This window comes from Zonotrichia leucophrys, chromosome 8, assembly GCF_028769735.1.
Source record: "Zonotrichia leucophrys gambelii isolate GWCS_2022_RI chromosome 8, RI_Zleu_2.0, whole genome shotgun sequence".
Taxonomy (NCBI): Eukaryota; Metazoa; Chordata; class Aves; order Passeriformes; family Passerellidae; genus Zonotrichia; species Zonotrichia leucophrys.
The window spans coordinates 3126860-3375084 of NC_088178.1; the positions used below are offsets into that span (position 1 = coordinate 3126860).

At 46.5% G+C, this 248225-nt stretch overlaps 4 protein-coding genes and 1 long non-coding RNA gene across 7 annotated transcripts; 2 read left to right on the top strand and 3 right to left on the bottom strand.

Moving 5' to 3' along the window:
* Window positions 1-5810: 5810 nt before the first annotated feature.
* On the bottom strand, window positions 5811-113306 carry XPR1 (xenotropic and polytropic retrovirus receptor 1). 2 transcript variants are annotated; one of them, XM_064720480.1, is made up of 16 exons: window positions 113120-113306; window positions 106620-106671; window positions 45278-45379; window positions 38333-38556; window positions 34071-34220; window positions 33165-33248; window positions 32604-32685; window positions 29750-29937; window positions 29287-29466; window positions 25039-25204; window positions 23210-23401; window positions 10106-10272; window positions 9649-9788; window positions 8301-8522; window positions 6817-6907; window positions 5814-6155 (listed from the first exon to the last, which is right to left on the bottom strand). In XM_064720480.1, the coding sequence occupies exons 1-16, from the start codon at window positions 113186-113188 to the stop codon at window positions 6141-6143; spliced, it is 2124 nt and encodes a 707-aa protein (XP_064576550.1). In that variant the 5' UTR covers window positions 113189-113306; the 3' UTR covers window positions 5814-6140. The 2 variants fall into 2 exon arrangements, with proteins under 2 accessions (XP_064576551.1, XP_064576550.1); XM_064720481.1 differs by lacking the exon at window positions 6817-6907 and having other exon boundaries at window positions 5811-6155; window positions 113120-113304.
* Window positions 113307-129914: 16608 nt separating this feature from the next.
* Window positions 129915-212106, top strand: ACBD6 (acyl-CoA binding domain containing 6). Its single transcript, XM_064719673.1, has 8 exons — window positions 129915-130115; window positions 136712-136776; window positions 137268-137364; window positions 156869-156954; window positions 166521-166626; window positions 173847-173936; window positions 207699-207729; window positions 211529-212106. The coding sequence occupies exons 1-8, from the start codon at window positions 129918-129920 to the stop codon at window positions 211684-211686; spliced, it is 831 nt and encodes a 276-aa protein (XP_064575743.1). The 5' UTR covers window positions 129915-129917; the 3' UTR covers window positions 211687-212106.
* LOC135450957 (uncharacterized) lies at window positions 185240-199190 on the top strand. Its single transcript, XR_010441185.1, has 3 exons — window positions 185240-185307; window positions 196855-196981; window positions 198389-199190. It is a non-coding gene; the product is annotated as an uncharacterized LOC135450957 (long non-coding RNA).
* Window positions 212107-214035: 1929 nt separating the features above from the next.
* Window positions 214036-225683, bottom strand: LHX4 (LIM homeobox 4). 2 transcript variants are annotated; one of them, XM_064719672.1, is made up of 6 exons: window positions 225515-225683; window positions 220264-220435; window positions 217237-217439; window positions 216916-217070; window positions 216244-216415; window positions 214036-216153 (listed from the first exon to the last, which is right to left on the bottom strand). In XM_064719672.1, the coding sequence occupies exons 1-6, from the start codon at window positions 225588-225590 to the stop codon at window positions 215750-215752; spliced, it is 1182 nt and encodes a 393-aa protein (XP_064575742.1). In that variant the 5' UTR covers window positions 225591-225683; the 3' UTR covers window positions 214036-215749. The 2 variants fall into 2 exon arrangements, with proteins under 2 accessions (XP_064575742.1, XP_064575741.1); XM_064719671.1 differs by having other exon boundaries at window positions 214036-216415.
* A 4933-nt stretch (window positions 225684-230616) lies between these two features.
* On the bottom strand, window positions 230617-240998 carry QSOX1 (quiescin sulfhydryl oxidase 1). The gene is made up of 12 exons (XM_064719930.1): window positions 240691-240998; window positions 238448-238548; window positions 237106-237154; window positions 236826-236928; window positions 235967-236057; window positions 235592-235737; window positions 235039-235176; window positions 234783-234912; window positions 232903-233025; window positions 232649-232793; window positions 232233-232412; window positions 230617-231884 (listed from the first exon to the last, which is right to left on the bottom strand). Exons 1-12 carry the CDS (start codon window positions 240956-240958, stop codon window positions 231166-231168), a joined length of 2193 nt encoding a protein of 730 aa, XP_064576000.1. The 5' UTR covers window positions 240959-240998; the 3' UTR covers window positions 230617-231165.
* Window positions 240999-248225: the final 7227 nt, after the last annotated feature.

Consider the following 248225-nt stretch of genomic DNA (forward strand, 5'->3'; position numbering starts at 1 on the left):
CCATTCCAGAAAGGGATCCTGGCTCCTCTGCCTGGGCTCTGGAGGTGACACACACCTGGGAGATGTCCCCATGGAGCTGGGCTGAGGTGCCAAAGGGCAGCAGGAGGGCTCCTGCCACCAGCCAGGCTCCTGCCACCAGCCAGGAATGCCAGCAGGGAGCTGTGGCTGGGATTAAACCTCCCAGGGAAGTGGCTGCTGTGAGCAGCAACAGGCTTAGAGTGATTTCAAGGCTCTGGGCTCTCTTCTGGAGGCAGATTGATTGCAAGAGGCAACGGAGAGATTTAAAGAGGAAAACAAAAGCACAGACCCCAGACAACCCAGGGCTGGGCTGCTCAGCACTGGTCACACACTCTGCTGGCAGGACATCCCCTTGGACTGGGGATCAGCTGGAGAGAGGCAACCAAAGGCTCCCAAAAGGACCACGAGCCTGTGGCCAGCACAGCAGTCTGGGCAGGGGGTTTCCTCCAGCACCAGCCCCTGGCATGTTGGGTGTGAGCTGGGCTGTGCTGGGGGAAAGCTGGGCTGCTTCCTGTGAGCCCCTCCAACCCCTCCTCAGACAGCTCCCTCCTCCAAGCACCTCCACCTCCTCCCAGGACATGGATCTCCTCCACCTCCAGCGACATCCCACAGCTCCCAAGGGAGCAGGAGCAGCAGGAGCCAATGCTCAGTGGGTGGATGCAGCACAGGGGTGGCACTTGGGAAGACACACACACAGACCAGGGACAAAAGAGCCATCAGATCATTGGAAAACAAAGAGCTTGTAATAATGAAAAAAGGACAGATTTCGTAACCAATCACTTTTTCCTTTGAAAAAACACAATCACAGTAACTTTGCTGTATACAACCACCTAGAAACTATGAAACAGTATCACATTGTGCAGTATTTTTTTTTTTAAACCTACTTATCAAGAAGGGAATTCCACACTTCAAAAATTATATCCATTTGGGGAGGAAGGAGGAGGAGGAGACAGCTAATAGCGCAGTCACAGATACATCATGAGTCCAAGCAAGCGGCAATTCTTTGTCCTCACCTTTTCCACTGAGCCAAAACAGAAGAGTGGAGAAGGGGATAGCAAAAGAGAAAGGAGGGGGGAAGAAAGAAAGCACCCACAGAGGACTAATCACACTCCATAATTACTTTTGACATCTACAGGGCTTCATAGAAAGATCATTTAGACCAACACAGCGGGGAGGGGGAGAGGAAGGCGGCAGCGGGGCCCGGGGGGAACTTTGGCATTTCCACTCCGGGCCCCTCCCGAGCGCCCATCCTTGGCCACGAGGACCTACGGGACGGAGAGGTCACGGCAAGTTCCACCAGGATGCCCAATTCCTCCTCTGGAGTGAAGAGTTTGCAATTTGGTTTACAGAGTTTGAGGGACTATCAGGCCGCAGGGCACCGTGCCAGGCAGGGGCAGTGCCCGGGCCAGGGCAGCCTTGGCTCCCACCAGGAGCAGGGCTGGGGTGTCAGCATCAGGGAGCTTCCCGTGCTGGGTCCCTTCCCTCTCCTTCCCCAGGCTGTTGCAGCAGGGCTTGGAGCCCCCAGGGATGGTGACACACCAGTTTAGCCCACGGTGGCAGCAGGGGATGCTCGCCCCAAGGTGCAGAATTTGGGATGGGGGTCATGAAAAGGAGGCAAGGTCTGATGAGGTGACAGCCACTGAGCCCAGCCGTGACTGCTGCAGAGGTACCCCAGGGATTTACCACCCTTCCCCCAGGAGCCCCAGCCCCTCTTTTCCAAGGAGACAAAACAATCCGGTTGCCTTCTGGAATAAAAATGTAAATTAAAAAATAATAATAATGTTTAAGGCAGAAGATCACCTTCCCCCTGCGAGTGCAAGGCAGAAGGGCGGAGGAGAGGACGGAGGACACGGAGCTGGGATGCAGCATTGTGAGCAAAGTGGCTTTTGTGTCCCAGCTTGCCAAGCCACGTCCCAGCCCCAGGACACTTCCCAGCACATGTCCTGACGCTGGGGACACAGCCCCTGGAGCCCAGTGAGCAGAGCAGGGCAGGGCACATCCCTGCAGGACAAGGCCAAACCCCCTGAGCTGTTCAAAACACAGCAAAGGCTTCACGCTGTCCCCACTGCTCGTTGGAAGTGAAATCCCCAGGGATTGTCATCTCCTGCAGCAGGAAGTGCTTTCCCTCCCTGTCTGCCACACTGGCCTGGCAGCTGAGCACCAGCACAGAGGCAGAACGAGCAGCACAAGGGTTTTTAGGGAAGTAGGAACAGCAGGATCCAACTCTGCCGAGATTTCCACCAGAGATCTCTCCCATTCCAAGATGTTCATGCTGAAGGCTGCTGCCAGACCCCTTTCATTGGAATCAAACAGCAAAGACACTGAGAGAATAAGGAGGGCCAGGAGCAGGGTTGGGAAAGGTGTAGGATGAACACCAGCTGACTTTTAGGAATGCACCTGGATGAGAGAGGTAGGAGCTTACTGGATACACAAAGGCTGCAGCCACGAGTGCTGCAAATGCATTTCCTTTAAAACGTGGTGGGACAGCATCAGTTCTCATTGGAGAGCAACCACTCCTGCTTGCTGAGTCCAAAGATCCCAATCCTGCCCTGCTGTCCTGCCAGGAACACACCCATGGCACATGGCATTGCCCTGCCCAAGCACAGGGACCTGGTGTTTCCCAAAGCCACACGGGGAACCCCAGCCAGCAAATAAACTCTGGATGCTGCAACACCTCACCCCCTGCAACCCCAAAATCCCCAGAGGAGCAGCAGGACGGAAAGCTGGAGGGAATCAGCATGGAGAAGGAGGTTCAAAGGGAATCTCCAAAAGTCACAGGGTGGCATCTCCTCTCCTTAGACTGCACCATCCTGATGGGTTTCACCAGACCAAAGCAGCTCCACAGCATCCTCAGAGCTGTACAATCCAACCTCCACTGAATCACGAGGCACAGCCCAGCACCTGAAATCCACAGCTTAAAGGCTTCCTCAGCTTCCAGCTCCCACCCAGCTGCATCCCAACAACTAAAGCAGTGGATAAACCCCTCACCCCCAGCTCATTTTAACACTGCTCTGTCCCTCTGGACTGCCACCCTGCTGCTCTCCCTACAGGAGTGTTCTCAGGCACCCCTGAGCAGAGCCCAGCTCAGGAAATGCAGCCACCCTGGGCATGTCCCCATCCCCTGGCTCCTGCTGCTCCCAAGGAAGGACAGGGCTATTTTCTCTCACCATCTGTTCTGCTTCATTAGGTCACCCTTTATTGGCCAGATGTTTCTGTAGACGTGGAGCCACCCCAGCTTTAGTGCTCGCTCTCAGGAGGAATCTGCACGCCTGATTTCTCAGAAATCTCTGGGAGGGAGGGAACGGGCAGAGGCAGGGCTGGGAGCTAGGAGCCTTTAAAAGCCACACTTCTGGGAATTCAGGCTGCTTTCCCCCGAGACAGCATCTTCACTGCCAAAAGGGACCATGTTTTATTTTAGGAGATCATGTTTGCTCCTCATAGCATGCCACCTCCCTTTTTTGGTTTTTTTTTTTTTTTCTCCTTACTTCTGCCAGCAAAGACAAAAAAAGGGAAGAGAAAGAGCAGAGCAAGGAGCAGGGCAGATGGACAGACTGAATTCTTGCTTCCCATAAGGATTTGGGTAAACTACAGAACAAGAATTTAATCACTTGCAACCCGACCCACCCTGTCAAGTTGGGAAGCAGAGGGTGGGACGGAGCAGCTGCAGGATGGACAGATGGACACAGGCCACCCAGCCCTGCCCTGCCCTCCCCAGCCCAGCTGAGGAAGGCAGGGTGCTCCCAGGGGGCTGGCTCCACTTCCAAATCACAGAACCATGGAATGGTTTGGGTTGGAAGGGACCTTAAGGACCAGATAGGTCCAACCCCCTGCCTAGGGCAGGGACACCCTCCACTAGACCAAACTGCTCACAATGTCTCTCTGCATTTTTAATTTCCTTCTGAAAGGAAGATAATTACCAGTAAAGCTCAGATTCTTTGTATAAAAAGCACACCACTTTGCTTAAGTAACACCCAGTGGTGTTACTTGATTTGAATAAATCTAAATAATTTTGGATTTTCTCCCTCCAAGTTCAGCTGCCCTCCCCTCAGCTCCCCAGGAAGGGATGGCTCCATTCCCCACTGCTGCAAATACCCACACATGGCTTGGACATGGCACCAGTGCTAATTAGGAACTGAAATATTTTAAGGGGCTGAAATATTTTAAGGGACTTTATTCCAGACTCCACTTCCATGGGAATGGGAATGCTCTGTTTAAAGTATGAGCTGACCTGAGGGAGGTAAAGGCAGGAATCCATCACAGCCCCAGCTCATCCAGCTCTGCTCCCACCAGAGCAGCCCCACACAGAGGGAGATGAGAGGAGCAGCACCACAACGGGGTTTTAATCTATTTAAAGGGTTTTAATCTATTCCCAACTAAATGAAGAGAAGCAAGTTTCCTTCTTCAGTTCCTCTGGGCAAGAGGCACAGCAGGCAAACTGAGGAAATGCAACATTCTGGTGCTGATTAAGGGACACAACCACCAAACAGCAACTGAGGAGAGATTCCTGCCATTCCACTGCCCAAACTGTCACAGCCAGGTGAGGATCCTCCTTCAGGAGTGTCACCCTTCCCTCGAACACCCAGGGAGAACAAGGGAAGGGAAGGACCACAGCACTCTGAGGGCTCCATGGCTCCCTTCCAGGAGGAGGGGAGACCAACGAGACCAAGTTCACATCTCTCTTCCAACATTATTTGCTCAGCTGTCCATTCCCCAAATCTGCTCAAGAATCCCACTTCCCAAACTGGGAGAATGAGATGAGCCAAGGGGCAGATGACCAGGACAGTGCCCAAGAGAGGCTTTTTGCTAAACCAGAAGCCACAGAAGAGCTGTTTCCATCTCACCTTCCCCATCAGGTGAGGACACCACAGCTCTTTCCATGCTCCCTGAAACACACCACCACTCCTAAGCCCCAGCCTGATGAACCCCCTCTGTCCCATGAGAACTGACACCTCCTTGCCTGTCCCACCTTGCTGGGCTGCTGGAGAACTCCTGAAAAGCTCCTTGCTCGGACTGAGATGCCCTCATGACACACCTAAGGCTTGGAAAAGTACTTTTGGATCTGGAGAATGAAGTTCCAAAGCCTTTGCTCGCTCAGTGGTTTGTGCTGTTGGTGGGAACCAACTCTCCTTTCCTTAGGATCATCTGCACTACTTTCACACATGGAGAAATTGGCTTTGAACTGGCATGAGAGACATGCCCAGAAGCAGCAGCAGCAACTAAAAAAATATCAGAAAGAGAAACTTTGGTTTAAAATAAAATTGAAAAGAAATAAAAGAGAGAGAAGGTACATACAGGTGCAAGTTGTCTCACTGAAGGGGTATTTGCAGGGGGCATCACCCCACAACCCTGGAGATGGAAATCTACATTCCCCACTTTGTTTTACCGTTACAACCTTCATTGCACAGGACTCAAAATCACTCTCATATGGTTGTTAAGTTTCATAAATAATGTGAAAACTATATGCAACAGATACATCATATATCCAAAAAATTATAAGAAAAGTTACATCAAATTAAAAAGTAGCTTCATGAATGAAGATACTGCTCTAAGTGCACTTTCCCTGCAAGTGCAGCCAGTGCCTCAGCGCTGGATATGAAGGAAAAAAACCAAACAACTGAAAAATAAAATCAACAACAAAAAAAATCAGATTTAAAAAGTCCGGTTTCAACCAGTCAAAACCGGGCCAAGCAGAAACTGAGTGTGCTCTTGGCACTGTCCCATGAGGGAGTCCCTACGATGCTTCGTTATCCAGATAAGGTTTGTATGTCCTTGTTGAGACTGTAAACAATCCTTCTTTCCTGAACTGTCCTCTTTATTGGCAAAACAAAGTAAAATATTTTATTTTTGTTTGTTTGTTTGTTTGTTTAAAATAGAACATTAAAATTAACCCAGAAGAAAAGAAACGAAACACAGTGAGCTTGTTGGAGTCCATAGGATCTGGTCTGGAAGAGCTCAGAAAACGTGTTCAGTGTTTTCTCCTGTTTTCAGCTGGATCTGTACCAGAGCTCGGGTTACTTGGGGAAGAGGGGAACAGAACGAGAAAACAAAGGATGTGGAATAAGAGAACGTGGCCATCTCATGTGTTCACTTCGTTTGTTAGGTCCTCTATCAATACCTTTGTGTCAGAAGCCTTCGACCTGGAAAAGAAAAAAACACAAAACACTCACTGGAGAGAAGGAATTCCTGGAATGACGTGCAGACAGCAAACCCACAGTCCACTTGGGGGAATAAAAAAAGGGAAAATATGTCTTTCTTATGCAGAGGGGGAATAAACAATCTACTGTTTCACACCCTCCCACTCTCCCTGGGAATTGCAGAGCCTTGTAAAGATCCCCAGCTGTCCCTCAGCATCCCCCTCCTGTGGCACTGCCCACTCTGCCCATGGCCAGTGTCACCTGCCAGGCTGTGACATGTGGGGCACCTGCTCAGCCCTCCCCACAGAACCCCACCAAACCCTTGCAGGATCCACAGGAGTGTTCCTGCTCCATCTCCTGCTGGGCTGCAGGAAGGAGCAGGAAGTCCTTTAGGGATATGCCTGGCACATCTCCCCTCACTGCATGTCTGAGGGATAAACGGGCATGGCTGGAGGGAACTCTAGCAGCCTTTGGCTCACATTCCCTTTGCATAACATTTTTCAGTCTCTAGCAGCCACCTCGGGGCTGTTGGTATTGGTCCCATCCGTGCAGGGACAAGAGCCAAGCCCAGCCCTGGGGCCAGAGCACACCCTCCTCCTCCTCCTCCTCCTCCTTCTCCCACCCCTCCCAGGCAGTGCTGCAGGGATTGCACAACACTCCTGACCTGCTGTGCCTCAGCCTCGGCTTGCTCCCTGGCCAAAGGGTAGGGCGGCACAGCTGTGCTGCCAGGGCAGGAGGGACACGGGACACTGGAACTGCAGGGAAAACACACAGCGGGCAGGTTCAGGGGCTGGGGTGCAGGGTGGGGCAACATTTGGGGTGCAAGGATGATGGCTGGGAAGAAAAAAAAGGTATGGGTTTGGATTTGAGAGAGGAAGGAGTCTGAGATCTTACACATGAACCTTAACCAAAGAATAACTGGAATCATACAGAGACATGGAATGGTTTGGGCTGGAAAGGACCTTAAAGATCATCTGGTTCCAACCCCCCTGCCAGAGGCAGGGATGTGAGTGACCATCCATATTGCTCAGGGCCAAATCCAGCCTGGCCTTGAACACTTCCAGGGATCCAGGGGCATCCACAGCTTCTCTGGGCACCCTGTGCCAGGGCCTCACCACCCTCACAGAGAAGAATTTCTTCTTAATATCTAATCTAACTCTGCCCTCTGTCAGTTTAAAACCATTGGCCCTTCTGTCACCATGAGGTATAAAGAGCCCCTCTCCCTCTTTCTCAGAAATGTCTGCTCGAGGAGAACATCTCCTCCAGTTTGCATTTATAACCTCTGGCAGCCTATTTCTGCAGGAGGGGACCCTTGTAAAAAGGGTGAGTAAAACGGGAACTCCCTTTCCTGATTTCAGGAATTTCCCTTTCCTTTCCACTTGGAGTTCTGGTAAACCCCAAATGCCTAAAGGATGGATTAATTCCCTGGCAGAGGGAAGAATGCTCGTTTACTTAGTTGGACCTGCCCTACCTTTGATGACTTTGAAAATCTTTGCACGACTTTGAACCCTTTGTGCCATTCTCAGTGCAGGACTCCCAGCCCATAAACAAGCAACAGGCACCAGCAGCAGCTGCAGGGCAGGCTTCTGTAGCAGTTCTATTACTTTCTTTTAAGCTTTTTCTTTCCTTTTTATCAGTTAATCTAAATATAAATTTAGATATCCATTTAAAGAGCAGTGTAGAATGTCCAGAATTATGATAAAATATATAATTTTCTAGCAAGTAAAGGTCATAAAGCTAGATGACTCAAGTAAGGTTGATTTAACTGGGTCTAGTAAATCTCTATTCGATAAAAGGTGTAGAAATCTAAGAGGAAAAAAAAATAATTGAATGAGAAATGTGTACTACAATATTATCATATCTTACATAGAAATGTAGCAGTAGGAATAACACCAGTTATGGGAAAAATTACCTTACTGGCATGGATAAAGTTGTCTCTAGATAATGATGAAGACTAGACAAAAACATGATTCTGACAGCTTCTGAATCCTAAGGGAAGAGTTTGAGGGAATGGAAAAGGTTTTGTCTTTAACAGGACGGAAGCACAACTGCAATCTCCACTGAGCACTGTGCACACTTAGAGCGCAGGGGGGACAGAACAGATGTGCAGAGAGCACAGGTTGCTCTTTGGAGCGCGGCTGAACGTACTGTGTGCCGAGGCGCGGCCGGCGCAGCGACACGCTCAGGCTGCGCTTCCACTGCTTGCTCTTGCGGCGGTTGCGCACGCCGTCCTCCTGGTCCATCATCTGGTCCAGGAGCGTCAGGTCGTCGGCGTTGAGCGGCGCCACCGAGATGTCCCTCACGGCACGGAACTCCCCGCAGTTGTTCAGGTGCTCGTTCTCCAGGCGGAAGAAATTCCACACAAACCGCCTGCGGGGATGCATGGATGGATGGATGGATGGATGGAGAGGAAAAAATGAGAATTACCAACTGAGTTCCACTTTTGCAGGCGTTTTCCCACTGGAGAAAAATCCAGTGGCTAACAGCAACATCTTTCCTCTGGAGAACAGAACCTGTCAGGCTTATTCCCTATCCTAATTTGGACAGCATGGAGGTACATTGTTCAAACATTACAAGGCAAAAGCTGTTAGAGGAGCTTCTTCGAGCCAGGTCTCATAAGCTTTTGGAGGTCTATAACACACCCAAGATAGCTCAGCTACCCTTGGAGGCATAAAAATCAGCAGGATGGCATCTGCTGCAGTGTTGGAAACAAAAAGCTTTAATAAAAGCTAAAATAACAGAGAAAAACAGAGCCAGGTGCCAGAGGTTCTTGCTCCTGGTAAAACACCCCACAAAAGCAATTGGTTTCTTTGTTCACTTCTTTTTCTAGTAAATTGCCCAGGCAGGACTTTTGGCTTCTGTCCAATTGGCTATCCTTAAGTTTGAGGTGAAGTTCCCCAAGCCTATGAGATGCCTTTTTCACCTAATCAAGGAGAGAAACTTCTGGGCTTCTTTCCTTTTTGAGGGGACAAAGGATAGTCTTGTCACTCTCTCAACAGGAGGCACATTGCTACAAAAGGCACTTCCAGCACCTACATGAGAGAGGGTCGGCATCAAGTTCTTCCCAGGAAGCTGTGGGGGTGGGTTTCCAGCTACAGGAAAGGTGTTTAAAACTCCTGGAAGCTTGCAGGATCCAAATCAATGACAGAATACAAAGATTGGAAGATTGGAAACTTGAGAATCAAGCAAAGTTTCAATTGGAAATGTCAAGAAATTTGGTAAAAACTAACCCCTCAAGATTATGTCATGGCTCAGAAGGAACTGCAAACACAGTGTGAAGGATTCAGCTCCACACTGTGGCAGAGCCCCCTACCCTTTTCTTCACTCAGCACCCTGTTTGGATTAAATATTCCTGCTAATCCTGGTCTCCTTGAAACAAAACCCAGTATATTCCACAACCAAGGATCCAGGTGCTTCCCTCCCAATGCTGATGTTGCAGAACAAAAAAGTGAAAATAAAACCAAGAGAAATGAGCTGCTCAGCCCAGCAGCCTTACCGGAACACCTCAAGTGGGGCAAACACAGTAGAAATGATGTCTGCAGCGTAGGGAAAGATTTGCATGGAAGTGAGGGAGATCTGGATGGTCCACGCAAAACGCAGGATGACATCTTCTACAATGGCACAATAGTAGTATGCCTGAGGAGCAACAAGAACAAAACAGCTCAGCAAACACCTTCTGCATCCAAAAGACCACATCAGGTCTTTGGGAAGCTACAGAATCTGCTGCTCAAACTCACACAAAATAAGGGCAATGATCTCTCGGAAACAAATTTCATTTGTTGATCATTTCAACGAGAAATGATCTCTTGGAGACAAATCAGCTCTACTGCTGGAAAATCCCAGGCTGTAGCATTGAAATGCTCCAGTGGGCAACTGCAACATGCTCTAAACTCAGCAAGTTTGGTTAAAGTGTTACAAGGCTGTCCTAAGGTAAGAACAGGCTGCATACGCACTTTCTGTGGGTAGACAATTCCTTCTCGGAGAAAGGTATTTTCACCAGCATTTTTGTCAAAGAGACCCCAGTCCATCTTTAGGTCCCAAATGAGGGTATAGCAAGAGCTGATGAAACAGAAGATAATCCACAGGTAGAAGAACACTTCGGTGTCACTGTGGTTTTTAGCTGGAAAAGAGAAGAACAACAACACACTTGTGTAGAACTGAGAGCACATTCCTTCTTAAAACAGCTACAAACTGCCTCACTTGAACAGTGGAAATCTCCTTTTCTATCCAGGTTCTGGGAATCTGAACCAAACCAACACCCTTAGCAGGACCTGCTTTATATTGTTATTTGAATTCCACTTTCATCTCATTCACCTTTCAGCACTTGGGTTTGAAATGTACATTAATATTTGGAACAGGTTCCCAGGGAAGTGGTCACAGTCCCAAGCCTGCCTGAGTTCAGGAAATGTTTGGGGAACACCCTGAGGTACATGGTGGGATTCCTGGGGATGGTCCTATGCAGGGCCAGCAGCTGGACTCGAGGATCCAACTCAGGATATTCCATGGTTTTTATTTTCCTGGATTCATGGCAGAGCTGCCGTTCTGGCTCTGAACAGCAGGTGGAAGCTGAGGGCCACGTTTCACAAAGGACATGGGCTCCTACAAAGGATCCAGCACTGACGCAGAGCTCAGCGAGGAGGGTTTGGTAAGAAAATATTTGAGTTTGTATTAACATCAACAACAGTGAATCAGTTGGTAACTCCCCCATTTTCTCTCCACTAGAAGCCTGAAGAGCATGAGCAGTACAGGAATTACCCCCAGCCATTTCAGAGCTTGTGGTGGCAAGGGAAAAGGCAGCAGTACATTAACATGTACAAATCCTAAAGTAGGCTCTGTATGGAGTTTTAAATACCCATACAGAGCTCCTCTTTGGAAACAGGAGACTGTGGGCCCATCTGCTCAGCTGGGGATAGTTTCTCCAACGTTGTTTCCCACTCCCTCCTGGAAAGGTTATGTTGCTCTCAATTTGGCTACAATTCCTTACATCAGCTGCCTGGGGAAAACCAAACAGAGCTGGTATTTCTGTTTGCTTTTGGAAAGCTGGCTCCAAAAATTCATGCAAATAAACCCCATTATGATGCTTCAGAAGGCTGAGACATTTTGCACCTGGATGCTAGCAGGAATCTCTCCTTTCTGTGCAGCCTCAGCAATTGCTCATTCACCGATTCCCTCTAACAAAGCAAACAACATTTCCAGCACAAAAAAAGATGTTTTCAGCCCAAGCCCAATGCCATACTAAACAGCACCTTTTTCTATTTATGTGGCTTTAAAACAACAGAATCCTTGTAGCTGATCAGCCAGGGAGCAACAGGACAATTTTCCCTCTGTATTTTCAGCAATTACGATTAGATGTAAAGCGACAATCCGATAAAATTAATGGAGGTGAAAATGAGACTACATTCCTCCCATTACGCCTTTCAGGCTTCCTGGACATGATGTGCAGGATATAGGTCAAACCCACACGCTCCTTCCCCTCTCAAAACACCCCCCTAAGGCAAACCTCTGAACCTTCCCCTCTCACAACACCCTCCTAAGGCAAACCTCTGAACGCCACTCATGCAGCAAAGCCCGTTTTGCACAGGAAAAGGGCACGGCATGGCTGCAGCTCCCAGCTCTGAGCAGCTTTGGGGCAAGGCTGGAAGCCTTTCAGCCCTCCCCACATGCTCAGCTTGGCCAGGACACGGGTCCAGCATCACATTCCTGTCCCTGCAGAGCGCTGACGTCACCCAGGAGCAGCGCTCACGGATGCCCAGGTACCTCACACGCTGCTGCTGCTGCTGCTGCTGCTGCCTGGAAACAGCCTCTCCCAGGCTATTTTTAACGTGCAGCTGCCCACAGAAAGGGACACAGGTGAGCATTTTGGAGCTTAGCAATGAGGGCTGCACTGCCAGGTTTCATTCCTCCCCCCCCATAGCTCCTCCAAAGCCTCCACAACATTATTTCAGGAAGAAAAGGCAGATGCTGACATTCGGTGACTCATGAGACACTAAGCCTGTTCTTTCCAGCCTTATTTTTAGCTCATTAGATCTCCATGTTTAGTTCCCATTACCAGACCCTAAAGGCTAATTCAGAGGCAGTTCATGGGTTGTATGTGCTTTCAAAGCACCTAAAATGCTCCAAAACACCCTGTGATGCTGCAGTGCTTCCTCTCACCTTAGGCTTGGAAGTTACATCATGCTGCTTTGGGTTGAGCTCTTTTCTGGTTTTTTTCCCCCCCTTAAGGACAGAATTCAAATAAACTGAGCCTTATTCCACTCCTTCATGGAGCAGCCATAAGAAGGCAGTGCAGCCAGGACCATCCTGAGGAGCAGGCAGAAGAGCAGGGAAGCACTGCTGGGCAGCTCTTTTGGAGCTCTGTGCTCATGGAGGGGCCACTCTGCCCCCTGAGTCTCATCTCCAAGCACACAAGGGGTGAGGAAAACTCTATCCTAAGCTGGCAGTTACAGAGGAAGGGGATTTCAAAGGTTCTTGATGCTTAAACTTCAATCCCAGAATGGCTCAGGCTGGAAGGGACAGTGGGTCACCTGGTACAACCTGTTTGCTCAAGCAGGGCATATGGCACAGGCTCTTGTGAGCAATTACAGAGAGTAGAACTGGGAAGGAAAAGGCCCAAGTGAGAAATCTAATCTCACCAATCTCAAAAGGATGTTCTTGCTTTCAGTTAAGTTATCCCTGGGCTCAGTTCTCCTCTCCCTGCCTCTGTCTTTGCAGCAGCCTTTCCAGTGGCACCTGGGGTCACACTGCTTGGCCCCTTGCTCCTGCTCACCAACCAGCTCTGCAATGCATTCAGCTCCTGAAAAAAAATTCATTAAAAACCCAAATCACTCCCTGGTAAAATGCCCTAATCAGAACTAGCCCATTGTCTTCAGTCTTGGCCTCTAAGTCTTTCCTTTAATCACTTATCCTCCTTTTCCTCCTGCCTGCAGTTCTGTTTGATACCTTCCTTCCTTCTGTCCTCATTGGTATTCAGCTGGTGTGCAGAAATATGTTACTGCTCCAGGCAAGCAATTATAGCTGGGTCTCTGCTGGCTGGTCCTAGCAGCCCTCTCCACTGCTGCTCAGGGGGAGAGAAAATCAAGGCATTCATATTCTGCCCAGAGGCTCCATCAACTCCTGGCCTGCCGCTTTTCCAGGAGCAATACAGAGCTCTGCATATTTATGATGATGTCAGGGTCTATTTAAGCAGGAACTGTTTCATCCTCTGTGTTTTTTCTTTGTTTAATGAGGTGCTAGAAAACACCAAAAACCATGAGACAGAGAGGCTCTGGATGAGAGAAGCACTCTGGCAGATCTCAGCCTCTCCAGGAAGGAAAAAAGAGGAAGTTTTCAGTACCCCATGGTACCAGTGAGATCCCCCAAAGGAGGCATGAAGGACCTTCCTGCTCCATGCTCCACCACAGAGCAACCTCCTGAGCTGCTTTTATTCAAAGCAGCACGTGCAGGACCAAACAGCAGCAGCACAAACCCTCTGAAGCTGCAGGTGCAGCTCAGAGCCTGAGGACGGGCTGATTTCAGTGCTCACACTGCCATGCCTGCAGCCTGGAGGTGTGCACTTATGTCAGAGGCTATCTGAGCCCACAGGGCTCCTCCACTTGCCACAAAGCCTGTGGGAAGCAGCGTGCCACAAGAGCTGTTTGCAGCCTTCACCACAGAATTTCCATTAGCATCCTCAGTTTACCCTGTAACATGCAATTCCAGCAGATCCTCTGCACAAATACACCTCAAATTGCTCCAGAAGGTCAACTAGATAAATAATGGATGGCTTCCACCTTTGAACTGAAGCTGTGAATGGCCACAGTCCCAGAAAACAGCCCAAGGCACTTGCAGCAGCAGAATATACTGCCTGCAAAAAGTGCTGACAGGCAATATCCTGCATCCCAGCCCAGCCCCAGGGGCCACAGAATCTCACTGGCATTCTGAGGGAGCACTGCCCTGCAGAAATCACAGCCCTTTGGAAGCACAGGCAAGAGAAAAGGCTGCTTTCCATCAAAGAGAGACAGCCAGTGCTCTCCTGAATGCTGTTAATATTGACTTTACCTCCAAAGAATTCAGCTGTTTACCCTGCTGAATTATTCTGGGGAATGTAAACACTATATAGTATTCACCACAGCAAAAATCAATGCCATGTATTATTGAAGGGCTGGATAAGAGCACAATGGCCCTTGATAAGCATTCCTGGCTTGTCACCCACCGTGGCTTGTGCTGATGGGGAGGGCTCTGATAACAGCTGGAGGTTATCAGGGAACACAGCCAGGTAAGCCCTGCTACACACAACACCAACAACACAGCCACAGCAACTCTGCCAACTAAACAGCCCCCAGGCCAGGCCTGCCAAAGCCAGCCTCAATCAGATTTAGGCAGAAGCAAAGCACAAATGTATTTAGTGTGCAAGGCAGCTCTGAGCAGGCCTAGGGATGCTGTGTGCCCATTAACTCCATCCCAGCACACCACAGAGCAGGGTGACAGCCAGAAGTGACTTTTCTACTTAAGAACTGCCATCAGAGTGACATCCCCAAGCATTTGTCTAACATCTCAGTGCTCAAAGCACAGCAACACCTCTCCCCTCAGTAATTAGATCTCTTAATGAGTGGGTAGAGCTGCCTTTCTGCCCAGCCAGCACGTCCTGCTGTTTAGCACTATCAATGGCAGAAGCAGGACATGACAGGGGACTTGATGCAGCTAAAAGGCAAAAATAACCCACAGGAGCACAGGCTGTGGAGAGCTGTGGGCTCTGCCAAACACTGACTCTTCCCTAAGAACCTTCCCTTGGATTGTGCAAACCTCTGCAGTCGCCTCCGGGCACAATTTAAGCAAAGCAGCAGCGAAGAACTGTCAAGAGGCAACATCTCCTATCTTCTTTTAGCCAAGAGTCTACATTTACAGAGCAGGGAAATCCCAAAATCGTGTTTGGATTAAAAACCCTCTGCAGGTCTGCGTTGGTTTGTGTCAAATCTGAAGACATGGCAGCAAACTCCTGGCTTGTACCTCAGCAAGTGACAAGTGTGATTTAGCTGCAAACAGGAGGAAGCCTATCAGCCATGGCTGAGACTGGAGCTGGTTCTTTTCTGGTGCCTCCTCTCAAAAGAGCGCTTTTGAGAAGTGCTGTTAGAGAAAGTTTAATGTCTACCTTGAGAAGGATGGGGTTTCCAATCAGAGCATTTGCCAGAAGTCTCACTAATAAGAACATCTGATCAGAAATGAATAGCATGGGGAGGGGGACACAATGTCATCTTCTACATCTAAAGTCCTTTGACATCCAACAGCAGATCCTTTCAAAATTTACTTCTTTTAAAAGCAAAAGAGAAAAATTGTTAGATGACTGCATCTCCTACATTTCTGCACCACCAGAGACTCCAGGCCTGTGTGTATGTGACAGGAAGATTGCTTGTAATGCAGCCACTTGCTTTCCTTAAAATGTTCCATTAAAAAAAGGGTCAGGCTTCCCACCTTAAGTGCCTGTGAAATTAAGAATCAGTAGGTCACCCTTTTAACTTACACCTCATTCATTAGCATTCCCATTTCCCCAGCCACCTTTAACACAAAAGCATATTAAGTAACATTTGTGTTATTCTAAAAAAAAACAAAAGCTACTCAGAGAGCTATAAAAATTTTAGCAACAACCAGTCATAAAAAGCAAAAAAAAAGTATTTAAATTATTAAAAAGAAAGTTTCAAATAATTTAAGAAATCCAACAAAAATAACTAAAACTGTGTGTACTCAACCTATTTTTAAGACTTTTAAATTAAAGCAAAAAGTTAAAGTAAAAATCTAAAGACTAAGAAAATAAAATTTTAGTACACACGGGCCAACATACTCAATATTAAATAAAACCTTAATACCCATAACAAATAATTATGTTATAGCAAGAGGGCAACTAACTAATCTAAAAAAGCTATTTCTACAAACCATCAAAATATAAACTTAGAAAACAAGTGATGATTCATAAGTTTTTGTATATACTCGACTCTCCAAAGGCACTGTTGGGTAAGAACTCATTAAAACAACTAAAAGTAAAGATCACATTTAAAAATAAATGAATTCTTTTAAAAGTAAAAGACCAACAATGTGTAAAACATACTAAACTTAATATTAACAATTAGTAAAACCAAAATTAAAAATCAAATGTGGCTGCTCCTGCTGCAGCATTCCAGGGATGCTCCTGGCTCCACCCCAAGCACCATCCCTGGGATTCTGGGCTGGGTGTCAGCAATCAGCTGAGCTAACAGGAAAGCAGGAGAAACCAGGGTACCACAGAGCCCTGAGCAGGTCAGAGGGCAGGATGAGAAATGTTTGCCCATGGCAATGCCTCCCAGTTCCTCACTAATGACACTGCTGCCTCTCTGATGGAAAGGATCAGAAAGACTGCCTAATGAACACAACTCATTACTGGAGGCCTCCTGGGCACGGGATGACAGGGTTGCAGACAAAAACTCATCCTAGCTCGCAGCAATGTGACAGACTGTGCATGTTTTGGCTCCAAATAATCATCCTGGTGGAGCTGCCAGTGTGCTGTGCTAAGGGAAGGCGTGTGAAAACGGCAAGCATTAAGAAAGAAGCCAGTTAATCCCATTACAAAGTTTGTTTTACTTCAAGAGGTCAATCCAAGCACTCTATAAGGCTCTTGTGACACCTAAATCAAATGCTGACAGCTCTTTCAGCGCTGAGGAAGAGGGGAAGAGATGGGAGGTCTTGTACCAACACACAAGTGAGGGAACAAGGTCTCATAAATGCTGCTTGCTTGATTCTTTTGTGATATTTTTTTAAAGTTTTGTGCTTCCAAAAATTCTACATGTTCACTTATTTTGCCCTGCCCCACCCACCCCCTAAAACTGAACTTATCTGTCTCATTTGTGGGACTGTGCACTGTTTCAGTCCCAGTGCTCACATCCCCTCACTGTCCCCTGCTGTAAGCATGCAGGATCACAGTGCTTTATTGTCCCACCCACCTGCAGCTTCTAACACAGCACTGACAGGGGCTAAGTGACACAACCAACCAGCCACAGGGCTCAGGTGCAGCCAGGTACCTCCTGCAGCCCCCAGGGCCACAGCTGGATGTCACCCCAGCCTGCTGTGCATCACCAGCAGATGGTGGTGACCAGAAACCTCTGCAGTCGCCTCCGGGCACAATTTAAGCAAAGAAACAGCGAAGAACTGTCAAGAGGAAACATCTCAGATCTTCTTTGAGCCAAAAGTCTACATTTGTAGAGAAGTCAGAGCCTTCCTCAAGGCCCTGCAGGGGACAGAGCGTGGCAGAAGCAGTGACCTGTCCCAGCATGATGTGGTGTCACCGCTGGGAATGGCCAAAGCCATCCTGATTGATGAGGAGTGGGCAGCAGGGAGACACCTGGGAATCTTCCACTGCATTTTCCAACATTTTGCACATTTCCCACTCATCTTCCTCTGGTCAGACCTGCTGCTTGAAGCTCTCTACTAATAAGGGATGGTCCAACATCTTCCATTAATCGCAGGATGGATTTTGCCTTGAAACTCCACATCTCTATTCCACAGCCCTTTTCTCTTAGAGCTGCCTTTAAAAATCATAAATTAGACATTTCTGCAGAGAAATCTCTTTCTGAAGTGATGGGGAGAGCAGAGATAGAAGTGCTGCCCTTCAGAGACAGCCCTATTTAGTTAACTTCCGTATTTTTAATTACTGCCAATTTCCTGGGCTGTTTAATGAGAAAGTGCATGGCAGTTCCATTATCTTAGACCCACCTAGGGCTCTCCAGGGCCCCCCAAGCCAAAGGCAACTGGTGTTCAGCAGGCTCATTTGGAGTACCTGGAAAAACTGTGGGAGCAGGATGGAAGAAGATATGCTTACTCAAGTTTCCAGGCCATGTGGATTAACTTTGGAATAATTCAGAGGTTAATAAATAGCAGGATTCTACTTAGACCACAAGGATTTCTTTGAATAAGGTGTGTGAATCAAACTGACAATGTCCATAAAACATCCTGCCTTTCAGTTAAAGGATAAAATCCCACACAGCCAATAGCAAGGTGAACAAAAAATGGTCAGACTGAACCAGTAAACACCACAAAAAAAAGAAAATTATGAAAGAGAGGCACTCAAGAAGCTCAGTTCTTTAAGCACAGAAGCCAAACCTATATTTTGGTATTTCCAATGACACCATGTGAGCAAGCTGCATGAAGGTGAGAAAACTGTGAGCAGCAAAACCACAATATCTCATTTTAAAAGGAATAAAGTTGGAGCAAAAATCATGACTGAAGCTTCAGAAGTGACCAGCACTCCATGAGTAGCACAACACAACTGTTTCTTAGAAGAGATGAACACCTAAATATAACAACTCTGTCCTACACAGCCTGAGTCAGGTCTGAGTGAGGAGTGAAACCAAAGCTGGCTATTCCAGATATGCCAGTGTGCCTTCTTTAATGCAAGCACAATTTTTACAAGAAGGGATGCCCATGGATGTCCCTCTCTGGGATCCCCTTGGTGTAAGGAGGACATGGACCTGCTGGAGTGAGTTCAGAGGAGGCCATGAAGATGCTGAGAGGGATGAAGCACCTCTGCTATGGGGACATGCTGAGGGAGCTGGGAGTGTTCAGCCTGGAGAGGTGACCAGATGGCTCTGGTGTAACCTTAGAGCCCCTTCCAGTGCCTAAAGGGGCTCAAAGAGAGCTGGAGAGGGACTCTGGACAAGGGTCTGGAGTGACAGGACAAAGGGGAACAGCTACAAACTGACAGAGGGCAGGGTTAGACAAGATATGATGGAGAAATTCTTCCCTGTGAACAGGCTGTCCACAGAAGCTGTGGAACACATCCCTGGAAGTGTTCAAAGGTCAGGCTGGACAGGGCTTGGAGCAACCTGCGATAGTGTAAAGTATGCGGGTTGGAACTCCCTGATCTTTAAAGTCCCTTCCAAGCCAAACCACTCTGTGATACTACAAATGCTGTGATAATGTGGACTGAAGCCTCTTTAGTGGTGCACTTGTCAAGAAGAGCACATCTGCTTTTGGCAGAGTGAAAACACAGCAGAAAGCAGTTGCGTGTCAAAACAACGCCGCGCTCGGGCTGAATATTCCGCCGCAGGCTTGGGCTTAATCATCTGCTTCCCCAGCAGCACGTAGGTTTCCCTAGGGATTAAATAAGGCAATGTAATACTCTGTTGGCTGGCTCTGGGGAAAGCTACTCAGCACTGGCAGGGAACTTAATGCCAGCACTGAGCTCCTTAGTGCAAAGCAAGGGTGGGAAAGAAGGGGACAGAGCAGCTCCCGGGTTGTCAGGTAGCTTCGAGTTACAGCCGTGCCTCATTTGCCTGAGTAAACACACCCTGCAGCACTTTTATTTACAGAACACGGCCTTTGCTTCCCATTCCTTTGGGAGAGATAAAAATACTGAGAATTCCTCCTCTGGGAACTCAGCAACAGTTGTCCTCGTGTTGTTGTTGTTGTTGTTGTCCCTGAAACGTGGCTGTGCTTGTGAGCTGTACTGGAGTCTGCGCTCGTCTATGCCACCACTGCTTGCTCCAGAATTATGTTCTGGGGTAGCTCCTCTCCCACTTGCTTCACTATCCCAGTGATTGCTGAATATAAAGTTGACAGCTTGGAGTTACCCCTGTAAAGCTGGTCTGGTCCCAGACCAACAGCATTGCAAGTTTCAGAGCAAAATCCTAACAGAATTCACTTTGCTCTCTCAGCGGTCTGACATCCAAACTGCAATTAGCAGAGAAAATTGCACCCTGCATCTGAATCCAAGGGAAGAAAAGTAAAGAAATGGCTTCTCCCAGGGAAGAAAGAATCAGAATTATGCACTGCCTGAGCAATATGAATTATTAAACAGGGATATTTTGGGGAAACAGACACTTATCAAGAGCCCACAGTACATGGTGCTACAGCGGGGATCCTTCACTAGAGGAGGTTTGGAGTAGGGAATACCACCCAGGACTAGAACAGAAACATCACTTAATAAGGTGGCATTTGTACATTTGTTTAGTTTGAGTTGTTTTCCAGCAGCAAGCCCAGGAAAACACAGAGTGCTGCCAGTGCACTGTGTATGAATTAGCTGCTCTCCACACCAGCAAACCCTCCCAACCACACAGCCATCTTCACAGGGCTGGCAGGCACTGACTAAAACCCACAGAGCAGCTATAAACTATCCAGAGTTCAAATGAAGGGAGGAAGATGAGCCTTCTCAGAGGGCTGTGATGTCCCCAGGCCTCCCAAGTGGAGAACAGGCACTGGTGTCCATTACCTGACCTCCCAAGGAAAGGGCAGGGATTGCCCTCTCCTCCTGGCAGCCAAAAGCTCTCATTCCAGAGGTGTAAGTCATAGGCTTGCAAGCACAGGCATGGAAGACTGTTAAAATAAAACTCTTGATACCACAGAAATAGGTCTGTTACTGAAATTTAGAGCATGTGTGAGGAGCAAGGATCTTCACCAATTTGACACCTGTTTTGGGCAGCACTTTCTTCAGAACACACAGCTCCCCCCACCAGATGTTTAGGAGGTAAGAGAGGGGTGTCTGCTATCCTTGGGCAGACACAGAGAAGGTGTGAGTGAGCAGCACATCTATTTTCAACAGCAGCATCATAACAACTTGATGATAAACCATCTGATTGCAAGTTCCAAACAAACTGGTGACCTATGTAAAGCACTTTGATAAAATTGGCTTCTTAACAGGTACAGCACACTAGAAAGTGTGCTTATGGCAGGATGGGAACAGGCCTCCAGGCCTGAGGGGACATGTGCAGGGCTTTAGGCAGCCCTCTGAAAAGCCAGCACAGTGACATTTACAAATCTCTGCTAACATGTAATTTCCAAAGGCCACGAAGCTTCCAATTTTTGTTTTGTACGACACCAATAATGATGTGCCACTGACAAAACTGGACAGACAAAAGCTGGGAGTCAGGAACGTCTCACAGCAACTGGAACAAGGCTCATAAACACCTCATTACAGCCCACTCCCTGCCAGGCTGGGAAAGGGGACACCAGTTATGTGTGGCAGCAACCAGAACCAGGGTAGCAACACTGGCACGGGTGAAAAGCTTCAAGGGCGGTGGAAAAAGGTCAAACTCTTCAACAGGACCTTTTGACAGAGGCTGGCTCTCCTCTTGGTTCCAACCTGTCCTGGGCTGAAGGATAACTGTGTATTTTATTGCCATCTGTCAGAGGTGGGGCGGTTCTCTGCTGTTCATGGGGCAGTTTTCTTTATCTCTCCCACAACCAACCCTCCCTCCAGGAGATCTCTTCTGTCCATGGCCCATTAATTATTAATTATCTTCTGTCCATGGCCAGTGAGTGTCCCGGCATGGCTGATCCAATTTCACCATCCCATGGGGAGATGCTCTGCCCAGGGGAGGAGCCAAGCATTCCTGCCAGGATACAATCTGAGCCTGGGGACACCACAGCAGCCTTTGCCCACTGCATTCCCAGAGGAGCCCTGCATTGCCAGAGGGAGCCCAGGCCCATCTGCAGCAGCCCTGGAGCTGCAGAGGAAAACTCCCCCCTTGTGCAGGATCCCTGCTGCAGCAGAGCCACAGCTGGGACTGCAGGAGGGCTGAGCCCCCATGGGATGGGGCTGGGACACCACCCTGGCACAGAGGGGAGCAGCTCCTTATTCTGATTCCATCAGTGGGGTTTTTTTGTTTGTTTGTACTATTGTATTTGTATTTTAATTTTCCTGGTAAAGAACTGTTATTCCTAGTCCCATATCTTTGCCTGAGAGCCCCTTAATTTCAAAATTACAATAATTCAGAGGGAGGGGGTTTACATTTTCAGGTGAGGCTCCTGCCTTCCTTAGCAGACACCTGGCTTTTCAAACCAAGACACAACCCCATCCCAACTGAAGGCTCTGGCAGTGTGTCCCCCCTGAGGGAGGCAGAAGCATTAGTCAGCCTCCCCAGAGCAGCTCTGGCTACAGAAGATGTAAGCAGAGATTCTGCAGCCAGGGAATCTGCCTGTGCCTCATCCCAGGCTCTGGCAGTGGTGACTAACTGGACTGCAGGGCTGCAGAATGTCACTGAGCAAACAAGTTAAAACAGGAACAAGCTTCAGGGACATGGCAGCAGGGAGGAGATGCAATGGGGATGATCCCAGAGGATGCTCCCACACCAGCTCTGGATACAGAGCCCAACTCCCAGCCTTCAGCCAGCTTGGGCCACTGCCCCTCCTGCCATCAAAATACACTGACAAACATCATCACTGTGACTCTGGGCCCAGCTATGTCAAAGCAGACGTTTCTTGGCCACAGGAAGGTTTCTAACAACCCTGCCACCCCTCCAAAAAACCCAGCATGTTAACCAGAATCATGCCTTCAACACTTCTCCCTGCCTCACCACAGGAATATTTCAGGCTAAGTAATTGCTCACGACTGTGTGTGGTTGCTAATTTCTGGGTATATAGAAGGGAGATATTCTCAAATGAAAGAATACAGCTTTTAGGGCTTCAGAACAATGAAAGGCAGGGCAGGGCGACTGCCTGAAGTGCAGAAACTAAAAGCTTTTTCCTTCAGAACAAGAGTAGAATCGAGTAATTGTCGTTTCCAGGGAGATGAGGAACTTCAGGGATCAGAGCTCAATCTGCAGTTAAATGGATTGGAAACAACTCCTTACCAGCTGCTGGAAAAACATGGATAGAATCACACAGGAAAATCAGAGAGAGCATTTTTTCCTGGCACTGTGCACATGCCTTCACATTTAGGAATGATGGACGGATTATTGAGATGGTCCAGGTTAAATATTCATGAATGTTAAGAGAGAAGTATTTGCTGTGCTATCCCTTTCCTCATCTATCTCCCTCCCATTCACCTCCCTTCACAGCAGAACCTGACAGGTATTTCAGCTTTAAAAGGCAAACCTAAAAGTTCCCTCCCCCACTCCCTAAGTGCAATTCTAAGCAGACCAGGGATGTGAAAAACACCTCAAATAAGATCTTAAAACACTCTTTACAAGCTGGGCAGGCCCCTGCCTTTCCCCAGAGATGTTTCACAGGTGCCAAAACACAAGAAGCTCGCGTTTCAATGGGATGCCAGACTGTGAGCTTCTCTCGTGTAATAAAGCAAACCCCAGGAGCTGCACAGGTTTCTGCAAAGCCACCAATACCTTTGTGAGTGCTGTAGAGGGCTGCAAATGTCACCACGAAGAAGGTGGTGGAATATTTTCCAGCGTTAACCAGATGAAAGGCCCGTTTGTTATCGCGGTAACGGCGCAGGCACTGGATGAATCGCAACCAAGCAGGGATGCACTGGACAACTGCTCTCACTCCGTAGGAGTAGCTGTTACAAATCTGATTATCTGCAAGAAAAACAGGAGTTGAAGCTGTTAAGGCAAAGAGTTAGTAAGTCTAAGAACTGTTTTTGTCCTCCTGTCTGCAGTGTCCCTTTATGGCAGCAATTCCCCATCAGCACCTGGTACAAACTGCAAGAAGCCCAAAGTAGCTCAATATTCCATCTTGGAGGTGTTCAGGTGACATCAATAACACATCCAGACAGATCACCATCTAACTCCCTCATCCTGCCAGTATAACCAACATGCTAGATTAGAAATTATCTATTTTTAAACGTGCTCAGAGCTGTTGGCAGGACTGTGAACAATCAAATTAAAGATGGAATTACAAAAGGCCTTTGACACTGGATTTTTGTGCATAAATGGGAAACTCTGCAGGACAGCTCTAAAAGGCTACTTTGCCAAAGCTGTCCTTGACCTGTTTTCCTTGTGCATTGTAATAGGAAAAAACACATTTCAGTATGGGACTGAGTTTGGCGTTTTTCACTTTGTTTTTTAAAAAGCAAAGCCAAGGCATAGTCTGGTTTCAAAAGCTGAGATGAGAAGCAACCACACCACAATGCCATTGCATCCCCTCCTCCATGTATGAAAGCCTTCTTTTTATTAAGGCAATGACCAGGAAACCCTCAGCTTTTCCTGGAACTCCCCAAGAACTCCATATTCTTCTGCTGTCTCAGCACATCCAAACCAAACACCCTGCTGCCTAGCATTCATTTGTTTCTTATTCACACTGAGGGAGACACATTATTAGCTGATATTTATCCCAAAACACCGTGCTATCATTCCACTACTCAGATTGGAAGAGGACAAATTGTTATGCACACACTTGCTTTATGTATTTTAATTTTATTTTTAATAAGTAAATATTTAGCCGCTCGCAACGCTGTCTCTTAAAATGAAGGGGAAGATCAGACAGATTGGGAGAACAAAGTGAACACTGATGCTTATTGAAGCATACAGCAAATTCTCTCAGCAAGTGTCAAAACCATCAGACAATATGATTTGCCAGCAGCCACTGCCTGAAATGGGAAGTCAGCAGTGAGGAGACAGGTACTGTTTTGCCACTGGGAAGGCCAAAGTCAAAATTCACATCCCAGCTCTGTGTTCCTTCTGGCTAGAAAATAAAGGAAGACAGAGCATGGACAGCCCTGGCAGAGCAGCTTAAACTCAAATCAAGCAAGAGATGGCACCAAGGAGCTTCTCCATCCTCTCTTGCATCAGAATGGAGCCTGTAAGAACCAGGCTACAGCACAGAAAGCTGTGCTCAACCAGCTCAGGATTCTCATGATGAGCAACAGGAAGAGGCTAAAGGCAAATACATGGTTAAATTACTATGAAATAAAACAACAATGCCAGGAAAATGGATTTCTCTTCCCAACCAGGAGTGCTGCGTCTAAATTCTTTGATGGATATAGACATTGAGCCAAATGACTGGATTAGGAAATGAACACTGATGTCAAATTCCATTTCTCTGGATGGAAGTAACAAAGGGAAGAATCTCTCTAATGCCACATTTACAACAAATGCCAATTATTTTGGTTTTCTGTACTATTAATAACCCTTTTCAAAACAGACAATTAGGAAATTGCCTGGCTCAGTGTTTCTCAGGTCATTTTGACCCCATTCCCAGGGCTCATCAGCATTACCTGTATCTGCCAGAAGTCCAGCATTGTCCTCCCACTGAACCTCAAAGCTGTAGAAGCAGATCATGTATTCCAAATCCATAAGTATCACCACCAGGCTGTTGAGCTGGTCAGCCAGCCAGAAATCTGCAAAGCCTACCTTGTGGAAGGGAGCAGTGAATACTCGAAACTGTCAGGAAAAACAAAGCAGGAATAATTCATGGCTGTGTCAAAGGCATCCAAATGCAGTGGCAGGACATCACAGAACTGAACAAATATGGAAATAACAGAAATGCTTGAAGATTTACTGCTGACCTTTTGCTCCTGTTGACAAAAAAGGATAACTGTCTCCCTGCTTTCAGTACAAAGAACATTCCTGCTTTCCTCCTCCTGTGTGCATCTATTCCTGTGCCCCCCCAGCCTTTTGTTTTTTACTGGCAGAGCAGCCCAGTCTCCTCTCACCAAGCTCTTTCCCAGAAAATCCCAGTCTCCATTTAAGAGCTCTGCACAGCTCCATTTCTCTCACTGCCCCTCACTTTGATCAGCACTTTCTTTCAGGCACTTACATCATGTCCATTGACATCTTCCACGTTTACCTTCCCCCTCACACTTAATGTCAGTTGGATTTAGACCCTCAGCACAGCCATTAGGCTGGTCATGCCTTGGTTTATTTAACACGAGTCGTTCTTTGGTGTTAGAAGGTGTGAGGATTGTTACAGGGTCTGCCAAAGCCTCCAGCAGGGAAAGGGTGAAAGAAAAGGCAGAAGAAATCCTATTGCCAGTCACTTGGACTCCCCCTCAATCCCAGTCCACTTTCCCTCTAAGCCTGAAGAGCAGTTTTGCTCCTTCCAAAGCAGACAGTTTTCTGCTCCATTACCTTTGATTACCCCTCTCCCTACCCAGTTAGTTGTAGTTACTAATGGCCAATTTCTCACAGAGAAGGCACCAGCACCATCCGGTCATTCTGGGATTTATGACCCTTTAAATTAATGAAAGCACAGCCCAACACTGATCTTTTATACTGCTCTCCTTATTAACCTGAAGGGTGCACAGCTGCACAAAGCCAGGAAAGGACTGACACATCCCCATCAGCCTGTAATGCAGATTTAAGGCTCTGCTCCTAAAATTTCAAAGCCAAATAGGGGATTAAGAGTTAGTGGCATAAAGCAGATATGGATCTTGACCCAGAAAGCTCTGAGCTCATGTTGGATGGCACCTATTCCCAGGGGTCAAACAAGGCCAGATTTAGGGAGGGCTGTCTTCAAAGGTGCCCAGCTGCTGAACAGAGGTCAAAAACCACACCAGGCTTCCCTTATAAAAACTCTTTCCTCCCTTTTCCCAACACTCCCTGATACTATCTATCTGTTTCATCACAGACCATTGTTTTGTCCATGAACAAAGACTAGCTAAGTAAATGAAATGTGAAAATAGCTTTACAGACAGATTCCCCTGGAGGGAAAAAAAAAACCCTGAGAAATAATATTCTTGTTATTTAATTTAGGGGGAAATTCTTCAGCACTCCAGGTGACAGCATAAAACTTTTAAGAGAAAAGAAGTTTTCCACCTACAGGTTACAGCTGAGGAGGAGTCAACAGATAGATCCATGACATATCTGGCACTGGCATCTGAGTCAACCCTCCTGCAGAGCCCGAGCTGCCACCTGAACCCTCCCAAAGCCGTGTGCCAGGCACTGTGGCTTCTGCTGCTGCCCAGGCACAGCTGGAGCTGCAGCCCCAATTCCAGTGAAGTCACAGTCAGCTCACAGTCAGCTCCTGCCTTCCCAGCTGAGAAGTGTCTGCAACATCCTCCAGATAAGGATAAAGTCATAAAACACCAGAGCTGCAGCTCAGTTTCAATAACCAGTAGCAATTCTCTATCAACACTTCCACAGCCTGAGCACAGACTTCCTGGTGCTGATCCCTGCACTTTGCATTGGTGCTGAGATGCCAGATATCTGAGCTGAGCTTTTCACCTCTCACAGACAGGCTCTCCCTGCATGCTGGGGCCATGGAGCTCCTGCAGAGAGCGTGGGCACAGGGACATTCCCTGGGCTCAGATCCAATTCCTGCCCTGAGCTGCTCTCCCCAGCCCACACCAGGGCACTCAGGGCCTTCTCACTGGCAGCAAAGGCACAGAGAATGCTCACCTAAGCACTCAGGCAAGAAAGAAGAGCCTAGCAGGGGAGTTAGACTTTACTACAGGCTAAATAACTTCTTTCATTCAGATTCTGACCTTTCACCATCACTCAGGGATTAGCACAAGAGGTCCCACCCCCAACCAGCAGTTGATGTTGGTCACAGGGGGAGGCAGGAAGACTCCTAGATCCATGAGGAAATGCTACAACACACTCAAGCATGTCCCTGATTTGGTTGCAGAAAAATTGAAAGTGCCAGTAATGCTCTGCTACACCTGATATGTCAGATTTTGTTTTGGCTGGAAATGAAACAGATGAAGCATGTGAAGAAAAATGCTCACCAAACATAATTTTGTGTGAGCAGAACAGTTCTAAGACTCGCACTATTTAAACCTCCTTTCACCCAGAGAGCTGCTGGCAGCTGCACGAAGCAATAAAATACACCCAGCTGGTCAAGTACACACAATAAAAGCTGCTCTTTATGTGCTCTGACCTCTTCTTTCCCCTTCCTCATATTGCACACAAGTGCCATGTCATCTCCCACCATTAAGGTGATCTTGCATTTTGATGAAGCTTTTTTCCCTAGCAGACCTTGGGGTGAACTGGCCTCTACACACTCAAGGTACTCAATGAACCTTATGGATCCCCTCCAACTCAAGGTATTCCACGGTTCAGGTTTGGTGGAGAGAGACTCTGCAAGGGCATTTAGTGACAGGATAAGGGGGAATGGCATAAAACTGATAGAGTAGGTTTAGATTAGATACAAGAAATTCTTCCCTGTGACGGTGGGGAGGCCCTGGCACAGGATGCCCAGAGAAGCTGTGGATGCCCCATCCCTGGAAGTGTCCAAGGCCAGGCTGGATGGGGCTCAGAGCAACCTGAGATCATGGAAAATGTCCCTGCCTGTGGCAGAGGGGTTGGAACTCAATGATCTTTAAGGTCTCTTCCAACTCAGGCTATTCTATGATCCTACATCTCTATCTCAGACTGCAGCACAGTCTGGAGATCACTGGGACAGGGCAGGAGCTGCAAACAGCCTAACAGCTCTGTGGAGACTGAGAATCTCACCCTAGCAGGATATTAAGGTAAATTAGCAGAGATATTGCTCATGTGGTTAAAGCACATCCAGTGCTTCCCCTCACACCAGGGGACAGCAGGCAGACTAATGAGGCTTGGGACTGAAGGCACCTCTGTGAGGGATGGCTGAGTGCTGGAAGGCACAAAGGAAGAAGCTGGCAGAGCAGCAAGCCAGCAAATCAAATAACAGAGGTGAGCTCAGAGAGGTTAATTCACTGTGTGTAAACCTGCACACACCTCCTCAAAGCATGATGCTGTGTCTCATCTTTGCTGTGTTCCAGATAAAGTTAATTGTTTTAATTGGCATTGAAATGATTCTTTGAAAAAAACCAGCCAGCCAAACCCTCTTCTGCCCAAAGCTCTCAGAGCAGTGCTAGCAAGAAGAAGGTGTCAGGGGAACCAGCTTGATTAAAGCCAATTTAATAGGGTGCACAGGGTGGAGAAGAGCATGTGAAACAGCCATTTGGGAAGAAATTCATGAGTCACCCAGCAAGGCTGAAAACTGTTCTTGCAGAGCTCCCACCTATAACTGGAACACTGAAGGAGCAAACATATTGACATTGAATTTACCAGACTTATCTTACAGGAAAATAAAGAGCTTGGTCTCAAACAAAGAATTTGTTTAAGAGCACAAAGAGAAAAAAACCCCACCCATGAATTTTCTAGGCAGTAACTTTTCCAAAGGTTCTCTCTCCATCAGTGAACCCTCTCAACGTTGGCACTACCCCAGCTTGGGCTAAGGAGCATCCATGCAGCCTTGCCTTAGAGCACTGGACCTCTAATCCATCTGTTTCACTAGGTTAAGGAATAAACAAGCAAGACATCCAAGGGTTTCCATACATGCAGAAGTTTGTAAGCAGCTGTCTATAGGAAGGTTAACAAGTCAACTGGTACAGGAAGCAGAATATGCTTCTGCAAAACCACCCTCAAAAATGATCAAGTCTGTTCTATAAATCACAGTGGCATAAGCACCCCCCAGCATCCCTCTTTTCCTGAGGGTTAGTGACACTTGTTTACACTTCAACAAACAATTACTTATTTCAACCGGCTTTGACACTTACCAATAGTTTGAGCAGCCAAAAACGGGACTTGTAATATAAGGTTTTGGTAGGGTTGATGAGGAAAAGCAACATGAAGCCATACAAGATGAGTGGGTTCACCTGCATGGGGATGTAGGTGAATTGACGATATATACATGCCAGCAGGCTCAGGCACCACAAAACACCCAGGAAACCAGCAATCTGCAGGGAAAAAACAAAGAGATACCTAATGAAAACACAGCCCCAAAACCAGCAATCTGCAGGAAAAAAACCCCAAACAAACACCTAATGAAAACACAGCCCTGAAACCTGCAATGTGTTCTCATTAGGAGAAAAGGGAGAGCAGTGCTCAATCCTGTAATCTAATCAGACTTCAGCAACTTCCTCTTCTAATTGTATTAGGAGTCCTTGCCAGGAAATGGTGCAGGATTTATCCTGCTGATCCTCAGCATGGCTCAGCCACTCTAAAACCCCTCCTGTTCACCTCAAAGAGATGTTGATGGGACAAGTTGCTGCGGGGGTTGAGCTCGAAGATGAGGACGTGGTTGACTCCAGCCTGTCTCCAGCCATAGGTGTTGATACCCAGGAGAAAGAGGAATTCTATCAGGAGAAAGCCACCTCGATAGATTCTCACCAGTGGCCACACATTTGGTCCATCTATAAAAGCCACACCTGGCAAAGACAAAGAAAAAAAAAAGGAAGTATTTTAGGGATAACAGAGGTCGTGTCACAAAGCAAGGCTTTATCCTGGATCTCAGATGTTTGGCTGTACACTGAGAAAACAGGGTACATGTGTACACAACTGCATGCTCCAGCAAGTGGAGGAATTTTGCCTAGCCTGTCAGAGGATTTAGGAGCATCCTGGGGAAAATTCCCTTTCCAGCTGCTGTAATCGAGTCATTAGCAGCGTCCCCGCCTCACACTGCAGGCACAAGGGACAGCACCAGCATAAATCTGACTAGAGACACTTAAATATTCTGCTTTAATAGAGATGAAATCCCAACAGACAGATACACAAACACTTCAGCTCCCCACAAAACCAAGAGGAACCATTTACAGCATTTAAAACAATGCTAAACCCTCCTAATCACCGGTCTCAGTACAATGGTAATGCAATACATATTCATGGCCAGCATTACAACACCCAGCCCCACCCAAAGAGAAATCCCAGCACAAGGCAGCAGTGCTGGAAAGCCTGTTGCTTCCTTTGTTCAGTTTTCAGGGGTTTGGAAACAAATGTGCTTCGTTTCAAACCATGAACAGCCTTATACAGCAGCAGCTTTCTCCAGCTTCAACCTTTTTGCAAAGGACTGGTCACTAGGCACAGGTTTGATGAGAAAAGCATAAATAAAATAAAGTTATTCAATCCTCAGTTTTAGTTTCATTGAGAGTTTCTCACCCATGAGCTTTCTAAGAGGAGTAAAAGAAAGTACCTGCACTTCACAGAACTGAGGCTGAGAATTGATTCCCACAGATCTGCCTAAATTATAGCCCCAAGTTTTTCAAACTGTTTTCTCAGAGAAAGCAAATCCATAGGGAATTTCATGCATCTACACTTTATACTACATAACTTACAGAGAAAAGCTGTGCATAAAAAATTACTCCAGAACTGCTGCTTTAAATTTAAAACTTTAAACTCTTGGATTCAGGCAAAACAGAGTCAACTTTTGGACAGAAATTACACACCCCCCAAAAAAAAAGCTGAAAGAAATTACATGTCTTAAATGTGAAATTAAGTCTTAAATGTGGAATTGCAAAGAAAGATTTTCAAATTTTTACCTGAAACCTTTCGGGTTTCTGGCTAATAAAATGAATGCACATTTCTGTGAAATTCCAACTTTACTTACACACTAGCCTGGCACTTAGAGAAGCCCATACAGAAACAGTGAAGCCCCAGAATTTGTCCTCTTTAGGGTGCCACCCTTCTGGGATCCATTTGTAACTTTGCAGCCTTTAACAGACCCCAAGTGGGGATGAACTCATCTCTGTAAAATGCTGCTGCAGTTTTCAAATCAGGCAGTGCAGCACTGGCTTACATCAGAAGCCATGTTCTGATGCTGTTTCACAAATTCTCCACACAGAACACTAAAATCCTATCTTAGCTGATCAAGCCACACAAACAATTTGGCAAAAGCAGCTGAGAGGTGAGCAAACTATGGGTCAATTAAAAACACCCACTCTGCACTTGGAATCCAGGTTTTTGCCCAATATCTGCAGTAATGCTCAGCTATCAGATCATGCCTGCTGATACAACACACCTATTACCCACACTGGGTTAGTAACACCTGCTCTGGAGATATAATCATTTTTATAGAATCATTTTTATGAATTCCCTCTCACAGCTGCCTCACTTTTTCATTCTTAGCACCGAGAGGGAGAACAAACACAACCGGCTTCAATCATTTTGCATCTCACAAGGAGATCAAATGTTTTAAGTAACAGAAATTATGAATAAAGAACAGTTTCTACACATTAAACAGTGCCTTCATGCAGATGGGTCAACTTCATTCCTCTACCATGGGAAGACCAAAAAGGAAACACTGCAAACAGCTCCTCAAACAGAGGCATTTTATCCCAAGAGATGGCTGGATCCAATTACAAAAACATCCGATTAAAAATTCTTTTAAGTCATAAAAACACAGACATGGGCTTTCCCTAATGCAAGAGCTGGTAAGTTGATTTGTTAAGCCTTTTCCTTTGTACTGCTTAAGCAAGTTACAACACTCCAGAAATCACACACACAATTAGTAAAGCTGCTTGTGATTAAGCTCTGTGTCTGGATCTGCAGTACTACTCTAATCAGGGGCCAAACTCAGAAGGCATAAAGCAGAATAAAGCCAGGGCCTGAGAGATGCACCCATTAAGTGTAGCTTTTAAACAATCTTGCCAACTACTGCCGATAAGAAAAAGTCAATTAATTCCATTAGCAGACTGCAGGCATTGAAATTCTAGGAATTTCCACATGAGTGCCTGACTTGCATCCCGAGTGGCATCTGGTCACATGGCTCTGTGTCTGGTGGTCTTTTCTTTAGGGAGTCAACACCATGCAAAGCTCAAGTTCTACAAGCACCTGTCTCAAGGTGCTCCCAGAATGACAACAAAAAACTGCTCTTACACATAGATGTTGCACCCTCAGAATATCCCTCCAAAAATAAGGAGGAAACCAGAAGAAAAGGATTTTTGTGCTCAACATAGACATATACAACATGAGAAAAACCACAACCTACTGCTGAGCAGTTCACACCAATGTGATATGGATCTGATTTAACCCAGCACATCCAGGTCCAGGTGCTAAGTGAGGAGAATCCACCCAAACCCAGGCATGGCAGGACACCTACCTGAAAGTATGACAGTGACGTTCAGTGCAATGAACAACCCACAGAACAATCCAACCCTGAATGTAGTCCAGGCTGGTACAGGCTGTGAACAAAGCCACAGCAGAATTAAGGTGAGGTAAACAGGTTATCAGCACAGTCAGATTAGTTTGCAGAGCCAACTTAAAATCACAAACACAAGCTCCTGACCCCTGATTGCACTCTTGCTTTTGAAGTGAGGTTTTTTTAAACTGTAAATGCTGTGTAATATTCTTGCCATGTTGAAACAGAGCTTGGGAGTCTTAGTGGCCCTTGAAAAATATTCCAGACCACACAAGCACTAAGCATATGCTTTTATTAGTACAAATTTCCTTTTAGCATTTATCTCCTCCCGTCATTACCTTGTCTGCATGCATCAGGAGCAGTAACCTATTTCCAAACCTTCCGGAACTAAAGCAGATTATCTGGCCCTGCCCCATGCACGCTCACATCAATTATTTCCACAGTTTCCTTCAGATGTTGAATCTGATTTGGCACCTTGACAAGTTGGAGGAGCAGCTTTGCTCCACAACCCCCATGTCTCACCTGAGCTGCTCCTAAGGGTGGAACACGCAGACGTTTCATTGCCTTCTGTCTGTCTCCATCTTCCAACTCGTTGGTCACCAGTTCCTGAGGAGACAAAGACACACACCACTGAAGGTCACCTGGATGATGAGCATGTGGTCAAACCAAACCTAAAGGTTGCTTTCCATGTTAGAGGTGAGCCCTGGCCAGTATTCTTTTAATACAAAGATGTGAAAAGCTCAGCATGGTGAACCAAGTTCCTCCATGGCAGAAATTAAAGCTGCACTAGGCTTTGCCAAGGGAGAAGTTCTCAGCTGAAGAGAACATACCCATACTGATGTAAGCAGTGCCAGAAGTCAGTGGTGTCACCCTGATTTTTTGAGATTTTCTAAGCCTTCTGATATTTACATTCTTCTAACGAACTTTCTCACACACTTTATGTAAATAACTTTTTGTTTTGCAGTCTTTTATGGAGGAGGAGAAATTTGATGCACTGGTGGTTTGTCCAGTGTCATTGGAGTGGTGGCACTTTCACCCACCAATCCACTGTCACTTTTGGAAATCTATAAATGTTGGAGTCAGAAATTAAAAAGTCTCTTTTACCCTGAAAGGTTAGCATGTCCGTGTTGTGTTATTTTGTGTCCTATAGAGACACAATGGCATTTCAAAATCAATTATTACCCATCTTGGTGGTAAATGCAAGTTACAGAGAGGGCAAAACACTATGGGAATTACAGTGTCATAGAACAGTTTGGGTTGGAAGGGACCTAAAGATCTTGTTCCAACCCTGTGCCATGCGTGCTTTCCACTAGAACAGGTTTGCTCAGAGCTCCATCTTGAACATGCTTGAACACTTCCAGAAACCAGCAGTGCCCAAACCCCCATTTTTGAGGGGATTTTTGGCAGTTCCCAGGCCAGCCTCTTCACCTCTGTTTCGGAGATAAGCTGGTTGATCTTCTTGCAGATGTAGAAGGGAGCCACCTCCACCTCGGCCACCCTCCACTCCGCGCCCCGCGTCGTCTCCAGGTTCTTGTCATGCTTCTTCAGGATCTTGCGGAAGCCGGTGAAGTTCAGGTTCTGCAGGCAAGGGAAAGAACATGCTGGCTCTTAAACCCCTGCCATCTCTTAAACCCCAGCCATCTCTAACACCCCAGCCATCTTTTAAACCCCAGCCATCTCTTAAACCCCTGCCATCTCCCAAGAAAGAGAAATGGTTCTCTCCCCAGTGCTAGCGACAAAGGAATTGTTAATAAGAATCAAAATGAGAATCAATCGTTAACAGGAATCAAAATTATTGCATTCCTTGTCAGGAAGTTTCTGAGTTCTTACTTGATTATAAGGAATATATAATCCTAACAAATAAAATAAAAAAAATGTGGCATAAAAAGGGAGCTACCTAAAGCTTTTTATTTCCTGAAAAGCCAGATCACTTCCACCTTCCTCCTTTATGCAAGAAGTGACCTGATGCTACCTTGAAGACAAATAACCCTTAAGGGGTTTTCTCTCCTGAAAAAAACTGAGCTACTGATTTCTTTAAACTTGACACTGGTTTCAAATCAAGTCCTTCAAGGTAAATTCATTATAGAAGGGAAATCTTCGTATGAAAGTTGTCAGTGCTGCAGATTAAATCCAGACAAGTGCATCCCCCCAGCAGCACGTTTTTTCACAGAGTACGTTGCACAATGACTGCAAAACCAGCTTAGGCTTGCAGATGTGGGAGATGTAATTCTCCAGTCTGTAGAGACAAGCACTCAAGGCTTAAAACAAGAAGCAACTGTTGATTTCCAAGTTATAGATGATCCCTGATTCAACACCCATGCACAGTACCCAGGACAGGCAGAGCTCATCACACAGCAGCAATTGCTGTGGCACGATGTGTTTGCAATCCTGCATTTCATTGTGCAGGAAGTGCTGCCTAAAAAATTCAATATTTCATTCAAACAACAGCAGAAGCACAGAGAGACTGTGGCAAGACTCACTTCTGAAAAAAGCTTAGAGAGCAGCTTGGAAAGAAAACCAGAGAAAACAGCAAAATCGAATGCCCTGGGGAGAGACACCAACTACTCAGTGAAATTATTTCCAATGTAATTATGCTTAGAGTGATTTAATGCCAGACCCTCCCATCTAGGTGGGAAATGAGGCTGTGGAGACAGGAGCAGGAAGCCAAAGCAATTATGACCTGCCTCATTGCAGACAAGAGACTTTAATTACTTTCTATTGGAAAAGCCAGCATTCCACCCCAAGGAGAGCAGAAATTTCACATGAAAAAATGCCACAAAAGGATGATTTTGGTCAGGGACCTTTCTGTGGCCTGAAATAACATCCCTTCATCTGCCATGGGTACAATCCCAGCCTAAATCTGGTTGGAATAGGTTTATACCAGACACCCTAAAACCTCTCCAGGGGCATTTCATCCTCTGGCTGCAAAATTTCTGCAACCTCAAAGTGCATGATAAAAGCATTGCTGGTCACAGTGATGCTTCTGACAAGGAACACACAGTGATGGGACTGTGGAACAGAACAAACATCATTTCTGCAGCCTGATATTTTGCTATTCCTGCTGCTTTTATTTGGCAAGGGGCCTTCTCCAAGCCTGACCTCCATTTCTGCTGCATTTTGTGGAGAAAAAAGCCAAAAAACAACCCCAAACAAACAAACAAAAAATAAAACCAACCAAAAACTCTCCACAAATAACGAACAGTGCAACTTAAGCACTAATATAATGCAACATCAAGTAGAATCAAGCAGGAGACTCAAATATCTTTGCTCATATATATTAGGAAATGCACCAGCAAGGTAATTTAATAAAACTGGTTCAGCCCCTATTATTCACTCAACAAATGCACTATATTATATATAGAATAAGTAACTAAATCTTATATGCTTAATTTGTCAGCATTTGTTTGTCCTAAAACACAGCATTTCAAAGATAGATTTTTTTATGTACATACACACTCTAGAATAATACATTGTTGGTAAGTATAAATTAATTTTATCAGAAGTTTAATCATTTAAACATGCAAGAGCTGCCCTGGAGACTGCTCATAGCTGCATTTGACAGTTGGTTTGTGCACCTCAGGAATGAATGCATTTGTTCACCCCTAAGAGACTGAGGAATTTGCTTCAGGTGGATTTTCCTTCCTCTGTAACCCAAATCAAGGCATCAGCATTTCATCAAAGCCAGTTTGATCTTTATAATGCTGCTATTGATTTCATTTTTTATCTCCTACATGAAGGGCTCAGGTACATTATCCTCCCACCAGGTTATTGTTTTTTCTTCTCTCCAAAACTGCAAGAGCTTGAATATTCCTCATTGTTATACTCTAAGCTCAAGAGTGATTAACAACAGTAGTACTCTGGGATTTAGTTTTGTGTCTGGTTTTGTGTTTGTATTCCTTGTCCTCAACTTCAATACCAATTTGAGGGAATTTTTCTTATTCTCTCTCTGGAGTTATGTTGTAGAAAGCAGCTCTGCTGCCTCTGCAAAGTGTGAAAAACCAGATGGGGTTTAGATCAATATTTAGTAGACTTACAGTGGGTCTGGACTCATGGTACCAAAAAGCAAAATTATCAGTGTGCAACCTGCCTTTCTACACTGAGGAATAGTAGGAAAAGATTTCCCAAGGGAATGATCAATGTTAGCCCCTATTTAAATTCTTCATCAAGCCTCAGAATTGATTTTTTGTAATTAAAAGTATAACTGTCTTCTGTTAAAAGAGAAAATAAATGTAAGGGAAGAAATCACAGCAGGTGATGCTGCTTCACTCCATTCCTAAGAAGATACAGATACTCCACCTTTCCCAGGAATTTGAACTAGGAACTACCACCAATAGTTACAACACTTTATTAAGAAACTCAGAGTTTCCAGACACATGCTCAAAGATAACATCACTGTAGGAGAGGTACAAATACTAAAAATCTTGGAAGAATAAGTTCTGTCCATACAGCAGAGTGGTATTCAATTTATTCTGTGAACTTTGTTTAGTAAAATTCTGCAGTAAAGATCTGTCAAAGATCTAAATACAGATGCAGTCATTTTAAGCTCCAACACTCTTATTTAACAAGCTAGAGCCCCTCACAGTAAAACATTTAAAAGCATTTCAGAGCATTTAACTCTAGAAGAAGTAGCCCAGCCAAAAAAATATTAACAGTTTCAGATTTTTATTTCAAGATTTTTGGAACAAGATCAGCATCTGTAACCAAGCCAAAAATCCAAGTACAACTAAAGATTGGTTTGTTTTCATACCTCAAGGCAAATGAGCCTGTATCTTGCAGAAATCAAAATATATATCTTTTTAAATTGATGTTTTAGCAAGAAATTCTGATACAGCAAGGTCACAGCCACTACCATGGTAACGCCAAGAGAAAACAGAACATTGGGATTTCAAGTTTCAGGACAAATATAAGATAAAAGAGCTTCTTCCCCAACCTGCCCTGCCTAGAACAACACACTACAGAAGGAAGAGGTCCTGCCTGGACAAAGGTGCTGGGGTCAGCCAGCCCAGAAAAGGAAGAAGGAAAAGTCCTTCAGCAGGTCAGCTTAGCACTTCTAGCTCAGTTAAAAGCAACCAGGTGTGCACTGCTACCTGCCTTTTCTTTAGAAGTGTTCAGGGGCCCCCCAAAAAGGAAGAAATAAATGAAAAATGGAGTGGGGCAAGTCAAGGTGATGCCTTGTGCAGGCTGAGCTGGAACAGAGGCTGGACAGAGCTAAAGAATAAAGCAGGGATTTATTAAAAGGCCTCAATGGATCCACCTTGGGCAGCACAAGAGCCCAGCAAGAGCTACAACCAAGATGAACCAAAATGGTCACAAAATGGACAAGTGGTCATGGGGTCTCTCACTTTTATAAGTTCTGGTCCAATTAACTGCATTGGAGTTAATTGTCCAATTAAAGCTTTAGCCCATGCAGTCCCACCCTGCTTGTTTTTCTCTCTCCAGCCCACGGTGTTTGTGCTCTTGGGCTGAGATTTGGATCATCTGTCCCTGGTCCCCAGCTAGAGCAGGAATTGTTTTGTCTCCCTGCTCTGTGCACAGAGCTCACCATCCCCTGCTACGAAGCTCAGACCCACACACAAAGCAGCACAGAATGTGAAAACCACAAAAGCTCAAACCTGAGGCACCAAATCACACACAAAGCACGGAGCCATTTACACACAGGGCCCTGCGGACGCGCCGCCCTGGGCGGGTACCTGATAGTTCTGCAGCAGGATGAGGCTGAGGTAGAGCTCGCTGAAGGCCAATTTCAGGTCTCGGATGTTCCTGTGCTGGACCCGCTCCTCGTGGGACAGGTGGAAGACGGGTTTGCGGCGCCGCGGCAGCGTGGAGGCCCCGCTGGCCTCCTTCTGTGCCTCCAAGGTGGATTGCAGCTCGGTGCGGAGCGTGGTGAACCTGCGCTGCGCTTCCGCAAGCTTCTCTGTGGGCAGCCAGAGGGAAACGTCACCTGGGATGGCCCAGCCAGCCCCAAAAACACCCCAAAAATCAAAAACATCCCAAAAACCCAGTGATGTGCCTGTGGGTGAAACGCGCCGTGCTGCGCGGCCTTCCCCCATCGCGCGGTATCTCAAGCACTCCGTGTATTTCTCTTTTCATAGGATGGAATCACAGACTGGTTGGGTAAAGATCATCCATCTCATTCCAAAGCCCTGCCATTGGCAGGGACACCTCCTACACGTTCCTTGTCCAACCTGGCCTTGAACACCTCCAGGGATTGGGCAGCCATGGCTTCACTGGGCAGGGTCTCAGCACCCTCAGAGGGAAGAATTTCTTCTTAATATCTAATTCAAACCTGCCCTCTGTCCCTGCTCTGCGTATTTCTCTTGTCACAGGATGGAATCACAGACTGGTTGGGTTAAAGATCATCTCATTTCAAGCCCCTGCCATTGGCAGGGACACCTCCCATGTGTTCCTTGTCTAAACTGGCCTTGAACACCTCCAGGGATTGGGCAGCCACAGCTTCTCTGGGCAAACCTGTGCCAGGGTCTCACCACCTTCACAGGGAAGAATTTCTTCTTAATGTCTAATTCAAACCTGCCCTCTGTCCCTGCTCTGCGTATTTCTCTTGTCACAGGATGGAATCACAGACTGCCTGTGTTAAAGAACACCTCATTTTAACCTCCTGCCTTCAGCAGGGACACCTCCCATGTGTTCCTTGTCCAACCTCCAGGGATTGGGCAGCCACAGCTTCTCTGGGCAAACCTGTGCCAGGGTCTCAGCACCCTCACGGGGAACAATTTCTTCTTAATGTCTAATTCAAACTTGCCCTCTGTCAGTGTGAAGCCATTCCCCCCTGTCCTGGCACTCCAAGCCCTTGTCACAAGTCCCTCTCCAGCTCTCTTGGACCCTTTAGCCACAGGAAGGGGCTGTAAGGGATCTCTGGAACCTTCTCTTCTTCAGCTGAGCACCCCCAGCTCTCCCAGCCTGTCTGAGCAGAGGAGCTCCAGTCCTCTGGACCCACTCTAATGGGTCTTTGTCCTTCTTGGGTCCATGTCCTTCCTGTGCTGTGAACCCCAGACCTGGATGCAGAACTCCAGATGTGGTCTCACAGGGGTAGAGAAAAAGAGGAAGCTTTCCTCATTAAACCTATGTAAAACACACAACTTCTCCAGAAAAAAAAAACAATTAATAGGGTCAAAATCAAGAGGCTGTCCCTTCAGCACAGACTAAAGCAGCATTAGCCAGGAACTGAGACCTCTCAGCTTCCATCCCAGCTTTGATTTCTACAGGATCTCAGTCCAGCACCACACAAATACCTGTTAGGGATGGAAGAGGTACCTGGGGACCAGCACAAGGACAGTGGGGCAAGCTTCCCCACACTGCCTGGACCCTAAATAAATTCTGCTTCATTTAGGGTCTCATCCAAATACCAAAGCACTGACCACACATCTACTCTGAGCACAACAGAAAAGCTGCTCCTCTTTCCCACATAAATCAAGTGAACCAGGAGCATTAGAGAAAAATCCTGTTAGACAATATTATGAAACATGACAGTGAGTAAGCAAAGCGTTTTTCAGATCTGTGCACCCACTACTGACTTGGTGTTTACTATCTTTTCATGTGACAGTAGGGAAATCAAAGAAGACAAACCCCACACTTCAAATGTGACACTGAATTTTGTTGCTCAGAGAGCAGCACGGCCCCTGTGCCAAGCTCCCAGTGACAGACAAACACAGCTCTGCTTTGATCAGGAGTTACAACACTGCTGGCTGCTCTACATGATCCACTGCAATAATTTATCCCTCTTTTCCTCACTTTAGAAGCATTGCCTTGTTATTTACTGATTAAAGAGGCCATCAGCCTGCACTGAAATGTCATTTTTATGTGTTTTCAGAACGAGTCTCTCTCTCTCTTCCTCACACCTCAAGTATGAAGAAGGTGTTCCTTTCAACATGCTGCTTTATGTACTCTCAGAAAACAATATTTTTGGCTAAATAACAACCTTTTAAAGGTAAAACTAGCACAGTTAGGACCATTGTCATTCTCTTTGTTCTGTACAACTGGTTCCTTCCAGGCTTTTTCCCCCTGCTGAGCTTCAGTCACAGCTTTGGCATCTCTGTAGATAAGCAGGGTCACAGAGCATGGGGTGCTGGTGTTGGCCAGGAGGATGCTGACCAGGTTCACAGTGTTGGAGCCACCTCCACCCAGCACTGCACCACAAACCACAGAGCCACAAGGTCCCTCTACCACACAGAGCTCTGCCCCAACAGCCTCCTGGATGTCAGCATAATTCTCTTCATTATTATCTTACATAACTCAATGACAATTCTCAATTGCTCCCCACTCAGATTTACTCTGATTTACTCTTCCTTTGTCTAACTCAATTCTGCTTAATTTTAAGAGCAAAACTACTCTGTAAATAATTTTACATTTGTGCATAAGGTATTTGCCAGAAGGAGAATGCCTTTCCTAACAGAAAATGGGGATCAATATGGAAAATCAAGTACAGAGGAGCCTGAAACTCTAAACTTCTTGCTTATGAACTTTATTAAAGGAAGAAGATTTAAAAAGCAGGAAAGGGCAACTCCTCTCTGTCAACTTCCACAGAAACAGAGGCAATGAGAATTGCCACAGTGAGGATTGTCTGCCCACAGCCTACAACCACATAATATTTACCACAACAAGATCAGACTGCCAAAACAATAATCCCTCCCCACTTTGGGAACTCCCTGGGGAAGAAGGAACAGATATCTGTTCAAATGAAAAGCCTTCATATCAATAAAGCTCAGAAGTTCACTCTCTATATTGAAAACATTTATTAAACCATCTGTGATACACTGAAATTTCCTTTAAATCAAATCAGTAGATATGGAAGAGTTTAAATTAATATTTTCAATTGAAAGCACTGTTCCATTGTCCCTATGTCCAGAAAAATCCCAACATCCGTCAGCCTAATAACACAATGCTTAAAGAAAATATGATGCCTTGAAATATTTATGTTTCATATTTATGACTGCAGCTATCCATAAAAAATGCCCCTCTCCTGAGAAGCAGCCATCCTGTCACCACCTTCTCTCTCCTGCACTGACTCTAGTTATCCCATCCACAAATCATTTCTTCTTATTAAAGTATGATTTTTTTACCATTGAGACTCAATGCAGAAGCAAAACAAAACAAAACAAAACAAAGTGTGCTGCTGTTCTGAAAAGCTCCTAGGGAATTGCCCAGGGAAAGAGCAAAGCAGAATAGAAATAATTTCTCAGTTTGCAGTGTACTCCAAAATCATTGAAGTGTCATATACCCCTGCTACTAATTTAGCACTGTCTATCACTAATTTAACATTCTGAAAAGTGACTTTAAAAAAAGCCACACAAGAGAGCTAAAAAAAAAGCTTAGAAACTGGAACCACTCTTGTGTTGCAGCATTTTGCATGACCTGATGCCCACAGAGCCCTCAGCTCAAGTGTAATTTCATGGCCAAGACTAACAAGAAATCCAAACCCAATAGTGGCAGACTTCAACAAAAGTGCTTGCCATAAATCAGCAGCTTGGCCCAAAAAATGCTGCTAAAATCCTGACTGAAAGAGCCTAAAGTGTTATCACCTCCACTACGCAGCTCCAAGCTGGTTTTTGACTTCATTTTCCAAGTTTAAATCAAAGTTCATACATGAGGATGATGGAAAAAAGACTGTAGCACCAAGGAACCAGGAAAATTTCCCCCCAGATCCCAATTTACATGGGCATGGGTGTGATCAAAGGCTGTTCCACCAGACAGGAGGGGATCAACAGCCTGAACCTCCTGCCAGCTACACATTTTAGTTTCAGCATTCCTCCCCTTCCCTACTTGTACATTTTATGTTCAATATTTTGCTTCTCAATTTAAAGCCAGGGTTTCCTACAAATAACAATTCCTGAATTAACCACAGAAATGTTGCTGGCTACTGTTTAGCCAAGTCTTGATGATGGAGATTTAAAATATAACAAACCTGTCATCTAGAAAATCCCAAACACAAACCAAAACTTTAGCACTTGAATAGTGTTTTGGTTTAGGGTAAATGTGGGAGAGAACCACTGAAGGGGTTTATCAAAAGTAGATTTAATCAGGTTTTTTCTTAAGTGGTTCAGGAAAAATACTTCTTTGGAGAAAAGTGGGGAAAATTGTTTATTTTATAGGTAAAGTATTTACTAGTCTAAAAAAAAAAAAGAATAATATTAAACAATAAAATCTCTTGTTCTAAAAGAGATTACAAACTTAAAAGTCTTTGTTTCTGGGTTGTAGTTTGGCTTATTTAGTCTCTTATCAGTTTCTTCACTGATGTAAATGTGGCTCAGGCCAGCTTTGTAACTTTTGTAACCTGTTGTGTAGGGTTTTATATGGTTGTTTTCTACTTCTGTTTTATTTCTATTAGTAAAATAATTCCAATATATTAGAACTATTCGTAAAAAGAGTGTAGGCAGCATTTACTAGGCATTCCTCTGCTGGAACCATCTGAAAATTTTACTGCAATTCTTCTGTCTTTCAGTTGGGGATGGATCTTCTTGAGCACAGTCAAAAAAAATGCAAATTTTTTATCAAATCTGATTTAGTTAATGGCAGTTTTCCTTTTCACTGAGCTGGGATGATGGGCTGGGGAATTAAGGGAATATTTGAGGGGAGCACACAGGGAAGGGCAAGGAAAGGCTTTTGCAGCAGTGTTCCATGGAGGAAGTGGGGTTCAGGAGCAGGCCACCCCAAGAGGATGAGGTTGTTTGTGCTGTGGGTGATGCCCACTGAGGAGCCTTCAGCCTAGGGAAAGATGATGAGGAAATGAAGCAGTGATCAACAGAAAATTTGATTTTCTTGAAAAATGAACAATATTTACTGTAGTAAAGACAGGGGTGTAATAAGCTGTGTAACAAACCTATAATAAATAGGATGTGCCGGGTCATAATCCAAGCCAACACATGCCTGGAGTTACAATAGGGTCCAACATGACAAATTTCTGACAGGATCAAGGGTAGGGAGCACTGATGGAACATTTCTTGCTGCAGCTCAATGCTAATAACCCTAATAACAGGGTTTCCATTCTATGAAAGTCACGTCGCTCTTCTGCAAATAAAAGCCTTATTTTAATCTTATCACAGGAGATTGTCAAATTACATGTATTCTCTCCTGGAACTTTTTGAAATGACAGCTAGCTGGGAAAAAAAACCAAAAAACCAACCCTAGCCTATGTTATTAATGCCATTTTAAACAATGCTGGAATGGGTGTGTGCATGTGGGTGCACGTGTGGCAGCAGGTCCTCATTAGGGGAAATTATAATCTGTATTGTGCATCTAAATTGACAGAACTTCCTGCACAGAGTCTAGCTCCCAGTGCACAGCATCTGATATGGCTCAGAAAGGAAATTTCTGAGCATAAAACCTTCAGGTCTGGGACAGAAGCACAAGATCTCCCAGGGAAACAACACAGAGCAGTGCTCTGAGGTAGCTACGTATGAACTGCAGGCAGAAAAATGTCTATAAAGTGTAAAACCCAGCTGACCTAATAAAAAATATCAATTTTACCTAAAAAGCTGCCTCTTGTCCTGACACCCACTGTGCTGCAGGGAGCTGGGAGAGCAGGAACAGGCAGCCCCAAGGAGATTTACTTCCCTAGATGGAAGCTGCAGTGCTCAGCCACTGCATCCATCATGCTTTCAGCTCTCCTCAAGTTCACAACCCAGATCCTGGCTGGCAGTGAAACAGCCAGCAATAAAGTCAGCACCCAATGGTTATGAAAATATTTTTGCACAATTCAGCTGTGCCTTTGTTATCAGATTCAAATCAGAACTAAAAAAGGCTACCATATTGTGGTGCAAATCCTGTTTATAGCACCAAGTTAATAAATCAACACATTAAGAGGAAGCCAATGCACGGCTGTATCTACATTTAAATGCTTTTTTAGCTGAAACCCCATTTTAAACCTCACCAAAAGAGGCTGAAAATCATCTGAAGTGTAATGGCAGGAGGAGCCAGAGCACACCAAGCCTTTTGTAGCAACTTTACAGGGTGAATTTCCAATTAACCCGCTCTAAAGTGGTTTTCAAAACATAGGATGGGAAGGCAACTTTTGCAGAGGAAACAACAAAAACCAGCACTTGGTATAAGACACCTAGAAATGTCCACTCTTATCATCACAACATTTTTACTCAAAATACATAGCCCAATTGGCACAACCCAATTGCTGCTGGATTTTGTACTCCAGAAAGCTGCAGGGGTTGCAGTGAGAGTTCAGTGTTAAAAAACTTGTTGGACCCATCAAGATGATCATACACAGGCAAGCCCATGAGAGCTGTTCCTGCAGAAGCTCAGGAAACACCAGCTAGGAGGCTCAGCACACCTCAAATGTCACCAGGAGATTGTTAAGAAAATAAAAATTGAAAGACTGTGCCCTTTAGTTTGAAGAGCATCTCCATAAAGTTCAGCAGGATACCTTGAAAGTTCAAAGAAATGAAATCACCTGCCATTCACTCTCCCTCCAGGCAGGGTTAGCCAGGTTAATACCAGGGTTGAGCTCCAGATCTGTGATTAAACCAGAGCAGTTTTCCACACAAACTCACCCTCTAATTACCTGATGGCAGACCTGCCTCACCACTGTGGTTATCCTGAAAGTTTGGGACCTTCAGGCCCTTTTTCTGTTGTTGAATTTTCCACAAATACACACAAAATAAGCACTTTACCTGAATAGAAAATGTTGATTTTGGCAAGTTCTTTCTCACAGGTTTGGAAGAATTTCTCTTCAAACGTGGCAAAACATCTTTTCACCGTGTCCTCATCTGTGTCTACAAAACAAAATAGAAAAACAAAGAAGTTGGAACAGAAGGACATAGGGACAATTTTACAAGTGGAAATAGTTCTTCAGAGCAAATCCACCACCTTTGCCATGCAGAGGAAGAAGAACAACCAAGTCCAAAGGGCTGGAGGGAACACATATTGGCTTATCAAAGGAATTGCACCAAGACAGAGAAGGACACGCTCATAACAGCACCCTGGCCAAAGTTCCCATCATCTTTTTGATCCTCCAAGTGCTATTTCAGACCTCACAACTCCATTTTTGCCTCAAAGACCGAAGCTGACCCTAAGTGTTCACTCTAACTTGGCAAACATTTGTGTTCAGAAGGAAAAAAACAAGGTTTTAACTGAAGCCTTCACCTGATCTTCCAGGAGGACTCACTGCCTTCAGCCACCATTCCCACCTTGTCATCAGGCTAATCCTTCAAATACAAACAATACAAACTAAAATCCATACAGAAATCCACACAGAAAACTGTGTGGAAGCTTCCCTCCTGGAAAATAATAGCTTTTCTCATCAGCAAAGTTGAAAGGAAAAGGCCTAAATGATAATGATTGTCATCAGATCCACAACTCTTTTTCACCCCATTGCTCTGGAACAGCTTTAGTTCTTCTGCAAGAACTACATACAATTCCATAATTAAAGTCAAAACTTGAAATTAAAGCAGCTATTCAGTCACCTTGTTGTAATAAAGAATATAGTGCAGAATCTCAAAGACAGAATGCATTTTCTAGTAATTAAGAAATTAGTTTAATGAGTAAAAAAAAAAATCAAGACAGGCTATAATTACCAATTTCAGTACTGTCAAAAACCAAATGTTCCTAATGCTGAAGCAGAGCAGACTCTTCATACTCTCCCATAGTTGCAGCCCCTGAATCTTTATACACTCTCACAGATTGCAAGGGTTAGTGTTAACACAAACAGGAAAATTAAGATTTTATTATGGTCTCAACAACGTTGAGAAGCAGACCACAGAACCACAGAATTGCTTCAGGTTGGATTAAGATGAGTGAATCCAATCACTGCCAAGCCCACCACTAAACCATGTCTCCAGGTGACACATCCATGTTTTTGGAACACTTCCAGGGATGCTGATTCTACCAGATTCAAACAGATGTTGAAATAAATGTTATTAAATTGAGAAGACAAATGACTACAGTGAAGTTTTATTCACTCTCACATACACATATTGGACTGTCATAACTAAGAAATCTTTTTCTTTTAGCATCAATTTCTAGGTAAAACCAACCTCAAGAGAATATTTAAATACAAAATTTCAACATTTAGATTCTTCTGGTTTGGCTCTGATATTAAGCACACAAATGCAAGTAATAATAATCAGGAGGTACCAAAGCAGAGCTGACTCTTTAAGATGGACCTGAAAGGCAGATTCTCCAGCACAAAGAGTTTACCCAGGTCTAGCAGAAAAGTTTATCTAGAGGTGCTTTCTGACATGGGGGAGCCATCATTTCCTGCACTTAAAAAATAAACCATAAAGAAATAAAAGCACACAGGTTCACTGCTTTCCTCTTCCAAACCTCTTCCACCACAGCTTGCTTTTATGTTTCAGTACATTCATAAAATAATAGTAACACCAAGCAAGTTTTTAAACTTCTGTCACTACCAAAGGATTAAAAAAAACCAACCAAACAAAAAACCCCAAAAAACAAAAGCAAAATCTCTTTAAGCATGTAATATACTTTTTGTCCGTAAAGTCAAGCATGAATATTTCTGTGCAAACAAAACAGCACCTTCTAAAAGTTCAGTAAAGCAACATAGAGGTAAACTAACATAATCAATGCCAAATAACACTACTAGTATCTTGTTTTGTAAACTATTGACCAGTTCAAGGAATTATAAATAAGTGTGTTGAACAGTTTGACCATAATCTGAAGTTTAGAACAGGAAAATGGGCTTTGAACACAAACCAGCTCCTACTGGAAGCCCTTCCAAAACCCTTGAGATTAGGAATTCAGGTCTCTATCTCAACCTCAAAACACTGCTGACTCAGAGGAGAGCAAGTCCTACATAAACTATTCAAAATCCCTCTCCAAATGCCAAATGCTGCCTTGTAAAAGATATTTTGCAGGCCAGGGTAGATGCCAGGCTTTAAAATAAATAAATAAATTTTAAAAATCAGGAATCTCTGTGAAGAAAAGGCTGGTGCTGGTCCCCCTGCAGTTCAGCCATTGAGCTGCAATAATAGACAAGTGCTGTCAAGGCTACTGCCTTTATTTATTTATTTATTCCTTTATTTATTCCCCCCCAAGGCTAGGACAGGACAAGGCTGTTTTGCCATGAGAAAATCGCAGTGCCAGAGCCCTGGCCTTGGCTTCAGGAGCTCCATGACAACAGGGGCTGTTTCTAAAAGGCATCCAGCTCCAGCTGCCAGGGAGGGCTGGCCTAACCTTCCTTTTGTTCCTTTTCTATAGCATTCCTACTCCATTCACCCTCAGCTCCAGGCAGGCTGTCTGATCAATACTGCACCCTCCAGACCTCAGCCTCCCATGGATTCCCCGGCCTGAATTAAATAAAAACCCACAGGAAGCCTGCAAATCTCTTGCTTTTACTTGCAAAGCCCAAAGCAGCAGCAATCTAGATCTGCTCCCCCTAATTTTTAGATTTGCAGACAGCTCAGATGTTGGCACACCTAAAACAGAACTTGAAGCTGAAAAAATAACATCCAAATTACATCCCTAAGTTGTCCCAAGCACTCAATTCTCAGTGCTCCTCTCAACTTTTCATTTAATCTCATTTTCTGCAGCTGTAGTCTATAAACAAATGATCAGCATCACTCACTCCCTTGCAAGAACACACCAGGAAAAGTATTTTTTTAGAGCAGTGCCCTTTAAAATAATCATTTTTAATAAGTCCTCTACTCTTTATCATGCTGAATTTTAAAGAGCATTTAATTAAAAAAGATTAATTAGCTTTGTTGTGAGATCAGCACAGGTGTAGTTCTCTGAATCACCTTCTGTTTGCCACAAAACAGCTCTATCTGAGTAATATTATTTCAACACTTTAGCTACCGAGGAGGCAATTTGATTTATGAGGAGGCATCTGAAATCTAGTCAGTGAAATAAAAATAAAAATCAAGCTCAACATTGGCATTAAACACATCAAATAATACTGAACACGTGATCACAAGTTTAACATCAGCGCCACTTTGAATACACTAATTTTTTTTAATTTTTCCACATGCTGTACCCAGCACTCAACTAGGACTACAGCAACAGATCTGTTATGAAAAATTAACAATTTTTTGTTAATTACAATTAGTAAACAATTAGTAAAAAATTAGAAAACAATTAATTTTCTTGATTCTATAAAGACAGTAACTGCTTAGACTTCTAGGCCCAGTGGCACACTAGGGAAAAAAGAAGAAAAAGCCACTTTTATTGCTACTCAAGACACTAAAAAGTGGGTCACTATAATGAAAACATAGATCTGTCTCCAAAATCCCATCAGCTTTGTCTGTCTATTCAACCATCACAATTCTCTCATACCCTTGACAGATCTGCAGCACCAAAATTCTCATTTCCCCAACCTTTTTACACAGCACAGCGAAATTCTGCAGGTAAAAATAATCAGACTGTAAAGTCCCTTAATGCAAGGACAAAGATGATTATCTTCACACTCCTGGTGTTTATTGGGGTGTTTTTCCAAAGGAAAAGTTTTTCCACAAGGCAAATCCCTTTCTCACTTGGGTCAGCTGCAAATTGGATTATTTACTGAAACTTTTATGTCCTATCTTGGGACAAATAAAAGTTTGCTTGTACAGACTTTCACATGCTATAAAAATTTCTTCCTAGGACTTATTCTTGCTGTAGGAAGAAGAAGGAAGCCAAATAAATAAAGGAACAACAAAAAAAAATAATCTGCTTGCAAATAAAGGAATATCTGTGTTCAGGTTATTCCACCCTACACATGTAATGGTGTGCATCTCTTCTGGAATTTATTCCATCCACCAAAAGTGGACCTCAAATTAATGTCAAATCATCAGGGAAGAAGCTTCTTGAGCTAGCTGATATGAAAAATAATGTCAAGAAAATTCAAAGCAGGCTATACCTGCTTTGGTGAGCCAGCACAGCTCTCCACTGAACAAATCCTTTAGCCCAAATTAGATCTGGTTATTAAATTATTGCCTTAACTGCTGCCAGTTACCAACACAAGTTCTCTCAGGTTTTGCTTCACCATTTTGTTGTTCTTTACCAATTAACCCCGACTGAACAAAACCTATTCCAAAATACCTTTAGAAATTACAATTTTCAGATTGATAGAAGTCCTGCTGCCTTAGTTTTTAGACTCTATCACTGAAATCTTACAAGGAAAACCAGCCAGATTCTTACAGCTGGTTTGTTTGGCTGGAAAGAAAAAGCAACCTCCACAACATGCCTACAAGCTAGACACCCAACCAAGTGTCTACTATAAATTATTTATAGGAGTGACTCTGTAAACACAGATTCCAAAGCAATGACAGAGTCCTGCTATGAACTTCAGGTGCAGAAAAACCAGGCCACAAAGCAGCCACGTGTGAGGAGACAATTCCAAGGTTTTGCAGTTTCCAGGTGCTCTTCTTTAAACAAGAATCCACCTCTCATAACTCCTGGAAGCAAGGAAGGCAGTGCCAGTCTGTGTCAGCTATTCCAGGAGAGTCACTAATGCTTCACTTCTGCACCATTCAGAGAGAGAATTATAAAACTGAGCCTATGTGGTAGAGCTCAGATTCGAAGGGCAGCTAGGCAGAAACTTTAAAAAAAAAAAATTAAAGAAAATTAATTTAAAAATTATTAAAAGTGAAAGTAAAATTAAAGTGAAAATGAAAAAGTTATTAAAAAATTTAAAAGTGATTAAAAAATTAAAGAAAAGTAGCACAAATGCCCAGCAGTATTTCAAAAGCTACCATAAAAATCCTGATAATAAAGGATGACAGACCTGCCAGGTGACACCATACAGGGACATCAACACCCACTTTCCCCACCCTGAAATTTCTCTCTTTTCAAGGAAAGAAGTGAAGATTCACATGTGTTTTTGCAGCAGGCTCCCAATAAAGTAGCCCAGAAACACTGCCACACAGCCCAGGGTGAAGGAAAGCCAGTCAACAGGAACTCAGAGTCACATTTCACCCTGACCTTTCCCCCAGGACAAAGAATGGAGAGCAGCAGGCTTGAGTTACTCAGCTGGAACACACGGGAACCTGCCCAGGCCACGTCTGCTGGCGGTGCCAAGCGGGCAGAGATGCAAACAGAGATCCCAGAGCTCTGTGGGATAACCAGGATCACACCAGGACATTCCCCCAGCTGCTCACCTGCTGCCTCCAGCTCTGCTTTTCGTTACAGCAAGGCAGGAGAGCTGTGGGATCTCAGCACCTCAGGACTGAGGTGTCACCGAGACCACCCTTGGGGGGCTCGGGAGTCCTGGAATGTTGCCAGAAGTGTCTGGTGGCTGGACTTTGATCCTACACGGGAGACGACACCTGTATGAGGATAGGAGGGTTTCACCGGGGTGAATGGTGAAGGGATCAGTTAGTTAGAGAGTGAGACACAGGGTTTAGGATTTCTGTACAGGGGGGTTTAGAGAAGTAAGATGGAGGAATTGGGGCGTGTCCTGTCCTTCTTCTTCTTCTTCTTCTCCTCCATCTTCTGTGGTGATGGTGGCACTTTGGGATTGGTCATTACTAAAAGTGCACTGGGCAATAAGGGTGAAAGGTATTGGGGAAAAATGATAAATATTGTATACGTAACTTTGGGTATAAAGATAGGTGACCGCCCGGAGGGAGGGGAGTGTGCTCATGGCTGGCTGCTGAGCAGAGCTCTGTCGGGCCGAGAGAAAATCTTTTAGATAAACAATTAATAAACACAGAGACTGAGAAAAGAACTGAAGCCTCTTCTCATCCTTTGGAACGCGGGCTGCCCCAAGGCCACTCCGGGCCTTTCCAGGCCCTCCAAACAGCCGAAAACCGGACAGAGAGCAGCAATGTGGTTGCACAAAAACACACGGCACAGCTTGCACACCAGAGGTGCAGGAAAGCAGAGATGTTCCAGCCTCTTATGGGTGAGATTTGAACTGTCCTCTGCATCTCTAGTTGGTGCTAAATGAGACAACAGCTCACTCCTGCTGGAACCCTGGATGCTGAGAATTTCAGATTTTCTGTGCTGCCAGGCTCTGATCCTCAAGAGAACACTGCATTGACCTGAGGCCGTGGAGAAGGCTTCCAAAATTGAGTGGTAAAACTGAGATTATGGATACAACACAAGTGTGCAATATCATATGGTGGAAAACTTAGTTTAAGGTTTTAGAATATGCAGCAAGATAGAAGTTTTAGAGCAGAAACTCGTCCTTCTTCTTTACCTTCCTCTTCACCTTCTTCTTCATGAGTTCAAGTAGCATTGTATAATTAAATAAAAAAGTCCACATTACAAGCCACGAGTAGTTAGTTATTAAGTTAAAAACAATTTAAGTATCATTTCTCAATTAGACAGTTTATCCATAAACCCTTGTAGAAAGAGAAATACATCTCCATTTTTAGCTAATTAGAATGAAATACTATCAAACCCACGACTTGTGAGACTGTAATATAGGTAAGAATTAATAAACATCTAAGTCCAAACAAAAAATACCATCTCACACATTTAATCTCAACCTTAACAGCAACAACAAAAAGATAAAACTCAACATTTAGTGGTGCCCTGTGTGAGGAGGGCACCTATGAGAGTTGGAACCTTCCTGAAGAAATAGAGTTACAGAAGCAACTAGAAGCTAGAAAAATCCCCAGAGAAGAAAGAAAACAAGAAAAAAAGGGAAAAATCCATTACATTCCCTCTTAATCAGCCTTTAATCTGAGCAATGTTGTATTCAAGGTGATATTTTTTCCCTTTTCATGAGTGACAGGGCCACCAACAGCTGTGTTTTATGAAGCTACAAACCTGTCTGGAAAACACATGGATGGAAGGACACTTCCCTAAATTGCTCAGTTTGTTCCTTAAACCAAGAAGATAAATATAAAAGAAAACCACACAAGCAGCATGGAAAACCAAGACCAGAATTGCTGATATCAAATCAGGTGCTCAGAGATCAAACTTAAATTTTTCTATACAGTCACCTTCTCCACCTCTCCCTCCAGCCTGGAAAAACTCAGTGCATTCAGCAAACCCTCTGCTGATTATCAGGACAAATCTCCCAACCTTTCAGCCAAGCAACAATTAAATTTTACATTTATTAAATATAAATGTAGGCTCCGGGAAAGGCAAGGCAAAATCACCCTAAATTGTGGAATTCTGGAGCAGCCCCCAAAGCAGTGATGGGAGAAGACCTTGGGGACTGGAAATGCAGCACAGCAAGAGGAAATCAAAGTAAAATTAAAAAAATTCATCACTCTAAAATCCACAAATATTCTTTCTCTCCCCCATCTCCTGAATGAAGGTAGAAGATTGTATGGAAAGTGATATTAAAGGAAACTTTCTAATCTTTAATGTGTGTTCTTATTTACCAAGAAAGATTAGTTTGATATTGTATTTTAATCAAGCCAAAAATGTTTCTGTCAGGAAATAAAGCTTCATAATAAAATTACTGTTTATGCTCCTTTTATTGAGCCTCCAGCTTTCATAGTTTTACTTCCAGAATTTTACTGAGCAGCAACAATTTCCTTCTCATTAAAACTGCACAAAAAACTGTCAGAGCATCTGACATAACCACAAGACGAAAATAATTGAAACAAAACTGAGATTACAGTCAGTTCAAGGAACATTGATACAGTGCATTTTTTATGGATATATGTATTGAATTTTTCCTAGGAAAATTACATGGAGAAGGAGTTATGGGGAATTTTAGCAGCAGTTATGGGTGTCCCTTGTGCCCTCTCTTGCCCACACACATATGATGCCCTTTTCCTTGCTCTGGTGCTGCTGCTTATCCACAGTGAACCAGCTCAGGAAGTTAATCTGGTATTTAAAGAACAAGCCAGCATTAAAACTGAGAGGCATTAAAAACCAAACTGATCAATAAAGTCCTTTGCTGTGGTTTAGCCCTCTGACAGAACTGCTTGCATGCAGGGAGGAGGTGCTGAGAGTGAGATTCCTGCTCTGGCAGCAGAGCAGGACTGACTGAAATGGAACATCACATCACCTGCCTGGACTCCTGAGAGGGGAGATGGCTCAAGGCACCGCCCCACACACAGCTCAGCTGACAAGGAGATGTTGGAGAAGCCAACAAAACTCACTGGAGCTGGACTCACATGCCCATACCCTTGATACAAGCACGGGAAATGTCTGGATTATTGAATTAAAACAGATTGAACTTGGGTTTGGGCTGGAAAGGACCTTAAAGGCCATCTCATTCCAGCCCTTTTGCCATGGGCAGGGACACCTTCCACCAGACACAGAGGCTTACAGGAACATTTTGGTCAGTGCTCAGCAACTGATCTGTGCAAAGACACCACAGAAATTGCCCTTCCACATTTGGCCATCAGTCCATCTACCAAAGCATCCCTCTTTGGTGGCTACCAGAACTGTAAAAAGCACTTTACCACCTTCCCTGGCTCTGCACAGCTCAAGGAAAAGCTTCACAGTTGAGGGTGTTCCCACTGCTGATGGCTAAACTGTGGGATTATAGAGATGGAGTGAATATTTCCTCCTTTAAAACACTGGAAACTTTCAGGGAAATGGTGTGGTTGGGAGTATTTTAACTTTAGTAAAACATAAGGAGTAGCAGGGTGTGTTCCCTGACCCTCAGGCTGCCGGGGCAGGATGGGATGTGCAAGGGGAAAGGCAGCTCCAGAAAAGCACACCGGTGTCCCTGGAGAGACCCTGCTCAGCTCCCTGTGTCTGAGGGGAGCCAGGGAAGGGAATTACAGCTAATTGAAAACATTTTGCATAATTGGAGCTGATAAGAGATATACCCATCACTGCAGGAAACTGTTTGCATCCTTATAACAATTACAGCACATATAAAATTCAGATGCTAAGCAAACAATTAGAAACATTAGCATTGCTGAGAAAAAAAAACCTAACAGGTGAATAAATGGACCATCACCATTAAAAAAGCAACAATAATGCTACTTTTAGAGCTCTTTTCAGACACAGGAGAACGTGTTCATTGGAGATATTGAGGGCAGGAGTAGGAGGGAAATGACAAAAGGAAGATTAACAGAACTGTCTTGGGAAAGACTTCAATTAATATTAAGAACAAGCAGAAAGACAAAACAAATGATGCAGAAACAACAACAGGCTCTCTGTATGGAGTACAGTGAGCACATGGCACAAAGACAAACCTACTTCAAACGTGCTCTCAATGGTTTCATTTCCCCCCAGGGAGCCAACACTACTCAAATTCATTCCTCCTTTTTTATTTTACTAGCTAGTAAAGGCAAACAGTTGGCAAGAAGATAATAAGCAAGCAATTATCAGATGAAGAAACATGTATTTTTGAGGTATCTCAGAGCAATGACACAGGGCTTGAGAGGGGCTCTGTGCAAGATTTTACCAGAGGGCCTTACAGTCAGATGATGTTCAGGAACAGAACAGATTGTTAGTTCTCATAAATGTTTACAACAGCATCCTCCTAAACATTTTGCACAATTTAAACCAATATTTGTCTTTTTAAATTATATAATTCTAGCTAAAACACCAGCAAATTAACATTAAGGTAGCTGCTTCTCCACTCAAGGCAGCAATTCTTCTGCTTTAATTCTTACATTATTACAGCAACAGATGTTGGAGGAGCCTCTCCACAACACTACAAAGCCTACCCAAGGTTATATTCCCCCTTGCTCATGCAGTGCACAGCCACCCAGCTGAGCCCTACCCTGCTGTATTAATTAAACCACATGGGCTGAAGCCTGCCTGGAGACACTGTGGTAAATTCAAGATAAGCAGAAGCTCTCCACAAGTGCAGGTCCCCACAAGTTTGGAGTTGTTTTCTCCCTATGCTCAGGTAGCATCCCTTGCCTTCCCTTCTGCTCAACCCTGCACTTAAAGGGTTTGTTTAAATCCAATTCAAGCAAAAGCAGCATTCCTCAGATGCCACTTTGCTATGATTTAAGTACATGGAAGGAATAAGCTCCAGTTAAATGTCCTTCCTTCAAGGGGAGAAGAAATAGTCTTTCCAAGGGATTGATTTGAAATGCCCACTTCAACTCCTCAACAGAGCTACTGTGTTCCAGGGGTAATTTTAGTTTAAGATTAAAATGCAGCAGAGATCAGGACTGCACTTGTTTGTTTGTCTGTTTTCCAAGTTAATCTCTTTCATTTTGCACAGCACAAGTCCCTAGCCAGAAACCACACGGGCTGGGTATCTCCTCTTGGAGCATCCCTGCCAGACTGGAACTGGAATGAATCCTTCTGAAAAGGATTTTTATACCCCAAATGAGAAGAAAGATTGAGAGGCATGTGATTTTTCTCCCGCCAGGCTCAATGCACAGCACTGCTGGCACTTGCTAAATAAAAAGGCAAAAGGAACCATTCAGTAATTTCTATTACTTCCCAAACAAAACCTGGTGGGAAGGGAATACACAAACTGCAGAAGTAACTGCCAACAGAAAGGTCTTGCATCCAAACACAAACTCGAGGTATGCTGAGGGTAAAAACCTCAATGGCCCAACTTCCTAAGTCACTTCTTATTTACATTTCAAAGGACGTGTTACAGAGCCACCACATTTAATTCTATTTTACTCCTATTCCTGACAGTGGCAAAAAGCCTAAATTTAAGTCCCAATTGCAGCACCAGCTGTGCAAAAGGACAGAACAACAGGACTTCCAATAAACTTGAACAAAAAAACATCTGTAAAAACATGGGATATCTTTCCAAAGAAACCTGTGTGCTGTACACAGCAACTCTGCCAGGCAGCACTTAATGAGACTCTGCCACTTTGAAGCTCTGGTTGACTTTAAATCTTCTTTGTAAAAACTGTAAAATTAAAGATTGATCCTTATTTGAAGTATGGGTGATACAACTATTATGGGAGGGACAAACACCCCAAAGTGCAGCTGCAGGAAGCAGGAGGAGCTCAGAGTGTTGTCCACCAAAGCTTGGAGAAGTTCTGTCCACCAAAGCCTTGGTCGTGCTCTGGGAAACCTGGAACCAGCCATGCACGTTCCAGCCAAGCTCCCCAGAGCAGCAAGCCCCAAAATGGATATCCTCAGTGCCCACAGCATGCTTTGAGCTCTGTGGCTGTGTCCTCACAGAAGAATTTTATCACAACAGATGACCGCAGCATCCAGAAGCACTGCTCATGTAGCCGGCATGCTGCTAATCAACAGCCAGAGCAGATGGAATGCAAATCTCCCAGGGAGGGGGCACCAGGAGGCTGTCACCAGCCTGCTCCCACCCTGCAAATGAGCTATTATCAGTTAGGAGCTAAATTCAGATGGGATTTTGGTGAAAGGCAACACTTCAAGGTGTTTACGGGGGAAATCCATCTGCACCGGCTAAAAAAATCCACCAAGGTTGTTCTGGGTGGTTTGTTCGTGCACCAGCACAAGTGGTTGTTGTCCTGGTTTCAAGTCCTGCCAGGATTTTAATTTAAGCTTTAGGCAAATTACTCCATCAAGAACAGTGAGGATGGCCTTAAAGGTAACATTATTTTCTTCGCACCAGAATAAATTATTTTTATTTTTGGCAAGTATCTCAGAGGCAGGAATCAGCTCCTTTTCCACAGGGGAGGGGAAAAACCTTCATGTAAAAGTCACACAGAAATGAAGTTTTGTTACATCCATACTGGTCTGCACCAGCAAGACACAAAGAACCAACCTCAATATTTTGGGGGTTAAGTATGTAAGGTTTGGGGGTTGGTCCTTCAGCAAATTCAACACAAGAAGAACTGAAGCTGCCCCAGTTCATTCACTCAATTGATTCACTAAATGCTCTGAAACATGAATAAATATGGAAGTGACTACTCTGCTCTAATTAGTGACATTCAGTGACTCTAACCAGAGAGCCCAGACCTCCAGCCCTTGCATTTAGCTCTCAGTGCCTCTCCCCTGGGAACTGAATAGCAATCAGGTATGTAATGCAGGGATGGTTGCTTTAAACCCTTCACATTTAGGGTGGAAAATAAGGGGGTGGGGAACAGGGATGGAAAAATAGAATTAAATCCTCAAAACCAGGCAAGAGGTCTAAACATGCTTAAAGAACTGCTTTGAAGGGGGAAAGAATTAGAGAAGAAAAAAAAGCAATAAAGGAAAAATGAAACCGAGTGCAATTGCAGAAAACATGAAGCAGATGATGCATTTCCTATGTGATAGCTTAAACAAGTCCCAAGGCACACCTCCTCAGTCCATCAAACAGCACATTTACATAAAATCATTAATTCATTACAGCCATGAAAGAACACAGGGATGGGTTAGGAGGGACAGGATGGAATGAATGAAGTGGAAATATAAGCCAGAGACACAAGCAAAATATCCACAGAGCCTCCTGAAGGACAAAGATCACAACTAAGCTCAAAGAAACATCTCAAACTGAAAAACCTGCATGTTTACCAACACTAAACCACCCTGGTTCCGATATACAGACAAATGTATATTTATTTATATTCCTGATAGCAATGCTACTCGTGTGCCTGCCCTCTGTGGCTCTCTGATGATGCTGCCAACAAGAGTTACTTGCTTCTGGTTTGGTATCCACTGCCCTGGGTTGGAAACAGCCTCTGTTCCTGGGAAACAAGGTCCAGCCACCTCTTTTAACCCACTGGAGTCAACTCAGCTTCTCATGAAGCTTCTTGCCCTTCCTCTGTAATAATGGTAATTTTTAACCAAAAAGTAGTCCAAAAGAGTAAAGCCCCCCCCCCCCAGCAAACTTACACAGAACATATGAATTAATTTTCAGGTTTCCTGGCTGTTTTATCACTTGATTCACACACACAGAGCCCAAAGCTGCAATTCTGGAGCTATCAATCTGCCTCCAGAGACAGTGTTAGCACGGCAGTCCCCCCACACAACACAAGTGGTCTTACAGACGGCAGCACTATTTTTAAAGCAGAACATGGATGTATTTTCCTCTCCTTTGCCAAACAAGTACATGAAATGTGCCACATGGCAGGTAGCATGCAGATGACAAAACAGTCAGAATTCAGCAGAAATACAAGATGGGGTTGCCAGAAGGATTCCAACAACTCTTTGTCAAAAAAAAGAAAGCCCCAAACCATACTGATAGGTGTTCTACCAAGAGCATTGTCACATCTCTGCTCTCCAGGGGTGAGAACTTCCACTATCTTTGCCATCTCAAATCCAGCTGGATGAAGGAAAACTGCATTTAACACCAAAGGAGATTCCTAGGGACTAGGATGTAAACTTACCCAAGTATCTGTTGTAGTGTGTGCATTAAACTCTGAGACAGAAATCATCCTGAATTTAGAGACCATTCCAAGAGGAACTGCTGGCACAAAGGAAATACCCTGCACCAGAGGCCAAGACAGAGTGTTTTCTGTAAGGGACAGATTTGGGCAGAATGAGCACACAGTTCATTCTGGGGAAAGAGTTTTCAACTTTGGAGCTCACCTGATCTTGCAGGCTGTCACACACACTCAGGTAACAATGGGCACAGCAGGAGCAAGTCTGGAAAAAACCTCTCTGGGATGAAATGAATTCTTTATACAGACAGGGAGTCTAAATAACATTACAAATTTGTAACTAGGACTGAGCTGAGTATTTGTTACAATGACCCTGACATCTGAAAGGTCCATCTGGTGTTAATACACCCACCCTACAAGGTTTGTACAGCACAAGAGGACACATCAACACAAGGTAGCAAAAGCAGTGAGGAAAACTGGTACAGAATAAAACGCAAACACATTTGAAGGAAGTGCAATCATTTCTTGGGAAAAAGCAGTTTCCCTTCCTCAGGGATGTGTGGATACCTGGAGCAGCCCCAGAACACTCAGCTATCAGTTACAGGGGGTTTTTTGGAGGGACAAGGGGACACCCACAAGGCACAGAACACTATGGCACACAGGCAGCCTCCAAACAAAAGTCACTGAACATTAAATCACTCTTGCTTCTTAGAACAAGCTTGAAAAGACCAAGCTGAGCATGGTTGCTGCTGAGCTAATGGGTATCATTTGTGCTTATTGTAAAAGAGCAAATGTAGGGAATTTATAGCAAGTGACATTTCGTGCAAAAGCATTTTTGCAGCTAACAGCAAAGAATTTTATTATTTAGGGTTTGCTTCTGCTGATTGCAATTAAAGACCCACTAGCACAAGCACCTAACATCCCTTACTAGCATGTTGTTTAATAGTACTTAAGAAAGACCTGTGGATTGTTCTTTGGATACCCACAAACCATGTATCTTTCTTCATTAGAAATGAAGGATGAAAAATAAATTCTTTCCCTGCAAATGTAGTATAAATACATGCCACCTCTACAACTAGCAGCAAAGGCTCAACAGCAACAGCCTATGTTTAAAATATTCACAACAAAGTTTCGAGTGGGCAAATCTGACAAGACTTAAACTGTGTTCCATGGAGGTGATGGTGTGCTCAGACACATTCAGGAACGGTGCCAGTACTTAAAATAAGGTTTGCAACATTGTGCAAAAGAGATTTTATAATTTTAAATAATTGCTTCTTATTTTGAGTGGTAAAATGTTTGCCAAAGCAAGTGTTTTTATGAACCATAGCCTAGTGCCCTAGATTCCTCTGTGAAAAATTGTAATTATTTTATTATAGTAAAATAGTTACATCATTTTCAGAGCCTGAATTGGTAACGCTGTCAAAAGCCATATGCTGATAGATATTCCAGTGCCATCAGCAATGAAACCTGATTTCCTTTAACAAAGTCTCTATGAACCAACTTGTGCCTGGCTGCAGTGCTCACATCCCCAAGTATTTATTGTGACAATAAACATTGTCACAATATTATTGACAATAAATAAATAAAACTGCTGTGCAGAGGGATGAGGCAAACCCCATCCACTTCTGTGCTAAGTGGAGGATTGAGAGACCTTGGGACACCTTTCCCCAGCAGTGGGAAGGAGAAGTTGTGGAGGTGGATCTTTTATTTACAGGAGTTAAAAGTGAGCTTCCCAGAGAAATGAGCTTTTAAATAACCAGAAAGAGCCTCACTTTCCAACAGCCAGAAAAAAGGTTCTTGCAAACTCTCCTGTTTTTTTTTTCTTCCTTTGCATATGCAGCTCATTAATGGGTTCTCCATCTGCACTCACAACTGCTGTTAACATTTGCACAGCCCAAGACAAAGATGTTCTGGGCAAGCCACAGCCTCTTCTGACAACTGTCACAAATGAAACGCCAAATCAGTCTGGTGACATCTTTGACCCATGACAACACTGCAGCTTCTGGGAAGGAAATTCCTGGAAGAAATCGATACAGTGCTATAAAACCCTGTCAGTTCTGCTATTGCTCAACAGAAGGACTGCATCAGCAAGACAAAGGCGACAGAAAATGCAGTCCCAGGATAGGGGGAAGGATGGAAAAGGCTGGGCTGTTATGGCTGCATGAGCAGTGGTGGCTTCATGAATACAACCCCAGTGGCACCAGCAGGGAATGTATGGCAAGAGGAGATTGCAAGGCAAGTTCTGCTCCTGGATCTCCTGAATTCCTACTGCTGGGAAACTGGAAAAGCTTTCCTTTGGAAAAGAAACACCACACTGTAATCTATAAACAAATAAACATATCATGTCAAGAGCCACTTTCCTCTCTTATTTTAGCTGCTCGCTGCCCAGCTCCCACACATCCTGCCACTGCTGATGAATAATTCCCTTTTAAAACCAGGGCACACAGACAGGGATCATGAATGCACAACACTTTCTAACAAAGAACACTCTGCCATCCACGTGGCATGGGGGTACTTTACTATCATCTCCATCACAAGCACACACTGGGTGCTGCAGCCCGTCCCCGTGGGCTGCACGGAGCTCACGCCAAGACGCCCGGCACGCACGGCAGCCACGCAAGGAGCAGCACGCAGCCCAAAAGCCCTGGCAGAGCACTTTCCCCTCTTTCCCTCTTAATCCACACTGGCACATCCTGACTTCTGTCAGTTTGGGGAGACTGCTCACAGTTTTTATGAGACGTTGTTGGGAGGGCTACAGGCAGCCTGCCCTCGCTGGCACGAGCACGCAATCCTCCAATGCTCGCTATTGTCTCTGCTCCCACTTGTTTAAAATTCCTATGGGATACTGACATATCTCAACAGGGCTTTAATAATAGCCTAATAATTGCTCCAGACAATAACTTACATTGTATTGAGTGCTTGCCTGTCGGGGGGGTGGGTAGAAGGGTTGCCTTGGTAACAAGGAAAAAATCATATGGCAAATAGAGACATGAAAGGACACAAGCTGATCCGTTTGCTCCCTGCTCAAAAATCCGTGGGAAACGGTGACATTGGCACAAAAGTAAGGCTCTTCTGGTCAGAATGTGTAAATAGCACTAAACCCCAACTCATCTGGAGGTTTAATTAAGGCTTAGGTAAAGAAGATGTTATGAATTATGCAGTACGGGCCAGAGGTAGCAGACACTACAATTTCAGCGTGCTGTCAAAGCCGATTCTCAGTTGCAGGAAGATGGAATTTTGTCATCTAAACAGCTTAATTTAAAGTGCTGGAGACAAGGTAATGAGGTCAGTAAACTCAAACGCTCTGAGCTTGTGTTTTGTCTTTGCTCTGCTTTGATCTGTTCTCTCTGGCAGCTTTCTTTTAAATACATCAATATTGTAATACATAGCAACTCAGGAGTCAGTTTTTAAAACACGGCAAAAATCGCCTGAAAATAAACATGCCCAGACTACACATTCCCAAATTTGTCCTACAGAGCAGGGAAAAACACCTCCTGCGAGCACGACCCACCTGGCTCACCCATCCTTTCCATCCTCCTCTGCAGAAACAGTAGCTGCACGCCAGCAAAAAGCACTCAGAGAGGCCTTTTTGGTTATTAGTGGCATAATGGCTCACAGGTTCGTGTTCCACGTTGGGAACTGACAGCAGCAGCCAGAGCAGCCAGCAGCTCACCCCATCCAAGAGGAGTTAATGGATGTATTAAGAGCAACCTGCCCAGCAAATGGCAGAGGCACAGTTGCAGCAAAGCCGCCGCGGGAAAGGCTCCCCCACGACTTTTTCATTAGTTATCTCAAATTAAATTAATTTTCCAAAGCACAAGAACAATGATAACTAATAAAATTCCAGTCCCATGATGCCATTTTATGCCCATCTGTTTCTGAGGAGCTAGAGATGGCTGGACATGCTCACATGCACCATCAATAACTACTGGGGGAAGCTGGGAATTCACATGGCTCTTTCTCATGGAATCATAGATTTTTTTTTTTTTTAGGCTGGAAAAGCCTTGCAAAATCATTGAGACCAGTTATTAACTCAGCAGTGCCAAGGCCACTACTGAACAATGTCCCCAAGTGCCACATCCATCCATCCATCCATCCATCCATCCATCCATCCATCCATCCATCCATCCATCCATCCATCCATCCATCCATCCATCTTTTAAATCCCTCCAGGGTTGGTGATTCTTCACTTCTCTGGGCAGTCTCTTCCAATACTTGACAACCCTTCCAGTGGGTTTTTTCCTAATATCCAAACAAAACATAAATTTGAGGTAGTTTCCTTTCATCCTGTCACTTACTAACTGGGTGAAGACACCTTCCCTCATCTGTCTACAGCCTTCAGGTGGTTGTAGAGAGCCAAAAGATCTCTCCCCAGCCTCATTTCCTCAAGGCTGTGCCCCTCCAGCTGTTTCTCATCAGTGTTGTGCTCCATTCCCTTCTCTGGACACACTCCAGCCCCTCAAAGTCCTTCTTGTCACAAGGCTCCCAACCTGGTGATCACACATAAGATCACTGGTGAGAGTCAGGGCTGACAAAGGAAATTCAGGGACATGGTTCCTGTGCCAGTGATGATGGCCAAGATGCTCCATTTCCCTGAGGATGAGGAGGCTCTGGACACTGAGCAGCAGGGGATGGGAACGCTGTCCTGTGCCAGGTGTCACCCCTGGGGAAAGGCCACCCCAGCCCAGCACTAATGAGGCAGCTCAGGGAGGGACACAATGGCCAAGGGAGCTCGCTGTGCTCTGCTCGTGGGAGGCTCTCAGAAAGGCAAAGGACAAAGAGCTCCTCTTCAAAGGAAAAGGGCACAAGCTGATAAGATGGATTCCTTCCAGCACGGCGTTTTCTCCCCAGCAGCCAAGTAAAGGGGCTGGGCTTCCTTACTATTGCCTTTGGAAACGGGATCAGAATACAGATATTTAAAAGCATGTTCTGGCACATGCCCAGTTTCCTTGCCAGCAAGATTTTTAACCTTTAACACCAAGCAAAATCCTACTAATTGCAGAATTGTTCTTTCTTCAAAGAGTCGTTCCAACAAAGCTTTGCAAAACCAACGACAGCAGATGAGACCAGTACTGCTTGTTTATTCTGTAAAACATTTCATGGCAGAAATTTAAACCTAAGGGGATGAGAAAAGAAGCAACATTCTGTACTAACTCCAGAGACCCCTTCTCACTTTGAATTTCAGATTTCAAGCTGCCTGCAGAAAGCTGGAAGAGAATCTGTTCGCTTCCACCACGAGCTGGAAACAAAGCAACAACAGGAGGAAAAATGGGGATTGGAAAAGGGCTGGAAAGGTGAAAATCCCCTCTGACATCCTGATCATGTTTTGCTGCATATCACAGGATTCCAGAACACCTTGAAAATGGAAGTGACAGCCTCCTCTGCTATAAGGAGCATTTATCCCATGCGTTCTCAAAGCTGGGAAGAAAGCAGACTGATGATAGTGCAATTTACTTCAGCCATCCAAACTGACAAACCAAACCTACAGCTCTGACTAAAAAGCCTGGTTTATCTCCAGCAAGCACATGCAGAATTTTTCCTGCCAGAAAACATAAGGAGAACTCTACAACAGTCTTGTTATCCATGTTCCTAGATAAGTACTTAAGCCAGTTGCCTCTATCTTTGACACTTGTACTCCTAAATTACAGATGCAAGAGCAAGGGTCCCAGAGGAAACAAGCAGTTAAATGGTTTTCTTTCAAAATAAGCCAAATAATCTTCTCAATACCCTTCAAAATCCTTTTGGTATCCCAAACAAGAAAACTTACAAGGAGTAAAAGACCACTTTGAATAAATCCCTAAAGACAGACAGATATACACACACTGACATAAAACATTTTTTTTTTAAATCAAAAACTCTGAAAACCCTTTAGACCAATCTCAAAGGGAGAAAAGAGATGAGAGGCAACAGAGCTGTGAAATAGCATTGTGGATACTGAGCATACCCTGACATCACAGTGAGGGGAGAAAAGGTTAAAAACAAAGCAACACAAGCTTTTAATAGGTTCAAGGCTAAGTTGACATTACTAAACACATTAAACAGTAAAAAACCAAGACATTAGACTACAGGAGTGTAAGGGCAGGATTAACCAATTATGATGCTTTTGCAACAAGAACAAAGCATGCTGCAAGGCAGTCTGAAGCAAAACCAGGACCCCCTAGGAAGCAACAGCAGCTTCTTGAATATTAAGCAATGGAGAAAAATGGACACAGAAACAGAAAAAGCTTGTTTAGGAAGGAATTTATGCTAGAGCAAGTCTTTTCCATGGCAGCACTAAAAATGGAAAAAATTATGAAGAACCAGCATCCAATTGATTCAGTTATGAAATTTAATGAGATTTGCCCTGGGGGGTTGTTTTTGTTTTCTTAAAACAGTATTATTTAAGGTGAGCTGCTCAAAGAAATTAAGATCTAGCTTAAAAATTAAAATGAAAAAAAAAAAGATCAAGTGCTCTCAGCTCTTAAACATACCATGAGCAAACATTAGAATTCCCACACCTTGTTTGCAAATAAACTTGTGTTATAAAAAGTCTAGGCAAATATAATTAACAACAGAACTGGCAGGGAGCTCTGGGTTAGTTCTGAGAGTAAAACCATTACAAAGAACCTGTTAAAACCAACTTTTTGACCTTTCTGCCTCTGTGCCCCAGATCTTTGCCCCAGTCCTACTCATTCCAGTCCAGCATCTGCTGGGTTATTTCAGTCCAACTATTTGCAAGGCTGAGCTCTGAATGGGAGAAGTTTTGTCCTGTTCCCTAAGAACGAACAAACGAACTAACTAACTAACTAACTAACTAACTAACTAAATAAATAAATAAATAAGCAAGCATGCTGTATGTGCCAGGAGAAAACAGAGAAGATATTTTGGGTGTTCAACACCTTTCCTTACTGTGTTTCTACTTCTGAAAGACACATTATTATACATTCAAAACCATACAGGTCTAAAAGAAAAAATGTCTTAAAAGTCTTTAAAAAATCTGCCTGAACACACAAAGAACACCAGAGCTTTATTTTTAACTGTACAGACAGAATGCAGTGGCAATACTCAATTATTGTGGATACAAACAACCTGTCTGGGAGGTTACTGAGTTCCTCTTGAGCTGGACTTACTCAGAAATGAAACAAGCCAAGGTAACTAATGTGTGCAAAGAAAGCTGGTTAGATTTGTAATGTGGAACAAGAAAGGGAAGTCCCAGCAGTCTTTCACAAATTGGTGCTTTTCCAGGGAATGTTTCCTTTCATCTCAAAAAGCAAGGAAGCAGCTGAAAGGCCCAGAGACCTCTAGATCATGTGTTACAAAAACATCCAATATATCCAAGCTGGGGTAACCTAAGAAGACCAAGTTTTATTCAGCATTGGGATGATCAATGACCAAGCCTTACTGCAGCTGTGTAATCAGAGGGCACAGGTGGATGGAGCCAGACTCTCCCTGGAGGTGCACAACACAAGGACAGTGCAACTCAGGAAAACCAGCCAGGGAAGATGTGTTCACCAGGATGATGGTGGAGAACTGAGTGACACTCCAGAGAGGTGGTGGCATCTCCATCCTTGGAGATAACCAAGGCTCTGTGAGGTGAGGCCCTCACCTACCTCATCCAGTCTGGCTTGCTTTGAACGTGATCTTGGATCAAAGATCTCCAGAGCAAGAAGAAAAGGTGTCATTGGAGAGGCCTCAAAGACACTTAAAGCAAAAAGGAAAACCATTCTCTTTTTCCACATTCTCCCTGCCACGGTAGATTCTCTACATCCTGTAGAACCTGCAGGAGGAACAGCAGGAAACCACCTTCCAAATGCCCTGCTGCTTATCCAGAAAAGGATCTGGAGTACTGCTGTAGTCATAAACAATATCTTGTTCTTTTCAAAGTCAAATTGCCTTTCCTTGACTTCAAAAGTGCTTTAGGGGAATACTGCAGGGGATGAAAAATCCGTTCGTTTAGGATCAAAACTTGTAGCTCAGAAATCCAAGCTGAAGGTTTAAAATGATAATCAGAATGATGAAGATGTTTATCTACAGATGTAGATGTTTATCTTCATCATAAAGAAAAAAGCCAGTGTTAGCCAGAGCTGAGAGCAGAGAACTTGTCCCTGAATTCCCACAGCCCAGGGATGTCCAGGACAGAAAAGCTTTGCCATGACACTGAAATAACACTCATGGTGTTGAGATGAGTGTGCATGGAACTGGACACTTCACCAGCCTCCCTGCAAGGCTGTACAGAGAGTCACAATCTAATTGCTTTAATTTGCTGAAACAAACTCCCCCTGTGTATTTTAAAATAATTACCTAGAGAAATGATCATGAAACACATTATTATCCTCAGGCCAGCATTTATAGTACCTCTTAAGTCAGTATATGTGGCACTCCTGGCTAAGTCCATCTCTCAAACCCAGAATTAGAGCCCTGTCTGTGCCCAGGGCTGCAGCACACAATTCAGAGTGAATGCTGGATAAATGTGAACCCACTGCTGCAGGGAGAGCTCTGATCCAGCTCAGCACATCACACCCATCTCCATCCCAAACCTCCTTCTCCAAGTTATTTTTCCATTAGAAAATGAGTGTGACTAGGAATAATCTGATTTATGAATTGAAGTGCTGGATCAAGTCCCATGGAGAGAGGAAAATATGAGGGGTATCTTATGAGGGTTATCTCTCTCTCCCTTTAGCTTGGGGCTAGTTAGTCTTCTTCAAGTTCCTTGACATTTCCCATTCCCAAAGCAATCCATATGTTGGGCATTCCAATGGATTTTTTTACCCCCTCATGATGAACTGCTATCCTGGTGGCATTTCCACACTGCAGAGAGCAACAAGGCACCAATCCTGAGGGCTGGAGGCTTTTGGGGGCAGAAGGAAGAGCACCCAAATCATCCAGTGCCTACAAAATCACAACCAAAGAGCAGATTGACAATTAAATATATAACACAAGACAGGCATTTTCATCTCCTGGCCACCATGTGACCTCCATCTTCACCCTACAACAGAAAAAAATGCTCCATATTTCTACTCGGAAAATGGAGGCATTTCTGGAGTTGATTTTTGCATCTTCAACCCATGAGGTCCTTACTTTTTAGGGAAAAAATGGCAGAAAGAAGGCAGAAAAAAATCTGCAGGAAAAAAAAATTGTAGGAAAAAAAATGGCAGGAAAAAAATTGCAGAAAAAAAAATTTGCACCTTTGCAGAAAGGTGAGGTAGAAGGAAGGAAGCAGAGTTGAGTCGAGGGCCTCCCTCATGGTGAAGACATCTCCAGAGATTGCTGAAGGAGGGAAAAAAAACCATGAGCAGGCAAGTAGAAATGCAAGAATTGCATTTCTTGTGAATTCCTAAAGCAAGAACTATTTATCCCTCGTGGTTAACAAGGCACAACAAGGCTACAAAAACGAAATATAAACCCCCCAACATTTTAATGTGTGAGAAGAGCAGCAGTAAAGGTCTGGAGTGCAAGCAGAGGAAACTCTGCCAAAGAATTGATGTGCCAAACGAAGGATGTACCATCAATAGCCTCTAAAAACCACAAAGGAAGATGGGAAGGAGAGGCCTCAGCCAAAGCAGCACATTTTAAAGCTGTCATCTTATTATCACTATGTCATGAGCTGGAACAATATATGTGTTTGAGGCATACTGGAAACTATGGGTTTAATTAAATATATTTATGAAGGATGCTTCTGAGGTTTCCAGAGTACTTTTTATAGTCCTAATGCTGTTGACAAGACAGGAAGTGATATCCATATCACAAAAACACCAAATGCAATTCAGTGTGTGAGTTGGAACCACAGGATGACCCTGGTTAGGAGTCAAAATAGGAGAAAGAATCAGAATTCATCTGGAGGGAAGAGAAAGGGCAAAAAGAGAGAAAAAAAATCCCCAAATAGACACAAGAAGCAAGAGAAGGGCTGGAGTCCTCCTAGGGATGGGAAGGTCACCACCAGCTCCTCACGGGCCATTGGTTTGGCCTTTGAGTCAAACCTGCAGTAATTTCACTGAACATTGTTGTTCTTTTATTTACAGAATCACAGAGTGGTCTGGCTTGGCAGGGACCTTAAAGCTCATCTCTTTCCACCCCCATGCCATGGGCAGGACAACTTCCACTATCCCAGGTTGCTCCAAGCTCCATCCAGCCTGGCCTTGGACACTTCCAGGGATGGGGCAGCCACAGCTCCTCTGGGCACCCTGTTAATCTCCAAGAATTCTCCCTAATTCTGAGAAGAGAGTATTTTCAAGGAGAGCCTTGAAAATTTAAGTTATACAAGCCACCTCCCTAAACCATCAGCTAAGTGATAAGAGACAAGTTCATCAGTTAAAATCCCTGCTCTCACTTCAAAAAGATGCAACCCAAAAAAAGAGCAGCAAATGGCACGGTACAGAGGTTGTTCCAGAATTAATTCTGTACTGAGAGTGAGCAGAAACACCTCACTTCACACTTTGTGATAAAAGTATAGAATGTAAAACTGGGTCTGGTTATCAAGGTGGAAATGATTAAACCCTCAATGTCCACAAATTCACATTACAAACAAATATAATAATTAAGCAAACTAACAGAGCAACCTAATGGTGTGAACTGGGAAATATACCAAGATAGTCTAGTGTTTTTTCTAAAACAAACAAAAATAGTTTAAGAAGGGTATTGGTACAAGATGTTCCCACATCCTTAAATAAACAGCACGTGGGGACTTCTACCAGCCCCAGAAATGAATAAGAGCTTTAATAACTAATAACCTTTAAGGAAAAATTCAGATTAGCCTAAAAGAGGATGGGCTTACTTGTGACAGTAAGGAGAGGAAACTGAATACATAACAACACTGCTGTTTAAGTGTTTACAATTACATCCTAAAGACTAAAATTCTAAAGCTTTGATTTCTTCAATCCTATTTTCCAAGGCAAGCATCCAGTTCCCAGGGTGAGCTGTGTTTATTTTGATCAGAACTGCCACATGGAGTCAATACTACAAAACCACCACCTCAGCTGAGATTCTCAATTGGCAAGCCACAACTTTGTGATGAGTTTCCACTTCTTCAGAACCAAAGCTAATGCTGAACTTGGGCCAAAAGAAAAGGAGGAAATCAGTCAGAAAAGGACACTGAATGCTGCTTCTGTAGGAAAAAGACAAATATTTTCCAAGAAGAGGCAAGCTACATGCTTGTTAGGGCACACATAACAGTCACAGCTTTAAGGTTCAGACAGTAGCTCCCCATCACCTCTTAACCAAATATTTACACACTTTTCTTTTTTACTGGATTTGTTTCAAAGTAAGGAAGTTACAAGCAAGAAACAGCTCCAACAACCCAGCTCCTCTAAAAGCCTCAATGTCCACAAACTCACATTGGATCTTGGGTTATTTCTGGGTATACAAAGTCTTTACTTGTGCCATTCATCTTTTAGATTAATTAAATGTCACTTGCTCTGCATCTTTCGTGTAAGAGCACGCAATTCAGGGGGAAAAAACAAAGCAAAATTTTAACAGCTGCTGGAAATACCGCCAGTTTAATACTGACTAGGAAATTTAAAGCTAAACAAACATCTGGAGGGCACCATGTTACCTAAATACCAGTCTACAGAGAACTCTAAAAGGGAAGAAGAGCAAATGCATCAAAGCAAGACAGCACAAATCATTGGCAGTAGCAAAGAGCTATCTGAGAGCGAGGAAAAAACCATATACATTAACATTTCAAAATGTCCCCTGGGCTTAGCTAATTGCTATGATCAATTCTAGTTTGCTCACAAAAGCCTGGACAGCTAGCCAGAGGGGGCAAGGAGGGAGCTGGGAATGGGAGATGCAACTTTAATGAGCTTTTAAGCAGCAGGACAGCATGGCAATCCCCATGGACACACAGGTGCACGGGGAGCATCCTGACTGAGCACAGCCTCCCCCTGACAAACAGCTGCCAGGGGACGTGAGCACGCATCCATCCATCCATCCCTCCCCCTGTGCCAGCCCTGCTGAATTAGAAACACCTCATTTCTATCAGTGTGCACCAGAGCAGGCTCTCCCCAAAGGCAGCTCCATCCCCTGATTGCTGCCAGCCTCTCAACAAGGGGCTCATCACACAAGGCATGAAAACAATCAGCAGGCTCTTCAGGACAGAGCTGAATATTTAAAGCCAGGCATCCCAGCTCACCTGCATTCTGCCCAACACATTAAGAGAGAGCTTTTGTACCATCAGAAATCTGTAATCAGAGCACACAAAGACTGTGGGCAGCCCTTGGGTGTTCAGCACCTCACCAGCAGGAACAACTGGATAGGGAGATCTGCTCTGGGGATGGGATGGAGCCGGAGAGCCTGTGGGGATAACAGTGCTACAACAAGTGATGGACAATGTCCCATCATCATCATTCTCTATCATAATATATCATATTATATATAAGAGGCAGTATATTTTAATATTATAGTATTGAATATATATTTCTATATATAATATAGAAAATATATATTTATTACTTGATAAATGTATATATATTTATTTGTATAAAAATGTATTATATTTATTTTATATATTATATATTTTATATATTTATATATAAATCTATTCTATTTAGTTTATAAATTATATATTTGTTTATATATTTATTTATAAATATATATTTATTTATATAAAACCTATTACATTTATTTTATATATTATGTATATTTTTACATTTTTACATATTTATTTATATATAAATCTATCCTATTTTATAAATTATGTATTTGTATATTTGTTTACATATTTATATATTACTTGATAAATGTATATATATTTATTTGTATAAAATCAATTACATTTATTTTATATATGATATATTTTTATATTTTTATATATTTTTATATATTTATTTATATAAAAATCTATTATATTTATTTTATAAATGTATTTATATATTTGTTTATATATCTTTATATATTTAGTTACATATATTTATATATGACAATGTATTCTTTCATATTTATATATTTATATAATTTGTATATATTTATTTTATATTTATTTACATATATTATATATGACAAAGTTTCTTCAATTTATAATTATTAATTTGTATATATTTATTTTATATATTTATATATTACAATATATTATTTTATATTTGTATATATATACACACACACAAGTATAAAATAATATATTGTGATAATGTAATAATTCACCTTTCTCCATAAAGAAAGGACTTCCAACAGCACTTATGAAACAATTCCTAAAATACTGGGATTTATTTGAGGAAATGGCTCACATTGACTGCCAAATTTCCTGTGTCCACAGGCAGGAAAGCTTTCAATGTCAAGTGACAGAGTTTTTACAGTGTTTAACACACCTTTTTGAAGATGTCATTTCTTGTTTCTGCTTGCAGAAGACACACCAAACGCAAGCCACAGAGCAGCCCAGAGTAAAGCTCACCATGCCTGCAGATAAATCCCATATAGCACTTGGCTGCTTTGCCAAAAACCAGAGTAAAATTAATGCAGCATTCCCAGGCACAGGCACTGACATCTGCCCCACCATATCCCTCTTTAATTTAAACCAAGCAGAGGGGTGTAACAGTCCCACCCTTTTCATTAATAACTTCCAGGAGCTCCAACAGACATCTGCCTACACAATTATTTTTCCTGTTTTATACAAACACATGCACTTAAACCCCTTTTAGAGATGAGAAAGGAAGCCTGTACATAAATTAAAATGTGCAAAAAGAGACACTTTCAGAGGTCTGCATTGCCAGGACACTCCAGTAACAAACAGATTTTACAGATCCTACATGCTCTCAACAGGAGCACTAATGATGCAACCAAAACATCAGAATAAATGCTCAAAGATTGCTGCAAGTCCTCTCACAACAATTAATAAAGACTTCTCGCAACCTTTATGCTTTGACTTGAGAAAGATGTGATGACAAAAAAACTGTGTAAAAGAAGCTTCCTCTAAATAACCTCTCCACAAGTGGCTATTTATGGTCAAGGGCCTTCCAGAGCTTAAATATATTTGAGTCCAATCGAATTTGCTGAATCCCTTTTTGATCTCACAGGCTCCTCCTAACATCCTCAACACCTGCAGCAGAATTAGTTACTCCTTGTGCTCTGCATCTGGCAGCTGCTCCTTCCTTTTGATGTCCCCTAGCTCTTGTTTCAGCAGAAAGAGCAAACCTCTCATGTTTTTAATCACACAGACCTCTGTCAGTTCCCTTATTCAAGGCTGAATAGTGCTAATGAACACAATCACACCAAAGCCATTCTTCATCCATCCTTTCTGGAGTGGGATGTGCAGGTGGGGGAAGAAGAGCAACCCCAGAACGACACAAAACTGGTCTGCTAAAAAAATACCACCTTCTTCCAGCACATTTTCACTTTTCCAGCCTCTCAACCAGCTGTGTCTCTCTCAGGTACAAAGTAAAGGATTGTGCACCAAGGCCAGCTCCTGCTCAAGAGTTCAGGTGCATTTACACACACATTCATTCACCATGATGCATTTACACACTTCACTGCAACCCTGCATGCCCAAGCAGAAACACAAAGACATTCAACACAAAATTGTTGAATGTGCATGTGACACAAATTCAATGCAATTCTCCCTGACAAGGGGAAGAATTGATGAATCTGACTCCATGTTCTTAGAAAGCTATTCTATTCTATTCTATTCTATTCTATTCTATCCTATCCTATCCTTACATTATGTTATAGAATGCTATACTAAAATTATACTAAAGAATAGAGAAAGAATAGACAGAAGGCTTAACAAGAATGATCATGAAAACTCGTGACTTTCTCTTCCAGAGTCCTGACACAGCTGGCTGTGATTTGTCATTAGGTGAAAACAATTCACATGAAACCAATCAAACAATTCACATGTTGGATAAACAATCTCCAACCACATTCCAAAGCAGCAAAACACAGAGAAGCAAATGAGATAATTATTGTTTTCCTTTTTTCTCTGAGGCTTCTCAGCTTCCCAGGAGAAGAAACCCCGGCAAAGGGATTTTTCTAGAAAATATGACAGTGACACAGAATGCTGACAGACAAAGAAAAAAATTAGACCAACTGTAAATAAAACCAGGAAGGACTTATTTGGTAGCCATTCTTGTCATGTTATGAGTCTCTAGGGGGTCTCAATCAATCACTTGAGTGTGCTGTCCTCGATAAAACATCAGCCAAAACTGTGAAAATAATATGCAAAAGAGTTGCTATAGTTTCTTGATCTTAATTTCCACAGTTGGGTAACTATTATAGCAACATTTTGTTCCTTCACGGGGATGCGAGAGACGACTTGCATAAAATTCAGCTCAGGAAGATTAATAATCAAAGTGATAAATCAACACTGAGCAAGAAGACAGAATGCTGAACCCACTTTGGGTCCTCCTGTTCAGTCAATCAAAAGAAAATGAAGCACAGAGATTTTGTTAATTATTCACAGTCTCCCCATACACACACCTTTAACATTCAGCACAAAGCACTAAGGCATCAATACAAAGCACTTAGGCATGACAAAGCTGTAGCATCCTCCCAAATCTACCATTAAACTTCCGAGTGGAATTCTTGTCTTTTCTGAAACAGTTTAGTCTGGCATATAAAATGAACAACATTCAGAAGTATTAAAGAAAATATCTATTAGTATTAAAGAAAATATCTATTCAAGTAACTGGCACAGCACAGCATTAAGTGACTCCACTGAACACATCTCCATGTCTCAAGTGCAAAAAGCCTGGATCCTTCCATGAAGTGCTGCTGGTGCATTCAGAAAGCAAGGAGAATTCAAGGACAGAGGCAGGCTCAGGGTGGGAGGCAATGCAGAAGTCTACAGTCAGCTACTGTAAAGCTCAAGGAATAGGGAAAAAATTATATATATATATATATATATAAAAACATACAATAATATCAAAGACCAAAAAAATGCTGCAACAACTGCTACATTGAATGCATGGTTAGCATAAGGAAGGTATACTCCTTTTTAGGTGTTTACTAGCTATACAGTCAGGTAAATCTCCCAGCCCCTAATAATCTTTGCCTTTTCCTAAAACCTGCTCCTCTGTTACTTCTGTGACTGCTGTTCCAATTCCTCAGTTTCCAGGGAGATGAGAGCAGATCTATAACAAAAGACACATCAAAAAGAAAAATAAACTCCAATTTCAGCCCACACAAACGTCATCCTCACCATCTACCTGTGCCTGGAATCCAGCTGCCATGAAAAGATTCCCTAGCTCCTCTTTCTTAAGGATTGATAACAAGAAGAGTGCAGTGAATTGTTTTCACATTTTGCTTGCAAGAACAAAACTGAATGGAGAAAGCCAAGACACTAAGTCAATTCTCTGCTGCAAAACAGGAAATCCAAACACTTAGCACACTTAATGGTAAAGAGATTTTTGCTCCTATGTCAATTCTTAGAAGACTGCTGTCCTTGTAGATCATTTTCCTGCAAGTATTCATGTAGAAATGCTCCCTGAAAGGCATTTGTGGCTGCAAAGGACAAGACTACTCACACCTCTGCCTAATTCCTTTAATAAAATTATGCCAGTATCATGACCAGTTCTTGGAATTATGAGAATCACAGCACAAAAGTATTGGTGACTGGAGAGATGGGGAAGACTTTGAGATGGTCAAAGAATCCAATTTTACTGTGCGCTACATATGCTCATATACCATTTAGGAAGGCTTGTAGTGTTTTAATGCAATGATTGGGTAAATCATCACATAAACAAACTTATAAATTTTAAACATCTCTTGCTTGCAGAAGTCTTGATGTAATTTTTTTTTTCCAGTGAGCCCATCTGATTGAATCTTCTTGCAACCTTGGTTTAATCCTCTAAGTTCTCTTTGCTCTTGCCAAGGCCTTTTGTCTATCAAATCTCTTATGCTAGCCAGGTCCAAAGTCCATCATGTGTCTTGTGTGTTCCAATACCAAAGAATCCTAGAATGGTTTGGCTTGGAAGGGACCCTTAAGACCATTGGGTTCCAACCTCCTACCATGGGCAGGGACACCTCAGGCAGGTCCTCAGCACCCTCAAAGGGAAGAATTTGTTCCCAATATCCCATGTAACCCTGGCATGTGTCGGTTTGAATCCATTCCCCCTTGTCCTGGCATTCCAGGCCCTTTTCCAAAGTCCCTCTCCAGCTCTCCTGGAGCCCCTTCAGGCGCTGGAAGGGGCTCTGAGCTCTCCCTGGAGCCTCCTCCTCTCCAGCTGAACAGCCCCAGCTCTCCCAGGCTGTCCCCAGAGCAGAGGGGCTCCTGTGCCCCCAGATGTCCTTCCCCTCTCAATGACACAGGGCTCACATGCCAGTCTGCAACACCACAGATTCATTTATTTATTTATTCCCCTCATTCCCTCTCTTGGGAAATACCAGCTGTGAAATTTTACAACATCTGAAGTCAGAGTGGAAGTCTCTTCACTTTACAGCATTAACTGCTTTTGATTGCTGGAGCAGTTAGATGCAGTAACTCTCTTCTACAACCAGTAATAAAATAAAAAGGAATCTCTGTGGCCCTGAGCAGTCATCAAACCTGATCTGACTCCTTACCTCCCAGCTGGGAGAAAGATTCAAAATAAAGCATTCAGCATTCCCAGCTTCCAAACAGAAAAACATTAAAACCACGAAGTGACAGGAAAGCAACAACAATGTTAGATCCATTTTGTTTCTTTTAAACACCTCCTTCTCCAGCTATTCTGAACCTTTCAGCCAGCACACCCACAAAGCATGGAGGAATGCAACATTATTATTATTATTATTATAACATCATCATCATCATCATTATTATTAATAGCAGTAGTAGTATTAACTAAGGGTCTCAAATTCCCATGCCAGGTATCTTACAGTTTTACTGAAAGAATGGGACTGTTTTCTGACAAATCCAAATTTTCCTGTTATTTAGGTTTGTCCTTGGCTAACCTTCTGTCCTGACAGTCTCAGAGTGTTTATGTCCTTTACCAAGGACATAGATCACATCCATACAGACATGAACACACTTTCTTCCTAAGAATGCAATGGGTTAAATATTTAAACATATGTAAACCCACTGCTAAGGTCAACCAACAAAGCCTGCATTTTCTAGGAACACAGCCAAACAGGATATGTTCTTTCACTGTTTCCCAATATTTCTTAGAAAGGAGTTTCCCTATTCCTGAAGGTGACTTCCACAAAATCTCTTCCATTCTGATTGAGTTTTATATTTTTGACAAATATTTGGAAAACACAATCACCTTGAAATAGTCACTAATGGTGATGCTTGCTAGCATTGGGCAGAGTGGTTTCTGAAGGTATTTCCTCTGTTTCTTTCCCCAGTGAAAGTCAGTCACTCCGTTGGGAATTCCCCACTCCCAGCCCCTTCCGGTGTTCTGGAGCTAAAAGGATGTGATCCAGAAATAAGCTTTGTTTGCTCTCTTTTTTTTGGGAGGCATCATGTAGGTATTGATTTCACATCTGCTTCTACATGAGCTTTGGGCAACAGCTGTATCAACAGTGATGGGATATGCTGGCCATGGACATATTTACAATTATATGTAACACATTTTTCTGAGAACTTCACTTTCCCAGGTCGAGAGGAGAGCTGACAGTTTTAATTAAAGATTCTTGGTGTCGAGTTCAGGCTGCCTGAAAAGAAGTTGTTCCAAAGGCCATCAACAACCATGTTTCAGGAACTCTCCACAACAAACACAGAAACGTTTCCCAGAGCATTCTCCCCTCCATCCAGAAAACCTGTCCAAGGAGAGTGAAGATTCATCTGTGCAGGAGTTGCAGCCACACGTGTAGGATGCTTCCCACAAATGCTGAACTCACCACTTGTTTTACTGCCCACGTGCACTGATGAAACACAGAGGATCTGATGCATCTTGAACAAGCAAAGCCTGAAGTTGTGGACATAAGTGTGGATACTCATTTCTGGCTTGAATTACATCAGCCAGAGCAGAGGTAGGAGAAGCTGGAAGCTCTTATCTAAATTAAGTTCTAAAGCAAGTGGTAAAACACACACTTGTTCTCAGGATTAATCTGTGTTAGATCCCATCTCCAAAATCACTTCATCCTGGGTTTCTGAGGACATTTTTAAATGATGGAAGTCCATCATGATACTCCCAAAGGTGATTTCAAAGGAAAAAAAAAGACTAGGAAATTTTGAGGATCCTCTTCTATGCCCTGTGGAAGCCCTCAAGAGCTTGGCACTGTGAGCTACATCTGAGCCCCTACACCTTACACTTTATTAAAATACATTTAAGAAGAACTGCCTGGTGAAGGTCTGCCTCCAAAGGTCTGTCTAACATTGTTTCTGGATATCTCCTTAATCTTTCCTCCCCAGTTTTGAAAGTAAAAAGTCTTTTTATGTCAAGATATTGGTATCTCAGCCTTTACAAAAATCATTTAAAGATCCTCCAAGTCACCTCCTCACTGCCCACCCATCAAACCTGGAATAAACACCAAATTTTAGAACACTGCACACTCTGAAGGGTCTCCCCTACAGCACCAATGGCTCCATGCAGCCCACAGACACTGAGATGATGTCAGGAACAGCTCTGCTGGCCTCAGGAAATCCCCCATGAGCAACACCCAGTGACTCAAGGCTGAGCAGCACTCGGTTCAACAGTCATGGGGAAATGGAACAAGAAGTGAGACATGGCTTTTCCATCCCTGCCCCCCATCTGGCCACAAAGGACAGCTGAAGGACAGAAAATCTGCTGCCAGGGCCTCATTACAGATAAATCCCTTAGACATTCCAGCATCTCCATCCCTGCAATCTCACAGATATAATAAACTCAAACTTAGGGAGTTCCTTTTAGCAACTATATTCTCTAGTTGCTAAAGTAAAGATCTAAAAGCTTTTAGGGAAATCTTTTTCCACAGCCACAAAGAGTCAAGACGTGCTTCAAGGACACAGCTATTCCTAACTCACCACGGAGGACAAACATTATAAAAATTGTTAAAAACTGCTGTCTCCCCAAGGAGCTGTACCCATGATCACTGTAATGATGTACAACAGAACCAACAGCATTCCCACTACAGCCACAGCCCATCCCACTCCAGCAGTTATCAGAGAATCCAAGAATGGTTTGGGAATGGAAGGGACCTTAAAGATCATCTTGTTCCATGGGCAGGGACACCTCCCACTATCCCAGGGTGCTCCAAGCCCCATCCAACCTGGCCTTGGACACTTCCAGGGATCCAGGGGCAGCCACAGCTTCTCTGGGCACCTGTGCCAGGGCCTGCCCACCTTCACAGTGCAGAATTTCTTCCTAAGACCCAATGACTAAATATCTTTCTTTCAAAGCCTCCTGCCTCTCTTTTCTTCTAGCACAGTACCAAAGACTGGCTCAGGTACTCCTGAATGCCAAGATCACAGGATAGGGACCAACAAGCTAGAACAATAAGACACACCATTACCAGGACATCTCAAATATTAATTTCCAACTGCATTATAAACACAAGCATTGTTAACTTGTGATCCATTTCTGTGCTGAATGCTGTAATTTACCTTCATTTTGGTTAGGGAGGTGAGCCAGGCAGCCACAACAGCATTACAGAATTACACAACTAGCCAAAGCCAGTCTCACTAATAGCTGTGTCAAAGCTCAGGGCTACAAGACAAACAGCCTGCCTGGAGCTCTTCACATTTAGTGGCTCATAAAAGACATGCTTATACCTGCTGCACACTCCTGTGTTTGTGTGTGCAACTTGGGATTATTATCCCTCCAGTTACTACATGAAAGAGTAACTCAGGGTAATGGTATTCTGGAGAAGCAGTGCCAGCACTTCTGGAGACCAAAGGCACAAGGATGATACAAAACACCCAAAACAAGGCTGCAAATGGCATTTATTACTGAATCTACCATGAAAAGTACAATTAGAGCAACTAACTCATTGTACTGTGAGCAAAGAAACCTTAAACTACAGAAATTAAGGTAGCAGCTCCCATCCTATACCAACGTCTATTTTACATTTCCGCAAATGTTTTTACCCATGCCCACAGTGCTTGCACAACCCCTGATGATTAAGGATGCCCTAAAGAAATTCCTGTGCCATAAACACCAAGGGCTCAAGACACAAAGATAAAAACAGAGCAGGTGAACTCGAAGTACAGCACTGCTGGGTTAAAGCAAACACATCTGTGTGATGGTGGTTCATAACCAAATCTCACCAACAGCTTTCACACTTGCTGTATGCAGGTTTCTGTGGCTGAAAAACCACATTGTGCTGCCAAGTCTCAAGGCAACACCTTGGTTCCTTGCATTAACACAGGTGCAGTTTCCATTCAGCTTCACAGCTGATAGGGAAAACAACTTCCATCCATGGGAGAACACGAAGCTCCTTGAGATGAGCTTTGTAACATATAAAGCACAGTGATATTTTATTTCTGACAAAATTTACTATAATTAAAGTAAATAGGAGTCAAATATAGAGAACTTTTACTCTGTTCCATCAATTAAGAGAAGCCAAATTACTAGGTGGGAGGCTTAGGTGGACAAACTGGGCAGTTACATTTTGAAGCTGGCACCAGAGACAAGACAACAACATTACAGGGCCAGAGATGTTCAGAAGTTAAAGACCACATCAGTGCAGGGAAACAACTTGCAATAAATACACCAGCAGTGATCTCTGCTCTCTATTCACTTAGTCTGGAATTCTACCAGCTGCTTCTCAGAAGGATGCACACAGATTTCCTAAAGTAGCTCAGCTCATCGTCAGCAAAAGGAAAATTACCTTCTTTTCCACTTTTATTCACAACTATTTATGAAAAATCCTCTAACATTCATGAGGAGAATATCAAGGCAGGACAGTTAAACACTGACCAACAAAGAGTTCTTGGTTGGAATGCTGCATTTATTATTATTCATGGTAACCTGGTTCCTAGAGGATCTTAAGAAAATTACAGATGTGTGTGTGTGGCTCTTGGTATGAGTCTAGAACGGCACCAACTTCTAAGGGGCAACAATTACAAAATACCATATAGAGTTTTGCAGCACCAGCCAGATGTCCTCAGGCAGTAAGAACAAAAACTTCACTAAGCCAGGAGAGGCTGCTCCACATCACCAACTTTGTGACAGTATCAGTTCAAAAATGTTGTGTCAGAAACCTCAGCAAAATTAGAGGAAAAAAGCTTTAAGTTTTCTTAATATGCTGCACTGTCACACTAATAATTCTACATTGTGCTGTACTATACACAAAACCACAATTTAATAAAAAAATTCTGAGTTTTCATCATGGATGCCCATCATATGAACCTCACTTTGTTGCTTTAGTGCATGTTGCATTCACTGACCTTTCACTGTATGGGTCAGGGCCATCACCTTGAAAATGCACATCTGAGAAAGTGGGAATGTTTTCTCACCATCATCTGAGGCAGATTCACAACTTGCATCAGCTACAGGTCTGGCTTGGGGAGTTACTGCATGAAGGAGTCATGGCAGAATTAACAGGGCTTGAAAAGGGGGAAATGTCTACAAAATGTTTGTAGAACAACCTGCTTAAGCAAAATCTCTACAAGTTATTGCTCTTTACTCTTCTCCTGAGTGAATTGTTGTTAAATTCTGACTGCTAGCACTATTTTATACCTAGATGTGGTTTTTAAAGCAAACCACAACCTGGTAGCCAGATCCTATTTCATCCTCCAAGTCACACCAGTTTCCTGGAGGATGCTCTGCTGCCTCATGTTCCTCTGTTTGGTGTTTGTAAAAGCACGTGTGGCCAGCATAAGTGGGGTCAGGCTCCAGTGACCCATCAAGAAAGAACATGAAAGCAGGAGACAAATCTGGGTGAGGCTCACTCATCTGTGTCAGCTCTTTAAAGAAAGAATTCCCCTTGTAAAACACAGCTACTTTTATTCTGTGAGAGCATTTGCCAGGTGGGGACAAGAAAAATAAAGAATAAAGAGAAACCCTGAAGAAGAAATAAATGGGGGAGATGGAAAACTTCAAATGCCTTGATTCTCAATTTCAGAGACCTCCTCTTAACTACTACAGGAAAATCAACTTTGCAGAATAATCCATGCTCCACTTCATTAAGCTTAAAGTTGTTTATTATGTTACTCGTGCTAGACCTGATAAAGAAATGCTTGCAAAAATATGTGACAGAATCATCTGCTATGTAAAAAACTTAAATGGGATCTTCCTGAAAAAATCCTCACTGGGCAGATTTCTCCAAATGAGGTCTCTTTTTGACTAATGAGCAATTGTCACTAAGTTACAACACACCAGTGACATCTCCTTAGGGAAATGTAGGAATCTACAGGTGGTGACCATGTAGCAGTGCTTAACCCTTCAGCAAGTCTCAATTTCAACAGCCCATTTCCTCGCTAATGAAGCTGCTGCAGCTATCTGTGCTGCTGGAAATCAATCAGAGCAGCAATTAGCAAGGCAGGTGTAGCGAGCAGGAAGGCAGACACATCTGGAGATAAGGCACTGTGTGGAGACTGAACACATCAGCTGGTCAGGGGTCTAAATGAGAAGGGTTTAGTGTGGGGATAGAGGCAGAGAGCAGAGCTGGGAGCACTGCTCAGCTCATGGCAGAAGTGGATGTAGCTTTAGGAGGCTGCAAGCCCTGGAAGCAGAGAGCAGAGCCCTGAGGAACATAACGGGGTACCTGGGTGTACCTGGGTGTGCTTGGAATGCAGAAACTCTGCAAGACTGAACCTGCCTGTGCAGGTCTGTACAAAACTTCAATTAAGAAATACTACTTAGTTTGATGCCTCAGGTTTGAGCTTTTATGTTTTTCAGGTTCTGTGCTGCTTTAGTGTGTGGGTCTGGGCTTCCTATGAGGGGATGGTGAGCTCTGTGCACAGAGCAGGGAAACCTGGGCACCAAGGACAAATGATCCAAATCTCAGCCCAAGAGCACAAACAACGTGGGCTGAAGAGAGAAAAACAAGCAGGATGGGACTGCATGGGCTAAAGGTGCAATTGGAGAATTAACTCAAATATACAAATGGAGCAGAACTTATAAAAGTGAGAGATCTCGTGACCAGTTGCCCATTTTGTGACCATTTTGGTTCATCTTGGGTGCAGCCCTGGCTGGGCTCTTGTGCTGCCCAAGGTGGATCCATTGAGGCCTTTAATAAATCCCTACTTTATTCTTTACCTCTGTCCAGCCTCTGTTCTACTTCAGCCTTCACAAGGCATCAAATGACATAAATGTTATGGTTGTGCTATTTTCAGTGTATAAACTCAGCTGTGTGTATCAATAAATGTGTATCAATAAATGTGTATCAATAAACAGCTTCATGCATGCAAATCATGGAGACCCCATCTCTTTGTCAATCTCCATCAGTTTAGGCCCAGAATGTGTGACCATTCCAGCCCAGTTTCTGCACATCTGCCTCCCAGTGATACCTCTCTCACCCCTTGCCCCCAAGTTTTATCAGCACCTTCCTCAGGTAAGACAGGAAGTGGGCAGACAGGAGAGAATGAAACTCCCTGGAAGCCTGTTCAGACATGTTTCTGCCCAAAGGCACTTGTAAAGAAAAAGCTTGGGTATGAGCTTGTACTGGTGTCAGACACCAAAATCACCCCTTGAGAAAAATGGGAAGGGGGGGAAAAAATCTCAGTTCCAGAGCTCAAGAACAAAACAGGGAAATTTTTTTAATTTATTTAAGAGTTAGGTAGTAGTCCATCAATATTCAGAAGCTGGAGAATAATGGGTATGTGGGTCAGATTGAAACACACACATTCCACTGTGTGACAGCTGCACATGAAGGCCACCCAAACCCTACTGAGACAGCAACAGCTGAGTCTCAAGTCCATCCACAATTCAGCATCACCAGCCTAGGCAGTTTTGTTAATGAGACACCCAGAGTGACTCCAGCTCAGGAAAGGCACAGAAGGTACCACATCCACAGGCACAGCAAGTGGAAATAATCATTCACGACAAGGCAGCAGAGCTGAAAGCCACGAGCCAGGAAGGTTTCCATGATGGACTGAGGCTATCAGATAGCAGGGGTGGTGACCAAGCCAGCACACTAAAATAACACACCCAGGCTCCAAAACAGATCTCAGCTCCTTACCTCAGCACCTGAGAAGGTGAAGTGCTGAACCTCCAGCAAAACAATCCAAAGTTTTTTATGATATCTGAACAAAGGAGTGCCAAGGGAGAAATTCTTTTCTATTACCTTTCAGATACATGGGGTCTTAGTGCTATTAAATAATCTCACAAATGGCAACAGAGGTGAAACTTAGGGTAGATCTTCATACCACAGCACAGGTTTTCCCCTCTTCCCTTTCTTTCACTCCAGTTAATATCAGTATTTCCTACCTAGAACAGGAATTTTCTCTCCAAGCAGGATAGCTAAGGCAAAGGCACTTGAAAAGTATTTGCACAATTATTTCTTTATTCTCTAGAACTTACTGAAAAATGTGCTTTGCTGATCACCAGAGAAGACACTTCAAGCACCAGAATTATTCAGACACCGTAGGCTACAAAAGACCAATTTTCAAATCATCCTTTCTGACAGAAATACATTTCAAGCTATCTTGCATTACCCACCCAATCCAAATGATCAACCAAGTGGAGAGGTTTTGTTTAAAAAGACTTATGAGGTTTCACTGGCTTGTGCAGTATTGTGTGGATGCTAAAAACCCATCACTTCAAATGCTGTAACAGAGAGGATATGTTCTCATTATTTCAGCAGCTCTTAAGTCTCAGATGAGCACAGAGATTAACTGGAGATCATGTCAGCAGCTTTCCTGAACTTGACTGCAGATAGATAAAACAGCTGATTGCTCATTGCTATGGACCTGAAATAAATCACCAGCTATAAATGCAAAATAAATACTGGCTCGATTCCTTCTATTTTTCAATGAACAGCAATCTGTTTTTCTCTCACCATTCTAATTTAAGCTATTTCATTTTCTCATGTCTCAAAAAAACCCATCAAACAATACATGTTAAAGTTAGAAGGAGCATCCCATTTAATTATGATGTTGTGGCAGTATGAGCTTCAAAACAGAAAGAGGAGTGACCTCAGGAGATGTTCATCTAAAATAAGATGAAAGTTGTTGTGAGAATACATTCCAGCTTCTAAAGATGTCTAATTTCTATGTAGGAATCAAATTTAGATTTTAAAGTTCCTTGTGTTTGAAATTGCACTAAATAATAAGGCCCAAACTCTCATGTGATTACAAGCCTGTGGGTCTGTCTGCACCAGGCCTATTACCAAATATTCCTCTTTGAGCAAGATTTTTGGTTATTTTAAACTCATCTTTCAGTGAAAGATGACCCAATTGCTAGTAGAAAATTAACAGTTTTACTGTTTTATCACAGAGAATTCTCACATGATCCAAACTTTCAGAAAGTTAAAGATCCCTGGGCTCTGTTGCCAATACAAATCATGTTTTTGAAGCATGAACAAAGTCCCTTTGGTTGTCATTGTGCAGAGTACAGAAAAATCCCACATTTTTCTGGGCTGGGAAAAGTCTATGCATTCCTCAAATAACATTTTTATGGAAGCCAAACAATTTTTTTTAATGCCACACAAAACCTTTCAGGCTGCCATCCACTCCACTTTCCTGACTTGTATGACAAGCAAGGAGTTCAATTTGTCTGCAAATGTAGAGCAGAAGCACCTTGGAGGGCTTTTGCCAAAAAACTGCTCACAACTCCAACAGAAACCTCAATGGTCTCATCTCAATCTGAAAGCATCTTAAAAGACCTGATATCCTCTTCTCAATGGTAACATGAGCTCCAAAAATCTCAATTTGGCCGCAAGAGTGGTTGTAAAACAAAAGTCTCACTATTTACTGGCCCACCTCACCCACATGAAGCTGGTAGAACCCTGGAGAGATCAGCTTCCTTTCCACCAGCCCCAGTTTATCACCAGTTTGCCCAAAAGCCATGGGAAACCAGTGATTTGAGGAAAGCAAACCATGGAATTAGTGATATTTATATTATTAAATATATATCATGAACATGCAGTTCCCTCCTACAAATGAGTAGCATGTTCTGGGGGTATAAATAGGAATTTATCCTCCTAGGAGTAATCTCTTCTGTGTGCACACATTCTAGGGGTGGAGAAATAGCAGCACAGGGTGAAACTGGGACAGAATAACCCACAGCTGCAGAGGTCCAAAGAACAGAAACCTCACAGGTTATGTCACAAAACCACAGCCCCACTCTTCAGCTAGATTCAAGTGGCACAGGAATGCCAGCATTTGTGACAGCACCAAACTCAATTCCTCACCATTCACTCTCTTAAAATGCACAGTTTTAAGCAGTTCTACAGTAGTAACAAAGATTAACAGCAGAAATGCAAAAGTCACCAATAATTGAGATAACAGAACTTCTAACCCTCAAACCCATCCCCTCCACATCCCAAAACACCAGGTCTGCACGTGAATCCTCAAGCCTGGATTGCAGAGATAAGAAAATTGGGCAAATGGATGAACATCACAAAATGAACTTGTTTGAAGACAGTAAAGCAAAAAAACCACAGGACTGAGGGAAGCATTTTGCTCTCTTTGAATGCTGCTATCTGAAGGCTGCTGGAACAGATAAGGGATGGCATGCATTGGACAAATGATATTTAATATCCATTGAAGCTGGAGCTCTGTAAGGAAGTTTCAAAAAGTTTCCTGGAAGTTGAGAGACCAGAAGCATCCCAGGAACATCAGAGGGTTTCAAACAGAGGATTGTAAAGCAGCATCAGGCTTGCTGCCATGGCAAGGGCAGACCTGTGTCCTTGTGCATGTCCAAGCATTTACAGTCCTGACAGCACCAGCAGCACTTCCAGGAGAGATTTGTTGGGTCTTGAAGTAAATCAGAGCTTTGCCATCACCTTAAAGAGAATTCAGCACTACTGCACACCCTAAGTAGCATCTCCTATAAAGTAAAGTCTTCCTGCTGTAAAGGATTTTAAAAAGTTAATGTACAAATCTTTTTGTCTAAGCCTGACATGCTATAACAGTGAGGGTTTGTGTTTGGTGGGGTTTGTTTGTCTGTTGTTTGTCTTGTTTTTTTTTTTTTTTTAGCTGAATCTTGAGTTCAGGTGTATTTTTTATAAGAGAAGGTCAATGTCTTGCTCTCAATTGACTCAAATGAAAACACACTGAGACTGAGAGTAAATGTTGCCAGAAGTCTTTCTCCCCTGATTAGTTTCCACACTCAACTGAACAGCATCACAAATACCCTGCAGACTCAACCCTGAAACATCAATTTATAAGATGTAAACAACCACTTTTGATACAATTAGGAACATGAAGATAATCACATACTCCTCTAACCAAAATGCAGGGGATCTTATCCATCATTTTGAAGATCAGCATTGCCTTATATCAATATTTTGGTCACTGCAATCATCTTAACCTTCAGTATTATTCTCCGTTAAGTTCAAGCACTGTCTATCCTTTTAAGCCCATTGTATTTTTACTTTAAGTAGGTTTTCATGTTACTCCTGTAAAGAGTGGTGGAAAACAGCTTCTGCAAAGTTTGTCTGTAGCTGTCACTGACATTTTGCCTAGGTTTTGAAAGACTGCCTTCAGTTAGCAAGTCCACTGGGCACTTATTTCCAGTGTATCACTCCAATCACAGTCACATGAAACCCGTGGTTCATCTGAAACATTGACTGTGCTCATTTTCCCCTCCTCTTTATTTTCCAAGCCCAGTGAACTGTATGTGAAATAGTTTAAATAAACAGGTTTTAAATGAGTTCTCATATGGATCAACCTGACACGAGGCCAAGGTTATACCAGATGATGATGCACTGATTTTCCCTTTTCCATATCATGTCTTCCTCCCTCCTACTTAATAACTTTAATAGCATTAATGACACACTCTACTTAAGCCAGTCAACAACAGGAGAGCCAGCATTATTACAAGTTTTACCAATAATTCAATATTTTCATAGGTGAGGGAGCCTTTCTTACCCCATTCCCATCCACATCTCAGCACTGAGCTGCTCACAGAGCAAGAGTTTAACAATTAGCACAAGGTCATGGCATGTTAATGGATTTTACTGCAGGCTACCCATACTGGTCTTTAGAATGATTAATGGCTGAAAACTCCATTAATTAATCATCTTAACAAGCCTGATTGTTCCTCTAAAGGAAATGCAAGCAAACCAGTTCTTGCCTAGAGCTGGAGGATGTGTGCTGTCCTCCACATACCTCTCTGTATTGTTCAAGTATCCCGTGGTTACTGAGCCGCCACAACCCATGGCTGGCTCCAGAATCCTATTTTTCCCCATTTTTCCTAGGAGCACTCTGCCTTTGTGAGAAATGCCACTGGGGACTTCCCATCCCAGCAGGGAAAGAGGAAAGAAAGCAGCAGAAGGAAAGGCACGAGTGGTGGTGGTGGCTCAGTGTTTGGTTCTCAGCTCTGATTTCCTACTCATTCCAGGGGGACTGGTTCTGTTACTCCCCGTGGAGCATTCCAGGCTCCAAATGATCACTTCCACACTCAGGAACAGAAAATTACTTCTAGGTTCAATTTTAGGTTTATTTTCAGTTTACAGTTGTATGAACAAGATAACTTCTCCCTCCTCATCCTGGCACAAAAGGCAACCTTCCAACAAACACTTTCAAGAGATGGGCTTGGTACCACAATTCATTTATAACAGACACTAAAAGTCCATTTGGGCAAATCTAAACAAACTCTGTGGTGCCAGTGTGCCTTTCTTTCAGCCCTCAGTGACAAAGCACAGGTGAAGCCATTACCAGCCAAGTCCAAGGGAAATTACTCTTTACAATTTACACATTCTCTCAAGAAGCTGGTTTTCCTCTGTTCCTGACATTATAGCTTTTGTTAGATTAACTGCTTCTCTTCTACCTTGAAAAACTTAAATATTTGTTATTCTTGTTTCCACCTACTGATGTCCTGAATGCAAAGACTCAGGTTGACTGCTCTTTAAAAAACACCTTAACAAATTACCCTCTCCTTTTATCATGACTCAAATTACCTCTGTTGGTAAAATTAACTCATTTTAGCTCACCTTTCTGGCATTAAATGCTGGAAGAGGCCTACACAGCAGCCTTATCTACAGGTCCACCTCAGAGAAGCCACCTGCAACAGAGATGTCAGAAGCTGCCTGCAGTTTGAATTTCAAATGCCACCCATATCAGCCTACATCAATCACAGGAAAATATAGATCTGTTTGCTTGACTGGGAAAAGATTTTTGCCTTTGTAGGTGTAAAAGAAAGTGTCTTAAAAACTGTATCGATTGATTTCAACAACAGAACACCAACAAACCAAATCTTTCATTAACATTTGGGAGAAAATCCTGTGCCAAGTCTTTTAGTCCTGCCAAAAGTATCTGACAAATAAAAATATCCATGTACACTGCCCATCTATCACCATCTGACCCACCACTACATTTTGTTCCTTTTATTCTTTCCATAAAGTTTTTAACAGTCACATCATCAGTCCAGATGGATTTAAGGAGAAATTTTCATTTCTCTTCTCAGTCATTCTCTTCTCCCAGGTAACACACGACAGGACAGAAGAGAAAGGCTCAGCCAGAGGAGGTTTATATTGGATATTACAAAAAACTTCACTGAAAAGCTGGCCAGGCTTTGGACCAGGCTGCCCAAGGAAGTGATGGAATCACCATCAAGGGAAGTGTTCAAAAAATGTGTGGATGTGGCCCCTGGGCACATGGTTTAGTGGTGAACACAATTCACAGTGGACTCAGGGATCCCAGAGGTCTTTTCCAACCTTAATGATCCTGTGTTTCTGCAATTTAGGCCAGGTGTCAGGTATTTGTCATTAGATCTGCTTGCCCTGAAGCACACAGGCATGCCTTAGAAGTCACATAATTAGAACAGTTAATGAATGATTTTAACATTGCAAGTCCTTAAGGGTCCTGGAAACTCCGCCAGGTTTCATGAATTTCCAACTAGGTGTGAGGAAGTAATGCAAAAAAAAAAATCTAGATGATTAAAGTTCCTTCCACAGGATAAATTTACTCATTATAAGAAACCACACTTCCAAGTTATTCAAATGAAGTACCAGCATCACCAGGGAACGTTCCAACACACTTCCATACACAAACAGCAAGAACAGAGAGAAGTCACAGATTTATTTTTTTTTAAACCCTCAGGGTTCCACTGTGATAAAGTTCTTAATGCCACACTGCTGATTAAAGCTAAACACTGATTCCAAATCAAACAAGTATCACTTTTCCCCCAACAGGAAATGCTTGAAAGATGTAAAGTGGAACGTTAAACAGGTTAAATATAAAGAATTAAAATGCTAATGCACAGCACAAGGTCTGAAATTCCATCAGATCCATGGCAGAGCAGGAGATGCAAAACCTGCAGGTCTCACACCTCTGGTGAGGGGCATAAAGGAGCAGAGAACAAATTCCCTCCTGCTCTCTCCAATTGGAACATCAGATCCTTGCTCTCTGCCAGCACCAACTGCTAAGGGAAATTAAAATGAAGTTTATTGTGAGTAAATTTTGACACCAGAACCAGCCACAGCAGTGGGTCAGGGGATGAGGTGTAACCTGGCTGTTATGGAAGAGCTCCTGCCCACAGCCAGAACAGGAGTGACTGGCATAAGATGCCCACAAAACTAAATTAGTCCAATCCCTACACTGAAAGGATCATTTGGAGGGAAAAGACACAAAGGGGAAAGCTCAGGAGAGTGCAGCTTGTGGAAAACAGAAAACACCCAGTGGCTTAACTGAACAAATGCCACAGAAGGTGATTTGGAAGCAAAAATAATTTGGGAACAAGCTCCAAGTTGCTCAGGACCCACCACGAAATCTCTTTGTGCTTCTCCATCGTGCCAACCACCACAAGGCATTTTCTGCAGCCTTGCCCTACACTGCTCATGGCTTTTAGGAGAATGCTCCTGTGCTCTTTCAGTGACCTCCATTTACAGGCAATAAGGATGATGATGTCTAACAAGGCTCACACCAAAGCCTGCCTTGATACTCATACCCACACTCTCAACACTACTTCCATAAAATTCCACAAAAAATGTTACAAGCAACAGCCCATACACCAAACCAGCTAATTTCACTTCAGAGGCAAGGCAGGACAGACCTGACCCCCAGAACTGAGAGTTTTCCATGGGAGATAAGCAAGCTACATTTAAGGTAGTCTGGCAGGCCTGTTTTAACAATAACAAGGAAAAAATGTCCTGTATCAACAGTGTAGGTGGGAAAAGGCTCTGAGCTTACATTATCTTACTCTACTCTGTAAGAGAGTCACAGCTCCAACAATTTTACAAGATTTGGCCAACACAAGGAGTGAAAACAGCTCAGGCCCATCAGCAGTGCTGGTTTTGCCCCTTGCCCAGTGCCATGCCTTCTGCAGGAATTCACTCCTCTTCCTCCTCCACTCCCCAAGAGCAGCACATAATCCAAGTTCAAATGCTCACACTGAAATTTTACAGAATACACAAGTGTCTTCAGCTACCAGCTACTAAATTAGGTACCCAAAATACAGAAAATAAATACTGCAATCAATAAAAATGAGACACAGCCAGACTCAAAATGAGCTTGTCAAAGAATCAGACACCGAGTCCTATTCCAGACATAAAATTCCTCACTATACAGTAAGAAGAAAGCTGTAATAAAAATAAAATGACAAGGAAAAGCTATTACACAAAAAACTGCCTTTAAAAATGATCCTGTACCACAAATGCTACTTGTGCTTTGTGAATGTAACCAATTTGACAGGAGCAGTAAGTGGAAACAGATTGTAGTAGACACACCGACGTATTTCTACTCTTCATTTAACAGGGAACTCTGACTTTTTACTGGTTTCTAACCTGAAACAAAACAACAATGAAAGAGAAGAGACAAGAACCTCACTGTGCACCAAAAAGAGTCCACAGCTGATAGCAGCTGGTTTAGTTCTTCCATTGTCTCTTTCTAGACAGGGACAGTGGCATTTCCACAGACACAATTCCTAAAACACTGGATCTAAGTTTGTGCTGTTCATTTATTTATTTTATTACTTAATGGGTCACTGAAATTTGCACAAACTTCAATTCAACCTACAAAAACTAGGGTTTTGGAAATAATTTTAAATGCTTAAATGCAGAACGTGAAAAATTTTATTTGTTCTAAAAGCTGTTTCTTTTTACATTCAGATGATTATATGGGCTCATATCAAGTACTTACTATTCATAGAGGTGCACTTTGGATGAATAAAAAGCAGTATTAAAGAGAAAACAAAAGGACTGCCTTTGAACAGAATAAATGCAATTTAGGTGAGACTATCTGGTGAATTATAAAAGCAGAAATGTGGTGGGGGCAAAGACAACCTGACTTGTCATCTAGAGCCCAAAAGGCAAATGTAATCCATGACATATTGCTAGTTTCCTGTTCTTCTCCATGTCTGAGATAAATGTGCTGCTTTAGAAGACAGATATGAGAGTATCCACGCAGGTTTTAATTCAGGCTATTAACAGATGTGTGTGAACCAAAAACTCTCTTTATAATAAAAATGTTTGGAAAACCCACACCCCCAAAGGATGCCCTGCATTTCTCACAGCTTGGTGAAGACAAACTTTGCCCTGCCCATGGAACTGTGTGCAGTGCAGCTTTCCACCAGGAGTAACCCAGTTCTTTGGGCTTTGAAGAGCAAATATCCCACTAGAAAGAACAGCACCTCTGTTCAAACCAAACCAAACCAAATAATTCCCATTATCCTGTTGACAACAAAGCCTGTCAGTTCAGGTAGGTCTGCTTCAGAGCTGCTATTTATTTATCCCCTCCTCACCAGTGGAATTCCACAGGAGCAGCCTAATCCTGCTGCTTTGATCAGCTGCAGAGCTGCTTGTTTGGAACAGACGGATGCAGTCACTCATCCCGTGCAGCTCCCAGCCTGGAAGTGAGCACAGGCAGCACAGAAAAGAGCTGCCTTCCTTAATTACAGACCAGGAATATTTGTAAATAAATAAATCTACAGAACGCTTATTAAATGGGCCATTTCTTGGTAGGCTCTGAGCAGATAGTTTTTCTCCCACGCACTGAAGGGAAGCCCAGGAGATGAATTTAAGGGCGTTGGGCAGGGCTGGGTGGATTCTGCCTCCTCTTTTCCTCTCCTCAGAAACAGCTGCAGGATTTGCAACCCAACTGGGAACTTTCCTCCCCACCAACAAAAAGTTCCCCCAAGCGTGGTGAGCAAGAGCAGCAGTGGATAAAGCAGGGAGAGCTGGCTCTCAGATGGCACACTCCCTGCTCTGTTTAGATTTCAAATAGCTATGTGAGCCTTTGTTTTCAGTTCAAATAACCTCTTGTCACCCTCCAACGGGGGAAACTGAAGGTCTAGATAAATCAACTTTCCAAGGAAGCTCATGGCAATGTTATGCAGAGCAGAAGGAATTAAGGCTGCACAACCCCAGTGCGAGGCAGCTGCGCTCACTTCCAACGCAGCAGAACTGGAGTCAAACTAAAAATCCAGAAATATGACTTAGTATTAAAAAATATCAATAATGCCAGTCTTGAAGGATTAAAAACTGAATGATGACCCAACACAAATCTGTATCCAGCCCCTCAAAAAGGGAAGTTGTCAATTCTGACCATACATAACACTCAAGCGACTGAGCATTGCACGTGAAGCACTTCCTTATTTTTGCTGATTTCTGTAAATAAACTTCAAATTGAAAAATGGAGAATGACAAAACACCAGTTCCCAAGCAGCCCAAGATGTATTGCCTTAGCCTAGCCTATGGACTGGAAAATGTAAAGATAAGAATGGGAAGAGAAGCCACAGTGGCAGTTTTCTCCACTCTGTTACAGCTAACTATTGTCATCGGACAAAAAATAATTAATTAAAATAATACCAACTCTTTGAGTTACAGTTACAAGGAACTCCTAAAAGACAAAAACCTGCACTGACCTCAGATATTATTCTGAGAGGTTTGGTTTTACTTCCTCTTTTCAAACATCTCCCAACAGCAGAATCACATGAGGACTGCAAGGTCTGACAGACATTTGCAGAAGAACTTAAGGAAGTTGTGAATTTAGCACTATGCCCAAACTTATTCCCTCTCTTTTTTTTTTAAATTTAGATTATTTCAAGTGAATCTCTTGCAAGAGATATAAGGTGGTGATACAGCAACACTACAGAAACTGAATACTTCATTCTCTAGACTGTGCTCTCACAAGGAGACCATTTTCAAACTCCAACATGATCTTGGCTGAAGTAACAGCAAAATATTCAGAGCAAAGAGTGCAAGTAAAAAGTTTCACAGAAATCTCATCTGCAGTGCATGGAATAAACCCCCCTGCAATATTCTCATTTTGCACTTCCAACACAGTTCAGTATAGGTCTTAACAAAAATAAAGTCCTTTGGGTACCAGAAAGTTTAGGCAAACTTGAAGCTAAAATTTGGAAGGTGCTATTCATTATTAAAAAAATAATTTGAAAGCCCACAGTAACAACCATTATCTTGAAGTTCTTGTGCCACTTCCCCTTGCTACAGCAGAGAATCACTCATTTATCTGCTACTGCACATGGTGCTTGTCCAGCAAAGGTAACAGAAAAATTGAGAGTTTGGCCAAGAGCCATAATGGCAACTCCCCTAAGCATTGGCATAACTGGGAGCTATGCTGGGGAAATTCAGAAGGCAGGAAAAGAATAATGACAGAAGCCTTTTAACCACTCCAAAGACAGAAACAGTGCATGTAAGTGAAAATATCAAATAGAGGTTGAGCTAATTATGCAGAGAACAGCACACAATTACAGCTGTAATTCCCCTTCCTCACTTGATAAAGCTCCCAAACATCTCAGAAAATAATTATCACACAGGAGAAAAGCCACCATGAGCCACGTGCTGCTGCTGAATGCAAAACAAGAGAGGAAAATTAAACCAAACCAAAACAAGAATTGTGGCCAAGGTGGTAGGAGGGTGACAGAGCAGAAACACTTCATCCCAAACTCACCCCACTGTGCCCCATACACCTCAGTAACCATGAAATCACTCCCAAAACAGATGGAGATGGAAAAACCCTCTGGCACGCCCTTCTGACCACACAAAAAGGCCCCAATAAAATTGCCTCACATGCAGGAGACAGCAGAGTTGCCACAATTAAGGTCTGCAGTTAATTATCTCTGTAGCTTGGGTAAAGAGACCATAAACCTGCCATGAAGGCCTCGTGTTGCTACTGAAATACCAAAGTGAAGGATTTGGCAACTGAGCCCTCATGTATTATATTACCAGCAGCAGGGGAACCTTCTCAGCTGGTGGAGAGCTCCTGCATCAGCAATTCCTGACTGCAATTCCTCCTCTCCATGTCCCCAGGGAGGTGAATTCTCTGCCTGATGATTAATTCATTGCTTGGATTTGTGCTCAGGCAAGTCCAAGCCCACATCAGGCTCCTTCCAATGCTGGATTCCTCCTGAGCTGGAAGAACATCTGCTCCATCTCAGGTGCTACCACAACATCTACCCTGGAACTGAACCTGGAGGAGCTGCCTGAAAGGAGAAAAACTGAAACCGGTGCAGAGCAATTCCAGCTGAGCTGCATTTGGATCTCTAACACAGGAGGGGAAGATTTGAAAGCTCCTTTGTCAGGACTTTTGGAGCCTTTGAGGTTGAGTTTAAAGTCCTGTTTAACACCACTGGTAGCAAACTGATCTTCCCCTGCAAGAGGACACGGGTGCAGACAACCCCAGAGGCAAAATGATCCACCAGACTTGGATGATCTACTTCATCAATTGAGCCTTGCACCATGGTGGAAAGATTTTAAGATTTATAGCTGTGCCTTGCCTGCTCCAATGCACACAAAAGATGATTGACAAACCTGTGAAAAACGCCAATCACTTGTTTTAAAATTTTAAAAGTTTAATAGTAATAAAATGGTTATAAAAATAGTAATACAATTAGAGTAATAATAATTTGGACAGTTTGGATTAGGACAATATGAGGCAATAGAGACAAAGAGTTATGGACAGTCTGGGCACCTTTTCTGGGCAAAATAAGCCTGAAAAAGGACACAGGTTTAGCAGAGGATTAACCCTTATAAACAACAGCCTGTTGCATATTCATGCACCTCATACATGATGCATAAATTCCATTCAAACACAGGATTCTGTCTGGTCATCGTTCAAGGTGGGAAGAAGTTTGTTTTTTTCTGATAATGGAGCAATAAATTCTCTTTCTCTGAAAGATTCAGGTGTCCTCTGGCTGCTATCTTGCTGCAAGTCCTTTCTTTAAAAAAAAATATCCTACATAGCATGGTTTCTATTTTAACATTTTTTTATAACCCAAAACTACATTTAACACACTACTTAAGAGAATTAATACAGCATAACTTTATAACACAACACATACAATATTCATTTGAATGATTGCAAAAAGCCAATCATAAAATATGCATTTTTCACAAAATCCATCAAAGGAGTGTTCTTGGTGCCAAAAGAAGGGGACCACAAAAAGGACATCTGCTGAAGGGAACTGCAATAAAGCTGTGTCAGGCTCCCTGCTGCTGATATATTGCTAAAACTCACACATGCATGGGGGATTTTTGCAGGATCTCAAGTGCTGACCAGAACCACCAGACACTTTTCAGCAGGGTCAGGACAGCAGATGGGGCTGATCAGGTGTGGCCAGCCCTTCAAGCTCAGAATCCTCTCTCTGTCCTCTCTGCCTCCAACTGCTCAAAATTTCATGTACAATCTACATTTTACTGCCTTATCCTTTGGAACATGAAGCTTTAATAAACTGATCTTATTGATGTCGTAATAATTAAATCCAAACCATAAATGACTGTCAAAATCATCACCTCCAGCATCCAAGATGCAATGTCTATGTACACAAATACCACCTGTGAGAATTATTTAATCCAGCTTGACCACAGACAAGCACAAGGTATTTTGATTTTTCCTTTCCCTCATCCTCCCTGGGAAGCTTTATTGTCTCTGGATGAGAGTGAACTGCAGTCTCCCAAAGGTTTCAGAAGCACATGAAACTTCCCAAAAAGTTCTTTTCCTGCACCTTTATTGACCAAGTGCAGGCAGAACCAAGGCTTCTGATGCAGAAGTGTGTTCTGCTGTGGCTGGGCAGGGGAGAAAGTCACTTTTGCCTTGGACTGCTGCAGAGCTCAAGGACCATGAAATAGCATGGAATGCCACATCAGGCTCTCAGGTTATTTCTCTCATCACTTCCTGATTGCTACTTCTGATTAACGAAGACAAAGCCACACCAAAACAGTGAAGTAAAAGCCAAATCCCATTAAGCTCTTTATAGAATTCACTTTATAGGTCCATCAGCCAATTCTGCTCATTATTACCCCATTTTACTGCCTCTCCTGTGACTCACTCCTGCAGCTAAGCCCATAAAGGAGCTGGGTTCGCCCTCAGCAACCACACCACAACCCTGACACACAGCATTCAACCCAAAAAATTCACACCAAACTCATACCACAAATGATCCATCAGCTGGAAGAGGAGAGGATGGAAATTAAAAAGGAGTGTTTAGAGCAGCAGTGCCCATTTTTCCCCTCTGGCTGAGCCATGGCAGGGCTGACAGGCTGGCACTGAGCCCTGTGACTCCCAGAGGGTGCAGGGATGGGATCCCAGAATCTTCCAGATTCAGCAGCCTTGGCCACATGTCAGAACAAGCCTGCAACCGTGGGACAAGGCAGATCCCAAGTTATCAGCTCACCCACACTGATCTCTGCAGCTCCTCTGCACTTTGCCCCACAAAGTTTAGGAGCATTTATAAAAGCATGCAAAAGCAATTACAGTAAAAATAAAACCAAGGTTATAAACACAGTCTGGATGTCAAATTTGCCTCTTTTTCTATTTAGAGCTGGCATTTCAGCGTGCAGCAAATTCTCACTCCCCCTCTAAAACGTGTGCTTGGGGCTATATAGCACATGCAAAATAAATTGCATTTATATTGGTATTTATATTCCCCTCTTCTTGGCCACACTGCCTTGCCTTTCTTGTTTAGTCAAATAGCCTGCCAGCTTCTCATCAAGAAGGAGAAATTGGTTTTCCATCTCCTAGGAGATAAACAAGGTTTCCCCCTTGCAGAGGGGAAGCCAAGCTGCTGAGTGCACAATTTGAGAACAGTCAGTGCCCAGAAAGGCTTTGCACCATCCCAGGGATGTCTGTGCCCTCTGTGATCCCAGTCACCACCCTGGACAGAGAAAAACCACTTTAAAAAGTAAATTTATGTCTTCTCAGGCAGTTTTCTTTGTGATTTTTAGTTAAACATAGACAACTGTGACTCATGGTGCTGCTGCCTTACAACTAAGGAATTTTATGTACTCTTCTCAAACCAGAGGTTAGTAAAATATGCTTTATACCTCTCCATGGTTTTCCCTTCTCAGTTCCCAAAAGAACTGGACTATAGGATCAGGCTTGCACACTTAGGCTGTGCTAATTCAGGGAAAAAATGTTACCACACTCAACAAAGGCGGCATAAAAAAAAATCTAAAATATCTTAACTACATGGTCGTGTAATAAATAGAATAACATAAAAATTTTTGAAGTAATTTTTTTTACCAGTGGCTTTGTAAAATCAAGATGCTGTAGCTCTGCAGTTTTAAGCTGTAACTAAAGATTATGTATTTACAAAAAGCACATTTTAAAATTAACTCTTTGTCTGCTTGATATAAGGTATGAGGCTACAGATACAATGTTAAAAAAAAACAACACAGGTGAAATATGCAACTAGCTTTCATTTTCACTTCAGAAACGAGAAGTCACCAGGACTGGGTTGACTTTTTGCCACGTTGTTGCAAGTTGTAAAATTACCTAATCAAAGAGCCAGACCTCCTCATGTTGGGAGACCAATTGTGCAATACTCCCTGAGTGCTGTGACCTTCCTGGAAGAGGGACAGCCTCTGGTCCTGCACCACATCCCACAGAGATGTCACCACTCCATGGCCATTTTTCTGAAGCATCTCACGAGCAGCTATGATGTAGAAGAATGAGATCTCCTTCCAGGGACACTCTGCTCATTCCCTTGGCCACAGAATGAATTTTTAAAGAGAGAGAAACCAATCAACCTTAATTCATGTTGCATTATTCACTGAGTAGCTACAGCCTCATCCAAAAATCCTAATTGTCTAATAATTCAAGTCACCTATATCAAACACAGTGCCAAAGGAATGTCTAGAAAGCCAGAGGCTGCCTCACACACACTAAATCTTGCTGTTAAGATGTCTGGAGAAGCCTTTTTTTTGAAACAAAGCAGTAAATACTGGGCTCTTGCATAAACATGTGCAGTGCTCTCATGTGTACAGCCACTGTGCTGCCTGGTATCTCACTGCTGTCTCAGGAGTGCTGCCTGCCAATCTTCCAGCAGTGAAAATCCACTTTCCAACCCTTGAGCTCTGACCATTAGCATGAAACCTGGCACATTCCAGCAAAATTACAAGCACTGTTAATTCCTCTAAGGCATCTTAGTGTATGGGAAAGCAAATGCAGGAAGGAAAAGGAAAAAAGAAAAAAAAAGAAAAAGGGCACAGCTGGGCATTTCTGATGTTGCTGTTACTCTACATCATTAAAGAACCATCTCCATCCCTTCTGCAGCAGAAGGTTTGCAGGGAAAGCTGGCTCTAGGTCAGCCCTGGGCTGCCAGCTCCAGCTCCCTCCCTGACCTCCTGCACCTCCCCAGCTCCTGGATCATCCTGGATTTAACACCTCTGAGCACTCAGTACCAAAGGATGCTGAAATAAAGGGGAAAAGGGCACAGGACAAAGTTACAGAGCAAAATGTGAAGGGTCTAGAGGAGAAACCATCTGAGAGAGGCTGAGGGCTTGTTCAGCCTGCAGAAAAGGAGACTCGGCACAATCTTCATCTTCCTCATGAGGGACAGGCACTGATCTCTGCCCTCTGGTGCCCAGTGACAGGGAGGGAATGGCCTGAAGCTGGGTCAGGGCAGGGTTAGGTTGGGTATCAGGAAATGTTCCTCATCCAGAGGGTGTTTGGGCACAGGAACAGGTCACAGCACCAAGCCTGACAGAGCTCAAGGAGCATCTGGACAGAGCTCTCAGGCACAGGGTGTGACTCTGGGGATGGTCCTGGGCAGGGATAACAAGAGCTGGGACTCCACATCCCTTCCAACTCAGAACCTGTGCAAACCCAGGGCACCACAGGGAATATTTCTCCATCTGCTCTGGGGTGCCCTGACCCCCAGGGCAGCACTGACTTTGACCCTCACTCATGGAGAAAGTTTCCTGGACTTCAAGATAGACTGGAATCCACAAAAGTGTGAAATAGATTATAGAGAGCAGTGTAGGTGCATCACTTGGTGAGAAATTTAGGGTTTGGGATTTTTAGTAAGTTGTGGATGGAAGCAAGATGGAGGGCACAGGGTGTGGTCCTGGGTTTCTTCTTCATGCTTCTTCTTCTCCATGGGTTTGGGTGTCATTTTGTAATTGGGCAGAAAAGTCCACATCAGGGGCTCTTTGGGATCAGTTATTGGGTTAAAAGGGAAATAATCCAGGTGTCAGTTCTTAACTGGATAGTTTAGTCTTAAAAGACCTTGTAATAAGAGATTGTTGGCCATTTTGTGCCTTCTAATGAAAAGCTACTGAACTCACAGTAGTCAGACTGTTTTCACCTGAGTCTGAACATGAATTACTGTCTCAAGTGCCTTCAATCCAGACCCAGAGAAACAACTGGGACACCCACAAGAACCTTCTATGATTCAATAAACAGTCTCTTCCCAAGCCTTGAGCTCTTAGGTACACCTAGGACTCGAGTTCTTCACTCAGCATGAATGTGTCAGAGCAATCTGAGCTGCTGCTCAGAGCACAGCAAAAGGCTGAAGGTTTGCTCAGCAGCAGCACAAGTTTCCAGGCTTGTCCACACAGATGAAGCAGAGAATCAGCCAGGAGCTTTCCATGAGGCAAATGGAAAGGGTGAGGAAGTCCAGCATTGCCACTGACTGCAATCACAAGTTCCTTCATAAAGAAATGGTCATCAACCTGCCAAAGCACCTACCCCCATGAGCTTCTTGGTTCCCTGTGTGGTCCCACAGCACCCCAAGAGCCCCAGGGAGGCTCCCACTGCCTCCAGGAGACTTTCTGGTTTATAAGAAGGCAGGACAGGACCCTGAGCACACCAGCAGGTCCTGAATGTGCTCTCAGACCACAACTTGAGGACCTGTGGTCTGTGGGACAGTAATGACATCCAACCTTGTACTGGCTGGTTGTCTCCACAATCAACTTTCAATCACCCAGTTAGCCTGGGGACAGACTTTCCAACAGAGCCTGTTGTGTTAGGACAGGGGATAATGGTTTCTATCTGAAAGAGGGTCAGTTTAGATGACATATAAGGAAGATGGTTTTTTCACAGTGAGGGTGGGCAGGCCCTGGCACAGGGTGCCCAGAGAAGCTGTGGCTGCCCCATCCCTGGAAGTGTCCAAGGCCAGGTTGTACACAGCTTGGAGCAACCTGGGACAGTGGAAGGTGTCCTTCCCATGGCAGGAGGGCTGGACTAGACGACCTTTATGGGTCCCTTCCAACCCAAACCACTCTCTGATGCCATTCTGTGACTCCAGCTCTGTGCCTCACCTGGCCTTTACTCCCCACCCAGTTACCCTCCTGCCTGGCTGAGCACAACTGAGGCTCCTGGTGCTCATCACCCCAGAGGAAGTCACTGTACCAGCAGTGTGGGCTGCTCTGGAGGCACACAGAGAGGCAGGGCTGGGTACAAAGCAGTGTCTGTGCTGACTTGCTGTGAGCACTGAGCCGCTCCTGACAGCAAAATGACTTTGACATGAACACACGGTACTCCACATTTGCACACAGGCATCTGTGCTCCAAATATTTTAGTGAGCATCCAGCTGTTCTCTCTGGACCCTACTCCAACCATATGCACTGTTTACCTTTCAAATTTTATTGCTCCAGGGGAAGAGACACCAGGCATCATCTCCTTCTCTAAATGCTGGTGTGCTGCCAAGCTCTCCTCCTGTCCACCTTTTGCACACTCTGGGAGCTAACATTTGCCACAAGCCCAATAACCTATTTTTTACAGCTAATCCAATACCTGGCATCAAATCTCCAACTGAGAAGAGGATTGTCATGGGATTATATTTTTTTTTGTTAGTTTACATACTAATTATAAATACAGAGGCTGAATTACAGCCTAGACAGAATCAAGGAGCTGCATCTGGAGTGTAGGACACCAACCCCTGTGTCCTCATGGGTGTGTGACAACATGCTGAAATAAAGACAAAGCATTAATCTCTTTGTGACTGCTTCTGACGTGCAGCACTTCTGCTGAAGACTCTTTTAAAGCCTTAAGCATTTCCCATGTAAACAAAACCTCAAGCCTCTACAAAGTAAGCTTGTGCAATTGGAAATAAATGTTTATTTTGAAATAAAAAGAAGGCATCTGCATATATACAGACAAATCATAAGCCTTTGATCAACCCTACAAAGCATGTCTGCATGTAACAAAAACTGTCAGGCTCATAACTTCCTCTGGAAAGAAAAAGAATGTGATGTCCTACACCCTACTTATTCACCAAGATTATTTATGCCCCTAAAGAAAACTCTTTTGTCTATTCAGTAACAGAAATAAATCCAAGCTAAAGATCTGTAGCTGTCAGTCAACAGAGCAAGTGCTTTACAAATGAAAGCAGAAGCAAGGGTGGGATAACATGAGACATGCTGCCAGTGCTGGCACTCTCAGAATGTCCCAAACTTGCATCTCTTGCTTTCCTAATCCATCAGGAGCAAAGAGGAGACCACAAATGTTACAGCACCAGCAGAGGATATCTGTCACCACTAAAGCTTTTCCCCTACCAATTCATACTGCTTTAGCACCACCTCTTACTTCTGGGTTTGAATTCTACCCTAGAGCACCTGTACTCCCCACTCCTACCCTGATACACCATTCCATCCCCACAGAATCAGTGTGATCCTTCTTTGAAAGGTGCCACTGGAATTCAGAATTGGGGTTAAATAATTCCCATAATGGGAGGACACAACAGGACGCTCCTGTACCATCTGATATTACACCAACGACATTTGTTTACACAAGTATTAAAGAGAGGATAAATTTAAATATCTGAAAGGCAAACATTCGAGGAAATAATATTTAGAGTGGCCCCTGTCCATTGGAGCAGAAAATGGGGATGAATAATTTACAGCTGCACTTTGGTGGCCGCGGCAGCACCGTGAGGAGCTCGGGGAGATGCCGACACAGCTGCTCACCAAGTGGAATAATCAGCAGCACTTCTAGCAACAATGGTCCACTAACCTGCTCTACTTAGGTGACAAATGGAACAGGAAGCAGTGGGAGGACAAGGAATCAACAAAAAACCCACCCCAGCATGCTCCCAGTGAGGTCAGAATTTCATGTTTTTGCCGTACCGCACATTCTGCCTCAGAGGAAAGCAGAGCTATGCTCGGGTTTAGCCTCTAAATCATCACAGATTCTTGCTAAAGGTGCCTTAGGGTCACAAAAGGATGCCTGGTTTGGCACACTTGCATTCAGGCCTTCCTGCTGTGCCACAAGGAGCTGGGAATGATATCCTGGGAGCAGCATCCACTCATCTCCCTTGTTCTGCTAACAGTGAGCAGAAGGCAACAAACAGCTACGGAAGCAAACACGCTCCAAAGAACTCTCCAGAAAGCCAAGCAAGGCTCATGGCACAGCTGGGAATGCAGCAGCATTTGATACCTCTCCCAGTGATGTGCAGGGATTGAATTAACAGACTGAGCACTAATTTAGTACAGATGTTGCTCAGGTGGAAGGATGGTGCAGGTTTCATCAGGGGATTGCCTTGTGAAAAGATGAGGAGCATCTGGAGGAATAACACTGGCATAAAGAAACTGTCATTACAAAGGAGACAGATGGATGAAAAGAATGTATCTTTGAACAGATTAAAGAAATCTATGTGTACAGCCAGGAACTGCCAGAAAAGACATGCTACAGTCTGGAGTAACTCTCATGAAACACAGGGAGCCACACCACCTTGGAATTGTGTGTGGGGACAGCTACAAATGACCTCCTCCTACCATACAGCCTTGACAGGTTTTGCTTATCCACCTCTAGAAGGTTTTTTGTCAAAATCACAGTCCATTTATTACCCAAAAATAGGAAAAAGCAGGTAGACATAGGTGTGATTCAATGTAGCACAGGGAGAAGGGTCACCATGATAAATAATCACAGAATAAACTGCACAATTTAGAGCCAAGCCCCTCTTCCCAGGAGCACTTTGTCCACTAAAGTAGCACAAGCAACTATCCCTTGCAAAACTTTAGGAGTCATTCTGAAGTTAACTTTGTTTACCCATCCACACACAGAAAATGCCTAAATACAAACCCACAGAAAGCTGTTCATGATGGATGGCTCACCTATTACCTGCCTTGTCCATTATTTACAACATGCACCTTTTTTTTGTTGTTTTAAAGAATTTCCAAAGTGCTTTCAGCATTCTACTAAGCAATAAGAAGCACTTCTGTCTATACACAAATTTTACTGACTGACATAGTAAGCAGCCTGCAGCAGAAATCTAAGAAATTCATTCACAAATGCCAGATCACACATCCAGCCAAGCAGAATAAGAACCAGGAACAGCCTCAGCTTTGCTGTACAAAACTCCCTTGTCTTCACAATCCAGTATATTATCCAAAGATTAGCTTACAATTCATGCAAGGTAAATCAAAGCCAGCTCTGGAGCTCTGCAGCGTGTCTGTGATCAACGAGATCAATTAGCAAATGGATTTTAGTTAGACCAGTCTAAAATGAGATTACATCAGGCTCATACTGGGAGGCTGGGTTTCAGTAGCACAGCCCTGTAGTGTCTGTGCTGAGCTCAAAACAACACACAAGTATCCATTGCAAAATCCATATTAAACTGGAAACATGCAGGCCAACAGCCAGCCCCTGACAATAGCTGCTCCATTCCCTCCCAAAATGCAAGAACTTGCTCCAAATCCTGTGATAGGGACTAGAGCAGGGTTCTGGGCATGGTTTGTGTGCAGTCAAGTACTAAACCTGGCCTAAAGTTTCTATGAACAAAGCAGAAGGGCTTAAAAAAGAGAAGGATGCAAGCAACAGGGATGGAAAAATGGTGTTGATTTATTTCCAGCATGAAAGGTGAAGGAATTAGTGGAACTGCTCTGCACTTAAGGGCAGGTCAGACAGACAGATTTAAATAGGAGTGGCTCAAAACTGTTTGGATTATATTCTCTATAGTACAGAGGAAAACACCCAACCCCTCCAAAAATGAACAGAACATTGTTCTACTGATGGAAACTGTCTTAAGTCATTGCTTTCCTTTTGTTGAGGTTTTTAAAGCATCAGAGGAGGCAGAAGCACAGGTCAAAACTCTAACAGTGTTTAAAAGAGCATAAATATATCATTTAATTCTTCCCCTCCTCTTGCTTTGCCAAACAAACATCACAGCACATTACAGAACACCACTGTAGCACAAGCACTGAAAATAGAGAAATCAAAATGCTGAATTATAACACTTTACAATTCAAGACCACCTTGAAATCCCAGATAACCCTGGCCAAGCCAGGAAGTCACATTCCAACATCAAACTACAAAGTTCCATCAGCACAGACACCATTTGCTCACACTGTCAATAATAAACCAATGGACAGAAGAGAGGAAGAAAAAAACTCTTATAATTGTTCCAGTCCCCCATAAAAATATTGCTGGATTTTCAATAGCATTAGTAAGTTGTCTTTAAAAGTTTTATAATCAGTTTGGCCTACACAGAAAACTTCAGTTCCTCTTGGTCTTATGCTCTAGAGGAAAGAGGTTGACGGGTGGGTTTTATGGAATTTTGCTACTTTAAAATAATAAAGCAAGACTTCCCTCTTTGCCAATGCATGTTGAGTTTTCCAAAGATAACCCATAGATTTTGGATCCTAGGATCATAACCTTTAGAAACCTAGTTCTAGGATCTGTATTTAGAGAAAAGTATGATTCTTTTAACAAAATCAGCATGATGAGTTGAGTGAGCTACTAAGTGTCAGGTTAAATTTAAAAATTACACCTGCCTGAGCATTGTTTCCACAAAGTCTTCAGCTTGGAATGCACCTCTGAAGAGTTTAAGGACAGACTGCCCCATCCCACACACACTCTCTTCAACTATTAATTATTGCAGCTGTGGCTTTAAAATTCTAATCAAAAAACAAGTGGAGTTGAGTTGAATTTTTAAAAAAATCACATTATATTAACTACATCACACCTCATTTCCCAGTTCTAATCAACAAAAGGAAAGTAATTAATGGCCTAACACTTAGAGTGACCAGCATTGCTGATGTTAGACAACTGACTACACCAGGAGCAGCACTTGTTCTCCTGCTCTACAAATATACAAGAAAAATATACAAAAAATATACAAGAAACCCAGAGAGCCATGTTCAGAAATTAGTAAAATTAACTCTACAATAAAAGTGAAAATAATAAAGGTAAGGAGGTTATAATAAACAATAATAAAGGTAAGGAGGTTATAAAGCAGTCAGAAATCCACCTGAAGGGCAAGAAAGTAAGGAGTGAAGCAACACAGAGGCTTCAGTACTTTAAAGACAACAAAAGGAAGATACAGAAAGTAAAAGGCTCTATTAAGAAATTTTGCAGAGATCATCACTTAATTAAACAAACCATTTAAAATTCAGTGAGCTAAAAACCTAACACCTTACTAGAACAATCTAGAGCAGTCAGAAGGCAATAAACACATGCAAAGAAGAAGATATACTCATGTGCACATGGGAGAGGCAGCAGAGCCTTCAGGGAGGACACAGAACAAGAGGATGAGACTCCTGCAGCTCCAATCACCAGTACCAAACCAGGAGCCAGTGTCTCTCCAGCACAGCTATCTCCCAGAGTGGCAGGCTCTCACAGCAAAACAAAGCTCTATTCTCAGGCAATGAAGAAAATACTTCCACCACTGAATGACCTTATAAGCAAGAGGAATCCAGCTGTTGCTGTCTCAAACTGTACAAAGCCATTTATTGTCCCAACAAAAGAGGACAAAGAGTTCTAACAATCAAATATAGCATGCAGGCTGTGACAGGCCAGGCATTTGCCCATCAGGATATTAAGTTTACCAATTTAGGAGGACTAAGGACAGAAAAGTAGCAGGACTACGTGTCCAGCACGCAGTGCCAAGAAAAACACAACTGTGGGTTACAATTTGCTTACCTTCTATAGAAGGGGCCTGGTCCACAGCTGCATATAGCATCTCCTTCAAAGCCTGCAAGGGAGGGGCAGAGAACAAGGAACACAGTTAGTATGAAAAGAGGAAAAAAAAAAATTACACTGTTTTGATATGCCTGTTTGAAAACCAAAGCAATTAAAGCCCTTTTATCCTGCAGACTGGCACAGAAAGCTGTGGTACGTGATGTCAAGGCTATCACACACATTTCTGTTCACAAGTGAAACAGGTTCATGTTTACTGACTGCTTTATCTCCAGCCTGTTATCTTAATCATCTATAAAATTTATTCCAACTGTACATTTCAACATCTTCCTTCAGAAAAATGCTTCCCAGCTGGTAGGATGTAAAGGCTTTACATTAAAAAAAATGAGGAAATAACAACAAAACCTGAAGTGTTGCGTGACACAGAGGAGTTTGTCAAGGCAAATGGAGGAGAAGCAGCCTCAGGGATTTCTCATCACTGTTATACAGGATCACAAAAATTCACATACATGCTGAAAGCTGAAGGCAACATGATGAAGGAGATTAGGGAAGCAAGGGTGATGGCCTGCTCTAGAGGTGGGAACTGAAGGGCAACATTAGCACCAGCCAGAATTAATTAAGTAATCAGGTTTCAGGTGCTGGAGGCACCACGAGCTGCCTTGCAGTTGTTGAGGTGCTGGTGTTACCCCAGGCACAGGTTAAAGGTTTGCTCACTCACATCCACATGAACTGAATTCTGATCAAGGGCTGAAGGAGTGAGGGGAGTTCAGGGGAGGGTCACAGTGAGGATCAGAGGGTGGGAGCCCCTCTGCCATGGATGCAGGCTGGGAGAGCTGGGGGTGTTCAGCTGGAGAAGAGAAGGCTCCAGGCAGACTTCAGAGCCCCTTCCACTGCCTAAAGGGGCTCAAGAGAACTGGGGAGGAACTTGGGACAGTGGCCAGGAATGACAGGACAAGAGGGAATGGATTCAAACTCACAGAGGGCAGGTTGGAGTAAAATAATAGGGAAAAAAATCTTTACTGTGAGGCTGGTGAGGCCCTGGTAGAGGTTGCCCAGAGCAGCTGTGGCTGCCCCATCCCTGCAAGTATCCAAGGCCAGGTTGGATGGGGCTTGGAGCAGCCTGGGATAGTGGAAAGTGTCCCTGCCCATGGCAGGGAGTGGGAACAAGAAGATCTTAAATGTCCCTTCCAGCCCAAAACATTCTAGGACTTTATTCATAACCTGAGCCATCATTTTGGAACTAAAAGCCACAGGGAAGGACCCATTCCTACTGCAGAGTGATTTGCATATACACACCTCACATCTTAATGCCATAATGAACATGAGTACCCTCCTCCACCACCACAAAAACCTGACCTTGTTCCCTCATTCTTGAGCCCACAGAAATTTAACACAAAAAAAAGGAATTCAGGTCTTCTTATTTCCTATCTATTCTGTGTGATTCTCACCATATCCCATACTTCCATAACACTGCAAGACAGCAGAAGCAGAGGTGTGTGTCACAGTGGCCCAGGAGAAAACCTCCCAGGCTAAATGACAAATCCCCCAAAAAACCCTGGAGGTAAAAACCATCAGCTCAGCAGCTGGGAGCTGAGTGCTGTTGTAACACACTGGGTAAACACAAGGTCTAAAGGACAAGTGTGTTTATCACAAGATACCCAAGGTGGCTGCCTGCACCAGCAGCTCTGGCATCTCTCAAAGGTCTGGCTCCTGAGTCAGAGGTCTCAGCAAAGGTCACTTGCATAATTGTTTTCCCAACTGAGCCACTGCTGGGTGATCCTCATGCCAGCAGCACAGCTCTGGTGCTTTTCTAAAATTCCTCAGGAGCACTGGCCACTCCAGTCCTCTCCCCCCATGACTCAGTGCTCAGCAGCACATGATCTCTGCACACCGAGCAGTCAAAAAATCTTCCTCCTTTTCCATCCCAGTCATCCTCACCTACCTGTAACTTTTTCCATGAACCACAACCAACATGTGACACAGGATAAACAAACCAGAAGAGACAGCACATTGAAAGTCACTGTGGTAACAACTCATCTCTTAACCCACCCAGAGGTAAGCCCAGTGTAATTCCCATCTCTGGTTTGATCAGTCATTTTTCAAAAACAACAAATTCAAAAGGACAACACTGACAGTCCTGCACTAAACAATCCTGAAAGCTGAAGGTGTCAGTCGTCCCACAGACCCCTCCCCATGCACACTGACATTGTACAATCTGGCAGCTGCAGGGCAGCAGATTTTGTTACTGCTTTCCTGACCTATATAAGTAAACCAATAACCTCAAAGTGAAAGACTCAGTGCTCCTTCACACCTAAACTATTTAGCCCTCTAGATTACAGAATTTTAGAACTGATTGTTTACTAAAGTGATCCATCACTGTCAATGTGAAGCACTTAAGAATTACTCTTTCTGCCCTCAAACTAAACAAAATGGGTTATTTCGCTGCTTTAGCCTGTGCCAGTGCTACACCTTACACCATCAGTCAACTTGTGGAAATACATATGAGAGAACAAAAAGAAAAGGCAAAAAGAAAACAAAAATGGAACTCTCAGAACTTAACAGTGAACAAAATTAAGGACAAAAACCTTAAAACACTCAAAAAAACCCCACTGTTTTAAAGGAGTCTTTCAAACCACTTAAGCTCCTCTAAGCTCCTCTGCTAACAGCCCGAAGGACAAATAGTGAAATAGCACAACAGATTTGTGTCAGGAGGTGGCAAGCCTGGGTGTGAACTGCCTATCATGGAGCTGGGTTTGACAGCAGAATTGGCCACCTCCCAAAAGCTGAAAGCCTGTTTCTGCAGGAGACACTGAAGGCAAGCAGGCAACCCCAGCTCTCCTCTGCCCCCACCCACTTCCTGCTGCAGGTGGTGTCTGGGAGAAACCATGCCTAAAACTCTGCAACCTGTTCCTCTCCTGCAACAGCAGAAGGACTTAAAACCTGGGGGGTTTAAGGCCTTTAAAACCTTTACAAAAGGGAAGGGAGGTCACCTGCTCTCACCTTTACCCACCTCTGCCATGAACTTTGCACCTGTAATAACTGTTCTGCTCCTCCTCCCTCCCCAGCTGTGGAGATGCCAAAGGTATGATGTACTTTTTCTATAAAAATACCATCAGGCTCCTGCAGAGAAACAAATTCAGGCCAGATTAAGTGCAACCAAACAGCCATCTGGCAAGTGTACAAGTGACTTGTACAGTTCCATCAGCTGGATGTGCAGATCCACATTTACATTTAGAAGCCTGAGCAATGCTCTCCTGCTGAAAGCAATCCAGAGAGGGACATGAAAACAAAGGAATCCAGGAGGGTTTGTGGGTAAACAGAGGACTCACAACCCCAATATTTCCCTGCATCAAAAATGAGCATTATATGCAGCAGAGCACACTCTCAACCAAAAAAGACAAAAAAGTATCAGCTGAAATTCATGCAAGTTACCTGAATTTATTCAGTACTGTGTGGAAATGAGAATTCCACAATTCTGACACAAAAAGTTGGGATTGTGTTTGTTTTCACGTTTTTCCTGTTTTCCATTTTTCTTATTTTTCCAAATGAACTGAAGGGTAAATGAGTGGCCCAAAACTTTTAAGGCAAAATGAACACTGAATCAGTGCATATCACAGCTGTAGCTTAACAGCTAGGAAAATGTTTTCTACATTTTACATTTCTTCTTTACAGAAGAAAATGCACTGCCAGAGCCCCTCAAACAAGGTGAGGAAATCCTCTCACTGCTGCTGCCAGGGTGAGGCACATCCACATCATTTCATGCAATCTTTAGAATGGAAATTTGGAATGGAAAGCCAAATCAGGTCCATCATGGTTTAAAGCTCCACGTTACTGTTGGCTCAGTCATGGTAAATGTCTTTGGGAAAAGCTGAATGAAACAGAAGAGCATTCACTGCCATTTTCCTTCTTTTCTGCAAGCTCCTTCTCAAAAAGCTCAGATGTACAGTAATGGTCACTGCAGAGCTTGTGCTGAAAGAAAATATAAATCTAAGTCACAGCTATCAAAATATATCTTAGTTTTGCCTGTTTAAAGAAAATGAATGTTTTTTTCTCTCCCTAAAGCTCTCACCCTACCAGCCCTAAGCCCAGGCAACTTCCATACTTCTACAAGCACACTTAGAACACCTAAACTGATTATTTTTGGAGGGAAAGAGCACGTGGATGGTAAGAAGTTCTGAGGACTGCCAATTGTTCAAGACCACCTGAAAGTGAAACTACATTTTTAGGTATTGAAAACACAACAATCCCATTCCTCTTTCTGAGTTTATCACCAACAATCTTTCCAGATTTTAAAACCTACCCAAGAAGACCTCTCACTCTGAGAGGGTGTTTCCTGCTTTAATTAAAAAGATATAAACTGTGAGGTGAAGAAACAATACAACACTATTAAAATACACAAATAATGTTTTAAAAGTTACTGTGACACCTTCTAAAAGCAGCACTGCACACAAGTAACACAGGCAAAGTTTAACCTCACATCTGCTGATCAACAATGGGAATTTTTTTCTGGACAAAGGAGAGCTGGGTGCCTTTTGCCTCAGGTATAATCAACAAGTAAATGGAGGCAGTGCTGGGCTTTTATGCACTGCACCCACACGACCACCAGTCACTGAATAATAAATGCCAGGCTACTCCATCACTGTAATATGCATGAGCAGGAGGCTGACTCACATCCAGCCAGCTGCAACAAGGCAAACAAAGAGTTTGAAAGTTGTTACTGAAAGGCAAGGTGAGGTTTGTGTTTTCCCTCACTCCACATTAAGCTGTCTATCCAAGGGGGAGATTACTTGTGATTAGAAAGAGTAACAACTTGAGGGGAAGTTGTTTTGACTGAAATATACATTTGAAAGTGGGCTGGAGGAAGGGAGAATGACATAATGATAGTGCCCTAGTTAAAACAGCTGAAAATTAACCTCCCATAATGAAAACAGTGGCCGAGGAGCAGCAGAGCTCCTCACACATTAATCAGGGTGTCGTAGTTCACTGGGTCTCCTTCCCCTCTCTCCACAGCTGTTTGCTCAGCGTGCAGCCAGATCTTTCACCCTTTTATTTCCCCCCTCCAAAGCTGCTCTTAGGAAGATACCCAAGTTTTCGTTTTTCAGGAGCAGAAGACAAGTCTCCCAGGGATAACCCATTAGAGACACGATGCAGAACTAAGCTGGCCCTTTATTTTATCAAGACAATGGTTTCCCTCCTCCTCAAAGACTGATGGCATTATTTGGCCATCTAGCTCTCCACATCATTCAAGGAGATCACAATATTGTTGTAAAGCCAAACCCAAGTGCAGTTTTTATTCAAACATCCGTTCCTCTGCAGGCAGGTGAAGGGAAACAAAGGAAGAGTGAAAAGGATAGATATAAACTTCTCAAGCTCGACATTATAACAAAGCAAGCTAAGATAAATGTGGTTTTCCTTGCAAATGCAGACAGATTAATACGGATAGCATAAATAAATTGCTGTTATAGTCCTAGGGAGAAAATACAGGCCCTCAAACAATAACAAATGTTGCGTGGTTTTAACTGAGTCAATCAGTCAAGAAGTTTTGCTGATCATGGCTGTCCTATAATCAGCTTTCCGTTGTCTAGATTTAATTATTACTTGTGGAAAAGACATCGCGCTGGCACCTGCCACTTTTACTGCTGACACTGACATAGGAAATGGTTTTACCACAAATTACCACCCCCCAGCTCTGTCCAGTTCCAAGCAAGCCCAGAATCGGTGTGATAAATCTGAAACGAAGCAATCAGCGTGACCTTTAGCAGGCTGGCGCGATAAAGCCCAAAAAAAAAAAGCCGTGTTCTGCAGATAATTCACGATTAATGCAGCAGAACTTGCTGCAAACAGTGCTCATAAACGCCCCGACTGGAGTGCGAAACCGCGAGCTGCAGAGCCTTACTTAAAAATTGTCATAAAACCGGAGCTGGTGGGGGTTTGCTGCCTTGTTTTGGGGGGCTCGGGGGAGCTGATGGGGGTTTGGAGCCCTGGTTTGTGGGGCTCAGGGGAGTTGATGGGGATTTGGAGCCCCGTTTTGACGGGCTTGGGGGAGCTGATGGGGGTTTGGAGCCTGTTTTGGGGGGCTCGGGGGAGTTGATGGGGTTTGAAGCTCTGTTAGGGGGTCTCGGGGAGCCCAGCGCCGTGCCGGTGGCCCCGGCAGGGCAGGGAAGGCACCGGGAGCTGCCCAGCACGGCGGGATCGCCCTTGTGAGGCCGGGAGCTCTCAAAGTCACCGCTCCTCCGGGAACCGGCGCTGGTGCTGAGCGCCCGCCGGGGCTGGCGGTACCGAGCGTGTGCCGCGACCTCTGTCCGCCGGCAAGAGGTTACGGGCGGTAATTAACGCACTAATTAGCGAGCGGGACAGCCAGGGCTGCCCCTCAGCCGCAGCCTCCCCGCCGCGGCGGACGCGCACCCGCTGCCTCTCCATCAGCAGCACCGCCCCGCGGCACGGCGGGCACCGTGAGGCGCGGGGGCCGGGGCCGGCGCCCGCAGCGCTGCCCGAGGCCGTACCTCATACTGGATGTACTGCTTCCGCCACTCGGGGGTGATGTGCGCCGCGAGGTGCTCGGCGAACTTCATCCTGCCGCCGCTGCCGCCGCCGCCGCCGGCGGGCCGGGGCCGCGCTCGCTCCGCGCCCGCAGAGCCGCCTCGGCGGCGCCTGGCTGCGAACGGGCGTCGGTAGTGGGGGGCGGGGGGGGTCCGCCGCCACCGCACATGGGCCCCCGCCCGCCCGCCCCGCCACTCCTCAGCCCGCCTCGGGCCTCCTCAGCGCCGCCCCGCCGCTGCCGCCGCCTCCTCGGCCGCCGCCGCCGCCATGTTCGCCACCGCCTCCCGCCGTCACCGCCCGCAGCCAACCGGCACCGGCACCGCGCGGCCCCGGCACCGCCGCCCGCCCACCGCCGCGGGGCGGGGCCTGCGCCCGGCACCGCCCCGGGACCGCCCGCCCGCCCTCGGCACCGCCGTACCGCCGGCCCGGGGCGGGGGCAGCGCCCGGCACCGCCTCGGGACCGCCCCGCGGGGAGGCGCCGTTCCCGCGCCCGCCGCCGGGGGGCGCCGCGGCTCGCGCGGGTCTGGGGTCGGGTCTGGGGCGCGGGAGCGGCACCCGCGACCCCCGGGATGGGCGGGACAGCCCCGGGAATGCGGGACTGCCTGGGGATGGGGATGGGAATGGAGAACGGGGATGGGAATGGGGAATGGGGTGGGATGGGGGGAATGGGAAAGGGTGGGGAAATGGGGGTGGAATGGGAACAGGGATGGGGATGGGAATGGGGAATGGGGCTGGGGATGGGGGTGAGATGGGAAAGGGAATGGGAATGGGAACAGAAATTTGGATGGGAATGGGAACAGGGATGGGAACGGGAATGGGAATGGAAATTGGGATGGGAATGGGAACAGGGATGGGAACAGGAATGGGAATGGGAATGGGGATGGAAATGGAAATGGAAATGGAAATCAGAATGGGAATGGGAATGGAAATTGGGATGGGAATGGAAATGGAAATGGAAATCGGGATGGGAATGGGAATTGGGATGGGAATGGGGATGGATATGGGAATGGGATGAGGACGGGAATGGGAATGGGAATTGGGATGGGGATGGGAGTGGGATGGGGCCAGGAACAGGGATAGGATTGGGAAAGGAGTAGGATGGGATGAAATTGGTACATCATTAAATGTGGAAGCGATGTGATGGAAAGGGAATGAGGTGGAGATGAGGTGAAATGGGAAGGGGAGAAGTGTAGCAGGGAGAGTGGTGCGCATGGGGGAAAAGAAGTGGCAGGATGGGGAGGCATCAAGGAGAGGAAAGACAGAGAACAGGGGTGAAGGTGGGGGAAAGAGTAGGAGAAAGTGCAGGAAAGAGTAAGAGTAAGGATTGAGGAAGGAGGGAAGCTGGGCTGACAGACCACAAAAGACCAGGAGAAAAGGGAAAAAAAAGATATGAGGGGGAAAGAAAGGGGCAGGAGGGGAACAGGAAAATTTTCCAAAAGCTGCATGATCTCCACCTCCTTTGCCCTTATGCTGCCCATCAATGCTGGGCTGGGACAGGGGCAGCAGGGACTCCAGAGCAGCTCTTGGAGCAAACCCACCTGCACAGGGCTGTGTGTACCCCATACAGACACCCCCGGGGCTGGGAATTTGGTACCCACTGGATCATGGCCCGAGGGACCAAACTGGAGCCGCTCCCAACGGGGCTGCAACCCTTGGCTATCCCAAGGATTCTCAGTGGCCCTCACCCTGCCCCTCCCCAGTGGACCAATTTTGGTTTCCTTGAAGCCTCCCAGCCTTTGGTGTGACAGTTTTTAGCTTTTTCCCCACGACCACAAGGTCCCTCCCTGGCAGCCGGAGCATCCCTCCATCCCTCCCCTGCCGCCGGCCGAGCTCGTTCGCTGGGGAGATTTACGGGGCTCCTGTCGCAGGATCCCCGGGAATCCGTGATTTGCGAGGGCTGAGATTCGCCTGCCGCTCGCCGATAGCATCTCTTAATTATGTTTGCAGCCAAGCCTTTAACGAGCAGAGAACTTTGGTGCCCTTGCTGCGACGGCTCACAGCAAGCCTGCCCTGTTCTGGCCCCGGCGCCGTGCCGCAGCTTGACTTTACATTTCGCAGGTCACCGGCTTTTCAATGCCTCACCTTGGCATTGTTATGGGCCTTTCAATGCCTCACCTTGGCATTGTTATCTCTTTTCAATGCCTCACCTTGGCATTGCTATCGCCGTGCCCGATAACATCGCCCCGTGGCTGAGGAGCTGCGGTGTTCCAGCCCCGAGCCTTTGGATGCTGGCGGGCTCCCGGAGATAACTTGCAGCAGGGGGGCAGAAAAGGGGATTAAGAGATAAATATTCTCTTTGTTATTTGCGGGAGGCATTGCCTGGAATACGTGCTGGGGTGTATAATAAATTAATGTCTTCTGATACGACAGCTGGCAAATTTTGTAATGGAAAATAGCCAGTGATCCCCCCCCCCTCCACCCACTTCTCTTTATTTATTTTATATCAATAAATGCTTTTTTTTTGTCATTAAACGAAGACAGATGGTAACAGGGGAGGCAGAGAAGAGGCTGTGTTCTTTGCTCACCATTGCCCTGTAGAAACAGCTCCATTCAAGTATCTGATTGGCAAATCCCTGCCTCCCGTTATCAGACACCCCTTGGGACCACACTGAGCATCCTCGTGTTTCACTGCTCTGCTGGGACCTGGCGCTTTCCAACTCCTCTAAAGGTTTCAAAACTCTCAGCTCAGCATATCCAGGCTTGGGGGAGGAATGCAGGAAGGGAGAGAGGGCAAGGAGAAGCCTTAAATGAAAGAGAAAAGGCCTCCACTATTCATTCTCTCTACTGCCTTCTGCCTACAGCTGGGTGGAGGGCAGGCAGGGGGAATCCAGGCAGCCCTGAGGAGGGATGCTGGTCCCAAAAAATCCTAGTCTTGGGTCTGGATCTCCTCTCCACTGCTCAAATTTGCATCCCAGTCTCTGTACCTTAGGTCTGTATCTACTCCCCATACCTCCCTTGCAGAAGGCTGCCATGTTTTCCTCATCTCTTTCTCTCTTTTTGTTTTTCCATGAAAGAGTTTGCATTGTGATTTCCCCCGTGCTGTTGTACTTAGGGAAAAAAAAATCATAGAAGCAGTGTTATTTGCATTTTGAAAGCAAGCAAGGAGAAGCCGGAGTGGGCTTTCCGCCAGTGCAGTCTGGCACTTGCTTTGTTGGGAGCATATAGAATAATTTATAAATAGCATGGTGGGATTTTTTTAAAATATATAATTATACTTTTAAAGCTTCTGCATCGCTGGGGAAAAGGAGTCTTCAAAAAAGGCTTTAGAAAAGAGAGTCTTGCCGAGGGAAAATTTGCTTTACTGGCATTGATAAAATCACAAAGAGGAGGGTTTTCCATCACAGGAGACAATGCAGGAAACTCGTGGACCTCCTCCCACCTTCTCCCCAGGCAAAGAATTTTAAGAAAGCCTGGATATTTAGGGGATCAGTTTGGCATGGGAGGAAATGCTTTAGGAGCACGACCTTCCCCGGCTCCATGAGCAGAGCAGGATTTGCTGAGCCTGGACTGTGGGGTCAGGGGGATCGGTGTGATTTACAAAATTCCCTTGTTGTTTAGTATCAGTGGGATCTGAGAAGATAAAGTCAACTCTCCACTAAAAACAGGAGAAATTATGCCAAATCCCAGGGGTTTGGGAGCAGCAGCATGTCCCAGCCTTGGTGGGGAGGCATCAGGAGGAGCAAAGGCTGCTCTTTGCATCCTTCATTGCCCTGCCCTGCCCATGTGGTGATTCCTGCTCCAGAGGGACAATCCAGAGGCTTCGCTGCCACTGCCTGGCAAAGAAGACCGGGAACAAATAAATACAGAATTAAAAGCAGGTTGGGAGCAAGCTTGATGTGGAACAACAAGGGAATTGAGTAAATCACACCGAGAGAGGCTGCCCTGACTTCAGGGATCAATAGAGCATCAGCCCTGGGCTGGACACCCCCAGCCCCGAGCCCTCCCATCATCAGATCCATCGACGGCGGTCTTGAGGAACGGGGTCGATCTATCCGATTTCCCAGTGCAAAAATGCACAAATCCCCCGGCAGCCTGAGCTGCAGCCATTGATTTTTCTCACATTTCCTCTCCCTGCTGGCAGAGCACAAGGGTGTGATGATGAGCACCAGGAGCTGGGGGGTCCCAGACCCCGGGGAAGAGGCAGTGCACAAGGTCACACTGGGAGCAGCCCAATCCACTGGGACAGGTCAGGGTGTTCATACTGCCAGGTGAGCTGCTGCAGGGAGTTCTTTAAAGCCAGGAGGAACATCATAATGCACTGGATTGATCTGATTCCAGTGGCAGGGATGTTAGTACCCATCCATCCTCTTCCACACACTGCCCTGGCAGCTTCTGCAGATTTTCCAAGGTCGGCAGGATGATGCTTTCATCCCTGTTTCAGGATGAGACCTGCCAGGAGGGGCTGTGCTTTCCTCCACCTTGGATGCAGCAGGGTCAGTTTGCCCACTGGCTGAATTTGATCCATTAACACTTCTGTAGCTCTATATTCTGTCTCTGTCTGCTGCTTTCTATCTCTTCTCTTCTCTTCTCTTCTCTTCTCTTCTCTTCTCTTCTCTTCTCTTCTCTTCTCTTCTCTTCTCTTCTCTTCTCTTCTCTTCTCTTCTCTTCTCTTCTCTTCTCTTCTCTTCTCTTCTCTTCTCTTCTCTTCTCTTCTCTCTTCCTCTCCTCTCCTCTTCCTCTCCTCTCCTCTCCTCTCCTCTCCTCTCCTCTCCTCTTCTCTTCCTCCTCTTCTCTCCTCTTCACTCTTCCTCTCCTCACTCTTCATCTCCTTTCTCTCTTCCTCTCATCTTAATCCCTCTCTCTCTTCCTTCTCTTCTCTTCTCTTCTCTTCTCTTCTCTTCTCTTCTCTTCTCTTCTCTTCTCTTCTCCGCTCCTCTCGTCTTCTTTGTTTTTCACTTCTACTGTGTTTCTAAATTCACGTCATTCTCTGCCAGGGTGGGAAAAGCATAATATAAAATCTACTATTTATGGCTTTTTACCATAAATCTGATGCTGTGAAAAATACCAACTCTTTGTGTTCAGATAGTGACCCCTTTGCAGGCATATGTGCAAATGAAACATTTCCCACCCTGTTATAACTTACTGCTCTAGCTTGAGTCCATCACAGAGGTGGATATGGACTCGAAATTCCCAACAGAGATGGGGCAGCTCAGGCAGATGTGGGTCTGAGGGCAGTAGCCATGCCCTGCTGAGTTGCATATCACCCCCCCTGCTCTCCTCAAGGCAGGATTTGTCCCATGCATGGCTCTTCCAGCATCCACACACCTGATGTTAAAATCCCAACAACATCACCCTGATTGGGAACCCATCAGTGGGTTTGGCTGCTGCTGAAGCACTCAGGGATGCAGATACAGAGGGTGTTGGGAAGGGTGAAATTTTGACAAGAAAGTTTCACAGACATGGATGTTTAGCAGAAAGATTTTTAAATGTAGAATCTGTTGAAAGAATAGAAATGAAAGCAAGTTTTGATATACAAGAAAATAATTGTTGAGATAGTCTTACTAGATAACTAAGAAGGCAAAGAGTGTGTTAGTTAGAAGGGGTTTTTATGACTTAGAGCAAAAGATAAACTCACTTCAAACAAGATGTTTTTACCAAGCAGAAAGATAGCACAGGCAAACAAGTCACCAAAGTTGCAAGTTGAAAAAAAGTCTCAGACTTTTCCACTGCAAGAAAACTGTAAAACAACTTCTAGCTTAAACTATAATATACTAACTTTTAGTGATTGGAGAACAGTAACATGAATATGGTAATTATAGCAGTTATGATAGGCTATAGGTAATAGTTAAGGTATAGATTGGTTCTACTGTATTAAGATGCTCAGCAAAGAAAAGTCTATAATGCATTGTAACCAAAAGAAAAGTGTATAATGCATTGTAACCTAAACTAAGGGTCTGCAGGCCTGGAGCTGACAGCTGTAGGCACAGCTCTGTCACCCACCACCCTGGAGTGCTGTGACATCTTAGATAGAATAAACTACATTTTAAAGAGCCACCTGGAGTCCTGCATCTCTCATTTAAGCTCTTAAGGGGAAAAGAGCTACTCCTTTTCCAGGAGTGTGCCCTGTGCTGGGAGCAGAGCTGCCCCTGCCCTGGGTCACCTTTCCTGGGCTCACTCACACAGGCAGCAGCTCCTGGAGGCTCACACGTATCCCCTCCTCTCTGCTGAGGTCACAGCAGCATCCTGCCTGGAATCCAGGCCAGGGAATGTGGAATCACCCCTCCTCCCCGTGCATCAGTGCCCCTGCCTGGGGTTTCCAGCAGGGCAGCGTGCCCCGGGAGTCGTGCCAGGGCTCATCCCTCTGTGCTGCCTCAATCCCGGAGCAGATGGGGGGTTTCACACCCTTCCCTGGTGTGTAAGTGATTGCTCCTGGATGCTTTCCAAGCCGCATATATGTGTGTGCCTGCTTTAATTTATGCACGCTTGCTTTGTGTGAGAAGACGGCAGCTGACCAGTGGCTAAGAAAACTGAATGCGCTGAAAAGGTCTAAAATTAGAGAAGGAATAAGAGCTGCTTCCTGCAAGCCCCAGGGCTGCCTGGGCTGCTTCCAGGAGAGCCTGGGAAGTGCTTCCAACCTCCCTGATGCAGCCCTGGGACTGCTGCACTACTGAAGCTGAAGGGAGCCTGTGCCTGCTGCACCTCACCGTGTCCGTAGATTGCCCACCATGCTCTGGGACAGCACAGACATGTCACTCTGATTTTTTAAGATTTTCTAAGCCTTCTGATGTTTACATTCTTGTAGCAAACTTTTTTTTACACACTTTCTGTAAATAACTCATTGTTTTGCATTCTTTTATAGAAGTAAAAAAATTTGGTTTGTCCAGTGTCATTGGAGAGGCCGCACTTTCACCCTCCAATCCACTGTCACTTTTAGAAAACTGTAAATGTTAGAGTCAGAAAATAAACTTCCCTTTTCTTCACCTTGAGAGCAGCAGTGTGTGAGCTCATGTTGTTTCATGTCCTATGGTGACACAGACCCTTATCCCTTTGGGATGCTTTCCAGGGGACAGGGGCTGGTGAAGTGCCAGGTGGCCTTGGGACCATTCCTGTCCTGTTTGCACCAACCTCACCTGCCTTGTTTAATCACGGCCCTGCCTCGCCATCCTGACTGCTGGCCCTTTCCCAGGGAGAGTGAGGAGAGTGAAGGAAAACCCACCAAACAGCAGGAAAGGAGGTGACCTGGTGTAGGATTGATGGTGGTAGGACGGTCAGGACAGATGGAGAGCAGAGATCTCTGCAGCCAGGTCGTGGAATTTGTGGTTTATTGCAAAGGGCCTGGGTGCAGGGCCCTGCTGGGAGCTGCCAGCCACAGCTCAGAGCAGGCCTGAGAGAAGAGAGGGGGAGAGAGGATGAGAGGGTGAGAGAGCAAAAGCATAAGAGAGTAAAAGTGGTAAAAGAGAAAAAGGCAAGAGCTAAGAGACAAGAGGTAAGAGAGCGAAGTTCCCATTACAACACCATAAATCATCTTCTGTGTTGAATATTCCAATTGTCACTAACCAATCTAGTACAATATACAAATCCTATAGCATTTACATACAGTCTATAAGAATCATTACATTACCATACTGTGTTACATTTTAAACCCTAAAAACTCCTCTTTGGGCCCCTTCTGCCAAGCTGTAGGGTCTGCTCTGACCCTTGGGCCTGTCTGCAAGCAGAGGGTGTTGTTTCATTAAAATGGGATTACCTTCAGCTGGCCACGCCATTGTTTTCCAGTTGTTCAGTAACTGAGGCATCTCAAAGCTTGCTTTCATTTCAATCTCGTTTATAGTTTCTATATTCTCAAAATCTTTTGCCAGGCAATCATATTTATAAGGCTTTCCTGTTTCATCTTCCCCAAGAACTTGGGACAAGAAACAGCACCCATGGAGCTGCTGCTGGGTCACACAGCCAATGCCACTGTCACACCAGAGTCACAGCAGGCTGGAAACAGGAAATATTGGCACTTGGTGCATCGATGCTGCAGGCACCAAGCTGCCAAAAACACAATTAAAAAGCTGAGGGAACCTCTCTTTCCTGTGCCACCCCTGTGACACAGAGAAGGACATGCCATGTGTGAGAGCCCATGCCCATGTGTGACACCATGAGCTGGTACATGCTGGAGGATTGTCACTGCAATTCTCCGCACTGAACTTGTGTCCCTTATCCAGCCTGTCAGTAATGGCAACAAAAAGTTGAGTGCCAGAGAGCTTGAGGTGTGTGGTGATAGCTGTGGCAGAGCCTTCTAAAGCTGGCTGGACTACCTAGGAGATTTTGGAAATAGCTTTGTGGGTTTTTTAACAACCTCTGGACTTTATCAAAGTGCATGAAAGGCCACAGGCTTACTATTTGCAAGGGGTGTGGTCAGAGGTTATAGCCAGATGGGAGTAAATATCTTCTCCCCTATGACAGGACTGGAGGAAACAGCCTCAGGTTGCTGCAGAGGAGGTTTAGATTGGATTTTGGGAAACAATTCTTCACTGAAATGAAGAAAGAAACAGGCAAACCAGGTCAGTGGTAGAATCATGGTCCCTAGAATTGTTCAAAAAAAGTGTGGATGTGATGCTTAGGAACATGTTTAATGGTGAACAAGGCAGTCCTGAGTTAGTGGTTGGACCCAGTGGTCTTAGAGGTTTTTCCATCCTGAATGATCCTGTGGTTTTAGGGAAAGCACAGCTGCTCCTGCCAAAGCTGGCCTGACCCTGCCCAGCTTGAGCATCCTTGGGTTCTCAGCTCCTGCTGGTGTCCCCAGTGGGCTGCAGGTGCCAGACATTGTGCCCCAGTCTCTGGGACAGCTCCTGGGACAGCATTAGGCTGGCTGTTCCTCCCTGGAGAGTCTCATTTGGCCTGGAGAAGGAACCACATATCTCAGGGTCATTCCCTCATGCACCAGGCTGAGTGTGAACCATCCACAGGTACCATAACATGCAACTCCAGGTCCTGCAGCCTCAGGACAGATGTCAGATCAGAAAGAATCATTTGAAGAAAGTAGGGATGTATCCCAGAGGTCCTTGTGCCACCAGGGCAGAGAGAGAGGGCAGCACATCAGCTGGGCTCCCATCCCAGCTCTGGATCAGTCCGTGCTGGAGCTCTGTGCTCTGCTGGGGTCTCTGATGGCAGCCTGGCTTTGTCCTCACCGTAGGAATGAGCCCTGGAACCAGCCACACCTATTTGGAACCCCCTGGCACTTCTCAGGGCCTCCAAGCAATGCCAGCAGATTTGGCAAGGGTCACCCTCACAGCCAGAGCCCCATGCCCTGCAGATCCTCTCTGTCTCCAGACATCATCACCATTTTCACAAGCATGGCAGGAATTAGCCTAAAACCCTTTCCTGGCTAACAGGGGCCACTGAATGGTGACATGGAGGGGACACTGGGTGTCGCCTTCCTCTGAGCCACCAGGGCATGCTGACCTGCAGCCCGAGCCATGCTGTGGGAAATAGTAAAGGTAAGAAGATTTTGAGGAAGTTGAGAAAAGTGGGCTTTAGAAATAGAAAGAATAGAAAACTCAGAACTAGTGTATCGTGTATTGTTAGTAGAAAGCAGACAAGCAAGCATTGTGTGAAGCAGGTGTATGTGTGCCTTTAGTAACTGGCTGAAACAATTGTCTGGAATTTTTAGCAATGTGCTGTTGGCTAGAAAGTTTTTAAAGTGCTCTGTAACAAAGAAATCTTTAGCTGCTGCTGGTTGTACTTTGCCATATTTCTATTGTCTCAGCCATGTAATGAGGCTGATGCTGCAAATAAAACTTAAAGAACATAACCCTGTCTTGTCCATGAAAAGAAAACTCCCCAACACACCATTCCTGCTCTATTTCACAGCCAAAACGAGCCATAAATCCCCCTGCACAGAGCTGGAAGGTGCAATTGCTCTTCTGTGGTGCAGGTTTTATCTTGTGCGACTCGTGGCATCACGTGAGGGAAATCTGTAAGTAAAAGTCAGGCTGGAGCCATTTATAACAGCAGCACTGTGATTGTTCCTCCTGACAGCTGCAATTACAGGCACTCCCTTCCATCCCTGCACGCTGGGGGAGAGCAGAGCCAGCACCAGGAGCAGCTTTTCCAGAGCTGCATCCCTGCCAGAATGGACCTTGTCACTCACAGGGATGCAGGGATCACTCAGGGAGGGCTCGGGGAAGAATGTGGGATGGGGGTAACCCCCAGCAAGGAGGGATACAGGGTGTAAGGAAAGCTCATCAGGTGGTGTTCACTTCCATGGAGAAGACAGAGGACAGGGGATTTGTGGCATTCACATTCCCTGGACATGATCCCTTCACCCAGGGTTTCTCTCCTGGGAAGCCAAGGAGCCTCAGAGAAAAAGAAAACAATTCTTATCTCATTTGCTTCTCCTGTGTTGTGCTCATGTGGAGTGTGTTTAAAGATTGTTTTACCCACAGGTGATTGCTTAATTAAACTCCAGTGTGAGTTGTTTTAACTCATTGGCCAATCAGGGCCAAGCTGTGTCGGGACTCTGGAAAGAGTAATGAGTTTTTATTATTATCTTTTCAGTGTTCAGTAAGTATCGTTTCTGTATTCTTTAGTATAATACAGTACAATATTCTTTAATATAATATAGTATAATAAAGTAATAAATTAACCTTCTAACAAGGTAAAGTCTAGCAGTGACAAATTACTCATCAATGTGAACCAAGGGGGAGCTGACAAGAAGCAGGGAATGTGGAAGTGGCAGCCTCAGCTGGGCTTTCCTGCTGAACACCTCAGCTCTGTCTTCTCTACACAGTTTCTGGGCAACTGAAACCTCCAAATTGAGCTAAATTTCATCATTATCCTGCTGAAAAACCCCTCGCATAAGAAGTGACTTTTACTTTTGCTCTTTTCGGTGAATAACACAGTGGGGTTTGTTCCACAGCTAAGGGCTCTGCTGTGGTTGTTGTGTGGTGACCCCACCACATCCCTGAGCTGCCTATTCCAGTGTCTTCTTTTCCTGAAGAAATTTTTCCTTATACCTAACCTGAACATCTCCTAGTGCAGCTGGAGGCCATTTCCTCTCGTCCTGTCTCTTGCAACCTGGAGTAGAGATTAATCTCTGCCTAGCCACAGCCTCCTCTTAGGGAGTTATAGAGAGCAGTAAGGTCTCCTCTGACCCTCCAGGTCAAACAGACAGATTTTCCTGCTGGAAAAGGAAAAAAAATATATATATATATAGAAGAAGCAGGAGGCTGAATGAAATGAAACAAAAAGAAAATTTTTTTGTGTTTGCTTCACACCACACAAAACACTCTAGCTCAACCAAACCAAAATTTCTCCTTTTCATTTCCATTTAGAAAACAGAATACACACAATATTTCACCTAGCTGCACCAAACCAAAAGGACTCAGTGCTGAGATATCTCTCTCCACAGAAAGATTCGCTATTTGCTCAGCTCCAGCTGCAACCTTTGAACCTCTGTGTTGCAACCACACTGGTGCTGATGTCAGCCCAGCAGGGCTTGGGGCGTGCTTGGGGACCAGTGCTCAGCACCTGCCAGAGGAGTTTTTCCATCAGAGGTTTAATGATATGCTAGGAGAAGGCAGATTTATGCACCTCTGAGGGGGGTTATGCATTGCTCCTGATTTGTATTCAGCACGGCGCAGGAATTTATGGAAGGAGGGGATCGATGTTTTATTGATATCTAAAAAAACCTATATGATGGATGTGCTAATTGCACATTTTTTCTCCCGGACTCCCTTTATTACACACAAACAAATGGCCCTGCTGCTTTAACAAATGCAGGGAAAATGTGCCACAGAGCCAGACTCCTTGGAGGTGATGCATGAGAGGGGGCCTGGCTAATGCCAGGGCAGAGACCTCAGTTCTTTTTTTAACCTCTTCCCTAGCCAGCATTGAATTTTGCTTTCCTGTGACTCCATTTCCATTTCATGGAAACTAGGGCCATGCTGTGGGGTCCTGGCTGCTACAGCAGGTGTTGGTTCCCAGAAATACTGATTAAGTTGTGCATTTGCTGTGCCTTGCTGAGAGGGGATGCACAGGGGAAGAAGGAGCAGGGGTTTTATCTCTGCTAAAGCAGTGAGTGCAGAGGAAAGGGGCAGAGCTCAGTGGTTGTCCCCCCTCCTCCCTCTCCTCCTGCAGGGGTGAAGGTGAGCCAGGAGCTGTGATTTGTGTAGCAACAGATGTAAAAAATCAATATTCCTACAGGAAATCAGAGGCACGCAGTGCCCTGCAGTGCTCCAGCCAGGGAAGGAGGGTGGCTCTGCTCAATGCAGAGCTCTGTGCTCTGGGCTTTGCCTTCTGCACAAACCATGTGGGATTTGGGGAGCCACCAAAACAGGAACAGGACAAAGAGCAGATACATGAGGTCGTCACAGCATGGAACAGAAGGTGGGGTAAAGCACAGAGCCCCAGGCATCGCACCCGAGCGCTGCCTGCCCCAAACTGGCACAGCTTGGGTTTTCACAGTGTGAGGAATTTGTCGTCTTGGGGGCCAGGGAAAAAGTTCTCAGCCATTAACCTCGTGTTCTGCCAAGAAATGGCTTTGGCAGGCAGCTGCCACCCACGCAGCTCCGGGCTCCCTGCACAGGCAGGGTGTGGGGTGCTGGCTTTGACAGGGCTTGGCGGTGCCCTGCAGGGATGTTTGGCAAAGGCTCAGGCAGGAGTGAGTCCCTCATGCCCTGGCAGGAGGATGGTGGGAGGCACAAAGGGGAGGAGGGTTCTCCCCGTGGGACATTGGTGCCAAATCACCCAAAAAGTGATGAGGGAGAAAGAAAAGGAGAGAGGCAGGATGAGAACATGTGCAATGGGTAGCCTGGAGGAGCTCAGGGGACAGGAGGGGACATTTATAACCACAGGAGCAGCTCTGCCAGGTTGATGTGATGCCTCAGGTTTGAGCTTTTATATTTTCCAGATTCTGTGCTGCTTTAGTGTGTGGGTCTGGGCTTCATGTGAGGGGATGGTGAGCTCTGTGCTCAGAGCAGGGAGACAAAACAATTCCTGCTCTAGCTGGGGACCAAGGACAAATGATCCAAATCTCAGGCCAAAGAGAATAAATAAAGTGGACTGAAGAGAGAAAAACAAGAAGGATGGGACTGCATGGGCTGGAGCTGTAATTGCACAATTAACTCCAGTATGCAAATGGAGCAGAACTTATAAAAGTGAGAGACCTCGTGACCAGTTGTTCATTTTTTGTGACCATTTTGGGTCCATCTTGGGTGCAGCCCTGGCTGGGCTCTTGTGCTGCCCAAGGTGGATCCATTGAGGCCTTTAATAAATCTCTATTATTATTCTTTAGCTCTGTCCAGCCTCTGGTCTAGGTCAGCCTTGACAAGGCATCAGACATGTGTCACAGGAGGAGAGTGCCACTGGCTCCCTGTGCCACTCACCCTGGGGAGCCACACACATGCCCAGCCTGCTCCTCCTCCAAATTCAGGTGTCTCCCACAGTGAAAGGCATGTCTACAAACCAACCAGCTCCTAATTGCCTCATTCTCCTTTTGTTGTGGGAAAAGAAAAAAAAGTAATCATAGCTCAGCTCGCAGGGATCCTTTCAGATGCTGCTTTCAGGCTTGGTGTGTGTGGTGGCCTCTGCCCTCTGCACAGGGACAATGACAGGTCCCCAGGCTGGCCAGCAGGATGGATATGATAATTATGCAGGGATATTTTTTCCCTGCTTGGCACTGCAGGTCACAGCCTGTTATTGTGTCTTTGCTGTCCCAGCGTGGTACCTGGGGCAGACCCACACACACAGCCCTGCATGAATGTTTTAGTGCTTGGTGTTTGTAATAAATAATACTTCTGGTTTTGTGTGCTCTGCAGCCAGGGCTGGGGGAGTGGCTGAATTTGAGCTGCCCATGCTGGGGTGACTGGGGGCTCTCCCAGCCCTCACCACCTCATGTTTGCATCCATCAGAAGGGCTGGGCTCCATCCTGCTCTGTCCCAGGCTGCTGGGAGCCAGCAGTGACATCCACATCATCCAGCAGAGCAGGAGTAGCACTCTGTGCCCAGCATCCCCAAAATCAGCATTTCCACACCAGCCTCTCCACGGGCACCTTGCACCAAACCTGCTCCCACGCCTGCCGGAGAGAGGAGGTGGGAGGAAGCACCAGACCCTCTTAAAAAAAAAAAAAAGAAAAGAAAAGAAAATAAAAAGGCAAGGAAGAAGTGAAAGAGAGCTGGTAGGAGCTGTCAGTGCTCTAGAGAAGGAACTCGGCGGGGCAGGGAGGCCTCTCTCACCATGGAGACGCTGCGCAGAGGATGTGGAGGCTGCACGCTCCGCTTTAGCTCCTGAGAGCGCTTTTCGCCCTTCCCCAGCTGCTCCAGGCGGGTTCTGAGCTGCCAGCCCGGCCTGGCTGTCCCGGAGCCACCTTGGGATGCCCCGGAGCCACCTTGGGATGCCCCGGTGCGCCAGTGGGGCCGGGCTGGAACCGCTGGATGGAGCCGAACGGGGAGCGGTGGGACCACGAGAAAAAAAAAAAAAAAATTTAAATTAAAAATAAATTTAAATTTATACCATAATATAATAATATTCAATAATAATTTTATTGTTTATGATATTTTAACTTTTAAAATATTTAATCTCTTATAATAATTTTATAATAATAAAAATTAATTCTTTTTAGTATAAATAAATAGTTTTATTATATATATTTATACTCAATATAATATAATATAATATAATATAATATAATATAATATAATTACAGCATTTATTTTATATATATAGTGAGGTTGTTAAGAGAGCAAGAGCATAAGAGCCAGGCTGTTCCTGCCGCTCATGGAATGTCTTTTTTTGCTACAGCTCCTGCATTTTCCTCTGGAAAATGGATGGAAAAGTGGGTGCATGCATTGCTCTCAGGCTGCTGAATGGAAAAGGTTGGCTTTTTTTCCTCTGAGCCTCTTCGCAGCCTCACTGGGTGCCAGAGGCTTTTCTTAGAGGTGGAAGAAGCCCCAGCAGAGCCAAGGCAGCAAGCTGGAGCATCACAGTGACAGGCCCGGAGGGAATGGCACGGAGCTGTGTCAGGGGAGGGTTCGGCTGCATTTTAGAGAAAGGTTTTTCACCCAGAGCGTGGTTGGGCACTGAACAGGCTCCCCAGGGCAGTGGCCACAGCATCAAGGCTGACAGAGCTCAAGGAACATCTGAACAACACTCTCAGGCACACGGTGTGACTCCCGGGGCTGTGCAGGGCCAGGAGGGGCACTCCACGATCCTTGTGTGCCCCTTCAACTCAGGATATTCTCTATCCTCTGTGTGAGTCGGATCTGGCTGGGAGACCCCCCATGGAAATACCACGGCATGTGCGGGAGCATCTTCACCCTCACCCCCACCCAGCGCGTCGGGGTGACCCAGGGACCCCAAAACCGAGACCCCCGGAGCACGGAGCGGGCCAGGGGCACTCGGGGCTCTCGGGGCTCCATTCGCCGGGGCCGGGGGTGGAGGAAGGAGGGAGACGGGACTCGACAGCTGTGCACGGCAGAGCGAAACTTTCTGCCCGAAGCAGATCCCGGGATAAATATAAAATATAAAATATAAAATATAAAATATAAAATATAAAATATAAAATATAAAATATAAAATAATATAAAATTAAAATATAAACAGCCTTTGGGATGGCTCTTGGCAGGGACCCCCGGGCAGGGCAGAGCAGCGTCACCCCTGGGAACCCGGCACCGCATCCCGGGGGAACACGGGCCTCGCATCCCGGGAGGAGCCCGGCTCACACCGGACATCGCGCACCGGCTTCATCCGGGCTGATCGGACATCGTGTCCCGGCAGGATCCCGGCCGGTACCGGGCGCTGTGTCCCGGGGTATCCCGGCTTATACCGGGCCCGGTGTCCCGGGGAATCCCGGCCGGTACCGGGCCCGGTGTCCCGCGCACTCGCCCCGCGCTCGCCGGGACCATCCCGGAGTGGCCCGCGAGCGCCCTCCAGTGGTCCCGGCAGGAAGAGGAGGAGGAGGAAGATGATGGCGAGGAGGAGCCGGCGGCGGCAGCCCCGGGACGCGGGTGGCAGCGGGGCGCAAAGGGGGTTTTGAGGGGCGGGAAGGATTTCCCTGAGAAGCTGTTCATCCTGGGAGTGTCCAAGGCCAGGCTGATGGAGCTCGGAGCGCCCTGGTGCAGCGGGAGGTGTCCCCGGCCGTGGCGGGGAGTGGGGCAGGATGGGCTTGGAGAGCCTCCCCCTTAACCTGGGGGAGGTCACACCCTGAATCCTGTGTCCAGTTCTGTGTCCCTCAGCTCAGGAAGGACATTGAGAGGCTGGAGCAAGTCCAGAGAAGGGAACAGAGCTGGGGGAGAGGCTGGAGCAGAATTCTGGTGAGAAGCGGCTGAGCAAGCTGAGGATGCTCAGGGGACATCTCGCTCTCTGCAACCCCGTGACAGGAGGGTGGAATGAGCTCAGTGTCAGCCTCTTCTCCCCGGTAACAAGCGGCAGGGTGAGAGGAAACGGCCTCAAGTTGCGACAGGAGAGGTTTAGATTTCGTAATAGGAAAGTTTTTATGTGGAAAGAGTGGTGAGTCTTTGGGACAGGCTGCCCAGGGCAAGCACCATCCCTGTAAGCTCTCAAAGAACGGTTGGATGTGGCACCTGGCGATCCGGTTTAGTGGTGAACATGTTGGCACTGCTGAGGGGAACGTTTGGACTCGATGATCTCGGAGGTTTTACCCCGCCTAAACCATTCTGTCACTCCCCGTCATGTCGCCGCTCGCCGACACGCGGATCCGCGGCCGCCCGGAACCCTCGTGCTCGGCGCGCGTTTCCCGCGGGCGGCGCGGGCGCGCGTACCGAGGCGCGGCGGGGGAGCGCGTTGCGGGGCGGACCGGGGCGGGCGCGGGCCGCCATGGCGTCGCCCCCGCTGTCGGCGGCGGGCGGGAGCGGTGGCGAGCTCAGCTCGGGCTCCGAGGCGGCGGCCACGGGCGCGGCGCTGCCGGACCGGGACCTGCCCGCGCTCTTCGAGCAGGCGGCCGAGCGGCTGCCCTCGCTGCTGCCCGCCGCCAGCAAGGAGCAGCTGCTCTATCTGTACGCCCGCTACAAGCAGGTGAGGCGGGACCGGCTGAGCGGGCCGGGCCGGGGGGCGAGAGCGGAGCGGTGCCCCGAGGGGCCGGGCCGGGGCTCTCCGGGGCCGTGGGCACAGGGGCTGCGGCCCAAAATGTGGCAGCGGTGCCGAGGAGGAAAGTTGCGCGCCGGGGTGATGGAGGAGCGGGGGTGTTTCCCTGCGGGACAGCGGCGGCGGGGGTGGATGGAGCCCGGTGGGACAGAGGCCCCGGAATTTGGGGAATTCGGGGTCAGAGTGGTTGGGGAGTGCCCCAGCGGGACAGGAGCTGGCGGTGATGGTGGTGGACAGCACCGAGAAGGCCACGGGCTGTATCAGCCGTGGTGTGAGAGGTGGTAAATAACACAGAGATGAGAAATGTTCAGTTCCAACAGGACCAGAGCAGTGAGAGACCCCCTGTGTTGGGCATGAGTGAGGCTGCATCTCAAATTCTGGGCTCAGATTTGGACTCCTCCTTTCAGGAAGGACACTGAGGTGGTGGAGCGAGTCCAGGGAAGGGAACAGAGCTGGGGAAGGGGCTGGAGCACCACTCTGGTGAGGCTCAGTCTGTAGTAAAGGAGGCTCAGGAGGAACTTTGTTGCTTTCTACAGCCCCTGAGAGGAGGTTGTGGCCAGGTGAAGGTTCTGTTCCTGAGCAACATGTGACAGGACAAAAGGAAATGGCCTTGAGCTGGACCAGGTGCAGTTCAGGAAGAGTTCCTCACTGGAATGGTGGTCAGGCATTGGAAGGGGCTGCCCAGGAGAGGTGATGGAGTCGCTGCTCTTGGAGGTGTTTAAGAAATCACTGGATGTGGCCCTTGGCACCGTGGTCTGGTGGTCAAGGTGGTGGTCAGTCTAAGGTTGGACTCTGTGATCTCTTTTCCAAACCAAATATTCTGTGAATCCATCACCCTGGTGGTTATGCCTCACCTCTCACCTTCATTTAGTGCAGGTGGCTTTGATGCTACATCCTTTGAACAGGAACCAGACTCAAGTTCTGCCAGCAGAGGTCCAGGTTGGATATTAGGAAAAACTTCTTTCCTGAAAGAATGGGCAAAGAAAGGCCTGCCCAGGGAAGTGGTGGAGTGAGCATGCCTGGAAATGTTCAAAATCCAAACAGAAGCAGCACTTTGCTGTGTGGTTTAGTGGGAATGGTGGTGTTTGGCCAAAGGTTGGACTGAATGATTGTGGAAGTCTTTTCCCCAGTTAATGATCCTGTGGTTTGGCTTTGGCAGAGCCCAGGGTGGTTGAAATTGGAGAGCTGGTTGGTTCTGGGGGTAACCTTGCACACAGCCCCCATTTCCCCTTCAGGCTGTGTGAGCTGAGCAAGCCATGGGCTGCATCCTGTTGGAAACACAATGTAGCTTCTTTCTGCTCCTGTGGCACAAGTTACATGAAAACAACCAAACAAAGCAACAACTGGAAAGGAGTGTAACAATCACTTAACTCTGAGAAACACAAAACTGCTGTTACACCCAGAATATGAAAGAATAAACCTGTAAATACAGGCTGGATGGAGCCTGAGCAGCCTGTTGTGGTGGAAGGTGTCCCTGTCCATGCCAGGGGGTTGGAGCTGGATGATCTTTCAACCCAAACCACTCTGATTCTGTGGCTCAGGTGGGGCAAGAGGTGCTGCCTCAGCCTGAGAACTGAATCCCACTCATTTGGATGCACAGACAGAATTGGGTGTGCACATCTTCCATGTATGTATGTTCCTCCCACATGGATTACCTGTGCCCTACTACTGCCATGTGTGAGTGCTCTCAATTTTTTAGTGCAATATTTAATTATCCCCTAAGCTGGCAGCTCGCAGGCTGTGGTTTGTGAACCAGTAATTATGTTAAAAGCAGCCTGGTCACGTGAGGTTTTGTTTTCAGACTGTGCTTAGTGCTTAAACAGGACTGCAGTTTTCTCTTTCCCTTCTGAGAAAAATGAGGGTTGGAAAAAAAAAATACAAGGAAAATTTTGCCATGCCAAAGATGAGAGGAAAAAGGGGTCTTTTCTATAATTTTTGTCTGTATTCTCAGGATGCTTGTTGTAAATATTTTTTTTTTTTTTTGCTCTGTTTCAAATGCTTTGAGACTGTCCTGGGTGGAAATGGGAAGAGGTTGCTTGCTTGTCAGCTCATGATTGTCCCCAGACTACAGAGGGTTTCCTGGTGTTAGCTGTGAGACCAATAAGGAGTTTAATACTAAAAACTGCAAAAATAGAAGCTGTTTCACAAGAGTTTTGATACAAGTCAGGAAAAGCTGACAATTAACACTTTGTCAGCACAGATTTCCAGTTGCTTTCCACTGACAAGAACAGGGCACTTCTGTGTCCTCCTCCTGTGTCCCTGGGCAGCCAGGATGTGCCAGGAGGTTCCTTTGTGCTCCTTGGTTTCAGGCTGTGCTCGGCCCCTGGATTTCTGTGAGTTGAGAAAGGTGCCCTCCCTGTTACAGAGTGCTGGCACTGGAGATGGGAGAGGCTTGCTAGCACAGCAATTGCAGGGTGATGCCCTGCTAACTTTAAGTTTTGCAGCATTTTGTGCTTTAAATCAAAATGAGGGAGTTTAATGCAAGTTTTCTGTGTTTAATTACAGCAGCCATATCAGGATGCATAACGAGCTGCTAATATATTACCCCCGTGGATGGTGGAATTGCTGGCACACAAAAGGTGCTGACTCAGATCTGTCCACTGTCCTTGATTTGGCATCCTTGTCTTTTCCCAGTTTAGTGTTTTGTGTCACTGAAGGCTTTGATTTAAGATACAGCATTGTCATAAAAGAGGTGACAGTAACAGCTGAGCTCTCTGTTAAAATACTGTATGTAATTTATTTCAAACTGTTTGGGTATATAGGCATTTTCCTGCAATTTTATTACCTTTTATTGGAGGCCATTTCAGGATTTTATTACTTTTCTCTCTGATTTTGTTTATGTGTCAGAGACCTAAAAATAAGGGAATTGCTTAGTTGTCATCTCCAGTGAGGTTTTTAGAAGATGTTGCTGAGTTTATGACTCTGCCCCACAACAGGAGGAACAGACTAGTCCATAAGGCTCTGGACTGGGACTGATTTTTCTCCCCTCTCACTGCTTTCTGTGTGGCTTTGGGCAAATCACTGCTCTGGGCCTTGTGGTGAAGTGAAGGGAGCACTTGCCCATCATGGGGAGGATGTAAAAATCTGAGGCTCAGAAGGTGCAGCAATGGAGACCAGTGTGGCAGTGCTGATTTAGATAGGGGAGGGGATCCACAACTCACTGGAAGTTACTGGGCTGGGAAAACTGCCCTGCCAGGAGGAAGATGTGTCCATGGAAATGTTGATTTCCAAGCTGGAAATCCACTGCTGATGGCATAATGGGTGCAGTACAGTCTCCCAGGGTGGGCTCAAGGATCTAACAGCAATTTTGCATGATGTCTTTTGAGTATTGTGGGATGTTGTAGGGGGGGACAGTATGGATAAATGAAGGTAATGTAGAATGTAATCTTGTCCCCCAACGAGTTGCAGCTGGAACCAATTACTAAAGATTAGGAACAGGCCACACCTGTAGCCAATAAGAACAAGTGGCCTTAGAGAATGGATTGGTGGGATCTGGAGTCAGATGGATGCTGCAAGGACCTGGAACAGTCAGTGCTTAGAGAACCTGCCTATGAGAAACATTGAGGGGGTATGAAACACTGAGGATATGGAATCCTTGCACCACAATGATAATAGAACTTTTGAGATATAAGACAACATATTATGATAATAGAACTGTTGTAATATATAAGACAACAGGATGTGATGCTACAGGCCTGCCCTGAGCACAGGAATTCCTGCCTGCAGCTCCCAGAGCCATGGCACTGACTTGGTTGTCACTCTCTCTGGGACATGCAATCCCTTGGTCATCATGCCCCCTCCTTCTCTGGTCGGTGTTTGCTTGTCCTGCCTTACACCCCATTTTCAGTCAGGGCTTTCCCATGGGTTGGGACAGAGCTGTGGACAGGAACAGGCAGGAATTGCTGTGTTGAAAAAGCAATTTAGTTTACTTGGCTTGTGTACAGTCCTGCTGTCCATGGAGGTTCTGTTCCTGCTATTGCTCCGTAGGGGGGCTGCAGATACAATTCACCTCACAAGATTTACAATCAGGTAGGAATATTTGGCTGGAACACCCTGCTGTATAAATATATTGGCAGAAAAATTAGCAAAGAACCATTTAACCACCACCAGGGTGGGAGAACAGTCATGACTCCAGTCATGGAGTAAGGTGTGAGGAGAATCTCAAGGTGTGGAGCAGCAGCTGAAGGTGGATGGGGATGGTGAACAGCATTAACACATCTCTGAGCATCTCTCCCTCTTCTGAATGTCATTGACCTTCAGCTCTCAGGTCTCATCCAAGGTTTCCAAATTTATTTTGGCCACAGATGGAGCTGGCTGCAGACCCTGCCTGTTTGGGGCTGCCTGGGTCACATTTGTGCCCCTCAGGAGAGTTGTGCCTGCAGGCAGCTCAGCATGCAGAAGCAATGCCAGGAAGTTTTTAATGCATTCTGCCTGTCATGTTCTTTTAATGCCGCTGATGAACTGTAAGTGAGGAGAGCTGAGCATCAAGTGACCAGTCAGCACCCTGGAGACCTTCAGTAATTATTTTCTGGACACAGAATGAGAAAGTCTTAATTTAAAATACTAATACAGGCTCTTGGCCTCACGCTGGCTATGGAGTAAAACAGCTTCTGAGGTCCTCTAGGGAAGTAGCAGGAGGACAGAGTCCTGCATAAAATTTTGCCTTTTTTTGTCAGTATTGGCATGTTTAACTTCCCTTCCTCAGCTGTCAGGCTCTGGTCCTCTTTTATGTTAAATTCCCCATTGGTTTCTCCTGCATTGTGAGTCTTGCAGCAAAAAGAGAGGAGCCAAAATCTCGTGTTTTATTCTTTCCAACAAAACCCCTGCAAGCCTTTTTAATGTACCTTAAAATAGCAAGCAGGGCACAAGTGCACTTTTTTTCCCTCTTGATGGATGGAATTTAGCTACTGTTCCTTGATTTGTATTACTATCAATGTTAGTAACAGTCTTCCCCAATGCTAGAACAGCCTTTGAGTGCCAAATCTCCAGAGAGGAAACTGCTGTTGTGTTTTGATGATGGCAGTGGAAAATTAATATTAAAACAGATTTATTTTTTTTATCTATCTTGGCCAATTTCTGCAGGTTGGCCGTTGAACTAAAGAATTGCCAAGCAGGCGTTTTCCATACAGATAATGAATTTACATTTTATTCCCTAGTTTGTTTTGCTTTTTAAAACAAGTGGTCCAATCCACCTCAGAGCATAGAAAAAACCATTTAGACTACATGAATTGTGACTGATTTATAGAACTTAACTGTTGCTAGCCTATTCTCCTATTTCTCCCTGAAATGCAAGATGTTGTTTTAAAGGCCAGCTAAGATGTTCTAATTTGGATGAATTGCTCACTGGGAGACAGTCAGATGTACAGAAAATTAATTTCAGTTACAGTCACTCATATCCTCTAACACTTTAAATGAAAACATAGTGTAACTAATAAATATCTCTCAGCACAGGCATGTTCTCCTTAAAGCCTGATTAATGCTTCCATCCTCAGCATAAAATCCCCACCCTGTTAAGGTGAAGAATTGTTCCTTGATTTAAGCACTTCACCTGCCTGAACACTTGAGCATATTTCACAGAACATTTGCTGGGTGCAGTTTGGTTTTGCTTGGCTAACAAAAGGTTTCTCCAGCAGCCTTTGCCCACCTCCAGGGTGTACCTGAGGTCCCCATCTGTGCTGTGCCCTGTCTTAGGGGCACTTGCTGTGGGAGCTGCTTCCCAGGAGCTCTGTTCTGCTTCAGCTCTGATTTCTTGCATTTCACCCATCATTCTGTGTTTAAAAAATTTTACACATGGAAAACTGCCTGAGTCCCACTGGCACCAAGTTCATTTTACACTGGCCATGACAATTTTTCCATATATCTATCCCTGGGATCTGTCTCATTCCCTTTCTTCCTTGTGCTTTTTCATTTCACCCCCCACAGACACACACTTTAATTTCTGCCTTGCTTCTGACAGATTGGCTCATCTCTGGCACTCAGGCCTTGACTTGTCTCTCATGCAGTGCTTCCTGCAGCCAGGTGCCTGGGAGCAAATTCAGGAGCTGCCTGGCATTCCTTTGCTCCAAGTTTGTCCCCTTGCCTTCCAGAGGACCTTGAAAATAATTAAGCAAAGTCTGTTTACTCCAGCTTTGTGCGGAAGCAGGTGAATTTCAGCAGTAATGAATAATCATCTCTGTGGAAACCCTAATCAACAGAATTTTTTTCTTTATCCTGGTGGAGGATGAGGCATTTGGCTGGGTAATAAACATAACATTAGTGAGAAATCACTCACTGGTTATCCCTGTGGGTAATGCATGCAAAAGAAATGAGCTGCACGACAAAATTGCTTCCCGTGCATCATGCAAAGAAAACCCAGGGATGCAGAGGTGCTAAAGCAGGGGTGAGAGGGGGGTGATGAAGTTTTTTCCCCCAAAAAATTCTTTATATGGCCTTATGACATGGTTACCCTGAAACCATCAGAACACTGAATTTTCCTTGTGCAAGTCCCCTTTGTTTTGTTCTGACTGAAGGAAATTTCTTTTCTTTAGGTGAAACTTGGAGCCTGTAACACCCCCAAGCCAGGCTTCTTTGACTTTGAGGGAAAGCAGAAATGGTAAGAGGAAATCCTTGTCATTCCTAGCAATTCTGGCTCTACTTTTTGTTCCATCTTGTCTCATCTGTAGACAAATTATGGACCTAGGGGAGCTGGCACTGAAATGGCTTTAAAATTCTTTGTTGAACAGGGAAATGTTTGCTGCTATGCCTGATGCAGATGTGAAATACCACAATCCTTTATTTACAGTCTTCATCCAGAGCTGGCATGCAATACAACAAAAATGTGAGAACAGCTGCAGCTCTGTGAACACAAACTGTGTTCCAGCCTGGATCAGGATCCCCTGAAAGATCCTTTCACAACAGAGCTGCACTGACAGTGGCCATTCATGGCCTCAGAGCAAAGCTGACCATTTCAAGCTGAATGAAAGATGGCTTTGCATGCCCTGAAAGGATTTTGATGGATCTGTTTGCTGTGTTCCACTGATGTCACTATAAAAGCACCTTGTGCTGTCTCTGAGGGGCTCACTGATATTTTCCTGTTGCTCCTAGGGAGGCTTGGAAAGCCCTGGGAGATACCAGCCCTCACCAAGCTATGCAGGAGTACATTGCTGCCGTGAAAAAACTCGACCCCAGCTGGAATCCACAGGTAGGAAACATGGAATTATCATTCACAAAACCAGCCAGCATTTGTCTTTGTGAAGCTGCCAATGGTTCAGCTTCTCACAGGCTTTAATTGCTGCATGGCAAACTTCATTTTGAGCAGATTAAAGTCTAAATTCGTTTCTAAAACTCTCCTCTTGTTGTGACTGAAGCATGAAGAACCATCTCTCTCATTCATAATGATCTTCATTACAGCCAGCTCATGCACAGGCTTGGTTTGGCTGTAGTGATCTAATTTATTTTGCTCTTATTGGTTCATGCTGTATTTAGCATGTAAAGATACTTTTTATCCTTTTCTCATCCTTCTCTTTTCAACTACTCTTTAAATGTTGATCAATAGAAAGCAATCTCCATGAAAGTGACATGAACTGAATGATCAATTCTAAAAATGTTTCCTTTTTGTTTCCATGCAGCAAATTACCAAATCTGATTATGATTAGGTACTCCAACATAACAAGTCTGTATCTGTGTGTTATAGGGAGACTGTACTGTCATTTTAATTAATTTGTCTTTCATCTACCAGGTTTATTACTTGATTGAATCCTTAAGGATATCTCCTGTTTATAGACTGACTTTTATACAATTTTTAAAGAGGATTGCTCTTTAGAAAAAGTATAGCCTTTGGAAATAGAGTGGAGATATTTCACTAATAGTAAAATGCTGAAGGCATGGTAATTTCTTCTCATGGTAGGAAATTTGTTCTTCTATACTCCTGTGCTTTGGAAGCAAAATCCTGTGTGGGTGCAATCCTGTGAACCAAGAATTTGATTTTGAGTTGTCTTCTGATGCTGTTCTTGAGATTTAAGATATTTTTTTTTTCCTTCACCAGTTGATGTTCCATGCCATTCATAGTGGTTTTGGAGCAAAGAAAGGCTGTCATTTAGAAAAAATCCTTTTTAATGCCCTTGGAGAAAATAGTTTTATGTGCTGTGCAGTTAGCCAAAGTTGGCTGCCTGCTGGGTAAATTCTTGTCCAGGCTAAAATTCTCATACAGAAATAAAGTAATTTGTAAAAATCTATGTATAATCCTGAATGAAGTAAGTGTCAAGTGAAACACATTAATATTAATTTAAAAATGGAAAAAAATCAAACAAAATACTCAGTGCTTTCCTGAACAAATCGTTCAGCCTGGTGACAGGTTTAGCTTTTTGGATATTTCCTTCACTTCCTTGCTTCAGAGAAATACTGTCAGAGCTGTGAGCTTCAGGATACAAAACTGTCAGCCAAAAAAGAGGAGCAATATGTTTTTACAAAATAAATATTTTAAAGAACCCATACAGCAAACACAGAAATTTTGGCAGCACTGTTCCTCCCCTCTTTCCCTAAGGTACAAAGGTTACCTTAGCAGAAAATATAATTTAAAAGTCAGCATTGAAGTAAAGTTGGCTTTGCTTTCTTCACAAGAATTCACCTGTCCTTCTTATCACATCATCCTTTAAATTCCACTTTTACAGGGCCAAAATGCTCTCAGGAATCCTCTCTGATGCATCTGGTGCTGCTCTGCCATTTTTCCTTCTCCCCACCAAATCCACGTTGTGGAGCCACGAGAGGGAGCTGTGTTCTTTAAAATGATGGAGATGTATGTGTCAGGGGATGGAGATAAAATAGCTACTTTAGTCTTCAAATTTCAAATTGGATTTATAGAAAAGAGCTGTGGGTACATTACAAGGTGCTTCATCACTGTCATTGTGTCTCCTTTGCATGCTCATCTGCTGGGTTCCTTCAGGTTTTTCTTATGTACCATAGATTCTGAATGAAATACTCCAAATGCTTGGTTTGAAAGCAGTACAAAGTGCACATTACAAATTTGAAAAGTTTGGCTTTCATATCATTATGAATCAAATAGTAATTACAGTACAAAGTGTTCAATTTCTCGTTGTGCATCCTTGTGAATTTTGCTATTTAAAAGCTTTCTCAATGTTCCCAACTTACTTTTTATTCAACCTTTCATCTCCCCCATTAATGTTGTTCTTTTGTGTTATTTTAAATCCTCCTCAGTCTCATGTTTCATATATTTGCAAAAGGGCTTTATTATCTTGATCCTTCAGTAAGATTTTAAGCTTAAAACCACTTATTTTTTTCATAGGTTCATTTTTTCCTCAGCAGATTTGCTGCTGTTCTGCAGCCTTCAGGCTGTGTCAGTGTTTTTGTTAACAAATAGAATGGAACTAAATGCAGTATTTCTTGTGCAGTCCAAATAGATCCACTTCTTCATTCCTTTTTTTTTTGTTTCTCCATTGCTTCATTCTTTCATATTGAAGTTTCTTCATTGGTACACTTCCAGCATCAGATTTACCTGCTTTAAATTAGTATCTTTTGTTTTGGATGGAAAAAAAAATACTTGAAGTAGAAGGGTTCTGATTGTGGAGGATTGCCCTGAATTTGTGTCCAGAAGCAATGAGAACTCTGACAGCAGCACAAACCTCACCTGCTGCTTCCTATTGCTGCTTCCTTCTCCTGCACTGACTTTGGAGTACCCACACCTCATTAGGAGACAGCTGAATGTGCAGAGGCAGCAGCAGAGCTGTTCTCTGCTCTCTGAAGTTTGTGTGCCATTTTTTACCGTACCTGCTTGGCTATTTCCAGTGTGCTTTAGTTTCTTTTTCACCCTTGCTGCCTGCAGGTTGTCTCATAGTTCTGCCTAATCTTCTCTTTCAGAGCTCTGTCTAAAACCTGGGAAAAAATTATTATACTGTACTTATTTTCAGCAATTTTATTTGCTGGAAAATCTTTAAAATTAACTGTTAACCTCGAGGATAGTTGAGGTGAGGTCCATTGTCTTGACATCCATGAAGCCACGGGAATCTCATGGCTGTGTTGGTCTAGAACAATCCCAATTGCTTTTCAGGATGTTCTGCAATTCAGCCCTTCTGAAAGGCTGAATAAGACCTTCAGCCAGGACTTACTATGTGTTGTGGGTTGTTTTGCTCCTTTTCCCAAGAACAGCTGTTGGTAGGAGGTCAGGAATATTCTTTTCCATGCTGTCTCCATTCTCCTCTTGATGCAGTCTTCCTTCGTCATCTTCTACCTTTGAGCACATCTTTTGTTTCTCGTGAGTCATTCCTTTCAGTCTGAAGTTCCAGGCAGTGGAAAGGTAATTGCTTGGACCAGCTCAGCTCTATTTGCATATTTCAGAGACATCACCTGTCCTTCAAGTCTATTCACTCTTCCTCCAGAACAGAGAATAATTTATGAAGCCATTCTTTTGCATTCTCCAGCCTGAAACAGAAACATTTCATGCCGTCAACGCCTCCCACTGCTTCGGGTGCTTTACAAAGGAAGAAGTGTCCTGGCTGCTTCTCTTCTCCTATGTTCACCTGTCCTCCTCCTGCTTTACTGGCAGTGAATGACAATTGCTTTTGGTGGCTTTGGCTGGTGTGAGGTGGTGGTGACACTCACCTGCCCTCCCTGCCAGCCACTGTGTGCGTGTCCCTCTGGTTCTGCGTTCCCACTGTGATAGATGAGTAATGCCATGATTGACTCTCACAATTAATGGACAAATATCATGTCTATAGGTTAAGAAAAGTTTTATAGATTTATATATTGTGTTGTTATCAGGGGACAGCTGGGGTTGGGACATCTGGGAGGACTGGCTTGTCACTGTGGTGACATCTGACCTCCAATGAGGATTTGAGGAAGAGATCTCCACCATTGGACGGCAAATAAAGGGTTGGTGGACAGAACTTTGGGGAGGGTTAAAGGGTTAAAAAGGGAAAACCTCCATTGTGACGGGACTGAGCACATGGCAGGGAAAATCTTTTGCTCCCAGCACCATAATCTTTTTTCTTTATTCAGTTCTGGTTTTTTATAAGGTTTAATAAACCTTCCTAAACTATGAAAAGTGAGTGGCTATTTCTCACACCACTGCCATGGTGCTGTTCTGCAGCCTCAGCAGAGGGCTCAGGGATTTGGGAAATGTCTCCTTCAGAAGATGGGTGTCACCTTCATGCAGTCACTTTGTTCTTATGTACATGGCTGCATAATCGGGCACTTCAGTGCTTGCAGATTTGAGTCATAGCTGTTTGCAGTCCCCCACACATTCCCAAATTCTCATCTCTCTTGTGGATATCACAAGTTCCCACTGGGTTCAAGTTTTTCAAGGCCAAAGAAGCAGAAGCAGGCCAGCACTTCCTTTCTTAGCAGCACTGAGCAGCCCCTTCCACCGAGCCCCTGTCGCAGGGGCCGTGGGTGGAGGTGTGACACCACACTGCAGGGGTGGCCAGGAGCTGCTATTGATCCATCCTTGGAACGAGATGGTTCTATGGCACAGCTCAAACAATAAAAATAAATAATAAAAAAAGCATCCAGATTTGCTCAGCACATTTTGCCTTCCATTTGCTGATTGCAATTTTGGCATCGCTCGGTTCGAAATATTTCCTTTTCCTATTTCGTGTATTACATATTTACCAGTTCAAATCTGAACAGCTTGTCACTACTAACTTCAGTGGCATCCTTTCCCAAACACTCACATGCCTCTCTTCCTATTTGCTTTGAGTGCTGAAACTCACAGGAGGACTTAATGATTTTCTATTTATATATCAAAGCTTAAGAAGTTGGCATTTTAACTTATTTGACTCAGCTTCACCAATAATGCAGTGAGTAAAATTTCTGCTGTGTAATGAGGAAAGTTGGAGATTGGGAATCTGAAGAGCAGAGACTTCTCTATAAGGGAAAGAGAACTTCTCCTCAAAGAAAAGAGGCATTCACCAAACATCTTCTTAGGCTCTTAAAGGTGTGAAGTCCCACTTCTGATGTTTACAGGGGAGAAAGTTGCCTGTGTTTTTCTAAAGTGCTATTCTGTGCCTTGTTTGAGCAGGGGAGGATTTAATTCTCTGTAGTCTGGCCCAAATGGGAGTAAAATCTCTTCTTTGCTGGGTTGGTGTGGGAGCACCAGATCATACCAAGAGAGAACCCTTGGGGGACAAAAAGGCTCATGAAACAGAAAACAAACTTCAGAGTGAATAAAATAGCAAATGCACAATTGCTGCAGGCTCAGAGCAGTCCAGTAAGCTGGAAATCCTTTGGGAATAAAACAAATGGATTTGTCCATTGGGTGTTTTTGCAGGAAGTACTGCAGGGGGCAATATTTGATAAGGTGGTGATAAGGTACCCTGTGCCCAGGGCTGGGCTCCATCCCTTCTGGTGAAATTACCTTTCTCTGTCACATTTATGTGCAATAAGCAAGTTGAAACTAAAATGTGGGAAACAGAATTTGCAGTTCAGGGACACAGTGAAAAGCAGGAGAAACAATTCCCTGATTTGTAGAAGAGCTGAGGTCTGTGTGTGCTTTTGGCAGGTTGCACCAGGTGTTAACTGAATTATTTTAATAATTGATTTAAATTGATGAGCCTCTTGTATTTAAGTAAGCTCTCCAAGGCAGCTTGGATTCTCTGTAGTGTAGGATTTCCAAGAGAACTGAAAAATTTCTGTAATGACTCAAATACAAACTCTGTTTCCAATGACATAAAAAAAAAATTGGTAAAATTCAAAACTTGAATTTTTCTTAAATTTGGACTCATTGCTCAAGTCTGCCCTGTTGATATCTGGGACAAGAAGCTTTGATCTTTTGAAGCTTACAAGTTTTATGTCTGGTCAACTTCTGAGAATTACATTAGTGACTGGTAAATGCAATTTCAGGCTGAAATCTCTGGATTTCTTGGTTAGTTCTGCAGGCCAGCAGAATTTCTTCTGAAAATTAAGAAATCCATTTAAAAAACTGTTGTCTGTAAACAAAATGAGTGCACCCACGGTGTTTTCCTGTTTTGTCTGTCAGTCAGACAGATGTCTCCCTTGATAATCTGGCCCAGCAGCCCCTGTTTGTGCTTGGGAAAGAGCAGCCGAGTGCTGTGGGCAGGATTACCAGGGGGATGGGAAGGGACCTGTTTGGGTCTCTCCCTGCCTGTCAGCAGCAGCAGTGAGCTCAGACACCTGCTTTGTTTGGGGAAATATCTCAATTTATGGCTTGCTTTGCTGCCAGGTCAAAAACTTGGAAAAATAGCGACTTTATTTCTTTTGTAGTATAAAAGCAATTTAATTGCAGCGTGTAAAGTGGGCACTAATCAAATTATGGCTGTGCTCCCTAAAGCTTGCTGTCCTGTGCTAATGCAGCACACTGGGAAGGGGAGCTGTGCAAAAGTGCTGCAGGGGCTTTGCTCTGCACATTGCTTTGTATGGATCCTGCTGTGGCACTTGATCCTTAGGGAATTTCATATCTGACTTTTTTTGGGTTTTTTTTATTTATCCAAATGTTGTTAATAACAATAATTTCTAACAAAATATGGAAAACAAAGATCACTGTTTGCTCCACGTTTTTTGTGAAAGCTCTTATTTCAGCGGTGACCACATTGGAAGAAGCATATCACTGAAACAATTTGTAAACTCTAATCAAGCTCTTCCCCTCTGAAAACAAAACAAAGCCAAACCATCAAGCCTGCATTTTTTTTATTATTATTATTCTTTTAGCAGAAAACAAAGTACTAGAAATTAAGATTAAAACCAGAAAATTGATCCACCCCAGGCTTCAGGGTGAGACTACAGTGTCCTCTGATTTTGGACAATCTGCTGAGTTGTTTTTTTGTGAACTATGCTGAGGTATGTAATAGTTTTTGAGGATTTTATATCCTGAGAAGGTTTAGATGTTAACACACAGAGGGATTCTTCTGCCATGCTGCCTTTTGCCAGCTGTTTGAGGGACAGTCTCTAGCATGCAAGTGGGGTTGGTGGAGATTGCAGTTATTTACTGTGCATGGCTCACAAAACCTTGCAGTTTGTGTACACCTCACTCCGACCTGTGAAACTAGAGGTGAGGTGAGCCACCTTATTCTATCCAAGTTGGAAAAAAGGCAGTTTATTATCTGCAAAATTAGATTTTAAGTGCTTTGCTTTTGGAGCGTGCTTTCAGAACCAATTTTTCTTATTAGCAAGGGGATGCTTTGTAGTTCCTGTTGTGTCAGAAACTAAAATCCCACACTATAAACGTGAACTAAATTCCCCCATTCTTCCACAATAAAGGTGGGTAGTGTTGTTTTGCTGCATCTCCTCACGAGGAGTGTGTGCTGATGCTTTAAGTCCCTGGCACAGACCCTACCCACAAAAGCTGTCCTGAGGTAATTTGCTGCTTTTCTGTCCCTGTCTTTGCAAGTAACTCACCAGCCAGGCATTGGGGTGCTGTGCTGGTGGGGCTGGGATTCTGTTTGTGGACAAGTTTGATCAATGACAGGGTTTTTTTTATCTCCTTTTTTTTAGCCTTTTATTGTAGAGCACAAAACAAAATGCCAGACCCACACTGTTGTTTGGAATTGTGGCAAGCTCTGGCAAGCTGTGCAGAAGGGAAGAAGTTAAAATGAGCAAGCATCTCATAGTAGAAATATAAACAGCTGGAATATGTGTCAGCCTCCTACCCCCTGGGAGTGTGTTGGATTGTTCTCTTTGATTTTACATCTCTGCAGAAATTTATGGTCTCAGCTCCTTTTATTTATGACATTCTGATCCTCGACCAAGCGATTGATTGAAATACAACAGTGCCAAGCTGCAAGTCTGTATTTCAGAGAGGCTGAAGTTTAGGAAGCAAACCAGCAATGCAGTCATGGATTGAAGGCTGCACTGAAATCCTGTACAAGGCTTGCCCACATTTCTATGCCCCTAAGCTTCTTCAAAGGAGAGAATTATCATGGCAAAGGTCTCTCTCTCCTTTTAAGATGCCTGTTCTTGCTGAAAATATACAGTATGTTAAATATGCAACCTTACCAGCCCTCCAAGGGCTAACTTTGGCTTGTAGAGATGCGAATCCTCATTTTTGCAGCTCACATCCAGCAGTGTTGATGCACTCTGGTGTTAGTGTGCTGTGAGCAGCATAACATATTCCCTTGCAGCTACTTGGATGTAACAGTAGTGGGTTTTGAGAATTCCAACCAAGAAATTGGGGGGGTCACCATTAGTGATTTTGGTTAAATATTAATATGAAAATATTTTTTCTTTTGAATATATCACTGAATTAATTTTCACCATCTTGCACTGATTACAGAAATATTACAGAATATATTATTTGGGATGTATTGAGAAAAAAAGAATAATTAGAGGTGTTACTCTGCCTTGCTGAGTGTGCTGCTGCAGCAAAGTGTGGCATTCTAACATCATGATTCCTGGCTTGCAGGTGATGTAGACACTGCATGCTAGCCAGATACACCAGAGGCAATTGAAAAAAAAGAGCAAGTAAATATATATATATATATATATATAAAAAATTATATATAAATTTCTTTTTATATATAAATATTTTATATATTCATACATGTTTATGTATTTCTATAAAATATAAATTTATATAAATTTATATTTATATATAATTTTATATATATATATATATAATCTCAAACTACTGTGAGACAAAACACTTTGCTGTGTAACTTTGTGTGCAGCAGGGAATTTGTTGCTTTTTATTATCCCTGTAATCACTGTCCAGAAGTAACAGGTTCTGCTGTCTGCCTGCAGTCCCACAGCACCTGGTTCTTCTGTGATCCCACAGCTGTGGGATTGAAAGCACGGGATGCAGCTGAGCTCTGGGATCTTAAAACTTCACTTGAGCAATTGCTCTCCTAGCTGAGAAAGCATCTGAGTGTCCCCAGATCAGGTGTCAGTTGCTGCAGATCCTCTGCTGAAGTTGCTTCTGTGGCTGAGTTGGCAGAAAATGGTTAAATACTGATATTTCCAGGGGTCTTGGCTTAAACTGAGATGGCAAGGTTGAATTTGTTAAAATTTCAGGCCAGAAGCTGAAACCACTGAGATGCAGCCAGAGATGCCCTCTGTCATTTCTGCCTTGAGGTGGCAGTTTCTGGCAAGGCAAGGAAGGTGTGTGAATGCCAAGTGCGCTTTTCATTTGTTGCAGATTTTAGCAGCAATGCTGCTGCTCCTCGGCCACAAAAACATGAATGACAAAAGCACTGAAAAGCTCATTTTTGTGAAATAGCTGTGTGAGGCTGGAAGCAGGAAAGAGCAGTGTTGTGACATGAGAAGTGACTCCACCAGCCATCAAAACTTTCCTGTGAGGTTCATTTCTGTACTGAAAACTCTAAATCACATTGGTACAAGATGCTTTTGGTAGTGCTGACATGACCAAACTGGGGGCTGGGAAAGCTGCAGGGTGGGCTTGGGGCAGGGGAGAGGTGTTGAACCAAGCAGGAGGGTGCCTTGGGCACTTCAGGAGCTTGGGACAGAGAGCAGAGCCTCTGGGGGAGCAGGAGGTTTGGACAGGGAGCAAAAATAAATAGGAAATTGCAAGGTGAGCTGAGGAGGACCAGGAGGGCAAGATCTGCTCTCTCTGCCCAGTTTTAGTTGGGGTTGGAACTAGATGACCTTTAATGTCATGTGCTTTCCTTCCCAAACCATTCTGTGGTTCTCTGATGATTCCTACTGCCCAGGTTGCTTCCTGAGCAAGAGAGAGCCTTCCTGGATCTCAGAGTTTCCCTGGAGTTCCCAGAAACATGGAAAATCCTTTTTTGGGGATAGCCAAGTGAGGTGATGAGCAAGGGTGGGAGGAGCAGGGACTGACTCCTCTGCTTGTGGCACTTGGTGGACATTCCAGAGGGAGGATTGGACTTGCTCTGCTGCTCTCTTGCTTGCTCTGCTCCTGAAACTCCTGCTCCTATTTTTGCCAGCAGCCCACCAGGCTGGGCAGGCAGCTTGACTGCTTTAAATTGGGAAGGACTCAACCTCTAATTACAAAAAAATCAGATTTTTCCAAGCAATTGAAGCTGTTGCAAGACTCTCAGCTTGCTGTGTCAGAGGCTCTTAAAAATATTCAGGAACTTGGGTAGAAATTTCAGGTTTATCTTACTGTGGAATATGTAATATATTGATGTTTAGGTGTGGAGCTGTAGACATTTACTTGAAAGTATTCAAACACAGGAAGGGTCTGTGCACCCTGCTGCTTCACATGGCAGGCAAAGGCTGGTTTTAGAGACAGAGTGTGTTAATTAAAAATAACATATGCTTTTGGGTAGGAGGAACCAGCTGTAATTGTTTTGTGTACATCATAAGCTATAGTATAAGTAAGCTGTTTCTTTAGTGAAAATACTGCTTTTTGAATTAGGAAAAGGTTAAGTGGCTATGTTTAGCTCGCTCTTTACAGGAAATATCAAGGAAGTATTGAGTGTAATTACTGGAGATTAAGATTTTGTTTGGATGTTAACTAACAGGTTGGTTAATGTCATGTAAACACTATTTGTCTCTTAGATTGGAAAAAGTTTTCCTTTACAAGGGCACCTATTGTCTCCTACTTGGATATTTGGACACTGTTGTACCAAATTACTCCTATTTAAGGAAACGTGGCACTCCTCAATGGTCTCTGGAGCATCCTGTGGGTACTTTTTGCTGAACTAACCCACACAAAGCAGGGAAAGGCTCAGTGCTCAGCACTAAGGGCTGCTGCTTCCAGATCCTGCATCCCTCTGGCTGAGCCTGCCAAGGGTTGCACTGTACATTTGGAAACCTCCTTGTTCCTGCCTGGAACCACTGAAGATCTCTTCATGCTGCCATTCCTGTGCCTGCAGACCTCACAAATGCACCCTCTGCCTTCCCAACTGAGATGTGCTGTGGGAAATAGATGTCCATGGCACTGCTGGACAGCCTCAGAGCTGCTCCTTTCACCACTGGGAGTGTTGGCTCTGCAGTGATGCCTGGCCCAGTGTCACTCCAGAAAGCAGAGGATGGCTGCTGATGTCCTTATTTATCAAAATTTAGGGTTACATTCAGTTTTCAGGCTTCAGAGCACCTGTTTCATCCCAAGCCATAGAGTTGTTCAGCTTGGATCAGAATATATTTCCTGCTCCTACAAATGTCTGTGTAAATCTCTGTAAATATCTTGTATTAAATTGACAAAAACCCCCAAAAATTACAGTACAGGCTGTGTTTGTGTCTTTAGCTTGATCTCCTCTGGATTTTCACACAGGTGATGGGACAGAAGGGATTGATTGCTCCAGGACTGACCTGGTTTCCTTCATGCTGGAAGGGTCCAACCAACACCACTCATTTCACCCTTGAGGCTGCAGACACTGGGAATATGCAAGTTTTGGCAGAGTCCATGAAAACAATGTGAGGAAAGGAACCTGCTGGTGGTCTTGTGCTTGCCACCTCCATGTCTGCTTTTCCTTTTAAAAAAAGTGCTCCACAAACCAAAAACTGTGGGAAGCCACTGCTTCAGGGCTTTTTTTTTTTTGAGCATAGTATTTCCTTCCACGCATATGCTAAAATGTGTACAGTGAGTCATGAAATCACAGGTCCTAGCAAGCATTAGACTTGCTCAAAATTATATTACACATTTTACATTTATTTCCCTTCCCCTGACTGTCTTTACTACTAATTTCCAACTGTGATTATGGTGCAGTTATTAATTAAGTCGTTAGAGTTAAATGAGTAACCTGCAAAGCTTTGCTTTAGATCACAGCACTGTTTAACTATGACATTACTTATAGTATGTTGGTTTTTATTTTTTGACTGTAATCTGGAAAATATTTTTCCTGTCTTAAATTGGGGTTTTTTTAAATTGTTTTTTAAAGGGAAATTCTGTGAGGAGACTTGAAAGAACATAGACATTATTGGAATATTAAATAAACTGCCCCCTTTAATATTTAAAACAAAAAAAAATTTAAAAATTTTAAAAAAATCATTTCAACCCCACCGTGCTGGCATTTTTCATGGGCAGTTTGCTCAGATTGTTCAGATCCTCAGTGGGCTCTTGAAAAGGCTCCAGGTGCTGAGTCATGTGCACGCTGGGGCCGAGCTGCTGCTGGGAGCCAAGGAGGATTGTTGAGAGAGGAATATTAAAATATTCTGTTTATGGCAGTCATTAATAGGGCTGGTGTGGAGGGTACGGCAGCCTTTTGTGAAGGGTGGCTCTGCAGAGGCTGTCCTCAGCCAGGAGGGATTTGTATCTTATTTGGGTGTTGTGGGAATCCTTAAAACCAGAGGGTTTGGGAAAGCTGCAAAAGGCAGGCCTCAGAGACAGCAGAGCTGGGATTAGAGTTAAGTAATAGCCATGAGATAGGTCAGCAGAAAAATTATATAGGAAGTAGAGAAGTAAGGACAAATAGAACAATGGTCTGTGTATTAAGGCTTGGCTAGAATAACTCCCTAAGCTGCAGAAAAGTTTATCTAGGGAGATATTAGGAAGTTATAAACTTAATAATGGAGCTCATTGTGTTTTAAGGCTTACAAGTAGGTATTGTATTCAAAATAAGCAAGCACTGTTTAACCAAAGGTACCTGTGCTTATAGTGCTTGGATAGAACTACTGTCAATATGCTTTTGCTTTGTGTGATTGGTCAAAAAACTTATAAAGTAAGTTGTAACATTGAGTTCTTAATGTGCTGCCTGGGATGTGAGCTGGTGGCATCTTCCCATTGTCATAACCAAGTAATGAGACTGATGGTGGAAAATCAAACAGCTCAAGGCACGTTCCCAGCAGTCCTGTCCCGTTTGTGATTTGTGTACAGACCCCGGCCACCGACAGGTGTTACTGCTTACAGTGCTCAGCAAAGAGAGTGAGAAATGCTGAGCTCGTATCTTAGTCAGGAAGGAAGGATTTGATGAATTTAAACCACGTCAAACAACGCCTAATTTTATAAGCGGTTAAAGCTGTATTTCCTGTGGTAGCATCACCTCCAAAGGGTTAATATTTCCAAAGGGTTAATATTTCCCTCCGCTCCCGCTGCAGGTAGCGTGAAGTTCAGCCGAGCTGTGGAGGCAGGAGGATACAGGTGGAAAATGCCTTCGGAAGGGAGCATTGTTTGTCCTCATTTCACGGCTCATTAGCCGCATTGTGCCGGGGTCAGGAGCTCCCGCGGCGTGCGGGGACAAGGGACATCTCCAACCCATCCCGGGGCTCTCATCTTCGGACCACCTGCGCTTGGGGGGCAGAGCACCCTCCTCCCCCTGCCTCTCCTGGCACTGGCCTCAACTAGCAAAGGAAGAGACGGCAGCAATTATGGCACACGCAATTAACGAGCTTCTAATCTCCAGCCTTGTGTGTAATTGCTGCTGTCAAATACAATTAGTCTCTGCCCAAGTTCCCTTCCCAGGGGGATGGCCGGGCCGAGGCACACGCGGAGAGGAGGGGGGGGCTGTCTGAAACTTTAGGAGAGTTTGCATTTTCTTGTTGTCTCCCCAATAATCCTCGCTCTTCAAATAGAGAAATGTTAATCCAGAGCATTAGGGGAACGTGGTGGCCAGCAGAGCAGGTCTGCTCTTGGGTCTGAAGTGTCTTCTGTAAAATTTCTCACCTGAGACTATAGCAGCATAATTACAATTCAATCAGCACATGTCAGGGATTTACTGGTACCTTCCTGTGAGCCTGACAGGGCTCCTGCACATCACCTGTCCTGCTATAAAAACAGGCTGGAGTTCCTGCACCTCCCAGGTGCAGTTTGGGGAGCTGGGACATGGGCCAGGGTTTCTCCTTCCCCTGCCAACCGGATCTCTCTGAGCATCCAGTGTTGGGATCTCTAGCTGGTCACAGTGACCCTGAGAAAAGTTAGAAAGTCTCTTTTCCCAGTCTGGCGCTTGAAGGAGGAGTCAGAGCTCTTCATTTCTCGGTCTCAAGGTTGTTTGTTGTGTCCTATCTATAAAAAATTTTTGCTTGCCCTGCCGAGGTCAGCTCAGCAAGACAGTCCAGGCACTCTGCCTGCCCTTGGGGCAGTGTTATGTCTTTATACTAAAAACTACCTGTACAATATTTACAATTACTTCCCAATACCTATCCCCTATGTTAGACAGTGAGCTTCTACTCTAAACCCATCTAAAAGTGCCAACATCACAGCAGAAGATGGAGGCCAAGAAGAAGAAGAAGGAGAAAGGCAGGACACACCCAGATCCCTCCATCTTGCCTCTTGAAGCCCCATACCAAAAACCCTAAAATCTACTTTTCCACGCTGTGATAACTTCACTACTATTCTACTTAAACTGTTGTGGCTTGCTGATCTTCATACAAAGTTGGTAACTTGCTCCATGGGCCATAATCAAACCCACAGGGGCGTTTTGGGCTCTGTGCCAGGGTCTGTGAAACCCCTGGCAGGGGTCTTGGCTGCTCAGGACAGCCAGAGGCATGCCCTGGCTCCTGACAATCCAGCAACTGCAGCTCCTCTAGGCTTGGTGGCTCAGGACCCTTGGTTGCATTTCAGAGCCCTGCAGCGTTTTGAAAAGCCATGACAGATCTTGGTGGCTGCTGAAGGCTCCACATTCCTGCCAAGGAGAGTGTTTCACTGATCTGCTGCTGTGTGTGCACCTTGCAGACAGGTCCAGAGCAGGGTGATGTGTCCCTGTGCCCAGGGCTGGGTTCTGTGCTGCCCATGCAGGAGGGGCAGGGAATGTGCCAGGCTGACACCTGCACTGGAGGAGCAGGAGAGCTGGAGAAAGGTGAGTTGTGCAGCAGAAACACAGATTGGAATCTGCAGCATGCATTGAAATGCTTGAGAAGCTTTCATGGAGTCGTTTTTTTAGGAGTATTCCTTGTCTGCATCCCACAAAGCTGGATACTGCTGCTGCTCTGGCTCCAGCTGCAGCAGGGCTCAGAGGAAGAGGAAAATAATACAATAAGTAGTGAAACTTCTTCCATGCAGTGTGGTGGCTCAGCTTTGAGATCCTGAGGCATCACTCTTGTTTAAGTTGTCTCACTTTTCTGTTTCCAAGGTGCTGAGAAACCTCAGTATTGACCATTTTAAGGCATTGGCCAGGATAACTTTGAAATAAGTATTTTGATGAGATTAACCTTTTTTTTTTTTTTTTTTTTGCTGATGGTTTTCTCTTCTTATTAAATATGTTTTTATGAGAAGTTATTTAAAGGTTTTGGGTGTGGAGAAAAGCCAGAGTGAGATGTGAGGGAATTGGGGGCTGATAGATGTGCAGTGCAGCACAGCCACGTGCCTTGCCAAATAACTTGCTGTGTTTGCTGGGTGTCTGAGCATGGAGAACCAGCCAGGTAGAGTTCCCACGTTGCTCTGGATAAAATTGGGATCCCTACATTTAACCCATGCCTGGGACCTAGCTCTTCTGTTAACAGGAAATTATAGTCTTTCATTTTTTTAAAGGCTTTACTGAAACTCGTGCTGTTCCTGCTGTTTTGTAGTGTTTCTGTAGGACTTCTCTGTACCTTCCTTCTGTCAGAATTAGGAGTCCCTTGCCCTGCATGTAAATAGCTGTGTCCTGTTCCATCCCAGCTAATCACTGAGAGTGAGTCCATTTGCATATCTATAGCTACTTCTGCCTCTCGAGCTTGAAGTGGGTCATTGGGAGGACCCATGAATTTGCCATCTTGTTAAATCTGTTGTAGCTTGTTTTGTGTAGATTGGAACAAAGCTTGGGTGTGGAAATGAAAAACAATCCATCCCTGTCCTGTCTTCAGGGACAGGGCAAGAGAGTGATCCACCAAACCAGCCTCCATCAGGAAACCACTGCTCCTCCTCTTAAATGATATTTTTCATCCCATTCCCCAAAAATGCCAAAGGAAAAATGGATCTTATTGCCATCATGGGAGAGTTTTGTGACAAAACCCTCACAAAGAAAATGTTTGTCTCTAATTGTTTTGCATTTCCATAATGCTTAGTATGATAAAACCATCTTCTCTTTCTCCTTTATTTTTCAATCATGATTAGGCTTTAATGTTGTTAAAGCTTATAAGTGAGTTTGAGCCACTGTCTTGTTGAAGAGAAGATGGAGCTGAAATTTTCAGTGAGGCATTGGACAGGGTTTTTAATGTGTCTGTCATTATATGTTAACCTCTGAACTGGGACACGACGTCTGTTTTATGGCTGACAACAATTTAAAAGTATACATCTTGACATGGTGGATAAAGGAAGAAGGGGGAGTGGGGAAGAAAAAAAGAATTAATGATGTTAGCAAATATTAGTCCCTGTATTTCCATTCTGTTCTGAAAGTGGTTGTCAGGCTTTGAGGCTGCCTGGAGCAGCATTGGCAGTGACAGCCAGCCAGGATGCCATTGTCCCTTGGATCAGCTGGGCTGTTACTGACAGACCCAGGGCACTGAGGCAGGGATCAGGCTGCTCCACTGTCTGTTCCTGGAGGAGGGTGCCTTTTCTCCTGGCATTCCTGGTGACATTTGAGAAGGACAGTTCTGGGCTTGGTGGAGTTCCCTGTGCCAGTCCCTGAGCCCATCTGGAGTCAGAGGGGTAGAAGATGTCTCTTCAGGAGTTCTGTTTGCTGCATGCCCAGCCCGGGTTTGCCTGGGATTGATGCTGCTTTTGGCCAGCCAGCCCCACCCACCAAAGGTAACTCTCACAGGAGCAGTGACTTTGACATCAGCCTCAATTGTACACAAGCCACAAAGAATCAGTGGGCAAAGGCAAAACATGAGAAATTTCACTGTTTAAGACATCTCTTACACTCCTCTATTTCTCTATCATCTTTTCCTCTGTTTCTTATATGCCACTGCCTGTGCTTGGCACACAAGTGCAATCCTCCAAGGTGTCTTTATGTTCTGTCACAAATTCCTCTTTATTCCCACAGTTTTTAACTGGCATTTTAAGAGCAATGTCCTGTCCTTACTCAGTCCATAGCAATTTTGCCTTTCCTACAGCACCTCTCCTGCACAGTCCAAAAGTGGCTGCTCCTGCTGTCATCTCCCTTGGGTTCAGGTTCCAAATTATGGAAGCCCTGGATCATGCTATTCCTGAACTATTATTAGTTCCATGTGCATCTGCAGTGCTTCTGGAGAGCGCTGCCAGCAGTGAAAGAAATGGAGCTGGCTTAATTGAGAGCCACATAGTTAATTATTAGTGCCTTTTTAACAGAGGAGACAGGAAATTTGCAGTGTCAGTTCTTAATTTCATTGTGGTTTGCAGGGTAATGTGACTTTAAATTCATGAGTCATTACCTGCATATAAGCAGCCCTAAAAGCTCTCTTTTGCTGTAAAAATTTCAAAAGATTTAAGAAGGAAAAGGGCATTACTGATCCCTTCAGCCAGGATGAACAACAAATAAAAACACCAGTTCCTGTCAGTGCTGTCAGTAGCTGTGACGTGATTTGGAGGGAGCTGCTGCTTCTTGCTCCACTTTTTGTGTCACTGAGTTTGGAACATCATGCTCAGATATTGTGTGGAAGTTCTGGCAGGCTGGGCAGCAAGGATTTTGGAAGTGGGCAATGAGCTCATGGGCAGGCAGGTTGTCAAAGGCAGCTGGAAAGAAACCAGTTTGAGTTTGTGTCTGCATTGAGAGAAACCAGTTTGAATTTGTGTCTGCATGGAACATTTTGTTGCATGAGAGAAACTTTTTTGTGCTGACAGAGCCTTTTGGGAAACTGGCTGTTCCCCTTTGAAAGCCCCCTGAGGATGAAAGGTGGAGCCTTGTCTCTGTCTTCATGGCTAAATACTGAGAAAACAAAATTTTTTCCTGGATCTTCTTCATAAATTTGTTCTACATATCAAGAATTGTGATGGAATAAGCTTGCCTCAACATTCATAAATTGAATATTGAATTACCTATTTCTGTGTGAAAGAGATGAGATAAAACTACTTGGACAAAGTAACTTGTATATGGATTAAAAACCAGAGAAGTTTTTGCCTGAGTGTTTTGGGAGAGCCTTTATCACTAAGTTTCCTGATGACCTTATGTGTACTCAATCAACGTGATTAATCTTTGGTAGAAATGCATTCGTTGTGCAAAGAAGGTGAGCTTAATCCTAGAAATCTTTTTCTTTTTAACAATTTCTGCCTCTAGAAAGATTAAATGTATTTTTTCAAATGTTTTTTCTGAGTTGGAAAAAAAGCAGCAACCAAGAACTAGAGTAGCCAGAGATAAATAGATTAAAATTTTTTTGCAGTTTCTGACACTGATTGAATGCCCATCATCCCTCAGTATCAAACAGGATAGAGTAATAGTAAGTGTAGCTTCATTGTATAGGAATAACTCTTCTGTGCACTTTCAGGTGATCTGAAATTAATTTTATTTTAATAGTGGAATCCAGGTAATTGATGGACAGTAAGTTTCCCTGCTAAATAATTTTTTAAGAGGGGCACTGCACTGTTAAGACTCTGAAGCCCTTTGCCTTGAGGAAGGAGAACTTCATGTCACTTTCTACTCTAAATTAGAGAGAGCTTATTTGCCATGGAATAGTTTTCAAAGCCAATTTCCTTTCCATGTATTCTTATAAAGAAGTTTGTAATATCTGCAAATCTAATGTTATGGCTTTGGGCTGGTACAGGAGAACTGAAAGTTGGAACTGGTTGGCTCAAGCTGGGCAGAATGTAAAAGTGAATGTATTATAGGGAGCTAGTACATTGATTTAAAACAAAAGCAGCCTGAGGAGCAGGAAGAAAGACAAAAGTTTTTTTTTTGTTTTTTTTTTTTTAAATCAACATCTTTCTAAGTAGAATTCTGATGGTACATCAATGCTTTTGGGTGTAATGAAGGGATGAGATGGGATGGAGCACCTCTCCTATGAGGAAAGGCTGAGAGAGCTGGGATTGTTCAGCCTGGACAAGAAAAAGCTTTGGGGTGATCTAATTGTGGCCTTCCAGTACCTGAAGGGAACCTACAAGAAAGATACAGAAAGACTATTTACAGTGGCTGGAGTGACAGGACAAGGAGGAATGAAATTGAAAGAGAGTGGGTTTAGATTAGATATTAGAAAAAAATTCTCCCCTATGAGGGTGGGCAGGCCCTGGCCCAGGTTGCCCAGAGAAGCTGTGGCTGCCCCTGGATCCCTGGCTGTGATCCAGGCCAGGCTGGACAGTGCTTGGAGCAACCTGGGACAGTGGAAGGTGTCCCTGAAAGTAGATGAATTTTAAGGTGACTTCCAGCCCAAATCATTCCAGGCTTCTGTGATTCTGTGTATTGTAGCTACAGAGAAGCTGCAAGAGGCTGGGACTTTGCTCCTGATCTTTTTCACCCTAGGTGTGACACTGCCATCACAGAAAGCCTCAGACCTGTCCACTGGCAGCAGCAAGTTGCAATGAATGGGCTGATTTTTGCAAGGAATTGCTGCTGCAAATTCCAAACCAGTTTTGACTGCTTATCTGAAAACCAAAATGCTTAATGCCATGGAAGAGTTGGGGTTTGTGGTTCCCTGCACCCCCTAATTGGGTCAGGCTTTCAGACATCAGGCACTTCCCCCTGCTGAAAGTCTGGCATCAATGTGAAGTCAGGCAATTGAAGATCCCAGGCTGCAGGATGGTTTTTTGAAAAGGTAGGCCTGAGGCTCCATATCGATCAATCATTATTCTAATTGTTCATTTCTATTATGGTGGGAATCATTCAGAATCCTAGAGTTCCTGGGAGTAAATCATTTGGAAATGCTGCCCATTATAAAATTTAATTTTAAATCTATATTAAATAGATTTATAAAGGCAAGCTTTGCAATCTAGTAACAGAATATTATGCTGCCTCACAGAGGCTCAGCTTTTGAGTCCTGAGGGGCCAGGGCTGGGAATGAGAGTTGGGAATGTGATGGGAGCTAGAATGCTGGACCAATCTTTCTTTTTCTTTCAGACACCAGAGAAGAGGGGAAAGGAAAGCAAAACTGTATTTGGAGGCCCAGTCATCAGCTCATTATATCAAGAAGAAGAAATAATCAGGTGATTATCTGTGCTGTAATTCAGATAAAAACTGTGTTTTTCTAATGTCTTTTTTTAAGCCTTTTTTTTTTTTAATATTGCACAAGTGTGGTGGCAACTACAACAGGATAATAAATGACAGGAAAGAACTTTTCAGGTCCATAATCATTTAAATCAATATCTGCCTGTATCATTGCCAGGTAGTAACCTTTCCTTAGCACAAGATGTGGGGGAAGGGCAAGGCTTCCCATTTTTCAGTTATATGGCTTTAAAAAAAAGGCAATATTGGATATTTTTAATAGAAAGCTATTCAGGCACTACCTTTTCCAAATAGTTATTTCTTTACCAATACATTCATTAGGGACTGTTCAGTGAAGGTTTTAGTGTTGGACAATGTTTGCCTTCAGGGACAGTTTGTGCCTTATATCAAATTAATTTTTTTCTAGGCTCTGCAGCTAGAAAAGCCAGCTCTGCATTTACTGAACTAGAGTGGCTGCTACTTTAAACTGTCAAGGTGCAAGTAATAAGTGACATTAGCTACTGAATAAGGACACCTGGATGGTTTTTGTTTAGTTTATTTTTTTGCTGTTCCAGACTACTAATCATGGGTATAATATTAAAATCCAATACTTAAATGATTTTGTGGAGGAAATTTTAGAATACTGTATCATAGTTTTAGTTAAAATGAACAGTCAGAGAAGACTAAATTTTTGACAGTGTTTCCCATCATGTAGTGACCCATTTACATGTGTATGATCCCATTTTTTAATGAATGTCTTGCATCTTTTTACATCCAGGAAATGTGAGCACTGATTTCTCAACATGCAGTCTCCAGCTGAGAACTTACCTAACGAGTTAAAACTCTAGCACAGCATTTCTTTGAGTTGTTGTCACAAACCAAGGAACAGAAATGTTGATCAGGTGGCTTGGAGCCTTTGCAGAGAGCTCAGGTAGGAATGGAGGCAGCTGTTGGAAGCAGGCAGGATGGCAGATGTGTGCTTGGCAGCAATGCAGGCATTTCCCTGGGGATTGCAATCCACTTTGGAGTGGAGTGGAGGACTTGGCCAGGAACAGCTTCCTCCCCTTGCATGGAGAGCCAGCACATCTTTCACTTGCCCTGGCCCTTGAGCAGAGGTGGGCAGGTGTGACCTTGGTTTAACACCCTGAGGAATGGCACTTCTGCTGACCACCAGCTCCTTTTTTGTCCCTGCTCCATCAGTGCAGGTCTCAGCCAATATCCTTGATCTCACAGTTTGACTTTGTGCTTTAAATCCTGTTCAAGCTCTCCTCATAGGGGTAGATCAAATCCCTACAGAGCTGTCAGAGTCTTGGTTATCCCAAGTGCTGCCTATGCCCTTTCTTGGATTTGAAATACAGAATAATGTACAGAAAAACAGAGTTTGCTCTGGTTGACTTGACCAACCTAAATCTTTTCATTTGTTTGTTTTTATTTCCAAAAGTACAGCTGTAAATACATTTTTCCAAACATACCATGAGGAACATAGGGGCTGTTTGTTTAGCACAGCACAGCTGTCCTTACAAATGAGGCTGTAGGCAGGTGCAGTCTCCCACACAGCTGGAATAGGGTGATTCTGCTGAAATTTGTTGAATGAAGTGTCCTGACTGTGCTGGCAGAGTGGAAACATCAGCTCAGTTTGACTCCCAGGCATCAGTGTCTTCCTTGCAAGACAGGAATGAGCAAGTGTCACCATCATCTATCCCCAGGGCTGGACAGCTGCACATTTCCTAGTTCTTTTGTCTACGGTTCATTCTCTTCCTGAAACAGGGAATAAACATGCGAGTATAGGGACATCTCTAGTGTGGTAATTCCACTCATAAAAGCATTGCCTAAAACAGCAAAATTCCTCTGGTACCAAACCTGCAGGGAGATAAACCAAAGAGAGAGTGGCTCTAAACATTAGGTTTGGTGTCCAGGTTTGTCTAGAGCAGGTTTTGGTTCCATAGCTGTACCTGACAAGGGTGACTTTTGTGAGGCTGTGAGTGATTACCTAGAAAAACATAAGCTTAGCATTGAGTAATACTACATAAAACAGAACGTTATCATAAAAAAATAAGATATTTTCTGTAGAGGAAGAACATGAAAAATTTTAAGGGGAAAGAAAACTGATCAGCTTGAGCCAAGATAAGCTTTAACACATTGATAGCTCTGGGTAAGTCCTGTGCTGTCAGTTCAGTGTGTATGTGTGTGCTCCCTCAAAACCTGCTATCTGAGAAAAGAAACTTTGGTGCAGACTCTTTTACTGACTCAGTTATCCTTAGTGGGTCCAACAAGCTTGCAAAAATTTGAATAGAAATCAAACCACTGTAGTTTGTTTCCCGGTGCTGTTGATAGGTTAAGTATTTTCTTGTTAGAGGATCACTAAAGAAGCCCAGAATAACTAAGAAAAACCCTTAATTTTGTGTACTAAAAGCTAAAACTCGAGTCCTCATCAGCCCTGAGTCCTGACAGACTGCTGGAAGCAATTTTTCAGCAGCTATTACTCTGCCAAACACAGCCCACCATGTGCCCTTTAGGATTGTGCTGATCCAAAGGCAGGAAAAGGCTGCTGATTTATCTGGACCTCAGCTTGCACCAGGAGAGAGACAAGAATGCAGGTGCAGAGTTTTGAAGGGTCACCTAAGCAGTTTCAGTTGTTTTTTTCTTTACCAGAACCTTCTGAACAGTTTATCAAAGGCCTCCAAGCTGTTGCTGTTAGTTTGAAGGATAGAATAGAATAGAAATAGAATAGAAATAGAAGGTTTGAAATAGAATAAACCCCTTGTTTGCCATCAGCAGTAGTTAGCAACAAAGCAGCAGTGCCATTGGTTTCAAACTGAGTGTCCAAAATGATTCCTAAATAATTCTTACATTCCTTTTTTGGAATGAAATGCTTGGGGTTTAGGATGCAGATCTGTAAATGATGGGCAAAGTGAAGTTACCATACCCTGCCCTAAAGTGGATCAGCAGTAGGAGGAACTCTGGTGGTGCCAGGGCCACTTTTTTCCCTTATCACTAATTATCTCAAATGTTTCTAATTGAGAACAAGATAGAAAAATGGTCAGTCTGGCTCACAGTACATTGCACTGATTCCAAATAAATTCAAGAGCATCCACAGAAACAGGTTATAGCGATCTAATTAAATCAATTTAGAAGGAGATTCGGGTAAATCAGTGCAATTTGTGTGTTCATAGATCAGCCCTCAAATCAGGAGAAGGTCTCTTGAGCTAATGAGGCATAGCAGTTATTTACTTTGGGGTACTGGGCACTGGTCATCAATTAGGAGTCATTAATAAACCCTGGCAATAAAGAGCTCAAGTACCCCCAGTGAGTAATGGGGAGCAGTTGCAGGATGTATTAGCATAGTGCTCTGCCTCTGGGTTTCTCTGCAAATCACTTATCTCCCCTCAGGCATTGCATAAAACTCCTGCATGCTGCTCACTGATGATGGGACTTGGAGGTTCCCTTGGAAGGAAAAATTTAGACATTATCAGTGATTTCAGGCTGGGTATAGTGGTGGTTTGGGTTTTTTTACTGCTACATAAAGCTTTATGTTCCTTTTCTGGTCTTATTATTAGAACAAAGCAGTAGTAGTGGAGTTCTTTCATGATCAAAGCACTGTAATTGGAGTTTCACAAACCTGGGAAATGACCAGTGATCTGAGGTTGACTGATGTGTTACCAGTATAAATCTCATCCAAGACACAATCTGAGAGATGTGCCAAAAATACCACAGCCTTGGAAATCCACCTTTATTTTTCAGGGATGTTTTTAAACCGGGGCAAGGAGTGGGCAGTTTATAAGTGTTTTCAGGAAACAAATACATTGATTTGGCAGGTGGAGAATGAGAAATAACATTGCCAAATGTCCGTGGAGGAGCCCTCCTGCACTCTGCCACGAGCTGCTTCCCCAGGGCCTTGGCATGCCAGGATGGGAATGACACCTGCCAGTCAGCACCGAGACGTCCCTGAGCTGTTTTACTCCTTCCATCCCGAGGGATGCTGAAAAACCCCTTTTCTGGTCCAAACTACCACCCTTCCCCAGACATTTGGGAGCAACCCCAGTCATGAGTGGGGCAAACATTTAGGGTGTGGGTGTGGAGCAGCACCCCTGGTGTGCAGGAGCTGCCTGCTGCCGTGCAATCCATCAGAATTGTATTAATCCCACTAACGCAGCCGCCATCTGGTCCCGCTGCCGGGCCGGCTCGTGCGAGCCCCCGTGATGGATGGCCCTGGGAATTGATTAGTTGTTGTGTGAGACAAATGAACTGTTTTGGCAGAAAATACCAGAGGTCGCTGCATGTGGTCAGGCACAAAGGCTGCTGAATTTTAAAGAGCTGCTTCCAGCATCCATTGCAAGGATGCTGCTTCAGAGCGGCGATGGTTTTTGGGATGAGCCCAGTGCTCCAGAGCATGGTTGGGGTTTTGTTATCTCCCTCCAGCCCTACTTTTGGGAACACCAGCACTGGAAATGAGTGTGAAGCTGCAGAGATGTGGCATCTGTGTTGGGAATCACAGGCTGGTGTGGTGCATGCCACAGATGTGTCACTCACATAACTGCTGGGCTGTGCAATCCCTGTGGAAGGGCTTTCCTCATTCTGTGGAGCCCACGGTGTGCTCAAGCAAAACACCTGTGGGTCCTGGCAGCTGGGACTTGGGGTTTTTCAGGTCACTGTTGCTTACAAAGGGGTGCTCTCATGGTGATGTTCCACAGGCAATCTTTTGACTTTAAGATGATTGCCAAGTTTATTGCTACTCCTCTGTTTACTGCGCCCAGAGCATGACCTTTGGGGCTTTGCTTTGTTGTGCAAAGGGCTCAGGCCTGCCTTCCCTTTGGAGAGCACATCCTCCTTTGGTGGCTCCCGCTCTGCGTTTTCCCAGCTGCCTCCTGTGCCGTGTGGTGGCTGGGGAATTGGATGACACATGTCCCGCCATGTCCCAGTGGCTCTCCCAGGGATGGCGCACGAGTGTGCCTGCAAGTGGGCAACACTTCCCTCGGGACGGCCTGCCGGCTCAAAATAAACTTGAGTTATGGATTTATTCAACTTGTAAAACCTCAGCTGGCATAAATAATTGAGAAAGCAAAGGTTTGTGTGTGGAGCGTACCTCAGGGACCTGCTCCTGCCTCCCTCCCTCCCACCACCCTTTCTTATGAAAATGATCCCAGTTGCACTGATAGATAATAACAACACCAAGCAATTAAAAGCTATGGGTGGCTGGAGAGAGGAGAAAAGGTTCAGTTAATGAGCTTTTCCTCTTCCTGTGCCCAGGAGAGCCTCCGAAGTGACGAGGCGATTAAAGCGAAGAGATAATTATAGATTATGTGAAAATGGCTCCCTTGGGGGGGCCCGGGGCCCTGCCATAAACAGCGAGTGTTGTGAGCTCCTCTCGCTCCCCGCACACGTCCTGTTCCGCTCCGCTGCCGTGCCGAGCCGTGCCAAGCACACGGGCCGAGCCACCTGTTAGAGGCACCCAGGGCCACTCCACTGCAAATCCAGTGGGATGTGCCTTGGAGCAGCCCCAGGAAAACGGGAGAGGATGCCCAGAGTAGAGCCTGGTCCCAGTCCTCTGCCCTGAGCCTTGCGCTGGAGGTAACGCGCAGAGGGGGAGGAAGAGGACAGAGCAAACCTGGAGGGTGAATTAATAATGGGAATTTCAAATCTCCTCTTTGCCCTTTTCAGTAGCAGCCTTGGTGCTGTTCAGAAAGCAAGGAATTTTACAGCACTCCAGATAAGAAGGAAATGATCAACTGGCAGCAGATCTTTTCCATGAGTTGTTTTAAACCTGTTGGTTCAACACGTGTGTTTTGGACAGCCTATGGAGAAAGCTTGCAAAGCCTTCTAAGCCTGGGGAGAGATGACTTGGTTTAAGTTGTTCCAAATCCTTTTATTCAAGGATGGAAAAAGCTGCCCATGTGTTATTTGCAGGCAACAGGTATGCTTCAACTCATCTTTAAATCAGAATTGCTGGCTCTTACTGGGGATGGGGGAGAGCACAGTGAAATAGCCTTGGGGGCCATCAGCAAGGGAGAAGAGAAACCCTCTGGTTGTCCTCAGGAAATAGATATAAAAACTCCACCTGCCTCTACTGACAGTCAGGTGCTTGCTGACTTGAAGACTCCTTTTTATCTCAGCAATTTGACATGGAAAGAAAATTGGGTCCGAATCTTCCTTGTAGCTACAGGTTTTGCATTATTGTGCACATCTTCATTAGGCTGAGTTTCATGGTGTTTCTCATCTGAAGATGTCCTGTATTTTTTATGTAAATTGAGATTTTTCTGAAAATACTGATGGAAATGCTGTGAGTTCTCTCCCCCATAACATGATCTGAGCATGTCTTTGCACTGTCACTCCTGTATTTCTCACATGTTTCTGTCTGGGTTTTGCCTGTTTCTACCACTTTCTGGGCCTTGCTGCTGACTCTTACCAGTTTTATGAGGAGTGCAAATTCCTGCTAGGAACAGATCTGATAAAATCATTACATCCTTTTTCTTTTCCTGTACCTACTACAGTGGAGGTATTATTATATACACATTCACACACATAAAATAAAGGCAGGGAAAAAACAGAGTTGCCAAGTTTTCAAGCTCTGTTTCTTATTTGTACTGTGTCGTTTTCAATGCAAAGTCAGCAAATAACAGTAACTCATATTATTCTATTCACACCATTCAAGAAGAATGTTTCCCCTAGTATTGGTCCCTCCAAAAACCTGGGTTTAACTCCTCTGAGCTCTTTCCTCAGTTTCCCTTCCTGGCTTTAGCTGGATCCGATTATTTTAAATGTCTGGAGTGCAGCTTCATATGATTACTTTATTTGTAGATAAAATGTTCTCATTGTGAATGGAAAGGGCTTGTTTCTTTGTTAATATTTATAGAAAAGTTGGATGTAATATATGCATATATATATATATGCATATATATAATATATAATTTTTAAGGAGGGCATCAGGATCAAAGGACTGGTTTAAAGATTGAGAAATAAATGCAGAGCAGAAGAACGAAATTTCCCGAAACCTTATCTTCAGGTGGGGAAATTGGTATTCTGGATTAATTCCATTGTGGACACTTCTGAAAGAAAAGTGGTTTTTTGGAATGGGGATATATAGAGCATTTGCAGAGTTGGTTATTCCAGAAAACTAAATCATATCCAAATAGCTGTGTCAGGTCATTTTCCCCTTACAGACAGTAATATCCTCGGGAAAAGACATTAAAAGTCCTGTCTGGAGGCTGTGGTGGGAAAATGGGCTGGTTGTGGTAGGTCAGGGTTGCTGTGCCCTCTCTGCTGGCACAGACCCCATGGATGCTCCCTGTGGAGCACACTCAGGTGCTTTATGGCTGCCACCTCCCTGCTGGTACCTCTGGTGCTGCCCTGTGAGCTCTGTCAGGGCTCTGCAGCACGTGGAATGACCAGGTGGCATCACTGCCAGGGAGGGAAAGGCACAGCTCATGGGTGTGACATGGAAAATCACCCAGGAGTAACTGGGGATGGTTTTGAGCCTCTCTAGTGAGAGGGGATTGGGGTTTGCTTTGGTGTTCTGAAGAAAGAGTGATCTGTAATAAATGAGGGAGGTGTGGCTGTGCAGTGGGGAGCCAAGTTCCTCTACAGGGCTGTTTGAAAAGCAGCTTCTCCCCAAAGGCTGCTGTGGGCAGCCAGGGCTGTGTTGGAGGGGTTGGACTAACAAGGCAGGGCTGGAGGGACTTCCCAGCATATCACAGCAGCCCTTGTTAGCAGGGGCAGGCATGGCTTGTGACCTCCATCATGAGTCTGTCAAGCTCCATCTCGAGCAGTGTAAGCTTTTGCCTTTTCTAATCCCACTGTGGGATTCTTTTTTCCTGGAATTCAAGGTAATTGCATTTAAAGAATTCAGTGATCTGTTTCCCAGGAGTTTATGTGTAACAGGCAAGACCTCCAAGGAATGAGTTCATGACAAACTGGCTAAGGACCTGGAAGGTTCCTGGAATGTCCTTAGGCCTAAACACAGAGTGTGGAATCCTGTGTGGCTCCCAGCTCTTCACTAGAAAAGTGCAGCTCAGGTGTCTCTGCCTGTGTACAAAGGGTAGGGGTGATGTGCTGGAGAGCAGTGCTACTGAGGCAGCAAGGTGAGAGGGAGGGCAGAGGAAGTGAATTCTTTGGAGAAAGCAGTGATCTGCCACCGGAGCAAGTATCAGTGCTTTTTCCCATCTTTTTCTGGCACCCTGGCAGGACACAGATGCTTGAGGTGTGAAGAATCAGACTGTATCCCAGCAAGCAAGATGCATAACAACAAAAGACAAAGTCAAAACTGGATCATGGTGCTCAGCTCTGCATGGACATGGCCTTGCTGGCATTTCATTTTTGGGGAACTACAGGTTGAAAAGTGTCACTTTTTGTTTGTAACCCATTGCTCAGAAATGCCAGTGTTATCTAGATTTTACTTTTCTTTCCTGGAGTTCTTCAGCCTGCAAGTTGCAGAGCAATGCAGATGAACAGAAATGCTGTTGTTGCCTTTTAACACCAGGGGATCAGTTCTCAAATTTCCCTGTTGAATTTCTCCTGCCCACAGCAGACTGAGCTCCTTACTGGGTCTGACCAGCTCCAGCAAGCTCCCTTTTCTCTGAGTAACTGAGGCTGTCAGCCTGAGTTCTGCTGAGCATCCAGAAGGTCTTTAGTTAAGGTGATTGAAAACTGGGGATGTCATGTGAGGCAACAACTCTGTGTTTAACTCTTGTGAAGCTGCCAAGTCCCATAGCAATGCTGATGGGCTCATTGGAACCATGGTTTTCATCTGGAAACTAGAAGAGAGATTATGTGGGCTTTTTGGCTTACCTCTGGAAAACCAATGGCCTCTTGTCTTTATTCCCTGCTAGCAGCACAGTGGTGTCACTGAACTTATGCCTAAAGATACTATTCTTGTAAGAATCTGTGAAAGCTCTTAACTTCATTAGAGGTGTTTGGCAGGTAAGGATGGAAGTTCTGCTGTGTCTGAAGGCAGAATATTGCTTTTAGCTGTAGGAGGAGCTGTAGGTGTGACTCCAGCACCTGTGACACCATCGTTTGATCTTTCTGCCTGTAAGCAGTTCCAAGTGAGCCCTTGCTGGTGTTGTATCCAGGATCCAAGATGTATTTAGCCAGGGACAGATTGTTCTGCAGGTCTCCTGTTTGTCCTGCTGTTCTCTCCAAGCCATGTTGGTGGCCTCTGTCCAGGGTGGATGACATTGGATGGGGCTTTGTTGTGACCCAGAGTGACTCTTACAAGAAGAGCAGCTTTAGCCTTTTCTGTCTGTGGGATTGCAGTGATTTATACCAGAACATGGAATTTTCTGGGTAACTTCATACATGCCTTGTGCCATTTCACAGGAATAAACAGATATTTGTCTGGACATAATACTGTTAAAAAACAACCTTTGTTTTTCTAGGAAGCAGGATCTTCTGTTTCTTAACTTGGGGGAGGTGGGGAAAAGCACATTATTCTGCATGTGCAATGCTAGATGCCTGTTTGGATCCAGTGACAGCGCTGAAATGTCTGTAACAAAGTTAGAGCATATAATGTGCATATGGCCTTTGTGTTGTGCAGTAACATGGTGCTTCTTTTGCTTTTTTTTTTCCTGAATAGAGAAGAGGACAAGAACATTTTTGATTACTGCAGAGAAAACAACATTGACTATGTAACCAAAGCCATTCAATCAAAAAAAGTGGATGTGAATGTCACAGATGAGGAGGTATGGAGAAAAGATAAGGACCATCAATCTTTTATCTGTTTTGTGTGTTAATTCACTGCTACTCCTTTTTAAAATTCCATGGCTAGAATTGTTATAACAAGGTGCTGCAGCAGTTGGACAAACACTTGGTTGTTGAAACAGGGTAGTCTGGAAACAGCTTTCCACTGGATTTCTGGTGGTGTGGATGTCTAACTGTGGGGCTGTAGCATGTCAGATCACAAACTTAGTTTCTCTGTTATTTTCAGTAGTACCAGCAGCCACTTGTACAGTAAGATCTTCTGAATACCTCCCTTTCCCCACTTCGTACACTAAATGTGGTCAAACAGAAGTAGGAATTGAGGGAAACAGCTTTTTTGACCCATGAAGTCTGTTCAGGTTGAAGGAGGATTTCTGACATGTCACAAGCTTTTCATCATTTCAGATAGAGGGGAAATTAGTTGAGGCATTCACATTCTCTGAGCAGAGAGACATAATTCTCTCTCTCAGAGCTTTTTCCTAGAAGAACACCAAAAGAAGAGAAAAACAATTCTTATCTCTACTTGCTACTCCTGTTATCTTGCACATGTGAAATGTGTTAAAAAAATTGTCTACCTAAAATAATTTGTCAGTTAAATTCTGCTAAAGATTGTTTTGTTTCCTTAAACAATTAAAAAAAGCTGTGTCCTGACTGTTGGGAGACAGTCACGAGTTTTCTTTAATATTCTTTAGTATTCTGTGTAGTATGGATATAATATAGTATATATATAATATAATATAGTATATAATGTAATATAATATAATATATTATATATAATATTTATATACTATATAATAATATAAAGTACATTATAGAATAGAACATAATATATTTTAATTAATATAGCAATTGTTCAGCATTCTGAATCAATAGAGTTAAATACCAATCATTTCCTTCATCAAGAAAATCCTAATTTTACTATAATGAGTGACAGAGGCTTTCCAGCTTCCCAAAACCAGTAACATTGTCCAGTCTTTCTCTGTTCATCAAACTCAAACCATCATTTCTCCACAGGGAGATAATACAGATAATACATACTAAAACTGTGAATTGGCTTCATCCTTTTTTTGGAAAGAGCAAACACCTGGTGGAGGAGGCAGTTTCCTGTTGATCCTTCAGGAGTTGTGGCCATACCAGGTTTGTCACCTTGGTTTCCCTGCTTGCACACTGCCACCTAGCCCTGTCCCTGGTCCAGGCTGGGCACAGCTCCTTCCAGCTCGTTGTGTTTTGGTGAACAGATGAAGTGCTTAGACATTCATAGACTGAGACGCCACAAATTCAGTTGGGTTCTCCTGTAGCTCTAAGCAGATTTCTGCCCTCTGAGCCATGACAGCCCCGGCTGGGGCTCTGAATGCTGATGGCAGGGCCTTTTATTATTAATCAGGAATTCATGTGAATTAATTTTCAGTGGAGAGGAGGGAGGGTGTTCACAATCAGGATTGGAATTTCACATCATAAATTCAATGAACTGAAGCTGTCATGTGCTACACGGTTGCTGCAGCAGCGTTGTTCCTGAGCTCCATCCTCCTCCTGCTGATCACAGGTTACAGGAGGAGATGTCCAGGGCAGTCCCACAGAAAATGCAGCTGGAGTCTGTTCATTAATGAAAGCTCATTTTTAGGATCACATGCTTGCAGTAAGTGCATGTTAGCATTGCTTTGTTTCCACTGGCAAGATACTCTTTTGTAATTAGCAGCATTCAGAAGCTTGTATTTTCCTTTCTGTTCAAATATGCTTGTTTTCAGCCAAAGAAATACTGTTTTAAAACTCAAAATATTTTGTGGAAGCTGAAGTATCTAAACTATGTAGAAAACTACCAGATTGCATCCTCTTTGGGAGTTATCCATGAGTCCCTGATGTAAAAGAACTCCTATTTCTAACTGATGGATATTAGCAGGTGGCTGTTGCAGAGTATGGGATTGATTCAGCACAGGCAGGAGCCAAAAACATCTGCTTACCTGTGAAGGACTTGTGAGAGGATTCCCACTGGGACAAAATTCTCCCATAAATTAAATTCTCACAGCTTCAGCAATTCTGGTTTACCCCAACAAATGCTCAAAACCCCCAAAAAATAGCATACCAAAAGGAAGAATCTGAAAGAAATAGTTGTTTCATGATATGTTATGGGACTGAAAGCATTGCCAGTGTTGTTTGGTATCCAAACATGTTCTTCCCAGTCTGGGAAGTAACTTCTTTTCCAATATCATGCAGGTTGATTGAAGTTTTAGAACCCATTTTAGACTAGAGATAACCCAGACTGAGCCTTTCTTGAAGTGTATGCAGGCACAATCTTGTAATTGTTATTAACTATTTTAGTGTTACTGTGTAAATACATCCTGCCAAATCCAAAGGCTGCCTCACCTGGCTTCTGGACATAATTCACACTACCAATCCTTTGATTTAAATACCTATAAATTGAAAATATCAGCAGGGTACATACAAAGAATGAACTTCTTATGAAACAAAATCTACCGAAGCACCAAATAGGCTCGTGCTAAGCTGCAAAGACACTCAGCTCAGCCTTTCCTTGGGCAATAAAGACTTGGCTGGGGTTGTAGGGTGCTTAGATTTTATTTTTATGTGATATGGTAGTACTCCATCTAATTGTATCCCTCCCATTTTGTGCAAACCTGGAAGAAGTCAGTGAAAAGAGAAAGAATAAAAATGTAAAGTGTGGATGAGCCAACTTAGTCAAAGCAAAAGGATTTCAGAAAAGGCAGCAGAAGTTCTTGGGGTTTAGAAAGATGCACTATAAAACTTCCAAAGCATAAGTGGCCTTCTCCCCAGAAGAAGTAAAGCTGTTCATGTGCAGCATTCAGGCCAGCATACTGCTAACAGTTTAGACATGATAAACTTCAATTTAGAATTAAACAAAGAACCTAATGACAGTAATCATGTACAAGCTTCCATTTACTGTATCTAAATTGCCCAGAGTTCAACAGAATCGCTTGCATTCACTTACAAGAAGTAGCACAGACTAAAACAACCTGTTTTCCTTGTGTATGTCAGCAGGACTAATGGAATAAGAAATGGACTGTGGCTGTGAAGTCACCCCAGGCACATCCTGGGAGTGTGCCTCACTTGCTGCCTTTTTGAAAATAATATTTCTCCACCTTCTAACAAACCAGGAGCTGCTCAAAGGCAGAGATGAGTTGCTCTTGTAATTTGTGCCAAGGGCTGTGGAGGTTGTACCTAGATAATTTTTTTTTAATTGTTGTATAAATCCCAGTAAACAAACATGTTACCTGTGTGCAATGTCCAAGCCCTTGCCAAAACCGTAATGAAAGGCATCTGACAGGATGATCACTTAGTCCCTGATCCTTGTGCTTTTGAGACAGCAATGCCAAACTGGTGCCAGCTTGCCAAGGAAAAGACAGGGGGGAAAATGTGTTTGAGGAAGAGTCACATCCTTCTGGATTTATAAGCTTTCTCCCGTTAGAAAAGCTTCACCAAACATTTGGGAGCTCTGAAAGTGATTGACTTTCAAGTCAAGTTTACCTGTGTAATTGCAGCAACAACCCTTCCATTCACTGTTCCTGCTGTCACAGGGGGATGCAGCCATTCTGTAGATATCTGTCTCTTCTTAATTACTGCTCACAGAGCACTTGCCACAAGTTAGAGTGGCTCATTGCTACCCAGCCATTATAGCTGCAAGCATCGTGCCTGGAAGTGCAGTTTGATACTGTAGCACATCCATTCGGTTTGGCTTTGTTCTCCCCTTTCTCTGCTCAGGCTAATTGATGTGAAAATCATTCCCATCCATTTGTCTGCCCACTCAGTGTATGGGAGACAAATCCCTGTCCTGTGCTTTGTTTGTGAACACCCTGTGACTTGGAGCTGAGCAAAATTGATGTGCTGTTGGCTTGAGAAGCTGCTGCAGGAGCTGGCCAAGCTGGCAGCGGTTAGCCAAGCAAAGCACAGAAGATTTAAAAGGCAGGGTTAGTGCACTGGGGCTATTTTTATGCTTTTTTTTTTTTTAATACTTCAAAGGTGGTGGGGAAATGCATCTACTCTCAAGTTCTGCATCAACTGTTGTGTTTGAATTGCAGGGAGGGAGTACCTCGATGTTTGACTGCATCTAGCCAAACCTCAGTGCTGCAGTGCTTTCCTATGTGAAATTATTCATGTTGCTTTGAGTTTCTCATTGCTTAATGAAATAGTCATGTGGGAATTGTTTTGGGAAAGCTCAATCTGTGGCCCTTAAGATTTCTGCCACATTATTTAAACACACAGACACAGGCTGTATGCTGATATCAAGCAGCAGCTGGGCAGACTAAAGAGTTTTTCAATATGCAGAGGTGATATCCCTGCTAAACAAAGATTGGCAACTGTATTTTCAATTTAAGCTTGACTTATCACTAAGGTTTATTTTAAGAAAGACATGGGAAACAAGTGGATTTTGTAGCTGTATAGCTGCCTAAGTATGTTAGCTGGAGCTGTTGACTGTTATTCTGATGTTCTACAAATAATTGTGAATATTATCTAGCTTCTAAATAAATGTGAATATTATCTAATAGAGCCATTAAGGTTGAAAAAGACCTCTATGATCATCAAGCCCAATCATTTTAAATACTAAATTTGTAGTAATGCTTTTTGTTATGCAATAAGTGGGTTGAGATTCTTCTGGAGGTATTTTTCCTTCCAGATCTCCTGGTGTCCTCTTGCACAGAAGGTCCCCAAAGCCCCTTGCAGCCCGTGCCCAGGGCATAGCATGCTGCAGACATTTCTTGGGTGGAACGTGTCAGCTGTTTAATAGTGCACAGTTACAATGCAGAGCCATTTAAGGCACTAATTAGAAAATATTGTATCCATTTAGAGTTGTGGAGAAAATATATAGGTAAGCAGAGTGTAATTACCCAAAGTGGAATTGGCCCAAGACTTGAAATCCATACTCCTGCAAATAGCACAAGGAGATTCTTAATGACTATGGATGATCAGGCTTCAGGGTTTGTCTTGTTCAAAAAGCACCAAGTGTAGCAGAACCAGAATTTCAGTGTCATGGGCAGGACCAGTTGCACAGTGCTCTGGTAGCCCTGAGCTGTCACAACTAACTGTTGGTTTTCCTTTATTGGTCTCAGCCAATTTCAGCACCAATAAAATAAGATTCTCCTTGTCCAGAGACAAATGCAAACGAACATATTTTAGCCCCTAATCTGTAGCATGGATTTTGATATAAAGGATAAAAGTGCCTTTATTTTATCATGTAGTTGTACAAAGAATACATTTGAATAATTGCAGTATTATTCCTCTACACATATATCAAGACCCTGAAATCATCTGTTGAAGTATTTCTTGCTATTGTACATATTTCAGATGTGCCTCTTCCTTTTGAGATAAACATCTGTGGCTTGAAAAAAGTTGGTATTTGTCCAACTGAAATCCTAAGTCTTAAGTAATTACCAGTCCAGAGGTGAATTAAGGATGCTAAATGTGAATTAAAGATCTCTCCATATTTACCAATTGTTTTAAGTTGTACTCTTTCCCCCTTGTAGACTTTGATAGGGGTGTTGAGTGCAAGAAAATGAATCATTAAATGCTTGGGGATGTCATCAGTGCTTCCATAGAAAGTCACTGTCAGAAAATTCATTTTAATGCAAGGTTAATCAGTGTAACATTAAAATTACGTGTTACAAAAATTAATTAGTGGCTGGGTCAAAAAGTGTGAATTTCCTGACTTAAAATCATGCTCTGCTTCTGCTGCCCTGCCCAGGAATATCCAGCAGAAGCAGTGTGAGCTTTGGTCACAGGTGTCTTCTGCCCCTCCTGCTTTCTGGCACCATGGCCAGGAAATTTGGCTCAGAGTTCCCATTAGCAGATAAATGAGTTGCTCACCTTGTTCCCCACTGCTTTGTCAAGAGATTTATAGCCAGGCTTGGGCTAATTTAACTGAATTCTTTTGTGAGGGTCTGTGAGTGTTTTCCTTGGCATATTGAAAAACACAGGTCAGTCTGATGGTGTCACAGCTTGAGGGAGGTGATTCCTGGTGATCTGCAGGGTGATTTCCAAGAAATCCCCTACAAGTGTGCTGTCCTAAACCAGGAGAGACTGATAGAACATTAAGGCTAATTTGCAAAGTGTACACAGGAGATTTGCGTCTTTGTTTGCCATCTCAAACTACTTTGAGTTCAAAGAATTCACACAATCACTGGGTTGGAAGAGACCTCCAAGATCATTGAGTCCAACCCAGCCCCAACCCCTCAGCTAAACCCTGGCACCCAGTGCCACATCCAGGCTTTGTTAAACACACCCAGGGATGGGGACTGCACCACCTCCCTGGGCAGCCATTCCAGAGCTTTATCACTCTTTCTGTGAAAAATTTTTTACTAATATCCAGCCTGTATTTCCCTTGGTGCAGCTCGAGGCTGTGTGCTCTGGTTGTGTCAGTGCTGCTGGAGAAAGAGCCCAGCCCCAGCTGAGCACAGGCACCTTTCAGGGAGTTGTGGAGTGTGATAAGATCACCTCTGAATCTCCTTTTCTCCAGGCTAAACAACCCCAGTTTACCTTTCTCAGGGATCCTAAGCTATTCCTCATGCCCTTGGGCATGCAGGAAGGTTTGAACTTCCATTACATCCATCCCATGGTGGCAGACACCTGTAGGAAGGGCATGGGAAGCAAACCCTGAAGGTTTTGGAGGTGCTGGAGGTATGGATGCAGCAGCCTGCCCAAAACAGGACAGTCAGGGGTGCCTGCCCAGACACCCAGTTTTAATCTTCTCTTCCAGCAGAGGCAGAACCCATGAATTGAGTGCTTCAGACCTGCCAGAGGAATGAGCTTTTGGGGACTTGGCATCCAGGTGACTTAGGCAGCACTGAATATCCTACCCTTGCTGTGTAAGTCACTGCTCCCAGAAAAGTCAGAGGTGCCAAAATCCTAAATCTATACAGGAAAACAAATAATGTGCTGGTTCCTGTGTTTCATACTTTGCTGCTTTTCCCCTATACATTTCTAGCTGGCTTGTGGGTGTGGTGCTAAATTAATGAGAAATTGAACTATGTGTCACTTCTGACATTTCTGGCATTATTGTGGAAGTCCAAATCACCAGTAAGTGGCATACTAGTATTATTTTGTATTTTTTATTAAGTCTGTGTTAATTTTGGTATTGGTGCTTATTACTTAATAGCAAGACTGATTTTCCATGGGTTTTTTTGTTGTTGTTTTTGGTTTTTTTTGCTTGGCTTTGTTAATTGTGTCCTGGCTGTTTCAGGGCCGGGCTCTGCTCCACTGGGCGTGTGACAGAGGACACAAGGAGCTGGTTTCAGTTCTGTTACAGAACGCTGCTGACGTGAACATCCAGGTAAGAGGGAGCACAGGTAAATGGGATTGATGTGTTACACAGCCTCCTGACCAAATGTTTCCATGAATTCTAAGTTCTTCCCAAACTCCACAGCAAGTTCTCTCAGGGTATTTATCACAGAAGAGCTGCTCCATTCTGGTGAGACCCCACCAGCAGTGCTGTATCCAGCTCTGGGGCCCCAGCACAGGAAGGACATGGACCTGTTGGAGCAAGTCCAGAGGAGCTCACAAAGTTGATTAGAGGGATGGAGCACCTCTCCTGTGAGGCTGAGAGAATTGGAGTTGTTCAGAGAAGGCTTCAGGGTGACCTAATTTCAGCCTTCCAGTACCTACAAGAAAGAGACTGTTCACAAGATCATGTAGTGACAAGGGAGAACAACTGAAACTGAAAGAGAGTAGGTTTAGATTAGATATTAGGAAAAAATATGCTTTCCTGTGAGGGTGGAGAGGCCCTGGCACAGGGTGCCCAGAGAAGCTGTGGCTGCCCCTGGATCCCTGGAAGTGTCTGACACCAGTTTAGACAGAGCTTGGAGGAGCCTGATCTAGTGGAAGGTATTTCTGCCCACAGCAGGGGTTTGGAAACTAGATAATGTCCTTTTCAACCCAAACCATTCTGGGATTCTCTTATAAGAACATCCAAAAAAAGGTAACCTGAGAAAAATAACAGAATTTTGAGCCCCTGAGGTTTGCAGCCCACATGTCTGAGCTTAGCTAGCACCAGTTTTAGGATGTCTGAACAGACCAGGTTTTGACCTAAACTGGTTCAGCAACCACTTTGCAAATGGTTTCTTCCAGCCAGCCAGTCTGCCAGTGTTCCTGAGTCAACACTCCCAGTTCTGTCAGCTTGTTGTAATTAAGGGCTGGCCTTAAATGTAAATGTGATTGTATTAAGAAATAATTGTCCAACATATTCCTGTCAGATTATGATTGATTGCTGTCTACCATCATGGCACTTTTTGGCTCTGCTCTCCTTCCCAGTTTGGACATAGATACACCTTTGCTGATGAATCTTTGCACTCTTACTGGTGAGATCTGAACAGCCTTCAATAAATGCTTGGGTAGTTTGTCAGAGGTGGATGTGAAGCAGAGCTGCAGTCTGAGGGCTTGTGGGCAGAGCTGTAGTGTTCACTAGCTACAGATAGCTGTGTTGGTATTTACACACACTTCAAATTGTTGTAAAAAAGTCTGTCTTGCCCTTTCCTGGGCAGAATTTCTGGTGGGGTGGGTATGAGGAAGCACAGCTCTGTGGTGGCTGGTGAGATCTGTATGTTTGTGCTCAGGGCTCCAGGGTTTCAGCTGTAATGGATTTAATAGGAGTTTTTCCTGACACAGAAGAGGGGTGGAGTGAATCCAGTGCAAATGGAGGGCTTTGCACATCCTGTCCATCTCCTGTCAGCTGTGTTGGATACAGACAGGAACAGCTTTGTGTTGAAATTAGGAAGGAGTGGAACCAGGCTCCTGCCCATTCCCTTCTCCCTGGCAGCCTGGGAGATGGTTCTGGGTTCTCTCTGAAACATCTCTTCTCTTTGACACTTGTCTCATTCCACTGAAGATAAAGTTTGACTCTTAGAAGAAAAAGCAAAAGAGAGAATCATCATATTTTCCCCCCCCCAAGTATTAATTTTCTGTTAAATTCTTCTCTTTTCTTTTTGATGCATTGCACATTTTCTAACCAGATTATTTTTGGCCAGTAACAAAAGGTTAATAATAGTCATAAAAAGAAAAATCAATCTTTGATATGTTTTTCCCCACCAAGGTAATAAAGGAGAATTTTTTATAAAGGTCTCTATTTGCACGTAGGTGTGTTCCCAGAGAAAGCAGACACATTTTTATTCTCAGCCATATATAAATTGCTATAACATTTCAAGACTTTGTGACTTAATGTTTATTTTTTTCTTTTTTCTTTTTTTTTTAATTTTGACCTTTACCCTGGAAGAATTCACATCCAAACCAAAAGCAGGAGAAATTTTCAAGAGCAAGCAGAAGAAAAAGGGAGAGGGAGAAACTCTAGTTTCCTAATAGGCCATAAATACCAGAACCTGCTATAACACATTACCAAAGGCACCATCAGTTCATGTGTAGGCTGTACAGAGCAGTGGGGTCAGTGTGGGGGGGATATCTGGTGAATGGGTGATGCTGTTTGTCCAGATGTGCTCCCAGCAGAGGTTTCCTCCACACCTCTGTCCAAGCAGCCTCCACAATCCCACCTGCCTCTCCAGGTCTTCAGGAATTCTTCTGTCTAGTTCAGATTGCAGCAGCACCTTCATTCAGGCAGCATGAGAGATAAAGAATAAATGAGGGATTATGAGGGTTATGAGCAGGTAGTGAAGGAGAGGAATGCTACAGACCAATTTTTTTTTAATTGCCTGTGTTTTAGTACGCTTCTAAAAAGTTAGTCAAACAGCATGACAGATTTATCCTCTCTTCCATTACCTTTTTAATAAATGTTCTTCCATCTTGGCTCTTTTGCAGTGTACTAAAGGATTTTAGCTGCCCTAAGCAGGCAGTGACAGTGCTGCTCTGCTGGGTGACCTGGAGCAACTCTTACCTGCTCACTGTGCTTTAATACATTTTTGCTGCCTTATTTTAGTTACCTTTATACTGTCTGTTGTCAAAGTACTGCAGTGTCTGGATCAGAAGGGTCTGCAAGTGTCAGCTTATTGCTTTTTGCTGATAAACAGCTTTAGGAGCAGGAAGAGAGGGCTCCTGGCTCTGCTCATTCTTGCAGCCTGCTCAAACCCACTGTAATTCTGGGAATAACCCCGTGCCCCTGGACTGCAGTGATCCAGGGTCTGTGCTTTTTGTTTCAGCACTGGTGCTGCACTTTCCAAGGGTGGTCACTGAAAAGCTGCAGCCACTGAATTCTCTGCTCGCTCATAATTAGCTCTAATAGCACATTTGAAAAGAGGTGCTAAAGCAATTGCCATGGGCAAGGGAATACAAAAAGGCAGCAGGCTGCTCTGCTTTGTTGAGAAGGGGCATTTGTGTAATTGAATTACCTAAATCTCCAGTGCCAGGGGCAATGTCAAAGTGGGTGGTGGGATGGTGTTTGGAGCTCTGCTGGAAATACCCAGAGCTTGGGGCTCAGGCTGAGAACAGCCTCCTTCACTGGAGCTGATTGCCTACACCAGCAACATAACAGTTGGGAACATCATGTTCAGGTAAAAGATTCTGAGCATAACACAGTGGTAACATAAGAGTTATGAAGGGGCTCAGCAACACAATTATAATATCCATTTCTAGCTTTAAAACATATGACACAAATTTTCCTTGTAGAGTATAAACAACAAAGGAAAACCCCTTTCCTCTATGGGGAGAGCACCTTGTGGATGTGAGGTGCTGCTCAAGCAGCTTTGGAGGAGCTCCTTTCGTGTATTTGGGGGACATAACCCATAGACTTTCCTCCTGGACTTGCTGTGGCTGCATTTTGTTTCATTTGTGGGTACTCTGTACTCCAGAATAATAATCCATGTGTTTGTGGCATGCCCTTGGGAGTGTATGGGGAACTATCTGGGAGTGGTGCTCAACAGCTCAGCTTAGTCTGGTAAAGCTTTTCAAGCCTATCTGGCCATGGGAGCAAGTCTTAACATAAATATTGTGAGTTGTGAAGGGAACTGTGTCACTGGACACACAGGATAGTTAAGGGCTGTGTTCATACCTATGAGGTAGAGCAGCTGAGTTTTAACCATTTCTAAATATTTTATGATTTTTAAACTGCATCATTGTGCAATTATCAATGTTATGGTAATAATATTCTGTACTGAATTTTTTTCTATAATTAGGACTAAAAGGATGAAAAAAAGCTGTAACTGATCTTCAGTTTTTATTTCCTGACTTTTCACTTTCCTGGTAAAGTGCACATCAGTGGACTAAGACTTTAAACCACTGGTCAGCAAGTTCTCAGTAGTCACTCATGGACCCTTCAGGTGTTTGAGAAGGAAACTTGAGAGCAAAGCTGAAAATCATCAGGTTAAGAAAGCTGTTGCTAGTATATGTGGGGTTTATTTTATTCATTTATGTAAAGTAGTGATTTCAGTGAAAAGCCTCTGGTGTCTGTGCTGTCTGCAGAGAGCATTGGTTGATCTTTGGTACCAGTGTTGGATTTGTATCTTGTACCAATTCATGCAAGGCTGCTTAGTCATATTTATGCACTGAGTGGTGCCTGCCAGCATATTTTGAGTTAGATTGGGGTTTTTTCCTTTTTTTTTTTTTTTAAGTCACTTAGAGTAACATGATTGCCTCCCCAGGCTTTCTCCCAGTTCCCAACTTCCCTCCTCTATTTGCATCCTAACACTGATGATCAGAGTGTTCCTGGAGACATGGAACATGGAGCAACCATCCCTTGTAATACCTTCACTGACTGGGGATTAAAAAAAGGAAAAAACCTTTTCTAATGAAGACAATACAAACATAATAAATGGCAGGGAGGGTTCATCTCCCTCATGACTCAATCCTTTTCAAACAACATTATTATTGACTGACCTATTGGTTGCCAAAAAGGAAAATCAATTGTACTAGAAGTAGTTGCTGGGCCACAGATCAGAGTACTAACCCAGCAGAGACAGGTTGATTTTTATCAACTATCCAAAGACTAATTTCCACCATTAGCTAAAAATTAAGTAAAAATTATGGATATGTCGAAGATTGCTAAGATTGGTGGTCTGCTGGTTTTGTGTGTTTGTGTGGGTTTTCTCTTTTTCTGCCTGACTTCTAAAAGGCTTCTGTCTGTATAGGGTAAAAAGAAGCAAGGAATAGCCAGGCCTGCTTGCATGCCTGCTTTTTTTTCTTTTCATCCTTCTTCATTTGGGTTTCACAGCAAGGGTCTTGTGTTGGTAGATATTTAAAATTAAGCTGGTCTCAGCAAATGTGTATCCCTTCCCTGCCTCCTGCACCAAACATCAGTCATGCCCTCATGATCCTGTGCCTGTAGGGAGATGGAGAAATTGATGTGGATGTTTTGGCTGTTGTGACCAAGGACCACAGGCTCCATCTACACATCTTTCTCCCTCCCCAGTGAGATGGGGGATGCAAAAACATTTTTGGGTAGGGTGCCAGCTGCCAAAGTCCTCTGCTGTTCTGACCATTCTCTAAACCTGGCTGAGATTAAATAGGAACATGACAGCCTCGTGCCCTTGCAGTTAATGTCCCTAGGATCAATTTCTCCCTAAATATACTAAAAGCCTGGCTCATAAAGCCAGGAGGGGTCCTGTCCTGGACCTGATACTGCAGCAGAGGCTTTGGCATAGGCATGCTCACAGCAAGCAGAGGATGTCACAGGTACTGCTGTGGGAGGGAGCTGCAGTGGCAAATGCATGGAGACACTAAACAGAGATGAAAAGCAAAGCAATGAGAGCAGATTTATTACCCACAGCAGTGTCCTCCTTCCCTTAACCACTCCCATCCCTGTCTCAGCATTTCCATGGTCAGGTTTGTTAAGCAGATCTCTGAAGACTCTGCAGCCATGCACCCCCTTCAGCTTTGACGCTGCTGCCAGTGGGTGTGGAAGGCATTAGCCAAAAGAAAGGAGAGATCTGCTCAGTGACAGAGGGTAGCATTCTACATTAAAGCATTGACATGGTGCCAGTCACACAGTTATTACAGGTGGCACAGCTCCATGTCTCTCCTGAGAGTCTCTCTGTGGAATGTAGATTGGCAGCAGGTTGAATGTTAAATGGTCACCACTCAGCAGATGCTGTTTTTACCTACTGGGAGAAAAGTCCCTTTCAGCAGAAACATTTGCAAAATATTTGCACTCTAAATATATGCTGGGAAAGGCAGAGATTTATCCCTGGTTTGCTCCTTAGCTTCTGAAGCCACCTCAGGCCTCATCAACACTAACCATCAGTTGTACAGATGATGAGATGTTTCCTTCTGCTTGTCCAGACTGGGCTTTTTTTAGCATTGTTTCTTCCTATCTTCCAGCTTGACATATCCAGTCTTTGTTTCTTCTGCTGCCTGTAGACAGATGAATCATTGCTTCATGGCTGGTGCAGCAGAGCAGCTGGCACCCTTGCAGGCAGCCCAAGTGCAGCAATGCCTGCAAAGCAGCTCAGCAGCCAGGAACTGCTGCAGGCTCCTGTGTCCTGCAAAAGCAGTGTTTGAAAAGTGAAATCCAAGAGCTGGCCCTGAAAAAACTCACAGTGGTCTCTGCTGCTTTGCCCTCAAAGTCTCCTTTTGGGTAATCAAAAGGCAGGGCTGAGGACAGTGGCACATTGTAGTGGCTTGTGGGCTCTGTACTGAGGGCTGTGCTGTGCAGAGGGAGGCATTTCCATGGCCAGTGCTGGGCCAGGAATGCAGAAAGGCACACAGTTTTAGCTCAGGGGGCCTTGTGCTTGATTCCATGCCTGACAGCACAGCTCTGTAGTGGTACACTCCCTGTCAATGCTCACAGTAGACAGAAGCCAGCAGCAGCAGTGAGCTTTGAGGTCAGGGCAGGTGGCACCGTGGAGCAGAAACAGGTATCTTGCTCCCTCCCCTCTGTGTTCATGTGTCCCTGCAGAGGCAGGAAAGAGCCTTACCTTGAATGCCTCCCTTGGAGGACATGGGATGGCCCCATGGCCCTTGGTCCCAGGGTCATCTTTGAAATCAGCATGTGTTAAAACACCTGTAATTCCTGAGGTCATTGTTGGAAATGCTTTAGCCCCTCATTAAGGTGTTTGGGTAACTGCACAAACAGGATGCCACTGGCAGCCAAGCTGGTTCTTCAGGTGAAGCATCACCCTAGGAATGGTCTCTAATCACCCTAGGAGTGGTCTCTAATCACCCCAGGAATGGTCTCTAATCACCCCAGGAATGATCTCCAGCCTTGCTTCATTTCCTATGGCTTTGGTGTCACTCCTCCCTGCCGGAGGAACCACCAAGCCATCAGCTACTCTTTGCTCAGGAGAGATGGTTCCTAGAACATCTTCTTTTCCCATCAGCCTTTTGGAAAAGCTTTCCCTGTTTTGAAGAAGTTCTGCCACTCACCTTCTCCCTGAGGACTTCTCAGTTTGAAAAAAGTCTCAAGGCTTTACTTCCAAATGGAATTTTATATTCATCTGTTGTTGGCAGTTGTTTCTTCTGGCTTGCTCTAAAAATCAAAACCAGCAAACCCATACAGAAAAAGAAAAAACCAACAACAAAAACCCCCAATTCTATGTAAATCATTGGGGCATCTCAAATTTGCAGTATTCAGCACAAAGTACTTATAAGTTTTGCCTAATAAGATTGTTCTAATGATTTAGATATTGGGGCAGTAACTCTTCAAGCTTATTTTGGTTAGATTTTAAGTAATATTTTTCTTTGATAAATTTCTTTCATCCCTCTTTGAATTCCCAAACTTTATGCTAGTGGGAGTCCTGTAGTTTAACTGTGCATTTGCTTTGCACTTGCCATGATCATTTCATGTGAGAGCCCATTTTTCTTGTGTAATGAGAAACAGTAATTGTTCCCCCAGTTACCTTCTCTGTCCTGCTTTTGACTTTCTTGGCCTCCTTGATTCCCCTTGGTCACTTCTTTATCAGACTGAGGAGTTTTATGTGTTTAATCCTACCCCATTTGGAAGCTGCTCAGTAACTTTGTCACTTGTCATACTTTGGGTCATTTCTAGTTCTTCTTTATTCCTCTCAGATAAAGGGAGCAGCACTTCTCCCAGTGCCCAAGCTGTGAGTACAATATGAGATATAATGAAGCAATATAGTCATGTTTTCTTATTTCCTTTTTTTCCCCAGTGCCTCCTTGTTGTTTGTTTTTTATTAACTACTGTTGAATACTGAGCTGTCTGTAATAACTCATGATCTGTCTCCACAGTGGTAGTATTAGCTAGTTCAAAGCCCATTGCTCTGGATTTAGACTGAAGATTGTTTTTTCCACACGTACATTACTTGGTGTTTTTTTAGAATTGAATTTCATCTGCAGGATTTTCACCCTGTCACTTTTAGATCCTTTTGTAGCATTTTACAGGCAGCTTTTGGTTTAAAGGACTTGGATAATTCACTCCCAGCCTGGTTCCCCTGTCCCCTTGTGTGGGCTGAACAACCCAGGCCCTTGCACAGATCCCTCAGAGGTTCCTGCTCTCACCAACAATTGTGCAAGCTGGTTGTTTACTCCTATTCAATCCCTAATTTTGCAATCACTTCTCAAGCAAAGACCTTCCCTCTTGCTCTATGATAGCATCATTTATTAGTCTTTGGTGAGAGGGTGTGTCCAGAGGCTTTTGGAAATCCATGTGAGCAGGCATTCTCACTCATGTGGGACAGCAGAAATCTTGGGACAGCAAAGGCTGCTGCCATCCTTTCTCTGCCTGTCACAGAAAATCTACTCAGTTGCTCCCCTTTGTAACAAAACAAGTAAATCCTATCTTGGAGTAATCTTCTAGTTTATCTAACACACCAATGGACTGTCCCACCTTAGACATTTCATGTTGCAATGAGTCTTCCCTCTTTTAACAGTGCTCAGCTTGGCTGGAATAGAAGTTTGTTACAAAGCAAAGGCCTGAACTTCCACAAAGGTGTGTTGAGGCTCATTCTCAGGCTAGGAGGTGCCTGTCTGCAGGCTGGGTACCAGCATTGGAAAAACTGTTGAACTTCCATCATCTAAATCCGTTTCTGCTGTTCCAGCCAATTAAACATTAAAATGAGCGTGACAAATAAGTGTTTGTTTATGGGTCAGTAACTCTGGAGTGTGGCTGTGACATGGCTGCCCCAGACAATCCACTTCAGGGCAGGCCTGGGCAGCCTGACATCCTTGGGTGTGTAATTGCTTTTATAGGGAAAGGGAAGCAATAAGGATAATGCAGCTATCAGGCCCCGACTCACTAGTTCAGAAACTTCCCCTTGCCAATCAAATGCCTTTGGTATTCAACCAGTTTTAGGCTTGTTCCAAAGGCATTATTGTGCTGTCAGAGAATATCCTGATGGATATATGCATTCTCTCCAGTGTTGGATGTTACTTTCTTGGTTTTGTCCACCAGCCAGCCCTCAGTGCACACTTTATGGCAACAGACAGGCCTGTCTTGTCCCTCTCCCTTGCTTCCCCCTCCTCTATTATATATATATTTTTTTCAGCACTATTAGATTATTAAATGCTTAATGACTATTCCATTCCTGCTAACTATACTTTTGATGAGCTGCAGTCATAAAACTTTGTAACAGCAAAGCGTGTGTCTGGTTCCTTTATAGGAAGGGCACATTTGGGGAGCTGAAGTAATGGGGGATAAAACTCAATTAATGAATAGAAATAAAAAGAAGTAAATGAAGTAATCAAACTCAGAGAAATTAGTATTGGCAGGTCTTGAATGATGCTCTTGGATGAACAATCTTTCAAAATCCTTCCTTGTATGCCGCTGCTGTCTCTTTATTTATTATTAAAATAACATGATCCATGAGGCGCTCGGGGTGACTCCCAGCCTAGCTAATTCTAATTAATCCAGTCAGGGAGAGCAGCAGGGTAAGTGGAGCAGTCTATCGGATTGAAATTCATAACTTAATTGAGGTCAAAGTCCTGGGTTGGGAGAACAAAAGTCTTTCACTGGGACCAGGCAGATCAATAGCAATAAATATCTGGCTTGGATGCAAGTAGCTTATAGTGACGGATTATCTGACACTGGCCAGAGGTCTTGGTCTTGTTCAGGGCAAAGTCCTATGGCATGTTCAGTGGAGGGTGACTTTTGCCAGTGCTCCCTCCAAAACCCCAAACAACTCTTGAAGGACTCATGGGGCCCTCAGGAGAAGGATGTCCATACAGAAGTCCACATGGGTCATGCTGAAATTTGATTTCTCAAGGTACAGGTGTCTCATCAGTAGCACAAGGGCAAGTGTCACATTAGTGCTGATGGAGGCTGGAAGAAGTTGCTCAGGCTTACAGGAACTTGGAGCTAAATCACAGTTTGTCCAGAAAAAGACCTTTAGGATCAGGGGAAGCTGAACCGTGGATGGATGGGCTTTATGCCAAGTCTGTATTTATAGCACCCTTATATAGGAGGACAGAGGAAGGTTGGAAGAGAGAAGTGTAAATAATCATTAAGTTGGGTTGGTAGTGAGAGAGAAAACAGCAGAGGAAGATGTGATGTTGCCTGTTCTTCAGAAAAGCATCCAGTGTCTGCTGTTGTCACCGTCATATTTTCTGGAAAAATCTCTTCACCCACGATTCTTCTCCTGGGAAGCTGAGAAGCTTCAGAGAAAACTGAAAGCAATAATTGTCTGATTTGCTTCTCCTGTGTTTTGCTGCTTTGGAACGTGTTTGGACATTGTTTACCAGCTGGTGGTTGTTTCATTGGTTTAATGTGAATTATTTTGACTTATTGGCCAATTATGGCCAAGCTGTGTTGAGGATCTGGAAAGAGTTTTCTTTAGTATCTTTCTAGCCTTCTGTCTGTATCATTCCTGTATTCTTTAGTATAGTTTAGTATAGCATTCTTTAATATAATATAGATCATAAAATAATAAATTAGCCTTCTAAGAACATGGAGTCAGATTCATCGCTTCCTCACCGTCATCGGAGGCACTTTGAATACAAGATGCTGTGACCTCCAAAATGTTCTGTTCCAAGGGGTTTGCATGTGCTAAGGATGGCTGCTTTCCCAAGCCCTTGCCCTCTCCTAAACCAGAGAGGAAGCCTGAGGTCTTGTCTGGGGTCTGTGGCCTTGCACTGTGCACACAGCTTTCCCTTGCAGCGGGCACTGAAATACTCATCAATACCAGCAACTGCAGAAGCTTCTCTGAACTTTGAAAGAAGCAGGTCCTTCGGCTGGAGTTCAGAATTAAGATGCAATCTTCACCTAGGCTGTTATTAATGCAACATTTATGCAGATTGGAGTGTTCTGCTCGTATCCTCTTTGCAGAGGACAAATCCTGCTGTGGTCAGCACTTGATACATCCCAGATGGATGTTGTTCTGCCAATGCACTTCAACACAGCTTGGAAGAGAGATGGAAACCGCAGCTTGGACCCAGCCAGGGACTTGGTCTGACACACCTGCTCCTCCCATCAACACTGCATGAGGCTAAAGCCTCTCTTCTCGTCCAGAAATATTCTGAAGATCTCTTTAGCTCCACTGGTCAGGTTTCCAGGTGTAGGGCAAAAGCTTTGGCTGGTCAGGTGTCAGGTTTTAATGTGATGAGCAACTGTTGCTTTTCCTGGGTGTGTAAATGTGTAGGGAACACACAATATGGGTGAATGAAGGTAATGCAAAATGTAATCTTATCCCCCAATGAGTTGCAGCTGGAACCAATTACTAAAGATTAGGAACAGGTCTGATCTTAACAGGCCACACCTGTAGCCAATAAGAACTAGTGGCATAAAAGAGTGGATTGGTGGGAACTGGAGTCAGATGGCTGCTGCAAGGACCAAGAACAGTCAGTGCTTAGAGGAGCTGCCTGCGAGAAACATTGAGGAGGTATGAAACACTGGTGCTACAGAATCCTTGCACTATAGTTATAATAGAACTGTTGTAATATATAAGACAACATAAATGAGACTTCTGTACCCTCACACCCTTTTGAAACTGTCTCTGGGAAACACCTCTTGTTTTCCACTGCAGGACATTTGCTTTGTGTGGCCAGAATGCAGTGAACAAGGCAGCTGTTAAAAAAAAAATGTATATATATATATATACACACATACACTTCCTTTTTCTATAGCCTGCTGTTATTATCTACTACTTACTGTTCTGCTATATATTGCTTTCCTCATTCATGTCCCATCCATGGCACAACCTCCTCCTTCCAAGCTGGTGGTTTCACTTGTTAGGACCCTAATTACTGAGAATTTTAGACAAAAAACAAAAAAATCCATTATTCACTCTCCAGATTCTTGGATTATTTGTGTGTTTCTGCTTAATTCCTGCCCAGCCTGTACAAGAGCAAAAAGTTCCTGAGGCTGTTAAACACTGCAAACAAAACTGCACTGGCAACTGTCATCAAGGGGAGAAGGGGTTGAGTGATTTATTTTGCTCTATATAAAAACTAACAGAAAAAGCCAAGTACTGAACAATTCATGACTTAACAGCAAGATCTCGTGAGCAAGGCATCTTGAATATACAGAACTTTGAAACTGCACTTTAGTTTGAGTCATGGCTCTTCTAAGGTTTAGGAGGAAAATAATTTAGAATATGAACATTAACATTTTTCCCCTTTATAGAGCCACACCTGTGATGCAGTTGAGAGAATTTGGGGTTTTTTTTCATTTCAGAGAAATTACAAGATCTGTCCATTCAGAGCTGGGTTTCCACAGTTCAATGTGTTCTTAAAAAACATAGCAGTAGATGCCCAGATCTGTGGGATATCTGTGGATTCAGTGAAGAAATTCTGTTTATGGCTTTTTTTCAGAGTCAAGTTTAGGTTTCTAATTCTCCAGTTTTGCTACAGAATCTCAGCGTGACCTTGAACAAGTCACTTGATTTCTCTCTGCTGTGGTTTCCCATTTGGGAAATGGTGGGGCAAATAATCGTTTTTTATCTCATGGATATAACAAGATTATAAAAATATGGTACTTTTAAGAACCTTAGAAAACTGATGAAATGAAATTAAACAGATCCTGCAGTCCGGATAAAATGAGATGAAACAAGCATGAAACTATTAGTGAAAGAAATGTTTCTTTATCTTCTGCAAATAAAAATGCAAAGTGATTAAGTGGGTCTTTTCTAGCTATTAGCAATAGCAGCTCTAGCCAGCTGACTTCTGCCACCCTTGTAAATTAATTTGTGGGGTACAGCCCTGAATTTAGTATGCTCACAATAAATACCCTTAAAAATTTTGTCACCTTCTGTGATGCACAACATTACTGCCATGATAGTACTGCAATTAACTTGCCCTACAGATAAAAAGTGGCTGCTTTAAATGAGATACTCTAACACAATGCTTTGCAAATTTATTTTAATTGATTTTTTTTCCCCTCCCTGTGATATTTCCTGCCTTTACTATATATCCAACAGTATTTTTGTGAGGCAGGGGAAAGGAATGGGAATAAAGGTAAAGGTTGTTCTTGTCCAGGACAGGGTTGGAGGTCTGGTGGAGCAAACCCCCCATGTCCCTGCTGCTGGCAGCAAGGCTGAGCATGGTTAGGGATGAGCTTTGTGTGGGTGTGAGGTGCTGGAAGAGGAGAAAAGCCCCAGCTCAGGGCATTTTCCTCCCCTGGCTTGGTGACTGGATGAAAAAGTCTCTCTCTCAGCACAGCTCTCAAATCCAGGTAGGGATTAATGAGCAAAACAGGAAGGGAGGAGTTTGTGCTGGTTGACTTTATCTAACACAGAGGGAAGACAAGCAGAGTGTGTCAGAAAGCAAAAGGCTGGAACATGCTACAAAGAAACTTTGTGCTGGGACTCTGACAGAGGCCCGGTTACCTGTGCTCAGGAAATCTCAATTTACTCTTCTTTTCTTTTACTTTTTTTGGTATTTTTTAAACTCAGGTTTTAATCACATTTGGACTGTGCAGATGAAATCCAAATCAGAAGCCAAATCTGCCAAAGCTGCCTGGGTCCCTTCTCTGTGATGCCCTATTCCTGCTGCTATTGTGGTGATGTTTTGAGGCAGTGCTCACAGATTACATGGTAATTTGGCTTCTGAAGTGGCATGAAATTGAGCATTGCACTTTGAATTCCAGTGGTCAGACTCAGAAGAGATTTGTAAAGTTATGGCTCAGCAACTGCAAATGATCCATTTTTCACAGCTTAATGACCAAGGGCTTGTTTTTGGAGTGATGGGAAGTGATCACATACACCCTTACCTCCAGCACTAATTGTAGAGTAAAAGAGGTTAAATTAAACCTTGGAGGCACCTTTGATCTGGATCTTTCACAGCAGCAGGAAAACTCAGAGCTGTGGTGACTTTAAATCATTCATTTTACCTCTCAGAAGGAAAAGTTAAGCATGGATGTGGTCAGTTTGCTCTGGAAAGAAACAACTTGCTAAGCCTAGTCAGCTGGGGTAAACCACAATGTAAAGGTTATAATGTGTATTGAGACAAAAATGGAAGATTATATAAAGTAGTCATTTAGACATGGATTTTAAATCATCCCTTTTTTGCCTGTCAGTTCAAGTGTTCCTCTTGTTCCCATTTAAAATTTAAGGCATTAAGCAAGAGCAAAGACCATCCCTATCCCAAAGAGATCATCTTGGCATCAGATACAGTGCCACAGGTAGTGCAAATGGGAAGGCTGAGTGAATGGAAGTAAGAGAACAAAACAGAGATCAGCAGAAAAATTGAATTCTTGGCTCATGGCTTCCCCAGGCAATGCCAGACAGCAGTGACACAGAGGGTCATGGCAGAAGGAGTCTTTAAAGGATGGGAAGGTGTCATTACTGAGGACTTCTGGCAAAGGATAAACACGTGAATTCCTTGCTTAAATCAATGGGACTTTTACTGGCATGTGTCCTAGGGCTGAGTGTGTCCCTTGCTGGGATCAGTTAAAAAAAACAGCCTGCAAATACTGCATTTTACCAGGTCCATTGGGAGGAAGAATCAGTGATGGAGAAGAAATGGGAGACTTTTCATAGAGAAAAAGAGAAAATTGCTTCATTTGCATAGGAATGTATCACAGCTGTACCCCATGCAGAAAATATTTCCTTCTGGGATAGGGTGGTTTAAAAACACAGTCACCCAGCTGCAAAATTGGTTCTGACTCAAGCAGACAATGGCCCTCATTTCTGGATGGATGATGCTTCCAATCTTGTGCCCAGCTACTGAAAACACCTGGTAGAGTTCTGGCCTCCAGGACATCATCTTCCAGTTAAACACAGGAGTTTGGCTGTTTCTAAACAAAGAATTTCTGAGCACCATTCCCAAACTGGGAGAATTGTCTGTCTAGATTTGCCAATCACAACCCATCTTGTTTGATGTGGCTGCTTGATGGCTTCAATGGTGGCATCTCCTGCATCATCAGATAGCATAAAAACGTCTTTTCTATCATCATTTGGTCTTTGAGACACTTGGTTTGTAGGTGGTGCTGCATTCCAGTGGCTGAGGTATGTGTCCTGGGAATCTGGAGTTGTAGCAAGTCACAGGTGATCCAAGAAAACAGAAATACAATTTTGGGGGTTCCTGGTGGGTTTTTAGCAAAAATCCAGGCAGATCTGTGGTTCTTTGATCATTGCTGGCTTTCAAGAACCACTGCTGTGGAGAAGTAACAAGGCACCAAAAAGGAGGGTTTCATCCTGTTTTGTTGGCTTAATAAATTCTCTTGGAAATGTGAGTTCTAGTTACTGTTGCTACCACTAATTTATATCCTACCCTAACCCTAATCTAATCCAATATGTAAATTGTGGTGTCCTGGCCAGGTGTGGTATTTCCTGCTCCAGCAAGAGCCTTTTTGCTTCTTCTCTTTTCAAAACACTCAACCAGTTTTCACCTCCATTTCTCTCCCATGTTCTTCATAGCTACAGGTCTACAAAATGTTAGGTGTTGTCTCTTCAGTACCATTTAGGAAAAAGAGAGGAATGGGGGAAATATCTGATCTTTAGCACTGAGGGTTCTTTTCTGCTTTAAAAAAAAATCCTAAGCATAAGATTCAGGGGGTTTCAAAGAGACATCAGTTAAACCTGCCTGCTCAGTGAGAGCCAACAAGTGGATCTTTCAGATGTCTGAGTGTTCCCTGGGGGTTCACATTATTAATATCTGCCTTATGACAAGGTGGCTGTGCTGATGCCAGGCTTTTTTTCCCAGCCAGCATGATTAATTTTTCCTTCCTTTCTTAATATCTCCGAGCCAGATGCTTCTAAATGTCCTCACAGGGTGGATTGCTGTTCTTAGCTACTCCTCCTTCCCCCCTACCCCTTTCCAACTAATTCATATAATGGCTCTGGAGATGCATTTTTGTAGCATCACAAAAAGCAAAACTTTGAAAGCCTCCTGAGGTGATGGACTTGACACGTGCAGCTCTGGCCTCCCGACATTCCTGGTGGGCTTGAAAGCTTCGTGCCAGGTAGTCTGTCAAGAACATTTCCCAATTCAGAGGGTGCTTATTTGCCTAGCACTTTACAAATTATATCCATGCAGAAGTGCTGAAGTGCAAGTATTCCTGGTGGGGAGGTTGACAGCAGGGTGTTGCACTGATGTTTTGGAGACAGGGAATTTTGGCCGAGGCAGAGGAGGAGGAATGTTTGCATTATTTATGGAAAATGCAGTGGATCTTCAAGCACTGATTTATTTTAAGGGCTTCAAAACATTGTGGTGCTTAAAAAGGTCTTTATTCTGCAGATGGAAATGAATTCTCCTTCACAGGTCTGGTGCCACAGTGCAGCTGCATGGGTCTGAGTGGTACAGCTGAGAGGGAAGAGCTTAGCAAGCTCTACAGCTTGTTCCTAAGGTGTTCCTGCTCAGCAAACTGATATCCATCCGTTTTCTCCATATAATAGATTTGTAGGTTTTCTGTATTTATCCTCAGTGGTTTTCAGTCATTAGTGCATTCACCTGTGTCTCGGGGGATTTTTCCTGGAGGAAGCAAAACCCATAAAGAGAATAGTTAGTGGTTAATAAATTAGGATTTAGTTGTTTCTTTTTTGTGTTAATACTGTCTGTGCTAGGTAGATCAGCGGATTTAATGATGGAAGTCTTAATTTAGGAAATCTAGAAAATAGCATTTCTTAATTTCTTATATGACAAGCTAAAATCTCACATCTGTTATGTTCTGCTGTTTGGGAGTGTTTTTGCAATTTAACAGTGAGAAAAGGTATAATATAAAGCAATTAATTTGCCAGTGCAAATAGAGCTGTAATTAAGGGAATTAAGTCTTCCATTTTAGTCTGAAGTTCAGGTTTTTTGTGAGAAAATGAGGATACTAAGAACATCCTGAGAGTAAGGATGCTCTTAAGAGCATGTCTGTTCCATAACAGACAGCTGGCCATTTAGCCATGTGGAAGGCAGCCTCAGACAGCCCTTTGGCCCACAGCAGTGTGGGAATTAAGTTAAAATTAACCTGAGTTTGGAAAACAACTAGCACCACTTTATTTGTCCATTTAATTGAATTATATGACGCTGTGTAAGTATGCTGACCCACAGACGTAAATTGCTCCACCCCACCCATTTCCCTCCTTAATTCTCTCATGCTAATGGAGCTGATGGGATGTTGACTGCAGAGAGAGAGAGAGGGAAAGAGGCTGGAAATAAAAGAGACTGGAAATAAAAAGGGACTTTTCCAGCCTGGTGCAAACCTTCCCCTTCAGTAAAATGCTCTGTGTGTCACAGCTGCACTCACTGCACTGTGATCTTTGTTGCCATTAAGCTGATTATATCCACAGAAGGATTCGTCCAACTAATCCCACAATGCTGCAACCAGTTGCTTTACATTTAAACACAATCTTTATTTTTTTTTTTCTAAGAAATAAAAAGTCAGTCAGGCTTCACCAGATTCTCAAAATGGTTCAGGCTCTTACAGGGACACACTTTTTTTTCCTGTTAGTTTAATAGAGGAAAGTAGGACAAATTAATGGGCTCCATGCATTAGTGGATATGCTTAGTTTGGGAGCCTGAGGTGTAATTTGGGGTGAAGGTGCTGTGTGTGACTGTACCTTTGGCGCTGCATCATTTTGTGTTTGCCTGGCCATACTTCTGAATCCATCAGTGACTCTAATGAGGGAGATCCTGACAGGTTAAGATTGACTTAATTGATTTAATAATCAATTTATATCTACTTCTTGCTTATTTTTCTAAGGAAGGGTTGATGTTCATTGGTTAGTAGTCATTAAAATGTGTTCATTTGCAGCTAAATATAACCTTTATAGTAAATTTTATTCTTCATTTGCTAATCAGGTACACAATGTCTGCCCATGTTTGCTTAATTATGTAGTTTAACCCAGTCTATTAACATTCTTAATTTTTACATTTGAATTGGGATAGAAAACAGCAAATGAGACATTTCTTCTCAGTTTAGACTATTAGGTTTTATGTTTTGTCTTGTGCCCAAGTACATCTGAATAGAATTAGGATTTAATTTTAAAAAAAACCTTTACAAGGAAATTTTAAAATGCTTCTTAAAATAAATTTAAATCACATCCTAAGTATGGTGTGTTTGGTTTTGAAAGGAAAAACTAAATAGAATTTTCTTTGTATTTATGAATTACATACTACTTAAAGGAGACTATGTCTGGCATGTATAGGTAATCAACTTTCCTCAGGTTTTATTAACAAAAATCATGGATTTCAGGAGGAAAAGCAAGGAGCAACAAGGAGAAAGGCCTTGATTCTGTCATTAAGCATTCAGAGTGGGATAAAGTTATATCCACTTTTTTCATGCTGTCTGTTGTCTGCCCTGAGAGTTTGGGCTGGACTTCGGCTGAGCAGCTTCCCGTGTTCCAGGCCAGCTGGGAGTGGACAGAACATCCCGTGCCTTCAGCAGCATAAATCACAGAGCATTTGCCTTGAGCCTTACCATGATTTTCCTGCAGGATTCTCCTAATTCCTTGTCTTCTAAAAGCCATTCCTTCAGATTTAGTCTGTATTTATCACTCAGATGCTTTAACTTTTTACAGTTCTCCCATACTACAGGAAAGGCTGTTGTATACAAAAGCATGTAGTCATTCTTTCCAACTCCTCAGCATTTTAAAGCCATCTCCTGCTGTCTCATACTTAATTTTTATCCATTAGGAGTCCAAAGCTAGTCTAATACCTCAAAAGGATGCTTAGGGTGACTTACCTGGTCAGTAGTTTGAGTTGCTTTAGAAAGCAGTTGTCAGATGTGTGCTGCTTGAAAATACACATCCTTTTTCACTGAATGCATGGATTTTATGGAATTGTATTCTGTTGGGTCATCACTTGGGCTGTCCTAACTTTGAATCTATTAGGGAAGTATTTTTTATTCTAGAGAGGCAAAAAAGCATTGGATTTCACCCTTCCTAGGCACTGATTTTCACCAACATTCTTTGCTCTCATGGAAGATTCTAAAAAAAGGATTGTTTCATGATTCCAAGTACAAACTTTAAGGGCCCATCAAAAACTGGTGAAACAAATTATATTAATTCTTTTGGGATTTTTGTCTTTAACACTGAATTGTTTCATTGACCAAGAGTGCTGAAGCTACCTGCAAGCAGAGGAGGAAGAAGCCTGAAGATAACTGTGCAAAAGCAAGTGCCAACCCAGCCATGATGGCTGGGAGAGTCTGAGTTCTCAGCTTTTGGTTTTCAACTTCAATATTTCCTTCCCATATCACAAAGTGAGAGTGTCCTTCAATGTAGACTTAGGAGAAGCCAGATTTTAGAAGAGGGAAGACTTAGTGTGGGAAAGGACAGTGAGTCCTGACAGTCACAGCACAGTGCTGGCAGCTCAGCATCCCAAAACTAATCCTGCCTGTGGGTGCTTTTCCTCGTTTGACCTTGAGCAAGTCAGACAATGAGGGTTTTTTTGTGTGTCTCAGTCTCTGTAACCAACATGGGAATACTATGTGTGTATATCCCTGGGTCTTGCCTAGATTAATAAATCAATATTTGTAAAGTAAGGCTTGATAAATGCTAACTGTATTACCACGTGTACTTGAACCTTGTGCAGAACTTTGGGAGTGCGCCTGCATTTCTGCTCTGTGAGTGGATGGGGCCCAGGCCAGGGTGGTCAGCAGCCACAGAGACAGGTTTGGGTCATTTTCCTCCTCCCATGGGACTGCCTGTAGCACATATCTGCAAGGAGGTCTTGAATACAACTTTTCCACTTAACATGCTCCCCCATCACCCACTGTCAGCAATGAGATTAAATTCTGTGCGACTGCAGAGGACGTTGCATGATTAAAATCCTCTTTTAGAAATTAATATGTACCATCTCTCCCCAGTACTGTGCCTCCTCTCAGAGAAGGGTATTGTCTCCTGAGCACTCAAGGTGTGAAAAGCCACCCAGGGAAGCTGTCTATCTTTGAATTTTATGCTGTTGCACAGTTGCTCCAATGAGAGCTACAACTGCATAAAAATCACAGGGACTTGGGGACTTCTCCCTCCACAGGGTCAGGAGATGTGGGGGAAGTTTTGCAGAACAATTAATAGAATAGCAAAAGGAGGGTGGGAACTAGAAGTCCTGGTTACAGGACTTGAAGTTCTGTAGAAAATGTTTCCTGAGGGAGGGTAGTCAAAGTCAATAATCACCCATTTTCCTTAGGAAACTTTGGATGTCCTGGGAAGAAAATAAAACAAAACTTTGTTTCCAGGTATTGCCCAGCTTTTCCCAACCTTACTGCCTGTGTCAGCCCAGAGAAATACAGTGATCAGGGCGTTTATAGATCCAAGTTTAGTATTCATCATGCATTGATGCAGCCCACAGAAGGGCTTTACTTGCATAAACTCAACAGTAGATGGAATTGGATGTTCAGGGCTGCTGCATTCAGTACAAACTGAAGCTCTTGAGCCATCATTTCCAGTCTGCTTCAGGTCCTGGCAGGCTTTGTGGCATGACCAGGATGTGCTTAGTTAGGGTGAGTTTTCCTGGACTGACTGATGCTGGCTTTCTGATGGAGCTTTTCTAGAATCAGCTGAAATTGCCCTCCAGGAGTTTGAGGCACAGGGACAAGTGCCCCAGCTGGAAGGAATGTGACATTTTACAGGTGGGGAAACTGAGGTACAGGGTTTGTCCCATTCTCTACATCAGTGCTCCTTTTTCCCATGCTGGGCATTCCCTGTCTCCCCAGGGACGAAAGGCTGGAGACTCTGAACACAGATACTTTTACCACAGGGACTGGATTATGTGGCAGGCTGGATTTGTGCTTGCTGCTTCATGTTCTGAGTGTGTGTTTCTGCTAAAGCCTTTCCCTGGCTGCTGGCTGGATCCTGGTTTCCAAGAGCTCAGCCCTGTTTTTCCTTCTGGAGGAATTTATAAGAACCCTAACTCAGAGCAGCCCTGTGGTTTCCAAAATTTAATCTGGCTTTCCAAAGCTTTTAGCAGAAGGGTTGATTTGGGTCAAAATGAATGCAAACACTTGTGTAGACCATTTAATGTTTAGGTTATGGACCTGTTAAGGCAGCAGGATAATCCCTTTAGATTACCCGTGTAATTCCTAGTGAATATTTATTTTAAAGTGACTTCAGTGCCCTTAGTCATTAGCAAAGCTTGGTAATGCCTCTCACAGCTGCCAGGCTCAATGCAACAGCATTTGTCAATGGGATGGCTTCTCCTTTTGTTCCCTCCTTTTTGGTTGGTTTGTTTTTGAACATTTCTCCAACTCTTGCCGGCTCAATCCCATGGGCTCACCTCTAATCACAGGGAACCCTCGGAGCTGCCTTTGCAGCGCTGGTTTCCTCTGGAGCAAGGCTGGGGAGGGAGTTTAATCCTGCCGAGGGTGCGGGTGCCGGGCTGGCTGCGGGGGAGAGGACGGGACGGGCGGGTTCAAGGACGCGCTCCCGCTTTAGTGTGCGCAGACATGCTCCCGCCGCCTCCCTGATTGGCAAGGTTAGCTCCCGCAGCCTGCAGCTTTTCCAACTGATTTGATTAGACCCACTACTTTATCCCATTCCCTCCCCCACTGCCTGGCCCACCACCTCCTGATCCTTTTAACACAGCCCCTGCTCCAATAACCAGCCAGTCTGGGTTTTTTTTTCTTTCTTTTTTTCCCTACCCTCCTTTTTACAATTTTCTTGCTGGATTTTGACATTTTGTAAAATAGATTATGAAGCCCTACAGAGAAGATCAGGGCTGGGGTTTATTGGGACTGTTTGAGAGGCTGGGATGTGCCTCCTCTTGCTCGATTTCTTGGGTTCTGCACCTTTCCCAGCTCTCAGTGCACCTGTGTGAATTCCAGAGCAAGAGACTGCTCCTGGTCCTTTTAACACAGCCCCTGCTCCAATAACCAGCCAGTCTGGGGGTTTTTTTCTTTCTTTTTTTCCCTACCCTCCTTTTTACAATTTTCTTGCTGGATTTTGAGATTTTGTAAAATAGATTATGAAGCCCTACATAGGGAGACCAGGCTGGGAATGTTTGAGAGGCTGGGATGTGCCTCCCCTTGCTCGATTTCTTGGGTTCTGCACCTTTCCCAGCTCTCAGTGCACCTGTGTGAATTCTGAAACAAGAGACAGCTCCTGATCCTTTTAACACAGCCCCTGCTCCAATAACCAGCCAGTCTGGTTTTTTTTCATTTTTTGTTTCCAATTTTCGTGCTGGATTTTGACATTTTGTAAAGTAGATTATGAAGCCCTACATAGGGAAGATCAGTAGGAAGTGGCTTGGTCTCAGGGCTGGGTTTGAGAGACTGGGATGTGCCTCCCCTTGCTCAATTTCTTGGGTTCTGCACCTTTCCCAGCTCTCAGTGCACCTGTGTGAATTCCAGAACAAGAGACTGGAGGCTCACATACCCCAGCTTGGGTGCTCATTGCCTTCCAATTCCTCTTTTCTCTGCAAAACCAGGCTTGGGGAGAATTACACACTCAAAATGATTTGGCATCCCAGGTCCTCTTTCACTGTGGTTCACTGTCTGCAAAAAGAAACATGACAGCATAGATAGAAAACTCCCATATCCCACAAAAGCAAATTAATAGTGTATTTCAGTAGCAAATGTTCCTAGTGGGGGTTACTTTGGGGGGTCAGATCACCCATAGCTCCCAGACTGGCTGAAAAGTGGGATGAGAAATTGTTTTGGCATTAATGCCCTCAGCCCTTGGGACAGCAAGGTTGGAGCGGGCACCAGCCCAGCCTTCAAAGGTGTCATGGTCCTGTTGCCATCTTTAGCCAGTGTGCTTTAATGTGTTGTGCTCTGCCAGTTTACAATCCTGGCCTCTGCCTCTGGCATTGCCCTGTTTGTCTTCGTAAATATGCCAGGGGAATGTGGAGCCTTATGTACAAAAGCACCTCTTGACAATTCTCCCTAGCTCTCCTATAAATAAGTGAATGAAGCCTAAAAATGACAGGCTTTTCCAAAACTTGAGAGTCCCAACTCACAGAGCAAAATCACTGGAGAGTGAGCAGCCCTGCTGAATTTTTGATAGTCCCAGACTGGTCCAGGGAAAGCTGCATCTCATCTTGTTTTGCCTTGCCTGTTTGTTCAGCAGAGCTGATCTGGTGTGGGCTGTTTGAGCAGCTCAGTGCTGACAGGGACCAAATCCAGTGACCAGGACCGACCCTATGGAGTCACCCTGGTGAAACAGCACAGAATGCAGACAATCCCCTGCACACAAGGTATTAAATCTTGACATACTGCATTACTTAAGAGGTCTCAGGGAAAATTAAAACCCTTTTGACTGGGTTTTGCAATGCAGGGAAAATTTTAGTGACATTTAAAAGGTTTCTCTTGTGTTCCTCTAATGGGATAAATAAAAAAAGGCTTGTTTTAGGCCAGCAAATGGGGGGACAATCCAATTTCCCTGATTCCATCAAGACACTCTTAAAGCATTAGCTTGTGCAGTTTTAAAAAAACCCACAACAGACTGACCCCTCTGCCTGATGGCTTTGAAAAGTGTCCTGATGTGGAGGTATTTATCCTACACCACATGCTTCATCGAGGCACTCCAGCAGTGCTTGGAAATATACTCTTGTTTTATTAAACTGTTTAGGAGGACAGCATGCACAGCAGGAAACACAAACACCAGTTTATTATTTACTGCAGCCATCCACACTGGGGCTGTGCTCAGTCTAATGCTTGATGACGTGCTCTTTACATTTGGTGGAAGGGAAAAAGGGTGGCATTAACTAGGAAGGCTGAAACCTAAGCCTGCCCTTAACTTTATGTTTTTAAGCGTGATTTGGGCTCAATATAAATAAAGATTCCCTTGTGGAATGTTTGTTTTCATCAGTCAGAAAGATTAATGTATCAACACTTACTCCTGAGGGGGCTCTGGGGATTGATAATGGGAGATATGGAGCCTTTCACCTCTGGGTCACTGGTTCAGCACTGCCCCATGTCACTGCCACCACCAGCACCTGCCATCTGCTCCAGTGGGCTGGGCCCAGTTCTAGGCCCAGCTGGCCCCAGTGGGCTCCCTGGGCTGCTTTAGTAGGAAATGGGATGGAGCTGCTCAGCCCAGCCCCAGATGTGAGAGCAGCCCCTGAGCACAGAGCCAGCCCCACCAGGGAACTTGACCTTCTGCCACGCTTGTACAAGCCATGAATGGAGAACCTGTTATCCCTGCCCTGTGCAGAATAACTCATTGGAAGAGCAGGACACCCCTGAACATAAATCTGCCTGTTATAAAGTTGGCCGAGGTTTTCCCTGGTTGCCTCCAGCTCCTGCTGAATTTCATTAGGAACATCTCTATTATACAGCACAAGGAGAGAGCAAGTGTTGCCTCTAGACTTTGAAAGAGCCCTTTAAAGTGAGGATCAATTTTGCATCTCACTAAATACCTAATGACAGACCAAACTGCAAGTACTTAGTTCAGCTGTATTTTAATAGCACCGTGCTCCATCAAGAAATCCCAGTTACTGATAGAGTTTGATGTCCTGAGGCAGTTTTCTCCAGACATTTTTCCTTTTTTTTTCTTTAGTAGTAGCTCTTCATTAATAGCTGTTTGGAAACCTGACTGTCTGGGAATAAGCAGTACCAATAAACCTTTTCCCTCACTATTTATTCCTCTTTTCTTCCATCAGGAAACAGCCCCAGTGATCACAGACTGAGTTTTCATGTAGTTGGACTTGGTGGTGTGTGAGCAAATGAAAGAGCAGCTTCATGCCTTATGAAATAACAAATAGTAAATCAGCTACTAATACAATTCACAGAGGCTGCTAAAAGGCTGCTGGAGGTCACAAAAACAGCAACCTTTTGAGGTGATGAGATGGGAGCTTCTTAAGTCAACACATGCAGTTGGCTTCTCCCTGGCAGTGCTCCACTGTGGGGCAGGATCCAGGCTCTGATGCCTTCCCCCTCTGGCAGATGCTGTGAGTGTGTGAATGTCCTCTCTAATTCCAGATTAGCCACAAAGAGGAGTCATCATCCTTAAGGAGCAGGCATGCTTGGAAAGGAAAGGCTGTCTGGAGGCTGCAGGGCACAGCACTATCCTCAGGTGCTTTGAGATGTCTGAGCAAGGTTCCTAGCACTAAAGGAGGAGAGGGAAAAAATGTGCTTTTCATGCTGAGGGCTGCGTGCCACTGGAACTCAGCTTCCCTGCTAGCCCAGGATTTCTCAAGCTTGGCTTAATAAAATCCAGATCTCATCTAATGAGTTCAGAGGATGCTTCAGAATGTCTCAACGCGGAAAGTGCTGATTTTGCACACCAAGCCAAGGAAGGTTTATGGCACTAAAAGAGTCTCCAAAGTCTTTATCCTCCCTGACTTGAAGGAGAAAAAGCACCCTGGGCTGTTAGCAGCACCTCTGCTCCTCCTGCAGCACATTGTGACTTGGCTTTTATTGCAACTGTGCCTGTCCTCATGTCACAACCTCTCTGCCAGTGCTCCAGCTCTGCCATGGCATTCCTGGGCATTTCACCTGGGCCTGCCTTTGCCCAAATCAAGGGAATCAAACCCATGGGCACTGCTTTAACCCACACAGGGGTGGCTTCTCTGCTTTCTTCTGGATTTTTGTCTCTCTCGTGGTCACTCAGTTGTTGGCTTTAAATGACAGTTTCTACGAAGAATACATCTGGAAAGGCAGAGTGGCAGCTCTGAGCTGTTATAGCTGACAATTAAAAGTGCAACATCTCCTCCACCATGCAGGGCTTTAGGTTCAAGCCTGCAGAGGAAAAGGAGTTACTTCCAAAGCCCTGAATCCCTTTAAATAAATATCAGCCAGCATTTGCCTTGCAGTCAGCACGGGCTGAGGTGAACCAAGCAGTGGCAGCAATGCTCTCCCTAATCAAGCACCCTTCTCTCTCTTTAATCAGGTGGAACAAGTGGCATGTTGACTTACTGGTTGGTGCTGGATCCAGCCCTGCTCGTGCAGGTTTGCAGCCCCTGGGGCAGCCATCTGTGGGGCAGCAGCACTGATGGGCCACCTCTGCCTCCTAATCTCCCTGCTCCCATCCACACGTGCTGTCCTGATACCCGACAGCCGGTCCCATGCGGGCATCGTGCCAGCAGTGACTTTACAGGCTTTGTGGCAGAGATTATTTAAAGGAGATTAACCCTTCTAAACCCCTTAGATTTTAATTATTTCTGTATGTATTTATAAAACCTGCAGTCTGCTAGTTCCAGGCCACAACTGCCCCAGTCCCCATCCTTAACCTGGATTCGTGAATGTACAATGCACCCCTATTGCAGGACAGGAGCTGGACAGGCTCATTGAATTTATTTATCTATTTATTTATTTATTGCCATCCTGGAACAATTCACATCTGGGATGAAAATTAAACATTATGGTTTCAAATTGTAAAAAGAGCTGACAAGTTGAACCACTTTAAAATACTAATAGGGCATTCATTGAATTGTTTGAGTCGATGAGGTATCTCTGGCTAATTATTTTGGTTAGGGCAGCTCTGTCATTAATGCCTGCCCACTGCCCATGTTGTGAGCACTCTGTGACACACTGTCTCTCTGAAGACAGGACTATCTGTAAGGGAAGCCAGGAGAGGGAAGGACTGCTTCTTTCATTCAGTCTCCTAGCAAGTTTATTATATGTATAATAATGTTATAAGACACTGTAGTCTTGAAAACTGTCATGACTAGAAGCTACTGGTTATAGAAGGGGGGAAAAAGGGTGTGCACTTCCATCCTTTCATGCTTTCTCTCCTATTAGCTGGGCTAATTAGTTTGGTAAAGTTAAGGAGTGATGGAGGGAGTGTTTCCACTCTGCATGTGAGCTGTAAAACCCAAATAAAACTGCAAATACCTTATTTCTGCTTCACAGCACAGCCTGGCTTATCTTGGGTGTTACACACCTTGCAGTCTTTTCTCTAGGAAAGCTGTGCCAGGGCCTCCCCACCCTCATAGTAACACCCTCACATACCTGCCTGCATTCTGTAAGTGCAAGCATAAAAGCTGAGTGTTGGAAGCAAAAAAACCCCACAGCATTATGGACCCCAGTGATCTGAGAAAAAAATAGGGTCATTTTGAATTAATTCCTTAAAATCAGATTATTTTTATTTATTCTTGTCTCCTGAACAAGGAAATAAATGCAGACAGTGCCAAGGACTCAGTAAATAAATTTTGTTCTTGAAGAATCTCTTTAATATGCACACAGTCCTGCTTCTGTGGTAGTGAACATTTGAACCAGTAGCAATTAATTTCTTATCACAGTCTTTCTATGAGGTAAGAAAACATTAGTGTCTCCATTAGGAGGTGGAGAACAGGAGCTCTCCAAGAGCAAATGATGTGCCCAGCTTGATTCCCCTGCCCCACAGCTTGGCAGGAGCTGGTGGAGGGAGAGGGCATTGCAGGGATGCCTCTCCTGCAGCACAGCTGGATGTTCCTTTCCAGGCAGGGTCCATCCTGCTGATCAAATGATAGACTCAGAAAACGTTCAATATCTGTGTGTTTCAGGAGGAATATCACTGAGCTGATGAATTTTCAGCAGCTTACTGTGAAGCATGCAGCATTCCCTGTATTGGCAGGTGGAAAAGAGAGGAGAAATAATAGTAAAGGTCCCTGGTATGAATCTCTTGTGTGTGGAAAGGGTGAAAAAGAAGGTTTCTTACAGAAAATAACATGGCATGTCAGTGATTAGGCAGAGTGTCCCAAAGGTTAATAAATCTTTTCTCATTTAAATAGGTAAGATCTCCAGCTGAAAGTGCTGGACCCTGCATCCAGCCCCGGGGAGGGGGGGGAGCAGGGAAGCAAAGGGTTAAATTTCGGGGCTGTAGAAGCAGATTGTGTTTTCCTTCTATGATGTGGGCTGACAAGACATCAGTATTCTATTCATCTGTTGGGAATTAGGCTGTTAATCCAATCAATGACTCTTGAGCTAGCTGCAGCCTGCCTCCCCACTGGGGAACAATCGGATCAGACGGGAGATTGTTTAAGAGCACAGAGCGCTCCCGGTGTCAGGTGGAATTTCCAAGCGTTCCCTAGTGAATTGGGGATGGGAAAGCTGTCTCAGCCCATTTATCCTGCCCCTTAAATAAGCAGGTATCTGCCTCAGCCATGCTAAAGTGATAAAGCAGTAGAGGAGCACTAACTTTTATGCAGGGAGGGGGCAGGGAAGCACCCTGAGAAGCGGATATTAGCATCCTGCCCTTTGGAATATCATCCTGTCCATAGCTTGGGATGGCATCTGCATGGTTTGCCCGGGGCTGGCTCAGCCACAGCACTGTGACACTTGTTACAGGTTTAGGCATTGACTTCTCCAAACACATTTTTGATCCCTGCAGCTTCCTGGCAGTTTTTGTATTGCACCAACACACTTGTTTGATGAGCAGCAAGATGCCTGGTGCTGAAAGTAACAGGCAGTAGCAAATATTATTTGGATAACCTATAAATATGTCCAAATACACAGCTGGGCACAGAGTGCTGGCTGCAAAATGGGTTGAAAATGCTCAAGAGCAAAACATCCCTGAGAGTTTCAGTGTTGCTGCATGAGCTGCTGCATGGGTTCAGAAATCAGTTTGTTCTGCAATTAATGACAGCCATGTCTGCAGTGGGATATTGAGAGCCTGTATCTGTGCCAGCAGCACTACATGCTGATCATAGTAGATGTGATAAATCCCACTGAAATTGCACTTGGAAATTTAGGTACAGCACCAGTTAGAAACTAGGGCGATGAGGGATTAGCATAACCCTGGCACACTGAACTCCTCGGGCTGGGGGCCTTTGGGAGCATTAGCAGCTGCAGGCTTCAGGAGGGAGCCAGTGGTGGTTCCTGGGCATCCTCTTCTCTCTGAGCTTTCTTAGATCTGCTTTTAACAGCAGCTTTACAAGCAAAGGCTTCTCCAAATTAGTACTCCTAAATGAACCACGAGTATGAGGTCCAGCAGTGAATACGAGCAGGGAGGTCCCCAGACAGAAAAATCCCCAGCTCAGAGGCTTGGCTTTAAAAGGCTTCAGCATCCCTCTTCCCTTGATCATAATTTTGAATCAAACAAAAGCTAATGCAATTTTCTTTGCCTTTCAGTAGCAGATTGTGCTGTAAGGGTTCATGCCATTAGAAATGTAATAATTGCTTCTCTATGCAGATCTAATTTATCTGTGAGGCACTTAGAAGATAGGCCAAATGATGGCCTGGCAGTAGGCTCTGGAGAAGGGCCCAAGAGGTGATGATAAAAACCAGTCTAGCACCTTCCATCCTGAGGGATATCTGCCTGGCACAGAGCAGGAAATGGTCAGAGTGGGAGGAATGAGCAGAGGAGAGAGCTGAGAGCTCCTGGAGAGGGACAGCTCAGTGAGAAAGGGATCCCTCCCAAACCTGTGTGCACACACAGGGGAGGTGGGAGAGTTAATTGAGGAACCAAACTTAAGAGGATGCCCTGCACTTGTCAGCCTGGGTTATTTGCAATCCTAAAAAACAGCTGGTCATGATCAGTGCAGGTTTTTTGGTTTTGCTTCTAGCAGGGGTTGCTCTGTATCCTTTATCCCATGGTGCTCGTCCTTGGGGAGTGCCTGAGCTGCCTTGGAGTTGGGACCAAGGATGCACACGGGGATGTCTCCTGCTGAATCATCTGGTGGAGTTCAGACTGGTTATATTTGCCTGGTTTTAGTATTGGTGGGGATTAGCATGTAAATTCTGGTGTGTTGAGCTGTAGCCTTACCCTCAGTCTTCTTGGAGAGAAAATTTCAGAGAGAATAAGATGATGATGAGGTTAAAGTAAATTGTTGGGAAGTTGAAGTCTCAAGTAGAAACAAATGAGAAATAAAACCCTTTTTAAAAGTGGAGGGAAGTATTTTCTTGCTATTTTTCATCTCCCTGGCTTGAGTGAGTGTGTGAGGCTGCAGAGATTTATATTATAGCTCCTAAGCATCAGTGCTTGTTCAGAGTCTGTATTATTCTGGCCCTTTTTATTCACTCACCTTCTAAAGATGTAGTGTAAATATTTATCTTCCCTCTGGCCCATGGTGCTGCCCAGGACCCGGTGCTGTTAAACACTCTTATCACCTCATCGTTCTTATCTCCTGCGATCCCTGCCAGCATTCCGAGTCTGTCAATGGGAACGAGCCCTGCACCTTAAAACGTGCCACAAATGAGACAAAGGAGATATGGGGGAAAAATACCTTAAAACAAAGAGCACAGGTGCTACCCCTGGAAAGGGCAGGGTTAGTGTAGAGGTTTCCTGCTGTGCCTGGGGAGGTGACTGCAGGTGTTGGGGTGAGGACTCGGTGTGGAGGTGTGGGGTCCCCTACAGACCCTTGTGCTGGTGTGGAGGGTCCAGCCCCACTTCATCACCAGTATGGGGTAAAGCTGGGCCAAAGCTCACCCAGGAAACCAGCATGGATTTGTTTTTCCTCTTTCTCCACTGGTGCTGAACAAAACAGGTGAGATGGTGGAAGAGGCAGTGTCTCCCTCCAAGCCACCCTGCCACTGCACACAGCCTGGAGGGCGAATGAAGCAGCTCTGAGCTCTCAGTGTTTATACAGCACTGCTTTTAAAAGTGTCCCATGAAACCACAGTCAGACACTGGCCAGTCAAAGTCTACTTGAAATGGCAAATGGTGACTTACAGAGTGCACAGCATCTCAGCAGCTTTAGCCAAGCCATTTCCTTGTCTCTGCCCTTCAGTCCAGACCTTGTGTTAGGTTAAGCAGGGAACAGAAATTCCCAAGGAATGAACATGGGATGGCAGCACCAGCGTAATCCCATCAGCTGTAAGACAGAATTCATGTGCAGCAGCCACAGTACCACTTAGCAGATAAGACAGTTGGTCCATCTGCGCTCGGTCCATCTTCTCCCATTTCTCTTGCTTAAATTTCTCAGGAGCAGAACAAAATCCTGTTATCCAATAAGTTATCCACTGGTAGTTGGATTTTCATTGAGTGACATCTGTCACAGACCATGCATGTAGGAAGTACCAGTGATTTTGTAGCATCTTTGTTTTGATGGGTTTGGTAGGCATGGGCATTTGGGGTTTCATCTCCCAGAAAGGTTGTGCTGCTCAGCTGTCACCCTGACGTGGCCAGATGTGCCAGGAGGCTGTAGAAGCCACCAGGGATGGCACATTAGGAGGCAAGAGGAAATGTTGGAATCAGATCTGTTGTTGGTCAGTAACATGTCTGAGACTGAGCACTCCTACATTTGAATGTGTCATGGTCTTTCCTTCCTGGTCACTTTGTCTGCCTGGTTGGGTTCTGCCATTTCCACGAGCTCCTCCTTTATACAGATGGACAGTTGCTAAAAGGGCTCTGGGACAAGGGCCTTGCAGTGCCTTGCAAGCCTTTACAGAAGGTGCACTGCTGCTTTGAGCCTGGCTGTTCCCCTCTTTTGGCTGATGCCAGTGGGATGAGGACAGAGGCTTGTACCTGTTTGGGATCATCCATCCTAACACAGACACATCTTGGGAGAAGGATGCTCAAGAGGCCTCTGCTTTCTGTTGCACATCAGGAAATACCCCTTGCATCCAGGCCAGCTACAATTCATCTTCACTCATCTTCTGCACGTGGTGTTTGATTGCAAAACAGACACTTCCCGTGCCTGGCAGGCAATATTTGTTTCACATAATATTTGTTTCACATAATTCCCACAAAGGGAGCTGTAATCCTGACTTTCACAGCCCATCTTTGATTAGTCTCCACGTGTGACCATTTTGCTCTGAAGGCTCAGCATGGCCATACCTGGAGCAGCTGGGTACATCAGGCTGCAATTAGCCACGGTGCTCCAAAAAGCCAAATCAAAGAGGGATTGAGATCAGCAGCTTTCCGAGGGCTTTCAAGGCCTTTAGTGAGTGACCACACTAGAGCTTTTTCCATTTACCTGGATTAAAATTTGTCACAGAGGAAATAGAAGCAAACAGCACGGCATCTGAGAAGTGTAACAAATAGCATTTGGCCACTGGGCTGGCTCAGAGCAGGGGGAAAATCCGCAGCGTAAATAAAGTGCAAACCATGTTTGCATAACATTGGATTAATAGTTCTTTATAAAAAGCACACTGGGATTAAAGGGATGCATTTCCTATGCTGAGACCTGTGCTCCCTCCTTAGCCCAGCAGATGCCAGGAAGTACATCTAAGAGAAATAAAAAACCTTGCTATCCCCAGCCAGCTGCTGAACCAGCAGTGCTTTCTGCAGGCCTTTGGAAGAGGAACAAATGTCTCTAGGATTCCTGGAGCAGCCCTGGGTGTTTTAATAGGGAGTTCTGCAGCAAAGCACTCCCATGGGAAGGGGTTTCTGCTGCATGGCTCCAGTCCCATTCACCTGTGGGTTTTGTTGGCTGCAGTCTTGGAGGTGGTGATGCAGAGGGGAGCTGGATTCCCATCCCCCAGCCCACACATTTGACATCCTGCCTTTCCAATAACTCATTCAGACTGCTCCCACCTCTCCTTCCCCAGCCCTGCTGAGTATTCTGCTGAGGTCAGTGCTGGCCCTGTCACTCCTCCAAGCAGCCATGTGCTTAAGGGGAGCTCAGGGGCACTGGCTCACACTGGTTACCTTAGTGTGGAATAATCCATGGGTGCTGGCTGTGATTCCCTCAGCTCTTTGGTTTGTGGTACCATCTAATGACACCATTTGCATCGTGCTCCCCACAGTTTGAAATAGGCTCCTGGAATGAGGCATCTTCAGACACTGCTCTGAGTGACATGAGTGGGACATAGTAGCACATGGAAGGAAAAATCACACCCTCCCACCCCTTTGCTTGGGAAAGATATGAAATGGGTATTTAGGCAGCAAATACCTGTTATATCTGGCTTTTTATCCTTGTTGCTGCTGTGGTTGTCATGTTGGTGCAGTGTCCCAGAGCAAAGCATGGCACCTCCCACCCCAAAACACAGGTCATTCCTAATTCCACAGCTCAACAGGCTTAATATCAAGCAGAATAATACACTGGGAAACCAGAAAACTTCCAGCTATGAGTGGAATTTCTACCTCTTTTCTTGTTCTTTTCTCTTTTGCCTGCTCCAGAATCTACGGCAAACTGTAGAATTTGCACCGTAATCCCAAAGATGATGGTAATTAAAAATTTAAGTCTCCATAGACAGATGCAAATAAATTAAGGAGGCCAAGAACTGAATTAGAGGCTAATCCTGGTTGGGGTAGTGAAAGCAAAGGGGCCATAATTCTTTCCTTCTGTTATTTCACCTGTTCTGGTGGCAGGGTGAGGTGCCTGGGTATGCAGTGCTGGATGTGAAGCATCAGCTGTGGTAGAGCCCTGGGGAGGGGACACAGGAGTCTGGGAAGGGGACACACTGCCCAAAGCATTGCAGCTGAGGCAGTGGCTTAAGTGTTAGCTGGACCAGGGAGCTGTGTGCCAACACCTACAAATCACACACTTTGCTTTGCCCTTGCACTGCAGGTGTTTCACAAGGATCAGTTTGACAACTTGCTGTCATCCCTGAGCACTCTGCCCTTTCCTGACTTGATAGAACTTAACCTGGGTATCAGTGTAGACTTAAATTCTGAAGGCAGGAACCTAGATTTATTCAGGTGGAAGAAACTGGTTTTTTTTCCATATGCTGAAGAGCTCAGTGCACTGAACTGTGAGAGCATCCCAGCGCTTTACCCCTCTCTCAGGTATTTGGCCAAAGCTGGGTTTGCACTGAAACATCTTGCACTAAAGCATCAGGAGTAGTGAGAATCCCAGAGTGAGGCCATAGGACTGAAATCCTTCATTTTTATGGGCTGGAAGTGATAACAGTATGAACTGAATTATACTCACGTCATGACGTGATCCACGCACTCTTATGGGTGGATAGATATTGATTATCCATCAATAGGGAGTGATGGTGGATGATGATTCAAATCCCAGCTGTCAGGTAGCTGGGTGTCCTGGCTGTTTGTCTGGTCAATTAAAACATTGCTGGGATTCAGCCTATTTATTTAAAACTGGCATGTGTTTGTATTACCACAATGTTACCTACACCTCTAAAATCGAGTCTCTTTCTCTTTTTCAGGATGGGGAAGGCCAGACTGCACTCCATTATGGTAAGCTGCCTCTAAGCTTGGCTCTTCCTTCTTAGCAGTGTGGATTTGTAGCTGGAGTAAATGCTCTATACACAGAAAACAATTTCCAGGAGAAAAATGAGCAAGGAAGCTGGATTTGATTAACCAGTGGCTACCTCCACTAGCAAATCCCAGGATGGTAGGGGTAGGAGAAAATTGCTGCCCTCCCTTCATTCTCCTCTGCAAATGTCACCTTAAAGCCTTCCTTTTCCCTCAATTAATGATGCAGATTTTCCCTGTACACCTCTGTGTCTCCAGGATGTTGGTGTGCCACCTGCAGAGCCAGGAGTGGCTCTGGATAGGGGATGCCAAATCCCTTGGCCTTCAGGGAGGGTCTGTGCCAGCTTGAACAGGTTACAGAGGGCAGGGGAAGGGGACAAACAAGGTGACCTCCACCTTCATGTGTCCTGGTGACAAACCTGTTTGATCACAGCTGAGAGAGCAGCAGCTTCTCTACTACCAAAATCAGCAGAGGCAAGTCACAGTTGGTGTCCCTCCTACAATTACAGGCTAATTAGATCCGTGATTTAATTGAAAGATTGTTCTATCTCCAAATGAGAAAAGCAGAGACTGAAGTGATGTGTGTGGTGCTGATGTGCGGGGAATAGGAAAAAAGTATCAATTTAATCTGGATCCTAATCTCTTTCCCAAAATTAAGACATAGCCAGTTATTGTCTTGTACTCTCTCTTGATGCCTGTCACGGTAATTAAGAGCATACTTGTCATTCTGAAGTGTTTGTGTCTTTCTCTCTCTTCTTGATCTCTCCACAAGGACATTAGCAGAATAGCAAAATTGCTTTGCAGACATCAGTCCAAGGCACAGCATTTGGATCTGGAGCTGAACTCCCAGATTCCAGGGTCCCTGAACCAAGACTGTAGTTACAATAATGTGTGATTTCTCCCTGTGGGACCTTTCCTGTAGGATACTCCATTTTTCAAATTCCTGTCGCTGTGACTGGAATGGTGAATCTGTTGCTTAGCACAGCATTGTCCACAGATGGACAGCATTTAAAATGACACATTGCCTCTTTCTCCACCTAAGCCATTCCACAGTTTGGGCATTCTCTCTCCTGAGAAGATGCTTTTCCAACTCCTGAGAGATTCACAGTAGATTGTGCAAAAGCATAGCACGTGTGTAAGTTATCCAAGAGCACTTGCTTCTGGCAAGCCCAGTATGTGAAAGGAAAAGGTGGATGCACCACCTGAGTTTCAGTTCCATGCAGATGGATCCCTCTGGCTGGGGACTGAGGCAGGTTGTTCAACACAAGCAAACATAAGTGATATAATGAACATTATTTCAGAAATTATTTCTCTGATCTACCCTTCCAGCTCAGGTGTTTCAATAACTACAGTTTCCCAGGATTTTCTTCCCAAATGTTTGTGAAGTGTTGAAATGTTTGATTCCCCTTGAGTATTACATGATATATTATGTATATCATCTTTGGGAAGCCTCTCTGGGTTGCTGGCACACAGGCCTGGTGTTCCTATGGGTCCCCAGGACATCCTCATTCCCTTTCTTGCTGATCTGGCCATAAATCACCCCGAGCTTGGAAACAGCTTCTTAAATGGGTGACTGGGTTGGATTCAAGTGGCTGTTGGCCTGAAACTGGAACTCACTGTCACCTCCCAGTCCCATTTTGGTCAGCACTTCACAACTGAGTCATTAATTGCAGTGGGGAGGCAGGAGAGCTGCTGTGGACGGACACCAGCTCTGAGCAGAGCGTTGCCTTCACAAGGCACTGCTGGAGGCTGTTCACCGAGTCCAGGGAAGGGTTAACTCCCATCAGCAAGGCAGCCCCTGCTTTTAGGGTGTCTGCATCCCTTTTTATGAGCCGGCAGCGTGGCCTGACAGCTGTCCTTGTGGTGACAGCTCTCCTGATTGCAGCCGGTGTCAAAGCGCATCCTGCTGGGGGTGATAAATCCCGGCTCCTTCCGATGGCCGCTGACCCCGCCTTTAATCGGGGGTTAAGCGGAGGCCACCGGGGGAGCCACGGCTGCAGCCCGAGCCCGTGGCTGTGTGCTCGGTGCTGGGCAGCCCCTTCCGCCCGGCTCCTCTCCATCCATCCATCCATCCATCCATCCATCCATCCATCCATCCATCCATCCCGGACACACTGAAATCATCGCTGCCGCCTCTCCCTGAGGAAATCAAGGCTTCTCCAGCAGCGGTGGCCACGTGGCTGTGCAGTGGGCAGGCTCCGTATCCTCCTGGGCACCCCGGCTTCCCTGCAAAGCACCATCTGTTCGGCTCCGGCTGCGCCGGGCAGGGCAGTGGGAGGGGACGCTGGAGGGGAAATAAATAATAAAAAAAAAAAAAAAAATTCATCATCCGAACCCTGAGGATTAATGGAGTCGGGAGGCGAACTGCGCTGAATGGAAATTCATCTTCACCCGTGCCACTGTCAGGGCTGCCGCTCTGGCCCTTGACAAATCGAGGGTCCCAGGGTGTGATAAATCCAGCAGCTGTGCTCGTCCCCAGGGATGTCCCCAGCCTGCTCAAGGACGTGGCACCAGACAAGGAAGCCACCTTTTCCTGTGGGGACCGGCTCCCCGTGCCCAGAAGCTGCCACCAGACCTTCCTTGGCACCTCTGGAAGTCTGTTATCTGCACAGGGATGTGCCCCCCTTCAGCTCAGCCTCACCCACACCCCCACCTGCTTCCTCACCATTTCCCCTTTTTTATCCTTTCAATATAAACTCCAATCACACACTGAATTTATTTTAATGAGACATTACTGCTTGTCCTTTTGGATCAGTAGAAGACTGCAGAGTAATGCAAAAGACACTCTAATCACTAAAGGAGTCAGTCGGTTGCTCTATAAAAACACCCAAAATATGATTAAAACCAATTGCTACCAATGCAAGAGGAAGCTGCCAGCTTCATGGCCTTGTAAGGCAGGTTTTGGCTTTACTAGGGTCTGAGTTGCACAGGCTGAAAGGAAAATCCAGGGTCTGGGACTTCTGCTGATGTCAGCCAAGTCCAGCTCTTCAGTGTTAGGAGTTTTCCTGATTTTCCTGGTTCTTTTTCTTTTAGCATCCTTAGGTAGGACATCCTAGGCTAGAGAAGAGTTCAGGTCGAACTTGACTCTATCTTAGAGAAAATGAGGGATGAAAAAAGTTACCAGTAGAGGTGTGGGGAATAAAATGTGTGCTTGAATTAACAGCTGTCCCAGGCCATGGGCACAGTCACCTGGAGCTGGTGCTCCAGGAAGTGGTGGCCAGCAGCTGTGGACCATCTGAATTTTGTGCAGAGAGAAGGCATGGACAAAAGCCAGGAGTGAGGCAGTGCCTGGGATGTGCTGCCTGCTCCCTGGGAGGTGCAGGAGGCAGATGAGGGTGCAGATCCATTATAGATGGTGAATGCTTTATAAGTTCTGGGTACAGGAGCAGGCAGGGAATGCTTTCCCAGGTGGCACTTTGGGGTCCCTGCAGTGCTGCAGTAGCACTCTGGGGCCCTTCCCAGGCTCAGTGGCCAGTCCTGGGTGGGAATGAGCCTTAGCCAAGCTGTCCCAGGTGATGCCCTGCAGATCCCTCAGCTCTCAGCACCTCTGACTGGACTGCAGGCTCTGGGTGCTGCTTGCACCACTCAGGACTGCTGCTTTTGCATCGCTCTCACTCTGTCCTTTCTCCTTCCCATGCACTGCTGGATCCACAGCGATACTTTGTGTTCTGAGCTCTGCCCTGCCATGTGCTCTGCTGAGCCGGCGTTTCCTGCCTCCAGCTACAGCCAGCGCTCCAGAAACGCCCATCCCCGCACTAACCCTTCCCTTTTCCCTCCCCAGCTGCCACCTGCGAGTTCCTGGACATCGTGGAGCTGCTGCTGCAGGCGGGGGCCGACCCGGGGCTGCGGGACCAGGAGGGCTGCCTGCCCGAGGAGGTGACGGACTCCAAAGCCATCACCCGGGCTCTGCAGCAGCAGCACGGCCCCGGCCAGCCCTGAGCCCCGGGGCACAGAGGTGCTCTGCAATAAACGCCCCTTGTCCCCTCCCTGCTGCCCTCCCCAGACACCTCGGGGGTTCCCGTTAAAGCACAGGGTCTGGCTGGGCTCTGCAAGCGCATGCCCTGAGCAGGGTGGCATCAGAGCTTGGCAGGCTCTGACCTTCAGCAGTATTTGAGGGGGGAGGGACAGGGGAGAGGGCCTGGAGGAGGCCCCAAGTGTTATTTTAATGTATCAAACACGAGTACTGTATGGGCTGTCTCACCAGAGCAGCTGGGCTGACCTGTCGGCTCCTCCCTGGGGATGCAGGGCCAGGTGAGATGCATTCTCCCGTTCAAGCTGAATTTTGGGTTGTTTGTTTTGGGTTTTTTTTTCCCTGGGTCCAAATAAATCATATAAATAAAAGCACAGTGTTGGGATCAAGCCTCGATGTGTTTGTTTGGTTTTGGGGTTTTTTGTTTGCAGAGGGTGACTTGGAAGCCATAAGAATGGGAGGCAGCTCAGTGCTTCCCATAACCCTTGGGAAGTTCTGCTGGAGCTCTTGTCCTGGGGAGGCAGAGCTGCAAAGACAGCAGGGTCATACAGGTGTCTGTCTGTCTGTCTGTCCCTCTGGTTCTCACACAACACATGTTGCTAATCAGCCTCTCCAAGCTGATAGCACTTTTATCCCTTTGCTGAATTGAATGGCTTTAAGCACCACCCCAGCAGCTCCTGGTGTGTGTCCATCCCTGGAACGGCTCCTCCAGCGCTGAGATCTGGTAAGAGCTGAGCACAGATAAACCTGCACCCAGCCTGTCACCCCTCTGGGACACTTCATGATCTTCTCAGCTGGTCAAGTACCCTGAAAAGAGGAAGAATGTGGCTGTGACCATGGCTGAGTGGGTGTGGGATGATCTGGGGTTTGGTGCTGCCCTCAGCATCCCAGCTGGGCCCACGGAGCCGCCAGGGGTGGGTTTGTGCTGTGGGAGGAGGCTGCTGCTCTGGGTGGGTGTGTGACTGAGGAGCCCATGGCTTCCCTGTGGGATATTGCCATGAGTTTGCTTTTCCCAGACAAGATTCACAGCCTGGGGGGAGCAGAGGAAATCTCCATGGTGTGACAGGAAGCTGCTTGCCCATCGGGTTCTGCAGCACATCCAGCCTCAGGAACATAAGTGGGAACATTCCCTTGGCTAAGGAGTGGCTGGGCACACGTGGCTTTGGCCCCTCACAGTGTCTGTGGCTCCTGCCAGCGTTTGCTGACAATGACAAAATCACTGTGCTGGTTCCACCACACCACACACAGCACAGGCTCCATGCTGGGCACAAAATGGCTTGGGCAGGTTATTTCCCAATAACTTCATATTAAGCAAGACCCCCCTATGGCTTCTCCTCCCCTTGGGCCTACCCAGGGCAGCTGCAGGCTGGCAGCTTTTCCACCCGGATGCAGATGAAGCAAGGATGCCAACCCCAATTCTGGGTCACACTGACTTTGGTGGCACCAAGGTTGGGGACAAGCAAGGCCACCTCTCTGCAGGGTAGTAATGCACAGCCACTGCCTGCCTTGATGGACACGCTGGGCAATAAAAAATCTCTGTTAAAGCCGGGATGAAAAGCAGCAGCCACGGTGCTGGTGCTTTCAGAGAGCACATTTGGGGCCGAGCGCTCAGCCCTGGAGATGTTTATAGCACTTTAGGTCTGTTTGTGAGGTTGGAGCCTTTCCAAAAAAAAAAGAAAGCAGGGGTGGGGGTGGGGGGGAGGAGAGAAAGACATATATTATTGTTTATAATCTGCTTTATTCAGCCAAACCTTTCCCCCAGCAGCCTTGCAGATTGCTGTTAAATCCCTTGGTGCCTTTAACTACCCATACAGAAAGTGGTTAATGTGCATTCGCCCTAAGCTTGGCATCTACTCCAGGAAATCACTTTAATTGAGAAGCATTAAATGTTAAAATGATTAAAATGCAGAAAGCCAACACACAGGTGCCCATGGAGGGGCTTGGAGCCCTCTGCCCCTCCTGCCTGGCACGGCCCTTCCATCTCACCTGTGCCCGCTGAATGCTGTGGTGGCACAGCCAGGCACTGTCACTGCTGCCAGGGGGCAGGGGAGCTGTGCCACCTTGGCTGCCATGGAGATTCCCACCCAGCAAAAACCAGGACACGATGACCAGTGCCACTCATTCCATCCCCCAGGGATGTCAGTGCCACCACCCAGACACGAGCTGGCAATGCTGACCCCAAAGAGCAAACAGCGCCAGAGCAGGTGATGCCAGTGGTGAGCACTGCCCTCCCACTGGGGAAGAAAATCCCAAAGACAGAAAATCCCAAAGACAGAAAATCCCAAGACAGCAGCTGCTAAAAAGCATCCCGAGTTTATTTGCCATCGCTTTCCCTCACGGCGAGGGGGTGACTGTACACATCTCATGCCAACACACTGAGGCAGGGTACAAAAGCAACGCCCTGGGCCCGAATCCGGGGGCAATTTGGGGGGATCATTTCTCCCCCAAGACATGGCAATAAATAAGGTTTTATTCTTTAAAATTTTTTATTATTATTCTTTTTGTTGGGTTTTTTTTTTCCTTTTTATTCCCCCAGGAAAGAAGACTCTCACTTTCTGGAACTGTACAAAATTTACACAGCGAGGGGAGGAGGCATTTGGCCTTGTTGAAGGGGATGGGAGCAGCAGGCACAGCTCTGCCCCGTCCCCCTCCCCACCAGGGCCGGAGCTTGGCACGAAGCAGCACCCAAGGCTGGGGAGGGGGAGGCACGTGGATGCAGCTGGGGCAGCTCCTGCAGCACCAAGGCACCCAGCTGGGGGGGCAAGGAAGGACAAGGACAGACCAGTGATGTGCTTTCTCGTGTGGCTTTTCTTTTTTTTTTTTTTTTCTTTTTGTTTTTTTTTTTTAGTATTTTTTCCCCTCTGCTTCTGCAGCCTGCACAGCTCTGGAAGGAGCCTGGACTAACTGGATCCACCCCCAGCCCTCCCCGAAGGGCAGCCTGGGATCATCAGCATCACCCCAGAGATAGGGAGGGCACAGGGACCCCATGGCGAGGGCATCCCTGTGGGGCTGGGGCAGAGCTGGGCAGAGAGTGTGGGGCTGGATCTTATCCGTGGGGCTGAATGTCTGAGGGCAGGGGCTGTGGCTGTGCTGGGAGACATGGGCATGTGGCTTCGAGCAAGGGCTGGTGCTGAGTGAGCCTGGCCAGGAGCAGACCCCGTGGGGCTGGTGGGATGTGCCAGAGCCGCCGGGATCCTCCCTGGCTGCCTGCACTCCCCCTTCAGTGTCACCAGACCCACGGCACCAAAGGAGGAGGGTGACTCACACCAGGAGCATCTCACAGCCCCATCTCCCCTTCCCACCACCACGCAGGGCTTCTGCAGCTGACAAAATTCCTGTTCCCCCATAGATGGGAGGAATTTTTTTGCAATGCCCTCATAGCAAAGGTTGCCCACCTCTCTCACCCACCCCTGCAGTGGCTGCTGTGCCGGTGCCAGCCCCAGGCAATCCCGGCTGGCCCTGCCTTGGCACAGCCTGGCCAGCGGGCATCCCGGGATGGAGGCGATTTGTTTTTATTCCTTCCCCTCGTGTGACCACGGTACAAAGCAGCGACGCTCCTGCGTGCCCGGGGATAAATCAGTGCCGCTGGGCCAGGAGCAGGCAGGATGGCCCCTGGGCAGCGGGGCAATGCCCCCGGCAAAATAAACCCTTCTACAATATAGACTTCTCTGTCCGCGGAGGCTCCGGGCAGCGCCGAGCTGCGTTTCAACACCATATGGAAAAATAACTCTGGAGAACAGCAGCGGTGCTCGGCAGGGCTGCGGGGCTCCGCGGGGCCGGGATGGGCTCTGCCACCCCCGAGTGTTCTTCTCTCCCTCCCGCCGGCCCCGCCGCGGCCGGCTCCTCTCTTGTGCTTACACCCAAAGGCATCCGTGCATCCCCCGCCCCGGCCGCGCTGTCCCCCCTCCCTGCAGCCCTGCAGGGCCGATTCCCTCGGGATCTCCCGGGCAGGAAGCTCAGCCGCCGGCGGTGCCCTCGGTGCTGCTTGCGGGCCGGGGGAGCGCGGGGGGCCGGGGCGGGGGCGAGCAGCGCTTAGAAGGGAGGGTGATCCATGTCGTCCAGCCAGGAGGCCGGGCTGGTGGGAAAGTCTGGGTACCCCACGCTGCTGCCCGTGGAGATGTCGGAGGTGGGGCCCCCCCCGGCCATGGCCCGCAGCGTGTGACTCACCCCCTGCGCGCCGGGCGCCAGCCCCAGCCCGCCGTCCAGGGCGTAGTCCAGCCCGTTGAGCAAGGGCCCGTGCGCCGGCAGCGACGAGATGGAGGACGGCGACTGCGGGAGGCCGTAGGGGCTCCCGTCCCGCAAGTCCTGGTACGTCTGTCCCGTGCCCTCCATGGAGAAGCCGCCGTTGAGCAACTGTCCGCCGGCCACGTCCCCCACGGAGCCGTAAACCCTGCTGCTGCTGTTGTTGTGGCCGAGCTCGGAGAGGATCTGCTCGTCTGCCGGGGACAGGAGGGAGAGCGGAGGCGGGCGGTGAGCGCCGGGGGCGGCCCCGCGTCCCCCCGGGCCCGCTCGGGCGCCGCGCTCACCGCGGAAGCTCAGCTCGCTGTCGCTGACGCCGCAGTCCTCGGCCGAGCTCTCCTTGTCCACCTTCGCTCCCCCGCGGCTCCGCTTCACGCTCTTGTAGAACTGCCCCCAGCGATGCCGCCCCGCGTCCTTCTTGAGCCGCTTCTCCTTGGCCCGCCGGTTCTGGAACCACACCTGCGGCGGGCAATGGGCACATCGGTGGCACCGCGGCCGCCCCGCCACCCTGGCGGTCCTGCATGGCAGCAGCCCCGCGATCCAGCGCCTCTGCAGCCCAGCACCCGTGAAACCCAGTGCTCCATCATCCTGGCACCCCTTACATGCCAGAACCCCTACATCCATCCCAGTACCCCTACATGCATCCCAGCACCCCTACATCCATCCCAGCACCCCTACATCCCTGCATCCCAGCATCCTGGCATACCAACATTCTGGCACACCAACATCCCGGTATGCCAGCTCCCACACCCCCATGCAACCCAGCATTCCTGAACGCTGCAAACCTGCATGCCAACCTCCTAGCTCCCACATCCCCATGCAATCCAGCATCCTAAACCCCTGCAGCCCGGCTTCCAGGCGCCCCAATGCCCCTGTGACCCCTGCACCCCTAAACCCAGCCCCCAGAGGCTGCATGGCCCCTCTCTCGGGGCAGGGTGAGAGGGGCACCGCGGCCTCACCTGCACGACCCTCATGTCCAGCCCCGTCTCGGAGGAGAGCTGCTCCCGCACATGGCGGGCGGGCTTGGGGGAGTTTTTGTAGGCGTTCTTCAGCGTCTCCAGCTGCTTGGCCGTGATCGTGGTCCGGGGCCGCTTCGCGCCCGCCTCGGAGTCATCTGCAAGCCAAGGAGCCGGTAGCAGCCCCGAGCAGCAGCAGATCCTGGGGAAAACCTCCCCAAAAGCGGCCGCCCCGAGCCCGCAGCGCCGCTTGCCGCGGGTCACCCAGCGGGCACGGAGCCCCCGAGCGCGCCGCGCCCCTGGCAGCCCTTTCGGGGTGCCTACCGTTCTGCTTGGCCGTCTCGTAGTCCTCCTTGCAGACCAGCCGGCCGTCCTCCATCAGGTAGAACTCGTCGCCCGTGGCCAGCTGGCGGCTGCAGATGATGCAGGCGAAGCAGTGCAGGTGGTACACGAAGTCCTGGGCCTTGCGCACCACCTGGGTCGGGGGGATGCCCTGCTGGCACGCCGTGCATTTGGTCCCGAAACGCCTGCGGGGGGAACAGGGAGACCCTGAGCCCCCCGGCCCGGTGGGGTTTGGGGATGGGCAGAGTTGAAACCAGCGATCAACCTTATTATGCGTGACACTTCACACGGCGGGGGTTTATCTTCCTCAGAGCGAGAGAGCGGCCTAATGGAGCCCAGCAAGGTTTGATTTTAATGATTCTTTTAACTAATGCTTATAGGCTGCCTGATTTTTTTCCCCTGCAAGGACAGTACATATTTCATCCACATTAATACCAAATAAATTAATTACGCCGCCCCGCTGGCATGATGAATCCCAGATTAATGCGGAATGATGGGGCTCTTACACCACAACGATGGCCTGGCAGGGGCGTGGGGTGGGGTGGGGCAGAGCAGAGCTGCCAGCTCGGCTGCAGGGTGCAAGGTGCGGGTGAGAGTGGGAAAAGAAGCGTGGAAGGAGCACGGTGCAAGGAGGGTGTGAGCAGCGTGAAAGAAACGTGCAAGGATGGCACAGGACACGCAGGGAGTGGGGAAGGCTCATGCAGTGAATGTGAGTGTGCAAGAATGCTGCAGGAAGTGTGCAAGAGGGGAATTCACTGAATGAAGGGTGACTCGTGCCTTGAGGAGGAAGCCAAAAGTCAGTGGATGTTGCACAGGTGTTTTTGGTAACAGACGCTGTGGGACTGAGCTGGGGCAGATCCCCACCTCCCACTGGCTCCACAGGGCTCTGTGAGGTCTCCCCCGCTCCCCAGAGCAGCCCTGAGGACCCACAGAGCATCCAGGTGACAAAGCTCAGAATAAAACTGCCCTGTCTGCTTTGAAGGAGCAGGAACAGGAGCGCCCCGAGCGCCCCAATCCCTCTGGCCCAGCCCGAGGCTGCGGGGACAGGCAGTGACATTTGGGAGTGCAGCCACTCCAGGCACCTCTGGCTGTCCCCCGAGGCCTGAGCAGCTCCAAAAATCACCCTCGAGCCCCATGGCTGCTCATCCCCGCTGGAAATCCAGGGCACAGCCACCACGGCTGGGACTCTGAGGCTGTCCCTGAGCCACGCAGGTGTCACCAGGGATGGGTGGCAGGTATGGGCACGGGTGGTGCCAGCAGGATTTTGGGGTGCTGGAAGCAGAAGGTGAGAAGGGAAAACCTGGTTTGTGTCATTTTCTGGGCTTGTATCCTAAAGGGAGAGTGTCTGGACATCCGCTGGGGACACCTCAGCTCTCCCGGAGTCAGAGGGGAGGGAAGGTGGGAGAGGAAGGGGGAGAGAGGGAGAGGGGTGGAGAGGAGATGGACAGGAGAGAGGGAGGGAGGGATGAGGGAAGGATGGAATGGAGGATAAAGGGAGGCGGGGTGGGAATGGAGGGGAGGAAGGAGGGTGGGAATGGAGGGAAGAAGGATGGGAATGGAGGGAAGGAGGAAAGCAGGAGTGAGAGAGGGATAGGATGGACAGGGGATGCTTTTCTGCTCCCAAGGCTGAGCTGGTGCCCCCTCTGTCATCTCCATCCCCTGCCAATTCACCTGTAAAAGCCATTTTAACAACTGTCCCCACACCCCGGGGTGCTCCCACATCATCTGGGGACACAGCACCCGGGACAGAGCCAAGGACCCAGAGCTGCAATTTGGGGGAAGGAAAAAAAAAGACAAAAAAAAAAAAAAAAAAAATCAAAAATCGATCTGATCCTTTCCAAAGCAGCTCCTGCATTGCCAAGCGCCTCCGAAGTTGGGCTGAAATCCTCCCGTGCCCTGCAGGTTCCCCAGCCCCAGATCAATGCGCGGTTAAGGAAAGGTGAGGTGCGAGCGCGGCGCTGCTATTGATTGGCACCAAATAATCCAGGCAGGACCTCATCTGAGAAAGTCGCTGATCTTTCAACTCCAATTAACATTGATTACCCGCACCTTTTGGGCGACTATTTAAACGACTCGGAGATTAATAGGCTGGAAAATATCAGAAGTGAAGTGTTATTACCCGGGCTGGAGTGGCCGCTCTGACCGTCTCCGGGAAGGAGAAATCCGAGCTGCATCTTTGCTCCTGATGCCTGCTGAGGATCTGGGAGAGCCTGGGGATGGCAAGGCAGGCGAGTCCTGTCTAGGGACGGACCGGAATGGCTTTAGGGTTGCGCTGTGGGGTGGTGGGGACAGCCGGTGTGGCTGGTCCGGAGCGGGAGGTGACGGCACAGGGGTGGCTTTAGTGCCCGAGGGCCTGAAAGGCACCAGGATCCAACCCCCAGCAAAAATCCTTCTCTATCCCTTGGGAAAAATCCCAAAATTCACCGGCAGCCAGGGACCGGAGCATCCTACAGGCAAAGTCCGTTTTTAATGGGGAACGGGTTGTCCTGTGTCCTAGAGCAGGGAAATGCCAAGGCTGGGGCATCGCACGGCTCAGAGGCAGCTGCCAAGGCAATCAAAGGAGGGTTTCACGCTAATGGGAACAAAAAAATTATTAAAAACAAAACAAAAAAGAGGTAAAAGGTGAAGGGAGAGAAACAGCATCATTCATCAGATCCCGAGGAGGCGAGGGAGGCACTCGGGAGGAAGGGAAGAGGCAGCGCTGTCGCTGTCGGAGCCTTGCGCGGGTTTCTCCTGCCCTCTAGCTCCGAGCGGGGCCATGGATCGGCCCCAGGATGTCACCCCGGGGGCTGAACACCGGCACGGGGCAGGGACAGGAGCGCCAGCGAGATCCGGGGCTTTGCCACGGGCACATCCCAACAACAGCATCCACCCGGCGGCGGCCGCAAAGCACCGACATCCCCTTATCGCCACAACACCACCAACAAGCGGCATGAAGATTTTTGGAGAAATTATGCTAAAATTGGGCTGCGCAGGCAGGGAGGCGCTGCCTCGGGGAGTGCTACTCACTTGAAGAAATCCTCCTTGCAGTAGACGCTGCCGGCCCGGGAGAAGCAGCGCTCGGCCAGCTGCATGTGGCAGTCGGCGCACTTGAGGCAGGAGCTGTGCCAGTGGCGGTCCAGCACCTTGAGGATGAACTTGTCCAGGATGTGCTGGTTGCAGCCGGCGCACTGCGGGATCTCTGCCCGGAGGGGATGGAGAGAACAGCAGCGTCAGCCACCCCAAATCCCTGCCCGGCCACATCCCGGGGGGTTTTGGGGATGCCACCCCTCAAATCCCCGCACATCCCCTTCTGCAAAGCTTTGCCAAAATCCGCCGGGACAGCCGATCCCGGCTGGATCAGACACACACACACACGGGGTTTTTCCTTCCTCACCCCGTTTTTCAGGCCGTGTTTTCCCCTGCACGCCTCTCCCCCGCTCTGGAATGGCACAACCACCAAGCAGGGACAGCGCTTGCAGCCCCCACTGACTCACACACAGAGAAACAGATGGATTTTGGGGGGAAAAAGATAAAAAAGAAAAAGGCTTTAAAAGAAAAAAAATATTAAAACAACCAACCAAACAAACAAAGAAAAAAAAACACCAAGCAGAAAAATTTTTAAAGAATAACATTTTTTTAAAGGAAGAAAGATTTTAAAAAGGAAAAAATATATTAAAAAACTAAAAAAAAAAGGAAAAAAATATACAGAAAAATGAAAATTACAAAATGGGAAATTATTATTTAAAAAAGGAAAAAGGTATAGAATGAAAAAGGATTTTAAAAAGGAAAAAAAAAGATAAGAAATATATAAAAAGCGATGAAGATAAAAAAGCAAAAAGATTTTTTAAAGGGATAAAAAAAAAGATGCGAAATAGGTAAAAAGCGAGGAAGATAAAAAAGGAAAATATTTTTAAAGGAAAAGTATTTAAGAAGGAAAAAATCACAAGAAGGAAAAATGTTTTTTTAAAAAAAAAGGAAAAGGAAGGAAAGGTTCAAAAAGGAAACAGGAAGAAGGAGAAAATTAAGCAGAAACAAAAAAAAAAGAAGAGCAAAAAGAGAAACAAAAAAACGTGAGGGAAGAGAGGAAAGGAATGGTACAGGGGAGGAAAAGAAAAAAAGGAAAAGGGGGGCAGGGAGAGAAAGGGGAATGGGAGAGAAAAAGAGGAAAAAGGGAAAGAAAGAGGAAGGAAAGGAAGAAAAAGAAGGGAAAAAGAAAAGAAGGGCGGGGGAAAGAGGAAGGAACGGGCAAAGGAGGAAATAAAGAGCGGGGGAAGGAGGAAAAAGCACAGGAAAATCTCACATTGTTCCCGCCTCGAACAACATTATCTCAAAATCCTTTGGGGTCCTGCCACGTTCCTCATGTGAGAGCGGCCGATCCCGTCCCTGCCCAGCTGGACAGTGACAATCCCCCTCAGACCACGGCCACTGCTTCTGCCCCATTAACCGCACCAGAAATTAAAAATAAATGTTTCTACCGCTTTAGAGGTCCCTCTTTCCCTTCTTGCTTTGGGAACCCCGGGGTGCTTGGCTGCCCTCCCTCCAGCACGGATTTCCAGGCTGGGTGTGCGGGACCCGCTTGGGAGCAGCGCGAACGCCGCAGGCACCGGCCCCAGGAAATCCTGAAATCCTTCTGGGTCGTTCCATAAACGCGTGTGCATCTCCGGGAGCCACGTTTTGTGTCTAAATGATTATTTCTGTAAACACGGGTGTGTTTGCGTGCACCCGTCCGACACTCTCGCAAAGCCAACAAAGAGATTTCCCCTTCCTAAAAGCAGCGACGCAGCTCAGTTTCAACAAGCAAACAACCGCAGCCGAGAACAGGATATCTCCCTTCAAATCTCCAAAGAAAACTGATTTTTTTTTTAAAGAGGAGACCGATTTTCCTTCCAATTTTGCTGTAGATCCACGGCATCCCCACGCACAGGTGCCTGTGTGTGCAATGGTGTCTGTGTGCAAACACGGGATGATAATAATAAAATAATAATAATGACAAAAGTAATAATATCAACAATAACAAAAGGGGGAACTGCCAGGGGAACCAGGAGATGTCCCTCTGGTCGGCAGAGAGAAAATATCTCAAATTCAAGCCCCTGCTTTGAGCTTTGCCACAGAGGCAGCTGCCTCCCTGCCTCGCCTTTATCGCGCTCGTTTTGCCTGAATTATTTTATAGAACAGGAATAAAGTTAATGGGTACAATCGGTACGTCGGGAAGGAGGCGCTGCCAGGCCGGTTTTGCCCACCAGCATTCCCAGTTTGTGTGCACAGGGGGTTTGGATGCTCCTCCTGGGGGGACACAGCCATGGGGTGCCCCCTCTCCACCGGGCACCACCGGGGCCATGCAGCGGCCTCGGTGCCAACCTCGCCCCGGGGCAGGGGGGAATTTGGGGGTCCCCTCTGCCCCCAAAGGGAGGGCACAGCACATGTGCATCCCGGGCGGGATTTGGCCGCATCCCACCAAAGCCCGTGGGCAGATCCGCAATCCCCCCCACACACACACCTCCTCCCCGCGCTCCCTCCCACGCACGGACACCCAACGCTGCCGTGATTTATCAGCGGCAGCTCCATCCCCCCATTCCCCCCTCCCCGACGGGAAAAATTAGAGAAATATCGATTGGAACGAAACAAACGGGCCGGGGGCCGCAGTAATGCCCCAGAGCGCAAAGGGGAGCGGGGGGAGATGCACCGGGCACCGAGGGGCACGAACAGCCAAGTCCCGCTCCGGACTAACAAATCCCGGCTCTGGGGATGAGTTCTGCTCCGGACTAACAAACCCCGGTATTTGGGGATCAGTCCTGCTCCGCTCAGGGGCAGGGATGGAGCCCAAGGGTGCCCGGGAATGCGGGGAAAAGCGGAGCCCAAAGGGGCCCGGGCCGCCGGTACCGGAGGCTGCACCGAGCCCAAGGGAAGCGCCAGTCCGGGATTCCTTCAAAAGTCTTTCTGCCGGGAGGAAAGCTCGTTCCTTCACATGTAAAAAAGCTTCCAATTCATTTCAGTGCTGCGGGCAAACGACTTTCTCGGCGGCGATCAATCACTGCCCCGCTCCAGCCCCTTGGCCCGAGCCTGCCGGCAGCCGGGCACTGTTCCCGCAGCCTTTGGCACAAGTTTGGGCTCCGGTGAGATTTGCAAAACAATATTCATAAATAATATTCGGAATTTTATTTTTAACGATCCCGTCTGCAAGGCGAAGCGAGGCCTGCCGGGGGGGGAGAGGCAGCTCGGCTCCCCAAAATCCTGCAGAAGGAGATGCTGTAGGACACGGCCGCTGCTAAAATAAACTGGTGGCTAAAGGGAGAGGAAAAGCTGTGATTTAATAGCGATTAAAAATTGAAATGTCACGGATTTTCCTCTCACACGCGGTGAAATATCGAGGTGCTGCTGGGGGCTCCTTGGAAAGGGGTTCCCTGACCAGGGAGAATTTCCTTCGTGCTCTGTGTCACTGAGGCAGGATCAGGCCCCAAATCTGTCACGACATGAAAGCAGGTGGCTGGGAGCTGGCAGCGGCCGCAGGGCTCAGCCTGGGGCAGCGGGAAAACCACAGGAGGACGATTTCCAGCAGCCCAGCCTCATCTATTTTCTTTCTGCCATTTTTTTTTGGCGCATAAATAAGTACAATATTAATTATTATTATTATTGTTAATAATAATAGCATTTCTAGAGATACAAATAGCAATATTCGTAATAATAATAGCTATAAAGTAAAAATAATAATAATAATAATAACAACAATAATAGTAGTAGTAGTATCTCGTTGGATTCTTCCCAGCTAATTCTTGCTATCCATCAGTCAGTACAGGAATGACAATGTCATGGGCATGAGAGTTTGGTGGTCCCGGGAAGGGCCAGCTCAGGGAGCTATTCTGGAGCAATGCAGCTCCACGGTGGTTTGGGCACCTCATTTTTCTCTTAAACCAAGGGATTCCGAGGCCATAGACGTGACCCAGCGACCCAGAACCGGCCTGGCTCGGGATACGGTGGTGGGACAGACCCTGCGTGTCCCTGTCCCTGCCCCGGCTCTGTGCCCCTGACCGCGATTTTCCTTCCCCTCTGCTGCGGTGGAATTGGCTGAACGGGCCCTCCTGTTCAAGCCTCCCGCAGCTGGGACCGGACCGAGCCGGGGGATAACGGCGGCAGCTCCCGCGGCGAGAGGCAGCACCGGAAAACGCACGGAAAACGAATTCCAGCCTCCCGGGGGGCCGGGGCCCGGAGCGGGGGGAGCCTGTCCCGGAGCGGGCACCCCCGAGCCCCCCGAGCCCCCCGGCCGGGCTGTCCCGCCCCGCTCCACCGCCCCAGGTCCCTCCCCGCAACTTTCTCGGTGCCGCCGTGGGAGGGGGCCGAGCATCGCCCTGGTGGCCCCGCTGGGGTCCCCCCATTCCGGGAGCGCCGCGACGCCCCGCTCTCGGCAACGGGGAGAAATAACCATAATAATAACAATAATAATAATAATCACAATAACAACAGCAGCAATTCCCGCGCAGGAGGTTCCCCCCCCGCCCGCAGCCCATGGGCGCACCGGGGCACGGCCGAACCCCACCGGGATCCACGGGGGCATCCACAGTGCCCGCGGGATGCGGGGCTCGGCGCTGTGAGAACCACAGCGGTGACAGACACCCCCCGTGGGTCACCCACAGCTCGGCTCCAGCATCTCCTCGGGGCGCTCCATCCCCACGGGCTCCATCCGCCCTGCGCGCACCCCACGGACGCGCCACCTGTGGCTGCAGGGCTGCAGCACCCACAGGGACACGCAGGGGATTTTTTGGATGGACGCGGGTGCGGCGGCATCGCTCAGCCGGGCTCGGCATCCCGGTGCCATCCCGGTGCCATCCCGGTGCCATCCCGGTGCCATCCCGGTGCCGCGCACGCACCGCCCTGGGCCCCTTCCCACCGCCGCCTGTCGCGATAAACGATATCAGCCGGGTGTCGTGCGCTGCGCGGGGCGGGCGGGGGCCGGGGCCGCACACTCACTCACACTCACACTCATATTCACACTCACGCTCCAATTCACGCTCACACCGCACAGCCGGAGCCGCGCCGTCCCCCCCGTCGGGGCCGGGCCCGCACCGCCCGCTGCCCGCCCGCCCCGGGGCTCCGCTCTCCCGCCCGCACCCTCCGCATTTTCGCGGCCGTGAACGGCGCTGCGCGCTGGGGAAAACGAGCGGAAAGTGCAGAACGGGAGCGAACGGGAGCGGAGGCACCTGTCTGCCCGCAGGGCGCTGCCCCCCGGCCCGGGGCCGCCTTTGCGGCAGGGAGCGAAGGAGGGAGAAGAGAAAAGCGTCCTTACGTTGCACCGGCACACCGAGGATCTCGGGAAGCCCCTTGACAGCCCCTTCGGCGGCGAGCGCAGAGCTTTGCATCATTTTATTGGCCCGGGGGGCGGCGGAGGGGAGAGAAGAGGGGCGGGAGAGCCGCGGGCCGGGCCGGCGGAGCCCGGCGGCGGGAGGTGCCGTGTCCCGGTGCCGTGTCCCGGTGCCGTGTCCCGGTGCCGGTGCCCGCCGGTGCCGCCCGCCTCCCATTCATTCCCCTGCGGGGAGCGCGCCTGACGTCACCGCCCGCAGGGGGGCGGGGGCGGGACGGGCCCCCCGCAGCCAATCAGCGCCCGCTCCGCGCCAGCGGGGGCGGGGCCTGAGGCGAGGAGGCGGGGCTTGTGTGGCGGGGGCGGGGCCTGCGGGGAAGGGGCGGGGCCGGGCCGGCGGTGCCTTTGGGGACAGAGAGGGACACAGAGGGACAGAGAGGGACGGGCCCAAGGCCGCGGGCGGGCTCCGCTCCCGGGGCTCCAGGACCCGCTCCCGCTCCATGGAAGGCGCTGGGGAGTCCCCGTTCCCGGCACAGCCCCAGCCAGCCCTGTCCCCGCTGGGAATGGAGGCTCAGCCAAGGGGCCCTTCCCTGGCCCCGGCGGACAGCGGCGCATCCCGAGGCACCGGGAGCTCCTGCCCAGCGGCTGCCACCCCGGCCACGGCCAGCCCTGCTTCCACAGGGCGCTGTGACACATCCCTGGGGCCCGTGCCAATGGTGGCTCCCCAGGGACAGCTCTGGGCACGGACAGAGCCGGCCCAGCCTGGCAGCCCGATGGCCGGGGTGGCACAAGGGTGGCAATGCCCAAGGGCTCGGGGTGGCTGCGGCCACCGTGAGGATCCCCGTGGGGCTCTGCTGAGGGAGAACCCTGAGACAACGCAGCCCCAGCGCTGATGTGGCTGCACCTGGCAGCCAAGGGCTGAGCAAGGAAAGTCACCGAAATGGGGCTGAAGTTAGGGTGGGTGCCCCCAGCATCACCCTTTCGTGCTCACCGTGCCACCAGCTCGGGGACAATGGTGTCAAATGTGCTGGGCCATGCCGCTCTGCTCAGAGAACAAGGCGAGGCTCCCGAGGCGGCACAGGCAGCTTCTGGCAGGTGAGGGAGGATGCTCACCCAGCCCAGAGCACGGCTCCGGTGTGCCCATGCCAAGCCTTCCTTTCCACACTGTTAGCAAGAGGATTTTCCCACCTGGAAAAACTCGAAACCCTGCCCCGTCAGGAAATGTGCGGATGGGACAAGCCAGCAACTGGAAAAAGATGTTTAAAAATAAAAGTAATAAAACCTAAGAAATGTATTAAGCCTGACGGTTCCTTAGAATAAAAAATTTGAAGTTTTTCTATGAGATGCTGGGGTTTGACGCCCCAAAGCTCCATTTTTACCAACAAACCCCCTTCCCCCTCATATGGCAGCTCTGTGCACTCATACAGGAGAGAGCTCATCCCTGCAGTTCACCGAGCGTCAAAATCTGCTTCCCACCCCAGGGAGGAGGATCCCAGCCCCTCCCATCCCATCCCGTCCCATCCCCTCAATCACGCTGAGGCTTCTAAGTGCATTAGGCACCGCCAGCCCCCGGCCGGCCCCGGCCACCTGCGCTCCGCAGCCCCCTGGGGCAGGGCCACCGTGTCCCCAAGTCCCCAGCCTGGCTCCCGACACGCAGAAAGGCAGGTCCTGCAGGCAGATTGACGAGAGAAGTTCAGCCGGACGCACGGACAGACGGACAGACGGACGCTGCCCCATCGCCGCCCCGTCCTGCTGCTTTGCATTTCCAGCCTATTTCCCTAATTATCGCACCGCTGCCGAGAGTCACCGCGGTCTCCCAGCTCTCCTGGCACGCTCTGATTTATCTCTCAGCCGGGATAAGAGCTCCCTCCACCCCCTTCTCCTCGGGGAATTCAATTTTCATTCATTTTTCTGCTTTGCCAGATTGATGCAGCCCCCTCTGCCCTGCTCTGGATCACTCCTGGCAGCGCTGAGCGGGCAAAGGGAGCCGAACAGCGCCGAGCCCTCACCGTGGGGAAGCATCCTGCTGATGGGGGGCTGCCACCCCAAAAAAACCACCCCAGCAGCATCTTCCCAGTGCTGGCTCACACATCTCCCCGGCAGAGCCTTCATCCCTTCCTCTCCCGGTAGCACGGCTTTGTTCCCCTCCGTCCTTCCTGCTGTCCATCTGTTCCTTATGCTGGTGGGGATCTTTTGGTCTCTTTAGGGATTTTTTAGGTCACTTTGGGCTTTTTGGTCTTTTTTGAGTTTGTTTTTTCCCATCTCACATGGTTGAGATGGGCATGAGGTGCTTGCCCAGCAAACCCTCTCTGTGCCACCCAAAATGCTGCTGGGTCCTGGTGGTGCCCAGAGAGGGGGGCTACATGTGGTGGGTGTGAAATGTTCCACCTTCAGGCTTTCTCCTCCTCCCAGAGCTAAACCAGAGCTAAGGCTCGATGGTGACCAGCCTGCAGAAGGGTGATTTTCATCAGGTTGCATTTCTGGGGCACTTTTGGGGGGCACAGATGCCCTGCTCCTTCCTTGGCATTGCCTGGAGCCCTGTGGCCCTGCAGCCAGGGGAAGAACCGAGCAGCGTGAGGCGATGATGCAAAACCCAGAGAGGAGCAGGGATGCTGCTCCCACCCCTTCCCTGCTGGATTCATGGTTAATAAAATGCAGGTAAATCCCAGAGCCTGTGACAAGGCACAGAGCCAGCCTCCCTTGTGTGCCCCAGCCCTGGCACATTGGAATTAGGGCTGGCTTGGACACTGTGGCACCGAGGGGGACATCAGTGCATTGTCCCCTGGTGCAACAAGGGGGTTTCCGGGCAGAATTGGGGAAATGTAAAGGAATATAGGGAAATATAAGGAAAACTGGAAACTCTAAGGTCCTGACTCGTGCCTGGGGGTGCGAGTGCAGCTCTGTCCCAATCAGCAAACCGCAAACGGGGTTGGAGGTGCCAGGGCGCCGAGCTTTGTGCCACCCGTGCAGCGAGTTTGCCAGGTGTCAGCCCAGCTCCCAGAGTCCCCTCGTGTGACAGAACCAGCTCCTCCAGAACAACGTGGGGACATCCCTGCAAGTCCAAAGCCGCCACGGCCACCTCTTGGCATGAAGCCATCTCCCGAGCCCCACCGCCCCCAAGTCTGAATTATCCCAATGATTCCCCCCTCCCACTCACATCCCTATAGCAGGACAAGCACACCGAGAGCCGGGTACTCACCAGCAGCCAGGGAAAGCCTCTCCCCTCGCAGGCAGGGGCGTTGCTAATTGTAATTGAAAATTAATCGGCGCTCAGCGAAGCCCCGGTGATTTTATGGCTGCAGCGCGGGGATGCCGGCGGAGAAAGGCTCGTCCCTGTGCCGAGGAGGGAGAGGGAAGACGGGCAGGGCTGGAGGGAGCGAGCGCTGAAGGGGTGGGAAGGTGCCTGGCTGTGCGGGGGGCTGGCCACCGGCCTGGCGGAAAATTAAATTGCACTTGAGGGTAAATTGTATTAGGGAATAGCGGCCGCCCCTGAGGCCATTTGGGTAATTAGCCCCAGGGAGCCGAGGCAGAGCCGGGAAGGGGTGACCCCATCAGGGAGGGCACCTCGGGGGCTCGGGCTGGGTCCCCAGGACAGCCTGTGCCACCTGCGAGTGTGGCCACAGCAGCTCCCGGCGTGCAGGGTGAGGGGGACCTGTCCCCAAGTCATCCCGAGAGGGGGACACAGAGTGGGGACACAGTGTGGGGACACTCCGAGCCTGCAGCAGCCCCGCTGTGCCCCGCACTGGGGCTCCCCGGTGCTGGAGGGGGACAGCCCGGTGCCACAGCCGGGAGAGCCGGGCCCGGGAGGATCGGGACTGCACCAAACAGGATTACGGAAAGTCCATTTACCGGACTCTCTTTTTCCTGCGCGCACAGCAGCTTTAGGCTGCGGGCCTGCCGGGGATGCTAATCTGGGCATCCCGCTAACCCCTTCCGGCAGCGCCCACCTCCCCGGCCCTAATCCCCCCTCCCGCACCTGCTGCACCCCCTGCCCGCCCCACAGCGGCATTTGGGGCTGAGGTGACCGCGGGCAGCCCCACACCGCAATCCCACACAGGGGAGCAGCTGGCGGGGGGGAGTTATTGATGCTGGGGATGAACCCCCCAGGGAAATCAAGGAGAAGGAGGCAGCAGGGCCGCAGCGCTCTGCCCATCCATCACCGGCGGTGGGCAGGGCCGGTCCCGGCTCGGGGGAGCCCCAGCCCCGCTGCAGCCCCAGGCCGAGCGGGACAGAGCTGGCAGGACACGGGTGCCAGCCCCACAACGCCTGGAGGCGGGACCACGCACAAACACTAAAGGAAAGACGGAAGGACACAATTTATTTGACGGGCAGGGGAGGGAGGAAGCGCTGGAGGAGCCAGAGATCGCAGCAGCGGAGCTGAGCGCCCTCCTCCCCATGCCGCCAGCCTCCCACCTGGGCAAAGTGAAGATATCAAGAAAAAGGCTCCAAATCGGATTGACACCCCCCCTCCCCCTTAATAAAGTTTATTATCGGCCGGGCTCTAATCCTTTTAAATCCCCCACGCGGGGGGATGGGCCAGGATTAGGGGAGGGCAGCGTAATCCCAATGAATTTGTTACAGGGGGATTTAGACAGCGCTGGGAGAGCAGATGGCCCCGGCCCTGGCTCTGGAAAACAACCATTTTCCTTAATGATTCCTAACAAGGATAAAAGGGCAGAGAGAATCGGGGACAGGCGCAGGGGGCCCACGCCCACGGAAGTCCCGGTCCCCAGGGATGCTGCCGTGTGTCTCCGTGCTCCGAGCACGGGCATGGTCAGCACTGAGCTGCAGCTCCACAACTCGTGCCAACTTTATTCCAGCAGCTTCCTCTGCCTCCTCCTGCTTGAGGAGAAACCAGGAGCCAGCCCTGGGGATGTACAGGGGGCAGCTGTCCAGAGGGGCATCATCCCCAAGGAAAAGGCAGGAGAAAACATACAATGGTAATTAAAAATATTGAAGGGATTTTTAAACCAAGTGTTCTTCCCGAGGTGGGGTGGAGGCAGGAGCACCAGGGACATCAGGAATGGGGCGGGGTAGTCCAGCACACCCACGTGGCAGGGACCAGCCGACACAGCAGGGCAGGGCAGGCATCGGCAAAAATAATTTATTCCACTAAGACAAGCAGAGAACGAACAACAGCGTGGGGAGGGGGCGAGCAAGGATGGGGAGGCCCCGGGCCACATCTCAAAGAGAGGGGACACAAAATGCATCTGAACCCATGACTGCTGCCCCCACCCAGCAGTGTCCCCTTTCTGGGGGGCTAAACCTGCACCCTCCAGGCCCCACTAGTGGTTGGACCCCGATGGGCTGCTCTCCAGCACAGGACTGGGCTCCCAGTGTGAAACCAGCCCAGTGCCAGGGAGCGCCTGAGGGCAGCTGGGTGCCAGAACACAAACCACCGTTCATGTCCCAGCTCCCACCTACCCAAAAACATGGCACGACGACTGGAAGGGGGATGCTCTGACACCTCCTTCCTCCCAAATAGAGCTTTCCACCCCTTACCCCGGGTGAGGCAACTGCCTTAGCAGGACAGCTCCTGAGGGGGACGTGCCAGAGCCCTGCCCGCTGTGGCACAAATCGCTGTCCCAGGGCTGTCCTGCCTCAGCAGCTCACCCACCCTAGGAAGCCCCCCAGCCCTCTCAAGCCATGGGGAAGCCAGGGCGGCCTTTCCGGGCGCGGGTGCGCAGGCGGAAGAAGGTGTACATGCCCAGCAGGCACATGGAGGAGAGGAAGTACAGGGCCACGCACAGGCTGATGTCCAGGCGGGAGAAGCCCAGTCCCAGCACCCGCAGCCAGGGGCTCCTCCGCAGGCCCTCCGCAGCCCCCTCCTCCTCCTCGTGGTCCCGGAGCAGGACGCCGGGGGCGCGGCGGCGCTCCCTGCCCGCGGGCAGGGCCATGGTGTCCCGCTTGCTGATGCGGCGGCGCCGGCCCGCGGCCGCTCGCAGCGCCTGGCTCTTGAAGTGCTGCTCGCTGAAGGAATCCAGGTCCACGATGTCCTCGCTGCCGTCCCGCAGCTTGGGGTTCAGCCGCACGATGCTGGGGCGCCGCGGCTCGGGGGAGTGCCCCGGCGCTCTCGGCTCTCCCTCCGCCTCCCTTTCCTCCTCCTCTCCTCTGCCCCTCTCCTCCCGCGAGCCCTCCGTGCCCAGCCTGGCGCCGGTCCCCTCCCTGGCCGCGGGGATGGGGTCGGGCTCGGCGTAGTCCATGTAGATGTTGGTCGGGGAGAAGTGTGCCTTGAGGAAGGTGACCACGGCCGGCTCCTCCCAGGCGTGGACCCCCCGCTCCTCCTTGTGGCACTGGGGACACAGGTCCGGCGGAGGCCACTGCAGCTTGGGGAACTTGGGGTCCTCCGTGTCACCTCCTGCAGGGACCGGGGGTGAGACAGGACATGTGATGCACCCTCCCCCTGTATCAACACCCCGGAGGATCCAGCAGCTGGGGATGGGGACATTTGGAGGAGCCTCCTCGGGAGGAGGGGTCCTCTGAGGGCAAACAGCAGCTTTGGGAAGCTCCCTTTAAGGAGCATGTAAGATCCAACTGTATCTCTGGGGCCACCTGATGCTGCATGACCAGCTGCTGTCCCCTGGGATGGGGGACAATAACAGCGGGATGTCCCCACTGCTCCACCCTGCAGCCATTTGTCAGACCCATCCAGGAGGAGGGAAGGGATGTTCCTCCAGCTCAGCTCCCCTGCTGGCAGCCCCCTTACCTGCCAGGCGAGCGTTGACCTCGTTGTGGTGTGACCAGAGCCAGAGGATGGCCTCCTCCCTGCTGGCCACCCTGTCCATGGACTGGGCTGCCATGGCCTCAAAGTGCTCGGCGCACTCCTGGCAGCCGAAGAAGTGCCGGACGTAGCAGCGCATGGTGCTCAGCACCTCCAGGGGTAACTCTGGGGGAGCAGAGCACAGGGGTGAGCCTGGACCCCTCTGTGCCACCAGCACAGTCCCACAGCTGAGGCAGCAACCCCACACCCCAATTCTCTGTCTTGTCCCCCCATGGAAACTGCCCCTGGATGAGATGAAGCAGGGGAAACAAGCCTTTGTCCTCATGCAGCATCCCTGCCTGTGCCAGAGCTCAGCTGGACACTCCCTCCCTGAGCCCCTGATCCCCCAGGGACTGCAGTACCTTTGTCAGGGCCGTTCTGGGCAGCCTGCACAGTCAGCAGGTGGAAGATGGTCCAGAGCCCACAGGGGTAGCCACGGAAGTGGCGCTCACTGCCCTGGCAGCCCACCCAGGTCACGTTGGTGGGGAGCACCGAGGGGTGGGAGGCCTGGTGGACAGACGGACACGGTGTGATGGGGCTGGCAGGCAGTGCCAGCTGGGGGGAAAGGGGCAGAGGTAAGGATAGCAGGGGCTGGGGGTTCCCATGGGCATCTTACATCTCTGTTATTCTTCATGGCCTCCTTCAGAACTGTGCGGGGCAGCTCGGGCTCTGTCCAGTTCCTCAGCCAGGCATCCAGAGTCTGCAGGTAGGTCTGCACACAGGGGCGCCCTGGGAAGTACTGCAGAGGGGGGACAGGGCTGAGAAAACACAGATTTCATCCTGGGAGCAACAGGGCAGCACCAGCATCCTCTCTGCTGGACAGCAGCGTGGTCCTGCCAAGGTTTTGGTGCCTGTCTCTGAGGGGTTGGGGGCTGCAGCTTGTCCCCCCACCCACACAGGGGTAGCAAGGCCCCTGTGTGGATGTTCAGGCTCCAAGCCCCAAGTGAGGGAGGCAAAAAGCCACTCTGTCCATAAGTCTGGCAAAGCCGATTAGCAGCTGCACTGTAAAACCACTCCTGGGACAGGAGCAGCCTGGCAGCCTGTGCCACCAACAGACAGACAGACTGACTGACCTGTGGGGAGGAAGGGACACCAGCACCCAACAGAAGCAAAGGAGAAGTGAAAAGAAGGAGGAGTTTGCCGAGTCTGAGCTGTTCTTCCTCCAAGGCTCATGGGGAATCACATGAAAACACCCAAATTTGCAGGGGAATTATCTGTGACCTGGCAGTTGTGCTGCCAACAGTGCCCCCTGACTCCTTGCACACAAGGCTTTGCTGTGTGATTCCCTGCCTCCAGGAACCATTTTTCCCCCATTAGGACTTTTCCCCCTTTCCTTTCCTTTAATACCTCTTGGGAGTGCAAGGGTTAAGGCTGGGACCTGCTGGCTGAGCTCCCCCAGGCTGAGCCCTGGGCTGCAATCCTGGGGATGCTGCTCCGTCCTGTGGATGAGCAGGGCAATGGCAGTGCTGGCTCAGCGTCCCCGGGGAAGCACCAGCACCCTCCACCCACTGCTGCAGCTCATCGAGGGGAAACTTGGCAGGAAGAATTAAAAATGGATCAAATAAAACCATTGCTGCTCCCCAGCACACTTACACCCATGGGCAGGGAGCTGGTGTCACGGGGATTTATTTCCCTATTTCTGTAGTTCACATTGAAGGGAGAAAGAGTGAGGGCAATGGTTGGAGGCAGGCAGAGGAACCAGATGAAGCTCTGAGGACTTAAGGCACGTGTCTGGAGCTCTTTCCTGGGGGAGAGCAGGGGGTGTCTTGCACATCAGTGAGGGCCATGCAAAGTCCAAACTGAGCATGAGACCCTGGGTGACAAAGGAGGGAGTAAAGAAGGAGGGCATGGCCCCAGTCTGCTAAGCAGCCTGGGCTGGGACAGGGATTGGGATGGAGACAAGGCTCCTGCAGGCTCAGTGGAGGAACCAGCCAAATGCAGCAGGACTCCTTCACAGCAGGAAATTAAACTGCCCTGCTTGTGCTGGCTCAAAGCTCTCAGTCACTTCAGCTGTGCCAGGCCCAACATAGAAGAAAAAAGGAGACCTTAAATTAGACTTGTCTGGAGCCTGACTCAGAGTGGGAGTTCCTTTCCTGGACTATTATCAAAGGAGCCTGCAGAGACTGGCTCCTTGAGCTGAGCATCCAGACCAGAGGACAAACCCCTGTGATCATCTCTGACAGCCCAGCAGGTGACAGCCTCTCTTCTGAAAAGACCTCCTGCCTCAACACCTCCTACAGGTGATGATCCCACTGCCACCAAAGCTGGCAACACCCACCTTGTTTGAAACACTCTTAGCTCCCTGTGGGACTCTGGGCTGAGTCTGGAGATCCACATGGATGAGGACTGCCATGGGACACACTGAGCACCAGGACACCAGGCTGCCATGCTCCACTACCAGCGAGTGCTGGGGCACGGTGGCCTGCACTGTTTGCACTTCATAGACAGACAAATGGAGGCACAGGCAGTTCCCCCCCAACACCCAGAGCTCCTCACCTTCACCAGCGTGGCCACGTAGCACTTGAAGGCAGCCAGCTGTGCTCCCGACAGCGAGGAGGGCCGGGCGGCCTCCACCCGCAGCGAGTAGTGCAGCGCCGACTCCAGGTCGGCCATGTACAGCTTGGAGCTGGGGAGGGCAGCACAACACGAGGCTCCATCAGCCACTAATCCTCACAAACCCCAGGGCTTTTCCCAGCGCCAGCCCCTCGCCCGCCCGGCCCGGATTGCCCAGCAGGGGGAGGCAGGCTCTGACCGGTCGGCTCGCAGGGGATGTGACACGCGGTCGCTGTCGTTGAGGCTGCTGGCCGTGGCGTTCAGCTTGTAGGAGCCGCGGGTGATGCCCGTGAGCGTGCGCAGGTAGTAGGTGTAGAAGGAGCGCGCCTCGATGTGCCTGCCAGGAGGGAGAAGCACTAAGTCCCTCGTCCCTCCCAAACCTGACCCCAAGGAGATGAAGGCCTAGCCAAGTGGGTACTTCAGGCTGGGGAGGGAGCAAGGGGTGCTCCATACTCTCCATCTGCCCCAGCAGTGGGCAGACGTACATCCTAGAGCGGAGCTGAGCCCAGGCAGCCATATCATGCCCCCTCCAGGCAGATGTGGGAAGGGAATGGCTCAGTCACAAGGATTTTCCGGTGTTCCAGCTCCAGCTGGGGCTGGCAGTGCGGTTCAGTGCCCACCAGCAACCTCCCACCAGCCAGTCCCGTTCCTAATGCACCTTCCCACAAGTACAGAGGTGCACAGAGAGATGGGGCCCAAGGCTGGCACCCCAGCAGCACCCCCAGAGCCACCCCGCCGTGCCCCACACTCACACAGGCAGGCGGGAGAAGGAGCCGTTGCGGAGGAGCAGGTATCCAGAGGGGAAGGAGGTGACACCAAACTTCTGCACGAGCTCCTCCTCGCTGCTCAGCACCCTCCTCACCGCAATGTTCTCGTACTGCAGCATGTCCAGGGCCACCTGCAAGCCCCAGGGTCAGATGAGGGGGGCAGAGGGATTCCCCAGCCCCACCAGGGAGGCAGCAGAGCTGTCCAGTGCCCTGTGTAACATTTGGCACTGGCTAAGCTGTGTGCAAGCTGGGCAGGGAGGCTTCCTGGAGAGAGCTGCCCTGCCACAGGCACCCAGGAGCTATCAGGCAGCAGGCACACAGGCTCCAAGAGAAGTGGGGGATAAATGGAGCTGTACCCACCTCTCTGCCCACGAAGGAGTTGCTCTTCTCAAAGATGAGTGCCAGGTACTGGTCCTTGTTCCTCTGGAAGAAGGTGCGAACCTCCTCGGCGCTGCGAGAGACAGGAGCACGGCAGCAGGTGCCCCAGCATCAGCAGCATGCTCTGCCCTCCCCCTCACAAGGAGCTCCAGCCTTGCTCACTGGGATTTGGCAGGGAATGCTGCTGCAGGATCAGCCCCACTGAGCAGGCAACTCCTCCTGCTGAAGTTTCCAGCCTAGTTTTCTGCTCTGGTTCACAGGCTTTGAGAAAACCCGCTGGGCTTGGCCAAGGAGGTAGAAAACAAAGCACGGGCAGGGCAGGGCAGGAGGGAGCCGTAGGCTCACCCAGGGAAAAAAAACAGCAATGAACTTGAACCAGGGCTGGTTTGTTTTTTCTATGACACAGAGGCACCAGAGTACCTGAGGAAGGTGCCTGGCTCGACCATTGCTCTAGGAAATCCAAAGGCTCCTTCTCAGGACAATGCAGCAACTGCTTGCATCCAGCAAGGACAACTCAGATACCAACAAAATTGTACAGAATCAAGAAAACCCTTTTTCAGGACAGGAAAGGGTTTTCAGGACACAGCCTCACTCAGCATGGTATGACACTGCCATGTCCCAAAGAATTTGAGGTCCAGGAATTGCTTGCTCTAAGTCACACTAGCAGGTTCATTAGGAGATGTAACAACACGGCCCATGGACACAGCTCCACACTGGCCAGGTCATCTCCCTGGGACCTGGGTGATGCAGTAGCTGCTCCTTGCTCATCCTGGGCTCAGGATTTCCCCAGAAACCTGCTCCCCATGGGACAGAGGCCACCCTGGCCCCCTGCTGCCCCTACCTTGCTGGCTCCAGCGGAGGACAGGCGGGTGGCCAGGCATCCTGGCTCTGCTCAAGGTTGGTGATGATGGCGTGGCGCAGGTCCTCCACAGTGGCACTGGGATCTGCAGGGGGACAGGACACCAAGGGGTCAGCCCTGGGGAAGCCAATCCCAGGGGTTGAGCCCAGGGAAGCTGCCTGGAGCTGCCCCCCAGAGCTCCCTGATATTGCAGTGTATGGGAGGTGTGGGCAGCAGGGCCATTCACACCAGGGTAGAAAATCCCATGGCTCTGAATACTCACTGGTAATCCTTATCCCATCCTCTGGCTTCTTGCTAAAAGCTCTGAAGAACTGAAAGGGAAAAAAAACACAAGGGGAAACTGGAGTGAGTGTTTGGAGTGGGACAGGAGGCAGTGCAACCCAGCAGGATGAGGCTCCCAGCTCTGCCCCAGTTTCCCCACAACACTGTAGCATGCTAAATGACATGAGCCAGCACAGAGGAAGCTCCCAGCCATGTCCCCATCTTTTGGGGCATCCCCCAGAGGGGAAGGATGCAGGCATGGGCTGAGAGCCATGTCCAGCCAAGGGCTGAGCACTGGCAGGCAGTGGAGCAGGTGTCTCCAGGGATCCTAGGGAGGCAGCTGGAACTTTCCCAGTGCTCCCTGCTCCAGAGCTCTGACAAGGTAGGAAAAAGAGAGTTTTTCCACTCCTGGCCTCCCACAGTGGCTCAGCACCCAGGGCAGAGCCAGAGCAGAAACAGCAGGTTGCATCAGCCAGGTGTTTGCTTTGCAGGCTGGGCTGGGAGCTGGGACTGTTTGCAAAAGGTGCTCGGCAGGGACACGGGATGTGAAGCAAGTGACATCTTGGCACGGCCACGTCAGCACAATGTCCCTGCCCCAGGAGATGTTTCCATCAGTGTCCCAGGGCAGGGGGCACTCAGTGAGACCCCAGGGCAGGGCTGGGACCACGCCAACCTGTCTGAAAAACCCCAGATCTGACCCCACCTGGACCTGAGCCTGTAAGCTGGGACTGAAGGCATGTCTGATAAAACCCTCATGCCTGCCCATTCCATCTCAAGGCAATCCTGGTTTAACTGCTGGTTGTGGCACCTGGAGTGCTTTGGCTTCCTTGCTTGTGTTGGAGCACGGCTCCGTTTGCAGCGGGAAGCTCTGCAGAAGCTGTGTTGACACAGCTAAAGGGCTGGGCACACGCCCAGGAGGAGGGGTGGCTCCTTGCCAGCCAGCACAGGAGGCTCCCAGGAGTTCCAACCTCCCGCAGCATCCCTGTGCCCTCCTCCAAAACCTGTGCCTGCAACCTCTCTCTGCCCTCAAGCAGCCTTTCTTAAGTGTTTCCAATTTGGGATTCAGAGTCTCCCTCATCCTAGCAGAGATCCAGCCCCTGTATTTCACCACAAAACACCGTTTTGGCTTTCCCCCTCCTTGTTGCTCCATCGCTCAGCAGTTGCACCGGCTGCAGCCAGGACACAGCGTTGTTTTGGGGAAGGGTGAAACAGCTTCAGCCTGCAAAGCCCCAAGGGGAGCATTTTGGTGCAATACCCCTGTCAAGCCAATTGAGCAAGACAGGGACAGGCCAGAAGGCAAAGCACAGTGAAGCCCAGCCAGTACCCAGCACACGCAGCCTCACCTTCATGGTGGGGAAGCCGGTTATCCCAAAATCGGAGCACACTTGTTGGTTGTCCTCGTCGGCGCAGTCGATGGCTGCCAGGATCACTGCAGGCCTCCATTCTGTGGGGACAGAGGATGAGGTCAGCACAGCTCAGCACCCCCATGGCCCCAAAAACCACCCTCCTCCCCATGAGTGCTTGTGGAGACAGGAGAGATCTCCAGGGGCTGAGATCCTCCTGTCCAAGAACCACTGCTTGCCCCTCACAAGGGGATCTCCACCAGCAGAGATCCTATTGTCCAAGAACCACTGCTTGCCCCTCACAGGACAGTGCCTGATGGTTTCCAAGCCCAAACACCAGGGCTGTGCTCTGTGTTGGTGTGTGGTGCCCTACTTTCCAGGCAGCAGGAACACAGGGAAAGCCGTGTGAGGCGGGAGCCGGCTTTGCACGCCCTGCTCTGCCAGCGCTGGAGCACAGGCAGCTCTACCCAACACTGCCTGCCCGGCTGGTTCTGCCTGTCCAGCCTCTGCCCCAGCTCCCGGGAAGAGGACACCAGGAGAAGGGGAGGGATGGCTAGCCACAGCTCGGGGAGAGCAAGGAACACAGGCTCCAGTTTGTCTCACCCCAGACCAAGAGGCAACAACCCAAAACCAGCAGCCAGGCCAGGGCACTGCAGCAGAGCCTGCCCAGGTTCTCTGCATCCACTCCCCATTTGTGACTCCCCAGTGAAGAACAGCAGGCCCCTGGGGTAAAACACATGAACAAAAAGGGGCATGGAGGTATTTTAAGCAGCAGCCTCTGAAAACCAGCAGGAAAATGGAGAATAAAGCTCTGAAATGGCTTATTTATAGTATAGGACACCTTGCCTGTCCTGAGAGTGGGACAGGGAGGGACATGGTGCTGGCACACAGATGGAGCCCATGCTGCCCTAGGCCAGGAGCATGCTGGAGGCAGGGAAACACTGTCCCGTGTCGCAGCTGACGGGACAGGTGAGCTGCTTCCCACTGCCCTGGCACTCGTGGCACAGGAGAGCCGGTGACGAGCCCTGCTGCAGGGAGCCAGGCATGTTCCCATACTCATCTGCACGTGGTGTCCACAGGTCACCCCAGCATCCTCCCCGTCCAGCCCACTCCTACGAACATCCACCCGCGGGAATGGCAGCGAGGCTGCTGAGCAGCACGGGGGTGGCTTCCCCGCCCCGCCTCCATGGGCACACCATCCTCGCTCGGCCTCCGGAGCAGGGAGCCCTGGGGGAGCCCTCTTTTGGAGAGGGGCCAGGAGAGCCGGCATTGCCCCGCGGGGCCCGGGCACGCACCCCATTCCTCACATCCTGCCCGCTGGGGAGCTCTGACGGCATGCCCAGGGAGGGACGGCATCCCCTCGGAGGGACGGGATGCCCGGCCGGCCGCCTGACTCATGCGGCAGCCAGCGCGCTGTATCAATTAGTGCAATAACAGGGAGAGCCCCGGGATGCCGGGGGAGGCAGGATGAGTCCCGGCAGGACGAGGGGCCCAGCAGCGGGGTGTGCGGGTCCCCAGGCGCGGCTGGCACCGGCCAGGCCGGGCATCAAGGTCAAAGCCGGGAACAAACCAGCTGGGATCAGCGCCCAGCAACCTGCCGGCCCTATCTCTGCTGGCACCGGAAAGTCTGGGGGACAGCGGGACACCCCCGATGCCTGGGCAGGCTCAGCCTGAGCTTCCCCCTGCCAAAGGGGGTGCAGGGATGCTGCTGAGCCAGGCCTGGGTGTGGTGCGGGGGGAACCCGGACACCGGGAGGGAGCAGGGCCTTCCCACCCGGCTGACGTTCCAGGGAGGCTGGAGCTGGGCCGCGGGGGGATCTCGGGCAGCTGACAGAGGGTAGGGCAGAGCGGATTGAGGGACGGCGCTGGGAAGGACACGGGATGTAGGGATGCTCACGGGAACGAGGATGCAGAGCCCGGGATGCAGGGAGGATTTAAGGGCGCGGGCAGAGAGGAGGAGGACGGACAAGGACGCAGGAGGGACTGCAGGATGCTCCCGGTCTTGGGGGAAGCGGGACCCCTGCGCAGGGACACAGGGAGGACGATTTAGGGGTGCTGAGATGAACAGAGGCGCAGGGGAATTTGACAGTGCCGGGGCAGAGACAGCGGGTGCTGACGGAAGAGGACAGAGACAGGGATAAGGGGTGGGGTGTAACAAGCTCAAGGGCACGGGGGGATCGCGGAGCCGAAGGGGAGGGCAGGCGGGGATGAGGGGAAGGGGGGCCAGCGCGGCCGGGGACTCACCGCGGATGTCGTGGGCCAGGGCCCGCCATGTGGGCGCGAAGTGGATGCAGTGCCCGCACCAGGAGGCGAAGAACTCGACGGCCCAAGCGCTGCTGGAGCCTAGCAGCCGCCCCTCCGCCTCCGGCCCCAGCAGATCCAGGGGGTCAGAGGCCGAGTAGAGGCGGCCGGGCCGCGCCGCGGGCACCCGGAGCAGCAGGAAAAGCAGCAGGAGGGGCGGGAGAGCCGCCGGCCCCCCGCGGCCCCCGGCCCGCGCCCGCCGCCGCCACATCGCCCGCCAGGCCGGCCGGCACCGCCCGGAGCCGCCTTTAGCGCCCGGAGCCTCCCGTAGCACCGCCCCCGGGGCGGGGCCGGCACCGGGGCCGGGGCTGGGGCGGGGCCGGCGCGGGGAAGCCCCAGAGCGGCCGCGGGCACGAACGCGCGGCCGCAGCCCCGGCACCGGCCCGCAGTAGGCCTGCAGCCCCCTCACAGCGTGGGGAGGAGCCCAGCACTGCCCCCCCACCCTTTGCTGCAGTGTTACCCTTCCGTCAGGGGACAAAGGGCATGAAATGATACAGTTCTGATAAAGTGAGGACTGCCCAGCGAGGTGGTGCAGTCATGGCTCCTGGAGGTGTTTAAGGAAAGGGTGGACATGGCTCTGAGTGACACGGTCTGGTTGGCAGGGTGGTGTTGGGCCCAGCCAACCTAAATGAATCTGTGATGGTGCAATGGTGAAGGCAGCTGATTCAGCCCCAAAATGCATTTTGTCACCAACACGAGCACCCTGAGGGCAGCGCCCTGGTCAGATACCCTGACATCAGCCAGCGTCACTGGGCACCACCTGGACACCCTGTGGAATGGACACCCTGCAGACATCCCTGCCCTGTCCCCAAACCTACCAGCAATACTCAGCAAGGATATCCTGTGACACCCACAAAATCCAGTTCTCCATCTCAAAAAAGCAGCCTTCTACCCCCAGTGGCCCCTTCAATGGAATGTCTTCAAACTGAGAGTTAGATTAGATATTAGGGAGAAAAATCCAAACTTCCCTGTGAGGGTGGTGAGGCTCTGTCACAGGTTGCCCACAGGATGCCCCATTCCTGGAAGCGTTCAGGGCCAGGCTGGATGGAACTTGGAGCAACCTGTGGTAGTGGAAGGGTCAGCAGGATGACAGAACTAGATGTTCTTTAAGATCCTTTCCAGCCCAGGCCATTCCAGGATGCCGTGATTCCATCCTCCCGGCCAGGCCAGGCCGTGCCCTCGCTCACGCACGCACACACGTCACCGGCTCCCAGCCCCAGACGGAAGGTGCCCGTTGCTCAGTGCCCCGGGGCAGAGCCAGGCACTGCCAGGGTGGACACAGCCCCAAAATCCAGCCCTCCGCTCCCTCCCCAGCCCCTGAGGCCAGGGAACCTCCGGGAGTTGGGGTGCCCATGGCTGCTGAGGGCTTGTTGCTGGCTCTGTCCCCAGGAAGGCCATTATCCATGCTGGGCCCCACCTAGGCATTTCAGGCAGACTTGCCATGCTAGAAAAACAAGCCTGCCAGAGCCTGGGCTCGCCAAGGCAGTGGAGGGCAGGGGCTCCACACGGGGCACAGCTCCAGGAAACCACAGGGCTCCCTGACACAGGCTGGCTGGGGGGACACAGCATGGTAGACACAACCCAGGGGATTGCTCCCACCCATCTTCTGTGGGTCCAGGCTGATGGGAATGGGGCTGAAGATGTCTTGCTCCAGCCCTGCCAGCTGTAATTAAGTCCTTAAGGGATTATCACGCCTCACTGTCTAACCAGGAGGCAGAGAGACACAGCCTAGCCTGTGCAGGGCTGCTCTCAAAGGTGGTACCTCACTACTGACAGGGAGAGGCTTTGCCAGGACTTGTCCTCATCCAGCTGGTGATTAAAATGCAAAAATCCCTGTGTTCAGGGAGATCACCACCGTTATCTTCCCCCTAGGTTAAAGCCTTATTTTAAGGGCTCATCAGCTTGATTAGGTTGTCAAGGCAAAGGAGAGGTGCTCAGTGCTAGCATAATTGCCAGCATCCTCCCCGTCCAGCTCACCCCTTCCTCCCAGGCAGCCCAAATTCCTTGAATCCTTTTTTTAGATGTAAAAGCAAGGTGAAGGGGCAAGAGCCCACAGCCCAGCCCGGGGCTCCAGCTCTTTTGGAGGTGAGCCATGCCATTGCTCATCCCCTGAGCCCTGGGGTGGGGATGCTCCTGCTTCCTGCTGCCCTGGGAACAGCTGGGCTACCCACGACCCTACTGCCCAGCTGGCACGTCCCATCCCCAAGGCTCCCCAGGTAATAGCCTCCTTCAGCAGCAGGGTGTGGAGTTTTCCAGGCACAGACTTGCCCAAAAATCCTTTTTTTCCTTTGAATGCTGCTGCAAAGCAAGAGATGAGGCTTTTCTTGCACCTCACACTGGGAAGAGACATATTTTCATTGCAGAACACCCTGACACAGGGCATGGCCTGTGAAGCCAAAGATGAAGCAGAGGCTTTGAAACAACTCTTTTTTTAAAGTTGGATTTGAAAGCAACTAAGATGAAATAATAGCAGTCAAGAAGCAGTAGAAGTCTGGGGAGGTTTTAGAAATGCTCCCAGTGCCCTCTGCCTTTTTGTCTTCTCTGGCTGCCAATGGAACCTGCAGGTAGCCAAACCAGGACACAGGTGCTGGGTGATGCTGGATGCTCACCTGCTGAGCCCCAGCCAGCCCTGAAAGGTCAGCTTTAGGCTCCCACTGCACATTTAGGAACCTGCTTGATTTTCACAGCAAAGCCTTCAGTGCCTACCTGAGCATCCTTAACTTTGGGGAGAGTTGTGCTTCACTCCATAGCAAGGCCACAGAGATTCTTGTGCACAATCTCCGTGCAGCAGCTGAGCAGTGGCTTTAGTTCATTAAGCCCTGAAATCTCCTTTCCCAGACTAACACCCAGCAGGAATCTCCTTGAAGTCAGCGAGGCGTGGGCAACATCAACAGGCTGAGAACCTCAAAAGGCGGCCACAATCTCACCAAAATAATTTAAGCCCTGCAGAACTTGTTTCGTGCACCTAAAATGGATCATTTTCAGACACAAAGCTACTCAGATCACCTCTGTGCTGGGTTAGAGAGGAGACAAGGAAAGAGTGGTTGGATTTTATGTGTTCAGCCCTTGAAGCGATGAAAAAGACTAAATTTCATAAAATGGACAAAGACTTTGATTGTCTATTTTTATAAGCATGAATGTGTCTATAAAATGTTCCGAATGGCCAGGTGAGCAGACCCAGGACCTCCTCATTCCTCTTTAGTTGTGAAGGTTCAGGGCCACAGGTTGATCCTGAAATGGACTTTCTTCCTTGAAAATTAGAGAACACGTTCCTACCTAATTGTGTGATTCCAGGAACTGACTCCAAGGAAAACACGCAACCAATGCAAGACTCATGATACAATCACGGCAACTCCGTCACTGGCATTTCGGAGCCTGCTCCGAGAGCTTTGCATCCAACACCCTGCAAGCACCTTGGAAACACCAGCTGCAGAGGAAGCTCAGCAGTTTTCCTTTCTCCAGACTACACAGGATGATGAACTCAAGGAAGTCCTCTTTGATCTGCAGCACAGCACTGCTTAAATCGTGGTCCTTCTGTGAATAAAAAGCTTCACTTCCCTCAGAGAGCGATGGAAAATTGTGTCACCTGCCACCTCCCTGACATTCCAATCCAGGTGGCACTTTTTCCTTGGTGGTGGCACAAGTCACACCTCAGCTGAGACATGGCTTCAGACGAGACCTTTGGCAGCACCCGTGCCACAAACCTGCCAGCTTTGCTGAGACACCCAGAGGGGATGTGAATCCCAACTGCTTCCCACACTCTGCATTGGCTCTGACACCTGTGAAGACCAGGATGGCCCCTCAAAGCCCCACTGGCAGCTGGGAATTGCTGACTCCACGAGACAGGCTTGGTCGGAAATCGTTGATTTCTACCTTTCAAGCCCAACCAGCCTGTAATGACAAGAGGCACAAAAGCAAATCTGGGGTGCATTCTCAGGATGTGATGAATGTGTTCACGTAGTTTGCATCTGCAGAGAGAACACAGCAGTACCAGCCTCCTGCTATTCACCCTCTGCTGATTCATCCCTGCCCCAAAGAACAGCAGCCACGCTGGCCTTGCTCTTTTCAGAGAGACCAGGAGGAACTGGCACTGTCATTGGTATGTCTGGGTAGGAAACGTTTTACCTGCAAATTTCACATCTGCTAACAGTCATCAATGATTACCATGACCCAGGCTGCACAGAGCACATGTTTTCCAGTCCAGCTCATGTTCCCAGCTTTAAGGAGCAGATTGGAGGAGGCCACACCGCCCAGATTTGCCACATCATTATTTGGCAGGTGGTGTAATTGCAGTGCATGAAACTGGGAATGCCACAGGGATGACAACGGAGCACTCCTCTCTTGCTCTGACAGTAGTCCTGCAACGTAAGCAAGGTCTCACCTTCCAAGGACTGCTGTGCCCAATCACAGTTCCCTGAGCAGTGCTGGCTCCATCAGCCCTTGGAGCAATGCAGCAGACACAGGCTCTGGACCAGGCTCCTTGCTGAGCTCCCCAAGCCAAGCCATGTGAACAGTGGGATCCCCTGCAGCCTCCTTTATTTTGCTGGAATAAAATCAAATTGTAGCTGTGACACCCCCTCCAGAAGTGGTGTTACTTCCACCTCCAGCAAATTCTCAGACAAAATCTGAGTTAGAGTCAGTCTAGACTTCATGCAAGAGGAAGCCACTGGAAACCCACATCAGGGAGGGAACACAGCCCAAGGGACACAGCAGGTCTTGTACAGGTGGAGCAAAGGGCTGGAAAACTGGGGCCAAGAGAAACATTCAGAGCAGGAGCTAACCACCTGCTCCAGGCCATCAGCACTCTTGGCAGGCAAAGAAGGTATCTGTACTCCTCTATGCCCCTGAACCTGCCCAACCATCACCCTCCTGAACAGAGCTACTCTATTCTCCTCCTTTTCCCCCAATTTCTGCAGGACCTTATTCAGGAGGAGGCAGGAGGGTACAGAGCTGGGGCTAGGGGTTTTGTTTGCTCCAGTTTCCAGGTCTCACAGGGTGCCTTTCCCTCCCCCACAGGACCGGCATCCCGGAGCGCCCTACACTTTCAAACTCCATTACATCTCATCTGCATTCCTGCCAGGCAATGGCCCGTGCTCCGGGCTGGGTGCCAGCAGCTGGGCAGCCCCCCTGCTCTCCTTCCTGCACTCTGAAGAGCTGCTGGTGTTCAGCAGCTCCCCACCAACTCCTTTTCTTCTCAGGGCTGTGTTAATGAGAGCCTGGACATTGCAGAAGCCCTTGTGCTAGGCAGGGCACAGCACGTCTGGAGCAGAGTCCACATTTCAAGCGCTCCAGTGCTCTACCAGGCATTTTAGCACGTGGGATGGCTGCAGCTGGCACCACATCCCCAGGGAGGCACCTGGGAGTGGGCTGCACGTGGGAAGGGAGGCACCAAACAGTCCTACTCAATCCACAGTGTCGTCAGGAAGGCGGCTGCTGGCCATTGCCCAATGCAGGAGTTAAAGGTAACCGTGCTCCAAGGCTCCTGGGAGGAGCTGCACCAACACCACGGGTAGAAAGTCAGTGACAAAGTGAAGCAAGGTAGACTTGCAAGTGAGGAAATGAGAGCCTTCATCATGCTGATTGCTGGGCATCCTGGGCAAGGACAGCAGGAGCAATGCAGCAGTTTGCTGCGTCACCCGCCGGAGCACCTTGGCAGCGCTCCCACGGCTCGAGCCGCTCTTAAAGGAAGCCTCTTATTCAGCCAGGGATGCACAGATCAGTTTGGGTTTTTTCAGCATGAAATGCACTCTGAGCCCCCTCCAGGGATGGATGCAAACAGAAAACTGTCCAAAAATACAGGACTCGTGGAGTAAAACTGCTGTGGGGCGAGGAAAGGCACGGCACGCATGCTCTCCTGCTGCTCACTAATGAGGACACAGAGGCTGCAGCACCACTTGGCCTCAGCCCTTCGGATATCCCAGGATCCAGCACTGCATTTGGCTGGTTCAGTCACTGAGCTCAGAGGGCTGTGACGTCCTCCTGTCTGTCTGAGGGCTGTGATGGTGTCTGAAGGCTGTGATGATGTCTGAGGGCTGTGACGTGCTGCTGTCTGTCTGAGGGCTATGACAGTGTTTGAGGGCTGTGACATCCTCTTGTCTGAGGGCTGTGATGATGTCTGAAGGCTGTGACTGTGTTTGAGGGCTCTGATGTCCTCCTGTCTGTCTGAGGGCTGTGATGGTGTCTGAGGGCTGTGATGTTCTCCTGTCTTGAGGGCTGTGATGATGACTGAGGGCTGTGATGTCCTCCTGTCTGTCTGAGGGCTGTGATGTTCTCCTGTCTTGAGGGCTGTGATGTCCTCCTGTCTGTCTGAGGGCTGTGATGTTCTCCTGTCTGTCTGAGGGCTGTGATGTTCTCCTGTCTGTCTGAGGCTGTGATGGTGTCTGAGGGCTGTGACATCCTCCTGTCTGAGGGTTGCTGTCTGTCTGAGGGCTCTGATGTCCTCCTGTCTATCTGAGGGCTGTGATGGTGACTGAGGGCTGTGATGTGCTCCTGTCTGTCTGAGGGCTGTGATGGTGTCTGAGGGCTGTGATGGTGTCTGAGGGCTGTGATGTCCTCCTGTCTGTCTGAGGGCTGTGATGATGTCTGAGGGCTCTGATGTCCTCCTGTCTGTCTGAGGGCTGTGATGGTGTCCCCAGCACGCTCCACTGAGGACCAGCCCTGCGGCTCACTGGCACTGTGAGCCTGCAGCAAAGCTGCTTCCATATTAGAAGCCTGAATGCAGCAAGTCCTCCTCCAGGATGAGGTATCTCTGCTAAAGAAAAGTAAAGAACAAATAACTGCAATGGTTTAGCTCATACAGGTCCCCTCCATTTAATGCACACACTCCTCCCAGGCAGGTGAGGAGTTGATGGTCACAGTGTCCTCCAAGCTGGAAAGACCAATGGTGGGTTTAGTACAGGGTCTGCAGTAAATGGAAAGCAAAGCCTTTTCTGCTGGGCTGTACATTAATAAAAAGCAAAACCACAGCAGAGGTACGGGAGCAGAGGTGGCCACAGGCACTGAGGAGGCTCAATAAACACCTGTGCTCCCTGGCTCACACCTTCATGCTGCCACTCCATCACCACCTGCCCACACCTGTGGTTTGGCACTGCAAGTGCTTGGCTGTCCTCTTACAGAGCTCCTTCTACACCTTTCAGGTGTTAATTTGTTTTTTTCTTGTCCTGGAAAGAAAACAGCAAAGATTTAGAAAAATTCCACCAACACATAAAGTTTCTAGAGAGCAATATTTGCTCCTTGGTGAGGAAGGCATTGGTGCTGCTAACAGCAGCTCTACAGAGATGTACCAATTTAGGAATACAAAACAAGACTGAGGTTCTGAATTTAATTTCAAAACTGTTTTTAACATAAAAATGTTTCAAACCATGAGTTTTTAAAACATATTTTAAATAAATATGTGCAAGGAGTAGTTTTTCCCCCATTGCGAACTCCTGCAATGATTGTTCAATGCTATTTTCTGGTGTTATCAACAGTCAGCTTTA

Bases quoted from the DNA above. Each gene is read 5' to 3' on its own strand.
- XPR1 (XM_064720480.1), bottom strand. From the start codon at position 113,188: ATGAAGTTCGCCGAGCACCTCGCGGCGCACATCACCCCCGAGTGGCGG. The intron at 45,380-106,619 runs GTAAGCAAATTG...TTTGTTTTGTAG, and splicing joins CCAGGCCCCTTCTATAGAAG to ACACAGATGAGGACACGGTG. The intron at 8,523-9,648 runs GTAAGGCTGCTG...GCATCCCCGCAG, and splicing joins GCCCCACTTGAGGTGTTCCG to GCGGTTTGTGTGGAATTTCT.
- ACBD6 (XM_064719673.1), top strand. From the start codon at position 129,918: ATGGCGTCGCCCCCGCTGTCGGCGGCGGGCGGGAGCGGTGGCGAGCTC. The intron at 130,116-136,711 runs GTGAGGCGGGAC...TCTTTTCTTTAG, and splicing joins TGTACGCCCGCTACAAGCAG to GTGAAACTTGGAGCCTGTAA. The intron at 137,365-156,868 runs GTAGGAAACATG...TTTTTCTTTCAG, and splicing joins ACCCCAGCTGGAATCCACAG to ACACCAGAGAAGAGGGGAAA.
- LHX4 (XM_064719671.1), bottom strand. From the start codon at position 225,590: ATGATGCAAAGCTCTGCGCTCGCCGCCGAAGGGGCTGTCAAGGGGCTT. The intron at 220,436-225,514 runs GTAAGGACGCTT...CCCTCCGGGCAG, and splicing joins CCTCGGTGTGCCGGTGCAAC to AGATCCCGCAGTGCGCCGGC. The intron at 217,071-217,236 runs GTAGGCACCCCG...CTTGGCTTGCAG, and splicing joins CGAGACGGCCAAGCAGAACG to ATGACTCCGAGGCGGGCGCG.
- QSOX1 (XM_064719930.1), bottom strand. From the start codon at position 240,958: ATGTGGCGGCGGCGGGCGCGGGCCGGGGGCCGCGGGGGGCCGGCGGCT. The intron at 235,738-235,966 runs GTGGGTACAGCT...TGGGGCTTGCAG, and splicing joins ACTCCTTCGTGGGCAGAGAG to GTGGCCCTGGACATGCTGCA. The intron at 232,413-232,648 runs GTACTGCAGTCC...CTGCTCCCCCAG, and splicing joins CCAGAACGGCCCTGACAAAG to AGTTACCCCTGGAGGTGCTG.